We start from the raw sequence: 288,358 nt of genomic DNA, 5'->3' as shown, positions 1-288,358 counted from the left end.
AAGCTCCTCACATATGCCTGAGAGTCTGTGGCAGTAATACACTGTCACACTGACAGCACCACCTCACAAAGGCAAAAGCAAAGTGTCACGGTCCTGCTGACACCCATCAGTCTGACACTTCTTCCCTGCTTGAGCTTTTCAGAATTCAAAAGAAAAAAACAGAAATTAACTCACTGATGAAATGAATTATCTCGTTTCACTGCAGCAGCATTCTGCTGGGACAAAACTTGTAATCATTTTATTAGGTGTGTAACAATTAATCAGTTCACTGATGAATCGATTTATCCAACCAGATTATTCTGTCCGGAGGCAAGCTGTTAACCATTCTAAATCATTTCCATATGAAATAAATTAATTATATCGATATTGGAAATTACCAAATGGATTGAGGGATGGTACGTTTATTTTATTATATCGTAGAAATGACCAAGTGCATCACAGCAGACAGCACACATGATGTCAGCAAAGACTGATCAGTCCATCATTCCACAAACTCACCTGAACTGTCAGAACCCAGGTATTTCTCCCTGAGTCACACTGGTTAAAGTTTGGATCAAGACGTCCTGAAACCATTTTAGGTCAGTCAATCAGATCAAATTGACTATGAATCATATCGTCAACCACAAATTATAATACACCACTACTTTTCATGAATGTTTTTAACACTTTAACGTCAAAGTTTTAGCTCTGTTGTACTCGTTACAGTAAGTCGAAGAGCATCTGGGATTTCCTGCTCCACCGTTTAAGGGTTAACAAAAGTGGCCATGTGGTTAATTTGAGTTCTGGAGCCAGATGATAAAATGCTTTGAACCAATTTGCCTCATAAGACCTTGTACATGGAGATGAATCACCGCTGCATGTTGCAAATTGAGAAAATGCCAACAAGATTATGATGGAATGTTGACAGTCTGTGATAAATAAACCAAATGCTTTCACTTCTGTGACAAATTCTGCATTTGATTTGATTGATTGATTTCAAGCATTTAAAAATAATTTAGAACTGCAATTAAAATGACAAAGCATAGAACTATCAAACCCATTTCAGATACCAATTATTACATTAATTAAAATACTAAAGATATTAAAACTCTTTTGACGGTGTACTTATTAATCATAAATGGACATTTTTGCAGTGATGTCCAAAGTCCGGCTCTTGGGCCAAATTTGGCCTAAAGTTTTCACTGGCCTGCAGGCTCCTTGAATAAAATCAATGACATACGGCCCCTAGCACCTTCTAAAAACTGTGCACATCATTTCTTGATTGGGGTTGACTAAATTATATTTGTATATTCCACATGAAGGGGCAATTCCAGAAAAAAGATGCCATCTACGACTCGATCTGTAGCAGTAAAGAGGGACCATTACATAGAAAAATACATAGAAAGCTTGAAGTATTTACAAATTATCCATAAAATCACCAGTTTTATTATTTTTAGTACATTTCTGCCTTTCATCTGTTTTCTAAAATTGAAGCTATGCCGGGAAAACCGCGCATACTTAAACGTAAGACTCCAAACGTAACCACTGTTTCAGAGCTGACTCACGTTTCATCTTTAATTTTCTATTGTAATAAGCAACTATTTGGTTGCATAAAATGAATTACTTCTGAATCCGTGGCACATTTAATTATCTAAGCTCATGTGAAGATGCAGAGGTTCTTGGCTCTCAGTCTACAATCAAGCAAAGAGGGATGGCAATTATTAGGAAAAAAAAAGTCTAAATATGTGTTTAGACATATGAGATTGTATTTCCCCTCCATTAACGGACGCCAACCGTTCAATGTACATTAACATTTAGAGTGTAGTAAAATACCTGGAAATATACTGTTATTCTGCATTTTCTGCCTCAGCAACACTGACAAGTACAATGAAAGCCATGATTTTTACTCTGCATTCAACAAGTTTTCGAAATGGAACGTTGAACATTTTTACACTTTTCTCTCTTTCAAACTCTCAAAGTTCAAACATTGACAGAAAAATAAGTCCAGGGTTTTAGAATAAAATGAGCATGTCTCTGACCATGTCTCGTCATCCTGGTGCCACTTTACCATAGCGTCTTTTTTCACTGAAGACCTTGCTGAAGCTTCTTCAGAACTGCCTTAATCCTTGGTGGCATCGATTCAATAAGGTTCTGGAAACATTCCTCACAGAGTTTGGTTCACATCGACATGACAGAATCACGCAGTTGCTGCAGATTTCTCAGCTGCACATCCATGATGGCGATCTCCCATTCCACCACATCCCAAAGGTTCTCATTTGGGTTGAGTTCTGGTGACTGTGGAGGCCATTTTGGTCCAGAGAACTCGATCTCATGTGTAAGAAATCAGTCTGAGATGACTCCAGCTTTATGACATGGCACCTTATCCTGCTGGAAGTAACCATCAGAAGATGGTACACTGTGGTCAGAAAGGGATGGCCATGGTCAGCAGCAATACTCAGGGAGGCTGTGCTGTTAGGACCATGCTCAACTGGTACTAAGGGGCCCAAAGCGAGCCAAGAAAATATCCCCACATACTATTGCACCACCAGCCTGAACAATTGATACAAACCAGGATGGATCCATGCTTTCATGATGGTAATGCCCAATTCTGACCCAACCATCCATTGGCTGATTAGAACTTTGTGCTACCAAGCAGTCGGACAAGTGTACCTAAAAAGATGGCTGGTGAGTGTGTGTTTCCACCTGTTGTTGCTCTCATGCAGGAGTGAGGATGGGCAGCCAACACTGTGATTTCTTGTTTTTCCTTTAAAGATATTGTTAGTTGCCTGAAATGCGATGAATGGAGTTGGTCTCCAATGGTGTTGTTGTCAGCAGTCTCTTTATATCCTTAGAAAAATCACCAATCTGAAGTGAACCAGTGACATTATTAAAGCTAATGTCATAACTGTCAGCACCTTTGTGTCCAAATTGCCAACCGTTGAAGGTTTACATGTAAAGTTGCTGCCTTTTACATAGAAATTAAAAAGTTTGAAATGTTTCCACTATGTAGGAAAACCTGTAATATTCCAACCTTTGACAAAGAGATCATTTTTTCATTTTACTTGTCATCATGAGTGATGTCTGTTTTGCCTGCCAAGGGCTAGGACTTGTTGGCTGAAGGTATTGTGCATAAAAGATAGAAATAATGCAACTCAGCACAAGGGGAGAAAATAATACGGGGAAGAAAAGCTGCTTGGAGATCACAGCTCTGCAACAGATAATCAGGGTGGGGAACGGGGATCTTTAATGGCTGTCAATTAAAAACTAATTACTGGTTGTAAGCTCAGCGAGTTTGGCTTTCAGTCCATTTATCATCACACATCTGCCTCAAGTCCAGACAGACTCTGCAAATATGCTGCATTCTTTCTTTAATTTCTGCCATCGTGCCCCTCTGGCATTTGTACACAGTGACAACACACTCCTGCGCACACACAAAAGCAGAGCGTAAATACATATGGAGCTCATTCAGTGCCAAACCAGCTGTAATAGACACATCCCCTCTTCCATCTCCACCATTTACAAGCACAGAATTGCCTCTGAATTGATGGCAAACAGTGGAATTTGACTCGAATGCATTTCTATAAATGCCTGCGAACAGATATGACAAATGAAAAAGCATGACCTGATGGAATTGCCAAAATTCAAATTCCATGAATGACTTGTACTTCGACAGCCAATTAATGGTGAATGAATGTGTCCGCCTCCCAGGGCATCAATCTAACTTGAAAGCTGTTTTGCAAGTGTTCCAGCACATGTTGCATGTGTTGACTCTCTGCTCAAGTTAGGAAATGATATGACACTCACAGGAAAACATGTTTATTATTCTCTTTTTTACACACAAAGATAATAATTTTATCAAGCAAATAAAAGTGATGACGTTTTATTAATGCCCATCATCTTATCGCCAGCAGACCTTTTTTCATTTTTAGTTTGACAGAGAGGCTCAGAGGTTTTTTCTGTTCTAAATAAAATTTTTTATTTAACCTTTATTTACCCAGGAATTGTCCCATTGAGATTAAGAATCTCTTTTTCGAGGGAGTCCTGGCTAGGGGGGAAACAATAAATTACATTTACAATAAAAATGTCAACATTAAAAACATAAATAAAAATTAGAACTCATGTAAAACAGGTACAGTTAAAAGTGACTTTCTCCTCAAATCTCAGCTTTGATTTAAAACTATGGAATAGTGGAACTGTGGAATGAGGATCTTAAAGGTTTGAGCCTCAAGGCTAAGATGGGTCAATTGAAATCAAGCCTCCTATCTTCGGGTTGGAGTCCAGTTTAAAGTCTCTCATCACAGGTCCAAGTCAAGCTTCAAGTCTTAGAGCCTTAGTCCAAACCCCCCTTACGGGTGGATACGGTGTGGCCGCGGGCAAAAAGTAGTCAAACCTGTACAGAGAGCGCAGGTGTTCTGCACGAAATGTCAAGGTCGTAGGCCGCTCAGTGAACCTGTAGAGAGAAAATGGATGGGTGTAGTAGGGCGTATTATTCAGACTTTTCTTTTGACAGCCCCAAAATCCTTCAAATTGCGCAAGCAGTGTATTAGTGCTGTTCTCAAGATAAGTGCATGGTCCTTGTGAGGCAGCCTGGCTGTTAGGAAATTGGACTATCAGGGTGTAGTTTGGTCGGGCGTCCTACGGGCAGTTGGGTGTCAAATACCCCAAGTGTTTGGCATTTGTTCGGTTTCAGTTAGAAACCAGTACACACACCTTACTAATGACTAGTAACTACTGTACGACAGCATAGTATGACATAGATATGAGCCTGGAGGTACAAACATACCAGACGTGACGTTCAAGAATGCATTCAACACAGGTTCTTAATAAGCCCATGCTGTTCACACTGGACAAGCAGGGAGGGGCTTCTTTTTCTTCTTTTAATGTTTACTATTGCATGTTCTTAACCTACAGTTGGAAGAGGCTTGCTGCAAAATGTCAAAGCGTTGCAAAACTCACAAATCTAGCTCCAGGGTTTTTCTATCACAGCTCTGTTCAGATATATGAAAAACTTGTTGTTACATACTTCCAGTCGGGTGCAAACCACCATTATTAATTTCTCCGTCATGATTACATTTAAATAGTTGTTACTTCTGTGAATGAAAAGGGACACCATCTGTCTATCACTACCAAATCAGAGTCTCTGACTCTTCAAAGTTCAACTGGTTTAACTTTTAATTGACGCACATTTTGAATGTAGAGCCCAAAAACAGTCGTAGAAAGATTTGTAGCTACACGCTAAAGCAGGAGTTTTGGATGTGGAACCCTGAAACGCGTTTATAGTATTTTCATTGAAAGTGGCCACTAGAACGTGCATTACCTAGGGCGGTGTCTTTGAGGAATACTTCTCAATACACTTACAACATCCATGACAATGGTACATTCCATTATCTTGACAGTCCTTGATATCTCCTCACACCTACGCTCATCTTAAGATGCAGCTGCTCCTCTCTACAACCCTCCACAGACCCAGACAACTCAAAAACTTACACCGCCACGATGAGTCATGAGACTTAAGGAAACTTCAAGTAACGGGAAGTTTTGACTTTAAGTAGAATTTTACCAAAACTGGTGAAAGCTTTGCCAGGAATTGGTTGATCCTTTAGTGAAAGTTGTTGTTTCTACATTCAAAAGACTCTATTGTGGTGGTTTGGAGACAAAAAGGCATTCTAGAAAGATTTCAGATAAAACATGTCCAACCAGGAGATCCTTTGACATTTTTAAAGGGTCATATGTGTCAGGTTGGCAGGGAACGCCTTTATCCTACCAGAGAGGCGGACATCAGTAAATCCCGTCTTGGCCTTCTTCCCTTGAAGCTAAACCTCGGTCTGTGAGTTTAGGTTAAAAGCATTGCATCACAATTTTAATTTAAAACAGTTTGAATGGTAAGATTTGCTGTGAGTCACTTTGATCCATCCTTGGGAGGCACGGGAAATTACATTTACCTCACAAATGTGGCTGCCAAACATCAGACACAAATCCACCAGAAACTCACCAAATGACATCTGGTTGTGCCCTTTGAGGTCTTAGTGTTACCGACAATGTGTCAACAAATGAAGAACATCTGGGTTCTACAGAGCATGTTTGTTCTGCAGAAAGCTAAAAGTATGAACAGGTATCCTACATTGAATCAAATGCTGCTCTCGTGGCTGCTATTAATACTAAGCAGGTTATTTTCTAACCTCCAAGAACAGAACTGATATTCCTGTTTAGTTGTGCGCTGTCAGTCTCACCTTTCAGCGTCAGCAGTTGTGCTTGTAGTTTTCCGCTGTGAGACATGATGGATGTGTCAGAGAAGAACCCGAGAAAAGTGAGAATTGTGAAAAAAAACACAGCTGCCTTTTTAAAGCACAGATTTGTAATTTTTCTAACACCACCAGCCTTTGAAAGCCTGTGAGCTGATGCGTCGTCTTCTTGGCAGCCAGCTAATGTGCAACTTTTCCTTGACATGTTCCCGTCCTTTAGCTGGCTAACTCAGCAACTTCAGGACTGTTGGAGGCTCTTAAATTAAAAAAAAAAAAACTATTTTAGCAGCAAAATTTTGACTGCATTTTAACAGAAATGCTGGTATAAAAAAAACAAGCAAACTAGGCTGGAATGTGTATTTAATGATAAATGAGGATTTGCCATATTTGGGCTGATTAAACGAAAATACTGAACAACCAAAAGGACAAAAAAATAGAAAAAGGTCACTCTCAGAAAACAACACATTAATCATAAACATTCATAAAACAAAGTGTATGCTTTTTGTAGTGGAGTAAATACGTTCTTGATCTCTTGCTAAATGTTGTAGGTGTGGCAACTAAACAAAAAAATTCATAAGAAATTGACAGTCTGGAATTTCTATACATTTATGTGTATTTCATTGAGAGAAATAAGTGTGTGAACAGTCTTGTTGGAAAGACTTGGTACTTGCTTGCAAAAACCTTATTATCAGCTCAGACATTTCTTGGAGTTGATGACCAGGTTTCTGCACGTCAGGAGGAGTTTTGGTCCGTTTGTCTTTACAAATGACTTCTAAATCATTCAGATTTGGTGACTGTTGCTTAGCGGCTCTGAGCTTCAGTTCTCTCCAGAGGTTTTCTAAAGGATGGAGGTCCAGAGACTGACTGGGCCACTCCATGACCTTGACGTGAGTCTTCAGCCATTCCTTGGTAGACCTCAGGATTTGATAGTACGTAGCTCTGGCCATCCTCACATACACTCCCAAACCATAATCTTTCTACCTCCATGCTTGACAGTGGGGGTGGTGTTCTTGGGGTCATAGGCAACATTTCTCTTACTCCAAACACGACGGGTTGACTTGATGCCAACGAGTGTTGGCATCATGTGGGTCTCATCTGTCCACATAGCACCTTCTCCCAATCACTCTTTACATTAGGAAGGTGTTCTTTGGCAAACTTCAGATGGGGCTGCACCAGGGGCAGACGTAGCAGTTTTGGGGGCAAACAATGTCCATGTAATTATTCGCCCTCTGCAGTGGTTGTACTCATCATTTTCTTTTATATCCTTACCTTGGGTAAAATGTTTGCAAATAACTACTTTAGTGGTCAACTTTTAGACGGCATACATGTCAAGAAACCAAATGTTTTGATATTCATTTAAAAGCTGAAATCACATTTAAAAGTTTATTTTTATGTGGGGAATAAAAACATTGAATTCATAAAAGCGTCTCAAACCCCACCAGGTGAGATCCCCAGACCTATAGGTAGATTCATGGTCGTGTTTTTGTTTTTTGGTACTTTACCCCCAGCTTCTTGCTGATGGTTTAGTTGTCCATTCTGGTCCTGTGCAGGTCTACAATCTTCTACCTTAAATCCACTGTTGGCTCTTTAGTCTTTCCCATGTTGGCCTCATCAACCTTCCTGAAGGTTTTAGATTTGAATGGACAGCAGAAGTGGAAGCACACATTTGTAAACATTTAAGGTAAAGTCTTGAAAAAGAAATCAGGATTTGTGTAAACAAAAACAACTTAAACTGCATTTAGTCTTCTGGCCTAATGTATTCCAATTCAATCTGACTGATAAACTGAGATGCTTATAACCTCAAAGCATAACGATGAGTCATCAGAGCTAATTAAGCTATTTCCAAATGTTAGTGAATGGTAACTTGAAGTACCTTTTATCGTTCATCTACATGTCTGGGTCTCATTGGTTTGATTCACTGAAGACTCCATCTATAGTGGAGGCTCAAATGAGGATGTAAAACTACACTATTGATAGCCTGTTTTTAAGTGATATACATGCTGATCTAACAGTTGCTGTCTTAGGAAAAGAGATTTGGTTTATTTTGTTCTCGTAGCCTTTTTTAAAGTTCTAAACTTAAATTTACAGAAAAAGAAAAAAGCAGAGAATTCAAGAAATTCTGATGGAAGAGTGGATTTTTTTTAGAGTGTCGGATAATCTGAACTCACAAACTTACCGTCTCATCGCCACAGCAACAGGCTGAAACTGACTCCAGAAAAAGTGGATTCATTCTGTACAGTGGAGACGGTCAATTTAGATCGTATTATCAACTTTAAAAGAATGATGTAAAAAGGCCAGAATTGGAGTTTCGTGTTCCTGTTCTCCTTAAGACACAGTGCTGCACACTGGACAAACAGTAATTATGATTTTAGGTTGTGATAAAAAGTCGTTTAGCACAAATAGCCGTTTAATCCATAAAAGACACACGTTTTATCTTTTGACAGAAGTTGAGAATGGCAAAAACTACATCTGACCATTTAAACTTCCTGGCAGTAAGATGCACGTCAAATTTAAAGTTGCAAAACAAAAGTTTCCTTTCAGTGGGGGTTATGTTGGAAGTGATGACCAACGTCACTCAAGCATTGTATGAATGGTGTCATGGGGGGGTGCATCCATCGCGATATGCCAGGCAAAGGTACAGGTGGAAAGGGTCCAAGAACAGAACCCTGGGGGACACCACAGTTAAGGTCCCTTATTTCAAACCAAAACAGCTTACATAAATAGTCTTCAAACCATTAACTGTATTTGAGAACTGGACGGAATGACCCCGCCCCCCCTGGCATTCCAAACAGGAAATAATAATAGACTTCTATTGAGAAATAAACAGCTGTTACTCTGTCATTCTATTGGTCAGAATTTTTTGATCTGATACATTATTAACCATTTAACACTGGAAAAGGAAAAAAAAAGAAAACTCATAAATCATTTGCATGATCAACGTGACTCTGAATCTGACACTGAGAAAAGCAGCTTTTTAATTGGCTTTACGTTTTTTACCACGACACAATAAAGATTTTTAGATTGATTGTATGAACACTTCTCTACTTTGATCTCCCTTCAGAAACATTATTGTAACAAGAGTTACGGTAGTCAAAAGAATTAAAACAATGGAGCTAAAGCTCCGGCGTTACAACATTCTGTAGTTGAAGTTATTCAATCTATAAACTGGCCAGTCAGATGCCTCAATAAAAGTGGGTGGATCCTGATAAAAGTGGGTGGATCCTGCTGGCCGCCACTTCTAATTTTCAAAACCTTTGACCGAATTCCATTCCTAATATCGAAATTCCATTGGAAAATGTAAAACCGAAATGTTGAAACTCATTACTCTGATGAAACACTTGGCTTCCACTCCATATTGTTTATTTTCATTGATACGGCATTTGTCATCCGCCATGTCAACCTCTGTCACTGTCTGTGTGCTTACCGCCGTAAACGTGAGGTGTTTAGACAGGAGCAGCCTAATCTATTTTCCATGTTCCCATCCGGTCCTGTTGGAGCCTTTGAATGGCAGATAAACAGAGCGGTGCGAAGGCTGAGGCTTCATCAAGAGGATTAAGTCAGCAAGTCTTATCTCCAGAGGAGCCTCTCTGCCTCCTCTTTCTCTTTCCTCGCCCAACAGCCGCCGAGGACTCCCAGCTTTTCCTCTTTACAGTACAAACCGCTGCCATAAGCTCCAAATCACACGGTGCACACGGGGATTCGTGCAGCGCGTCGTGAGTCCACAAGCTGAGGCAGAGCAAGAATTTTACCAAAGTGCATTTTCAAGTAGGTTTTCCTCTTTCGGATGGAACAAACACGCTGATTAATTGAAGGAAAACATGGGAAATAGAGCGAATGTGATGAAGCAAAAATGACACCGGCATGAAAATGTGTCGCGTCTGTGGAGGGCGCCTTGATGCAGGAACGCGGGCAACAACAAACTGCCACGGCACTTCTGAAGACAATGTTTCAATCAGACTTAAAATTGAATATAAAATGTGCATTACCATAAATTTTAAATGAACGTCCTCGTTTCAGTCCTTCAGCTCCACATTGCCGATGAAAAAATCAACCTGTTTGATACAGTGTACAGAAAAAAAAGCCTTTTTTTTCCGTTTGCAACTAGAGGTTCATACTGTTCTGGCTTTTAAAGGGCCTTTTATTAGCTTCATATTCATGTTTTCTTGGCCAATCATTGAGAAGACGCATAGAATGTAAAAGACAATTGAGATCAAATACTAAGATCAGTACAGAAATACTAGTATTTACAGGTAAAGAGTAGCACCTACTGTACTATAAGAGACTGTTGCCTTTTTTATATCTGGAGATTATTATTCTTATTTCTAATAACGCATTATGTGACCAGCACTGTAGCTTCTGTTTGATTGCCAGGCGTGTTGACTGAGAAATTTCATTGGCGGGCTGTTTTTTAGACTCCTTACTGGTATAATCTGTAGGACGCTGGCCCTCTAGACCTGGATCTGGACTTGTGGTTTGTAGGAAAGTGATCCCACATAACTTTTCTGGCTTAGCCCAGTCGGAGCCCCACCCCTGGGCGTTGCTCAGTGGTGGTACCTCGGTGATGCCATTCCGGGTAATATAGCAGACCTTTCTTTAATATTTCCTGATACTGATTCTGATGTGTTCAGGGGCTGTAAGCTAGCGGGAGAACATCTAAACAGAGAGCTCTCAGTGACTAGGAGGGGAAGGTGGGTGGGGCTGCTCTGCTCCACCTCAGAGGTGAATGTCTACCAATCGTCTGCAGAAACACAGTCATGATCATCATTAAATGAGCTTTGGAAACCCTTTGAAAATAGATGAAAAGATTATTGGAGTAGAACTTGATGATGACTTTTTAGTTATTATGAATTAGTTTTATTTTTTATACGTAGGTTTATTGATTTTTAGCACGTTAACAAAAAAACACAACAATTGGCCCGTGATCACAAAGATGAAATGCATGTTAAAGGAGTCATGTTCAGACTACACGGCTAAAATTTGAAAAAAGTTATTGTATTTTTTTAGTTTTTAATAACTAAATGATTTTAGTTCATATTTATGAAGTGTAAATTATTTAAGGTTTTTTCTAATGCATGAATGATGCACTGACCAAAGAGCATTTCTTAAAATTCATTGCACATGTGACAAAAACAAATAAAGTAATAACTATCTATCTATGCTGCCACCAAACTTCAGTAAAGATTTAAATTTATGACAAAGCAGAGGAACTGGGGACTTGGATATTATTTCAAACCGGAACTGTCCGTTCCAGTTTAGAGCTCCTGAAGTGAAGCATTAGTTAGTGTCGACTGATAGCAGAGTTTGTTTTAGCAAACATGATTGATTAGAATCAGGTTCAGTTTGGGATCGGATTTCTTCAAGATGCCATAAAGAACAAAGAAAAGCCTTAATGAACTAATTAAAAAAACATTTGACGATGATCAGAATGGGACTTGAAGGGGCATTTGAGCTGCTTATATTCTTTTAACATTGGTCTTGTCTGCCACAGGACACTCTACGATTGTTGGCTTTGCTGCCTCTAACAGCACGGCCCCCAGGATTATTTAAGATCCCACACCCCCACCACCATAATGAGTCTTTAAAACAAATAAATGTTTAATTTCAGGCAGATTTGTGCGTTTAAACTTGCTGACGGGGCAGGAAATGGACCCGCCCCTTAAATCCACCTGCAGCAAACACGTTACCTTTGGGTGTCTCTAAACATGGCAGAGTTCCTGTGGGCTGATGGGAGTTCTCCAACTGTGTATTTGTGACTCCTAACAGTTTTAATCTAGCATTTGTGGATACTATGTTTCTGCATCTCTCTGAATGACTTGGACAAGGGTTTCCTTGTCAAAACCCTGGGTTTTCCTCAGTCAGATGGAGATGATGACATCACGTTGGTCTGCTCCTCGATGGAGGTAGAGATGGTGACGGGTCCTGTACATGTAAAGCTTTTCTTTGCCTGAGTAAATACTCTTTTTTTGTCATTATTTTCAGCAGCAGGAAAAACTTTGGCACCATTGACACAATCTGCTTCTTGATGCAGTTTAAGACAGAAATTGAAAGCTTTAAATGAGTTTAAATTCCTTTCTTCAAGCGTTTTCTATTTAAACTCATCACTGCTTCACAAATCCCAATCTTAAATAAAAAAACATTTGTGTAATTAGTTTTAAATCTTGGTCATGTGAAGGCTGCGGGAGCAGCGTGTGTGTGTGTGTGTGTGTGTGTGTGTGTGTGTGTGTGTGTGTGTGTGTGTGTGTGTGGGGGGGTGTGTGTGTGTGTGTGTGCGTGCGTGTGTGTGTGTGTGTGTGTGTGTGTGTGTGTGTGTGTGTGTGTGTGTGTGCGTGCGTGCGTGCGTGGGTGGGTGGGTGGGTGGGTGCGGGCGGGCGGGCGGGCGGGCGGGCGTGCGTGCGCGTGTGTGTGTGCGCGTGCAGCCGGCAGGCAGCAGCTCTGAAGATAATCTCTCGGAGGGCTCCATGTCGTGGTTGTCACGGCGATCTTCCCGGGGCTGATGCTGGCTGACGGCTGGTGTCAGCACTGCTTTCCATCACGGCCTTCTGACGGCTCTCACTTCATCCTTCGCGAGGACGACGCGTGCACTTTTTCATGAGACGGCGCTCTCGCCAGACTTCATCTCCCGCACGCCGGAGAGGCGTTTATGCAGGATCAGTAAAGATTATGCGAATTATTTCCTGGAGAAGTTCAAGTGAGGCTGCTCAGTTCCTCACCAAAACTTGGAGGGTAAAAAAGAAGAAAGCAGAACAAGTTGAGGAGTCCAGTTGATTCTCAGATGAGGTTCCTGATTAAATTTGACGTGTTTGTTCGGCTCCCAGCGGGTTCGTCTGCTGATCTGACCCGCCTGCAGATGGCAATGTGTTGCATTTCTGCAAAAGCCTGGTCTCCGCCTGCAGCTTGGCTGCTGCGCGGATGGACGGACGGAGAAGAACACCCCCCCCCCCCCCCCCCCCCCCCCCAAATCTGGGGGCCGTTTCTGCTCACCTAATTTATTAATCCAGTCAAAAAACAAACAAGTAAGATGCTGAAAGGCAAACAAATGTTGGATTCTGCCGTGTTTACAGAAGGAAGTCCGCAAATTCCAGCTCCACTCTGTCCAGAGTGGAGCTGGAATTTGCCTCTTGTCGGGGCTGTGAGTGTTATGCAGGCTGTCGGCGTCTGCAGTGATCTGTCATCTCTTAACTGGGATGATGTAATGCAGCGCAGAGACGGAAGAAAGCTGATGGACGCTGACAGGAAGACCATATGGGCTTCATAGTTTTAGATTTCCCTCACTAAAGATTTTCTCAAACAGACTGGCGCTGCGTTGATGAGTCCTGACAGCAGAAAACAGCTGTCTGAGCGTCCTTCACACACTTTTCAAACCTGCCGCGGCGCGCGCAGCCGCGGCTGACACGCGTGTCTGTGGCCTGCGCGCGGGTGCCGACGCCACACACTGCAGCCGTGGCCAATTGAAATAGATTGGAGTCATGGAGGAGGGTAAGTCTGGTGCGCGCAGCGCCGCTGTAATCTCTGCATTCCGCCACGTTCTTTCTTTTCCATACATAATGAGATCAAAAACTTTGAGAGAGAATCAAGAAGAAAAAAATCTGTTTTTCTTTTTTTCTTTTGGCCGTTTTGTTCTCCACCCACCGATGAGCCGACTCACATTTACATCAATGTTTTTAAAAACATTCCCTTTTGAGTTTGACTGACCTGAGAGTCTGTCAGATCCATTTAGAATAGATTGACTTTTAACGTTTTATTTTGAAACAGTTTTTTTGCACAAGCAGTTCATATTTTTGTATATCTTTTATGTGTTTTTTTTTTTTATTGTTTTTGAAAATGTTCACTGAGATTAAAATGATGTTTTTGTGTTTTGATGATGTTTTCTTTTGGCATTTTTCCCATGATGGAGGAGATGTATAAAGAAAGAGAATATTATTTCTGGAAAAAAAATATGTCCATGTCCTCCTTGACCTGACTGAATAACACGATGTAACGTTTTTATTATTGTTATACTGCCCGTTTTCATATATGATTTGTTTTAACTGCATGTTTTTATTGTGACGGTGCCTTCCGGTCCTGGAGGTTATATCATTTTGGTAAACGGTGCTGGGGGGGGTTGGTTGGTGCCTCATATTTTTCTTTCTTTTATTCAGTCATTTCCTTTAATTACAATTTTAAAGTGGATTTATTTTTTCCTGGTTCTGATTTTTGCTAAAAAGAACAGCGATGAAGAATTTGGCATGAAGCTGAAACTATTTTGTGAAATAAGTAATAACTTGGTTTACATCACTGAGAAGTGAAGTGAACTATCGTTGGTTTTCCAATGATAAAGGAAACTGATGGGACTTTTTGTTTTTTAGCATAAGCGTTTGTTTATTTCTGAGGTTTCTGCAGAGAAACACAAAGGACTGAAGCTCTGATGAAGTTTGATGTTTTTCCCCGTTGACTGACAGACGGCGCCTCTCCTTTTTCCTTTCTCCTTCTCGTCTTCTGCTTCTGTTTACGTCTAGGAGGACAGACGGTTCAGGAATAGAAGCAACGATCGTCCTCGAGTGGGAGAGACTCTCAGCTGATCTTTATTCATGACGTCGTTTGACAGGATTCTGCAGCAACAGGTAAGATGCGGCGACACTGGAGACACGAGCTGCTGCTGAAACACTTCCATTTGGTTTATTATTCCTCTGTTTTAAGCTCGCATGAATAAAAGTTTGGATCTTAAAAAAAGGCAGTTTACAGCCAAACATTCCTGAAGTGATTTATTTTTATTATTGTCACTCATGCACGATTATCAGACTTACTGCAACACAAAGTGTTAAAATGGGATACTTCATTATAAAGTCACCTCTGTGGCGACTAGAAGCCACTTTTGTTGCTCCTCTCAGTGTTTCTCATGTGTGGATGGATTAGTTTTAGTTTGGATACAGTTTCAGGTTTTTAACGTCCCACTCCCATCATTTTTATATTGTTCAGTGGTCTTTTCATTATGATTATGCCGTTTTAGCCAAAAATCATTGCTGAGAGCTCTTTGTTTACAACAACTCCCGTTAGCTTACAGCCCCCTCACACCCCCAACCTAACATTAGCGGTACAACAAAAACGGTGAGCAGTATCAGAGCCGTCCATCCGTCCAGTTCTGATCCAGATTCCAGCTCAGACCAGGAAGACGTTCATGGATCTGTGTGTCTGCAGGTGGATGATCAGAAAGGGGCGGAGCAAGAAGCATATGGCCCACCCAGCGTATTTTATGATCTTTTTTTTAAACCGCCTTTTTCTCATTTTCTCCTGATTCACAATTATTTGACTAAAAAAGAAATCAAAAATCCAATTTTGAGCTCAATTTTTTTATTTTTTATAAACGTCCTCCATCGTCCCAAAAACACTGTAAGAACAAGTTAGAAACACAATTTCCATCAGAGTGGCTGTTTGGCTAATGGAGAATCCTCAGCTCCACACCATCACACTCCCACCTCCATGTAGCAGCATTGTTCTTTCTGAGTGTTGGATCATGAACTCCAACGTGAACCGAGTCATTAGGTCTGCACTTCTTTATTCCTTCTTTTTTTCCCATTTAATTTTATTGGATTTTGTTTTGAACCATTAAAAATAAATAATAATTTAACTTATCATTTCAGATATAAAGTAAATCACAGAATGCAAAAACATTAAAAACCACAACAACAACAAAAGTAAAACAATGAACACAAAAACATCACATTTCTAGAAACCAAAATAAAACCGTTGAAAAAAGGAATCAAAATAAGAAAATAGAGAGGGTAGGTCTTCTGGGACATCAATGATTGGATGATGATGAAGAAGACGAAGATGGGCTGTTTGAACATGGGATGTTTGATCAGTCATGGAAGTTTGTGTGGGCGTGGCCAGAAGCTTTTAGAATGACCTGTTGGAAGATATCGCCACATAAATCCCATCATGCCCTTCCTTTTCTGGTCTCTTCTTTTGTTGCATTTTTTTATATTTCCTTTTGATTTCTGGAAATTTTGTTTCCTTTTTCGTTTTGCTTCATGTTTTTTTTTTATATTTTTTTTATTTTGGTTTTTGGACTTTTGAATTCTAAAGTGTCATGTTCCTTTATTATAATTTTCTGTTTGTTTTTCTGATTATCATTGTGATATTTAATTTTTTTCTGCATTTACTGATGTGTGGATATAATTTTTACTTCTGGGCCAACGGAAAAAAGATAGATTGATTAAAAATGAAAGTAAAATAAACGAAGATGGAAGCAGAAGAACTGGACTTCCTGTTTAGACTTCTCACCTCTGGGAAGTTTCTTCACATTTCCTCTGGTGGTAAAGATCTTTCAGGCAGTCATGTTGTGGACCAATAATACTATAAATCCTTTTGTAATAGTTTTTCAAAGGTAATACAGACAAAAAAGGGACAGATAAACGAAGAATTCACATTTTATTGAGAGGGCAGAATTTGTTTGGAGTGAAAATGCGTTCGGTTAGGACAGGCAGCGGTGCGGAGGACTCCAAACAGACAGGCATGACCCAGACTTCCATTTGTCTGTTTGCTCAGCTAACGCTGCCGGCATTTGAGCTGCAAGTCCTTTCATTATGAGTCCTGAGTGATTTAGCCCTGAGAAGCAGAGTGCTCTCTTCGAGCAGTCGGAGCCACTCAGCACTCAGCAGCAGAAAAGAGGATGGAAGATTCGAGGGAAGCCTGTTAAACCTGCATCCAAACACGTCTCCTGTTTTCTTTCTGAGGCGTTCCTGAGAAATTCCACAAGCCTTGAACCATAATAGACGACTGTGGCGGCTTGAAACCCCTTTATGACAACAAAGCTGCTGGTTTGACAGTGCAAAACCCTTCAGAAGGCCATTTCAGTCCAAGTAAATTGACTTGACAGCAAAGCCAAAAGTTTGAGTCCTGCAGAAAATGGATTCACGTCACCACAAAGACAAAGAGATCCTTGATCATTTAGATCAGAAAATAATCTAAAAAACGGAAGCTTTAGTTCAGAAACCTGTGACAAAGAAAGACGTCTGGCTTTAGAAGTGGATGTTTATGAAGACTTTAAATTTCAACCTGTGGATCATTTTTTAAAAGAATTTATCTTTAGGGTTAGAAATGTCCTCTTTTAAAGTCGGGAAGGAAAATCTTCTGCACTGTGTCCACATTTTATTATTCTACAGCAGCAAAAGGAAGAAAAACATGAACATTTCTGCGAGACATTAAAAACATGAACTACTCTGTATGGGCTTAAAGCCTCAGAGGCTTTAAATGATATTTATTTAGATTTTAAGATGAATTTAAAAATCATTTGCTATTTATCCAGAAACATACTTTTCTTTTTTATGTCTTCTACTTTTCTTAAATAGAAAAATAACTAAACGTGCAAAAAAAAAATACCTTAAAAATGTAAAGGGTGGTTAAACTCAACACATCTGCGGAATTATTGCACAGCCTGAGGTTGGGAACAAGGAAGTTAGTATGGATGGATGGATGAATAGATAAATGGATTGATCGATACATGGATAGATAAATTAATACATAGATGAATGATTAATGGACAGATAAATGGATGAATAGTTGGATGAATAAATAGATGGATGGATGAAAGGATTGATGGATAGATAGACGGATAAATTGATGTATTGATAGATGGAAGGATGAATGGCTAGATCATAGATGGACCTTATTGATCTTGAGGGAAATTGCATGGCTGTCCATTGCATCGTTTAGTCATCACAGAGGAATCAGACTCAGTAATGAGAAAGCATTGTTAAAACACATAAGATAGATTAGCCAATAAAACCCCCAAAAAACACAAGAATCATGAAAATGTTTTTTTTAAATAAACAAGACATCTCACAGAAACACTATAAAAAGTGTTGAAGTGAGTAGCACTTCTCTTCCCCCCAGCACTCCCATTCAACAGCCATATTTCCCTTAAAGACGTTCTATCATGAATAATCAACTCACCTGGCTGTGAACTGTTAAATATGAGACTTTTGAACCGTAAAATGTGACATTATGACAGAATCTCTTCTCCCTCATTTTCAAATGACTTACATTCTTATGGTTGTGAGAACAATTAGTATATTAAGCAAGATGATTAAACATAGACAAAATAAGTAAAGTAAGAAAAGATCCTTGTGTGAGGTGTAAGTCACATTTTGAATCACCCAAAAAAAAAACATTGGAAGGATTTTGCCGTAATTATGAATGTTTTTCTTTGTAATGTGGATTGTTTGGAGTCCAGTATGAAAACCCTTCCAAGCAGAGTTTGTGCATTTGGCTCGCCTGTAAAGAGAGAACCATCTCTCATTAAAAAGACCATTACTGGCTGTCCATAGTTTGTTAAAGACCATCTGACAGTAAACAAGCCCAGAGGCTGTTGGAAAAACTTGTGGAAGTGTTCATGACACAGGTGACTAATGAGGTCACAAATCAAGAATAGTCCAAACAGCTCCTATAGTCATGTTGCTTAGCAACAGGAACATTAGGTCTGTGTCCCAGCTCTAATTTGAAACCCATAGAACTGTAGGCAACGCTCAAAAAAAGACCACACTTGATGAGGGGCATCCTAATAAACACACCAAAGTGCTCCAAATGAGCGGTCCTTGTTTATGGAAGGCAGATCAAAATGGCTGCTGCTCATTAGCAAAAATGTGAAACGTCTTGGTTGTGGAAGTATCATAGTCTGGGACTACTTTTAACACTGACTTTTAAAGAGAATTTTGTTAGAAAAATGTGGAATTACCTTTTTTTCATTGTAAATGTAGTGCATGATGAGATATACATTAGGGATATTGTTATTTACACGAGAACTTTTCTTATTTGGTCTGAATTTTCATAAAATGCATCAAATTTCCTTCTGATATGACTTCTATTAAAACGTTTAGTTTGTTTAGTTTAGTTTGATATTTATTTCCCTAAAATTAAGACAATAATAAAGATTGCTCCAAATGGACCATGTCAACAGCAAGTATTTCCACCATTTGCTGCAATGACAGCTTGACAGCCACCTCTCCCGCTCCTCACCAGCCAAATGACGATGTTCTGAGGGGTTCCACTCTACCACAAGTGCTGCATGCAGTTCTACCAGGTCATTGGGGGTACGATCATCCAGTCTCTGCTTCAGCTGGTTCTAGGCGTGCTCTACGAGATTCAGGTTAGGTTTCTTTGCGGGTTAAACCATACAAGGCCACACCTACTTCCTGCAGTCCCGCTGTGACGATTCTGGCACCATCTAGTGTAGCATTATCATCTATGGACAGAAAGTTGGTGGTGTGCTGGTTGAAATGGGGGATGATGATGGGTTCTACGATGTCTCTGAGGTAAGGACCTGCAGCGACTGGACCATCTACAAAATCAAATCGGTTTTTCCTCTGACTGGTGATGCCTGTCCAGACTGTTGCACCTCCTCTGCCAAAGCCAACCATGTTGTGGACATGGTTAGGGACCATGCTGATCTAGGCCTATTGCTCACCTCACCTTCTCCAACAATGCTGAAACTATCATGACCCGACACTCTTCAGTGAACAGGATGGTAGACCATTGGTGCATTGTCCAGGTCACATGGTCTTGTGTTGACTGCAAACGGTCACGGCAGTGTCTTGGTGTCAGTGGAGTCACCTGGAGTGACACCTGGACTCACTCGTCTGTCAATCAAGTCAACGTGGTGGAGTCGGTTGTGAATGGTTTGTCTGGAAACCCTGGTACCCCTCATGTCTGACCACACAGGTCCATAGGTTCTGGTCATGGTTGTGGTCAGTCACTGGCGGGGCTCCATTCCTGGGTATGTCACAAACTCTGCCAGTAGTTCTGAGTCTTGATGTGAGTCTGCTGATGACACTTTGAGACAAGTCCACCTGCAACACCTCACTGTCAACCGCCACCTATTGCCAGGTGGAGGTGCTCATCGGTTTAGCGGCGTTGTGTGTACACGCACTAGTATCAGTGAGCATCGGTCCTGTGTAAATGTGCTAAAAGCGAGTTCTTGAACGCACCACACATGCCTGGTGTGTACGTAGCTTCAGAGCAAAATCACCAACGCTGTAAATCAACAGCAGTTAGCTCATTTTATCCCCTGTAGCAATGTGATAGTATTTACCCATCAGCCAACGGCCCGCAGGTCAGGGGTGACACACTCTCACGTCGCCGCCATGCCCTTTTCCCCCTAACCTCATCTCATGCTCACTCAGGTAATGGTAGACGACCCCCGATGGCATTCAGGCCACACAGTTGTGCCAGTCTTTGCAGACACTGAATTACATGCTGGAAGATGCAGAAGCCCACAAGAAGCAGACGTACCTTCCTATGAAACATTCATACGCCATCTTCACATACACCCACACGCAGCAGGTGCATCTTCTTCATATATGCATGATAGAGAGATAAAGCTGAAAGGTCAATTCCATTAGACAATCACCTTTTAATGTCATAGAGGCTGGAAAGAGCAAATGTGACCTCACATCACAAAATCCGATCATGGTGTAATCACACAGCAACAGTCCATCCTGCCATGCGGGAGCATTTACCTTTTATCCTGCAGAAATTGTAACCAAAATACCCTTTTTTAAAATAAATAGATAGCTTTTTTGAAACTTTCCTAAGAGATCCAAAAATGCAGATAAAGGGAGGAGGAAAGGTGGGTTATGAGAAGAAGAAAAGATTTTAATAAAATTTTAAAAGGATGAACCCAGGAAGCCAACAAAAATCTAATAAAAGGTGGCTTTGTCATGGAGAGCCCAAATGCAGACTGGCAGGTAGGTAGAAAACAGAAATGGACTGTAATAACTCGCTGAAAATTATTAAAAATCCAATGAATAAAAGCTTTGCTATAGCAAGAACCCCAATGAACTCCTAAAACATTTTCTTAGAATGCGCAGACACAGCAAGGCAGAGAACAGAGCAGGAACTCCGCTGGGAAGGCGGACAAACGAGCTGGCAGAGGACGAGCAAAACGGCAGGATTGGATGCTAAAGGACCCAACCAGGCACAAGTGGGACGAAACAAAGATAAACAAGTCAAATAAAAAAAACCTAGAAAACTTTCATGACCGGTCATTCAAATTTAACTTTGAATTATAAGCTAAGTTATGTGCCAAATCAAATTTGGTACATTGACACTTAATGCTGTCTCACTTTTTATAGTACAGTGATCCCTCATTTGTCCTTACTTCCTAAAAAATGAATAACCGGCAGTAGGTGACATCTGTAAAGTAGTCATTTACATTTATTACAATAATTCAAGATGTTTTAAGGCTGTCAAACTCCTTATGTACTCACTAACTCCACTTTTCTCGGACAGACATGAACATTTTTACACGTTTCTAATTGCTTAAACTCTTAAAGTTCCAACCTTCATGGAAAAATAAGTCCAGGATTTTAGAGTACAAAACAAATATCCAATTGCATTTAAATTAATAAAATTAAATCCGCATACATCAAGTTTGCTTTAAGAAAGTTACTTTTTATACAAAACCCAGATCTTTCACAAACATTCAAAAAGGATCCTTGTTGTGCGGTGGTTTCCAGCTTCACACTGAAGACGGTGTTTTAATGCCGTGCTTTGGCAGCCTTTGTGTTGCTGTGGATGATTGGGCAGACCCGCCGCGTGGCCCTGATTGGCTGATGTCAAAATGAATTTTTCTGAGGCTAATCCCACTCAAACATACGCACCAACACACAACAATGGGAACGCCCTCACACACACACGTGTGTGCAGACAGACACAGTGGCATCACACAGAAAACACTCCCACAAACACAGGTGTTTTCTCTTTATGCCCGCCACATTGTCTGAATGTTAATTACATGCAGGAGGCATCTGGGCCGTTCGTTGCTAATCCTCTTTTAATTATATGTGTCCCCGCAACGACACAAGGTTTACAATGGTGATTACAGCCGTATTAGACATAGTGCAAAATAGGTACAGCATGTCAGGGGAAATGGCAACGATAATAAAGTAAATAAGAGTTTGTGTCCACGTAGTAACATTGTGATAGTGGTTGTTTTGCCTGTGATTATATTTATCTACTCATCAGTGTGCTTCTGTAATCTGTTTCACTAAAACTTTCTAAGTTTACGCTGAAATTTCAGAGAGTAGAACAAAACAGGCAGGGAAATTATAATCCCACAATTATTTATCTCATGCCAATCTGCAGCTGAATTTGAAACGTTATTTAGAAGATAGATAGGCAGGCAGGCAGGCAGGTAGGCTGGCTGGCTGGCAGATTTTTTAAAATTTCCCTGAGGAAATAAAAAAAAAATGTAAAAATCTTTTTCTACAAACATAACCAACTCAGTGGTTTGGGGCATCCCAGAGTGTAATGTTGGACCCCCTTATATTTGTTATTTACAAAACGCTTTTAGACAGATTTTTCCATCAGAAGAATTACTATGCAGATGATACTGCAGTATTTCTCTAATGAGTTGGGAACATTAGCCGCGTTGAATGAACGTCTGATCGAAAAGAAAATGCGTCATGTAAACACGCCGTTCAGAATACTCTGCCCCGGTCAGACTCGTTCGGATCAAAATTTCTTTCCGATCGAGATAGGTGGGTTATACCGATCGTTTATCCGATCGTGGAGCATGTAAACGGTTCATTCCGATTGTGTGTCACTTCTGCTCTGGTTTACGTCACGCATAGACGCTGTTTCGCTGAGAGAAAGCCTTGGAGCTCATGAGGGACCGACCAGCTGCTCTGCGGACGCCCCGTGAAAAGCGTTGCTCCGCTCTCGCCCCGCTGGCTCTTCGCCTCTCTTAAACCCCTCACGAGGGAGATGCGGGGAAGGAGCGCTTCGTGCGCTTCGTGCCCCCCGACGCTCACTCGGTCCACTGGCACCCGAGTGAGCAGAGCAGCTGGATTAATAACATTGTGTCTGACGGGATGAGGATGCTTTGTTACATGTGCGTTTTGTTGTTTTGTTATGTGTGGGAGAATTAAGACTGCGAGCCGTCCCGCCGCTCTGGGTTAGCGGCTGCAGGACTCAGGAGGAACCGCCAGCACACTGCGGCAGTGGTTTGTTTAAAACGGGACTTATTTCCTCATCCGGGGATTTTTTACACGACTGCGCGTGCCCAAATTATTCATTCCGCCCGAAAGTGTGAGTGAGCCATGGGAACGTTTGTTCTAATCGGAAAAAGGTTTTCTGTTCCCATGTGCACGGGTGAATTTTAACCCGACCATTGATCCGAAGCAGTGATCTTTAGACACAGTCAAGCTCTGGAAGCACTTGGTGGTTTAACCTCCCAATCCAACCCCTTAGTGCTGAGAAAGGAGCAGGGAGGCTTTGGGTCCCATTTTTAAAGTCTTTGGTATGACTTGATCCTGGATTTTAACCCACAAGCTTCCAGTCTCCAGGTGTACAGATGACATTCATTGCTATGCAGATGATACTGTAGCATTTCTTATAGTTGTGGACATTGTCAAGGGGGTAGAACTAAACTGAAGCACTTTGATTTTTATAACAATTGGTATTTAAAGTCGCGCCAATATGACAACACATGCAAAGTTAACTTTAGTAGTTTAAATTGAAGTCCCACATAGTTCCGCTTGGGAACCCTTTTGTGGTTTAAACCCCCATTCCACCCCCCAATGCTGATAGGTTTAGCAAGCAATGAGGCTTTGGGTGGATTTGAACCCACAGTTTTTCATGTAAAGCTCTTAGGGGGGGACACTACCACTAGGTCACTGAGTTGGTTTATCCCTGCGGTATCCCGGAGTACAGTGCTGGGGTCCCTTGTGTTTGCTATTAGAAAACCCTTCTGGACATATTTTAATCTCACAATACTTACTATGCAGATAATAGATAATGTGTATTGGCAATAGTCTGGCGATGCGATACATATCCCGATATTGTACCGGAACACATTTTCATTTTTCCTTTTTTTTTTAATGTATGACTTTTTTCAGAGCGTTGTACACATCACTGTGATCCATCAGGTCACTAGACTAAAATCTATTAATGAAGTTATGCAGAACTTTGACCTGCTTTGGCGATAGAATTTTAGCCAATGCTAAGTGAAGCCGCTGTGAAGCTTCGGTGCTTCACTCATTCTTATCTGAGCCCGCTAACAAGCATTGCAATCGGCGTTTTTATATGTTACAGGCAGCAACATGGCTCAGAGTTTCGGTTCGGTACCATCCTAAGTAAAAACTAAGTTGTTCATTTCTCATAACAACGAAAAAAAAGCTGCCTCTGGCCGAGGTCTTCTGTTGTTTTGTGTGGTGTTAAGCTGCTGAAAGAGGCTCCGCGTTCTCTGCTGCCAACTAGCGGTCGGAGGTTGAAATGGAAAAAAACAGCCAGACACTGAAGCACACTCAGAAATATGTAAATAAATATCGCCCTGACAGCATTTTGAATTGAAACAAGTATCCCCCAATGAACCAACGCGATATATTGCCAAATCAATTTTTCTAACACCCCTACCTACGACACACCCACTTTACGAAAGATAATTCAGTCTCGTATCTTTATCAGACATTTCCTGAAATGGCGTCATAGAAGAGAGAACTCTCTATGTTAACCGTTCCGTGGTAATCATTCAGCTTTGGCCGGTGCACCTCTCCCTCCCCAGCCACGTGTCATCTATGCATCTGTGGGGTCTGGTTTCTATAACAACTCTCTAATTCTCTGCCGTCCACCCACTCGGGAAAGCTCCATGGTGTCCTGTTTGATATCACAAATGTGCTGCACGTGGAAGAGAGAAGAACGCTCTCAGATTGCCTGCATCCCTTTGGTTCCTGTTAAATATGGACTCGTGTGTTGGCCCTACTCAAGAATGTGCAGTTGCTCTGCCAGTGAAAGCCACTGAGAAATGTCCCCAATGATGCCAAACAGAACATCTGCTGCTCGCCTCATCGCGGTCAGAACAATGCTCAGAGAAGAGAAGCAAGGATGAAATAGGAACACATGTACCTTATCTGATAAAACAGTGAGATAAGTGGCTGCAACATGAAAAACGAGACGCATTTGGGATATTTTGGTATCGCTTCGTATAATTATAGGAATAAGGGTGGACTTAAGGAGGATGTTTAAAGAAAACCAACGGCGTACATGCACACCACCTTTGATTTAAAAGGTCTTAAGGGAGCTCCTCTGTGAGTAGGAGGAAGCCATGAATAAAACCCCCATTTGACCCTCCTTGCAATAAAGCCTGTCTTTGTCGGGCCTCACAGGACCTTCTTTATCCCTCCTCTGTCCTTCTTCTCCCTCTCTCTCAGATAAAATCTTGCCCTTTTGTTTTCCCCTCCATCCTGTCATGGCAGAGCTTTCATGTAATATTCATGAGGTCCAGTGGGTTTTTCGTGGGCATCTCAGCAGTATCCCCCCACTGATGCAGCGGCGACCTTGGGACCCTGGAAAAAGTAAACCTTGACCTCAGGTGTAGCTGTCTGGCTTCCTCAGCACTGCTCATTAATCACGTTGCCAAAAGTGTCATCCAGAATAAAGGATTTACAGGCCTGGAGTTGTTATCTGGAGATAGTCCAGACCTGTATGTGTGTGGTTCTGGGTGTAGAAGTCGGCAGCAGATGCCGATGAAGATTGCCTCTGGCCTCTCCATTTGTATTTCTCCACAGGACAATGGTCTCCTTTTAGTGTGGTCTGTGGAATCCCAGTGTGAATGTGGTGGGAAAGGGCTGGTATGTGACTTAACCTCAGAAAGCTGCGTGACTGAACACTGACTCCGCTTGCCGACTTTTTTTTTCTCCGGCAGGAAAGCAGCGTGAGCACATGACTCTCAGACGGAGCCACAGAATGCTGATCTGCAGATACAAAGCTAAGGAAAAGAGGGCTTTTGATGAACCCCAGGTCCATGGGGTGGCTGTTCTTACACTTGTGTATGATTGGGATTATTCAGAACACACATTTTAGCTTGAGTTTGCTCACAGATTTCTTGATTTCTGACATGATTCCACCTTTTTTATTCATTATTTGACTCTTAAACACTTACAAGTATATTTTATCAAAGACGATGGAGTGGAGGAACCCTCTGGTCATTTGACATTGTTGGTGATTCAAAGCAGTGTTTATGGCTTTGCTTTTGTTTCCCACTATGACGCTATTCTGGAGCGACAACCTAAAGGTATTTTTGGATGAATAGGCCACGCCCCGTTTGAAAAAAATTGAAACTTTTCAACCCAACAAAATTGCCGATCTTTGTCGCGGTGCCATAGAATTGGGATTTGGGATCCGCCAGGCCCGAAAAAGGCCAAACTTTTTAAAAATATATAGCCTTAATCTAAACAAGTCCTGTCAGAAATATGTTGCCTTCTCGTCTTAAGGGCATGTGAACTGAAAAAACACAGATTTCTACTCTAACAAGGAATTACTGTGAGACTTTGACAGCTGACATCAATCCACAGACATACATATTTTGCTTGCAGACCAAATTCCTTCGGTCCCTGAGCTTTAGGGTGTGGCCACAGCCCTGCTGCCATTTTCACGTGACATCTGGGATAGCCGTGGTGCAGAGGTACAGCGGTCGACCTCTGATCAGGACACGAAGGTGCGATTCCTGCCTCGGCCACCCATGTGTTGAAGTGTCCTTGATCAAAACATGAACCCCATATTGCTCCTGGTGGTTATACTTTGGCGCCGGTTTTCGGCAGTGGAGTGTGAATTGGTGTATGACGGACTGTAAAGAACTTTGGGCCTTCTAAGAAGGTAGTAAAGCATGGCATAAGTCAATGTCAGTTACTATTTAAAATAGCTTTTGTAATGTTACACACCAGTCAAAAATGCTGCAGGTCTTTTGAAAAAGCTGTGTGCCACCTTAAATGTCACCACAGTAGGCTTTTCTAAGCTGAATTTGACCTGTGCTGTGCGGGGTTTGTGGGCCACCAGCTATTGGTTTGAGAAATAACTATAATTGGATGTGGATCTGCATAACTTTTTATTTTTAATTATTTCCTCAGCTTTAATAGTAACAAACCCTTTTTTCCATTTTGAATTCTTTGTCTCTCCAAACTATCGGAAACATTAATTTCTGTCTCTGCTTTTACTCCTGGTGTGTTTTAGCATCTCAAAATGCTCGGCTCGGCTTAGTACACTAATTCAAAAATGTCCCAGACATAAAGACCATTGTTGTTGTTATCACAGCCCTGCATACTAGACCAAATACTTTATTACCTAAAGAATAGGAACCAACCTGTTTTCATTTATCTTGGTGTTTTCCTCAGAGTGAAATATATTAAATGGGAGTCACTGCTCAGATTCTGTCATGTCACCAATGACAAGCTGGGCTCTGCCAGATGCAGCGTCTGAGCTTAAAACAGCCGGTCTAAGCTTTCTATCTTATCGACAATATAAGATATAAAAGGGCCTACGTATGCAAATTATTATTTTGGGCTTTTAAGTGTGTTTTAATGTTACCTCCTGAAAAACACCCCCAAAGTGTTATTTCAATCCATTTACGCATTTCTGAGTATTGCTCTAAAACCTGCTGTCTGAGCACCAGCCCCTCCCAATCTGTGGAAATGAGTGGGTCCTCGCATTGTGACATCACGAAGTGAAGAACAGCTCCTTCCAGGAAGAGTCTGTGCTGCCAGCCCCGCCCCCAGGCTAACAGACACACCCACTGTAGAACTAGCGGTGATCGACTAAACGCTTTCATTTTCTAAGCACAATATGCACATCCATCTTTGCAAAAGTTCGGATGTTTGTTTTCTTGGGTGAAACACAAAAACGCTGCTGAGGTCGACTCTAGGTTGACGTCAGAAAATGGGCGGCACCCACAGGGAGCAAAAGGCGGAGCCTCAGAGATCGAGTCAAAAAAAAAGATTTCAGCAAAAAACACTCTTTTGTTTCTTGTTTAAAAATCTTGATGTTTGTTGTTTAGAATAGTGCTCCCTAAAGTCAGTGCGGCAGACCGGTACCGGATGGGAAAGTTGGTACCAGGCTGCAGATGGGAAATAAGCACCACCTACATTTTTTTTGGTTTTATTTACTATATGATTGTAAAGGAAGTTTTATTTTGGAAAACTGCAGGATTCTCTCCACCACATCCGACTCATTCTTGACGCTCGTCGACTCGCTCGGCCACGTGTTGATAATCCATCCGCTACTTTCTTAAAGCGGCTGCACCGCCGGCTAAACTGCAGCCCCCAAGCTAGCAAAGTAAACAAAAGCAGATATATTTGAAGAGTTTTGGCAAAAAAGATCCAGAAGGGAAAACAAAATCTGGTGGACAAATACAGTTTAAAGCAGCTGCAGATATTTTACAGAGGATGAAGATAAACTTTATCCCCTCAAAAGTTAAGGGAGACTGAGGGTTGAAAAAATGTTAGACATCTATTTCAGCTTCGTGCAGAACGCTCCGTGAAAATATTGTCTTCCATCAACGCGGTCTGCGGCCTGAAAAAGGCTGGGGATACGTGATAACATTTACTTTAACCTGTTAAAACTGTGGCTACACAATAGTCTGGTTCAGGTGCAGAGAGGCAACAGTTATAAGGAAAAACTAACGTCAAACAGGACGTAGGCACACTTGATTTGGGCAAACATGTGGTTTTGCCAGAAGGTTTCCGGAAGACAGCAGAGAGGCCGAAACACTGGAACATCTGCTGTAAAGAGAAAGACATGAACGCCACAGTGACATGCACAGAACAGAAGAACTGGATCTGCAAAAGTCAGTGGGAAAGAGACGTCTTTCTCCGGCATTTCTCCTTTCTATCTTGAAACGGCCTTGGAGCTCACATTGATTTATGTTAACCAAAAAGATTGATGTGAGTTTGAGTGAAACCTTGCAACAAACCACTGAACCTAACTGTCTTCATTAATTAAACATTTCCAAGGTTTTTGACTAGTTTGCTTGTCTGCAAACTTGCTGAACCCCAGGAGTCACAACTCGGCGGCCTTTTTGAAGGAAACCTTCCATCCTTTCAGTGGAAATTTAGCATTTTTCAATTAAAAGAGGGCTTTTAATTAAAAAAATCAAAATAAATCAATTGTTTTTATTGATGCTTTAGAGGGACGAAGGTTCACCTGATGACAACGCCGGCAGCAAAATACGCCCACGTCGTCTTCCCGTGATTAAGCACACAGCCGCTTAACCTGAATGCAAACCAACACAAAGTCTTCATGGAGACCAGCTTGGGGGCGGAGCCGCTCCAGCCTCGACGGGGCAAGACCCCTCCAGGTGAGAGCAGGGAGGAGGAGGAGGGAGGACTGTCCGTCTTTCTATTTTCAGACGAACATTTTTTTTTCTCTGTGCTCCTGAGCATCTGTCATTATCTACGGTTAACGGGAAGATCTAGCGGCATCCCGACTCCCCTCTGCTTTCCCCCTGTTGCTACTTTTACACCGCTCCCTTCTCCTGTAGATCATCTCTCGACGCCCACACAGAATGCACATTTTCTTCCACTCAGAGACGTGCAGAACATGCACGCAGCCGCTAACATGGGTAGCAGCCAATCTGAATCCCTCTTGGTGTCTTTCTGTCAGGCAGGATCCCCCGAAGTTCTCCAGAGGGTTTTGCTTTTGTTTCTTTAGGGTTGCAGCAGGCCTCTTGAAGCTCCTTCCTTCCTCCTTTTCCTCCTCTTCCTCCTCCTCCATGCAGTCTGCTTTTACGTGCCAGTGGTTGAGCTTAGCGGGATCCCAGGCTGCCCTGGGTTTTGCTTCACTGGCTCTTCTGCTCTGGCATGGAACCAAACACCATCCATGCTGAGTTTGCATGTGAGTGTCTTCTGCCTCCGGAAGGAACATAAACAACCTTTTCTATTACTAGAACCACATTTATCTTCATAATCTGTTGTATTGTTTTTCTATTCAGAATATGGTCAGTTTGGCTCACTGTCAAATGTATTTTCCAACGACATTTGTTGTTTCAACCACTAGATGTGTGGTGTGTATTGGCTGAGTGACTCCTCCCCTCTAGGTTTCCAAACAGGAAGTACCATCTGGGTCCAATAAGCCGAAATCTCATAGACGTCTACATAGAAACAAACAGCTGTTACTCAGTCATTCTATTGGTCAGAAGAACCATTTTTTGCTCTAAAAACTTGTTTTAAAGTGTTCTTCAAAATCCTCTTTTTTCATATTTTTTTCTGTAGTTCACGTTGTTCAAGTCATAACCTCGAAAGACGTAGGTGGAGCCTGCTGGCCCCCACGTCCAATGATTTAATGTAGGCCGCTTTCAAGTGGTAGGGGTGTGGCCTTCCAACAAACTCAAGCCTGACTGGAGGGAGTGGTTTCCATCGAAACGCTGACTCAGAACGACTTGGACCAATCGCGGCTTACTGACCAAAAAAGCTAGCAGCCACTTCCTGTTTGAATCACCAGGTTGTCAGTCAATGGTGCAATCACAACCGCTGTGGTTCGAGTCCACTGGGCAACTCTCCAGGACCATGTCTGCTGTGTCGAAGCCTTTGTGCTAGTACATTCTTATTCATCTGTCTCCCCATCCTGTAATCTGTCTTTAGCTCTACTCTCATTGGAGATCATTAGGTGCTGATGACTGTGCATGATTGTTTTTGTTTTTTTTGGTCTGGTGCATTAATGTCAAACTTTTTTTTTTTCACTTCCTAAATTCAACGTTTTCATAAATCCGAAGTCATAGAAACACTTCAGCCATTAACATGCACTTAAACTGTCCGCCGCAACAAAGAACCCACTCCCACCCACAGACACCCTCTTTACTGACGAGTGGATTAACAAAACACTGAAGTGAGCAAATGCTCAGCTGCAGGAAGAATGTTTAAGAATTTCTGTTAACCTGCTGTTATTCCGAGTAGATAACTGATATCAATCCATACGTGTAATCCAGGAAAAACTCCCACCCCACAGACCGGCTAACGTTACCCCGACGGTTGGGTCTTCTGCCGTCCCCTCCTCCTCCCTCCAGAGGCTCCCCCTGCCATCCTGCTCCGCTCATCCCTGCCTGGAGGACCCTTAAACCCAGGTGAAGAGTACATTGTTTCCACCTGTCTGTCCTCCCACACGCGCTGACAGCACAGCGACCCATGCAGACGTTTGTTTACTCTGATAGAGCGCTGTTATTCGCCTCATTATTCTCACCTCCTCTCCTCCCCCAGCTATCGGACTCGACACAGACATGACAATGGCGCTTGTGTAAGAGTTCATGTGCAAATTAATGCTCCATGCCAAAACGAAAACGGTCTTTTTCTGAGAGATAGAGCAGCAAAAAGGCTCCAATTTTCTGAAGCCATTGTTGGTTGTCAGATAAGTGTGCCTCTGAGCGTTGATTCAGGTACACTGACTGAGGGATATTGAGATTTAAAGCTTTAGAATGACGGCAAAATATTTAGAGCAAAGACTTTTTGTAGTCTGGACGACAATGGATGTTTTCAGTTCTCTGAAGCTCATTATATCTCATGCTGGTGTGCAAAGAAGTCCTCCAAAAGCCCTTTTTTATCAGGTTTATGGGTGAGGAATGTAACATCTTTGCTCATTTATAGTGATTCAGCAGATCATTTGTGGTACAATATACCAAATAGGCGCCAGTGAAGTGTGAAATCAGCTTTAGAACGTAGCTTCCTGTCTGTGTTCGAGTCCTGCTGAGCAATATTCAGGTCTTGGTTAAACCCAGCCCCCACTAAGCATCGGTTTCTTCTGCTTACAGGGTCTCCAGACGGTAACGCCCGTACAAACATGAACACACAAACACACGTGTGCTTCTAGTAAAGGAGACCTGTAGGCCTTGTGATGTCATGAGTGGAGATGTTTTCAGACATGACCCTAAAGCAGTTTTTTCTTCTTTTGCTTCACCCGTTCCCCCTTTAAACGTGCCAGTATGGGACTGATTAACCATTAACACGGAACAGACGCTGCGGTGCTAAATGAGCCAGTCCGGAGAAAGGAGTCTCATGTTCCACTTTAAGAGCTTGGAACCGTTTCTTGAGAGGCTAAAAGTGATGGATTCAGTTGGACGTACCAACTGGCTCTGTAAAGTCCGCGTGGAAATGGTTCTTGGTGCTAAGGCTTGCCAGATTCCGGTTTGAAAATACCTCAAACTCCAAAGCAGAATGATTTTGAAGTCAGACTGCTGCAGCTACTCAAACAGCTTGAAGCATCTGGCAAGTCTGAGAAAACATCTAAAGGTGACGGCTCTCCTGCTGTGGGCTGTTTTAGAGGGACGGAGAAGTTTATTTGGAATAATACTTGGAAATGAGAAGAACAATGTGAAGAAAAATAAACTAACAGAGTAACTGAAGTGTTTAAGGCACCGAGCCAACGTGGGATTAAGAGCAAATGGATTTCCAACAATTTTTTTTTAATCTTTTGCAGGTTTTGTGCAACTTTCTTTCTGTGCAGCAACCACAGGGAAGAAAAAATGCAACATTTTCACAAAGAAACTACAAACCGCCAGCAAGGAAGTGTCTGCAGCTTCCTCTCATACTGCGTAAACAGTGAACATTAGAGCGGTTTTCTTTCAAAAAGGTCACTAAATTGTCTCAATTGAAATTATTGCAGAAGTTTTGAGGAACTGAATTAAAATATTGATCAAAAAATATATACCGTACATACTTTAAAAAAAACTTCAGACTGAACAAATTCTCAATTGCATCACTTAAAGCTTAAACTCAAAACCCAAGATTTTAGAATGCAAAGTGATTGATCCATTTCTTTTTCAAAAATAAGTTTGAAATTAAACATATTGAAAGGGCAAATTTTATTAGACTTGACAGAATATTATTCTACCAATGGTCCAAATGGTAAACCATCTAAAGAAGACTACTTTTATTTTGAAAGAAGCTTTCTAAACTTTATAATCTTGAAAAAGAAACAAATAGAATAGCTTCGTAAACTGAGAAATGTGACACGTTTGTCCCATTTTTCTAGGGCTGTCTCGGTTGACCCTGTTCTAGGTCAGAAGGGGTGGAGCCTATACTAGCAGACACACGGTAGGAAGTTTAAAAAGTTTGATTATTTCAAGCAGTCAGAACAAAAAATACAAAAGAGACTTGTACACACAGAAACATCAAACTTTGGATGGTTGTTATTTAAATGAATTAATTTGAAAATGTAAAAATGAAGAGATAAATACTGTATGTATAAATACACATGTAAAAAATGCCATTATAATTACTGTTAATTGACATTTTTGTACTTGTGCATACAATAATAAATGACCCATTTAATCCACTAAATGTGAAGTTTGTCAAAAACACTTTCATTATTTGCTTAAAAAGGAGTGGGAGGAAGTGGACTTAAATAATCCCACCCCTCATATGTTTTACTTAACAAATTTTCTTATTTATTTACATAGTTACATAGATAAACTTTGTAAAGTTATTTACATTATTGTTTAAGTGTTAAGGCGTCCATATTTATCTCGATTCCACTGATCTTGTTCTCTCGTTGTTCTTTATATCTTCTGTTGGGGCCACGTTTGGTTTGTTAATCTCCAGAGGCGGCTTCTGTCTTTCAGTGGCTCTTTGAGGTCTTCAGTTTTCTACAGGGCCATGGTCGGCTCGTTTTTCATGATAATTTAGCAATAAATTGAGTTTCAGGAACAGTGCTCACTGTTGATTGTGCTGTTGACCCAGAACTAAGCCATTGCAAGACACTAGGAGAGGAATAGAGCACATTAGTGATCCAAGCCTATAAACACTTTGGCCTAGTTTCTACTGAGCAGTCCAGTTTAGAATGGTCCAGGTAAATTAGGCGAGTTTTTGCACTCAAGGTTGGACCGTCGTGGCACATGCTGACCGGTTGCGTCATAGTAGTGCGACTACAGCAAAGAGGAGTAACCTGGCTTGGCACCTTCTGTTGTTGTTATGGACTTCCACCAATCAACAGGTTGCATCGTGTGACGACAGCAGCTCTGCCCTAACCGGTCCGTTACGTTTGTCTATGGACCTACTACTAACGGGGGCCCAAAAATGTGGTTCGCTCCAGAATAATGGGTCCATTTGATAATTAAAGCTCTTATAATTGCGGACCGCTCAGTGGAAACTTTGTTTTTGAGTATTATAAAATGTTTTCAATGTTTGCAATGTTTTCATACATCCATTTGAATTTAAAAAGACCAAAAATCAGGATTTTTCCCCCATACTTTTACAGTCAAATTTGACTTTTTAAGAGCCACTTGATAATTGTCTGCTGGCGTTTGTTGCTGGAACCAGAACTGATTCTAATGTGACATTTTTATCAAGTTCCACACAAGTACTCATGAATGTGTTCATAATTGTCATTAATATTATAATGCAGTGTTTTTAGCAATGAGTTTCTGAGTCTCTTAATTGCTGTTTGGCAGAAATCGTTCTGTTCTGCCAAGAATTCAATTCAGGGAAAAACACTTTTGTTTTTTTTACCATGAATATGGCAAAACATTAAATGATGGATGTCGGCGTGGCAGGTCAGTTTTTGGCAGGTTTACTTCCAAAACCGGTGGAAAACTGCTTTTACCCTTCTATTAATGATACTGGTTGAATGTGGACTTAAGGCTCACTTCCTGAAGGTGTTTTATTGAAAGTTTCAACACACTGACTCTCAGATTGAGAGGTCTGGGGCCTTTAACAGACACTAGTAAGGCCATAAGTCATTCCTGTCAGACAAGAGGAAAATCAAAACCCTCTGTCACAGTTGGCCCTCTGAAAGGTCTCTGCCGCACACATATCATGGCGCCAGGACAACTTCTTCCCTCCTTATATTCCCTCTTCCTCAGTCCAGTGTGCGCGCTTGCTGGTGCCGTCCGCATATCTTTGCATTTGTTGAACTGGGGAGAATCTTGTGCAGTTTTGGTGTCTTTTCTGCACTAATGAGGCGGGTGACGGCGTGGGTCTGAGCGATGGGACAGAACGTCAGCAGGCTCTGCATGACAACATGGAGAGGAGGACACTGTGAACAGAACAAAGGAGGGAAAGAAGGCGGGAAACTGCATTCAGAAAGGCAGTTGGAGCCGTATGGGCTTCAGATGGTCATTATCTGCTGCTTTGCACTCAACATGTTTTTTACCAAAGAGTTTTTTTGTGGTGGGTGGGGAGTGGTTTAGAAAAATCCTTAAGATCCCTATGGATCCATGGACCCATTGGAGGTCAAAGCCATATGGTTCATTTGGGCTTAACCTAACCAGATCCAGTGAGTTTGGTTCAACCATCCACCAGAACCCATAAACTAGGAGCTGGTAATCCCTGTAGCTCATTTGAAATCTCTATTTTCCAATTGTAAATTGCTTTGGTAGACCTGGAGTCAAATCATGCAAAGTCGTTGCCAAAGTCTCCTCATGGAGCTGACTATTCTGGTAAGACCTACTGGCATGGTTGCAGTAGAACACCGAATATGCAGGAGTGGTTGGATCTATAAATACAAAGATACTTTATTGATCCCAACATGGGAAATTTGACAAAAACAGAACAAAGACAGCACACATTCCCAGTGTGCTTCCCAGAGAAATGGAAGGCTTTTAAACTGCATTTAGTTTATCATTGCAGTCGAAGGTTTTATCTAAAAAATGTATTTGTTATTTGAGGTTCCAGCAATTTCTTAATCTTTATCTCCAAACCCATAAAAGTTGAAATCCCAGTAACCCTGACTGGAGCAGGGAACGGTGTGAAAGTGAGAGAAGAGGGGAACCAGAAGATAGATCTGCTATCCTCCAGTTTGATAGGGTGGAATTGTACAGAAGAGATATTGATGATGTTCTCGTCTTATCTGTAAAAAGACAGGTTTTAGTGCTGGAATCTATTCTCGCTGACATCTCACTGACACACACACACACACACACCCACACACTTTATCTGCAGGTCTGGATGTTTACCTTCTGTTAGCTATCGTCATTATCCTCATATCTGTGAAAATCAGTCTGTCTCTTTTTTTCTCCCAGCTTCCCTTCTCTCTTCTCTCCCTCCGTGTGTGTTTTCTCTTTTTCTGGGTCACCTGCTCAGCTCAGCCCTGAATGATGATATTCCAGCTGAGTTACATTCCCACTTTATTGGACAGGAGCGCACACACACACACACACACACACAAGCACACAGACGCACACGGGCACAAAAACTTTATTCCTTTTCAGGCATTGCTCCAATGGATCCAATTGCGTGCTCAATGGATTGTCGCACTGTGTGCAAGACAACATAAATATTTTAAAGACAGCTACACAGATTGTGACTGATTGACAGCTTTAGGAGTGGACTTAAACTTAATTTTCTGCTGTCAATCAAAAACACAAGGTTTGTTTCTTAGCTGAAGGGCTTCACTTGTTTGAAGAAAAAGGGCAATTTCACAGGCGTCAGCTGTGGTGCACGTGTGAGCGTGCATGTGCAAAGAGCACCATTTGTGATGCGTATTGTTTTAACTGATTATTTTAGGCAATTTCTTTTAGTAAAATATACATATTAAATATTGAATTAGCTGAAGAAAATATCTAAAACTACGGTGGCCCTGGAGTCCAAATCACGTCAACAATGAAGGCAAAGCGAATGATCAAAAACTGGTGTTGTTACGCATAAACATGGAAGTTAAGCAGGTAGGAGCCCAAAACATGCATTTACTTGCTTACGTAGACTTTTCATTTAAAAGTGGTCGCTTGGACTGTAAATGCAGATTTACACCTTCCTTTTGTCTTTTATTTTGTTTCCATATTTTAGCTTTTAATTTAGACTATTGGAATTATTTGATTTTTTTCTGATTTTATTTATTTATTTTTTATTTCTGGAATTTTGTTTTGATTTCTAAAAAGTTTTTACAGTATTACTTGTTTTGGTCTCTTAACTGTCGCGATTGTTAAAATGTGTTTGTGGATGTTTGATTTGTTGACATGATTGACACTTTGGGGCCTCCGTGTGAAACCGCTAAAATGAAGCTGAAGAACCAGATATGCGGCTAAAAATCCTGGATAAAGGATAAAAATGCAAACTTTTGAACTGAAGGAAGCTAAACTATATGCCACAAAAACTATTAATATATATAAATATATATATTTTGTTTGTTTGTTTAAGTATACATTCCTTAGATTTTTAGGCACCAACAGAATGTAAAAAGAAATTCCTGACTTGAAGATGGTCACAGCTTCTCTTTCTGACTGCTGGACCTTTTTGAACGCTCGTTTTCCTTTCACTTTATACTATGTTATATTTTTCATTGATTTCTCACAATTCTCTCCATCCATCACACAGTACTCTTCATTCTTTATGTTGAGTTGCTGCACAATGTGCTTAATATAGAAAAAAAAAATAACTCTGCATTCATGAATGCTTGGAAATTGCAAAAAACATTAAAGCAATAATAATGAAAATTAAACTTAAAATAACTTCCACTAGAATGTTCTTACTTTGATATTTGAAATGTAAAACTGCAGAGTTTTCGCACATTTCTTGGGCTGCTTTTACCATTAAAAAAAAATCCCAATTTAGGACAAATCCAGAAAAATAAAGTATTTTGTTTGTAAGTGAATGTAAAAGGACTTAGTTTTTCTGTTGTGGTGCATTATTTTTATGTTCAAAGCAGCTGAGAAACCTGGACAATAAAGCCCAAAGCTTTCACGACGGATTATTTCAGTCCTCCCCCAGAGGTGTGAAGTGAGAGGCTAGATGGCCCTCTGATCACAAGATAAAGGCAGAACAACAGAATTAGCACTTCAAACAACAAGGCATTGGTTAAAAAAGGCAAACAAACAAAGCAAAACACCCAAAATAATGGGAATACACACTTCATATCCGTCAGGGTCAGAGTAAACACAGCATGCAGAGTCGCTGCCATTTTAATGGGAGATTAGGCTGGATGGGGGGGGGGACGGCGACGAAGGGCAAACACACACAGACACTCCGAGTGTGTGTTTGTTTATCCACTTGATTGCTTGTCTCAGGATCCAGCGGGGAGCGATTGCTGCCTCCTTTTAAATATAATTAGAACAGAAGCTGCACTGTAAACGGCATCCGTTAGCAGGTGAGATCACCTCATTTTACCTAAACGTACCGGATAGTTTTGATCATAAATGTTATTCTAGGGGAAGACGAGAGGTTTCCTTTAATCCTGCCAGGCTTGCTGAGTTTTTATTCTAAAGAGCGATGACAAAGACTCACTTTTAGGAGTGATGGGCCGATGTATGTTTTTCCAGTCGATACCGGTAACCGATATTTCCCCTGCAACTGTGGCCGATAGTCGATATTTACCAATACTTTAGTGTCTACAGCAGTGCTTCTCAAATAGTGGGGCGCCCCATGCGATGCCAGGTAGCGGTTTTAGGCACAGGTAATACGGGCAATTGCTCGGGGCGCAAATTTAACGGGGCACGGTGGTGACAGTGGCTCAGTGCTTGGAAAAAAATCTGCGCCACTGCTGGTTTTCTTATTATCTGTTATATGACAGAGTTTTTAACTTCCTGAAACTGAACTGCTGCCCCTGCAGCTGGTCCTGTCTCCTGTCACACGCGTGTCCTAGAATGAGAGGGGAGGGGTAGTGGGCTCAGGCAGCCAGGAGCATACGCGCAGCCTCTATTGCGCAACACCAGGATCATGGCATGCCTTTAGATGACTCAGCTCATGCTAATTATGTCATTCACTATGAACTATGTGTAGACATTTTGATGACGTGTCTTCATTTTCCATCAATGTATTATTCTTTGTCTGCCTGTGGTTTAGTTGGTGTCAGTATTTGACATAAAGACAGCAGGTAATGCAGGAAAACAGCTGCACTTTATGAGATTATAAATACACAATCCATCATTTAGAAAAACAAATCAGCACAATGTTTTTTTATCTATTTCTTCAGACTAAAAACGTTAAATATATCGGTGCTGCTGTGTTCATGATTCAGATCAGTTTACATTTAATATTATTTATTGATTGAATTATTTTTCTCAGCATCAAATGGTTCAGTTGGTCAATATTTGTTGTTATATTTCTTTTTTCTTTTTATCCTAATATATTGTCATCGCACGAGTGTGTGTGTGTGGGGGGGGGGGCATTTTCTTTTTACTAAGGGGGGGCCTTGCAAAAAATAATTGAAAAAACACTGGTCTACAGTAACACAAAGTTTAGACTTTTCTTTTACTGGACGATCATAGGAACACGTATGAATTTCAAACTTTCATATGAATATTTCTGAAAGCATTCAGACCATTTATTAAATACTGGACATAACTGTAAACTGTAAGCTCCCCATAACCAGGATCTATTAGGAACAACATGTGTCCCTATCAAACATAGTATTGACCTTAAAACAGTCATTTACTGTCTATGACTGTAGAAATAAGCTTCCCAATCTATTAGAAACAAGTATACATTTCAAAAAAATAAAGTGTTTTTTGCAAACAGTCAGAAGAATATCGGTAGGTTTTCTTATATTGGAGTGATACTGATAAACTCAAGTTATGCAATATTGGCCAATACCAATACTAGCATTGATATGTGGCCCATCCCTAACTTTTGGCCTTAGCAGTATTAGAAACACCCACAACCAGAACTGTGGATCTTTGCTTAGGCGGCGTTCCAATTCAATTCATGATTCAAGATCAACAATTTACAAATCAAACCACGATTTTTACAGTTTTACTTGCGTATATTTTGCACGCTATAAGGCGCAGTGTTAATGAATGGTCTAATTTTTGAACTATGTGAAACCAAAGAGTCAGAAAGCCGAGTCAGTCAGATTTTATTAATGGTGTTCACGGTAACTCTAGAACTTGTTTGTAAGCCATGTTAGAAGCGTTAGCCGTATTATACATGTTAGCATATTAGCATAAGTACCTGTAACTTCCAACTTTGTTCCCAATATGTAAATAAACATACTGATACCACTAAAACTAACGTTACTGTGACACGTCCGCCACATTAGCATATTCACCATAACACGAAAAAGAACTGACTAATGCTGCTAAAACAAAACATTATTGTGACTACGCTAACTCCCAATCCTGTTAAGAAACACATGAAAAAAAAACAGTGTTGAGTTGCAACACTTTAGCCAAATCAAAAATGATAACTTTCACCGTGTCTCTGTCTGATGAATTGATGACGATACCACATTAAGCCATCTCTGTAGTGGCTGAGATAAAAAGTATTAAAACGTCTTAACAGCACATTGGGATCACATCGAACATCATCGAAACAGACTACTTTATTTGTTTTCAACAAGGAAATAGCAGTGCAGGATCACTTTTGACGGTGCGACGCTGATTGCGCCTTTAGATCAGAAAACACTTGTCTAGTTGTTCCTGAGGTCGTGCTCCAATGACGTACTTTTGCCGCTGCAGATTTAAGTGTGGGCCAGCCAGCGCCGCAGCCACATGTGCGTTTGTGTGTGAGGCAGGCAGTGGGTTGGTTATGGCATCTTGTTACAGAGGTCTGCCACAGCTGAGTCAAGTAGCAGCCATCAGTGTTAAGAGCCTCTTTACTGTTGCTCACTTCTCCAATCACACTGACGCTGTCCTCCTTAGCTTACTGATTCTGCCTAATCAGGAGTGCGTGTGCCTAATCAGAGGTGTTTTTCGTCCAAAGACTCTTGATTGTTATGCTGTTGCCATTCGTTTTCTTTCAATCCCTTTATTTACATTCAACGTAGCCCTGGAAACTTCTATAATGATCCCAATTGTGCTGTTTCTCCGCCTCTATACGGCAGTTTTATTATGACTTTACAGTCACAGACATGACCTTCACAAGCTGGTGAAATGTGATAGCTATTGTTATGGTTACAGGTTGGGAAGTTGCATCCTGGTTCTGCTGGCATAATCCTAAAACCTTGTTGTTTTATAATCTATGTTGGGTTGTTACCATCAAAAAACAGAAATGAGCGACCTTGGGAGCCTTTCAGGCAGACTACTCTAGCAGTGTTTTACTCGGTTCTCCCCTAGGGCGGTTCAGTTAATCAACTCACCTGTTCAGCGTCCTATTTAAGTCCAGGTGTGCAGTTGTTCATTCTCTTCCTTTACCGCAAGCGCTGCGTTCGTCGCCCCACCCTCCTCCCCGGCTTCCACCTGTGAGCTCCGTTAGGGATAGTTATTAATCAAAAGTTTTATGGAAATCCTGTCTCATGGAATTGTACGGAGCCTTATGCCAAACGAAAAGAATGTGAAAATAAATATTTTTTACTGCATGAGTTGTCTGACTGAAAGGGAGCTTTCCGTTGATATGCAGCACTTTACTAACAAAAATGGTAATTTTGGAAGTGTCTTTGGTTTTATTTAATTTATTTATTTTTATGGGATGTGCTCGTGTTGTGGAATAAGCAGCTTGCTGCTATTAAATGTTCTTCAGGATAAATACAGCTTCTGTTCTATTCTGTCTGTCGGCTAGTTTGCGTTGGTTTCGTACACACCTCATCACTGTGAAGCATTGCATATATGCGCAAAGCTGCTTTTCTCAGCTTTAAAACCCGTTGGAACATGAATTCAACCTCAAGGTCATTTAAAGAACGTCAACAGTGGAGCTAAATCTCAGGTGTTAAAGCGTTAAACCAAAGACAGATAAAGACTGGATAAATATTCAGAGACCTACAAATAAAGCTTTCAGTAGGGGATGAGCTCATGGAATTTAATTGGCTGACATTAGCTCCGCCCAACTTAATTAGAAAGTTTACACAATTAACGTAATTCCAACTGATTCTGACACAGAAAATAGCAGCTTTGCACCGATATGCAACACTTTATGGCGGAATTACCCGGTTTACATTGATTGCGTAATTGCTTTACTACTGTATAGTGTTTATGCAATTAATGTAATGTCTACGGATTCTGCGATTAAAAGACACGCCCCCAATCATGAGCAGACTTTAACTCTAGAAAATGATGACAAATTAAAACAATCATCAGCCCCTCTTCCACAGACACAGTTATCATTTATAAATAAAATTATATCGCAGTTCCCCTTTAGCTGTCTTGCTGTCTTTCTGCATTCCTACTTTTTTTTTTAACAGCGTATTGTTTTGTGTCCTGATTGGCTGTGACCTTGTCAAACCATCTCTTCTGTGTCGTGTCTCCTGGACAGAATCCGTTCAGTTAGATAAATATACATAAATCTTTGATCACGGTCGGGTCTTTGATATTGTTCTGTAAATCTAGACGTATTTTTCTATTTTCTATTTCCTGAAAATGTTCATGACTGTCTGAAAAAAGTGTAAAACGTGTGTAGTGGGGGGTTCTGTAGCCTCAAAAACTCTAGAATTATTGTAAACATGAAGTTGACTTCTTCACAGATTTAGTCTATTCTATTTTAGAACATAACTCACGCAATAAACAGTAGAAATATCCTTAAATAAGGCATTAAGTCAACTCATTTTCTATGTAAATTAGACTTGTGTGCAAGGGTGTCAATAGAGAATAACTCTTTTACAAGCTGTCTCTAGTGTTCAATAAAGCAACTGCAATAATTGGTGTTTTCTGGCTTTGGTTAAATTTAGGAAAGGATATTTTTAAGTCTGATTGTCATACCTGCCAAAGGTCCAGTATCTTCTTAGCGTTTGTTTTGCGCTGTTTTGGTTTTAGGGGTTTTATTGGAGCAGAATTTTGTTTATTCCTTTAGTTCTCAGACTAAATGTGGAGAGCTGGGATGGCTGCAGAGTCAACAGTTCTTAGGTTGTTCTGCACATTCTGATGCTAAATCAGGTTTACAAGCTAATGAAAAGATGAATGTAAAGAAAGAGCAACGTAATCATGCCCACAATAACAACAATGTAGGCACCAGGATCTCCGCTTGGGTTCATAACGGCGATATGAGATTGGAGTTTATTGCATTAATCATGTAAAACGTTGCTGTTGTGATTAAAGCAGAACTGTTTTTATTGCTTGTAATTGTATTTGGGTTGGGCTACGCTCCTAGGAATACCACACGCCGTATTAATATTTGATGAACTGACTCTGGATCGGGCTCGGGGAGCTGGTTCCCCTTTTATGTTATTCCGGGCCGACGGTATCGGAGCTGACCTCGGAGCAGCCCTCATTTCTCTGCTCAGCACATTTGAATATGCCCAAGCTAAAATTGTTAGTGAGGAATATTGTTTCCCTTCCCTTCTTCAATCGGCAAATCCAATATATGGCGTGAAAACATGCAGAGATGTTTGCTGCTTCTCATGCGGAAAATACCTAAAGGAAAGAGGATTTTTGGCAAAAACGTCTTTTTAAAATATTCCTGAATGAGAGCTCAGATTCAGCAGAAAGCACAACTGTTTGTCTCTTCCGAGTTTAAAATGAAACGTGAAGTCATTTCACAGCGATCGAACAGCAGTTTGGGGTTCAAAACCCGTGATCTGTTGTTTTTAGGACATAAACTTAAATAGATTTTAGATGAAACACAGAGGATCCTTCTCTTTGTTTGATCTAGAACTTTTACCTGAAAAGCAGAAAATGATCAACAAAGAAGCATAAACAAAACCCATAGATGAACTAAACAAAAACATGCACAAAATAACCTCTAAGCTTTTATCTTTCATTTTTAATGATGAAACTGCAATCATTTTTCTCGTTTGGGTCTAAATCTGAGACCAACCCTCTAATGAACATAATGAGACAATAATTCCCACTGAAATGAGAAAAATTTGGACACAAAGATGAGAAGAATATAGGGAAGAGATTTAAAAAATGTGGAAAAAAAAATAGAAAAGATGAAAAAAAAGGTTAAAAAAAAAAGGTAAAAAATTATAATAAACAATATTAAAAAGTGTAAAAAAATTCAAAGATGTCAGCATACGTTTAAAATGATGAAACAGAAAACCGAAAATGTTTTAGAATTTAAAAAAAGGCTTTAATTTTTGTTCTTTAATATGGAGAAAACTTCTGAAAATGTAAAAAAGAAAAGTACTTAATCAAGCCATGCACAAAAAAGAAAACAAATAATGTAAATGAAAAATATACATAACTAAACTAAAGCATCAGTAAGAAAAACAAAACAAAGAAATTCAAAAAGGTAAAAGAGAGAAAATGAAGATGTCAAAAAAGAAATACTAAGTCAAACATTGAAGCGGTGCAGTTGCTTCACTGCCCCCTTTGACCCGCCCCTACTGCTGAGCGGCTGCTACATGCCCCCTCACTCTCCCCTTCTGCCCCTGCCACCCTAGTCAGAGCTGCACATGACAAATTCAAGAAAGAAAAAAAACACTTTTTTGATAAAATAGCAGCTCTGCTGTTGGTTTTGTCTCCATAGCAACCGTCTTCTTTTGTGGTGGCCTCCGGGTGACCAACACGTTTTTGTAATTTTTATAAGGAATCTTCAAAAGTACAATTTTGGATTTCCTTGACAACGGAGGTTTTTTTGTTAACCACGCCCACATTCCTAACATGTTCCTATTGTCTGTCATATTGTTTCATTCAGCTTGAGCCAACGATTCATGTGTTACATTTTTACAATATTCCGGTTAAAAACATGGCGAGCAACAGGGAGACGCCACGGGAACGCCGTTAAAAAAATGCTCGAGGGGTTAGGAGGCGATGGATTGAAACCCCGAGGATGAGTTTGAATTTGTAGGGGGTACTAAAGGTAATTTTTGGGGGGGAGAATTCAAGATGGCAGTCTCCTCCTCTCTCTTTTCATAACTTGCAATTCTGTATTTTTTTACGTATTTTTGCTTTCTTGGGTTCATCCATTGAAGTCGTGTGTCATAAATATTTCTGCATGCATGTTTCCGGTCTATGTGGCATGAGGAAAAGCTCTGGATGCTCAGTAAACACATGCAGAGGCTTCAGAACCCCCCCCCCCCCCCCCCCCCATGAGGAGCTCTGGCTGCCATCCATTGTAATCTGACAGACTTCACGAAATGAATACATGAAGACGGCCAGGCCAAGCCGGGCCAGGCCGGGCTGAGCGGCGCTGGAGGCTTGCTGATTCATTCGCACGTCGCCTTGTTGTCAAAAGTCGGCGTTAAGGCAAAACATGTGTGACAAGTTCAGGAGGAATGCTACTTCTGCACTGTGTCTGTGCGGGACGGGAAAGCTGAGTTGGTCTTTTTTTTTTTCCTCCACTGAGTTCTGACCCGGAGCTTCGTGACAGCTGGGCTCTGGACGCCGTCCTTCTCCTCCTGCAGTTTTCCCTGATGTCTGCCACAGCCTGCAGCTCCGTGATTCAGCCTCGCCTTCGTCTCCTCTGCTGGAGCGAAGAGTCAGGCGGTCCAGATATGCCGGATCATCTCACCTTAGTAGTTTCGATGAATAGAAACGAAGTTTGTGGGATTCATTGGGAGAAGAGAAAAAAACTATTGCAAACACTCTGTTTAGACATTCTTTAGAAAGCCATGTCACTGATCAGAGACATCTTTTTGGCTCTGAATCATCAACTCTAGGAAAAAGGAACCGTTCAATTCTCCTGTTAAGGAACATGATTTAGTGGCCTTGAAGAGACGGACAAAGACTTTTATCCAGTCCTTCTTTTTATGGCCCAAGCTTTCACAGTCAGGGTGAAAGTCTGCTATCGTGCCTTTCATTCATTTTTATGCTTATTTTTTCTCATAATTCAAAGTGTTGACTGTCTGCAAAAATGCAGAAAACATTGGACCAAAGCCCTGGTCACATTCACACATTGACACTAGTTTTGTCAGATTTCCCAGATTGGGATCAATAACATATCTTTATCCTGATAGGTCTAACTATCACTGCAACCATCCCAAAGGTCTGACAGGATATGGCAACAAGTGTATTGCAGGCTTGACCTGAATGGCTGCTGCAGGTTCTTTGGTTGTTCTGGTCCCTGGAGGGTCGTAGAGAGGAGCGGCTGCATCTTCAGGGGAGCGCAGGAGCGTCTTGCAGTTCCTTCGAGGCTCATATGGACACGTCAAGGGACGTCATGAAAACGGAGCGTGCCATTGTTGTGCATGTGGTAAGTGCAACGTGAAGCTGATGTGAGTTGCACGAACCTATGACGTACGGGTGACGCTGTCGTACCGTGTCCTTACGCTGCGCTCTAGTCATCAGTAAGGTGCGAGTACTGACTCCATACTGACCAAATACTGCATGCACGGAGTGTTTACACCGGCCTCGGCAGCAAGCTTCCAATGAAAAGTCTTAGCCTGGCATATTCAAATTTCTTGCGTTTGCCACGCGGGTTTTTGAGCTCCACGTACAAAACGTGTGGCCACTGAAGGCACGTGGATTTGGTAGTGACGTATGGATGGCGTCCTTTTTAATTCACAGAAGAGCTAACCGGCTGAAAAGTGATTCTCAAGGGAGAAATGGATAATTACACCAAGTTATTTATTTATCAGAATTGAGCTGTGATTGACCAAATTTGCACCACTATGACATTTTACACCAAGGCTCTTCCACCTGTGGGTGGTGGGGATGGTACATGGAAGCAAAATGATAACATGCATTATGCTCCTAGAAAACACAGCAAACGCTTTTCCTCTACGGGTTAGAAATCCATATTTTCCCGAACAGGTTTGCCCTTTTTTCCCCCGTATCCACCCGTAAGGGCAGCTGGGACTACGGCTTAAACTGACAGGAAAGAGTTTCAAAACAAGAGTTTAGGTCACTGAAGCTCTCAACGTTTAACATCGTTGATGACATCAGAAATGACTCTGCTTGTTTTTCTATAATATTACCAAAAAAAAAACCAGTCACAAGAGCATTGCACCTGTTCAGACAGCAGCATCTCCACCAGCTTCAGCTTAAACCCACCAACGTGTTGTTCTTGATATAACTGGGCACATGGAGGGACGTGTCCGTCAAACAGGCAAATCGCAACGTGCATTCCACTTAGCACCTTCACTTTTGATGAAAACGCAATTTGGCTTTTTTCTGGCAGAGCACACAAAAAACTGGGAGAAGCAAATAGATCAATGTTAATCAAACCTGAAAGAGAATTTTCGTGGGCGGTTCTTGGTCTATATTTAGCACGACTGAAAGGCAGGTGTTCACGGACACAAGCCATGGCAGAAAAGGCTGCAGCCGTTGTTGCGAGGAGGCGTCGGCTCCACGAAGGCGGTGCAGAGAGCGCATCTTTTGTGCTCATGTAAATGTGTTTGGAACAGCTGAATATTCAGACATGCCATGTATCCAGAAGGACACTAAGCTTCTGGATTTCTGTGTCATGATCATGAGAGCTGACAGCAGTCGTACCGTCTCCCTCTTTTCACATTTTTAACTTGAAGATCTTCTTTCTGGGGGTTAGTGTGCTCTTTTCCTCCAGTGTGCATGTGATTTATTCATCTTTATAAAGAATTTCCGTGATATTTTGTGTTTTTAACCACAGACCTTTGCACACTGGTCTTTGTCAATGGTCTCCAACCTTATCTTGGCAGCCCACTGCTCACACGTCAGACATTATTTTACAGACCAGCCTGTAGGATCTAACAGTTGGCATCCTTTTTTTCTTTTTGCTTTCGATTTCCCTTAACTGTAGAGGGTACGGTGAACTTTTTAGAGTTAAGGGAAAATCCTATTTTTACACTGTAGGTTATTTGTACAATGGAAGCAGAGGATTCAATAAAATAAAGTTGTTGATTTGTTTAAAACGTTTTTGATGTACGAAAATTGATTAACCCTTTGAACCGGAGATGTTGCCAGCTACACAGAATAACACGCTTTATTGTAACACTTGGACTGTTTACACAATAATAGAAACATTAACAAACACAGTTGCATTGCAGTGTTGTGTGGCTGGTTTACATTGTTTGCTTAAACACCCACTCCAATGAAAAAACTGGGTTTTTAAAATGTTCTTGTGGCATTTTTCTGATGATTGAGAACATAAATCAAGACAATTCATATTAAAATTGTGTTTTCTGAGTAGTTCTTTATTTAAATTGTATTAAATGAGGACCAGATGAGTAAATTGCCACTGGAAAAAACTCGTAGCAGTGATGTAGGAAATACAACGGCAAGCTACAAGCTTCCTGCTCCGCTCCATTCTGATGCCCCTACGGTCAGACTAATAGATCCATAAACGTCTTTGTTTTCCTCGTCTGAGCTGGAATCTGGATCTAAACTGTGCGGCTGGAGAGCTGCAATGTTGCTCTTCATCCACTAATTCCTAACGCCTAACACTGCTAACTTTAGCTTGGGGTTTTGAGAGCTGGAAGCTAGCGGGAGAGTGTATTTAAATGGACGATGGGAAATAAGGGCTTAGTGTCCATGTACCGCTGTGTATGCGGCAATGTGCAACGTTGTAGTTCTTTAAAGAACTAACCCAAACAAGCCCACAACGCCACAACTATTATCTGGGATGAAAGGGATAATCAATCATTAATGAATGGGGTACTTGGAGGGCTGATCACATGGGATAAGATATGTGGAATAAGGAATTTCAACATGTAAATTATGATGATAATAATAAGAAGTTTGTGGTCAATATTTGTTTGATTGATCAGAAAAGTGTTACAACTGTTTTTATGTGTTAAGTGTGAGCTCAATGGACCCGAAGTTTGTTTTTTAATTGTTTGAGATTGGAAAAAAACAAACCAAAACAGGTTGGAAGTCTGTTACAAAGGAAAAACTTCATACAGCCATTTTTTTTGTTGAAATTTGATGTTTTACTGCAACACAATGTCGTAAATTTAAACAATTATATCTAAAATTAGGTTTTTTACAGCAGTTAGGTTGAAAATAATTGCGATTAAAACTGGACTATTGTGATTAGTTAATTACAGATCATGATTAATGAATCACACAAACAAAATCAATCGCATGACAGCAGTAATCTTGATATCATGATGTAGAAATGGTAATATGGTGTCATCAGTATGGGACTAGATGGGACCAGCCTCTAGTGGTCCTTTAAGGAACTGCGACAGAAGTTTTGGTCTTAGACTTCACTGCCTTTAATTTTTCTCAAACTCCTTATGGTGGGTTTGCAGGTGCATGGTCAGCCAAATTTAAACACAGTTATACTTTCACATCACTGCATGATTAGTAAGACCATCAGATTTTTGATTCAGTCCACAAAAAACAATGAAAAAAATGGTTCATATTTATGTCATTGCCATGGTTAAAATTAACAATATAACCTCAATAGCGCATTACGTAAAAATATAAAGTGGTTGAGTGCAGATTTCACTTATTTTTGACATTTTATTTAGACATTACACATCCCTGGGTTCATTTCTGTACACACTTTTAAGTATTTGATGTGGGTCTTTTTGCACATCACAGACAGCAGGATGTTATTTCTTGGATGTCTTTTTCAGATCTTCCTGTCAAGATGATGATCCTGTTTTTCTTAACCATGCTGGAAACAACATGGCTGCATTTCACTACACTCACTTTCATCTTGCATCATTTGAACTTTCGCTCACTTTTGTCCGGCTGCAAGACCTGCCTTGGCATGAACAGGGGCTTGTCCGGGATCAAAACCTGGGGAGGGGAGAGAAATCCCAGAGCACGATCTTGCGGACTAACCCATCTGCAACCTTTTTATACCACAGTTTAAGAGTAAAGCTGTATGCGATTCCTAACGCTGCAGAAAAACGTACAAGGGAGGAAAAGACGAGAGAAAAAGAGCAATAGAGGGAAGAAGGGGTGTAAAAGATTCTTCAGCAATTACAAACAGATGAGAGTTCTTTGAATCACATTGTCATTATGGATCTTATTAAAACCACATTTGAACGGTCCAGGCTGCGATTAGATGTGACCGCACTCATCTTCTTGTTTTCGGATTTGTTTTTCCGAGCCCTGACGCCCTCTTCCTTTTTATCTCTGCTTCCTTCTCCTCAGGCCTGCAGCGGGTTGCACAGAGGTGAGTGTGTGTGGGACGGAGTGGATCTGGGACTGACAGGGAAAGAGACATTTTCACTGGCTAGTAAAACTAGCTCACGGTTGTTAAGAGCGCTGTTGACTGCTATGAAATAATATCTTGGCAGACTGTTTTCCTTTCTGCCTACTGCTTGGAAACAAAAAAAAGCTCTAGTCTATTTCCCACACAGCAGAGAGGATGGCATCGTTGGGGTCATTTAGGCTCCATGAGATAATTAAAACTTGGTTTTGCTCTTGTAAGCCAGAGAATTTTAAATACTGTTTCCTAAATGTACCGTTCTGTGCTAAAACCAAACATTGCATTCCCTGATCAAGCCAGTCAGTACTTGCTGAGCAGAGTTGAAGACTACTTCTGCAAACATTTCTGTATGTTCATTTTAAGCCTTAGTCCCAACTTCCCTCACAGGTGGATACGGGCTGTCTGCAGGTAAAAAATGGTCAAATCTGTACCATATCTATTGGTGGCCCAAAGGAATTCTCAAAGACGTAGACTGATAGATGAACCTGTACAGAGAAAATGTTCATGTACAATTTGTTTTTCTACAGGCATGCTGCGGGTCACAGGGCTTAGAGACACCTACGCAGGGTGTAGGGTCAAGTAGGTGAGATGTAGGCGTTTCGTATCGTATTTTTCATTTTTTCAATCCCTCAAATTCTGCGCATTGCACAAATAGTGTTGTTCACATGATAACTGCGTGGTACTTCCTCCTCAGAAATCAAGAAAAAATAATAACAATAGGACGGTGGCAGTGGGACGGCAGCACGGGGTCAGTCTAAAATCAGCCGATCTTCAGACGATTTGGGATCCTTGGAGACCCCTCCTATCAGTCAATTATTGTGCTGCTGCCTTCCTGCCACCTGCCCGTCGACTGCTACCGTGTGACCTCCAAATGTGCCAAGGCACCGACCGCTGTCAACAAATCGTCCGCTCGCCGCCACGTGATCACTTGTCAATTTCTGCTGAAAAACGTGCACGTATGTGCCGTGCGTTGGCATTATGGGATATGTGACTGTAATCTTAGCAGCCAGTACTCGCACCTCAGTAACGACTAGAGTGTGGCGTAAGGACACCCTATGACAGCATCACCTGTACCTCATCACTGCATGTATCCTTACAAATATTTCATGATACACTTACCACAGGGACGACAATGGGACGTTCCAGTTTCGTAATTGAGGCTTACACACCTCAAGGGAACTGCAAGACACACCTGCTCTTTAAGCTGTGGTTCCTCTCTACGACCCTCTACGAGCCCAAACAACCCACAAACCCGTAGCACCTGTACTGGACAACCCCCCCGTATGGGTGCATGTGACTACGCTTTAGCTGCTCTCATTTGGTTGTGTGGCTGTGAGAGTTGATGGTGAACTGGAATCCAGCTGTGATCCAGCTCAGCCTCTAAAGCTCTGAGGTGTTCTTGGTTTGCAGCCAAAGATGAAAAGCACTTTGAGTGGATAAATGAAATCTTAGTTCAATCGATCATATCAGAGCATGATAGTGACCATTAATGCACTCAACGAGGCAGTCATTGAGTGCATCCGGATGAGTCTTTCTCTGAGTTAATGGTGCAAATGCGAGTTCACTGACAAAGCAGCAATTTTCACTTTAAGCTGGAAGCGAACCTCCGCAGCCTGTTCTTGAAAAAAAAACCTCCATCTCTCCTTCTAGATCTCCTCCTCGCTCTCTCCTTTTGTGTGAAACGCACACACTGAACCACATCAGACAGCCATAAATATCTCTGTGCCGCTAAGCTCCAGGATGATGTATGAGCCTTTGACTTGTCAGTGTGCCATCTTGAACCAGAAAGAACATAATAAACCTTCATACACACATAAATACATATTCATCTCTAACCCTTCACCTATCCAGCCGCTAACGCACATGCTGAGGTAGACATGTTTCATCAAGCCGCCGAACAATGTGGCGCCCTGCCCTCGGCCGGCCCGCGGCAGCCTGGGAAATGAAGTGTGCCGGCTCGCAGAGACCTCTGAACTGTGTCTGCGGGTCCACACCTCCAGCTCGGGAAGTGTTTCTGTTTGTGTTAGGAAAGGATTATGAGCTGCGACATACACATAGATAAATGTTTTTCTGTTTTCTGGTTTATGAGCTACCGGTGTAAAAGGAAACGGCGTAGATAAAGGGCAGCTGCAGCTACGCCACACAGACTCCCTCCATACCGAGGAAGGGGAGTGTGACCCCCGAGGCAAAGATGCACAGATGGGATCGGAGATTGTTTCCTTTCTTGGGTCAAATCTGCAGGGCTTTAATTGGCTGCTGCTCTACGTGACCTCTGACCTTTTTTGTACAAATGACCACAACACCTGAGACAACGAGATTTCCCATCGGCGGTTGCTTAGCAAAAGGGCTCCCTGTCTGATTTATGTTGTCGAATCGATAGAAAGGCAACAAGGGAAAAATACTTTTGGAACCTTTGACGTGGGATTTGTGTGGTATTTTTTTTATGATACTTATGGATTTATTTCTTTCATAACCTGCAATATGGGCTTCTTTGTGGCAGGCAGGACAAAAATGGGTTCAGTTAAAAATGAATAGAAGCCTTTCATAATGGAAGAAATATTTGAGACGTTGAAGGAGGAAACTGGGAAAATAAAACTGTATGTTGTTGCAGCGTTCTGTCTTAAGCACGCAGATGGATTTAATTTTAAGAAGAAATACATACATATACTGTAGATATTATGCAGTTAAGAAATTCCTCTATTTATAACGTCTTCCAAAAGGATGCAGTCAGTTTCACCCAAATCCACATGAATTCTCACAGTCAGGAGTCTAACCAGCAACCAAGAAATATGCAAGTTGACAAATGAAAGTTTGGACTGATTTGTAGTGTTATGGTCATGAATAAGGCCGTGTCACGCAGACATTATGTACATTTTGCGCATATTGCACAGAGGAGAATAGGTCATACGGGAACATGCGTGGAAAACGTGAGAAAAGTTGTGGTCTTTGAGTGAAATTTTTACAGATGAATCACAAATGAACCACGTTAAAGCCCAGATGAACCATCCCTCCATCCCAACCACCACCTGTTCCACCTGCTACTGGCAGGCCGGCGGTACAGAACACACAAAGCGGTACAGAACACACAAAGCGGTACAGAACACACAAAGCGGCACAGAACACACAAAGCGGCACAGAACACACAAAGCGGTACAGAACACACAAAGCGGTACAGAACACACAAAGCTCGCACCAACAGACTAAAAAACCAGAGCTGTCAACGTCCTAAACAAAACATGAACCTAAAAAAAAACAACACTGTAACATCCCTATACCGATCATGTGCAACATTTAAGTCTTATAGTGCAATAAAAGAAAGGTATGTGCAATACATGTATGTAAGTTGTAAAAATGTATATATTTATAGTTTCACATTTTCTATTCTCTATTTTTATTCTATTATATATGTCACTTTATTTTATTTTGCTCAAGCAGCTGGAGAGAATCAGGAATTTTCGTTGTAACAAGCCTCTTGTGTACAATAACATTAAAGGATTTGGATTCTGAAGTACGAATAAACCACGCAAAGAACACGCCAAGGGGGGGGGTCTAAGGGCAGGGATGTCCCGTTTAATTTAGTCAGTTTGTTAGTTCAATTTAGTGTTTTCCTATTGAATTCTATGTATTTATGATCCTTTTGAGTTTATGTTTCACTTTTTCAATTACCGATACGAAGTCCATCGAGAAAACTGTTGTTGTGAATTTGGGCTACAAATAAAATTGAATTGAATTGAATTGAATCAACGTAGAACATGAACCGTGCGTGATTATTGCGCTGATATGTGCGCCGTAAATACGATCTTAGAGTCATACATCGGTGGTACGTGTGAAAAGTCCGTTACAGACGTGAAACGGTTGTGGAAAGACACACTTTTGCATATGCATCTCACAAAAACCACACAAAATGGAATAAGATGTACATAATAATTGTGTATAAACTACATGAAATATGCATAAACTGCATCATTCTCAAATCGATCAATTCAGACCCGTCTGCCAAAACCATCAACAGACATCTGCGCACATCGACATGTGACGAACACAAGAAACGAATTAACGTTTATCCCACATGTATCAAAAAAAATTAAACATTTTAAGATAGTGTTAAGTCCAGATAGCTTGACTCAGTTTCAAGACATTCTACAGTAACGTTATCTAAACATCATGCAACATTGGTCACTTATCGTTTCTTCATTATTTTAGTTTCTGATGCTGGTGGTTTCAGAACTGCTAAATCTGCAGGAAAAATAAATTTTTTTATTTTTTTTTAAAGGAAGCAAAAATTGAACATCTGTATTCCAGATTGCAATCTGTTGACGTTTGTTAGGGTTCGCTAAGCTATGGTCCCCTCACAGAAGGGTCAGACTTGCTCACTTGAGTAAAAATGTTCTGGTCGCCCAGCTGAACCATCAGGTCCAAAGTTATCTAGTAGATCCTACTAGTTATAGATCATATAGTATACATGAGCCCCCCATTAAAATCCAAGCCTTTGTTCTTTCTATAATCATCCATAATGAAAGAGTAACAAGTCCAAGAATGTCTCCTTCTGGTTTCAAATGACAGGTTATGTATCGAATGATAAGCCTTTTATTCATCTAGATTTTAAGCTTTCTTTTGGTCCAGAGAATGTCTATTCTGTTTTACATCCTCTGCTTTTGCGCATAATGAAGGCGTAAGCAACAAAAAAACAGAAAAGGGAATCAATTTGAAATCAGCTCAGAGAATTGAAATACTGTCTGCATAAAAGCACAAAGTTGAGAGTGTGAGCTGCGGTAGAAAGTCTAAAAAACAAGCATCATCTTGACGCTTTTGTTGGGTCTGCAAAGATTTGAAAACAGCCAGAATTAATTCAGGTACAGTTGCTGCACAGCCTGAGCTCTCAGGGGAATTATCCTGTCAAACTAGAGCAGGGATCCAAAGCCGGCACGGACCGAACCAAAGCGGCTCCTTCAAAACAACTAAAGCAGCAGCAATGACAGCAAACGGAGAAGAATGAGGAGAGAAAAGCAGAACATGCAGCTAAAACATAAATATTAATCCCCTTTTGGGAGAGTCTAGTTTCACATGGCCCACCCAGGCTGAGGAGGAACCATGGACTGGATCTGAGAACTGGATCCCTGTGATGTCATCCATGGAAAATGGTTTACTCCAAACAAAGAAGTCAATTCCGTCGCCGGTTTCAACAGACGTTACCAAGATTGAGCCAGACGATGTCAGTGAGCAGTTTGAGTCAATGTTTCTATGGGAACCACTCTCACCAATCAGGATTCAGCTTGTTGGAAGGCCACGCCCCTACCACTTGAAAGTGGGCTACACGAAATCTGTCAATCATTTTGGACGTTGGACGGTTATAATAACAGAAAAAAAATCATGATAAAAAATATGGGATTATCAAAAAGAGGTTTGTGGACTTGTGGAGTCCCCGAAGAAATTTAGTTTTTGCCCTAAAAACTGATAAAGACTTTACTGATGCACAAATTGTCTTACTAGTATTTCGTATTATAGTACGACAGATTTTTAGGGCCACCAAAAAAAAAAAAGTACAATTACGAGATTTTATCTGGTAAATATTGGAGATAATAACTCGTAAATTTACGAGAAAAAAGTCATAGATTAACAAGGAGAAAACGCCAAAGTTTTTTGTTTATCTGGGCCTAGCTTGAAGACGAAATATGTGGAGCCTTATGTGAAGCTTTATTTGCGGATTATTATAGGTTTAAGAGATTCTGAACCTTTTGGCGACTCAAAATCAGATTATTGTCAGTGTCGCCGTCTTTCCGGGGTTCGGTGTCGGTAAAGTGGAGTTTCATCTGTAAAATAAGGAGCTCAGAGACACGTTTGGGTGTAGAGGACCGCTGCAGCCTTTATTCTCCTTTTCATTCACAAACCCTGAAGTTCATTTGTCTCATTACGTCATGAACCTGTCATCCTAACAGCCATGCAGAAGTAAACAGTGTTACAGATGCCTACTCCTCCAGACGAAGCGTCCCGTTTCAACATAAAACAATAAAGAGGAATAAAAATAGTCTGTTATATTAGCATTAACATGTTGACAATCCCAAAAAGTGCTTCTCCTCCTCAGACGGAAGCGTCACACAGAAGTAGAGATCTGGTCTTCAATGGAGGAAGAAAGGATTGAAGTGGACAGCTGCAGGGATACTGACGGCTTCATTGGGCTGCAGAGATCCTGCAAACCAACCATCAATAAATAAAACTTTAATAAATTGTAAATCAAACAAATGAAGTTCCAAACATCTGGAACGTTATCAATAAACATTCAGATCACCTGTTCAACTAAGTTTAGTCGGTCTGCTCTGCTGGTGCGAAGTGTTCACCTGCTGCTCTGCATGCTCACCACCACTTTAATCTTGTAAATTTACGAGTTTTTTTCTCATAAATTTACGAGTTTTTATCTCCTATATTTACGAGATAGCATCTCGTAATTTTACTTTTATTTATTTTTTGGTGGCCCTAAAACTCCGTCGTACTATAATACAAAATACTAGTAAGACAATTTGTGCATCAGTAAAGTCTTTATCAGTTTTTAGTATTATAGAATTTGGGAGATAAAGTTTAAAAATAATCTCCAAAAAGGAGTTTAAAGTCAGTTTATGGGAAAACAAAACAAAAATAAACAAGGAAAAAGAAAAAGTCCACAAAGCAACAAATGACAATAAAAAAGGAATTAGGGATGGGGGCCCTTCCCTTTTCACCAATTAATTTAAACTGTAAAACATAAAAGAAAAAGCAGAGTGTATATATTTAAGAATGAAAGAACAAAGGTATTACAGACATGAAGCAGGAAAATCATGTCTCAGGAAAGTTGGTTTTTGTCCGTTTTTTTGATCGTTTCTGAGAACACAGGAAGAAATGGTGACAAACTGCTACAGCAGCAGATTCCAACCGTTGAATGAACATTTTTGTGAATCAATTATGATCAATTAATAAACACATTAGGCCCTGCAATAGATAGTTGTTGGTAATGAGCAAGGGAAGGTTTAAAGATGCGGAAAAACTCATTAAATCCTCAAAAGACTTCAGATGTTCTTTGATGTTCTGCTCAGATTTATGCTGCTCATCACACGGATGATTTCTAAAAGCATTTCCACTCATCCGGTCATTCTACCACTTTGATAGTACAATACTTAACCCACTGGAACTGTATGGATTATGAGCTTTGAGGACCTGATGGACCACGAGGACTTTGATGATGTTGGGTCTTCTGCTGAAGCCGTTCTGTCTGTTGAACTTTAAAAGGTCGAAGAAAGATTCACCCGTACCTTAACCTTTCTATTTTGTGTAAGGAGACAAAGCCAACGTTTCAGAAGATTTCTTCCAAAAGATAACTTTTATGAGTTGGTAAGCTTTCCTTTACCAACTCTTAGCTTGCATGTTGGGAGCTTTGACAGGATCAAATATGTAGATCAAAGACAAAAAGATTTCATTTGTAGTTGTAATTCCGTTTCCCAACTAGTTTGACCCGTTATTACCAAAACATGGAAACATTTGTTCTGACGGTCGGACGGAATTCTCGTGCCACATCAGCTCCAGCTACAACTTAAGAAGCGGAGCCACACACTAAAGAGTTCATGGAGTAGAATAAAAATCGGATTTTTGGCATTTTGCCGATTTGATGTACACCAGTACATTAAGCTTCATATCTCGTTTCTGAGTTTTTTTTTAATCTTTTGTTGTTTCATTATTTCTTGCTAATTATTAAATAAAAAAATATTCCTTTGTTCTTTTTCTAATGAAGCTTTAAGTCTTTTAGTAGCGTATAAATCGTATACAAAGAGGTTTAATTAAAGCGATCTGTAACTGTTCAACTTACACTTTCTAAATTTCTTGACATTTAGGATTAGGATCTAATTTAACAATAATCTGAGATGACAGCCCCCCCCCCCCCCCCCCCCTCCTCCAAACCTACTCTGGAGTTCTGTTTTCTAGGTTTTTTCCTTTTAATTTTAACTTTCTTCTCTCAGTTGGTTTTATTTGCCTTCACCATAAAATCCCCGGCAAACTCCCTGGCTCACCTCTTGGCCCCTGCTCCCCTCTTCACCACCCCCATGCTGTCCCTCTCAGGTGATGATTACCTATCGATCACTAGTTCACACAATTGTTTGCTCAATGCTCTAATTGCCTTTTCTATCTGTGTGAGGTATGTGGAGAGGGGATCGATCAACGGCTAATAAGATGGTGGTGTGTGTGTGTGTGTGTGGGGGGGGGGGGTGATGAAGGAGCTCAGAGTTTCTCCAAAGCGCTGCTACTGTATATGAGTCTTAACACCCCCTCCCCCCATGCCCCTTCTCCATTAAATGTTGAGTCTATCAAAAGTCAGAACTGCACAAACACTTTCAGAGGAGATGATTGCGATTTGTTGAGGGTGAACTGTATCTGTTTTGTTTTTTTTAACTGATTCTGTTTTCACTTTTAATCCAACTTTTTGGTATTTTGGGACAAACGCGAGAAACGACAGCAGTTTTAAAACTAAACTTTTTAAAAAAAAATCATGATCCTACCACCACCGTGCTTTAACTGTGGTATTTGTCAAACACCTCTATCCAGAGATTTAAGGGTTTATTCTCATAAACCTTGTATGTTGTTTTTTGAACAGAACAAGCTTGCTTTGATAACATTTAAAGCCACCTTATAGCTTTAGAGCCCTCCACACATCAATGAATTGGTTTATTTCATTGAATTTTCTTTACGTTAACAGAAGGAAAAAGACTAGAGCTTTGCGTCGGACGGTTTCTTCCCTGGTGTCTGATCATTTCTGATAATGGGCACCTTGAAAGGATGTTTTCTTGCTTATACCATGGTCACTTATGAAAGAATTAAATATTAAATTGAATTATACTACTTCAATCTTGTTATTTTTTACTTTAATTTTTTTTCCCCTACAAACAGGCCTCTTGATATGTAGTGTGATGCAATGTCATGGTAACAGATACTGAGCCTGCACCAACCTCAGACTGTGGTACTGCTGTTGTGATCAACTGTAGAATTATGTCCACTACTGTTCCATGTTTTTTTTGTTCTGGTAACCAAGTAGCATTTAGACCAGTGCAATATTATAAAACAATTCAGGCTGTTTGAGCAGAACTTCTTCTTTAGGAGTCCCATATCACTTTTTAATGGACACCTTTTACCATGGTCACTTATGACATAACGGAATATTCATTCACATTTTGATTCTTTGTTCTTGTTATTTTGGTTTAAATGGCACCAAAAACAGACTATTTGATGCAGCGCGTTGTCATGGTAACGGCTGAGCCAGCACCGACCTCGACTGCAGCGGCAAAGGAAAGTGACATATATATTGTGATGGTCACGATGGATCGGTTCAGAGAGAAAGTTCTCCTCTTACCGCTTGTTTTTGTCCAGATGAAGCTAAAGGTTGATACAGACGATGTAAGCTATGTGAGCGGAACTACTTTTTCAGCTTTACATTATCACTGTGGATTATCAGTTTTTAATCTATACCCAGCAGCCAATCAGAATCCAGTATTCCCCCCATCAGCGGCATAAAGGATAACTATAGTAACTTTTTAACCACGTGGCTGATTTAGGCCTCAAATCTCAGTGAAACTAAGCACCACTGCCTTCATTTAGCTGCAGTAAAACTGAGTTGAATGGATCTTTTTACATCCAGAGATGAAACAGGGATGCACCCCCCCTCCATCCTTCTATGTACTCTCTCTCGCTCTCTGATCAAGTGGGCAGGGTTCATCGATTTCCAGCGCTGAACTTATCGGTCTCTTTAACCCCCGCAGACACAAGAAGTTGATTAAGAGCAGCTTTAAATGTATATCATCCTCCTCCTCCTCCTCTTCCTCTTTTCTCTGGCTCTCACCCACTCACTCACCCACACCCGCTCAGCCGCTCCACATTCTTCCCTCGTCCGATCCTCCTGGACGTTTTTCACGCCAAGCGCTTTCTCTCGCCGTTTCCTGTCGGCTCGCTCCAACGCGTCACTTTTTCAACTTTACTGACCCATTTGGCAGAAACCCCAAAACATAATTATCCAAATGCAGAGAGGAGGTGTTGAAACTCTGCCGCTGAATGGAGGTTGGCGTGTAAATCCTTCAAGGAAAGAACTGAAAGTACAATTTTCAGATTCCAGAGAATGGAAATAGCACATGGTCTCACTGCAGTTGTACATCCAAACTCTCTGCTATGTTTTTCCTGCATGACTCACTACTTTATCTAAATACGCACACGCACACACACACACACGCACACACACACACACACACACTCACATGTGCAGCCAAAGCAAAGCCAGTCAAAGTTAGGCAGACCAACACTCACTCTGGACTCCACAGCTTTTCCCTCAGACTGCAAACAAGTTTCAAGTGGGTTTCAAGTGCGGCTGTTTGTGATGACTTCAAGGGCGTTGAGGGAACATCAGTCCAGCCTTCATGTGCCAACAGTCTGATGCAGGTTTCAATGAGCGGAGATGTCAACAACACAGGATGCAAAAACACTTCATCATCATTTCTATGTATTTCATTTTTTAAAGCAGTTCCCCTTAGGCTTTGATCCACTTTAATATCACCGGAAAGTTTCATTTAAAAGTCTGTTAAAACATCTTTAGCTGCACACGGATTATAAGATATAGTGAAGATGTAGGAAGAACATTTTAAATCCAGTTGCTTTGATGCAGCTTTGAGACATTTGGAGAGAAAATAGACTCACTGATTTGTCTGCGCGTAACTCTTGATTTGTATCTCATACAGTACAATTTGTGCGTAACTGTGTGTACTTGCAGTTATGTGTTCACATGTACACTCGAGCTAGCTGTTAGCCAGCGCCAGGTCCCTCTCCACACCCAGAGAGTGGAGAGGCGCTGCCTGGACGAAGGAGAACCTTCACTGAGGGGGAATTCAGTGAACAAAATCAGGTGTCTAAAGATCTCTTTTCAGTCATTGGCCAGGAACCATGAGGGCGGGGCAAAACAACAATTCAATCAACTTATCAAAACGCATGTCTTTTTGTTTCTGATAAACCAAACCTATTTTAAAATGAACCCTCAGCGGGTGGTTTCTCACCCAGGCTCGGGTCCTCTGCCAGAGGCCTGGGACAGTATCTTAGCTGTTCTTAGCACTGCGCTTTTCTGGACTGAGAGGTCTGAGGTCTCTCCAGGTATCTGTTGTAGCCACTCCTCCAGCCCGAGTGCTCCAATTACCACAGGCACCACTGTCACCTTCGCTTTCCATGACAAGCTCCAGGGGCCACTTAATGCTGATTGTAGCTTTAATTGATTTAGGATGGACTCTGCTTTTTTGCAAAAGGACCTGATTGCAGACAATACGGCACCCGGACATCAGTAGCTGGAACAGGAAGTCCGGAACCGGAAGTTCCCATTAGGTCAGAAAATACTCATGCATATTGACAAATATTACATTGATCGCAATAAGGGTTGAAAAGTTACAGTGAGGAAGGGCGCTAAAGCTCCGGTGGAACAGTTTTACAAATCTGAACACTTGTCTCTTTATATTCTTTTTATTTGCCCCGTTTTAAGCACATGTTGCACACTGAACCGCTTAGTTTAAATAAAAGGTTCCACGATTCTGAAAACTTGTAGCACATTTGTTGCCGCCATCTTGTCTGCAAACAGGTCCCCCTCTCTGTTTGTTGCTCCAAAAGGATGTCAGCCTGGGATGGTTTCATAAAAGTGTTTAGGACTTTTACGTTGTTCAGCTAAAGCAGCATCACGCATTTTAGTCAGCAAGATTATTAGATTAGTAATCTGTCATATATCTAGTTACGGTGGGGCAATAATGTATTTAGTCAGCCACCAATAGTGCAAGTTCTCCCACTTAGGGCTGTAAACCTTTGTCATATACCCTTTGTTGGCAATGGCGGCAGTCAAATGTTTTCTGTAAGTCTTCACAAGGTTTTCAAACTGTTGCTGGTATTTTGGCCCATTCCTCCATGCAGATCTCCTCTAGAGCAGTGAGGTTTTGGGGCTGTGGCTGGGCAACAGGGACATTCATTCCTTTTTTTATCAGTCGTCCTGGTCCCATTGCTAAAAACAGCCCCAAAGCATGATGTTTCCACCCCCGTGCTTTATAGTGGGTGGGGTGTTCTTTGGATGCAGCTCAGCATTCTTTCTCCTCCAAAGACGACAAGAACAGTTCTTACCAAGTTCTGTTGTGGTTTCATCTGACCATACGACATCCTCCCGGTCCTCTTCTGGGTCATCCAAATGCTCTGAAGCAGACTTTAAACGGGTCTGCACATTATGAGATCAGCCAGTTATTACAATTATTGAGAATTTTCTCCTAGATTACCATTTGTTTACTGTCTACTTCAACCAATTCTTTACTTGTAGGAGCATGTCTTTCTCTTAGTCTGGATTATAATTTGGTTTAGGTTAGTTTTGGTTTTACTTTGTGTTTATATCTGTTTTATTGCACTGCAGCCTATACTTCCATCAGCCACCGGCGGCGCTGTGGAGTCTATAAAACCGTACGGTGTCGGTGTAGACGGCGTTTGAATGGGGACTAAAAGTAGGAATATATAGCTACTTTCACATTTCATTTAGCTTTCATAAAGTTTGCACTTTTTTTGGTTCTTGTTTAGTTTTCATAATTTTGATAGCTTTTACCAATATTTGCATTTACCAAAATGTTGTTTTACCTTCTTTGATGCTTTCTTTAGTTTTTAGTTATTTTTGCATTATTTTCCATTGAATTTGCTTTTTTTTTACACACATTTTAGATTTCACATTTATAAAGTAAAATTTTTCATGTTTAGTTTTTGTGTTTTTTACACAGTTTTTAGCATCTCCGTCATTTTTAGCTTCTGTTCTGCTGTCTTGAACTTTTTTTTCATTTTTCATTAATAATTTAGCATTATTTTGAATTTAGAATGCTTTTTTTCCACTTTGCTAGGTTTTAAATTGTACTTTAATGAAGTTAAACTGGTCCTTATTTAGGTTTTGTGTTCTTTATAGCTTATAGCATTTTTTTAGCTGGTTTTCTGCTTTTTTTTAACGTTTTTTTTTTGACAATGTAACATAACTTTACTTGATTTATCCTTTTTCTCCCAATGTTTTCAGCTATTTCCTGTTAAGATTTAATATTTTTCTTTCAGACGTCAGTCATGAAATGAAGTCCTTTAGCTTTTTGAAAGAAAAACATTGTAGACTTAAATATATTTTATGTAAATTTAAATTCATAATTTGATTTAAAAACAAAAAAACAAAATAAAATGTAATAAGAAATACCTAAAGGTATGTAATAATGCACGTGTAACAATAAAGAAAAAAGGGTTAGGGTTATCATTCGCTGCTTAAAGGAGATTTGGTTAAAAAAATGGCTGAACTGAAACCAAAACGAACCAAAAAGTGTAAATGAGTGTCGTCTTGTCCGTTTATTGAAGCGGTGGAAACGGTTTGATCCCCTCGGAGAGGGAAAACTGTTTGCTGTGACGCGCAGCGGTCCTCCTGGTGTCAATGGAGATTGGTTTAGATGGTGTTAGCGATATAAAAGGTCCAGATGGGAAAAGGAGCCTCTGTTTATTCTGCATCGATGTCATCTGTCCTGGAGGTAAACACGCCACATGAAGGCCCTCTGCAATTTCACACGCTGATTGCGGCGTGGGACAGAAACAAACAAGCTCGCTGGGCGGTTCTCCTGGGCGTGTGCGCGCCACTTTGCATCCCTGATTTAAATCTCATTTGCCTTTTCCCTGATTTGAGCGCGGCGGATGTGGAGCCGAGCGCCGGGCTCTTTGTGGGAGAGGGGAGAGATTCTCATAAACAGAGCGTTTCCCAGACAATGAGCATGTGGGCGTTTGGCTTTAGGCACGTTTGGCGGGATCAAATGACTTACAGAGAGAAGAAAATTCTGTCGTTTATGAAATAATCCCCCTATACTTATTTCATCCGCGTCCTCCTCTGGGCTCATTTCGGCGTTTCCTCTCATCTGCAGCGCCGCAGCCGTTAAACAGATGGAGAATCTGGGTTCAGTGGGTGCTGGAAGATAAACCGACTTTGTTGAGGTACCAATGCGTGATGGGATGAACCGCTCTCCTGTCCTCAAGTTTAGGGCTATGAGGCGTCCATCATGCTGGATCAATGTCACCTGACTCGGCTGAACGTTGAATTCCATTGTGGTCCTAATGGATGTTTGGTGTTTGTGCTACCATGTGAGGGTTCAAATCCCTGAGAGTAGGACCTGTGTACGTCAGACCTGCTGTACGGTTTAAAAATGACGGGAAATAAAGACTTTGTCCCTGATCCCTACAGACCCACACTGATGGAAAAACGGGTTTTTGGTGTTCTTGAGGCATTTGTCTGATGATGGACGACATTTAGAAAGAAAATGAAGATCAAAACTGCATTTCTGAGTTTTTCTGTATTCAAATCGTTTTGAATCAGGAGCAGAAGAAGAAATGCTGTTGGAAAAAGATTGTCTTTGTGGTGTGGAATACATGCTGGGCGGGGCCACAAGCTGGATGAAATTTTCTCACGCTTTCTTCTGGATTGTGGGCGGAGTCAGACCGGTCTACCCGCTCCATGCTGGACTGTGTTTGACAGAACAGAAGAGCTCGTCTGACCGCGATTGTGCGATTGATCAAGCAGACTCTTAGACCGCTGGTTGCTTGGGTTACGCTGGTCGCCAACGCTCCAAAGCTGTGACTGACGGCGTCAGAGTCTGAGGATTGTGCTCCTGGATGGAGTTTTGTCAGATTTGTTTCCTTGGTTCTTGCCGTTTCTGTTCACTTCTGTCCGTCACATGACCAGGTTGAGGTTGTTGATCTTCCACAGATGATCCTGTTGGAGAGTCTGGTCTTCAGTTCTTCGTCTGTTTCTCTCTTCTGTCTTCTGCCATGTTCAGGTTTACTTATTAAAGATTTTAGTTCCTGACACCGTACCTGGGCTGCTACATTTAAGGTCCTCGTCCTCGGGCTCCTGCAGCGACGCCAAAACTCTCGGTTTAAAACGGAATCGGATGTTCAACCACTGAAGCAATGGTTGCATCCCTGCGTTTGCATGTTTACGCTGAAAGTGTCAAACGTGTGTTGAGCTAACTTTAAGAAGAATTTATTAGAAGGGTCGTCCTCCTGCTGTCTTTTCAGACACTTGCTGCTGATTACCTGGATAGGGTGTGCGGGGGGGGGGGACAAAGGACAGCCCATCAACATGTTTATGATGCCTTTTCGTTAAGGTAATGTCTGTTTTTTAATGGATTAACTTGAATGCGGAATGTTTCATCACTTAACCTACAGGTTAACCTTTTTTTAATGACACTGTTTATGATTTGAGTCAAACTTTTGACCTGGCATCTTTTTGTGTTGAAACGTTCAGACTGGCGTCACGAGCTTAAGGACAGGTGTGTTTGTAGAACGCCTCAGCAGCCCCTTTAGAACGGTTCTGATGGCTCCTGCAGGAACCGGGTTCTGGAGGGTTCCAGCTCCTCCGTGAGACGGGCGCGTTCAGGCCTGCAGTCGGTCCAACGCTCGGCTGCGTTTGTGTGTCTGCGTGTGACGGCGGACGACAGAAATAGAGACGAGATGAAGAAGAGGGCGAGAGAAAGAGATGCTGTCAGCTATCTTCATCCTCTCCCTCTTCCTCCTCTGTGAAGCAGATGTCCAATTCAGGCTATTTAAAGCCGGAGTGATGCGGCTGCTGAGGCTGTTGCTCCGCATTCCACTTCAGAAAAACCAGACAGCTTTTGGGAACCTGGATGTTTATCCGGCTGCAGAGAAAGGGTCAAGAATTGAGCCGCGGCTCTTTCTTTTTTTCTTTCTTTTTTTGCCAACATGACTTATCTGATTAATACTGCAAACCCTGGAAATAACAACACCCCCCCCCCCCCCCCCCCGCGCGCGCTGTGGCAGAGGCTCCGCCATCCCAGGCAATTGTCTGAAACAGCTCTGATACTTTTCTCCTTTTGGGATCATCTGCTTTTCTCTCTTTTTTTTAACCCCCAATGAGCTTCTCACAAAAGGAGGGACTTGGCTGCAGCCTGGACTATCTCTGCCAGGATGACGTATCTGCTGCCATGTCATGGGGAGGGGAGAAGAACAGGGAAAGAAAGCTGTTATTTACAGGATGTGGTGGTGTCAGACAGGAAGTATGAGCTGACTTTTGGGGGGGGGCTTGGAAAGCTGCAGAACAATCCAACTCTGCGGTTATTGTGCAAAACCATCATCTCATAAAGTCCGTTTTCATCCTCAATGGTCATTTTTATCAACACAAAGCGGAGAAATGTTTGGTTTTCTGGGAAGAGCGGCTGGGATCTGACCTCCCGCGTGCGCGCTGCGGCTGCGCGTGCAAGCGCGCCCGGAGGAGACGCGTCTGCTGAGCGCAGGCTTCATGCGGGAGGGGGCGGAGAGACTGCGCGCGCGCCGGAGAGAGAGAACACAGAGAGAGAGAGAGGGGGGAGAGCCGGAGAGCCGTGACAGCGCTCATCACCCACTCAACAACAGGACGGGTCGCATCCGAGCTCGCGCTGTCATCCGCAGACGGACTTTACAGCCTTTTGCGCCGCTTTTTCTTTCGACCTTTTCCCGCCGCGCCCCCTCCCTGTCCCGCCGCTGCCCAGCCGCTCGACCATGGTTTCTATAATTTCAGACCTGGACCCCCTGAAAAGCTGGAACGTGTTAAGGTAAGCGCGCGGTCAGCTGCTCCACAGACTCGCGGGGAGCGGAGCGAACGCGGGGGGGGGGGGGGGGGGGGGGGGTGTTGGTGTTTTTTTATTCTTTATTATTTATTTTTTAAATCAGGGCGGGACGCCGCGCACGCGGGAGGTTGTGGCCGCCGCCCGCTTCTGCCTTGTTGCGTAATTACGCACAGTTTGTCCGCAGAAAAAAAAAACCCGCTGCGGGAGCCGCACTTTCTGACCCGCTCTGCGCTCGTGCGTGTTACTGGCTGACTGACCCCGTTACAACGCTTCATCATCATCATCGTCCCCATCGCATCTAAAATCCATCCCACAAGTAAGAACAACCCCCCACCCCAAAAAATAAATAAATAAAACTGATGTGGCCCCTCCAGGAATTTGCACTCGCCGTGCACGCGCGTGCGCGTTGTGACACCCCTTACATTTTTGTCTCCAGAGCTGCAGAAGCGCGTTTACTCCGCTTATCAGGACCGGATCATATCTCATTTCATGTTTCTCTGAGGTCAGAGGTTAGCCCTCACTGCCCCCCCCCCCTCCATCTCATAGTGTCAAACAGCTGTTAGACTCTGGCAGAAGGGCTCCCCCCCCCCCCCCCCCCAACCCAGCCCCGCCATCAAGCTTCCTCTCAGCAGAAGAGCTTATGAATTTAAAGGGTGGAATTTAAAAAAAGGCCTGAATATTTCAGCTTTTTGATAAATAAATTATTATTCCCACACAGACCAGCGCAAATTCTATTTAAAAAAAGGAAAAGAAAGGAGACCAAACCCCAGAGACCCTCAAATTATTCTCTTAGTGCTTCTTCCTCTACTGTCTTTTGACACTCTCCCTCTGCGTGCCCCCCCCATCCCACCATCATTCTCTGCTCATCCGAAATAGAAAATGAGTGGAAGAATGTGGAGCGGGCATATTTTAACAGGACCAAAGGGGGGGGGGAGATGATGTCATTTCCTAACATGCAGAGATGCTGTACCCCCCCCCCCCCCCCCACACACACACACACACGCACAGAGTCCTCTGCAGGTTGGAGCGTCAGGATAACTTGTTAGTAAGCGACCTGCTGACCTGCAGCTCCGTTTGCTCCTCGGGTGAAAAGGTCATCGAGGAGCCAGAGGGCGTCGTCCTCCGTCTGACTGTTCGCCGCGTTTAACCTCACTTCTGTCTGTCTGGAGGCAGCGGCGGGGGGGGGGGCTTACAGAGCCTCTCTATGGGCGATGCATCTCTGCCGAAAGCTTGGAAAACTTCTCAATAATTGAAGAATCCAATGCCTGATCTCTCATAGCTTCCGACTTCTTCGCGGAAACTTCTCTGCATCTGGGATTTAGGAAAATCCATATTTAATTTTTGGTGGGGGGGGTATCAGGCGGTCCACACTCTGACGGACGTGCCGCTCGGTTTGTCCACCTGCAGAAAACACTTCTGCGCTCCATCCTGCGCGCTCCGAAATCCTCAGCCGGGATGAAAACCTGCAGCCTGACCTTTGACCCCACAGCTTTCGAACAATTCGATCCGGTCCGGACGTCGCCCTTTTTGCACCGCCTCGTCACCAGAACGCTCGGCTGGAACCTCGTCTGATCGGGAGTCTGTCACGTTTTTAAAAACAGACGTGTGTGAGAAAAGTTCAGCGACGTTTCCGCTTCTCTGGATTTTATTTACGAATTTTGCTTTGATGTAGCTTAAGATGGAATTTTCTTATTCTTATCGTGTACCCCCCCTCATTGAAGCTGCTTATACTTCTGCCAATGCAGCATTCAGCAGAAGGGAGTGACAAGTTCCTTCTAACTCAGAAAAACTTGATTATGCAGCCGGGGGGGGGGGTGTCATAAAACATGGGGGGGGGGGGGGTTTAACCATCAATCTGACTGACAGCTCCTCACAGACCCGATGATGCAAACCCTATCCAGAAACCTGCAGCTCACTTTCACGTTTTCAAAAGTCCTCAACGGAGCGGGAAAAAACCACCGGCATCTAAAACGTTTTCTGTTTTCGCTGAAAAGTTCTGCTTTGAGTCAGTGACGCAGCATCGTTGTCGACCTGGAAATGTTTTTGTGTTCTCGCACACACGCACACACACACACTAGAGCCACACAGCGCCGCCGCCTCCTCCTCTTCCTCCTGCGTTCTGCGGAGATCAGCAGGTTGGAGGCAGCTCCACCTTTGAGCACATCTGTGAGCTGGAGCTCGCTTTATAAAGGAGGCACAGCCTGGAGACAGAAGGGGCGGGGTTATGGGTTGGACTCCACCCCCAGCGCAGCACTGTAATCTGTGAAACCATGAATGAAATGAAGCGTTCTGGTCCAATGGAATGCACCTTTTTAACCCCTTCAGGCCTGAATTGATTTCTAGTTACATAAAAATGTTCTTTGGTTTTTTTTCCGTCGGACGGATTGGAGTCTAGGATTTAATGGATTGTTGGGAATCAGGGAAATACGACACCAAGGAATTACACTTTAAAAAATGACAAACTTGTTTTTGTCTTTATTCCTTTTTTGTTATTTCCTCAAAGTCAATGTATTTTATTTACAAACACACACACACATGCAATCCCCAACATGAAAAACACTCACGTGCGCGCACGCTCAAATGTTCCCACAAACACACATTTTTGCACACATGCATACTCACACACACACACATACACGTGCACGCCCATATATAAATGTACTCTGTTCTGGTCCTATCGTCAGTAGCGACACTCGACGCACAGAGACTCTTTGAATCCCACACACACACACACACATACACACACATGCCAACATGCCGGCGCCTTTAGAGACAGCAGAGGAAGTGGAGATTCTCTCTTTCACTTTAGGCATCCCTTCATTTTTGCCTTTTATTAAGCCTCCTCTTCTCCAGCCTCACTAGAGCATCTTCTCTGTTGAAGATGCTCGGGTGGAGACGAGAGGAAGTCGGGGGAGGGAGGGGTGGGGGCACAGCTCGTTTTTTTTTTTTTTTTTTGCAACCCAAAATGAGTTGGAGGGGTGGAGGGGGAGCCGAGATGAGAGGTAAGAGTCAGCAGAGGAAAAGGAAAACGTTGGCGCTCCGCCCGGTGAAAATAAAGGAAATAATCAGTGTGTGTTTTTTTATGACTGAGGGATGCTGGGAAACGGAGAAAGACGGCACCCTTGTGTCCTCTTCATATTATTTCCACTTAATGATTTATTTTCACATCAACAGAGCTGGCCGCGCTTTGAAAACGTCTTTTCCACCATTTAAATCCTGAAAATCCAGAAGAGGCATTCATCTGTGACGGCGTCAAACCGAACTGATAAACGCGAAGCGGGTCTCTCCTCTCCCACAATTCCACATTTCTTTAAGCACCCAGACCCCGGAGAATAAGACATCAAAGGAATCGTTACTTTATTATTCCATGTTTTACTCGTTAATGCGACACACTTTTGATTAGACTTTTCCTCCTGAAAGGGTAATTTTCTCATGAGAGCTCTTGTGATGCAGCATCTGGCCAGCAGAGGGCACTGTTAGCTAGAATGTACTGATGAGTTATGCTAATCAATGTTTGCTACCAACAACACCGGGCTTCGGTAAGCTAGCTTTAGGCTAATGCTAAGTAATTTAGTCACGAGAAAACGTAGTGGTGTCTGAATTTATTGATATATTTGGAGTTAAATTCTTGTTGAAGAATTTCTTAAATCACCCTCCAAGGTGCTTTTTTTTCACGTACCATGTTAGCATTAGCATGTAGCGGATAGCATTTGCATGTAGCCAATACTAAAGTGGCACAGAGCTTACTATTGTGGGACTGTAAGTAAACGTTTTTTAAAGTCAGTTTTATCAGAGAAACTTTACTTTGCTTCTTTTTTTTTAAATCCGAGGAAGAGATTTAGGATTTTTTTTTAATTTTGTCTTTTCCGTTTATAAAGTTTTAACATAATTGTCCAACATTTAATTAGCTAAAAGAAAGTGACATATCACCATTATGGTGTTGCCGTGGTAATATATCCTTAAATAAAATTCTGTTTTGAAGCCGCAGGAAATTATGGATAATATTCCTGAAAAGGCACCAGCTTTTCCTAAAACTTGTGTTTTAGCAAATATGAAAAACTTACCAATAAAAGCTGAAAACGTAATTTTACTGACTTTTATCTAAGCTGCACTAAACGCCAATAACAGTGGTTGCTAAGCAAAATGCGAAAATTAGCTTTATCGTAGAAACATGACATTTGGAACACTTTCTTATTGTCTTCAGATGTGAAAAAAATCGAATGGTTGCTATGGAGCATCACTTTTTTAGAGCAGCAATTCTAGTCTGTTTGATGTTAGCCTATTGTTTTATAAATTTACATTAGAAACTCTTTTAGATTTAGTATTTCATGTTAATTTTGGGAAACTCTGAACTTAGAGGCATTTTTTATCTTTCTCTTAGACATTTAAGAAGAAAAAAAGTTAAATGTCTCGGATAAGCATTTATTATTGGTAAAGATGTGTCCTTCTCAAATATCTCACCGTGAAGTGGATTTTTCCGGTTGCACGCTGGCAAACGTGGCCTTTGTGAGGCGGGTTTGTCATCTTTAAAACTTGCTGATGGCGCGTCTGAATAAACCGGACCGTCAGCAGCTTCACGCCGGAAAAGATCTGCCTTCGCCGCGGCGCCCAGGTAAAATGAATGACGGTGGCGTTCCTTTTCTTCCCCTGCTCGGATTGTGGAAGTGCAGCCATGAAGATGGTGACGCGGAGTGATGCAAACAAAAGAGAAGGGGCAAAGAAAAACGAGTGGACGAAGAGAGGGAGGCTTGTTTTCTTGAAGGAGCAGGAAGTACAGCCGATTGACTGGCGTCAGAAACGGTTCATGAAAGAACGCCAGCTGCCAAATCCACTGGAGTATATTGTTAAACAGTCAGGCAGTCGTGATGGGCGCCGACCGCCGCTTTGTTCTCGTGTTTTGTTCCAAAAAGTGGCTGTCACTTAAGCCTAAATAGACATGACGTTGGAGGAGTGACGGGGGGGGTGAACCAGAACAAACCCCAGAAAATGTCCTCAGGTATGATTCAGGCAGCTGAAAGAAAACAAACCGTAGCATGAATAAGAAATTGGATTTCCACGAGTGTGGCGTGCAGCGTTGTGTGTTTAATACACGTCACTCACGCAGCACTGAAAGTGGAACAGTGCTGCAGGGTGGAGTCCTCATGGCGGGAATGCTGGATGATGTAATAACCTGAGCTGATTCGCTCCAGACTGCGGGCTGTCATGTGCAAAGAGTGGGGTGAGGGGGGTGAGGAAAGCCCCATCTTCCCCGCTGACGCCGAACGTCACGGTGAAACTTTTCCAGACCGTTCCAGTCCTCGATTGCTCTGCATGCATTTCATTTCTGGAGTAAATTATTTATTTAACCTTTCAAAACATCCTCATCTAGTGATCCCCAACCGTTAGCGATCTGTGGCCACTTTCTGTGGCCACGTTCAGGTGCTTTTCACAAGTTTTCTCTCTTTGAGCGCAAATTTCAAACTCAAAAAGTGAATTTTTGACACCCACCAAAAAATGATGACATCACAGACCGCCAAAAAATGAAAGGATCAAAATCTCTTACGGGGCTGAAAATCTTAAAATCCATAAACCAAAGCACACATGTGAGGGATATCGTTATGAAATTATTATGGGATGGCCTCAGGACCTACAGCTTGGCGGCCAGTTTGTAAGAAAGTGTGAAATTTGGCGATTTTCACACAATATGGGGAAAGATACTTTTATACAATTTCACACACACACGTTGCCAGTACACCCAAATTTTGCTGACATTTGACTTCAATTAATTTAGGTTTTTTTATTTTTATTTTAAATAATAAGCAGATGAGTTATTCTATACTTAGGGCCACAACAAAATGAACAAATCTATGAGGAGAAAGTCGTCAAATTACGAAATTTATACGTACGTTTCTGCTGGAAATAGTTGTGATTTTACAAGGAAAATGTTACTTCTGTTAAATATAAATTGTTATATGTAGCTTTTACAATGTTTTAACAAAGACAATGCAACATTTTTTGTGTTATTTATGTTGCAGATGATTCAGAGAAATGGTTTGGGCATCACACCTCGCTGAAACTTTTATAAAATGTATTTCCATGAAATTACTCATTTTTTATTTTCAACAACTTTTTCCTTGTAAAATTTTGACTTTCTTAAATGATAAATATACAAATTTATTTTAGTAAAATGTTTTTTTTTGTGTGTGTGTGTAATTTTACAACTTTCTGAAATATGCTGGAAAAATAAAACGTACATGTGGAACGCCACTTTCCCGTCTACGACTTCATCCGGACGCCACTGCTGACTCCCCCACATTGATCCAAAGCTTGTTTTTCCAGAGCTTCTGGCTGGATTTCGACTAAATCAAACCAGTTCTGTTTGATTCAAACATGTTCATTTCAGGGTTAACCCAACTCACATCCACTGGAGACTCTTTTCTTTTCAACAATCCCCTCAAGCTTCATATTGTTTTTCAGCGTTTGATAGTTCGAACATTTTATTCAAAACTTTCCCAGTTAACAATCATTTCTGCCCTAAAGAAGGAAGCAAACGTGACATTAATGCTTGACATATCCCGCAGATTAGTGTTGGATCTGTTTTCTGACTGACTTATTTTTAGGATGACTCGCTGTTTACTTTAAACTCCCTAAAGAGACGGTTCATTGACTTAAAATGACAACAAACAACTGACAAGATGCTGAAACGCGTCTCATCAGCTGCTGTGATTAGATCGCTTCGTCTTTTTGTTCTGATAGTCTTACATCTCACAGTCGTTCTTACAGCAGAGGGTCAGAACATTTTCTGCTCGGCCTTGGTAGATTCAACTCGGGTGGCTTTAAAAATGAACAATTGTAGAACGTAAAGGTTTTCGGGGTCAGTAAAGAACTGTGTTTTGGAAACAAAATCGAAGAAATATGTGTTAAAGCGAGACTTATCCTTCAGTCAGAGATGTTTCCCCCTCATAATGTTGAGGTAAAACCAATATGAAGACAAACAAGTTGGGACTTGGACATTCAAACCTGAATTTACTTATTTCATCTCCAGACAGATACAACCCTGTTAAGGCCGAGGCCATAATCTTGTCTTTATTTTTACTTTATTACAGTGTCAGAAGTCTTCTCTTTTTTATTATCTTTTGTCTTCTGTAATTTCTGTTTGCAGATTTTTCTTTAATTGGCCTAATTGGACGATGATTTGGATGCTGCCTGGTTGTATTTGTAAATTGTTGATTTTTTTTTGTAAATAAATCCTGTCTTACTTTTTTCCTGCAGTCTTTGTAAAAGTTTTTTTTTTTTTTTTTTTTTTTTCAAAATTAGTTTTTCTTTGTTGCGACCTTTTACAATCCCCCAGACTGGGGCACAGCATGACGTGGGGGCTTGTCCGGGATTTAAACCTGGGCCTTGAGGGTCATTTTAGAGTCTATGAAGACTTAACACCAGATGAAATGAAAATTAGTGGTCAGCACGGAAGTGTTCTGCTGCTTGCAGATGACATCGTCGTTTTGACTTCTCACAGCCACAACCTTTATCTCTCCTTGGAACAGTTTGCAGTGGTGTGTTAAGCTACCAGGATGAAATTCAGCATCGCCAAGGCTAAGGTCATGGTTTCCAGCTGGAAGAAGGGGGGAGGTCCCATAGGGTTAGGTAGTAGTTACTGGGTGTTGGATGTTTACAGACGAGTGAAGGATGTAGCGTTAGATTTACCATCAGTGCAGAGCTTGTACCCTCATGTTTTGTTGAAGTAATTCACTAGACGATCTTTGCTCCACCTTCATCTATGGCTGTGTGAATTTAAAATGGTTACGACCCGGGATGGGGTGCAAGTCTCAGCGGTCTCTAAACCCCTACAGGCAGAAAATAACGGATGGATGAAGGATAGATGGATAACTTGTATTGTTTTTCTTACAGATGCTTTTCGTACTCTTCTGTCTTCTATTGTTTTCCACTTCTTTTTTTCTTTTCTAAGTACATTTTTTAGTGCATTTTGCCAGCTTGCGTTTTACATAAAACTGGTGTCTGTTGCCATGGCAACCCCTAAGTGTTGGTGTAGGTCTTGAAAGCAGCACTGACTCGCGGCTAAACTTTCAACACTTTCCTCTGTCTGTCCTTTCATCCTTTCATTCCTGCAGCAGTTTCTCTGCATCACAGAGAACAAGAGCTCTTCTCCATTCAGACGATTCAGCTGCTGGTTTTGATATTTTATTTTTTTTTCCTGATCTCAACTGAGACTCGTGGATGTTTTTGTAATAATCACTCATTTTTGGGTGTGATTATGAGGACAGTTTTATTCTTTCCCTCGTCTCATCTTGTGGCCATTAACTCTGAAACATAATGACTACATTTCCTCTCATCCCTCGACGCCGCACTTCGGAAGATGATGCTAATTTGGACGAGGTGTTTGGAGGCCTCTGGTCCTCTCGCCTCATTCGCTGAGGATCCCCAGCGCACGACGACATTAAAGCCAGACTGAAGCGTGAACGTATGGCCGGCTATTAAATGGCAAATACTCACAGAAGAGCTCTTTTACGGAGGAACACATTTATGCTTAATAGCTCCAGGAGAAGAGTGATGGAAATATGACATTTTCAAAGAAAAGCCTCGCCGCTGCAGCTTCCTTTCAGTCTTTGCAGGAACATTTCTCAGTTTTTAAATCAGACCCTGCGTTTCCAACCATAATTATGCGACTGAGCTGAAGGAAGCATCCTGGGTGTCACGCACAGTTAACTCGACGTGTCCTGGGATTTCCAGAGCCCCCCGCCCCCTAATGGCTGCTTGAGGGAGGAGTTGATGTCATCAGCGGGCCACATGCTCAGCTGTGGGAGTCCCACTCCACCCTGGACCATTAATTTCAAGTGCTACTCACACTGCTGGCCCCCTGTTTTCCATCTTCCAGCCCCTTACCCTCCTTCCATCATCACCTTTGCGCACCCAGCCCAATTTCTGCGTTCCTCTGGCTCATTTTGAGCTGTAATTGGACAGGAGTCCCCGGGGACGTTCGCGAGTACGCCCCGCTGGCTGGCGTGTCATCGGGGCCACGGCGGGAAAGCAGCGCTCGCCGTCGGTCTAACACTCCCAAATCCACCTGAGTGAAGAGCCCCGGCACGCGCCGCGTGCGTCAGCGTCTCCAACCAGTCGGTCACTTCCGTCCTTTTATGAAAGGATGATATTACAATCACTGATAATTCTGCTTTCTACGAACCGTTTTAAGGCCTGAAGATTAAGCCGTCGTGCTACGATAGAACAACTTTACCTCAGAGACACTGGCCCAGCCCACTGGGCAATGTCGCCATGGCAACCACACACAGAGGGTCCCATGATTGTGGGATAAACTGTTGGCGATATTTAGAATTTCTCAGCTCTTTTTTTGGGGGGGGATTTCTGATTATGTGAATCACTGGATGTTGGTTTTCTGTTCCAAATCTTTGATTTAAACATTTTAGTCTTTAAAGTGACACATTTTCTCTCAGATGCAGTCAGCAGGTTGAACAGAGTCAAGCAAAGTTTGAAAGTTGTCATCGATGGAAGATGATTTGGACTTATTGGAGGCATAAAGAAGCAGCTAACATTTAAGGGCCATCATGCACGTTCAGGAAATATCATACGTTTGGTCTCGTAGTAATTCTTTTCAATTCGATATGAAGTTTGTTTCTTATTTAATTATTTTGCTTAATTCTTTGTCTTGCTTTGAGGCCAACAGGCTCCACCTACTTTTATTGAGGAGTCTGATTGGTCCGTTTATGACTTGAATACCTTGAACTACAGAAAAATGTTGTGGAAAAAAAAGGTATCAGATCCAGAATGATTCTTCTAATCAATAATAGAATGAATGAGTAACAGCTGTTCATTTCTCTATAGAAGTCTATCGGATTCTTGCAGCCACTTCCTGTTTGGATCGCCAAAGGGGAGGGATCACAGTCCAGTTCTAAATCCGACTCTGGATGACTCCCCATGTGCTCGCAGTTGCACTTTTCTCTTATTGACATCCGTTTAGCATCAAATGTCACACATTTCTGTAGTTTTTTTACAGCGGAAAGCTGCTCCACCTAGTGTTGGATCCGGACGCGGTGGGCGTGGTTGTCGTTTTTACTTTGAAAGCGTTTCCCACAGTCTGCATGTGTGCTTACAGCGTGTTTCTGAGTTAAGAACAGAGAAAGCTCGGCCTTCATCGCCCTGAAAGAGTGCTGTCCTTCAAAGCACATCCTTTGATAACCAGCTCGGTTACATATTTCTTCTATTTTTTATTTTCATGGCCTCCCTCCTCTTGAGCGTTCCTCTCCTCTGCTCTAGAATTTTCTTTCAGCAAGAACAGAGAGGAGACGCGTCCGCCTTTAAACCCCAGCAGAGGGAAAAGCGTTTGCCGGTTTGTGGCATGCTTGTCGATGGAGAACTTTGTGGCGTCTCCGCTGACTGATGTGTGTTTGTTTCTGGAGGCTCCTCCGTCTCTGCTCCTAATGCTCTCACCCTCATTAATTCGCCTGATGGTCTTTGATTTGCCGGGCATCACTAAGTCGCATTAAGAAATGTATTTCTCAGCTCTTACTTAACGACGCTTCCAGAACCAGTGCAATTAAATGCGCATTTAAATGCTGGAGGTCTCCTTCTAAATTCATGAGCAGACACGGTCGCTTGATCGGGGACGCGGGCCGAAAAATGAAGCGGCGGCAACAAGGTGAGCGCTGAAAACTTTGGGGGAAAGTTGAAGAAACCTTTGCCAAAAACACGAGTTATTTTGATTTTCACGGTGTGGAGGTGTAAACGGAGGGCTGGGCTACCGTTGGATGAGAGTCGACCAAGTCGGCTTATGGACTTTAGGGTAAGAAATACTGGTTACCGGTCATAAAGAGGGCAGAAACTCCTCCTCTTTGAAAAGCAACCGGTGGGGCTGTGGATTTTTACCTCTGCGTCAATCCGATTTGATTAACAAATGAAGATGGATTGAGATTTAACTACGATTCTTACTATTTCATCTATTATGTTTGAATGTTTATGTCATTATACCAACGTATCAATTTAATGTATTTAATCGCCGTCACATATATCCTTAGAGAAGATCTGAATTAAGTTAACAGGTAAAAACACAAAGATTTAGAAAGGAAAAAAGTTTTTTATCACTCTAAACAAATGTTTCTATCAACTTCCTGGTTGATCCCTAACTCCAGCAGTAAACATTACATAAACACCACTGTTGGTTTGGATCATTTAACTACAAAACCCTGAAAATGGATGCTTCATGCGTTCATTGGTTTGTTTGTTTTTTGGACGCATCCCGTGAGTCTTGATGTGTTTTCATCTGTGCAGACCTCCACTGGTAACCGATGACATCTTCACGTTTACCTCCAGCACGCATGGAGCTGCAGGCTTTGCTTTCAGACACGAGTAATCCCTGGAAACAATAAGCTGAGAAATGTTAGCACAAAAAGATAGTAAGCAGATTATTTTTAGGGACTCTCCATTCCGCTCAGTTTACATGAGCAGACTGGTTTGGCTCGAAATAACAAAAAATAAATACATAAATGCGCATAAACGCTTGAAGGGGGGAAAAAAAAGAATCCCAGTCCTAATTTACACTTCCATTTGCTACTCACTCATCTCATTTGCATGTATCCATACCTCCCGAGCTCCGCCGCTGAATGGGCCTAATTGAATAGTTGATCACATATTAATCTAATTAGTGTGGTTCAGTGGCGGTCATTGTGCGCTCAGCTCATTTTTTCTGTGGTGTTATTGTGTTCTCTCAGGCCAGAGGCGCTCGTTGGCCCCAGATGGTTCACTACAGCCGGTCCTTTTGTCCCGGGATCAGAATCCCCCCCCCCCCTCATATTGCTGTGTGATCAGAAGAGGGAGCAAAATGAGGAAGAGTGAGGCAGTGAAAGATGGGGCCATTACAGTTAAGGGTGATCCCAGTTTTCCATGAAGAGACGACACGTGATGCCTCATGGGAAAAATGCAGATGAATGCAAATGAGGCGTTCAGGAGCTCAGTGGGAGATGAAAGGTCTCCGGGGTGGAGAGGCCGAGCGTTAGAAGCCAACCGTTCATTTCACCGTGTTGGGCCGCTTTCCTTTGGCAGCGCCGGCGCCGTTCTTTGGTTTGGCGCGGCCTGGGATGTGCTTTTCCACGCAGGCCCTCTTCCTGCTGGATCCGAACTTGATGGATGAGATGAGGTTGATTGGCTCACGAAAAGCTCCGGCGGAAACAGTCGAGACCTCACCCTCCAGCTCGTCACCGCTCACGCTCCGCTGCAGCGTTTCATCCACGGTCTTCTCTCAAGCCGGCGCCGGTGGCTCCCATTGCGCCGTCGCTAGGAGAGCTACGGACGTGGAGCACACGGCTCCAACGCGGCCTTTGATTGGTTGTTTCGTTGGGACGTCCTTTGTTTTGGACTCACAGTGGAGCTTTGATGCTTCAGACTTTCTTCTGTCACTGAAGGACCTGATGGTTTTAGCAATTCTTCGTTCTCACTGCACCTCTCAGCAAAAGTGTCACCCCCGCCACATACTACAAAACGGATTTATTTGACACGGCGAACGACCCCCACCCAAAAAATGATGACATCACAGCGGGAGAAACCATAGAAAAAATGAACCAAAATCTTTTGGTGGTGGAAAATGTCTAAAGTTATGGGATTATTATGGGATGGCCAGAGGACTCGCGGCTTTGCGGCCATTTTATGACAAAGCTTGAAATTTGGCGTTTTCACAATTTCCTGCAATATGGAAAAAGAAAACTTTTATTGGAGCGATCTTCATGAAATTTCTCACACACGCCACAAGGTTACGTCTACAACCACCGATGATCTCAGGAAGAAGCCGCCATCTTTAAAAAACTAATAAAAACACCTTTAGTCCCAGTTCAAAATGTAATCTAATCCTATTGATTTTGATTTATCGCCTCCTTACTACTCCATCGTCATTTGGTAGCAACTTAGAAGAAAATTGAAGTTTGGAATTATCAGAAAAGCGGCATTCCCCTGTTGGTCCCACAAATTTAAACCAGAATATTGTGAACATTTATTCATGAATGCTTGGCTCAAGCAGAAGAAAATCACATAACACAGAATGTGAACATATTGGGAATGTGGGCGTGGTTAACGAAAACCTCTGTTTACCTTGACCAATTCTTCTAAAAACGATATAGATCTGTTTGTCCCACCCAGACGAGGAGAAAATGGAATGGTTGTTATGGAGATAAAACCAAAAGAAAATCCGCCATTTTGAGAAAACATTTGTCATGGGATGGCAGAACCTTATGGGGAGAGTGGGGTGGGGGTAGCAGCTGCCGAGCCGGTGAGGGCAGGTAAAACAAGGCTTTAGGAGGGGGCGGCGGGGGCGGGTAGCGCCTGCGGGGGCGGGTAGCGCCTGCGGGGGCGGGTAGCGCCTGCGGGGGCGGGTAGCGCCTGCGGGGGCGGGTAGCGCCTGCGGGGGCGGGTAGCGCCTGCGGGGGCGGGTAGCGCCTGCGGGCCATGCTGCACCACTAGCAACTTAAATGATTTGCTGTTTGAATTCAAAACCCTTTCCAGAAAAGTTCAAACAGTCGTGGTTTAACGCTGCAGAAGAGTTGAACTTTTGAGGCTTTAAGACAGAAAAAAATCATAAATTCTGATCATATTTGAACTCTGAATTCTTTAGGTGGATTACAGCAGCAGAATAAATATTCTGGTAATGTCAAATGCTGAGAATATCCAACATTTTTCAAAAGTACATCTGAAATACTTTTAGTTGACCTCAATAATAACTTCTTGTGGAACAAATATGCCTTTTTAATTCAATGTATTCCATATATTGATGTTCTTTATTAATTTGACCTCTTTTCTTTACTAGTTTTAAAATATTTTCCTGTGAATAGTGAAATGTGCTGCTGCCTCAAATCTGCACGTTACCTTTTTTAAGTTTTCGTTCTCAAGTGAACCTCCTGAGCTTGAACAGATTCTCCCCAAAACTGGACACACTCACCTGTACAGCAGTGGCGCCTCCAGAAATTTTTCATGGGGGTGGCCAGTGGGGGGCCACATTAAATCTTGGGGTGGCACACAAAAACCATGAGCTATATTTTTAAAATTCATTCTACCAAACGTAGTAAAACAACCTTTAGAAAACCAACAGAAAGATAAATGCCTACTGATATTTTGTAGAACATGAACTTATAGTAGATACTACTAGTATAATAACTAATAGATACTAGTAGATACCATTAGTAGATACTACTACTGATATATATATATATATATATTTTTTGTTTATATTTAATGCTTTGGTGTGTCTGCTTAGGGTGTTCGGCTCTTGACTGAGAGATATCTATAAAGAACAAAAAATGAAATCTGTTGTTCTGAAATAATAATAAAAATATCATTCTAATTATTAATTATATCTGTAGACATTTCTATTCAGACTTATAATCATGAAACATTTTTATTAATAGGGTAACATAATTCTAACTTCACCAGTTGGTCCAGGAACAGGTGGAGCCCCTGCTTATGCTGAGTTCTGCCTTGCTTCTCTGACCAATGATGCTGACTGTCCCTCGTCTGATGCCGTCTCATCTTTGTCTTCCTTATTTTCTTCTGTCATTCATGCTGCTCTGTCTCATCTTCCTCCTCCTCACTACTCCTCTGTTGCTCCCCTACCATCTCTTTCACTCCTTCTGCTGCACTTTTATTCTTAAAATAAGAATATATGTTGAATTTCTCTTCATTCTCTGAAAATGGACAGACACAAGCATCAACTAATGACTATAGGTAACTCTGTGGAAACAAAAACACATCAAAATGTTGCGGTAACACAACAACCAGTGCTTAAATAGTGCCATGAAAATGAGTGGCTTGTGACAGGGACATCCTTTTTTTACTTATTAATAAGAAGTAATGACACATCCACCGCCGCTGATGATGTGGCGTATTTGCACGAAGTATTTGCACACTGGGTTTACATGTTTTGCAGACCGCATGTTTTTTACACCTTTGCAGCTGTATTTATTTAAAATTTAATATTTATTTCTTTATTTAATAAGAATCTAATTTTTGATAATAATTTTTCATAATAATTTTCAGTGATATTTTTAATTATTTAATATAAATGTCATTTGTGATGTCCTTTATTGATGTTATATTATACCGATTATTTCTGAATGTCGTGTTGCTGCCATAGATAAATGAAATTTCCCCATTGTGGGATTAATAAAGTCATCTATCTATCTATCTATCTATCTATCTATCTATCTATCTATCTATCTATCTATCTATCTATCTATCTATCTATCTATCTATCTATCTATCTATCTATCTATCTATCTATCTATCTATCTATCTATCTATCTATCTATCTATCTATCTATCTCTCTCTCTCTCTCTCTCTCTCTCTCTCTCTCTCTCTCTCTCTCTCTCTCTCTCTCTCTCTCTCTCTCTCTCTCTCTCTCTCTCTCTCTCTCTCTCTCTCTCTCTCTCTCTCTCTCTCTCTCTCTCTCTCTCTCTCTATCTATACAGATCTAAAGTACAGTAAACAGATTGTTAAAGACCCACGGAAAATATTTAACAGGAAAAGAAACGTAGCATTTTGGGATGTGTGATTGTGTGTGCGTGCGTGCGCTCTCGCGCGCACGCGTGTGTGTGCGTGCTGAAACCGGTGCTCGCGCGATGCAGGAAGAGAGGGGGGATAGCGCGTGTGAGGGTGTGGAGCGCATACACGCGCGGTCAGTCGCCGTTTTGGACTTAAGGAAAAAGTAATAAAGAAAGTTCATCTTTAGTGACTGAGACTGGTTCTTTTGTCTGACCGGCCCGGAGGATCTGAGGGTTCGAACGCGGAAGTGAACCACGCGTCTTATTCATTCTGCGTCCAGCGGCTCCTCTGTAGATGTCTGCGCACTCAAAGGCAGCAGGGAGGGGAGGGGGTGTGGGCCGGTTTAGGTGATCAGAGCGACTTGCCGCTTGCTGGCTGTGCATTTGGGATGAAACGCACAACTGATGCTACCACAGCTTATAGTGGCTACTGGGGTGGCCACTGGGGTGGCCAGGTGTCGGAGAGGGGTGGCCATGGCCACCCCTGGCCACCCCCTGGTGGCGCCACTGCTGTACAGGTGCGACCGGAAACATCCCTCATGATCCTTTCACCATGAGCCAGAGGCATTCGGAGTTTTGTTTCGAGGGATGGACTGTTTGGAGGTTACAGTGCATCAGGAGGGTTTGACCTCTGACCTCTGTGGAGATCCTGATTTGACGTCTGAAGTTTCGAATAACGAACTTTGACAGAGGCAAAAAAAAACGAGCTCGGCAGGATGGCGGTCTCCCTGCTCGACGGGCGTTAACAAGGATGTGGGCGGGGCCTAGGTGAACACTTTTAAAATGAACGTCAAAGTAAAAGCCCTGTCGTTGATAAACAGCCCCTCATGTGTTAAAAATGTCAAGGTGGGTGCTGATGTGGGTGGAGGTGGAAATGAAAAGGACCCCCCCCCCCCCCCCCTCCGTAACAGCCGCTCTTCCTCTGGTTTCTGGTGGAGGTGGGGAGTTTAGCATCCCACCTTTCCCTGAGTTCACCTGCACACCTGACAGGCTCACTTCCCGGTTTTACCCATAATCCCGTTGGCAGGTTGTGTGTGACGTGAAGCATTTAGCTCAAGTATTTGTTGGATTTGTTTAAAAAACGTATGAACATGTGCAGACGGAGAATATGGAGCATTTTTTCACATCCGTTTTTTTTATTAAACTCTTCTTATCTGCTGTTTTTCCCTGAGTTTTCTGGTTTAGGCTGATTTAGGCGGCTGGAATTGATGCATCAGAGTCAACTTTTTTTGTTGCAGCTCCCATCCCCCCCCGATAAAGACTTGCTGTGCTGTAATTAAAAGTAACTGTGGGAACAAGGGGACTTACGGGACTTCAAGAGCTTCTTTGATACGAATCAAAGGTCGAGTTTTAAAGCAGCATCGCTCCTAAAATCGCGTATAATTCTGAAGCTGCTTCACCTGATGGGGCTCTGGTGGGTGCAGAAATCTCAGAAGCTCCAGCTGTCCGGCCTCTTTTGTTTTCTGCGATGTTATGAACGAGTTGAGCTAGCAGTGGCAGGTGTTGAAGCTCCGATGTTCACGTCTGCCCAGGCTCACATGTTCGGGTCAGGAGAGCAGAAACAGTGTTTTTTCTGGGTGTAAATGCGAAACGTTTTGGGTCCTCTGAGCTCGAAGACGAGGCGAGGAAGCATGAAGGGTTGGCGTTATCGTGGGTCAGCGGCGGCTGAGCCCTGCACCGCACAGCCAGCCTGGATGCTTCTGGCTTCTTGCAGAATCTCAGAACTTTCCAAAAAAAAGTTCCTTCTTCGAATTAGGTTGTAGACTCGCTGTTTTTACTCTTGTAAAAGCTGCGCCCTCTCAGAGCCAAAGGAGACGCGAATGGGCAGACGCCATCCTCGTGTGTCATGAGACTCCATTTTGGACTTCATCACGGCGTCACAGGGCTCTGACTTTCCTCCTGAAGCGTGCTGTCATACAGAAGGAATGTGTTTGCGTGTTGTTTCTGTTTCCATGGAAAAAGCTAAATTGCCGACGACAGAGCCTCAAGGTCAGGCACGAGCATTTGATCAAGGCTTTACTGCGATTTCTGAAGTCCTGCTTTTGTCGCGCGCAGCTGAGGGTGGTGATGGTTGTTCTCCCCCTCAAACCGAGGCTGGGGTTGCAGCCGCACTCAGGAACCTTTTGGTGGTTTAACCCCCTGACCCCTAAGGTGCCGTGCAGGAATATCTTCGGTTCCATTTGAAGTCTGGACTTGAACCCCCATTCTTTTTTTTTTTTTTTTTTTTTTTTTTTTTTTTTTTACCTTGTCCTGTCCAACAGCTGGGCAAACAGATGAGAGCTGAGGGCCTCTTGTGTTGGACATATTTTAGTTTAACAAGAGGGGTTATTAATCTTCAGACAAACCAAAGGTATGTCTGAATAAACCCCTTTTGTAATTGAGGCCAAACTTTATTAATTTCAAACATGTTTGAAGATCTTTGGTGTTGGACCGGACGGAAAAGGAAAGAGGGGAAGAAGAGAGAGGGACGTTAGAAAGAGGGGGGGAAGGAGGGTGATAGTAGGAGGGGAAGGGGGATAAGACCATGAAGCAGCATAGAGCAACAAGTTTACTGGTTGTTAATCACCATGGTAAGGCTCAAATGCAGTACAAAAAGGGCGGAGCCTGTCCACACACACACCCAAGTGTCAAACACACCTGCTAGTTGCAAAAATGTCCATCTGTCGACATGTACACAAAACAGATAGTGCTCACACGCATACTTATGCCTTAAAACCAACTAGTGTGAAACATTTCAGTCATTCAGTCACGCAAACCGCCAGTGCAAAGGTGAGCCAACACCCGTGCTCAGGTGAGTGCTCATGTTCTTCTAATATGGATGGTGGAATGTGTAAAGAAGGAAGGAGAGCGCCCAGCCATCCCCACCCCAAGACCCCCACCGCAGCAGCAGCGGCAGCCGGAATCCCCCCCACGCCACACGGAAACCGGCAGGGAACAACCGCCGCCCGGGCGACCAAGACCGCCACCCAGGCCAGGGCCAGCAGGACCGCCGCAAGGCCCCCCAGAGCCAGAGAGCAGGGAGGCACAGAGGGAAAGAGAGGGCCGCCCCAGCCCAACCAGGAGAACAGCCCCCCCGCCGCGCCGGGAGAGCCCAACGCAGGGCCCCACCGGAGAGGGACGCTCACAGCCCCAGATGAGCACCCCACCACCACCCAGGAGTTCCGGGCATCCCCCCGCCCCAACCCCAGGTACGAGCCAGGACCCCCCAAGGGAGACCCGCCCCGCACTCCAGGCAGCCATCCGCCCGGCCCACGGTTGGTCCAGGGAGGAGCAAGGCAGGGGCCCGCCGCCCCCGCCCAGGAGGGGGGAACCCCGGGGAAAAAAGAGGGCCCACAAGGGGTGTTGTAAATATGGCCCGACCAGGCTCGGCCACAGTTGGAAGTTAGGCGGGGCCCAGCGCTCAGGAGCAAGGACCAGAACCCAACCCCCAGGGACACCAACACCCCCGGCTCAGATGTAATGTGAACCCCCCCACCGCGCGGAGAGAGCACCGCCGGGCCCAGGAAGCCGGCACCCCGGGGACACGGCCGCCGCTGCAAAGGGGCCCGTACCCCCCACCAGGGAAGAGGCAGGGGACAGATGGTCCTAGGTCCCACCTTCCTTGCAAAATGTGTGTGCGTATATGTGTGTTTAAGAGGGTGTGTGTGTGCATGTGTGTGTGTTTATGTTGGGATGTATATATTGAGGGGGGAGGGGTGTGTGTACTAAGGGGGGTGCAGTTAAAATTGGCGGGTAGGGCACTAAGGGGACATCTCCTGATTACTCACAGTGATGTCCCCTCACCCTCCCCACCAAGGGGCCCTAAATGTCTAAGGTGCGGTTAAAATTGGCGGGTAGGGTGCTAGGAGGACATCTGCTGCTTGCTGGCAGTGATGTCCAAGCACCCCCCCTACCAAGGGCCCTACATGTCTAAGGTGCAAATAAAACCGAAAGAGGGGGGGACCACTCCATACGGCAACCATAGGAGGGGGGGCCACTGCCTAGTAAACCCCCCCCCCCAAGGCTCATCGCAGGCTAATCCCCCCACCCCCTCACCCTATTATGAGGTTATATGAGGAAGGGGGTAAGTTGGGGACAGCTGGTAGACTGTCCCCCGGTGGTCAAACAGCTGTCCCCCGCCCCCCCCCCCCAGCAAGGGGGCCAGGCCCACCCAGCCCAGGGGCCCCACCCCCGGAGGCGCCGACACCCCAGGCCCAGCACCACCCACCCCACACAGAGGGAGAGGAGCCAGAAAGCGCCGGCCCCCCCCGGAGCAAGCCCAGGCCCCCACCCCCAAACGCCGGCCCTAGAAGAGCTCTGGTCAGGCCTCGACGGGACCGAGGCAGCCAACCGGCCGGGGAAACCGCCGATGGCCTCAGCGGAGACCCCGACCTGTCAACCCCCCCTGCCCCGTACCAATAGTGGCCCCCCCCCCTCCCCCAGAATGCCCCCCCACAGGACAGGGCCGACAAGACCCCCCACCCCACCCCACCCCAGACCCCGCAGCCGAAGCGGATGACACCCAGAGCGCCCGGGGGCCCCAAGAGGGTTGTCCCGTCCCGCCCCAGAGCCAGGGAAGGGCTGATCCCAGCCCCAGGCGTAGATGGGAAGCCCATCCAGTGCCGCTGGCCCCCCCCCCCCGAGCAGCGCCCCCCGCCAACCCCCCCCAGCACAGGCAAAGGGACCACCCCCCCAAGCCAAGCCAGAACACCCAAGCCCAGAGGACCACGCAGCGCCCCAGCCCGCCCCACCCCGGCGCCGGACCCGACCCCCCGACCAACGGAGCCCCCACCACCCCCCGCCAGGCACCGGAGGCCCCGGCCCCCACCCCAGCCCACGGCAGAAGGGCAAGGAGCAGCGACGACCAGGCCCCCCCATCCCCTAAGTCATGGAGTCAGCTACGGGAGACCAGAGAGACCGAATTCTTTCAAAGTTACTTGAACCTTGGGCTGACATTTTTTCCAAGCTGATCTGATCAAGCAGCAGATTTCTGTGTTGACTTATATTTATATTTTTCTTGCTTTTCCAATTTGTTAAAATAGTTTTTTTAGCAATGCAAAGAGTTATGAAAATGATAGAGCCTAATCCTCCTTCTACATCGATGGCACTCATGTCACCAAGCACACAAAGTGACGGTGAAGCTGTGATTGAAACCTTAAGCCAGACTGATAAATCGGCACATACCTGCTGCCAGAGAGCCTGGACAGGAGTGCAGAACCACAGTGCATGCATGTAATTGTCGGGTAGATTACTGTCACAGTGCTGACAAATGTCTGAGTTGCTGAGACCCATATTGAACATCCTCTGTCCAGTGTAGTAAATTCTGTGAAGGGTTTTAAAATGGATTAGCTGCAGATTTGGACTTTTTGTCAGTTTAAAGGTGTTTAGACAAAGTTCTGACCAAAAGCTTTCATCTGTGCTGATGCTCAAATCCGCATCCCATTTTGTTGTCGGAAGTGAAATGTTATTATCTAAATTACATAAAAGTTTGTATATTTTGGAGAGAGTTTTATTCATTGAGAAATTGATCAGAGTGGTAACTACATCTGGTAGCTTTAAATCGTTGTCTCTGTATTTAAATTTTTTAGTAATACTTGATTTAAGTTGCTGATATTCCAAGAAGTTATATATTCCATGTTTGTCTTGAAGTTCCTGGGGAGTTATGAATCTTCTATCAATAATTACGTGCTCTAGTTGTTTTACGCCCCCTGCTTGCCAAGCTGGGAAGTGGATAATTTTTTTGTTTATGAGGATGTCTGGGTTGTTCCAGATGGGTGTCATTTTGCACGGTTGAATTGATGATTTTGATATTTTGAGAAATTCCCACCAGGCTGTTAAAGTGGCGTTTATATTAATAGTTTTGAAACAATCCTGTTTTTTAACTGTTTGGCTAATAAATGGAAGATCTGACAGGTTGATCTTTCCACATAACGCCTGTTCCAAGTCTAACCATGAGTTGGTTTCTGGATTATTTTTTAACCATTTTAAGATGTATTGTAATCTATTTGCAAGAAAGTATTTGTGGAAATTAGGTAATTCTAATCCTCCACAGCTTTTTGCAGATTTTAAAGTTTTTAGACTAATTCTTGCAGGTTTATTGTTCCATAAAAAGCTTGATATGGATGAGTCTAATGTTTTGAACCATTTTAGTGGCGGTTGTGTGGGAATCATTGAAAAGAGATAATTAACTTTGGGTAAGATTTTCATTTTTACCGTGGCTACCTTGCCCATAAGGGACAGAGGCAGGTTGGTCCAGCGTGTTAGATCGTCCTGTATGTTTTTCAGTAATGGGGTGTAGTTTAGCTACATTAAGGAGGACGCTCTCCTACAGTGCCATCAGGCTGGCACACCAGTGGGTTGCATCTGTAGCGCCGATCAGACCACACAACTGAATGTGGTCATGAAATCTGGGCCTCAGGCTGGCTCAGTTTGCCGGGGGGGGGGGGTCGTAGAAAGGAGCGGCTGCATCTTAAGGGGGGGAGCACAGGTGTGTCTTCAGTTCCCTTCAGGCCTGCACAGCCACCAATGGAAACTATGGTGACATCAGAGTGACAGACACATATCAGAAATGGATTCTGTGGTCAAATACACCGTTTTATTTTTAAGCAAAAATGGGTCTGGGTTCTTAAGCATCTAATGTACGATTGTGGTGATCGTGGTTAGTGTATCATGAAGATCATGCGAGGCTGATGTAGGTGGCCCGCACCGATAATGTGCGTGTAATGTTGTTGTGCGGTGTCCTTATGCCGCACTAGTCATTAGTGAGGTGCGCACGCTGGCCGCTTACCGACTGCATGGGAATTCTGCAAGCTGGGCGTGTGAGCCTGATCTGTAAGTGTCCATGGGATGAACAAACAAACAAACCACACTCTGAAGTCTGTCTGCGGTCCGTCAAAGCAAGACGTGCTTTGACACAAAGTAATAGAACCTTTATGAGTGAATCTCAATGTTTACATCTCCGTCTGCGTCTGACATGCGTCTCTGCAACGCAACACAAGCTTTACGGAGGATTTCCAGTTCCAGTCCCGTCTCCAAAATGCTGGAGAAGCAGAAACAACATGCAAACACTGGAATGTGTTTTTTTTAAATGAATTTCCCTGGTTGGTTGGCAATCATCCAACTTCTTCAAAGAAAATCTGCAAAGATTTCATATTTCGGTGACACACATTTAAAGCCAAATATCTACACTCGGGGGGAAAGGAGATTGTTTTGAGGTCAACGTTGGAACAAAAGCAGCTGCGGGAAGATTAACCTGGAAAAATATTCCATAAATTATCCCATATAACCGGATCCTGCCTTCCTCTCAGCCGTCCTTATCTAACTGCACACTATCTCCTACATGCAAAATTGAGCAAGCCCACTAGAGACGCTCTTCAGAAGGCTTGGAGTGGGACTTGTCCACCGAGTGGGGCTAATTATGCAAATCCCTCCCTCATCCTCATTGGCCGGGGTCAGAGCTGTGATGCTAATCGTTAAGCGGTGACAGCAGAGGCAGAGGAGAAAAAAGAGGCTTTGAGGGAAGAGCGGCCGCTCACACATTGATACATACGCCTGTGTGTTTCCTCTCTTCGCTCCATTCCTGTTCTTGCCTTTCTGGGACGTGTTCAGCGGGGGGAAGAATCAAGACCTTCATCGCTCAGCAGTCAACACTTCCCGTTTCCACAGCGACACGCTGCTGCAGAGCTGCAGAATCTGGGCTGTATCCGTGGCGACCCCGGTTCCCTGACAGGCCCTAATCCAAAGTCGCAGGCCGCAGCGGGGCGGATCCTTGTTCTCCGTCTGTGCCAGTGATATTCTGCTGCTGCCCTTGAGGGGGAACAAATACCTCCAGAGAGCAGAACATGTGAGCAAATTCCATCAAGGAGACATTTGCTGAACGTCCAAATGGGAAGTTAAGAATTTAAATTAGATTTACATAAAAAATGGGCTCAGAAGAACAATTTTGAAATGTGGATTGGCTTCATGCAAATATTTGAACAGGATCCATTTTCCTCTGCTTATCTGAGGTCAGCGGAGTCTGAGCACAGATCCCCAGGAACCATTTTTTCTTGACTCTCCGGCGAGTTCGAGGTCCTTTTCTAACCTGTCCCCTCCATTTGGACTTTTCAAAGTCTCTCATGGTGCCAAGCATCTAAACCACCTTAGCTGGCTCTCCTGTACTCGGCTTCCCTTCCATCGGACTTGGCGAGTACCGACTTCCGCCCCCCATCCCTGTCTTTGAGTGGAACCAAATGAGCACAGGTCAGGACGGGAAAGTAGGTCGGCTGGTAACTTTGCAGCTTTGCCTTTTGGTTCAGCTTTCTCCACACCGTAAAGGATCGGTCTATTTCCCTGCAACCTCAGTTTGCCCAGCAATCCTCTTATGAAACATATACTGTCCTACTTTAAGGCAACGGCTCCTTCCTCCCGTCTCCATCTGAACAGATACGAGGCGCCATCTTTTATCCACACTGGAAACCTGCTATCATCTGCTGGACGTCTAAAGTCCATGAAGCCCAAAGCATAACCACCAGAGCGTCAGAGGAACGTTTTCTCTCCATCTTTGTCATTTCTAGTTGGTTTTCATGCATGTGAATAAATAAATGATTTATTTTAAGAAAGTACATTTAGAACCTGCCTGTAACTATCAGAGAAAAGCAATTGCACCCTAAACCCCATGCTATGTTACTTTGGTGTTCAAACATCTCGTTTTTAGTTTGCAGGTTTTTGATTCTGTTTTTGGGCTCTACGTACAAAACTTGTGGCTACTGAATGAGCGCTGAAAGCACCAACTGCTTGAAAATTGTTAAGCAATTCACACCGCTGTGGGATTTAATAACAGGAACTGTAGTTTAAAAAATCACAAAACTGTTATTTACCCAGATTATGTTCAGACTTTCTCACCAGAACTGTAATTTATTCCACATAAGTGTGTAAAATACTCCTTTTTATATTTTTAAGTCATACTCTGGAGATATTTTACAATATTAAAATAGTTTTGTGGTGAAGAAGAGAATTCATTCCACCAGATATCACTGGTTATAAGCCCTGATCATCACACTACCACCACCATGCTCAGCTGTTTCTTCAGTCGTCTGTGTTGTTATATAACAGGAGGTATCAGCCAGCCGTCAGTATTGGGTGAATTCCTGCAGCACAGTGACATCCAGGACAACCATAATGTCATTCTTATTCTAAATTGTTGTCAACACAAGTTGAGTTATTTTGTTTTTATCAGGGGAAATCGGTTCCCATCATTACCTAGCGTATTTGTAATCATTGTAATTTAACCGTTGCTGTTAAATTATACTGCTTCTGGCTTTTTTATTTCCCTTGGGCTGTTGTTTTCTTGAACCTGATCTGCAGTTTGGTCTCAGAAAGGTATTTTGTCTTTGTTTTGCATTGACTCACAATGTGGTAGCAGAAGCCTGGGGACTCTGTATAACATATGCTGTAAGTTGTCATTAAAACGGTCAAGTTGTCGCACACAAGGCCGTATTGTTTATATTGTCTCTCTACAGTTCATTACCTGTCTTGATTGATTTGATGAAACGCTTGTAGGTGGACTTAAAGACCAGTGCAAACGTTTGTTCTGTTCAGAGAAGATCTCATTCATTGATGTGGTTTTTGTCACGGTGCCTCATTTCTTGCTCAAAGCTTAAGCCTCAGTCATAGCCGTAGGTACTGGTATAGGGGGTTGACCCGGATGGGTGCTGCAGGTTTTTATGGTTGTTTGTGTCCGTGGAGGGTCATAGAGAAGAGCGGCCCAACCTTAAGGTGAGCGCAGGTGTGTCTTGCACTTCCTTTGAGGCTTGTGCGCCCACCTCAAGGGACGTCATGAAAATCGAGCGTACAATTGTCGTGATTGTGATACATTGAGTGTACATAAAGATGGACACAGTGTGGCGTCTCCCATTGAAAATGCTTTACCTCCGGCTCCAAGGGTTCACTGAGCGGTCTACAACCATGATATTTCCCGTATAGGTTTGCCTATTTTTATTCACTTGTAAGGGCAGTTGTCACAAAGGCGTTGTGTATCCACCCAAAGAAACGTGACAGTAAACACACGGTCCCTAGTTTTGGACTTCGTCCTGCGATCTTCTGGTTCAAAGTACAAATGGACATAAATTCAGCAGAAATCCTTGTGTGCAAGCAATCACAGGTCTCTTAGCTGTTGAGAAGTTGCCCAGCAACTTTGGGGTTTTTCAGTAATCACATGAACTGTAAAGTTTTAGGCCTGGGGCGGGTTTTCCAGAAGATTTATAGAGAAGCATTCAGTTTTTAGCGCTACAGAAGTGGATGCTGCATGTTGCCTTAAAGAACTCCTTAAAAAGTGATCGAAGTGGAAGCTTTAGGCAATAATTAGTCATGACCACTAAGATAACTTTGGCCCTTGTGGTCACAAAAGTGCCAGTTTCCCCCAAAACCTCATTATTCCTGTCACTGGGAGGAAGTGGAGCTTGTAGGAGCTGCACCGCAGCTCTGAACCACCAGTGTGGTTGAACATGTGTTTGCAGATGTGTGGGATTGCTGCGAACAATTCTTTGATTCTTGGGGGCGCTTATGTCTCGTTTGAACCAGAGTGTAATGAGTTTTCCATACAGCTACGGTCACGCCACGCTTGACTTCGACAGCATCGGATCCCCAGGTTAGCGTCGTTAACCAGCACCTGCTGAAACCGGACCGCCTCGCTGAGAGACCGTCTGAGCCCAAAGAGACCCAGAACCTCTGCCAAAATGAAGGCCCGCCAGTTGTCCTCCCTCCTGACGCGCTCCACATCCATGCCCGCCCACCCCCATCCTGTTTTTCCCCCCTCTTCCCCATTCCCCAAGCATGAGCATTTCACGGCTAATTCAATTTTCCCTCAGCTCGGCTCACATGGGACAGCATTGGAATTCCGGTTTGTCATGATAAAATGATTACACGGCATTGTGTTTCTCCGGGCGCCTCCCAGCGCATTTATTAGAATCTGTCAGTGTCGATGTAGATCGGCCAGCCAAAGTGCCCGTCTCCACCGCTCCTCCTCGCCGCCCCGCGCCCCCCTCCCCCAAACTGGTTATTCCTTATGAAAGACGTCGCTCCTGGCAGACGCATAATCTGATTACATCCTCTAGATTAAAAATATATTGAATTTTTCTCCCCTTCCTCTCCTTTTTCTTCTACTCCTCTTTCGCCACCTCATCTCCTTCCTTCTATGGCTTCCTCTTTCTTTTGTAGTCTCAACTATAACCAAGACCTTTCTTCTTCTTCCTCGGCTACGATTTTATGAAAAGCCTGACTAATATCGCTAAAAGGGAAAAAGGGAGATTTGACAGTGACTGTCGCACGTCTTAGAAAGAATTTAGTCATAAGCAGAAAAGCTATTTACTCGTCAAACGGAGAAGTAATTGTCCCTAAACCCAGTTGTTCTTGTGCCAACCTTCACAGCAGGAACTGCTTGTGATAACTTGACAATGAGTCTTTTATACGACTGTCGGAGAATTTTTTGGCTGTTTCGCAGAATCGTTGAAATGCCAGTTCTGGAAAAGCTTACATAAAGAAAGATTTTATCATTGAAGACAAAACGCCTGATTGTTAGCACCTCTGTTTATGTGATAACTTGTTTAGTCTGTGTCAAAATAAACATTGCACAACATTTACAAAATTAAAAAAAATGTCGAGTTTGGCACCTAAAACGTTTTTGCCTCGTTTCCACTGAGCGGTATGGTTCGGCCCGGTCTGGTATTTTGAACATTTCCATTAAAAATGGACCCCTTAAGCTGGACGGAACCGTAGCATTTTTGATGATTTAACACAACTTCCCGATCTTTTTGATAAAAATTGCGAATGTGTAACTTGTTTGGTTCTGCTTGGATGGGAACTTGGACATTCTTTTGTTTGTTTTGGGTTGGCTGGAACCTCCCCTCTCTGTGCAGTAATGGTTGGGTCCGCCATCACACGACGGCTGGTAAAAAGTTAGTTTTGTGTTTTTAAAGTTTGCAGATTCGGCGACAGTTGTGTGTTTGTGTGGAGCAGGGAAAGTTTTAGCCCCGCACAGATGTGACATAAAATATGAATACAACTCCCTTGTGGCCCCAGCCTATAGCTGCCCCCCACCCCCCACCCCCCTGCACCCCAACCCTGTCTGGATAATATTGCAGCTTATTATTTTTCACCCCCCCCCTCCCTTTGCCCAAACCGAGCTGTCAGTCAGGCTGTCATGTGTGATTTGGAGCTGTCACTCACTCTGGGGGTCTGTGTGTGTGCGTAGGGGGGGGGGGGGGTCTGCCTTGTTTACTGATGAGTGAAGGTGTCACACCAGAGCCCCCCTTGCAGCTCACCCGTCATCCATAGAGGTTTTGCTCCCCCCCAGATGTGAGGTCTGTGAGGGAGTGCCACTACCAATTTTAGGTCGCTGCTGTGCAGCCTTAAATGTGTGTGTGTGGGGGGGGGGGGGGGCTGCATTTCCTCTTTCGACCAATTACTGTCCTGAGGAGCCGGCAGCTGTCGCCACCGCTGCCATCCATTTCATGCCCATCACTCCTCCTCCATCCCTGCTCCCAGCTGATGGGGGGGGTGGGGGGGCCAGAACTCAGCCTGGGATCTGGCTCCCTCGGGGAGTCATTACACCACTGTGCGACACACAACCCCCCCATGAAGGAAGTGAAAAACCCAGCTTCTGTTCCCCAGCCCTGCATCCTTCAGAGTCCGTGTGAGAGGGCATCAAAATGCATGTGCCCCCCCCGCCATCTAATCCTAACGCTCCTTATGTGTGTGTCACACCCCCCCCCCCCAGATTGGACTTGGTCCGTTGGGTTTTGTTGTATGAGAGACCTTCGCTGACAGAAATGGCAGGGAAGAAGTTATCCCCGGAAAATGTCTGCAGATCTGCAGCCAGCCCTCGTCCCTGCTTTATCTAAGCCCCGCCCTCTCTCTGTCCTTATCTGTAACACAAACCGGCACGGTCTTATCTCGCCGCACACACACCGACACCCCAGCTCACGCGGCGCGTCACTCTCCCGCTTCCTGCTTTTTAAAAACACACACCGCTACCCCACACATGCCGTCGGTCTAATCTTTGAGTGGATATGCCTGCTATTTCACTTAACCATGGGAGGGGGGTGCAGAATATTTCACTTCAACCATCAATGCAGATAAGGAGCCTCCCTGTGAGCATGTGCCGTCGTTTGGTGGTACTTTGTAGAAGATTTACCTCCGACACACTCGTTAATCACAGCATTCATTAGTCACCTAGTCTGTAATTGTTTACTTTCCCCGCGGCGGCGGCACAACACGAGGTTGCCGGCCCTCCGTGTTACAATTCGGAAAGTACATAATAGTAAATTAATTTTCCAGGTAGCTCCAATTTGATTAGGCATTTTGATTAGTCATTGAGTACACTCTATTAGCCAGGAGTCGGTGCGTTCCGAGTCGGAAAGAGTTTGATACCTGGAAGAGGAGGGAAATCAAAGACCGCTGGGTGGAGGGCAAGAAAAAGGGAAACGGCTCCTTTCCGATCCAGAACAATCGGAGCCAAATGGATAACCGCTAATGCAAACCCGCTAACAAACCCATAATCTGCCTACAAAATCCGATTGACTCGCTAATTGGATTCAAACGATTCAACCGCAGCAGGAACGGATGTTTGGACATTTAATTAAACTGCATAAACTGGTTGGTTGGTTCCAACGTTTTTCACCGGGCGCCTGTGGTGAGAGCTGCAAAAGTGTGTGTCATCGACGCACCCGTTTTCTGTCAGATCAAAGTCCAGATTTGGACCAGAACCTCCATTCTGTGTTTGGGTCCTTGTTCTGATTCAGAGCCCGGGTGCTCTAGTAATGATTCTAGCTGAAGAACCCCCAACCATCACACTACTACCACCATGTTTGACTGTGGTTTGTGCCACTGGAGGCTCACGAAGGACTGAAAATTCCTTCTGTGTCTCATCAGAAAATTTGTCCAGTCCGATGGTTCTCAACCTTTTTCAGGCCAAAGATTGGTTTAAATGTTTTCCCGGACCGGTCCGTACGAGGCTAAAGTGGACATACACTTTTTTTGTTTCTAGTTTCCCTCAACTTATGAGTGTCAGGTTTATCTTCTTCCTCTGCAAAATATCTGCAGCTCCTTAAAATGTTATTTGTACGTTAGATTTTGTGTAGAAACCATCAAAATGTCAAAGTGGAAGCTAAGAAATGATGCTCCAACTTTAGCTTTAGCCGACTTCCAAAGTGTGGCGCATAAATACCAAAAAAAGTGGTTATTAAAGCTGCTCTTTTCTTAATTTAATTATGAATTTGAATCCAAAACTTTATTAGCAGCATCTTTGTAAGATTAGACAGCCCGTTGATGAAAATTCTGCATTATTATCATGCTCTATTTGGGTGCCTTTAAGAGAGCAGCGTGAGGTGGAGGAAATCCTGCAGTTTTTCAAAATAAAGAATGTTGGCCGTGTTTTTTTCCTCTGTGACCCGGTACCAACTGTTCCATGGCCTGATATCGGTCTGCAGGGCTACGGATGTCGATGTTTTCTTCAGTTTCTTTTCTTCTTTCTGCTTCTTCACGACCTCCTGGATCGCCGTTGATGCTCATTTGTGTCGGTTCTTGAACCCTTTAACAATGGAGCTGTCACCTTATATTAAAACCCTCTTTTAACCTTTTAGGTAATTAACGCAATTCCAACAGATTACGATGCTTTACTGTAAACTGCTGCACACCAGCAAAACGATGCTCTTCTGCACTTCAGAATCCACTGGAATTGTTCCTTGAAGAGTCAAAACATCATCAAAAGAACGTCGACACTGGAGCTAAAGCTTTGGTGTTGAAGGTTTGGTTATTGGAACAGGCCTGCTAATCAAATGACCATGCTACCGTTTGTGCTGTTTTTTGGTCCTTAACCCTTTAAGACGTTCTTTGCATTTTTGTAACTCTTTTGTAACCGTTTACGCCACATGTGTCAAACTCAAGGCCCGCGGGCCAAATGTGGCCCTCAAGAGCATAAAGGTTTAATTTCTTTAAAGAAAATATACAAATTGTTGTCTGTTTATTCATATCTAGGGGGAATTGGACTTGAACTATCGGATTGGGAACTACACATTAGGACTAAAACACTGTCCATATAACCTAACCTGACAGAATCAAATGTAGAAGGATTTATACTAGAGTAACAAGCAAACAAATGTTTTCAATGCAACTCTAATTGTCACTAGAAAAAGTTAGAATACATAAATAATGAGTTATTTAACATCAAGGAGTAGTTACGTTTATTTTTCATTACATTTAGTTACATGTATAAGTTATATCTGCCCTTTGAGGACAGCCACTATGCTGATATGGCCCCTGATTTACGAAATTAACGAAATTTCAACACATTTTTTTCGCACAGAGTAAAACTTCACTAACGTAGCATTAAGCTGCTTTTCTTTGCTTCAGAATCCACTTTGAATTGTGCAAAAAACTGAGCAGTGATGGTATTGGTTTGAGTTAGCATAACTGTTCTCTGCGTCACAGTCGGCCGGTTTGCAGAAGCTGACAGCTGGGAACGTCGACACGGAGCTGCTTGGGATCCGTTAAAATGGAGTTATTCAAAGACTGGAAAACTCAGGGGTTGAAGGGTGAAATGACCACAAGCTTAGGTCCTATTACTTGTTTTGTTTCTTGATTGAAATGGTTTGAGTCTTTTTGTTTTCTTTGCTTCCAGCTGCAGGTTTGAGTTTATCAGGGAGGCAGGAGGCGGTCCCACACCTGTGTCTCAGTCAGGACGGGAAACGTTCATAAAGTGAATGGTTTCAACGCGGGCTGCGTAACAACCTGACTTCAGCGGGGAATTAGCATCTCCATTCGGTTTCAGCTTGTTCTGCATTTCATTTGGGTGGAACCGAAGCTCGGAGGAGGAGGAGGAGGAAAGAGGTGAATCCAGCAGCAGAGGCTGAATCAGGGGATTTACTGTTGTTATCGGAGGTTTATCGTTTGAAGACGAGATAAGAACCGTGAGGTGCGTTTTGTGTGTTTCGGGTCACAGAACTTCACATGTACAGTACGCTGCGCGTGTCGTGCAGCGTGCTGCATATGGATGAGCTAATACATGGTAATCTGCGCTCCAAGGCGAAGAGGCACTCCAACACGGCAGCACACGCGTGTCCGCCTCCTTCGCGGCGCCCGAAACACAGATGCAACATCACGAGTGAACTTACTGAAACTATGCATTATAGATCAACACACTCTGTCTCTCGTGCACGCGCGTGCCTTCCTCCTCTTCCTCGTTCCAGTCAGCCCTCGTGCGCACGCCACATCGCAAATGATGGGATTTAAACATCAACACTATGAAATATTCATGTCAGTGGCAGCCGCTGGAGCAGAACTAACACCGACGGGGCTTTGCCTTCAGATCTGAGGATACCACTGCATTCATCCCTACCCCCCCCCCCCCCCCCCCTCCAGTGAGTCGCAGCGTTTCGCAGCCATTGTCGTAGTTTTTTGTTTTTGAAGGCTACGGCTCTTCGCTTTGATACCTTCTTTCCACTTTCAAGAGTTTTTTTTTTAACTTTCATTCGCTCAGTCCAAGACTCTTCCAAACTCTGAATCCAAACAATCTGCAGCATCACTTTCTTCTGAATATTTGAACCCGGGTCTGTTTCCGTATCACATGTTTCATTCTAGAGAAATGTTGTGCTGGATAATTGTCAAGGTCCACTGGCTTTGGGTTTATCAACTTCAGCGTCATCTGGACCCGATGCGTCAATCTGAGTGGTGCTATGTAACTGTGGACACTCTGAAGCAGCACAGAAGAAAGGTGAAGCTGAAATGCTCCCCACTGCAGTGCTTGGCCGCACTTGCCTCGCTGATGCAGAAGTACTTTCAGTAGTTTAAATACTGCTTCTGCATTCATTTTTTGGCAGTTTTAGGGTACAACAGTGATACTGGATGGATGGATTTATGCCTGAGAAGCCCCTTTTTAACAGAATATAACAGTTTTAAACCAGAAAACACCCAAAAACTGAGCTAAAGACGCCCTTCTGACCCTTTCCATCACTTAGTGTTGAAACTTCCAGAAGCTGATCGAGACTCTACAATCCCACGGAATTGAGTCCAAGCTTTGGATTTAGAGCAAAGCCTCTTTTGTTTCAGATACGTGTATGATTCCTGCTCAGTATTTTCTGATAAATGTCAACCTAAGTGCTGCATTAGCAACCCTTCAACAGGGGTTTGGATCTCAAACACTAAGTCGCCGTGTCTCCACCATTTTTATTTACACAAACAAGAAAATCTTTACGTTTAGGGTAAGACTTGAGTTGGAGAGTCAGAAGCAGGAGAGGATGGGATTCATAGATGACAAAATCCGAGTGAATAGTTTGATTCCAACGAGAATCTGCAGAGAAAGATTCAGTCATCCAGGAAACCGGAATCAAGGTCACCTGGACGACCCGCCGAAGCTGAGCAGATGATTGTCAAAAAGCAGAAGGATAAGAAAAGGCTGAATGCAGGTGAAAGGATGTCAGGCTGACGAGAGCGTTCTGGTTCCTTCAAAAACAAGATTAGTTTTCATCCCTCACTCCCCAAAAAAAACACTGGATATTAAAAAAACACAAAGAGCTGCAATTTGGGCCATTAGGAGTCTTTGAAAAGGCTGTTTTTCTGGAGTTAGCGCTAATAACTCTGACCGTTTATACCTGAAGACAGCTCTGTGAGATTAAAAGAAAGTTACAAACAACTGGAAATGACTTAATTGAATTCTGGTACGGAGTGAAGATGGTAAAATAATTAACCAGGAGACTCTTAGAAGGAGGAAAAAGCTGCGATTGCTTCATCTGGGACACTTTTATTGGTTTTAAACTGGATTTACAGCATGCAGCCTCCTTTTAAAGGAAGTTACAGTGTTTGGGGGAGAAATCGCATCACAGAGATCTAAGCCCACAATCAAAGTGTGGCTTTTTTAAATGTTCATTAGCGCATTGTTTACTCACAGATTTATTTGCCTCGAATGGTAAATGACTAGTGATGAATGTTGATATTAGCCCAGGATTGTGCGGTTTAAAGGCTGATTAGGTGTAAAAACACTGGAAAGTTCTAAAGCCAAACTAGCAAATATAGACCACAATGCATTGCGTTTGAATGATTTGTCATTTCAAAAATATTATTTATTTGATTTAGTGTAAATCAGCCAAGTGTTCATTATCAGAACAAAGTGGATTCATAAATAGTATTTTAGGTTTGTTCTTTGGAAAATGGGTGACGTCATATTTGCCGTTACAAAAAACAAAACAGAAAAAGTAGTGAGCGAGTGTCGGAATTACGTTAAAACCCAGGAAACTGAATAGTCTTGCACTACGCAGTCTTTAAAGAGGCACTCTGATCGGTTCCCAGTGGTCTTTATAGCTCAGATCCAAAAACCTGTGTCGTTTTCGAGGACATAGTTTCTGCAGAGCGGCCCCTCACACCCCCAAGCTAACATTAGCAGTGCAACAATGTTGGAGCTATCCAGCCATACAGTTTGGAGCCAGATTCCAACTCAGCCCAGGAAAAATATGCATTTAGTCGTCTACAAGTGGAAACAGTTGAATGGAGCGGAGCAGGGAGCCTTTGACCCCCCCCCCCTGCGTTCTTTCACTAACCGTCTATTTTTTTTGTCCTCACAACAGTATGGATAAAATAAAGCTACTCAAAAATGCTATTTTAGTCTAAATCTTCTTTATATGTATCATCCATGATCAGAAAAATGCCATGAAAAGATGTTAAAATCACCAAAAACACCAAATTCAAGTCGCAGTGGAGCGCAGATGAAAAAGTTTAAAGTTTGGGAATGCAATTAGTGTAAAAGTAGAAAGGTTTGCGAGATTGCTCAGTGAAAGCAAGTGGGATGTAGTACAGAGAAATACAAAGACTGCCGGGGGGGGGGAGTCAGATATGGGTCCAGTGGTCATCGTTCCTCCTGAGATTCGTCCCTTTTCCCATTTAAAAGATGTGATTACACCTCAACAATGCACGCACACACTTTTACACACGCTCGGCTGGCAGTGGAGATCCAATTTAGGAGGTTAGAAAAGGAGGGATGAGGAGATAGAGGGGAGCTAAAGGGTGAGAGGCAGCCATGTAGGAGATGCAATGGAGAGGAGGAGGAGGGAGCGTTCGCTCGTTTGTCATTCTGTCTGCGCCGTATGCAGATGAGGAGCTAATATGATATCGCTCCAGAGCTGATGGATGTTTAAAATGATACGGCAACCCCGAGGAGGCTGGCGGCGTGCTGCCTGCCAGGCCGCCGTCGGTTTGTGCGTTTGCAACTGTAGAGCTTCTCTCCACATCAATGTCACCACAAAAAAACCTGAAACCGTTCACGACTTCTGCTCATCTGGTCATTTTTCACCACTTCCTGAAGCCCGAAAGGATGCCGGCGTCATGTGACTGAGCATCAACAACTCAGAACATCCCTGATGTGCACAAAAGTTAGTCGGAATTTCAAAACCATGTGATCCGTTTGGGTTGTGAATCTGTTGATCACTGAGATCCTGCAGCCTCTGAAGTGACGAATGGAGCCGAAAACCAGGTCAAAACAGACGATCATAAGTGGTCTCTGGCTCAAAAACTTCCTATTTGAAGCTGCTGTGAAAACAAAAGTAACTGTGAGAAACCAGGGGGTTCCTTCAGGAGCTCGCCACATGGTCTGAAGATTACTTTATTGATCAACAACCATTTAAGGAACTTTCCTTTGAGTTCAGCAAACACCTGGATCCCTATCATCACTAAGAATAATTTAAAAAGTGTGTGTGTGTGTGGGGGGGGGGGGGGGGGGGGGGGGGGGATCCATGGAAAAGAAACGCATCAAACCGGACCATCTAGAACATTGCCAAACTTTTGGACAATTGTTCTGTTGGGTCCAAGCATGTGACGCATTAAAGAACATGTGAAACGCAGAACATTTAAGTGCTAATAGACCATAGTGTTCACACTGGACAAGTAGGGAGGGGCTTCTTTTTCTTTTGCTACAGTTTACCAGTGCATGTCCGCCGCCTACAGTTGGAAAAGGCTCAGTGCGAAATGTGGAGGCTCCAGAATTTTTTTTCACAGCTCTATTCCGATGAATGAAAGACTTGTGATAGAATTCCGGCCAGGCACAAACCGCCATGTTTAAGTTCTCCTTCATGATCAATTGTTAAACAATTAGCACTTTGGTGAATTTAAAAAGGACGCTACCCCTATGCCACTACAGGCATTTGATGAGATGAAAATGAAACCCTAGTCCCTGATTGGTCAAAGTTCAACTGATCAAACTTTCAACGCGATTCAGGGGTCACGGGATTTGAACATGGAGGCCGAAAACGGTCGTAGAAACCTGTGTAGCTCCGCTTGAACATAAGAATTTTGAACGTGGAAGCCCGAAACACGCGTTTTCATTGGAAGCGGTCACATGAATGCGCGTTGCCAAGGGCGATGTGAACGTAGCATAAAGCATAGAAAAGTAGCTTTGCGTCGACAAGCAGCACTTTACTGTAGTGCAGGCATGTCCAAAGTCGGCCCCTGGGCCAAATGTGGCCCGGATTCAAGGCTCCCTTCATAAAATCAATCATATGTGGCTCCCAGCGCGTTCTAAAAACTGCTTACGTTTTCTTGATAGCGCTTGGCTAACATCATGAGGCACTGGACAAGACATGCTAACTGGCTATCTGGGGATGGAAGGTGCGAAAAATGTACCACTTGGCAAATATTTAGGTTAAAACATATTTACATGGTGAACAGTATTGCATTGACATATTAATTAAATAGCTCATATTTACATTTGTTGTTATCAAATGTAGACGTGAGGCCGACTGGTTGGCCTTTCCACCGCACCAAATCTGGCTGCCTCAGCAAAATGTTTGGACTCCCCTGCTGGAGGGAATTGTTGACGTGATCAACGTAAATCAGCTGATTCTCTTGTAAAAACTGCTTTTTGCCGTTATGCAACACTTCACGTTAATAACGTGTACAGAAGTACAAAAATCCGCTCAAACGGTTGGAGTTACGGTGTTTCAAAGAGCTATTCAGGTATCGCTGGTGACATCAGCAGCAACCACAGGATGATGAAATAAAAATGAAAACATGTTTTTTATTCTGTTTATCTTTTCGAACAAAATTAGTCAAATCATTCAATTTGTTCCGATCGAACAAATATGTGAAATAACTTTTTACAAATTCAGGATTTCTAGGTGTTTAGCAGAACGCTAACAGGTATAATCTATAATATTGCAGATCAATAATCACCTTTTTTATTTTGCCGTAGATCAGCAAAAACATTTTAAAATTTAGTTTTTTCTAAAAAAAATAAATAAATAAAAATAAAGCACCAATGAGTTTTTCAGGATTGTGGGTGTGCGTGCACGTACGTGCACGTGAGCGGTACTGTCATGGCGCTAATAAGGGGTGGGATTGACAGGGAAGCGCTGGTCTGATTGGATTCTCAGCAGACTTCATTAGTTAAAACAAAGCCAGTTGTCCGTTTGGGCTCTTTCACAGCCTAATTGATATTGATTTACTGATTTGCTCAGGGGTGATTTAAAAGCATGTTTGCTGTTCTCGTCAATGTGGTTTTTCCTCTCGTCTATCTCAGTTTTTCTTCAGTCCTCCCAAAACAAAGTAGAAAGATTTCTAATTATTGCAGAAGGTTTTTTTTTTTTTTTTCACGACATAATTGAGTGAAATTATTCGGCTTTCTACCTAATTTCCTCGTGCGATGGGCGCTCACAAATGATCCGGGGTTGTGGTTGGGCCGTGCGCGCGATAGACGGTGGCCGTCTCATAACGGCATAATGATAGTTATCATAAATGCTTAGCGGCCGGCTAAGTGAAGCGTCGAGATCAAGCGCAGCCGCGTTGTGTTGGGATGAAGGAGGCCTTTTATCATGTTGATGGATGGCAGGCCTGTCTTTAATGTGACACATTGTGATCATATCAATTTGTCCTCCGCTCTCATCGACATCACTTTATTGCCCATCCGTCTCTTACAGACCATCACCCCCCTCATCCGTGCTGTAAATCCACAACACGGAACGGCATAAACCACGCCGTACGCTTCTCTCCGTCTGCCTCCCTTCCGCCTAATTGCCACTTGATTTTCCATCCCTCTCTTTCTCCTTACCCCCACCCCCATCCCACTGCCACCATCATATTTCTTGACAGACATCTACAGGCAAAGAATAAAGGAATCAGACTGGGATTAAAATGTAATATCAGACTATTAAAGGGATTAGCGTTTGACATTTCACTGTCTTCTGATGAGCTGCCATTCATGCCATTGATTTTTTTTCTCCCTTTATCAGCTCAGATGGCCGTCTTTCCAGCCGATATGATGGCCTTTTACCAGACACCTCGTCATTGCGGGCTCGAGTAGCATCGACCCTGCTAGAGTTTGTTTAGGGAAGTTTCTGCGTCTGCGGAAGAACGCGGCTAAAGACGCCTCCTGGTGTGGACAATACCAAGGTCTCGGTATTGAAGCCTCTAATGAAAGTCTCCGATGGATAAGAGTCGCCACAAAAGAGCCTTAATCATTTCCAATTATAACAAAACGTCATTTCAGCTCAGATATGTTGGGCCGTCAAGGCTAACAAGGTAGTAGGACGTGACTGAGGTTCCCTATTAGTCTGCGCGTCAACACTTTTACAGAGAACGCCGCAGACCTGCAATCAAAGGAGAACATTTCTTAAATACCATTCCATTCAGACGCTTTCACATCTATTTCCTTTTCCCTCACTCAGCGCCGCTCAACCAATTATCCCCCCAGCTCTGCATCAGTCCTTTGATGCATCCACTCAGACCTCTAATCAGCTGAATGCTGCCGATGTCTTCAAGAACCATCAGAACAGTTAAAAAATGATTTTTTTCAGACAATCAAAGAGACATAAATTAACAATGGTGTCAGCACGGCGAGAGTTTGATACCATGGTTTAAAGAGCAGTGTCATCAACGAACGACCGACCGTCTGCAGCGTCCAGGTTACCTCGCAGGTAAAAGAGACCATGTACCGCTGCAGGCTCTCTAACTCTATTCAGAAGTACTTTTACACCTGCATTTATTCTTCTACTGGTTCAAAAATCCCACATTTACATCAGAAAACCCAGATTCCTTTTGCTTCTTGAGCTTTGACCCTCTGTATTTTTTTATATACAGAAAGATATAGATTTCTAAAGCGACTAAGGCAGTTAATTGGCTTCAGATGCAACTATTCCCCCTATGTGATCCTCTGCACTGTAAAGAGACCCAAAGCTGCTGCAAATCTATATTAAAACTAAAGCAAAGCAGCTGTTTCAATTAGATAATCTGTAAAATACTTTTTTAAAGGTGACCCCGTAGAGAGTAAATGTTCATGCACATGTTTTTCTACACACATGAGGCGACATGTTATAGTGAACACAGTATCACCTGTACCTTAAAAATACTTCACGATACACTTACTCTACTGACTATATTGACGCCCCCCTACGTAGCTTCAAGCTACGTTCACAACAGGTATTTGACACACGTACGTAAAGGTACGTTCTATAGCCTACATTTAGCTCATAGGGTTCACAGTGGACAAGCAGGGGAGGGGCTCCTTCTTCTTCTACCGTTTACTAGCACATGTCCACCACCTACATTTGGAAGGGACTTGGTACGAACGGTGTCATAGAGTTCCGGCTGGACACAAACCGCACTACCAAATCAGAGTCCCTGTTTGGACAACATACGACCTGCTTTAACTTGCAACAGGCAATTATTTGCCGCACACGCAAGAATTTCAGAAACCTGAAACGTGCATTTACATCAACTTTGATCGGAAGTGGCTGCTTGAACACGCGTCTCCGAGGGCGCTGTGAACCTAGCTGAAGATGCAGCCGCTCCTCTCTAAAACCCTCCATGGACTCAGACAACCCAAAAACCTGCAGCGCCGGGTCAACGCCCACAACACGGGTGGATGTGACTAAGACTCTTTTGTTGTTACTGTCGTTGACGTCTTCAAATCAATTTTTTTTAGAAAAAGCTGAGCAAAAATAACTGATTTTTGCCTGTGGTGTTAATTTAGGGATTCACTTCTTTCAAAGGCTGATTATTGAGGTGAGCGCTTCATTAATGTTGACTCTAACTGCTTTCCATAAGCACTAAATGCAGGAGCAATCAGGCCTGTTGTGATGGAGAGAATGGAGCCTAATGCAAACACAAATACCAGACATTTTCAAGACTAAATTGTTACAAATTGAACTTCAGCCCAGAAGTGATGGAAACCAGATTAATGTGGAGATAAAGGAAAAGGTGACTTTTGGTTAAACAGCGGAGCAGGCTCTGTGAGGCATTCACCTTTTTATTTCATAATCTGAATTTAGAAAACTGTCAGTGTTCCTTCACACCGCCTCGGCGGCTGTATTTTCCACCTCTTTCTCAGGAGCCGTTATCCTCATCCATGTTCTCCTCACACCGCCTGACGCTCCAATCAACACCCTAATGCATCTTAATTTAACCGCTGTTGTAACACACAGCCCCCCCCCCCCCCCCCCCTCCAGCGCCACCGCCTCAAACGCAGAGTTTATTCTGCTGTGAGGCGTGACGGGTCGTAGGGGGCTGCATCAGTAATGCGTGACGTGTGCCTCCATAGCGCCGGCCTCATTTGCATGTGTGAGGAGGTCTGAGCTGATGGGGATGGAGAATAGGAGGCCACAGAATAGGAGGCTTTGGGGGGGGTTCATTAGACAGGAGATGGAAGGAGGGGAGGCTTTCTCTCCCAGAAGCAGGGCGGGGGGGATGCGGAAGTGTCTCCCCGGCTGACTCCACTTGACTCTTCTGCACGTGCACACACACATCTTCTTCTTTTTCTTCTCCTGCTGTTTGCGGCGCACGTCCGCCACCTGCAGTTGGAAGAGGCTTGGTATGAGATGTCAAAGCTCGACTCTATTCTGATGTATGAAGGAATTCTGACCTGGCACAAACCAACCGCGGTTGTTTCTTTGTCCTTCAGGGTCGTGTTTACAACAGTTGGCACTTCCACGTTTTGGAAAGGACGCTACTCATACGTCACTCGTTCAGCTGATTCAACTTTTAGCGTGCGGTCATTGAACGCCCGGTTTGAACCTAAAGCAAAGAACAGACACTGTAGGAAACTTGCACAGTGAGGCATGATTGTGAGAGTTTTGAACTCGGAAGCCCAAAACCCGGTTTTACGGGCACTTACATAGACTTTCCATTGAAAGTGGCCGCTCTGACGCGTGTTGCCGCGGCAATGAAGACTTTTAGACGATCAACTTAAGTGTTGCTTTTTGTCGCAAAGCTGCTTTTCTCTACTTCAGGATCCATTGGAATTACGTGAATAAATGTAACAAACGCAAAGCAGCAAAAACATTTGAAGAGTTACGGTAGCTGAAAGCCGTCCACACTGGAGCTAAAGCTGCAGTGGTGGACCGTTAAACCAATCCAAACCTGACCGGCTCAGGTTCCATGTGGCTCTCTGAACCAAACATAATTTGGTGGGAGGGGCATCTTGGCGCATACTGAGGTCAATTTGAGTCAGAAATGAGTTTTTTGCTAAAGTTTGTGACTCGGGCTGCACGATATGAGGAAAACCCGCGATATCAGTGATCAATATTGTGATGACGATAACTTGTGGTGTATGAGCAAATAGCAAAACAACCAAAAACATCATTTCCATTTCATTGCAACAGTCTAAAAATCATACTCCAAATGAGCCTCTTCTACATAAAAGGGCTATTTGTGACCAAAAAAACCTGACCTGTGTCAGTTTCTTCACATTTCTGCTGGGAGACAGTTAAAAAGTAGGATCTTAAGTCAATCCAAATATTTTGTTTTTTTCCAAACTTAAATGAGCAAAAACCCACCAACTTTCAGACCTGAGCCAATATATAATATGTTTTAATAAACTGTTTTTCTTCATAGATATAAAAAAAAACCATCCTTAGCTGCAGACTCAGAAAATGCTGCAGAAACCCTGATGTGGTTGTAGTTTTCTCCTGTTTGGGGGGTCAGCTTGCATCAGTTTCCTCTCCTGACAGCTTTTGCATAATTAAATGCTGCCATTAAATATCTATAGACGCCTCTCAGGAGGCTCCTCAGAGTCTGCTCATTCTCCCGCGTTTCCTCTCAAACCTGGCAGATGTTTGAGCCTGCTGGCCTGACTCAGGAGCAGAACATTCTGTTTGCAGAGCATACTGACTGCAGATGGACAGCAGGAGCGCGATGAGGACATTTTAGCGCCACCTTAAATCCACTGAGCTGCGTTTTGGTGATCCGTCTGGCACCATCACTCAGACTTGCGTCTTTGTGCGGCTTCAGCGTCAGAGGATGATTCATGAAATGACAGCTTGTCAGCAATGCCCTCTGTCCCCTTCAAGTGCTCTCGTCGTCCAGCGGGGGAGAGAGTCGAAGTCCATCTGGAGGCGGGCCAGCCGCCCGCATCATCTGAAGACCTGGAACAGTTTGTCAGAATTACACAGTCTGTTTCACACACCTGCGATGAAGGCGGCGAGAAGGAAGCGGCGACAGAGTGTGGGAATGCGTTTCTGGGCGCTGAACGATGTGTGTCGGCTTGGTTGGTCCGGGGGAGCGTGCAGGTGAGGAGGAGAGAAAACAGGAAGTGTCGGAGCGTCACAAATGAGCTGCTGAGAGGAGAGGAGGGGAAAAACAACCAACAAATTGATTTATGCCTCATTCTGGGCAATGCCACGACCAAGGAGCCAAAGAAGGGGGGAAAAAAGCTTTAGGCCCACACTATCACACTGCCACCACCGTGCCAGCAATTGTCAGTTTGATTGCAGGTGGATCATTTGAATGTTCCTGGAAAGTGGTTCCTCTGGTTGTGTTCTATAAATGACCTGCGATAAACACAATCTGCAAAGTTTATTATTTACTACTATCTACTACTAAAAGTTCTCACAACACTGAATCCACTTCTCTCAGAAAGACATGAACACTTTGGTTTAAACCTTTTAGAAAAACACGTACAGTATTAAAAATGTGAACAAAGGTCTCTGGCCGTCAAAGATTTATGCAGGTTTGGCAAACTGAACGCATTCTTTACAGGAGACACGGCACAAAGGAGAATAGACAAGGTCTACGGCCAATCAGGACGCAGAGCACAAAACGCTGTAAAAAATATACATTTTTAAAAGATTTTCACAAAAAACCTATTAAAACAATAAATGAAACTGCGATTTAGCAAGACCGTCGTAACACAGATGTTATTGTCAAACGTGAGACTTGCTTAACAGTATCACAGAAGCATCATTCTTAGTTTCCTTCAGCCGCTCTTTTTGTGGGCGGGGCTCTGTATATGTGAGATCACATGCGGAAACGGTTTACCCCCAGCTCCGACATGAATAAGGTTCATTCAGATGCATTTTGTTCTGGGATACCACGGTGGAACCAGACGTATTCAGTAAGCAGTGATTACTCTGAGTCTGTCTGAATCAATGTTTCCATGACAACCACCGTTACCAATCAGGAGTGAGCTTGTTGGAAGGGGGCCACAGCTGCGGCACATAAAATCTGTTAAACGTTTCCAACGTTGGACGTGAAACCACCTGCTCTTACTGAGGCGTCCGATTGGTCAATTTATAAGTCAAATAAAGAAAAGATCTAATGAAAAAAAAAGGGAATTATCGAGAAGATTTTAATAAAAGTATCAGAATTGTTATTCTGATCAATAGAATGATTGATTGAGTAATAACCGTTTATTTCTCTACTGAAGTTTATTTTGGACTTTTGGAGCCAGCCGGTACTTCCTGTTTGAAATGCCAGGGGGGACGGCCCACTCAGTCCAGTTCTCGTGGACTGTTAGCGGTGCAGAAGCAGACAGGAGCAAACCATTTCAGACTCTTTGTGTTGCTCAGAAGCCCCATGGCAGCTGGCTTGTAGTGTCTCCCCTCACGTCGCACAAATGGACAGTGTGTGTCCCTGCGTGTCCTGGTGTCAGATCTTCTGTTAATCACAATGTCTCAAATATGCCCGCGGTCCTCTCCGGGTCCCAGCCACCTGCTCCGCCTTTGCATCGGCGCTGGCACCGTCGCCCGTGGTGCCCCTCGCGCTTCAGCTTCGCTTTGCGTCTCTGCCAGGCCCGATGTTATACGAAGCCTGCAGGAGGCTGTGCGTGGGTTCACACACGCCGCCTAAAAAAAAAAAAAATCTGTCTGTCACTACACATAAGTCTGGCTAGTTTCCACCTGGATGCTGTCTTCCCATCTGTTTCCATCCCAGCAAGCGAATCTCCGTCAGCGCGGTCATTGATACTCCACAAATCTGAGCAGAAAGCCTCGTTTTTGTTCCCTGCTAAACACGGCCAACTCCCCGGAGGGACTAATTCATGTTTTAAGTGGTTCTATAGCTGACCAGCTTGGGAGCTTCTTGTCTGATTCAGTCGCTGTAATGGAAGATGCTAAAAGGTTAAGAGTCACTGGAGCAGCCATAATAGTTCTGCAGTAATTAAGAAGCCAGAAAAAAGCTTTTCAGGCAGTAAGCTGACATTTCTTCTTTATTATTTCACCAATTTTTATCTTATGACAAGCTTGTTGATTTCACTTCCAAAGGAGGAAAAAAGATTCTCTTCGCCCCTTCCAGGATGTAACACACACACCCACTTTCTTAATTTTGACACTGACTTTGCAAAAGGTCAGATGTTGTTTGTTTGTGTGAGCGAAACGCCGACACGCTGTGGCGGCCGACCCTAGGTTGACAGTACGAAATGGGCGGCACCCACAAGGACCGAAAGGCGGAGCCTCAGAGATCGAGTTGTCTTACTTACAGCACTGGGTACCTTTTGTATTTTTAAAAAATGGTCATAGGGGGACTAGGGTATAGGCCCTTTAATAATAATTTCCTTGTTTATAGATTCTGCCTCTTAACCAAAAAAGCTGCTGATTTTCAGAAAAGCTAGTGAAGATCTGGAGCAAAGAGAAATTGGAACGATTTCAAACCTAGTTAAATACCTTGAACGTCTAAAAACAATGTTTAAAATCTTTGTGAGGATCAAATAGTTTGCAGTGCAGAGACGTTTTGGAGCCTGTGGTTGTTTGGGTGCGGGTAATCATGCTAACATTAGCTTAAGCATGCTAGATCTGCACCGTTATGCAAAACAACCCAAGCCACATTGGGTTTCAAATATTAATTTTATTTATTCTATTTATTTACAAAGTTTAGATATTTTGAAGGAAGTTCAAAGTCTCGGCTTAAACTTCAGCATTTAGTTGTTAGCTAGTGTTAGATAGCATTAGCTAACGTTAGCTAACGGTCCTGATTTACTGATTTGAAAGTTTGTTGGATTTTAGTTGAGATTTTTGTGGACTATTGAGGATTTAACTCGTCGTTTTCATTTGACCCTTTTTCTACATCAATCCTCTGGTTTCTTCTGACGCTGGAGGCTGATCAACTCTGCAGTTGAAGTCAAATCGTACGTGGAAACGACAGCTGAGGTTATCTGTAGTGAGAAACTAAAAATGGAAAACAATTTAGACTTTTTTAAAAGCTGTATTTTCCAGGTGTAATCATGTTATTTTTGTTTTTTCATTACTACAGTTGAGCCTGGTTTATCTTTTATCTGTTCCAGCAACAGGAAACTGTCAATTTTCTTTATTATAAACAATATTTTTTTTTTTTTAAGCTTCTATTTATTTGCTTTTATAGTCTTTACCAGCCAATCCTGAACATATTACTTAACTGAGTTTTTTAATCCTTTTTTAACAACATTTTGTTTATCATATATATCGTTTTTTTATATATTATTTTGACAATGATCAACATTATTGTAGTTAGTTTGTGCAGTCTTCAATACTTTATTTAATGTTTAGTTTCTCTGTCGTTTTTTTTCTTTTTTTCTGACTTTCAGCAGCCGCCCATACAGTGGCCTATTATAACAGTAATTCCAGCATATTTCAGCTTATTTTTATTTTGTTGCATTTTTTTTTATCTACGACACACATTTTAGCTCATGTACCAATTAGAATGGATTTTATATTGCAGTTTTTCCACTTCGTAGTAGTTTTATTTAGATCTCTATTTATAGTTTTTCTTACATTTTCTTTAGAAAAATCATCTTTCATTCAGATTTTTCTAATATGAATGTTAAAATTAAATTCTACAACTTAAAGTTTTACAGGTTGACATTTGTTTTGATGGATGATACTGAACTAAACGGCCACTTCCTGCTCTGTATCCCAAAAAAAGTCATAAAACTGCCTATATCTGTTCATTGTGACTTATTTAATTTTTTCGTTTTCTCATTTTTAATTTGTTAACATCATCTGACTTTCTCCTGAGAAATAAGAATCATAATTAACATTTTCCCCCATAACTTTTGTCACTTATCCTCACAACTAATCTAGAGAATCTCCACCGAACCCGCAGAGGCAGAACGGTTTGACTGACAGGTCGACCCTGGGAACAGCGGCGCCAAAACAATCCCCGCTAATGAGCCCGGTGTACCAAATCCACAGCAGAGTCTGACTTTCAAAAACAAACCTCCGACAGTGGAGTTAAAGGAAATGGAACCGGCCTTCTGGACCCGTTTTTGGTGAAAACCCAGATCCTCACTTCTGGATTAAACTGGTATTAGAACCAGAACGGCCCAAATGGTTTTACTTTTCCGCTGATCATTTATAAACTGAAAGAGCTTTTAGTTGCTTGTCTAAGCCTTTAGTATCATCATCCACCAACTGAAGTCGCTGCAATTAGGTTTCATTAGCGTCCGCAGAGCTGACTTCTCCAGAAACGGCAACATCCAGCTTTAAAATGCCAGTTAATAAGTGAGTGAAGGAAAATTGTGTGTTCTCCCAGAGTTGTGTTGCCTGTGTGTGTACCTCTAAGTGCAAGCAGAGTGTGTTTGATGTTCCATTTACCTTCGTTCATAATTCATGGCACTGGGAAAATGGACTGAAGCGGAGGTGGCTGCCGGGTGCGTGCAGCCGGATAACAGGACCATCCTTCTGTGGTTTTTGTGGAGATGAAACAGACAAGAGTGCGTCTTTGAAATGCAAAGAGAAATGATATCAGTGATTGGCCGCCGTGTTAAGGAGGAGCCAGGAGTTTTTTTTTTTTTTTTTTGGTCTTTTCTTTTCTCGCCGTTTCATCATAACACACTTGCTCTTCCCACCTCTTCCTCCCAAACCCCCTCAGTTATTATTTTATTTACCTCCGCGACACCAAAGCCTGTCTAATTCGCTGCAGCTCGAAGCTCTGGAGGGCCGGGCGAGTCTCTTTGTGTAACGCTGGCTCAAGCACACACAAACACGGTCCAAAGACGGGGCCTGGGGACCAATTTATTTACATGCAGTGGAAGGGGAGTGGATGAAACGAACGGGGAAGGAGACAGAAAGAAAGAAGCAGCAGGGAATTATGGAGAAAACCCAACGGAACAAACAAGTTTCTGTTCGGTTCCCAAGGACAAACGGGACCAATTTAATATTTAGATGGTGTGTGTTTATGTTTTTTAGGAAACTCGTCTGTGCTTTTCTTTCTAAATTAGTTTCAAGTGCAAACTCCAGCAAAAGAGCCTTTTCTGTAAACACTCCTGGAACAAAACTTTTAGCTTTTAACGACCTGGAAGTCCAGGAAACCGGATGAATCTGAACACGATTTTCCCCAAACTTTTTGGGTTTGTAGGATCAGTCATCCCGCTTCCTGGTAACGTCGAACGTTTAGTCGGTTTGGATTCATAGAAAAATGGTTCACTTCTGGCTCCAACTAAATAAAGCCAGTTTTATACTCACGCTGCCATGTTGGAGCCAGATTCTATGTTTCCATGGCAACCGCTCCGGCCAATCTGGAGTGAGCTGGTTGGAAGGCCACACCCCTACCGCTTAAAAGTGGGCTGCACAAAATCTGTGGATGTGGGGGCCAGCAGGCTCCACCCACTTTTACTGAGGCATCTGATTGGTCCGTTCATAACTTAAAAGATTTGAAAAAATGTGGAATATCAAGACCGTGTTGAAAAAAGGTATCAGAACGGTTTCTGACCAGACCAATAGAATAACTCACAGCTGTTTATTTGTCTGTAGAAGTCTACGGGACTTTTGGAACCAGCGGGTACTTCCTGTTTGGGACACAGAGGGGGAGGGGTCACTCAGTCCAGTTTTTACCCTTGTGAAAAAGAGTTTTCCGGCGTGGTTGGCCAAGAGGTCACGTCTTTAGGATGATAGTGCTGCTTCATGGCTGGACGGGTCTGAACGGGTGAAGGTTCTCATCGACGTTGAGTGATGGGACTTGATTCTCCTCACTGTAGGGTTTGGACTCCACCCACTGATCGTGTCATCAACACATCATTGGACAAAGCTGAGTCCCTGATTCGTTGATTATTTGCCAAAGTTCAATGATTGAACTTAGGAAGCATTGCTTGTTTGGTGTGAACGTAGTTTCTCTTTTGTCACGGTTGAATCAGGAACCTGATTGGTTGCACAGAAGTGAGCGTCACTCATTCAGTTTTATGATTGATCGTGTGAAGAAACGTTTCAGCAGACAGATTTACCAAAAGTCTCAATAAACTGAGCTTGATGATTCATATTTTTGCTGTTTTTAAAAGAACGTTTTCTTTTCCTTCCAGGCAGGACGCCAGCGACCTCTCTGGAGCGATACAAAGGTACAGAACACCATCTTTCTTTTCTTTTCTTTATGATGACGAGCGCTGTTGCCGCTGTACGGAAAAGAAACTGGAAAGAAGAGATGTGTGGCGCTCAGATCTGTGAGAGCGGAGGGTCATTAAACCAAAGCCTTCAGCGACAGAGCCGAGTTCAAGCGGGGGGGGGGGTTTAAATCAGGGCCAAGTCTTGAAATAGCCGCACCTATTTCTCATTGAAGACACGGCTAACAAGAACAGGATGAATTTTCCTGCCCCTGAAAGCCATCGGGATGGTGGGCGGGGCTTACGGTTGGATGGCGAGCGATTTGGTTGATGGTCAGATCTTCAGGCATCTGCTGACTCAGCAGATCTGGACGTTCAGGTTGAAGCTGCAGGACCTGAAGTGAGGAAATGAAGCCCCCCCACACACACACACCCCCACCCCCACCCACAGGGGCAGGAGAGCGGGTGTATAATTTGATCCTGTGAGCTCTCCTCCTCTAATGAAGCTCTCTGGCGGTTTGACTGACACCCCCTTGTTATTTTGGGCTGGGGGGGGTGAAAAAAATGAAGGCAGGATATGAAAAAGTGGAGCGAGGGGAAAAGGGGGGGGGGGTGGAGGGATGGATGAGAAGGTGTGAAAACAGAGGAAGCAGTTTGGGAGCAAGAGCCAGAAAGGCGGTTTTTTTTGAGGGGGGGGGGGTGTAATTGCAGGTCTTTGTCCTGATTGGAGCAGATAATTATGGATCCTCCGACGCCTTTTCACGAGCAGCAAACCCGCCATCGGTGCTGACGTGAACCCACCCCCCTCACACACACCCCTTCCCCCCCCCACCCCCCGTGAGGCCGCAGACGCCTCCGCAGGTGTTCACAGCCACTTCCTGTTTACACCCACAGCGGAGGCTGTAATTACAGGGATTCGAACGATGTGGCGTCCCGCTTCGCCGCGTCCGCTCCCGTTCGCTGCATGACAGCGTCCCCCCTCCCCCCACACACACACACACACATACACATGAATATTAATCAGGCTGAAAGTGGTGGAAAACTGCTTCCTCTGGAAATTCCTGAGCTTCTGGTGGGAGTGGTTCTGGTCGGGATGTGGGCGGGGCCACCTCCGGATCTGAGCCCGACATTCTCCTCGGGTTCTTGGCTGTAGCAGATGCTGGTCTCAAGCTCGCACTTCATACATTATTCAGCCTACTCATGAATGATGAAGCGCGGTTAAGGACGGGGCAGAGTCCAGCGGAGCCGCCTCCCCCTTTTCCTCCTCTTCCTCCTCCTCTTCCTCCTCCTCTTCCTCCTGTCGTCGGCTCATCTTCTGAGGGAGCGACTCAGAGCCGACACACAAACTCTGTCAGAGTGGCAGGTGAGCTCACTGAGGCCCAGGAGGAGATCCAGACCAGTGACCTGGAACCACCGGGAGAGCACAGCCACACACACACAGCCACACACAGACACAGCAACACACACACGCACACACAGCCACACACACACGCACACAGACACACACTTTATTTCTATTGACTCAAATTTAAAGTCATATTAATCTATGAATGGGCATTTTATTTATTTTTTTGGGAGATCCACCCATCCTTGAGATGCCCACATTTCTAAATGGATCAAACATACACTGTAAAAAATGTCCTCTTAAAAACAAATGGAAAATATGGAATAAAAAATGGAATCAGTAGAATTAGTGACATAAATATGATGATTATTTCAACGTAAACATTTATCAGTTTCAGTTTTTCTTACCAGATTATTTTTTCCTAATCATTTTTCCTCTGAACTTGCACTTTGTAGACGGTTTCTTGACAGCCGTCTTTCTCTCTCTCTGCTGTCAGTATGTTTAATTCACATTAGTAAGAATAAAAAAAACATCTATATTTTCTAAAGATCGTTGTTTGTGTTATGACAAACCAGTGGAGACACTAGCCGTCAGTTTCAAATGTTTTTCTAAAATAGTAATTGGATCGGTGAATATCTTAGCTTAACCTTTTTTACGTTTTACGCCATTAAAATGCTGTGATCTGTTCACGACATGCAGACTTCTATTGTCTGGAATATTACGCTACAAACAGATATCGCCTATCAGAATAAAGATACCATCGGGACACAACAGTCTGAGACCAGCAGATTGGACCGGATTTTCGACCATATGATCGGATCGGGACGTCGCTGGTTTCAAGTATTTATACGTTTTCCCCCAAAAAGTTGTATTTTTACAACTTTCCTTATTTTTGGACAATTATCAGCTTGAAGTGAGACTAGAATCAAACATTTTTTTTAAATATTTAATGGGTCAAACACAACTTTTTAGGTTTCCTAAATTAACCAAACATGTGTCTAAAAAAAACACTGTTATAATAAACATTTGCTGCAAAGTATTACACAAAATTTGAAAACAAATAGTTGTATTAGATGTTTTAAAGTTCTAAAATGTTATGTTTAATCTTCCTGAAATGCTACAGTTGTTTTTTGTGTCTCATACTAAGTGTGATCAAACTTGAAACGAGATGAAGGGTTTGGGATCCTGAGGTGCTGGGCCTTCCGTCTTCCCGCTCCGCTGAGCGTTCGTCGTCACGCTGTGTTTGGGCGCACTCTGGTTCCATAGTTTGTGCATCAGAAACGTTGTGTTTCAGTGATGAATCGTTCCAGTTTGTGTGACTCCGTCAGCGCACACAAACGTCATTTTTGTTCGTTAAATCAGCAAAATAATGATTGGGATGTTGGGAGGATTCCTTCTCTTCCTGTTGCATCAGCTCCTCTTTTTCCTGCAGGTTGGCACACCTCTGTGTGTGTGTGTTTGTGATGCGGGGGAACCAACTCGTGTGATGTTTTCTTTTCCTTTTTTCTTTTCTGAGAGGCTCCAGATGGCTGAGAGACAGGTGAGCCAATTAGCAAGTCTCCCCACACAGCAGCATCAACACACCGATGGAGCACGACAGCACAAACACACACACACACACACACACACAACAACTGTGCTGCAGTGTTAACATTACCTCCATAATGTCCCGGTGCGTCCGTCACTGATGCCGATCTGCCTGTAAAATCTGTTTCGCAGAACGCACAAACGTCAGGAACGATGACAAACCATCAGATTTAAGCTCATTATCACGGCCTGCATCACGCAGCGCCGCGCGCCTTTAGCCCCGCCCACTGCGCTGGTTTCATCACAACCATGAAGCAGCACAATGGGGCAGATTTAAACACATTTTCCTTGTGTTCATCAAATGTCTCAGTGAGCTCCACAGATGCTCGTTGTCATTCTAATGAAATTTTCACAAACAGCAGCAAGCGGCGGGGGAGGCGACGAGTCGAACCTTCATCCTGCTCCTCATCTTCATCCGTCCCTCTCTGGTGTGTCGTCTTTCACACAGAGGCTGGGAAGCAGAAAAGTTTGCTGGTAATGAGACGTGGAATGGATCCACGAGCATCGTGTTTGAGCAGGTTTCTTTCTGCGACGCCATAATTGATCAGCCATGGCGCTCGCTCCCCCCCCCCCCACCTAATGGAAGGGGGCAAACTAATCCCTCTGTGCTAATGCTGGCAAATGGAAGAGGAGCACTCCAGCCACCTCACAGCCTGTGGGGTTTTTGGAGGGGTGTCGGCTCTGTTCTCCTGAAGCTGCTTTGGGGGCTTCAGGTTGGATTTCACACTTTTAAAGAGCAGACGACAAAAATGCCGTTTAAAGAAGATCGAACTCGTGACGTCATAAACACGTTGGGCGGGCTGCAGCAACGGGAAAGGGAAGAGGGGGCGGGGTTGCTCTGCACCAACAGTCCCGCCCACAACTCAGAGGTGAATTTCAAGTGAACTCGTAGAAACGATGTCCTAGAAAACAACAGGTTTCATTGATTTTGGCTCAAAATGTCATAATCCTAATTTATAAAAGACTCTTTGAATGCTTTGGAAAAAAAAAAACTGGAGAGGGACTTGAAGTGAAAAGAATTGTGTAGGTATGATTTCTTTTCACAATTGGTGATGTCCTGCCTTTAAACACGACGCATTGGATTTTTAAGGCATTTATTCTATTTTTAGCACTACATCCGTCAAACTTCGCTTATTTTTTTAGTCAATAATCCACTAAAAGTCAGAATAAACACACCACACAAGATAGATGTGGTTTAAAGTTTTATGAATCAAATAAAACCTTCCACTTTCCGAGCTCGTCTGTTTTTTGGAAACAAGACTACTTCCCATAAACGCCTGCTTGAAATGTTAAGTAAAGTAAAAAATACTTTTCTTAAAAAAAGACCAAATGGCCCAAAATATTTAAGATTTTTTGATTTATATCTTACTGAAGATACGGCAATTGACATCTTTTTCTTTATAATATATAGGCAGGAAGTCTGGTTGATTTAAATAAATGTGCTTATTGCGTCGGTCAACATTTGGAAATCAAAATGGGAAGATAAGTCTAGTGGAGGAAGAAAAAACTTTCAAAATAAAAGTGCTTTTTATGGATAAATGAAGACCTATTTTCTGCTGGACGTCCCAATAAAAACCTTCAAATATTTGACTTCCATTTAGATCAGATGGAATCCAACTTCACCTGTAGATGGACCTGTAGATGGACAGAAAATAAATGTTCATCCAGCGGCCATGGAGTTTGCAGACTGAGTAATGACCGTCACCGATGCAGGTGGGGGAATTAGAAACGACACACAGGTGTGAGCAGGAGCTTTACAAACTCAGAAATCCTTTTTCTACTAGAATAAAGATTTTTTTCTAATAAAAACAAGATTTTTTTCAGAGAAAACTGAAAGAATTCCAAGAAAAAATAGGTTTGAAGGCTCTGATGGATCCATTTAGGCCACGTTGGGTAAGCTTCAACCACAGTTTGAAGTTACTCAAAAAAACTACTTCAGACATTCTAGATGTGACTTTTTGGTTTGATTGATGTCAGGATTTAATTGTTACTGTTTTTGTTGTTAACGATGTTTAGCAGTAGAAAAAACATTCAGATTAGGCTTTTTATCCTATAAAATCGTACATTTCTTAAAAGGAAACATTTCTTTTTACTGTATTCATTATGTTTGCAGGATTTAGCATTTAAGCATTGTCGCTTTATGAAGTAGAAGGAAAATCTATTCTATTCTAAGATATTTTGCTTTTTTTAAATGAGAATTTAGCTAACATTTTCAGTTTAGCATGTTGTTAGCATGTTGTTAGCGTGTTTAAGTGCGGCTTTGGCTCTTTTTAGCTTCCAATTTAACGCTGACTCGGCCATAGTTTTGTATTTTTAGGCGGCGTAAATGTATCATTTTTCTCACATTTGTGTTTCACGTTTTCTTCAGAATTTGTATTTAGATTATTTTGGATTGTTCTTGACATGCTAAAGTTAGCTATTAGCCTTTTTTGGTTCACCACTTTTCTGCTTTTATTCTTTAGCTTCAGACCGGATTTATTTATTTTAGAGCAAACTTAAAAACTTATTTAGCAAGTTTATATTAAACTTGTGTCTTTAAAGTCAACATATTCCGTTTAATTCCCTGCATATAGCAATTTTCCCACTTTTCAGTCTTTTTTATAGTAAAATCAAGCGGTTTGGACTATTTTAGCCCACAATTGAACAATTTTTAGAACGTTGTAATTCTTGCGCCGGCTGTTTAGAAACCTGGATTTGAGAGCTTTCTCTTTCCGTTTCTGCATTTTATTTCTGACCCAAGTCTCTTTCTTTAACTTGAGTTTTCAGTTTGTTTCATTTTGCATCCCAGTTCTTTGTGTTGCTGGAGGGGAACAGCTGATTTATACCTGTTGTGATGCTGCGCAGTCATCAGAAAGCGCGTTGAGCCCTCAAAGTGCTGCAATCATTCTGAGTAGCCATGTTTTTCCTCCACCAGAACACGGCTTCGTTGCTGTTTGTACCTCAGAAGGAGGTGCTGCGTGTGCTCTTGTGAGTTTGCGGTCTCTGTTCATGTTTGTTGATGTGTCTAAGACTCTGAATGGCGACAGCCTGGGTGAGTGTCATCCTATTTCCCGTCCTAATAGCGCATGATCCTGCCTCCCTCAGCTTCTCCCTGTAGATGACCTCCAGGGATGCCAGCGCCGCTCCCGGCGGGGTACAGAGGAGTCGATTGCACGGCGGCTCCGGGGCTTTGTTTCTAAGCGTACGCCCGTCCTTGGCTTCAAAGGGGGGGGATGAGCCGGAGAATACGCAGAGGAGTCTTATCTCCCCCACGGGGTCTTGCATCCTTTCATTCCAGATTGTCTTCGTGACCTTCTGGCCCCGGACGGTTTCATGCCAACCCTCCTCTGCGCCGCTTGTTTACTGTCCCGTAATGACATCGTCAATGGCAACAATACATCCTCTTATCGCACGTGTCCTCAGTCACAATGGATGAATGGCAGCCAAACGGAAAGGCGAGCTTGTGCCGTTGTCATCTGCGAGTCTTTGGAGGCGTGCTGCGGCGCGTGCCGCCGCGCGATAAGATGAATACTTCATATCACCCCACTGATTGCAGAATTGTGTATCTAATGTAATTTTTATTTCTCCCGCTTTTCTCCCCTCCCTTTATCTTTCAAAATGCATAGTCAAGCATTTCTTCTTTTTTTTCCCCTCTTTGGGGGCAAAAATTCGTAAATAATTCATCTGTTTGGTGCATGTGCCCCCCCCCCCCCCATCTCTACTTAGAGGGAGGAAAATGGAACGGACACGTACGGCAAAAAAAGCAGATGAGTGTTTTTTCCTGAATGGGATGAACGTGAGCAGCATGCAGAGGAGTGGTGGGGGGGTGTGGGGGTGAACCCTTGGCTGGCAGGCGGTGGGGGGGGGGGGGGCAGGAGGAGCCTGCAGACTTTGGTAATCCCTCTTTTATTATTGTGAAGCCAAGCTCAGCAGAAAGGCAGCTGACAGACATAACAGAGCCGTTGTGTTTAGGCCCCCCCAGCGCCACCCTCCCATTTGCCAGCCTAGTAAACCATCAGTCAATTAAAGGGCTGTTGATTCAGCCCCCCCCCCCCCCCCCCCCCCACTTTGAGTCCAGCTAACCTCCAGTTTTTTAGTCCCTTCAACCCACTCAGGTCCTGGCCTCTGCTTTTCTTGGCACCCACCGTATCACACGTCCCCACCACTCCCCGTGCCCTGCACGTTGCCATGACAACATCACTCCGTGCCCCCCAAGTAGCCGGTGGGCACTGACCTTTTGCTGTCAGAGCGTATTAGGGAGCGGCAGACACAAAGTGCGGGAGAGAGCGTGCAGAGCAGGCGCTCGGCAGAAGCAAACACAAATCGGTCATTAAATTGTAAATACACTTTAAAAAAAAGACATAGGCAGAGGGCGTGGGGGTGTGGGGCGTCGACCCTAAAGTTGTGGCGGCGTCTGCCGTAAACGACAGCCGGCGTGTGTCACAGCTCAGTCTGTGACCGCTCCATGTCTCTGCCGTTAACCTAACCGCTCCATGTCTCCGCCGTTAACCTGAGCGCATGTAGGAGCTCCCCCAAACATGAACACCCATTAGATGGTTTGGGACCCCGCCCTCCCCAATGCTGAATAACCCTTTAATACCAGACGACTGTAAATAACACACGCTCTTTGAATAACTGTTACACTCGGCGGAGAAAAGCCGCTTTGCACCGATCTGCAACACTTCACTAACGTGACGTAATGCAGTGCATAAAACCCATTTACTAGCCCTCCACCAGTACGTTACGGTAGTAAAGTGTTGCATAGCGGCACAAAGCTGCTTTTCTCCACATCAATATTGGTTGGTCAAATTAAGTGCGTGATCACTTCACTACAATAAACTCTTCTATATCATTACTGGTGTAAACAGTTGAAAAGTTACAATATTTCAAAGATTGTCACCTGTGGAGCCTAAGCTCTGGTGTTAAAGGGTTAGAAAAACCAAACATCAAGTCCTGCTGCTATGTTGATGATACTGTGCTTTATCTGTTAAACCCCACAGATTATACACTTGGACAATCAGATAAGCATCAATCCGGTTGGCTTTAGCTGCAGTGTCAAAGGGGTTTTACTGAAATATTTTATTTTGTGAATCTTCAATGTAAAGTGTCATTTGTTGTGATGTGTGTTAGGTTTTGTTTATTGTGTCGAGCTCAGGTCCAGGCTATTTTAGGAACAACAACCTATTCTGGTGAAAGGAAATCTCTCCCTTTCTTTTTTTTGCATTTGAGTCCAGTTTGTTTGGCTGCTGCGATAACTCCATGTTCTTGGACTGGAGCACGTTTCTCTTGACTCCATAGACATCTGGTACCCAGTGTCACATATCAATTTTGAAAAATGACTTCATGGATCAATACAGTCTGCCTGGTGTGAGAACGTCGCAAGAAACCCCTCTCTTGTGTCTGCCCTTTGGATGTCAACAAAAACTGTTTCATCAAACATCTGACAGTTTAATGATTGTAAGAAACCCCAATAACCAGCACAGAGAACCCGGAGTGAGCTCATGCTGCGACTCAGGCTGGATCACAAACTTCCCTGATGTTACTTTTTAGTTTTTCTTCAAACCGCCGTTTTGATCTTAATGCGCCAGAAGGTCTTGATAGTTTGGGGAAAAATCCTCCGAGCCTTCTGCCACTTCAAACACATGATAAACGGCAGATTTCTTCACTTGGTAAAATGGTTTTGCTACTTTTTTCTAGCTGCCCTTTGATGTGTCCATGACCTTGGTGTCCCATGTTTACCAGTTCATGATGACTGTGGGGACTTTGGGCGAACTTCCTGAGAGAAGGAAGCCAACGTTTGTGTCTTTTCAGTCTGCCAAACAGTGATGAGATACTTCTACAAACTTCAAAAACCTGCATTGTAAGGGCGTGTCACACAGAAACTACGTACATGTAGCGCATTTTGCAAGGAGGAAAATTTGAATATACGTGGAAAAAGTCAAATGTGGTCTTCATGAGAAACTTTCACAGATGTATCACGATTGTACAACTATAAAAACCACGGAAGAAGTATGAATAAACCAGGGAAAGAACACGTAAATTAACACAAAAGCCAAATCTGGCCCAAAGGTTATGTTTCAATTATGTAATTTGAGTGGGATCTGTGCAGGGAATATAAAAGTTATTCATCTGTGGTACATGGAGAAATTCATCTAAGGACCCTTCGGCTGACACTCCCGACAGATGTCTGTGGATGTCTGTGGACCCAAAATGTATGTGGGCCCTCTTTTTTCCCCGGGGTTCCCCCCTTCTGGGCGGGGGCGGCGGGCCCCTGCCTCGCTCCTCCCTGGACCTCCCGTGGGCCGGGCGGGTGGCTGCCTGGAGTGCGGAGTGGGTCTCCCTTGGGGGGTCCTGGCCCGTACCTGGGGTTGGGGCGGGGGGATGCCCGGAACTCCTGGGTGGTGGTGGGGTGCTCGTCTGGGGCTGTGGGCGTCCTTCTCCGGTGGGGCCCTGCGTTGGGTTCTCCCGGCGCGGCGGGGGGGCTGCTCTCCTGGTTGGGCTGGGGCGGCGCCCTCTTTCCCTCCGTGCCTCCCTGCTCTCTGGCTCTGGGGGCCTTGCGGCGGCCCTGCTGGCCCTGGCCTGGGTGGCGGGCTTGGTCGCCCGGGCGGCGGTTGTTCCCTGCCGGTTCCCGTGTGGCGTTGGGGGGAATCCGGCTGCCGCTGCTGGTGCGGTGGGGGTCTTGGGGTGGGGATGGCTGGGCACTCTCCCTCCTTCTTTTCACGTTCCACCATCCATTTTAGAAGAACATAAACACTCACCTGAGCACAGGTGTTAGCTCAACAGACTGAATGACTGAAATATTTCACATTAGTTGGTTTTAAGGCATAAGTATGCGTGTGAACACTATCTGTTTTGTGTACATGTCGACAGGTGGACATCTTTGCAACTAACAGGTGTGTTTATAACATTTGAGTGTGTGTGTGGACAGGCTCCGCCCTTTTTTTTTTTGTTTTTTTTTACATTTGAACCTTACCATAATGATTAACAACCAGTAAACTTGTTGCTTTATGCTGCTTCATGGTCTTATCCCCCTTCCCCTCCTATTATCACCCCCTACCCCCCCTCTCTCTAACGTCCCTCTCTCTTCTTCCCCTCTTTCCTTTTCCGTCCGGTCCAACACCAAAGATTTTCAGACATGTTTGAAATTAATAAAGTTTGGCCTCAATTACAAAAGGGGTCTATCCAGACATACCTTTGGTTTGTCTGAAGATTAATAACCCCTCTTGTTAAAGTAAAATATGTCCAACCGAAGAGGCCCTCAGCTCTCATCTGTCTGCCTAGCTGTTGGACAGGACAAGTTAAAAAAAAAAAAAAAAAAAAAAAAAAAAAAAAATGTATGTAGCGGCTGTGTGACACGGCCTTTATTCTGTGTGTGGATTTCAGCTTCCTTCATGGCTGGACGCCCAAATCTCTAAAAGAGTGAATACATGAAAAAATTCAGGCATCTTTTTCTAAACACCAAATCAGTCTTGTGATCACGCTTGTGCGATGTCCTCCTCCTACAACCCCCTATTGATCCAAATAAAGTTCATGTTAATGAGCAATACAAATGGAAAATTCCCAACAGGAAACAGATGAGGGTGACACCAACGAAGAAAGAAAAGTCACGTAGCACACTGCTAAGTGGATCCTTTATTGAAACGACTAACTGTATAAGAGAACTGGACTGAATCACTCCTCCCCCCTGGTGTTCCAAACAGGAAGTGGCTCCAAGAAGCCAAAATCCCAAAGACTTCTATAGACAAATCAAAGGCTGTTACTCATCCATTGTATTTATCAGAATAACCATTCTTGCTCTTATACCATTTGTTCACATGTTCTTGAAAATCCTCTTCATTATTCTAAAATATTTTTCTGTAGTTCAAGTTATTCAGGTTATAAACTGACCAATCAGATGCCCCAAATAAAGTACGTGGTGCCCGTTGGGTCCCACATCCAAAGTTTAAAACGTTTGACACATTTGTTAGGCCGCTTTCTAATGGTAGGGTTATGGCTTTCCAATAAGCTGACTCCTGAGTGGTTGCCATGGAGAAGTTGACTCAGACTGACTCGGACCAATCACTGTTCACTAGTGTCTGGCTCTAATGTGGCGCCGTCTGTATCATGAAAAATTTGGTATTGTTTCGTTTTGTTGACATCATTTGGTTGGAAAAGGAAGTTAGCAATTTTCTGTCGGTGACATCACACTGACTAGATCAGATACAGTCAGCGGTCGAAACCCTAGATCTGATCACCAAAAGCGAAGGTTTAAAGAAGTTGCTCAACTTGGAAGGCAACCAGATAAGACGTCGTCACACTGGACTTGGTTTGTCCAACAGCACCAGAGCGGCCTTCGCTCATCAATTTTGGTCTGTTTTATAGACTGTAATCAGAATCCCTGCTTACTGACTATGTCTGGTTCTGAATTGACTTCATTTGGTTGAACTGGAATTAAACCAACGCCTGTGGATGACATCACACTGACTCAGTCCAGTTGTCTGATACAGTCCCTGGTTTCAGGGTTGATGTCTGCTCGTCTGACAAGTGTGTGAAGTTTTCTGTTCGCAGATCCTGACTTTGTTATGTAGAGGTATTAAAATAATAAGCCCGAGGGCTTTCACAAACCCCGCCCACCTTCGTTATGCCTTGAGCTTTCTGTTTGTCCTCTTCCTGTGTGATTGGAATCGTTGGCGTGGGATTCTGAAGTCTTTACGAGCAAAAGACGGGCTCACAGGATGTTGCTGCCATATGGCGGCCATAAAGACTAATGAAGTGATTAAGGTACATTTGCTTGTATGGCGTTTAACATTATGAGTCTGATGGTGAACGAGAAGCCGACATTGTGAGGAAATCTCGCAGAGAAATGAGCTTTTAGCCATGTAAATAAGCAATCATCGGCCTGCCTGTCTGAAGCCGTAACAGCGTGTTCTTGAGCTGCTGCTGAGCCGCCGCCGCTGCCACCCGCATCCGGCTGGAACAGTGACGTCTGAGATCTCAGTTCTGTCTCTGTGCTCTTATTCACCACACCAGCTTCGACTGATCCCATTTAAACCAGGCGGAAACGGATAATTAAGTTAGAACTTTGCGAGCAGGTCTGCTGCATTTTGATGGCAGCGGCCCGTGCGCCTGCAATCATTTAGGATCGGAATTGGAGTTGTTTTTCAGGGAAATGCAGGTGTTTGGTGAAGACGGATGGTTTTGCCCCGAATGCCAAACATTCTAATGAAGCTCACATACGATCCATAATTTCATCTCCCCTCCACCTGCCAAGCGGCTGCGCAAACACCAGCCAGCGTCGACGTGGTACCCACACACAATGTGCACTAATGAAGCTGTTCTCCACTCCTCTCCTTTTGCTTCCTGGCTCGGTGAAACATGCATAAATCATAATAAACAGAGATGAATTTTTAATCAGCAGCTCCCTGCCTGTGTCTTCAGCCCCAGCCTCTTGGGGGGGGGGGGGGGGGGGCACTGCGATGTGCCAGGTATGATCTGAGCAGCGCCTCCTTGGAGAGCTCCGTTCACAGAGGCGTGTCCATCTGAGGAGGCTAGTCTGTCCCGACCCGGCTCTGGAGATAAACTTCCTGTGACTGTGGGGTGGCGGCGGTTGCGTCCACTTAAGGTGGGACACCTGCCGAGGAGAAAGCTGCTGCTAATCAACAGTGATTCATGAATCCTTACCTGATCTGCAGAGACTTCAGATGTTTTTAACGTGGACTCATGCGTCTGAAATGTCTCCTTCAAATATCAGTTCAGCTAATTATTTAAGGTGTTTTGTAGTCTGGTGTGAAAATACCAAAACGTTCCCCAAAAACAAGTTATTTTCCTCGACATCCTCAGTGTTAAAAAAAAAAGACCTTTATTGAACTTTATTCACAAGCAGACCAATTAGGGCTAGGTATCACCAATTATTTCCAGATTCGTTTCACCAGAACCTGGATCGATTTGATTCACGATTTTACACATTTAGTCATATTTGCATAGAAATACATTAATAATCTTTGAATGTTTTGAATATATTCCTATTAATCTGATTTTTCAACAAAAATAAATGTGCTGCCTCTCCTGGAGGGTGTTTTAGGATGGCCACTAGGGAAAGCTAGCGCCTTAGCATTAGACTTTACTCCACAAGATTTTAAGAAAAAAACTCTGCTTTAGACCTCAGATGGTTGCTTTTAAAACAGATTTCCTTAAGAGTTTGGAAAAGTCCTAACTGTGAGTCTATAAAGCTATTCATTTAGTCAGAAATCTATGTTTAGGTCGACGGAATGTTAGCATTAGCCGCCCAATGGGAAATTCCATTATACGTTAGCATCAAGCTAGCAGACTTTGGCTTTCCTGCTGTTATGCGTTTAGTTCACTGGAAAACAAAGGATAAAAGATTGGTTTCTACTTTTATGGCTTGACTATTGATTTAAAAAGCTTGAATCGAGTCATCTAGTCAACCAGGAAGTGCTTTCTGGATATTAACGTTTTCTCTACACACTCAGATCCAAAGCCAACCAGGAAGTACCAAATGGTGTAATTCCTCAAATGACCACTGAGGGCTGGTCCCACAGACGCTAGGAAGACAAATGTTTCCATTTCCACTTTCACATTTTTATTTGATGTTTTTGCCATATTTGTTGTTTATTGCAACTGTTAGGTTGAATTTTGTTTAGGATTTTTTTTGCAGCTGTAGTTTGTTGCAGGTCGTGTTTATTTTTGATTGGTGTGCCAAACCATAGACTCCACAAAACCCCTTTGTTTTCAGTCAGCTACAGAGACTGAACCTGAACAAAAAACGACAAGGGGGGGCTCATTAGATAGAGATGTTACTCTAACTGCAATGGCTGGTGTTACTCGTCGTCTTTGCCGTTGTGATAGAGCTAAATAAACTAACTACAAGATAAAATGCTGCGTCTAGGTTACTGGTGTCACTGCAGCTGAGCCTCATTTCCAGGCTACGTACTGCAACCAATAAGGTGTTTCTGAAGTAAAAAGGTTTTTTTTTTCCGTAGAATAGCAGAGACGTAACTTTAAAAATGTGTCATTGTAATTGTATATGACAGTTTATTGGTGGCTCATCCATTGATAGTTTATTGAAGTGTCTGGTTGTGACAAAAACCTCAGTATTTATGCTTTTACGATGCAAAGAACAGGTTTTAAAGTCCCATTCGTCCATATTTGGGGGCTCACCAGTGTTCCTGCTAATCTCTAACTCGTCTCTGGAAAATAAGCGGCTCAGGCTCGGTCCGCTGGACCGCGCGTCTTGTTCGGAGGAGGATCAGGACGCATCGCTGCAGATCCTCTCCACCAGATTTGCTCCAACACCAAACATTTTTCTGAAAATAGGAGTTCCAGACGTGTTCTGCAGGGAACGCCCATCAGTTGGGGTTTTATCTGATGTGAAGGTTAGAATTTAGAGCGTTTCTGCAGGAGTGTCTTTGATGAAATCCTGTGTGGAGTTTATTTATCGCCCTCATAATGAACAGTAAACATTCACTGCTTTATTGACTGGCTGTTGTTGTTGGCGTCAGCTCAGCTCTGCCCCGAACTCCAGGATTTATGGAGCTCATAAAAGCCTGCAGGAAAATGCCGTGACGCTGACTTATGGTGGGTTTGTTTTCGGGCCTCAAACCCATGAGATGTGCGGTAAATGCGAGCAGCAGGCGGTGCTGGCCGGGCTGGGCCGGGCCGGGCCTCTCCACGCAGACTGGCCCGCAGCGCGCTTGTTCCAGAGCTGTAGCATTAGACTCCTACAGGCCCAGAACATAACAACATGAGCTGAGCTGTCACTGGGGATTACTTCAGCGAGGCAAGCCAGCAGGGTCTCCACCGCTCCAACAGCGGGGAGGCGGGGGCTGTTTCTGCTTCAGAAGAGCGAACGGCGGCAGAGGTTGAGAAGCAAAGAGAGGCAGCTTGTTGAAGAAGAAGAGGACTGGCGAAGCCGGTCTAAAAATGTCGTCCGAGGTGGCGTTGGTGGAGGGGGGGGGCTGCAGACATGGAAACCCCTGCATGTAGAACACGTGACCCACATGTGGACTCCTCCTAACTTGCTCCTCTGCTGACATCAGGCGTCTCCGTTTGAGGAGGTCTGGAGCCCTAAGGACGCCGTTCTTGGCGGGGGATTTTCTCACAGCTGTCCTGCAACGGTCCGCCCAGTGAAGCGGATCGCCCAACGCTTGTAGCATCCCCGTGTTCCTGCGCCGCAGCCGAGGAGACGGAGGCGGCCGCTCTCTGCGTCACTCACCTTTGACTTCTCCTACATCGCTGTTGCTTACGTACACCTCCTCTCACGCAGTCGCCCTGTTTGCCTTACAGCTCGTTTACAATTCAGCATTTTTTCCGCCCACGTTCACATAAATATGGATGATTTATAACCTTTATGCGTCGGGCTTTAGGAGCTCGTCTTGCAAAGCTTTGACAAAAACAACGTTTTACAGTCCGAAAGCTGCAATACCAGATCTGAGAGCAACTTGACAGCGATGGTCAACTGGAGTTGTGTTGACCTTTGACCTTGGGTCAAGGCTGCCATTAAAAAAAAAACAAAATAAATTACCTTCCAAACATGTGAACTCCTCCATCGCCTCCTAACTCACTGAACATCACTGGGAAGCAAAATGTTGTAAATAAAGTTTATACATTTTGAACGGCGTTAGCGTGGCGAGCTCACAAAAGTGGCGTTCCTCTATTAGTCGCACAATTTTCACCAGAATATTGTGAAACTTTTATACATGAATCGTTGGCTCAAGCTGAACGAAATGCTGTGAAAGTGTCAGAAATGTGGGCGTGGTCATCAAAGCCTCTGTTGCCAGGGATTTTCAAAAATTTATTCTGGACATTTCTTCAAAAAACATCGATCTGTTCGTCACCCCCAGACGACCCAAAAATAAAACGGTTGCTATGGAGATAAAGCTAACAGAAAAGCCGCAATTTTGAAAAAAAGTCTTTTGTGGTTTTTTTGAAGGAATATATCACATGCAGCTCTGACCAGGGGCGGGGGAGTGAGGGGCAGCTGCTTAGCCATTGAGGGTGGGTCAGGAGGGGGCCACCAGGGCGGGGGCGGGTAGCGCCAAAACTCTCATTCACTCATGACTTTCAGCATTTTTTGTTTTCAACTTATAACAAAGATTTAATTTATGTTGATATTTTCCTGTTTGACTTGTTTTGGGATAAATGTTTATTTCACTTTTTTTAATTAATCTCATGCTGAGCCCGTTACATCGCACACTTCCAAAAGCTATTTCTTTGCTTTATTTATCTATTTGTTTTAAAAAGCAACGTTAACTGTTTAATTATCCTAAACTTTGACGCCAGTACGTTCACTCTTATTCCAAATGAATTTCGGTTATCGGCCTTCTTGACCACTAATAAACGGATCGGCCCTGAAAAACCACATGGGTGGATCTCTGGATCCACTCTGAGAGGGAATCCGTCTTCGTTTCCTCTGCTGGTCATTCAGGTCTGCAGTTTGAGCACATCAGGTGCGAAGACGTAGTTGGTTTCTTTCTACCCAACAACCTTATTTCCTAGTGTTTTTGTTATTTTAATTTGAAAAGTTTTTACCGCCTTTAGGATGTAACCCCGGCGAGCCGCGCTCCGCCTTAACCTCCACCCTGTTGCATAAAAGATTAGAGACGAGTCTTGGCGGCGCTCCTGACGGCGAGAAACAGCAGCTTGACTTGTTTTGCAGCGAGTCAACATATTTCATTGATGTTTGCAGGTAGTAATTTCTTGGACCACAGTTTGCTGACTGAATCGGTTAATGCTTCATCGGGTGACAAATGAAACCGCTTTGGAGGCGTGCACTTCATTTGCAATTTCCCCAACAAGAAACGGCACTTTCGGCGTGGAGCAGCTCATCTGAGTTTCTCCCGCCAGCAGGATGGAGGGGTGGCAGGCTGAGATAGGCGCCACTTTAGAGGAGGCTCCAAGTGCCGGGCTGCCCAGAGTGTGAGAGGCGTATGTTTTAATAATTAGATGGAGTCCGTCCTTCAGCTCGGGGGAGATGAAGCGACACATCGGACTCGAGGCGGTCCTGGGAGAGCTGTGGGGGCTTTGATCTGGTTCTTCAAAAATCTATCGAGTTCAAATCAAAGAAAAGTAATGAAGCCTTTGGCTTCCAAAGCAGCCAGATGACGGAGTTGAAGTAGAAAACAGTTTTCAGAACTTCTAGAGGTCCGACGATGACTCGGCGGTTGGGATGTTTGTTGCGGATGGAGAGGAAACCATTTTCCATTTTGAGAAAAATGAACTGGTTCTCATTCAGGACTTGAACCCTTGAACACCAACGCTGTCGCCGGCGAGGCCCAAATAACCCACAGACTGTGACCCAACGTTCACACAATCAACGGGAATCCGCTGATTTTGACAAAAAGGAAAAGTGTTTTTTTACATCGAAAGTGTTGCGTAACAGCACAGAGCTGCTGTTCTCCGTGTCAGAATCCAATGGAATTCCGTTCATTTAAGGGTCACTGCTTTCTTGCTTTCCAAGAGCAATATCCTTACCAGGTAAAGATCTTCATTCAATAGAGAGTCTTTAAGGTTTCCTAGGTACACACTTGTGAATCCGTTTGGCAGATGACATCCCAAAACACTCTTTAAAACAGTTGTTACAGCCTTCCAAAAAGATTGTAGTCTGGGACAAGACCAAAATATGTGTGTGTGATTCCCTTCCTGACTCCCACATTGTGTCCAACAAGATTGAAGAGTTTTTAGTTGTTTGCTTTTGATTCGGGGCGTTATAAAATAGCGTGTAAGATTCTTCAATGAAAATTCCTTCCATATTTGAGAGCTGGTAGAAGAGCACTGTGTGAGACACATTTTAAACCAGTTTTTTTCTGTAATTTTTTGAATGAGCTCAGATTCCCATCTACTTTTAATGTAGAGTGATGAATTTTTCCTGTTAGCAGTAAAAGAACGGTAAAATGTTGAAATAACCCTTTTTTTGCTGTTTTTATAAGCGTCTGATATTACTTTAGTCATGCTGTAGTTACCACTTTCACCAATCAGGCGTGAGCTGGTTGGAAGGCCACACCCCTACCACTTAAAAGTTGGCTACACGAAATCTGCTTTGAAGGTCGGACATGGGGCCACCAAGCTCCGCCTACTTTTATTGAGGAATCTGATTGATCAGTTTATAACTTGAATAACATGAACTACAGAAAAAATGTGAAAAAATAGGATAATCAAGAACATAACAGAGCCAGAGTGGTTAATCTGACCAATAGAAAGACTAACAGCCTGAGGTTACTTCCTTATTGGAACGCCAGGGGGGAGGAGTCACTCAGTCCAGTTCTCATGAACAGTCAATAGTTAGAACCATTAGCAGTTTTCAAATGACCACTGCCTGGGTTTTTATTAGTTCTTGATCAGCTTCAAACAGGAAGTCATCAGAAATCCCAGACCTGATTTGAAGATAGAAGACAAATCTACAAACCTTCATGCATCGTACAGATGAAGTCTTCACTCGCAGGGCCCTTCAGTTCCACCACAGTAGAACCTTGACTCGGTGGTTTTTCTTCTGTTCACATCATGTGACTGCATCCTCCGAACATTTACAGAACGTTTTCCGCGTTTAATGCAAAGCCCAAACGGGCCGTCACAGATGGAGTTGTGTTTCAGGCTCATTTCCGTGAAAGTTTGCTTTTGTAAGTTGATATTAGCTCCCCCCCTCCCCCTCATGTCTTCCTCTGGGTGTACTAGAAGTTAAACCAAGCATCCCCTCTCACTCACCCCTCAAAGTGTGCCTGTCTAATGGTGTGGAAGTTATTAGTCTACTATTAGAGACATGGCCGCCGGTTTGAGGCCCTGCCTCTCGTTTTCCCAGACGGGTCAGTGCAGCAGCCATTAAAACGCCGTCAGTCAAACCCCCCCCCCCGTTTCTTTTTTCAAGCCCCGCTTGACTCGGCTAAACTAACCGTCGAAGGCCGTGCCGAGGCGGTGTGCGGCGCCGCCCAAAGATTCAATCTACCGCGAAGCGTTCCCATCAAACGGTGGCAGGCGGGTTTTTAATACTACGCACGAACACACAGGAAGTGAAGATGTGCCAGGACGCTCCAGCAGACCCCCCCCCCCCCCCCCGCATGCTCCAATGCTGTGATCAATACTCGCAATCATGGATGGCAACGCTCTCTTTTTCTCACACCCTGCTATCATCACCTTTTCAAAAACCCACAATCAAGGGAAGGAGATGGCGGGTGGGGGTGGGGGGTGGCGGTGGGGAGGGAAGGGAGCATGCGGGAGCTCGCAGGTATCTGAAATGTGTGAATATGTGCGTGAAATGAATTGAAATGGGTGTGAAAGTGCATCCTCTTGCAGGCAGATGCCCACGCATTCGTACTGTTTTTGCGTGGACCCCTACTCCTGACGTGCCACGCTCCCTTTTTTCGGTGGGGGGGCTGGGGGTGGTTGTGTTAACATTTTGTGTGTCAGTTGTTATCAGAATGACACTCTCCACCCACCCACCCCCACCCCCCGCAGCCCCAGAGGATCAGTGGAGCTGCACCAGTTTCAAATGAAAATAAATGAGAGGCAGTGACCGCTACTGCCTGGGTCCCACTTTAATGAGGAAAAGGAGCAAAGGGGGAGGTGGGGGTGGGGAAATTGGAGAGTGGTAGTGGTGGTGGTGGGGGTCCAAGTTGGCAACGTCTCAACCGAAGGAGACGAATGGGAAGAGGAGGCTGGGAGCTGTGATGAATGGACAGCCTTTCTGTCGGCCAATTACGGCGGGAGCACGCTCCGATGCTCCGCAGGTGGAGCGGACGCCGCTCACAGCGGATGGAGAAGGACTCCCCATCCTTGATTTGCATTGAGGGGGAAAAAAATCAGTACAGTGTTCGACTCCAAGCGGCTTTTTTGGGAGTGTTTAGGGTGTAACTCACCTTTAGTTTGTCTGGACTGAACTAAACTATTTTTACGGGTCTGTCTGAACGGATTAACGGCTCCATCGGGACTTTTGTTTGAAACATTGATGAATGAGAGTTTTGCCGCTAGACGTTAGTCTGGAAGCTCAAATGTAGTAATCAGGCATCATCTGGTTCTTAAAGCCCTAAATTTAGGGTAATTGATCTTTTTAACCAGAAAAATCATGATTTATTACAAGCTGAAACACTAAGCCGGAGACAGGAGCGCTTTGTGAACGAGCGCCGACAAAAATCCTCATGGAGTCCCGGAGCTGCTAATTAAGTTCATTTCATTAGTGGATTCTTGGTGGAGCTCGACGCCTGCTGAGACCGTGGAAGTTTGAGGGCCGTAGACATGAGTAGTGGGCCGGTACCCGTAGGATTCTGTCGAAAACAAAGAGAGCATTTGGTTTGGTCCAAGCATCTGTCAATCCACACAACTTGCAATCGCTTGCAAGTGAACCCTGATGCAATCCTGTAGCTGAAGTTCTGTCTGAATTTAACTACATAAACGGTTGGTAAAGTGTTGCATTTTGGCACAAACTCACTTTCTCCACAACAGAATCAGGTGACTTAGGTTAATTACAAAAACATTTCATTGTTGTATGCAGTGGAATTATGTTAATTAGGTTAATAGTTGAAAAGTGACGGCAATTCAAAGAACGTCAATACTGGAGCTAAAGTTCTAGTGTTGACGGTAACATTCTTTCCACAACCTTAACTCTTCATTATTGACGTTATTAATGTAATTCTGGTGGATTTTGAAGCGGAGAAAAGCAGCTTTGCTCCGTCAGAATGAGTTCATTCACATTGTAAACGGATGAAGAGTTCCGGTGTGTCAAAGAGCGCGTGTTATTTAGCCGTCGCCGGCGACAGCTCAGCTGTTAAAGGCTTATATGCTTGACATCGCTCCAAAGTGTTCCTCTAGTTCTCTGCTGAGGTTGTACATTTACCAAACACTATTTCTTTATAAAGACCAGACGGACTTTATGACACTTGATCAAACCCCGAACTTTGACCTCAAGGTGCTGGCTGGACCTCAGGACTGCATCATCCACTCCTGTTAAGTCTAGCAGACCGGAGGCCTTTTCTGGGGCGGCGGACGCCCCAGTGGGCAGATACTTGGAGTGACCCGCCTGCGTGTCAAGTCGGGACATGGGAGCGCTCGTCACTGCGGTCAGGCCGCGCTTTGACAGCGTTGGACTCGACCTCAGCGTCCTGTGCAGCCAGTCAGTGACCTGGGTCAAACGCAAAGACGTCGTCTCACACTTTGTCCCACATGAATCTCGTTTTGTGTTCAATTATTTCACTGAAACGCTGGTCACGGGTTGAAGATCTTCTCGCCCCACAAATATGTCCGACTCTGTAAACCATTTCCTGCTGTTAACATTCCGCGTGACGGGATTGAATTAGCCTCGTTTGCACGTAAAATACCAATCGAGGTGAGAATCCTCAATGCAGTGACTGTGTGGAGCTGCTGACAGCCTCCCAGAATTCTGTTGGTTTGTGGAAAACATCCCCTTAGAAAAAGAGGAGCAGCAACATCCGTCAGAGTTTGATTTGCAAAACAGGTCAGCGAGCATTCGTAGCAGGGGCTGCAGCCCCACAGGTGCAGCAGGCATCCGTGTTAAGTAGAACACAATGTCCTAACCAGAGTCCGGCGAGGGCCAGACACAGGCGGAGGGGGAAAGGAGGGATGGAGGGAACAGCAGAATGAGATCCGACGAGGAAGAAAAAATGTCTGGGAAAATCCATCCATTCCACTTTAGCGCCTTCCTTCCCCATATAGAAAAATTGGGAAACGCCCGTTCCTTCTGTTCTGTGTGAAGTTCACTTATCTCTGAGCGGCCAGCGTGAACGGGTCGGTCTGGTTCGGTCGTGCTGCTCCCACGTCTTCTTAGGCTCAAACACAGATGCTTGCTTTCTTGAATTATTCATCTTCCAGTCATTAAATATTCACATTTGAAGAGATGGCACCATCAGCTACCCACAATCCTCTCCTCTTCGGTTTTCTTCTTCATCCTTGCTGGCTATTTTCAGCTCAGCCTCATTGTTTCTCCCCCCGCCTCCCCCTCTGCCTCTCCCCTTTTCTCCATCTCTAAGTGATCGATCTGTATTGTTCAGGCAGCTGAGCCCCCCCCCCCCCCCCCCCCCCCAGCCCGAGGTGAGACAGACGAGGGGGAAGGAAAAGATAGAAATGACTAGACGGGGGAGATGAGGTGAGGAAGAAGCGATGGCGGTGGCAGACCTTGCCACGAGCGGGATCAAGGAGAACACAGGGCCCCCGGGGTGACGAGATGGAGTGATGGCGAGGGGCCAAGGGTTAAGGCGGGAGAAGAGAACAACAGCAACAGCAGCGGAGGGCGACCGAGTAAAAACTGTTCAGTGAAAGTCAGCGTTTGAGGTGTAAAAAACACGGACCCAGTCATCTAAAATAATAATTAAGCTAACGAACATATGCACCCCGTAAAGAAAAGTCAGATCCAGCAGCTGCAGCGCCAACTTCATAATAAAAACCTCCACGTTTGTCCCCAGAAGCTGTGCGAATCGCGCGAGCGCGGGGAAAATTGAGAGCGATCATGTTTTATTACTGCGTGGAAGCTTTTTGTGTTTGCCAAACAGGAGGGAAGGATTTGTTTAGAACTGGAAGCAAATGAGGAGATTTGATTGCAGGGTTGTTTATGAGCGCCTCTGTTCCAGTCTGCTCGCCTCAAACCTGACGCTCTGTCACCACGCAAAGTCATCCAGGTGTTCATGAGCCTCTGGCAAACAGGCGCCGTTTCGGAGTATAATCCGGCACGCCTCGGTCTTTGGGAAACTAACACAACGGCTCTGAAAACGACAGGAATAAAAGAGGAAATTTTTTGTTTTCTGTTGTGAAACCAGTTCAGAGGCCTTCGGAATACGTGTCTGTTTTTTTAATAAAAGTTCAAAGTCTTGCAACTCTTTGACACCTTATATTAAATGTAAACCTTCAACACCAGAGCTGTCGCCAGTGACGGCAAAAAAAAACACACTCCGTGATCTACCATAGCTGACGGAGAGAAAAGTGTTCATAAAGTGTTGCTTTTCCCCACTTCAGATTCCGTTGGAGTTACGTTAATTGCATGAAGAGTTGCCGTCATTCAAAGAACGTCAACACTAAAGCGCTAAAGCTCCGGTGTTAATAGGCTAGCTAACAAACATGTTGCACCTGTAAAAAGAAATTGCTTTTATATATAAGATATATCAGACCTGATTTGAAATGTACCAATAAATGGTAAACTAGTTTTTAAAAAATGTGAATTTTTAAATGCGCTGAAGGCTAATAAGTTAGCTAAACACATAGTGACTGAGCGAAAACTGATTAAGTTTAAAATGAATAAATTAGCTAACAAACCCATCACACTTCTAAGAAGAAACTTCGATCTTAGAATGTCTGACTGTTTAAAAATGTAAAACTGTACTGCTGTACTACTTTCTACTACGAGTTATTTTAGCATATAAACGTAATAATCCCCTAACAATGTTAAGCTGTTTCTAAGCAAGTTAAATGCTACGTTAGTTAAACAGAGTGGCTGAAAGAAAACGGATTAAGTTTAAAATTATGAAACTAGCTCAAAAAAACATAGTTGTTTTAAAATGTAAAACTATGCTAAATAAGTAGTTCCTACTGATTCTGATGCAGAGAAAAGCAGCTTTGCGCCGCTAAGCAACACTTTACTATTGTCAGGATAGTTACGATAACTCAAAGAGGTCGTGTTATTTCCCGTCACCGGCGACAGCTCTGATGTTAACGGGTTAACCGTTAACATAAAGAAAACGTTCCTTTGGGCGTTTGCACAGCTAACGCAATTCCATTGAACGTTTAGAAAAGCAGCTTTAGACTGCTCTATATTTCTATATTCAGACTTGCTGGTCTGATCAGCCCCCTAGTGGTTACTGGATGAACTGACCTGGTTCTGGTTGTTTTAGTTTTTAAACTGCCTGAAAAATCTTCTGCAACAGCTAGTGGAGAGTCGGGGCGACAAAGCTGCACAAACAGATGTTAATTTTATTTGTTGATTTTAGGGCTTCATGATATGAGGAAAACTCGGGATTTGCGATATTAGTGATCAATATTTTAATTTAGATGTAACTTGTGATACATGAACAAATAGCAAAATAACCAAAAAATTAATTTCTCTTTCACTGCAACAATTTCATTTAGAGTCAACATAACTTAAATAATACTTCAAATGACCCTCGTCTACATATCCAACATAACCATCAAATGTCTTAAGGGGCTAATTTAATTAATTAAATACTTTAATCTGCCATAAGATTGTGTAAACACATTTTATGGTTAGCATTTATAGCAGTTTTCACCAACTTTTGTGATATGCATACTGCACAGCTTTATATAACAATAAGATTTTAGTCATCATGGAATTTCCTTGAAAGTGGCCAAATCTGACAACACGGGGCACATTTCTTTCTTGTAAGCCTATTTTTTTTTAAAGCTTTTGGTGAGCATCGGCGGCGGTGGCGGCGGCGGCGTGGACCTGAAAGCCTGTGATTGCAGTGCAGCTCTCGGTTATATAATGTTCTGCTCCTGTTCTGAGAAAGGTCAAGTGCGGTGAAACGTGCAGCGTCGTCCCTAATCGTGGGACGCTCCTGAGTCACTGATGGAAGATCAGCCTTTCCCACCCATGTTCTGACCCGAGCTGTGCAAGTAAACATGCCCCCCCCCCCAGGTGAGGCCGTGAGCCGAGTCCCACCCACGCTGTAGTCTTTACGCTGCTGTACATCTGCATACTGAGCACTTTTTCTTTCCTATTGACCCAGATACTTAGATTTTTTCCCGAGAGAGATGAATTTCTCTCTCTCATTATTTTATAGAGGTACCCCCCCCCCCCTTTTTTTTTTCTTGCAGAGGAGAAAAGAAGTGGGGCAACCTGGTAGCTGTGCTGCACTCGAGCCCGTTCCAGTTCTGCAGGGAGGCACTCTGGATCCACACAATTAACGCCGCATTAAAAAAAAAAAAAAAAGAATTATGAGCAGGTTTATTATTGCTAAGCTGTCCCCCCTCCCCTTCCCATCGCCCAAACGCACCTCTCCAAACTCTGCCCTCTCATTTGGAAGTAAATCACCAGACGAACTCTCTTTCATGAAGACATCACTGTCGGATTTTCTCTGAATCTGTCTGGACTGAACTGTGCAACGTAGCACGAGGAAAAAGTGCAGCAGTTATATTTAGCTTATTTCTTTAGAAGGCATTACAGGAAAAATTGATTTGCAGACTCGACTCTCGCTGTGCATGGAGATCATGCGCTGCCATTATGTGCGCTCTCTTGGCTTAAGCTCAGATCCTGAGGGTCCGTCTGAAAATAGTCCTGTAGTAAACAAACACAATGGTGCAGTACTTGTTCTTTTTTAGCTCCTACTTGGACAGATTAGTTATTGAAACAACTTGAAAAAAGGTTTGAATGTTTTTTCCTAAAAAGGGTTTTTGTAGTTGCTACTGGAAATTGTGTTTTTTTTTGTTCTTTTTGTGTTGTTGACTGATTTCTAGGCTGACGTACTGGCATTACAACGGTGTTAACTCTTTGAAAATGCAGAAGGAAAGTCAACACAACGACAGGCTGAAAGCTAGATACAACAAAACATTCCAGATGCTAATTTATCTTAAAAAATTAGAAAACTGAATATCCTAATTCTAATCATGCTAAAATGCAACGTCAACTGGAAAACAAAAACAAACATTTAAACTAAAAAGGCCAAAAACATTCAAAAATATTGCTATAAATGCTAAATTAGCTAGCAAGAATGCTACACTATATAGTAAAAAAAAATTAACCAAATTTCAGAACTTTTTAAAAATTCAAAACCATATGTTGAATATTTTATTTAGCTAAAAGAAAAATGTTGGAAAACTTCCTAAAGCAACAAAAAATATAGAAGCACTAAATGCCAGGCTAGCTAGACAAAGAGAGACCGAAAGAAAACAGTTTGAAAAAATTAAATTTGCTAAAAAGAAAACTTTCACATTTAAAAAAAGAAACAGTTTGAAAATGAATACAATTTTGACCCATTTGAAAGTAAAAGCTGATCTCCCTGCACTACATCATCTTTAGGGGTCAGTGAGATCATTCAGATAGTCCCTAAAAAACATGATAGGATTTTGAAACGCCCCCTAGTGTGAAATCTGTAGAAGACAATTACTGATTCAGTTTGAACAACCTTCACTCTTTAAAGTTTCTTTAAGACTAATTAAAATTGGATATTGATCTGTGTGGCACAGACGGCGTTCACGCTGGACCATCGCTACCCAACACTAGCTCATGTCTGCCCCCTACAGCTGGAAGAGTGTAGTGCCAAATGTTGGCCAATTAGGCTTTTTCTTTCAAAGCTCTATTCCGATATATCACAGACTTGGTGTCATAGAACCGCAATTAGTCAGTTCTGCTTCATGATCAATTTTCAAAGGGTTTCGTGTATTAAAAGGGACGCCATCCGTAAGTCACCACCAAAGTTCTACTGATTTAACTTTTAATGGGCGATGCACGTTTTGTACGTGGAGCCTGAAAACGGTCTTAAAAACGTAGCAATGACTGTTGAAGGCGAAAAATCCGATACGCGCGTTTACATCGACTTTCACTGAAAGTGGTCGCTTGAACGCGAGTCCAGAGTGACGTGAACACAGACCAAAAACTGTGCAGTAACTTTGTTTTTTTATCGGTGTTCATGAAAGACAGAACTCTTCCTGACCTTCAGCTCTTTGCTTTAAATGAAGAATGTTCCTCCTAAACTTAACAAAATTCTTTTATTTCCTTATTTTTTTAAATCTCTTGGATGAAACCTCCCAAATGTTCTCTCTTTCAACGGAATGACAGCAGACCTTCAAATCCAGAACTGGAGCTCATTTTTAAGACGGGAGCAGCCAATCCGCGGCTGGGAGCGCGCGCCGCGCCACGCCCCCCAGCGGTCCGCGAGCTGCGCTGTTGCAGAGCTGCGCTCGCGCAGGACGGGTGGAAGAAAAGAGAGAGAGAGAGAGAGAGAGAGAGAGAGAGAGAGAGAGAGGTGAAAAGGCGCGCGGGGGAGAGGAAGAGGAGAATGTGAGCGGAGCTGGATGCGGACGCAGCGCGCGCGGCTGGATCCACTGCCTTCAGGGAGGCCTCAGCTCTTGCACCTGTCCCTTTCCGTCTCGGCGGCCAGGCGCAGTTTGGGCGGGAGCGACGCGCCTGTATTTTGTCGGGGGGAGGGCGCACAGCGGCGGAGGCGCACACACTCCAGCGCACGCACGCACGCACACAGTCCGGACAGGCAGCAACATGACTTCATCCTACAATCTGGATTTCCTGCCTGAGATGATAGTGGAGAGCCGCCTGCTCGTTCCCGGGGACAGACTGTAAGTTCCGCTTCTTCCCACTTCTGCGTCGGTAAATGGCACGCGCGGCTGCTGGCACGCGTGGGGATGAGTGAATGCTATTGTGAAGCCGCCGCGCCGCGTGTCCTAGTTGCTCTCAATCGCGGCTTCCGCCCTTTGTCGCGTGCGCGCGGGCGTGCGTGCGCGCAGCGGATCGCAGCCACGCGAGGCAGCTGAAAGTCCGGCATCTGCAGAGCCCGACCCGCGCGCTCCACTTGTTTCCCTCTAAACTCTAGAATCTGCGGGACAAAGGCGGGTTTCGTCCCCCCCGCGTGTCCCACTTCTGCTCCTCCTGCTGATGATGAGGAGCAGAGAGGAGCTCCCCGCTTTTTGTCCTGAAGCATCACAGCTTCAGCCTCATCCGGGGAAGAAAATCCAAGCAAACCTCAGAAATCCTCCTAATGCAGAATGGAGGTGATGATTAGGAGGTCTTTGTTCTCTCTGCTGTCTGGTCCGACACTGAATTCGATCTGGGCTGCAATTCAAATGAAACACACAATCAGGAAGCGAAATTCTCCTGGAATCAAAGTCCAATTCTGAAAGTGAATCTAAACTTCCAATCTTTGATCCGCCACCATGGGCGTCTGCTGATTCCTCGTTCAGGTCTGTTCGGTCCGAACCTGAAAACACGCAGGTAGTAGATCTCCAGGAACTAAAAACTTGTCTTTCATTTTACATCAAAGAAAATAAATTGAAACATCCCGATGACTAAAAGTTTAAAAACTCCTCAGAAGTCCCAAACATGAACGAGACATTTCGACTGATGCAAACGTGTGACGTTCAGAAGCTCCCAGTTTGGGTTTCAGGAGTGGTCTGGAACGAGGACCAGTCCAGATTCTGGTGTTGACAGTGACATCTCAAAGCTTTCTCTCAAGAGGAGAGTCCTGACCCCGATAGCTGGGGCTCTTGTAGACCTGGTGGGGGTTGGGATCTTCTTGGTGTTTGGGTCTCCTGGGACGTGGATTTCCCACCCCTGTGGTCCAACATCTGCAGGAATGGTCAGCCGGGTTTGGTCAAATGTGGGTCAGGTTTTTCGGTAAACCGACTTCATCACTGGAGATGATGAACGGTTCCAGAACAGCAGCTGCTGTTTTAATAAAACTCCATCGCTGACGTCGGAGCAGGTTGTGCACTTTATCCCTCCGAGCCTCCTCTCATTGACTCTCCTTGTAGTCTATTACCCAGATGCGCCGGTGACGAGACGTTTTTTTCATTAATCAGTGTCATGGGCTCCATTGGGCCGGCGGGGATACGACAACGCCGTCGCCCTTCCCTTCCCTTCCTCCCTCAGAAATGTTTTGCATCAGCGGCTGAGGCAGCGTTTGCCCCGCAATGAGGGATTTCCGAATAATGTGTGTCTCTGGAATTAGACAGGCCTATCTGCGCCCCGTTACCCAGCCGGGGAGGAGGCGGACAGGTTGGAGCAGATAGCGCTTATGGAGATGACACTTTGTATTTACGCAAACACGCCTCTGGAGCACGGCTATTTAGCTCTGGAGAGGTGCTCCTGGTAATCCTTTGACATTATTGTTTGCATCATTGTGTTTAGAGAGTTTCTCCTGATTCCCGCCTTCAGCTTCTTGTCAGTTTGACGCGGAACGGCAAAGAGGACAGCAAAGCGTCAAGACTCCCTGTGAGCCCTTGACTTTCCAGTCTCATTCTGGCCTAGAATGGGATCCGTGTCTGGGAAATACGTGACCCCTCACCTCCTTCGACTCAGTGTTGAATTCCCTCCTGTTACGAAACTGCGAGGTTCCTCGGGGTATGGTGTGTCCTCGCTGCAGGGGTATCTGAAATTTGAGCAAACAGAAACACGGAGTTGTTAAATTTTTACAGAAAAGAAAAATCCCCCTGGTTCTTTCCGTGACCTATTCCCGCCCACTTATCCCTTCACTTCCCCTTCGTGACCCTTTCTCCAGGCTTGAAAGGACACAAATCATGAAGCTAGCAGCTGAAAGGATCCTGTGACAGACAGACAGCACAAGGTTCTCTTGAGAAATGTTTGTGTAGTTGCTCTTAAGCTGGACAGAAATGGTCGCGGCCAATGCTTAAAATTTCAGAAACTGAGTTTAAATATTTACAAGCGTCGTGTACAAAGCAGAAGGTCAAAGTGAACGTACGTTTGTAGAATTGTCCCTGCTTCCTTCCAGAGGAAAGCTTTCATAGAAAAACCAGGCTGTCATCAGCTCCTCTGCCTTTAAAAGTCCACACCGCATGCATTCTTTTGGGGAAATGACACCCCTCCACCCCATATTTTTCATCAAACAATTGCAAATCACTCCTCACTATCCTGCCGCGTCTCCGGGAATCCGGCACAGGCAGTCGATTGGGCTCGGGATCGGTGGCAGATTACACATCCACTCAAACAAAAATTGCGTCTTAACCATTCTATAGAAGGTTGATAACACCCTCTGGCAAATCACAGCCGATCAGACTGATACAGCGACCTAATCTGAGACATGGAAAGAGAAGTGAAGGGAGATCAGGCAGAGGGAGCTGGGTGAGAATTGACATCGGAGGACTGGCAGAGGAGAGGAGTGATTGCTCGACGGCTTACATGCCCCTGGACAGACATCTGCTTGGATTTGAATAGTGACTTATCTGATGTGGAGATTAGGAGAAAATAGTCTGCGGTGGTGGTTGTTTTTTTCCTCCCAAGCTCCCATTACGAGAGTCTCAGAGAACGGAGGAAAAAATGTGTTGGCAATAGGAAAGATCCCCCTGTCATTTTGTTCCTGATGGTTTTGTTCATAATGTTTTTATTTAGGGTGGAACATGTACAGTACGCGTGATGTATGATGTGATGAAGTCGTCTTCACGCATCGCCAGCTGCAACATTGTTTTATGCTGGCGTGTCATAATGATGAATGTCTGTGTGCTGCCGGGGCTCGGCAGCAGTTGTCTGTGGCCGACACCTCTGTGTGGAGGTGGTGATGTATCGCCACCGCCGGCCTCAGGTCGCTGCGTGGACATGTGTGTACAGCCGTGGTGTGGCGGTCTGAGAGCATGCATCCATAAGGATCCTTGATGAGCTCAGCCAACGCCTCAGAGTCCTGGAAATGTAGAGATTGGCACGCAAGTGAACTTTCTGTAGAAACATGAAACGGAGTCAAAGTGTTACAGGTCGTCCATTTAACACTGGAGAAGCTCTAAATGACTCAATTCACACAGTTATGATTTATAGGTGATGTCGTACAGTGTCCTTACGCCACACTCTAGTCGTTAGTAAGGTGCGAGTACTGGCTCTTTACTGATCGCGCACCAATGTTGAATGGACGAGGTGTATGTACACGTGATACGTGTGTGTCCGTAGGACGTTCCCACAAACTACGCTCCGATCGTCTGATTTCCTCGTTTCTACCAGTGAGGCTGCATGCAAAGAGCGCACACTTATAACGTGAACAGGACTAACGAGATCCTTGGGATGTTCACAGGATTAAAAAAGAAAGGAAAATTTGTACGACACGGCTGCAACTCACTACTTAGTCCTTACTTACGTGTTATTGAAATGTTCACTACAACCTGTCGGCCGCAGCATCCTCCCCTCCCCGTAGAAACTTTTCCATGAACATTTTCAGCCTACGGGCTCACAGACTGATCTACGTAAAGTTTGAACCCATTGACTAGAGTGGTTTTAGAGATATAAGGCTAAAGACAATGGCTCCATTTCTTATCGTCTATCAGCAACCAGACAATTAAGATTTCTCAAAAAGTTTTGAGTGTGTCTCAAACCCATCTCGAAATGCCTTTACTGTACTTCGGTTTTTAAGCATTAAAATTCCATAAATATGAGAGCACTTTGGGACAAAACAGCGACTTATTTGAGACAAAAGTGAGAAACAAAATGTAGCAAAACAGAAAAAAGCTGATTGAAGTGACTCACTTTCTAATTTAGATTAAAGAGAATAATTTGATCCTAAAAGGTGGATCTTAATATTTTAAGAAAACAAGGTAAAAAAGCAGGAAGAGAAAAAGTAAAAGTATAACCAGTCAATGAGCCTTGTGGTAGCCTTGACCACATTACCGTTGTAGTCGTTCAACATCAAACTGCAAGAATTTGTTGGAGCGGTAAATTGTAAAAGTTGCAAATTGTAAAAGTTTTGCCATCTCTAGCAGAAATGGAAAGAAATAATGTATTTAAGTCTTAGCTTATTGGGATTTATTTACTTATTGGGCCAGCTCATGTGGTAGAGTGTCCGCCCTAAGACTGGAAGGCCATGGGTTAAAAACCCAGGCCGAGTCATACCAAATTTCGCACACTTACTGTAGGTGTGTGACAGATAGTGGGACTTTATCATAACCTGTAAATGTTTATACACCTCACTACATTTTCTTGTTTCCGACCTTTTTTTTCCAAAAGGTTTCAATCAACACCAGGCTGTTGAAGTTGTGGTAATATCAATCTGGATAGGAGCTGCTGTCAATCATAATCCAGTACATAAGGATCTGTTATCAATCCTGTGTTATTGTGGTTTTTTGTGTTAATATCATCAGTACACTACCTCCCAAACATTTTGAGCAATAAACCATTTAGAAAAATTGGCTCTGTTGAACCTCAACTGCAAAAAAACTGAAGGCAGTGGAAAACTGTTCTTTTGAAAAACGTAACTGAAGTGAATTCTTAAATGCATAGCATCAAAATGTTTTTTCAGTCAGTAAAGATGGAGATTACCGGTTGCTCGGAGCGACATTTAGACCATTTTGAGCACCTTTACCATCTTTGTCATGGTAACCAAACATGTCTAGAAACCAATTTAGCAGCAGCGTTGGACAAATTGGATGACGTGTTTTATGGATCCAGCACGTCTGCTTTACACCGTATTGGAGAAATGTCAGTAAGTTAAGGATGCCATTTAAACTAGAAGGAAGGTTGTTGGGAGGCTGTGAAGGACTTAAGCTCATGCACACAGTCACACACAAAGGAGTCTTTATCTTGCACTTCCCACTCTGACCTTTAAGCTTGAGTGGACTGGTGCAAAAAATTGGTCAGAGAATTTGTTCCCATTCATCCAACTCCATAACAAAGCATTTGTGTGTCTATCTCTGTGGAAGGGGGTCTTTTGTTTCGGAAAACCATTTTCATGCATGTCGCCAAATTAGCCATTTACCATTTTTTTTCTTTTTTTTTGTAAAGTTAAATGACCAAATTGCTCATCTGGAATCATCTTCTCACGAGTCGTTACATTCACACAGAATGATGAACCAGACACGGTCTGTTTCCTGGAAAGAACATGAAAAACCCACACATACTGGTTTAAATGGGGATATAAAATAAACCTTAAAAACAATTAGGAAAGACAAAACATAACCCCTCCCCCATGGATGGTCTGAGTCTAGAGCAGCTTAATTAATGGAAAAAGTCAGGGCTAGAAGGATCAGGCTTTAGGTTGCAAAGTCATCACAGGATTTATATTTCAAACCTTTCCCTACAAAAGTACCAAATAGTAAAGTATTGCCATTTTTAGTATTGAGTTTTTACACTGTGAAAATATATCATTTTAAAAATGTTTTGGCAAATCTCACTTAAAAAAAATTAGGATAGGCCTACTATCTGGTTGGCTGAGTGCTATAATATATGCTTTAACATAGAGCACAATATCATCAGCATAGCAGCAGAACCTGATGTTTAGCTGTTTAACCTTTGAACACGAAAGTGTTAGATCTAGGTTTTATACTCTTTGAATTACGGTTACTCTCTTCAACCGTTTATGCAGTTCATGTAATTTCAACCAATTCTGAACGCTGAGAAAAGCAGCTTTGCACTGACATGCAACACTTTATGTGCATAATGCAAAAAATGCATTGGAATAATGTTAACTGCGTAAGTTACAGTATTTCAAAGAGCGTTTGTGAATTGGTGTCGTGGGCAACAGCTCCAGTGTTAAAGGGTTAGCTGTATTTTCTAATGGAAGCATGTATGCAACATACCCAACTGGCCTTCTTTCATTGGGTTACGAACGTATGTAGGATGCTTCTTTTGTAGAAATATCTCTTCAAGATTGGCCTGCATTTAGTGAAAAATCAAAACACGGTTAAACATGGAGTGGAAACTTGTGGTACTGTGTTCGTTTTTCCTTCCTGCTGCATAAAACCTCTCGTCTTGTTTGATTTGTTATGAGTTCATTTTTGTCATAAACTTCATTTTTGCCGTTCTGGAATGCTTTGGCGCTCTCAAGCATCTCCATCTAATGACCTTGATTGTTGCATGCAGTAAGAGCATGTTAGCCTGCGAGTGTCAAGTGTGCATTTGCACACCCAGCTTCACGCTGCCGTTACCTTCTGAATTGAGCGGTGAGGGGAAGTGCTTTGTTTTCCTGTAAATAAGGTCAGCCGCGCTCTGAGAGGCGAGTTTCATCACAGGGCCTTGAAACGAATGAAGTGCGGGTTTTCGCCTTCACACATCTCCATGTAAATGCTAGAGAGGAGGCGGCGCATGCACAGGCAAACACAGTCGCATTTTCACATCCCGGTACTGCAGTGACGGGCACAAAAACAGGGGACCAAGAAAACAGAATCATAATCTTCTGCTGCGCCCTCTCTTTTGTCGTTTGCTTTCTCTTTTGCATCGTTGTCAACAGCCAGCCATCGCATTTGGACTGCGTAGCAGCGTAACTCCCTCTGCCAGAGGGTGAGCTTACTCCATGCAGGTCTCTGTGGACTCTTTCTACCTTGTCTCCATTCTTTGCCTCCATCCTCTGTGGCCTGGATCTTCCTCTGTTCTTCCTTCCTATCTATTCAAGCGTGTTAAACGCTCAATCTGGTGGCAAAAGAGAAGTTTGGGATTTGGAGCCACGTTCATGGAGTGGAGTCAGTTTTTGTTTGGCTAAAAGAGCCATCAGAACAGGAAGAGCGACAGACAGACCTACCTGCTCCTTCTTTTGTTTTCTGGAATTATTATAATTAATTTTTTCCTGCAGATTTTTCAGGAATGTTTGGTTTTTAACTTTTCATTATTGTTTTTATCCAGAAATACTTTTTCGGTAGCAGAAACATAATGTGCTTTTTTGTTTGCTTGTGACGGTCACAAGTATTTTTCACTTTAGTGCTTTTAATGTAGTACTTAATGGATTTTCTGATTTGTCGAAAACATCATTTGGCAAATTTGGGTTTACCAACCATTAAGTTAAAACAATACAAGTTTTTTTCCCCATCAATGAAAAGTGTTCTCCTCTCTCATTTATTTTATTTTTTTACATTTTTTTTTCTAAATTGAGGCTTTTTGCCCGGCAGTTTTTTTAAAAAGTTTCAAATATTAATACTTTGAATAATGAAAAGAAACAAATTGTAGCCCTTTTGAAACATCTGTTATCAAAACCACTGGAATAAAATGTTCATAGACGTGAAATTCTAAGGCAACCGTGACCAGTTTATGTCTTTGTCTGATCATTTTTTATGACCGTTTCTTTGTCTCAGTGATGAAAGAAATGGTTACATCTGCAGCCATGGTTCACGCATGCGGTTCCCACATTGTTGAGGTGAGAACATGAAATGTTGTTTTTTGGGGGAAGCATTCTCTCTTTGGGGTTTTGTGTTGCTCATTCTGGGGTTGGAAGTGCGACTTTGTGTGCTTTTATTGTGAAATGATGTTCACCTTTCAGCTTCTGCCTTTAGGAGTCGCCACAGCGAATCAGCTTTCACTGATACGCACAGCTGGTTTGGCTGCATTTTTAAGCCAGACATCCTTTCTGACACAGCCCTGTATTTTATCCGGGACCCAGACTTGGGGCCCCATCATGGCTCTATAGTTAGGTAGTAGCGTGAAGGGTCTTGCTTAAGAACCCACACATCATTCACATTGGGAATCGAACCCTGATTTCCTGTGTGCCAGCCGCTTAGGATTCTTTTATTGTGAAAACGGCACAGAAAAGCCTTTTGCGACTAAAGTTCCAGTTGGTTTCATAATGGTATATTTTGACTGGGGGTGTAGTCACATGGTTTTGTTGACATAAAAGTCAAAATGGAAGTTTCAGGACTCTATCTGGTCCAAATTAAGCGGACTCTGTCCGGACCAACGGACTTTCAAGTCTGAATACAGCCTTATATTGGTGATTTTAACAGTTATGCAATTTGCATCCGTGTTCTTTTGTTGTCTTTTAATCAGTAACTCATTGAAATCTTTCAAATTTGTTTCCCCATCAATCACCAATTATCCCTTTCTGAACTCTGCAGTCCATCCAATAGATCAAACATTTCTGCGCCGCCTTCAGCAATAAGCGAGATTTGCCTGAGCTTTGATTGGGCGCTTTGTGATTATCCTTAACTTCAGTTGAGTTGGTCTTTTCCGTTGACTCAGTCATCATGCTAGCTTATGTGAGTGTGACTTTTGCACCACGGGGAACCTTCAGGGGCCCGATCACAGTCAGCGCTGGTGGAAAGGTCAGCACCACCTGTCCCGAGCGTCTCATTACCTCCCGGTACAAACCCGTCCTCACAACCCAACACTCTTCGCTTGGAAAGGGATTCTCCTCACTGCTGTGGAGTCCACCTTTTTGGCTCTAATTCGTTGTTTTTTGCAGCCCATTGTCTTTTCTCGCATTTATAGTTGATCATATCCAAAGACTCATTGTAGTATTTGTTACTTTTGTTTCCCCCCAGGGAAAAACTCCCCTCAGAAAAGAAGGATGTTGCTGGATTCCTTTGAGAAGTTTGGTGTTTTTTTTATCAGGATACATAAACTTTAAAGACTGAACTGTTCAAATGAATGGGACTATTCCCATTTTGATGTGTATTTAGGAACGTTTTTAGTGTGGTTAAAAAATTTGCCTCTTGTTGTTTGATCCAACAGAAATTAGTCAGCATCAAGCTAAGCTAACACGATAACTTATGATATAAGCCGGGTACATTACCCTCCTGAGCACCAGAGAAATACATTTATCAAGTCCGTTTTTTTTTAAATCCACCAAAAACTACAATTCCCAGAGTCCCACCCCTGCATGTTTGATGTCATTGGAAAAAAACCAATTTTTGTAGATACTAAAAACAAATTTCATTTAGTAGGATGCAGTGGTTGGGACATATCTTATCCTCCACACAAGATACATTTACATTGCTTGTCAGCAGGTTCACAGTTCATAATTATTTGAAGGGTTAAAGTTTTAGTCTGAGAAAATCCAAAAGGTTTTCTGAAAGTTACAAAGACATCTCCAAATCATGACAAAATGACTCCAACAACACAACGTGGACTAAAGGAGCAGAGTCTCAGTTCAGGTCAGAGGTCAGACAGACTGGACAAAAATGGATCCATGGGAGAGTTCACACTGCTGAGCCAAAACAACACAAAGAAACATCTGGATTCCCCACCAACGTGTTCTCCCATCAGTCCACCGACCGTTTGTCCGAAGAGGACTAGATCTGGACTCAAGTCCAGAGCGTTCCTAGATAGATCTATCAATCTATCGATTGATTGATTCATAGATCTCAGCTTCCATGTTAGAGAGCAGTCTGTCCCTGAGGAAGCTCTTCTGTTTGACGCAGGCGGACTTCAGAGGCTGGTTCCTGTTGCTCATCCCTGCTTTGTATCTTTTTTCTTTTTTTTAACTTGTCCTGTCCAACAGCTGGACAAACAGATGAGAGCTGAGGGCCTCTTGTGTTGGACATATTTTACTTTAACAACAGGGGTCACGAATCTTCAGACAAACCAGAGGTATGTCTGAATAAACCCCTTTTGGAATGGAGGCCAAACTTTATTTATTTAAATCATATTTGAAAATCTTTTGTGTTGGACCGGACGGAAAAGGAAAAGAGGGAGGAAGAGAGAGGGATGTTGGGGGGGGGGGGTGATTATAGAAGGGGGGGGGGGTAAAACCATGAAGCAGCGTAAAGCAACAAGTTTCTGGATAGCTATACACATAACAGTGAGGTTCAGATGTGATACAAGTCTATAAGGGCGGGGCCTGTCCACACATACACTCATATGCTATAAACACATCTGTTGGCTCCAAAAATGTCCACATGTCAACATGTACACAACACAAATACTGTTCACACACGCATACTTATGCCTTAAAACCAACTAGTGGGAAATATTTCATTCAATCACGCAAACTGTTAGTGCAAAGGTGAGCTAACACCTGTGCTCAGGTGAGTGTTTATGTTCTTCTAAAATGGATGGTGGAATGTGAAAAGAAGGAGGAAGAGTGTCCAGCCACCCCCACACCAAGACCCCCACCGCAGCAGCAGCGGCAGCTAGAACCCCCCCCAACACCCGCACGGCAGCAGATAGAGAACAACCGCCCCCCCCGGGTGATCACATCCGCCATCCAGGCCAGGGCCAGCAGGACCGCCACGCTGCTGGCCGTGTTTTGTATCTTTAGTCTCAGTCCCTCCATCCACCATCGTCTCCACAGAGTCCAGACTCACACCAACCATAGACACCAGTCTGAGATCCTTTAGTCTGTGCAACGCCTCCCCATAAGAGACGGTGCTGGAGACGACTGACTGGTGGAACCTGTACAGGAGCTTCAGGCAGATGTTCCCCAGCATTTATGAACAGACCAGTCCTATTTGTTGTCCAGCTGCAGACCCAGAACTGCAGTGGATCTGATTTGGATTTTTTAGCTTCATCTTCTTTTTATCCTCTAAATTGAGCCAAATCCCACAGTCTCTTTTTTTCTGTTGATGAAATATTCATGATGAAGATGTAAAAATGACTATTAGAGTAGTCCATTAGCCTCTGCAAACCTCTGGCCTGGCCTTATAATTGAATCGAACAAACATCCAGACACGCACGAGGGACCGATCTGGCTTTTTTCCCCCTCCAAATCCCGGTTTCTCCAACCGATAGGAGTTCAAACTTCTGCCTGCTCATCTGTTGACCCCCTTTATTTCCACCTCCTCCACCTGTTTGGGTGCAGCAAACATCCACGCTCAAGCGCACGTATGCTTCACAGTTGCAGAGCTGTCAGGTCTAACCTTGACTCGCACACAGAGTGAATTGTAATGCAAAGAGAAGGGCGGCGGGAGCAGGCGGGATGTCAGAGAGCTGCCTCCTCTTCCTCCCCAGAGGAGTCCAACTCTGCACAATCTTTTCTTCCTGTGACTGCATCACAACAGCAACCGCCCCTCTCCCTCCCTCCCCGCTTGATATTTCTCGAGCGGGGGTTTACCTTCTGATCTATTAACGGATGCGAGGCGCGTTGGTGCGTCTCAGTCCTCCTGAAGATGCATGCTAATGCTGGCAGGTCATTTGATTTGCTGCAAATGTGGAGCCGATCCCCGGATTTCCGGAGCGTTTTGTTTCCATACAAAGACGACACAACTATGAATCAAAGGAAGAAAGAATGTGTTGATGCGTAAAGCTGTAAGATAAAAAAATCCCTAATTAAAATGGGATTGTTTATGGAGATGTTATCGCCAATTTAACGTTAATGGTGTTAACGGTTAAATTAATAATAATAATAATAATACATTCTATTTGATAGTCGCATTTCTAGGAACCCAAGGTCGCCGTACATGATAGTAAAAGTTAAAAGCAATAAAATGTACAGTAGAATATACACTTTAAAACAGTCCAGGAATGTCAAGTTATGGGGAAATATGCAAGTTTGGAAAGTTGGGTTTTTAGTTTCTTGGCGACAGGTATGAGGGGGGAAGGCTGTGGATGGATTTAAAAGTCAGGAGAAGTGTTTTAGAATTTAATTCTGTGTGTAATCAGTAACCAATGGAGCTGCTGCAGAACAGGTGTGATGTGTTGGATGGATGGCGTTTGACTGGTGATTCTGGCAGCTGAGTTTTGAACATATCGTGGCTTCCGTAGAGTTTTTTGTGGTAAACCAAAAAGAAGGGAGCTGCAGTAATCCAGGCATGAAGTAACAAGACTGTGCACCAGGACGGCAGTGGAATGAGGACAGAGGGAAGGGCGAAGACGATGGATGCCGCCAAGGTGGGAATAGGCAGACCGGGTGATGCTATTGATGTGTGAAGTGAAAGGAGAGGGTGCCATTGAAGATGACACCCAGACGCTTAGCCTGAGGGGAGGGGAAACTGGAGGAGTTCTGGATGCTGTTTATAACGGACTCAGTGCCTATCAGGATTGCGATAATTCAAAGAACGTGTGTCATTTCATAAAAACGAAACGTTTGGAAAACAAGTGATTTCCAGAAATGACGATAAAAATAGTAAAAATTGAAACGCGACAAGAAACCAAAAAATGTAGGTACAATGGGACATCGCAGATTGGATGATGTTTGATTTTTGCGTTTTATCAAATGCTTCTTCAGTGTCCTCACACTAATAAAGTATTATTAAAATGAAGCGTTTCATTTAAAATACCTTTTAGCTGAAACGATGGACAAACGTCATAAATGTGCCATAATACCTACCTTTTCTGGTTTCAAAAAGAGAACAAAACAAAATTTCGTAAACAAAAGTAGTTTTCAGAAATCTAAATAAAATATAAAACTGAAAAAAAGACAAATGAATAAACCTGTAGGCGGTTCACGCTGGCGAAATTTTAAGATCGTAGACCGGTCGGTGAAACCGTTGAGCAAAAATGTTGTTGTACATTTTTCAATGGGCATGCTCCAAATGGCAGGTCATAGAGAACACTTTAACAACACAAATGTAATGGTAAGGGTGAAGTTGGTGAGACGCAGGCATGTGGAATGGATTTTTCCCAGAACCCAACGCTCAGACAATGGGCCTCCTAAAGCCACTTAGACGTGTGTGCGGCATCTGGTCAGTACTCGCACATTACTAATGACTAGACTGTGGCATAACGGCACCGTTCCACAGCATTACCCGTACGTCATTAGTGCGTGTGGCGGATACTATCCTTTAAAAATGATACACTTGTATCAACACGTGTACGACAATGGTATGTTCCGTTTTCATGATGTCCCTTGAGGCGGCCACCTCTTTGACCCTCCACGGACCCGGACAACCCAAAAAACTGCATCACCCATACAGGTCAACCCCCCCTTACGGGTGCATGTGAGTGATGTATAATGAGCACTCTACCGACACGCATGGTACTCGGTTAGCTGACTGAAGCCTTTGGGAAAGGAGGGCAGACTCAGACCATCAAAACAAACTGAAGCACTTTCTTACTGAGCCGCTCCATTGTTGGTTTGGAGTCGATGACATGAAAAAATGTCCAGAGCAGCGGGGTCCCGGTGGATGCTGAGCCTGAAGTCAGCGCCGGCGTGGTGATAGATGTGCGTGTTCCACACAGCCAAGTGATCGATGGAAGCGTTGTTGGGAGGGGCCGTCGCCGTTATTGTGTTTCTGGAAGCTGAAGGGAGACGAAGTCGCGGGAGGCTTGACGGGTTTATTGAGAAGCGTGATCTAGCACTCCGCCCCGGGACTATTAGATGTAGTTAGTGAGGGCGGGGGCAGGAGGGGGGAGCAGAGTTAGTGAGGGTGAATGGATGGCGGAGGAGGAAGTGTGCCTCAGAGGGGAGTGTGGAGCAGGAAGTGATGATGGTGCAGAGATGGGAATTAATGTGTAGGTTATCTGTTGATGTTTATCCGCGTGTCCTGAGGGCCGGTGCAGCCATAAAGGTGATCTAATCTGCACCTCTGGAGAGGGTGCGTGCGCACACTGGCTGCGTGCACGTGCCCACCAATCATCCACTTAAACCATCATCTGTCTGCCCTTCGTCCCACGTTTTCATTTATCCTGCCTTTATGACAGAACTCCTTCCATCCCTCAGTACCTGCTGCAGCTCCACCGATTCAATTGGCCCCATCGCCCCCCTCACCCCCTTCCCATTTACTGTCCCCCGCCTGGGGGCTCGATGCACTTTTAAAAAGCAGGAACCAATGCCGGGCATTTTTGCTGGAAGCTGCTGACTTCTGATACTTTCTGCTGATATTCAATATCGCTCAAATTGGCCAATTTTACGGAGGAAAAAAAAAACAAATTTGTGTTAAATCAAAGACTGTGCAGAGCCTGCCAGGTTCCTGCGGTTCGGGGTGGAGCGTGCTGAGATGACCGACCGCAGGTCGCCTCTGAAATGGGACCTTATATTGAATACATGTCGGCTTTGAAGAGCCCCTTAACAGCACCTGGAAATAGGCCGGCCTCAGGTGGGTTAATGTTTGCTGCGCCGATGTCAGAACATTTCCAAACGAGTCTGACCGAGCAGAAGCTAACTTACATAACTATTAAAATGATAAATGTCTGCAGTGAAGCTGAAAAGCTTAGTCACTCTGAGATCTATTGTGGAGGAAACATGAATGCCGTTCTTGCTGGGAAGAAGTCTGCGTTTGGTGCAACAGCTCCTGCAGAGGGTTTGAACCCTGAGCTGCCGTCCTCTTCACCTGTTCGCCTGCGTGTGTGGGGCTGCTGGGAGCCGAGGCAGCGTTAACCCAGGCGAGAAGCGTTTGGATAAACGTCCGGATCCTTAAAAGATGCAGGAGAACACGAGGCTGAACTGGAGGGCAGGAAAACCGAATGTGGAATTCAAACAGAAACAAGGCCAATCCTGCTGATGAAACCCAAACAGCTGCTGCACTTCAGCCTCTGACGGATGCTGCAACGCGTGTGCGTGCACGGATGTGTGAGCAAGGCGTGCCCAAGAGCCGCGCGGCGCATCCATGCGTGCACCGACATCCAACAGCGGCTTTTCTGTAATAACCTGCCCTCTAGGCCTCTGGGTCCCTGCAGGGATGGATGGATGGAGGGAGGATGCTGATGGTGAGCCTTCATCCCTCTGAAGTGTCGCTGATCAAAGAGGCCGGATGGTTTTGGCAGAGGCGGGAAAAACCTCTGGAAAGACATTAACGGAACTGGGTCTTGGAGCGGCTCATTTCCCTCAGCTCCGTTCTATTTTTTACCGCGTCCCAGACCATTTCCCACTCGGGATGCTTGGCATGCGCGGTCTGCCCGCATGTTGTGATCAAGACGCCCCCCTTCAAGTGAGCCTAATCTGTATAATTGAAACAGTCAGGGGGGCAAAGACGCTCAGATGTCACGAGTTAACACCTTTCTCGCCGCTCTGTGAAGTTCTGAAAACCCTTTAAATGAATAATTTAGCTGTTAAAATATAGATGATTACAAGCTGGAGATGGCTGTATTTGGCTGCAAAGTACTGGAGTTGTGTTTTTCTGCTCTCAGTCACAGGATTTGTACGTCTCCAGATGAATTCAAAGGCTCTCAAAGCTTTATCCTGTTCAAGTCTCTAAAAACTTAACAGATGAAATGAAAAAAGTGGGGCATGCTCGCCATAACGGAGCTGTAAAAGCACATTTCTTAAGCACAGTTTTCACTCAGCTGCTGAAAAGAAAACCTCCAAAAAGCTCATTCTCCTACCAAACTCTTTATTTTTATTTTCCTCTGCCAGCAGTTATGATTTAAAGCCAGCTTATCGTCTGACTTGCTCCCAGTTATCCAAGCTGCCGCCTGATAAGGGAGCCAAACCCATTTTTCAGCTGAACGCAGAGACATCATTTTTGTTCTCACACATTATTGCTGTGCTTTGACGGAGTCATCTGTCAGTGGAGGCGCTGATACGGAGGTGGCGGCGCGGCGGTCCTGAAGAGGGGAGGCTCCGGCGCTCCTCCTGGGCCACCGTGGATGATGATGGGATGTCATCACTTCTTTCTTTGGCTCTTCAGAATATGAAGATTTCTGGAAAACAGCCTCTTCCACACATTTTTAAAACGTCTACACTTTTAGGCCTCCTATACACACATCTATAAAAAAAGATAATTAAATTAAATGAAGTTAAAAGTTTTTTCATTTACTCTGTAAGACAAATCTCTGTATCAACCCTTAGTAATCCAGAACCTTTTGAGTGTTTTATTTTACTTAAGCCTTTCAGAGTAAACTATATCCATATAAATGATAATTCTTTTATGAAATTGGCTCTTTTCTCAGCTCATTTTCCTTAGCGGAAGTAAGATGACTCGATCTCTGAGGCTCCGCCTTTCTCCCCTTGGGGGTGCCGCCCATTTCATGACGTCATTCTAGAGTCGGCCCTGAACTTTTGCAAAGATGGATGCTGATTTCGTACACATAAAATCAAAGCGTTTTGCCGATCACCGCTGGCTCTGCGTAGAAAGTGGGTGCGTTTGTTAGCCTGGGGGCGGGGCTGGCAGCACAGACTCTTCCTGGAAGGGGCTGTTCCTCACTTTGTGACATCACAATGTGCGAACTCACTCCTTTTCATGTTTGGAAGGGGCTGGTGCTCAGAGAGCAGGTTGTTAAAGGAAACCAATCTTACTGTGAAAAACTGCAGTTTGGACGGGTAAAGAATTGACATTAAACTTAAAAATAATGTCATCTCTGAATGGCAGCAAACCAGAAGACGGATTCAAATCCCAGGTTGTTTTTTTTCCTCCTTGTTTTTGTCACGTTCAAGCTTTGGGATGTTTTCAGTCTACAGTGCTTCCTATTCTAAACAGTCACATGTGTTGAAAGCCGTTTAAACAGTAAAAAGTCATCCACAAAGGTTTGAACGCCATCAAGCAGCTATTACAGACAGTTTACATATGAATATCCATTTGGGAGCTTTATGAATCGTTATTCCAAGGCTTGTTGAATGGTGTCCAACCCTTTGTATGTATACAGTGAGTTTGCTCAGCCTCTGGGCACATTGTGGTGCTGTTTTGGAAGGCTGCCCTCATTCCGACGTCCCCATCGACTTCCTGGCCTACATGGCCGTTTTCCACTGCAGGTCGATGCAGAGGCAGCGCTGAGGGGGACAGCCCGAGGCTTACACACACGCCGACGCACACACGCATGCCTGCTCTCAAACACCGACAAGCCCGGAAACACCACCACATCCCCGGGAGTCGAGCACCAACCCCGCGAACACCGGCATGTGGGCCCGACCTTTGACGGGACAGGGAGACTCTGCAAGCTAATGGGATGTTTTAAAGAAGTAATTACAGGCACTTATTCACCATCAACAGAAACAATATTTTATGGATTGCACACATAGATTTTCATGAATGCCCCAAACAAATGAGATGCAGGAGGAGGACTGTTGGATCTGAGACGGTTCTCTCTCTCCACATCACAGACATTTGAAGCTTCTTCTCTGCTTTATTAAATTATGAATGAGGAGGATGACTTGGGTAATATTTTAGTTATAACCTGTACAAAGTATGATGGGAAGTCAGATTCAGATTCACCATGGGGTTACGACGGTTTGTAGTCCACGGCAACTGTACAATTTTTTTTTGTCACGGTTTAAGAAATATGTGGAATAATCAATGGATCTTGAATCTAAATGTTCAATTCTCCTTAGCAACCATTTTCTACCTAATGAACCCCTTCACCAGTGGAGCCGTCACTGGTGACATCTAAATAACATGTTCTTTGAAACTGCTCTAACTCTGTGACCGTTAAGGTGAAAAGCGACTTTGTCTGTAACAAAAGTGTCGCTTATTGGCGTAAAGCGGGTTTTCTCTGCATCAGTGTCAGTGGATTCAAACGCTGTTTGCGTTAACACTGCACGAAGTGTTGCATATCCGTGCAAAGCTGCTCTTGTGGTACAGTAGTATGAGTTTCCACTCAAAGGTTAACTTGGTTACATCAAATGGGGTGATGACGGTTGACCTCTAATTGGAAGATCACAGGTTTAGTTCCCATGTGTTGAATTGTCCCTGGTTAGACACTGAACGCCTTATTGGTCCTGCTTGTTGAGGTTGGCGCCATTTTAAGTCAGCGGGTGTGCGTGAAGGAATTGGACTGTGACTGTAAAGCACTTTAGGCCTTAAAGCAAGACAGAAACGAGCTGTAAGCATAGACTATTGACCAATTCCACACTACTGATAGCTTCAGAATGGCTTCAACTTTCAAAATTGTTTTTATTGGGATGTACTGAAACTTGGTACCAGTACCCGTGTATGCGGTATACAGTACCTTGTAAAAACGCAGATTGAAAAACAGTGACATGGCTTTCACTTGGATTCTACTCAGTTTCTGTTCTAGCCAATCATTTCACTTTTGCAACAATTGTGGACGGGTCCATATAAGAATGGGTGAGGCCGTAGGATGGGGCGGAGCTTTAATCAAAATGCCAAAGGCGTAGGGAGTGAAAATATGGCTACATTTTTGAAGCACCGTTTAGGCACCGGGACTCTTTCAAAAGTACTGTTTTGGTGTCAAAGAAAATCCAATTTTCTGTATTTTCTGTCCTTGAGACATTCGTGTTAGTGAAGACGAAACCGCTTGAAAAGCTAAACTTTATTGATAAACGTGTCTCTTTTGGAGATTGGACTGAAAATAATTCTCTTTCTATTGACCTCAAACGTATAAGTTGCTGCCTTGATTTTAATGGAACATTCTTTAAGAACTTAATAATTCGCTAAGAAAATGATATTACAATTAAAAAGGCTGAAGTTTTAATGGCAGATTCTACCAATTGGTTCATGGATTTATAATACAATGAATGTAAATCACTGTTGGCCGTAATTACAGATCCTAAAACACAAGTGTCTCTAGTTTATTACCATTTTATCACAGATTTAAATTAGAGTGTTAAAGTGTTGAATAAATCTAATATTGTTTCTGTTGCTGTTTATTCGTTGATAAGTAACCAGTTTTCCCATAAAGTTCCAGATCATGTCCTTCTTTTTAGATGCATCGTTTTGGAACAAACGCCGTTTTCTTTGTGTCAGTGACTTTTGGAGTAATTTTCTTTATTTAAATCAGGGTTTGAGTTCCCTTTGTGTTGATTCCTTACTCGGCTGATACCAGCTAAACCTCCATAACACGATAAGATATTTCCCCAAGTTTTTCTCTAGAAATGACAGAAAGCCAAAAGGAGTGTTCGCTCTCTGCACCAAGCGAAGCCTCGACTCCATCTAAAACCGGTCAAGTGCCACTTCAAAACAACTCCACCAATCCAACGTAAGCACAAAGTCTTCCTCCAGCTCTTGAATTATCCGCACTCACAGCCCATCTTGTGAACGTCGGCGCCGCTTGTGCCCTGAAGAATAAAACTCCAACTGATGGAAATTAAAGAGCTGCCTTTTCTTTTCTTTTCTTTTCCTCTTTTGTTTGTTTCCTCTCCTTCCTTCCGATCTCTCTTCACCCTTACAGCCAGAACAGTTATTACTAAATAAAGTAGTGTGGCTGCTCACAGGAGGTTCCTGGCTTTCTGTGAGTGCACTGCCAGAGTGTGGGAGCTTGCTGTTGGCATGATGGCTCCCATGGGTATTTCTGAAGCTGCAGTCGCTTCTATAAAGTTCAAGCAATTACGTTTTCCAAAACGGTTGCCATTTGCCAAGCCACCCTCTGCCTGTGCACGCTCCTGTTTGTTTCTTAGATGTGGGTCTTTCAGGAAACAGCTGCTCCATGTATGACTAATCTTTTTTTCTCTCTCCTGCTACTGCTGCTAAATCTAAATAATATGCAAATGTTAATGTAATCAGGTCAGATTTCAGTGGAAATCTCCATCATCTCCGCTTCGCCTAGCTTGAAAGAAGGGAACAAAAACACCTTTATTTGAGTTGGAGCCATTTTCTGAAGTCCAAATGACGTTTCTTACATGTTTTTGTCAAGAATTCAACCACAAAAATGAATGTTCTTACCCGTCTTTTTGCACCATCTGCAAATGGTTTACAAAACTATTCATTGAAACTAATATTAAGAAACCACAGTAGTACAACATTTGTTGATTCTTTACACAAGGAGATGGTTACAGTATTTGCCGCACAATAAGGCGAACTTAAAAGCCTTTGTTTTTGTTTATTCAAAAAAGAAGATTGCATTTTATAATCTAGAGAAACTTCCTACGTTAGTCCTGCACAATAAATCACAAATTTATCGTTATCGTGATATCCAGCTGTGTAATATGCATATCGCAAAAGATGGCAGAAATTGTAATAAATGGTTACTTTAAATGTGCTAAAACCATCTTATGGCAACTTGATTTGATTTGATTTGATTTGAAATGGTTTATTTCAAGCAATTAAGTAGAAATAATACACAACAGCAATATAAACATCAGTTATACATTCACACAGTAACTAATCAAACTTAGGATAATTAGACATATTAATAAATATTGCTTGAAAGGGAGTGGGAGGAAGCGAACTTATATAATCCCACCCCGTTATACTGTAACCATTTTATTACATGATTTATCAATATCCGGTTCCCAGTTTTTATCAGACAGAATTAAAAATCATAAGATATCGATAAAGCACATGACAAAGATGAATTACTTAAGTATTACGTCAAAAATAACTATTTTGGAAATCAACATGGCAAATGCAGATCAGTCATCTGAAATATATGCAGATTATGTTACTTATAAAGCCATTCATATGAATAAAACATAATACTATATCAGTAAAGCAGACAACACTGTTTCAGGAATTTTCATAGCAAAAATTTCATCAAGTATCAAAAGTTAAAAAAATGTGCAAAATTATGCTACATTAGGAAAGATTTTTGAATCAATTTATCAAGTTTCGGAGAAAGTGTAGTAATATCATTAAAAGTCAATCAATTTAACAATTTTCAATAAGTGATTAATCATTTGTTTTACTTTTTTTAATATTTTTTTGTATTTTTTTTTTTTATAATAAAGTAATGCTGTAGGGGAAGAGTAAAAAGGGTCCATAACTGTCGATTGTCCAAGGTTGGCATTTCTTCTTTTACTGATAACAGCCGTTCTCATGGGTTCAAAACAGAGTTTATAGTTCTCTTCGATGTTATGTCTGCAGACATTAGATTCAGGTCCATATCCTTCTTCAGCTGATATCAGCGACGGTGAAAGTTGAGGTCAAGTTGTCTGCAGGTCAGAACTCTGCTGTTATTCAGGTTACATAAAGTGATGAATCCACGTGTCATATTTCTTGAAATTATTTGGCTCTTTGGTTTATTACTCCATGTTGTTTCAGACGACCGTGATCAAACACTTTTCAAAGTCTTTCATGGTGTTCACAACCACAACCTTTGACCGGTCCTCTGGACCGAGCGGTTTGACGTAAATCCTGCAGCCTTTAACCCAAGTGTTCTCAATCTGTTTACGCTTCCTGAGAAGCCGTGCATGTTTTGAGATTTCAGCATTCCTTCTGAAGTATTTGACGATCAAAATAAATTCATTTATATATTTCACCAATCGGATAGAGCCCTTTTATGTTCAATATTTGCCTCCTATGTAGAGTATGATTTTTAAACTGTTGCCGTGTAATGGAGATTATGTTTTTGGTTGTTTTGCTATTTGTTCATGTACCACAAGTTATATCTTCATCGCAATATTGATCACTAATATCGCATATCGCAAGTTTTCCTCATATCTTGCAGCCCTAATTATACATGCATTGATATATAAGATTGGGTTTTATTGTGAATATACTGACACATGGCTAACACCTCTAACACAGCTAATGTGTTGCAGGGTTGGACTGTGTTACCGTAAAGGTTGGGAATAAGCGTAACTACAGTAAAGATATTTTAGCGATACCTGTCTGTTTTTTACTTGTTACAAACAATACAGGTAATGTAAATATGCTAGCGTGGCTAACACAGCTAACATGTAGCGGTCTCTGTTTTTTTTTTCAACGTGTTAGTAGTAAGGTTGGGAGGTGGTGTAATCACAGTAAAGATGTTTTAGCGATATCAGTCTGTTTTTTATGTGTTGCAAACTATACGGGTAATCTAAATATGCTAACACGGGCAATGCTTCTTACACTTCTTTTACACGTTACTATTAAGGTTAGGAGTTATCGTAGTCACAGTCTTCTTTTCCATGCAGGGGTCGCCATAGCGAATCAGCTTCAGGTCTGATTTGCATATTTAGTTTGACTTTCTTTTTTTCTTTTTTTTTGTCGGATTCCCTTCCTGACTGAACCCTCTGAGGGTTTGGGAGCGACAAAATAAGACCCTGGCTTTGGCCCCTCACGTCTACATTTAGAGTAGTCACAGTAACGTTTGTTTCTGTGGCATCAGTGGTTTTTTACGTGTTGAAAACAAGGTTGTACAGCCTGCATATTGCTAATGCTAATATATGCTAATGCTGCTAAGGTTTCTGATATGGCTAACATGTAGCATGTTACCAACAAGTTCTAGAGTAACTGTGAATGTATTTAATAAAATCTGAATGATTGACAGACTTATCTCTGGCTCTTTTGTCTCGCTTAATATATGACATGGTTACATAGACCATTTAGAGATGGTCTGCCTTATAATCTGGTAAAGAAAATAAAGTACTTTGCTGTGAAGAATGAAAGAATCAAAAAGGCTGCAGTGATTTCAGATTCAGCGGTTCTCTGTCCTGCAGACAGTCAGACGTGTTGGACCTGCTGCAGAAGACATGAGGAAAATGTGTCTGAGCAGCAGGTTTGTGTTGGGGAGGTGTCCAGTTACTGTCCAGTGCTGCACACGTATGTGCTCCTAAAGGCCACCACAGATAAATTTGGATGGAAGCTGCCAATGGGATGTATTTTAATTTTATGTCTCAGCTATTTGAGAAAACATCTCTGAGTGGAGGCAGGTGTTTTGAACTGCAGCAAAGGCCGGCACTGACACTCAGGATGACCTTGATCCAATCAGGAATCCTGTGTGGAAAAACAGAAATGACAAAATACACCGACTCAGAGGTCAGCTGCCAGATTCAAACAGGTTTTTACTTTTTTTTTTGTTGCTCTGTTAAAATAAGATGGTAGTTTAGTGGAAGATGATGTATGGTCTGTAGGGTTTTCTGAAGAGCTTAAACTTGACCACATAACCCAACATCCATTTGTGTTCTTCTGCTCAACCCACAAGCAACTGTTAAAGGAAGAAATTCAGAGGGCTGACTCATAGATTTATATATGTTCTAGTGTTCAAACCCTTATTCATGTGCCTGATTTCGCGGTGGATACTTGGATCATAGTTTGGATGCAAAAGTTCAGACTTTGTGATTCACCATGAAAGAATCGGTCTCCAACTTCTTAAGAATTTTCATTTTTTAGCTAAAATTCGCTTCATTCAGTAATTAGTACTTTTTTCTTTTATTAACAGTAAAATACCACGCCCTTTGACCTTCTGTAACTCTACAACCGTTTACTCAATCGGTTCATTACAATGGATTCTGATGCGGAGAAAAGCGTCTTTGCGCTGATAAGAAGTTGATCACGTAAACACGTCACTACTGTAAAGTGTCACTACTGTAAAGCTGCTTTTCTTTGCTACAGAATCCGTTGGAATTACGGTGATTGCGTAAATGATTGAAGAGTTGCATCAAAGAGCATGTGGATCCAAATCTTTAGTGTTTTAGGGTTATTGTAGACCAGTGTTTTTCAACCAGTGTGCCGCGGCACACTAGTGTTCCGTGGGAGATGGTCAAGTGTGCCGTGGGAATTTGCCCTCATTAATCATTAACTGATCTAAAAACAGTTTCCATCTCCAGGAAATCAGCTCTGTGTTCATCCAAACAGGCCCTGATAAAACACTGAGTAGTTAGGAATATAAAAGATCTTAAAATTACTTTTTCTTTGTGTTTATTTAATTCTATTAAAGACATTTTGATAAGAATGACTGTACCGCGATTTACCTGCAGCTATGACAGTTTGCGAAAAAGTCCCGCACCTTTAACTGTCTCCGCCAATCATTCTTGAAGGCTTAATCACATGTCATCAGTCTGACCAATCAGAAGTGGTTAAAGTCTTCACTTCCTTGTTCTTAATTCTGCTGATAAAGTCGCTCAGTTCTAACAAAAATACCAGCTAAAGCTCGTATTTAGCGGTGTAGCTTTCCACAGAGTCTGGTGTCAGACCGTGGAACAAGTGAACAAAACAATGAAGCTCAGAGACGCGAGTCTTTCTGCAAGTTTTTGGCAGTTTCACACTACATCTCCCATGATGCATTGGCTTAAAGGGACAGCGCACAATGAGTTGTTCTTGTGAAACGTCTTGAAACCACAACAAACAAACAGTTTCTAAATTTTCTAAATTAACTTTCACTTCATCTGTTAGAAAAAACAGCCGCAACTTCCTGCTTTTTCTGCCACAATTATCACAAAAATGCACGTGAGATTGCGGCTGTCGATCAAGACAGACCATGAATTTCTGTTTTGGTTTTTTTTTTTGGATGCTGGTGTGCCGCGGGATTTTTGTCAAGGTAAAAGTGTGCCGTGGCTCAAAAAATGTTGAAAAACACTGGTGAAGACTATATATTAGTGTAGTGTAGACTGTACGTCAATAATGTAATTTGAACGTGATATGTTGCGCCGTATGCGCGATACAAAAGTTATTCATCAGTAGTTCATGCGTGAAAAGTCCGTTAGACATACGTGGAACGGTCGTGGAAAGCCAGATATTTGTGTACACATCTTGTAGAAATCACTCAGTTTTCCCACAATTTACATAAAAATTGCGTTTAAAGCGTTCAAAATACGCGTAAACTGCGTAATTCTTGACCAACCTAAAATTTTGAACAGCTCGAAACTGAATTCATGTAAGGACCTGTCAGCCGAAACCCTCGACAGACATGGACAGATGACGAACGCAAGAAACTATTATGAATTACGTTTATCTAGCATGTATCACAAAAGAGAAATATCATCTGTAGAGAATGCTAAAAATGTACGTAACACAAACCTTGAATCAAACATACAGATGGATGTTCTGTTCACATGGGGGTTAGCCATGCAGGAATGCTGTTTTCTGGGGGGCACATAGTGGTGGATATGAAGTGGCTGCAGAGTTTGAAGGTTTGAGCATCAGCATGTGCACGTGTCTGCGCACGTGCACGGCATGTCAATGAGCAGAATGGGCTGCCATCACATTCTCGCCCTGACAGGGTGACAGCTGTCACCAAAGAAGAGGGGAGTGGAGGAGGAGAGAGGAACGATGCCGCCTCACAGGGACACTGTTTCCCGGACAAGCCCCCATGTGTGAGGGAATCTCATTTTTGACTTTGTGTGTCCACGACTAGCTTGTTGGTTTGTGTTCCAGTGGTGCACACCCTTATGTGCACATCAGCAATTACAGTACGTGCTTTGAAAAACAACACTATGACAGCGATGGTATGTGTTTCCAGGCCTCTCCAGCCCGTGTGCTCTTTGTGTTGAGTTCAGTCTGCTTCATTAGCTTATATTGTAAAATCAATGCCGCCTATTGTGCCGTGACCTGCCTGTGTTCTTGTACACTTCAACACGCTGGTGTGTTCAAGCACACTCAGTAATAGTGACCCTGAGAGGCTGACATCGGGGGAGGAGCCCTCCTGAGTGACCTGGACGGCAGGCCCATCCATCAGCTTCTTCTCCTCCCAGTCCTCCCGTTTTCCTCCTCTCCTCTGTAGGGCTATTACAGCAATCACAGCTCTTAAAGTCGCGGCGAGGACCTCTCTGATGTCGAGCGACGCCGCTTGTGTGTCTGAGTGTGTTTGATGGTTTCTGGCATACCTCTTCCCCTCTTTGCAGCAGCTGGAGGTTATATGTATTTAACCCCGGCTGGCTGGTCCGACCACGACTAATGATTTTCTAGAAGAGAGGAGGAGACGGATGCAGAGTGAAACAAAGAAAGGGTTGTTGAGAGCAGAGTAGATACCTGGTTACTCCCGGTTTTCCCGCATATAAAAACCATTTGACTGAAACTCAAAGAAAGCCAAACATCAGTTTATACTTTTATGATTTATTAATAAGAATGTTCTCATTAATAAACGCCTCGTGCTGCAAAAGAACTCCCTTTTGTTCTCTAAATTGAAAAATTTCCTTGTATTTCTCTGTGTGAAACCGACTTTAAAGCCTTGTTTCATGAAGAACGATTCACAGTTGGGATGAAAGTCGTCCTGCAGGGTTCAAACCCAGTCTGAAGCTGTGGGCGGGGCGGGCTGTGGTCACAAACCGACGCCAGCAGCATTAGCGACTTTACCTTCGTCTGGTCTCAGACTGCCTTGGCTGCAGTTTTTTGGGTTTTCTGGATGCAGTTCATGGAGGTGAGGGGGCAATCGTCTGAGGGGAAACATGCAGTTTTATTTGTACTTTAAAAACAGAACAACTTGTCATGTGACTTGACCGTAGTTGTGCTTCATTTTTGGAGTGGATGTCACTGCTGACCACCAAGGTGGGCTCATAAAACCTGCCACCTGATCCTGAAACAGACCAATCAGAACCAGGAACAAGCTAAATTGCACCCTGCATTGAAGGAGGCCTCCATCCAAGCAGGGAGGCAAACGAGTGGAGGCGCAGTGCATGTGGACCTTCAGCCTCTGCAGTGGAGTGGAGTGGAGTGGGGGGGGGGGGGGACATGAGTGGAATACAGAAGGAGGCAGTCTCCAGCTGATGGCCCCGGTGGTTACGGATGAATTGGCCCCAGCCTCCTTCTGAGGCTCTCAGCAGCATTCATTTCCCTCATCAGCATACAGGTTGTGGCCTTGATTTTTCTGTGCATCATCACAAATTACACGCAGCTTTGGGAGCTCAAGGTGCAGCAGGGATGTTGTTTTATGACATGAAAGCACAACATTACCAGTAAATAGTCCAATTTTACCTTCTCTACTCCGTGACCAAATGTATATCACTGCATCCAAATGATGAGAAGCCAACAAAGCCTTTTCAAACACTAAAAGATATTTCAATTGTTCCTCTCGTTTTGCCTTTTGCCATTATCCCCTCCTTTATTTCTGCATTTATATGACCTGACTTTAAATAAATGATGTTCATCACGAGGTGACGTTTTAGAAGAAGACATTCATGTGTTTTTCTGCTTTGATTTCCAACAATTAGACTCCCCCTTTCTAGACAAAAGCCACATTCTTGATCTTGGACTCCGGGTTCGTGCTTACGGCTGAATGTCTCAATGAAAGGTTCCTACCCAGAGGTCTTTGCACTGAGGCTGCGGTAGAATCCCAGCTTTTTTTGACAGCTGGTATCCAGCCGTAAGGACAGTTAGGAACTAAAGCATTAAGGCTGAATTTAAACCTTTGAGTTTGAAAAATGGCGCCCTTTACTTCAATAAGGGGCCCACCTATGGGGTCATTGGTTGGGAGCATTTTCACGTCTAAATGTCTTTTGAAGCCTTTTGAAAGTCACCGCTTAGTCCTTGACAGCAGACGTGCTGTTTAAAGTATTTAAAATTATTTCAAAAATTTCCGAGGGATTTGAAGCGGGGAGCTCCAGCCTGCAGGGAGGGATTCCCGTCATCATCAGATGTTAGACGATGTTTCCTGAGAACATCTGTGGAGGCATTACAGCTAACATTAGGAGGAGTTCACTGTAGGAAAATGGACTCTTGGCACTGAAGGGTTCAGGTTTTAGTGAAGCCTTTATTCTGACTTTCAGGATGTTCAACTGCCTCAGAGATGAGAGTCCTGCAGGGTTTGTTGCACAAATGCTCGTGTGGTTCATGTCTACGTCTGCAGATTCACAAACGAGGGGTTTTACAGTCAGTAGACGAGATTTGAAACATCTGTGGATGAGGCCTGACGCCGTCTACGTTTCGGGGAGACGTTTAGAGTCGCTGCTGCACCCACATCTTTCACTCTTTCAGGAGATTATGAGAACAGCTCACTTAATGTCATTAGTCTGTCTTTGCATCTCAGCGAAGGTCAAGCACAAAGTTTGAGTTGATGCACGCGGCGGCGAGAGAAAGTGGTGTTATTAACTCCCCCTGCCTGTTCTGATCTGTTCCCACTTGCCATAGCGCGAGAAAATGACAAGCTTTTAGCGGCTGCGGCTCATATAAGAGGGTTGCTTCTGTCGTTTAAAGGTGAGTAGCGGCGGGAACCTCAGCTGCGTAGAAATACCTGGATCAAAGGTTAGGACTGAAAGATATAAGAAGTTTGTTATAGAAGAGCAGAGCGACGTCTTTCGTATAGACACTAAGTTAAAGACTTCAACTTTTGAACAAAGATATAACTATTGACCCCATCGTGAACGTTTGTGGTGGACTCAACACCATGTGACCTGGACAATGGAACAATGATGTACGAGGTGAACGATGCATTGAGGTCAACATGGTCTCCAGGGTTGGCTTTGGCGGAGGAGGTGCAACAGTCTGGACAGGAATCACCAGTCAGAGCAAAACCGGTTTGGTTTTTGTAGATGGTCCAGTCACTGCAGGTCCTTACCTCAGAGACATCGTAGAACCCATCAGTCCAGCACACCACCAACTTTCTGTTCATGGATGATAATGCTACACAACATGGTGCCAGAATCGTCACAGCTGGACTTCAGGAAGTAGGTGTGGCCTCATATAGTTTGGCCAGCAATGAACCCTGACCTAAACCTCGTAGAGCACACCTGAAACCAGCTGACGTAGAGACTAGATGTTGGAAATACCTGCTGCTGACATGATGAACATTTGTTATTTGGGGCGTTTTCAAAAATAAATTTGGGGGTAATAAATATCAAACTAAAGAAACTGGTGTTTCTACTTAGTCGTTATTGGTGATATTAAAGGGAACGTTGACATGTTTCATTAAATGTCAGACTGTTGGAAATGCTGTCATGGAAATAACATCCCTAACTTATTGTGAATCCATTCATTCATCTTCAGTTTTTCCCTTTCGGGGTCACGGGGCTGCTGGAGCCTATCCCGGCCACTTATGGGCGAAGGCAGGGGACATCCTGGTTTAGTCGCCAGTCTGTCACAGGGTCACACATATCACACACCCATGCACTCTCACATTCACACCTAGGGACAATTTAGATTAACCAATTAACCTATGAAGCATGTTTTAGGACGGTGGGAGGAAGCCGGAGACCCCGGAGAGAACCCACGCATGCACGGGGAGAACATGCAAACTCCACACAGAGAGGTCCCCCCATTGGGGTTCTGTTTCAGGTCCCCCAGCCGGGACTTGAACCGTGGGCCTTCTTGCTGTGAAGCAAGAGCGCTAACCACTGCGCCACCGTGCAACATTGCTAATCGTGTTTTTCAAAACTCAAAACTGGTTCAATGAACGGCTTTCTAGATCCAAATAACCTGGAAATCCTTTCAGGAGCAAAAATGTCAGCCTGACGGTCTTGACTGTTCTTTCGTTCCGTGTTCTTGGTTGTGGAACGCGCTTCAATCAATCCCAAACCCTAATTGGGGGCTCCTCTTCCCCTCTGCCGGCGTAACGATGGCACAGCCGCAGGAAGAGCCTCCTTTGCTCGTTTTCCTTCCCTCCTGTGGTGATTGGTGGCAGGTCTTTAAGGTTTGTTTGTCTTCTGCTTTGTTTTGTCATTAAAGCCGTCAAACTTGGTTTGGATCAAAGTGACCCAAATTAACGCCTGAAAATTAGCGGCGACACCTTCCTAATGGGACGGAGCGGCTCTGCTGGATGCGGCGCTCCGGCAGCACTTGTGGTTTGGCTGCAGAGTCGTAATTAGAGGTTCTGGAGGGCTGTCAGGTGGTGGGTGTGATGTGACTGACGGCGAGTGGGTGCAGTGGCGGGCGCTGCGGCGACAGCGGCTGGCTGAGATTGGCAGGCGGCTCTGTGGAAGGGCTCTGCTGACTGGCAGGCATGCAAGCCCTCTGAGACGGTCTTGGGTGTTTTGGCAGAGCCGCGGCCAGCCGCTGCCGCACTGTGAACGCTCAGGATCTTGAGGAGGACGCAGAGGCGCTGACAGACCTGCTGAGCGATTGTTTGTAGCCGACCACGCTAATGAGAGAAGCAGCTGAAAGGCTTTTGTTTTAATGAGAAGGCTACGGCTCGCTCTCACCTCCGCCGGTAAACACCAGCAATCACAACAAGTCTCCAAACTTTGTTGCGAGGCGGCGTTTGCAGACTGGAGGAGCTTGTTGGTATTATTGTCAGACTCTTTGGTGAACGCACAGCCCCCAGGCGCCCGAACACACAGATGCTCCCAGACGAACCAAGTCTCAGCTGGACGGAGCGCGCTCCAAAGCAGCTCCTTCTAAAGGCTGGCGTGCATGTGCGGGAGGCGGGCAGTGACACAGCGTTTAGCATTAGCCTTCTGCATGGCTGTCAGCCTTAGCTAGCGTCTTCATCTGCAGAGGATTAGCATGCTGCTCTCGCCGCCACAATGAGCCCACTCGCCCCCTTCTGATTAGGTGTGATGCATTGGAAGCCCCAGAGGGGGCAGAGGACGCCTTGCACAGCAGCTCTTTGTGTGTCTGCAGGATGTTCAGCTCAACGCCGCTTTGAAACGCCCTCACGCGGTCTTAGTGTCCACTTTGGTTTGGCTTTGTCCCAGTCTGGCTCACAGGGACCCAGACGGATGGCATTACAGCTGCGCGGCGGTTTGGTTTGCCTGAAGAACAATAAGAAGACTTTCTGCTGCTGTGAACGTGTGACAGAATGAAGCCGGACGCCTGGAAATATCATCCATATGTAGTTATGGACATGAATATAACACTCCTGCAGCCGCTTTTGGAAACGGTTCCCCAAACTTGGTGCATAAAACTATTCCAACTAAAACAGAGTTTTTCTTTAATCTTTAGAAAATGGTTGAGTTACATCAGACAATCACACTACCAAGTCAAATTTGTTCTTTTTAATTTGTTGTAACAAAGAGTAAAACATTTATATTAAATATAAAATGTTAATAAGTCAATAAAGGTCTAGTTAGCTGACCCACATTTAACATAGTCTTACTGGGTCTGAGAACTCGACTGAGTGAGTTTGACATCACCCAAATGAAGTCAATTCTGTTGCCACTTATTGGCCACCGCCATGTTGGAGCCAGATGTTGTCGTTCAGCAGTGATTGGTCCGAGTTGGCCTGAATCATTGTTTCTATAGCGACCATTGTTACCAATCTGGATTGAGCTTGTTGGAAGTCCACACCTCTACTACTGGGAGTGGGCTGTAAGAAATCTGTCACACATGTTCCGTGTGGCGCTGTGGTGAATAGGAGATGCGCTCGTCTTCACGTGGATGTGCTCTAAAGTTTACATTTAAATGTAAGTAATGACTTTTTATTTTAGCACGACCTTTTAAAGTTTTTATGTATTTCCCGAACGCTCACATGTGCAAACATAGCTGACCCGCGACTATTGATGACGTCATCGACTGGGAGTAACGTCCAAACTGGAAGACACTATTCTCCCATAACTCCCTGTTTGTACTTGTAGGGAAGAAATCGGATTCGGCTCACCTCTAGATGGCTCCTGTCAAAATAAAATAAAAAAAGATAACTTCTTGTATCGCCAAAGGACTTTCTATGAATAAATACCGTCACATCTTCACTGGAAGAACTCTTCATCACTGGGGGCATAGTGGCCTGATGTTTATCTAATTAAAGATCCTAGAAAATGTCACTCTGAGTTTCGCTGTGGTAAAGAAACCCCTGGGACAAACCTGATTGCGGTGCTTGCCACTATTCCGTTATGGAAATGGATGTTTAGTCTCAGGCCTCCAGGGAGCTTCAGAGGTATCACAGACGTGTGTTCAGGGCGCGGTGAAGAGTGCGGTGCAACAAGTCCCCCGGGTGCTCATTATGAGGGAATGGTTGGAAACTCTGCTCACACATACAGACCACAAGAAGATTGTTCCACAAAGGGCCAAGTCAGGAGGTCAGGTTGTAGGACTTGATACACATTTTAGCAGATGATATGCAATCTGGAGCTTCAGATCAGAAACAAAGATCTAATTATCAGTCCTTGTCGTTCAAACTGTTGAAAAAAACCAGCTGATGTGGTTTTGTCCTTCACATTAGATTGAATCAGCTGGTAAAATAAAGTAGCATAAAATAGTGTGACGTGGAAAAAAATGCTGTTTTAGAGCTGAAATGCCCCCATCGATGATCTCCGAGGTACTTTGGAGTTCTTGCCCTCTTCCATTGGTTCTACTCTCAGCTTTCCCAGCGTTACCTGCTGTCACTGACAGGTCTAGAGGTCTCCAGGAGGTGAATTCCTCCTGGAGCCGAACATTTGAAATGCCGTGTTTGTGCTTGTTCCTCTCTTTGGAAAGATTTTACAGAAAAAGACAGAAGGTGGATTTTAAAATGGAACAGACATTTATTTTAATGAATTACAGGGTTTACACTTATGGTAAGGTATGTGGTGTGCAGAGCAACATTTGCCTTTAGTTTTGTTAAAAGTAAATTACGGCAAGGCTGCTATATTTAATAAATGCATAAACATTCAAAATCGATGTGGATCTAGATCAGAATGACATGTTTCAGCCTGTTTTTCTTTCCAAGGTCTCTTTCTTCTTGTTGAAATAACATGAGTTAGGTGAGTTTGAGTATTGGATCTCATTTATTAATGATAGAAAGAGATGTGGCTGAAATAATAGATCATCTTTGGCAGTTTCCACCCCAGAGTCTAGTTCAGTGGCCTCCTTCCTTTTGCCTCGTCAGATACTGCCCTCCTTGTTTCGCAGCTAAACCCGCTTCAGTAATTCCTGATTAGCTGAATTGAGTGAGTCCAGTTTCTGATTGACTTCACACCTGATCCAGGTGATCAGTAATTACTTGAAGCTGGGTTAGCTGCTAAACCAAGCATGGCAGCAGGTCTGGAGGAACACGGTTGGAGACCACTGCTCCAAATGCTGATGGCGGTTAGAAGCATTGTTACAGGGGGGAGGAGGGCCGGCCAAACGTCTAAGACTGCAGAAAGATATGAATTTAAAAGTGGAAATGTGATTATGATTAGGTGTGAAGAAAGCCAGGCAACTTGGCTATCGTTGAAGGCCTAAATGACAAAGCAAAGCAAAGTGTAGAGTGACGATACCACCCAGCGTACCTGAAGGTCAGCTGGATCTTCCTTACTGAAATTGCGCCAAAGCATCACTACTTTGAATTATCTGCATCTATGTGTTCAGGGTCTGTAAGTAGAGGTATTTTAGTCTAATTTCTTTAGCGCCAATCACCGAAAAGTAAAGACAATCAGATTCAATTCTTCAGAAAGTTGTAAAACTGAGACTTTTAATGGCCTGAAAAGCTGGATAACTGAGAATAATCTGATTTTTGGATATGGATTTATGAAATCATCAGTTTGTTCTGTCTTTCTGTCAAACCTTCGGCCTGTCTTGTAATGGTAGCCATGGCAGCACCGATGTCCATGGCATAAGCTAAAGTGGGGGCTAATATATCAGACAAATGGACACCCCGTCGACTGTCCCAACATTTGTAGTTCACTGGGATGAAAAGGCCGTTCCCTTGGATACGGGGTCTGATATCTTCATCATGTGACCCAGTTTACTGCATTTTGTCGGTTACTCATATGCAGATGGAAAACTGAGATAATGATGGAGACTTGCTGAGAAATTTCTACTCTCCAGGGAGAAATCAAGCTGTTTCTACAGCTAACTACCATGATCGGATATCAGACTTTTGGTTTACTCAGAGATGGGCAACTTCAGGCCTCGAGGGCTGCAGTCCTACATGTTTTCCAACATACTCTGTTCTAGCATGTTCTAAATGGTTGGACACTCCTAAAACCGGTTAATCAGTCATGAGTAGGGCTTGGATATCTGGACATAGTACAGACACACACGGAGTTGCCCGTCCCTGATGGTCACTTCAAAAGTCCGATTACTCAAAGTGTCATTAATGAAGGCCTTAAAAGATAAACCTGCCTTCAAACCAATCAGATGAGACTTCAAATCGAAGGAACTTTTATTATTGTCCTGATGGAAAAAAGAAAACATTACAGAGTACAGGAGTAGAATGATTAATTTCTCCTCCATGTTCATTGTGTCTGATTGATGCGACACGTCTTTATTGCCAGGGTTCTTGCATTCGTGACACTCAAATCGCACTTTTTCCAGGCAAACTGCACTGCAGGACATCTGATAGCGTCTGGACGTTGACCTAACATTGGAACTGGACGCCCCCGATGCTCGAATCGCGTTCGGTGTGAATGCAGCTGAAATCGTTTCTGGACGACTTTGGTCAGGTTTAGTCGTGACATTTCCAGTGGGGATGGACAAGGTGCAGATGAGTTGCAAAGATTAGTGATAATTTGAATGTGTAGAAAAACAGCCTGAAGTCCGAGGAGACGGGAGACGAAGGCGTCGATGGGTGATGGGATGGAAATGAGGGTGACGGAGAAAGGGAGGCAGCGTGAGGGGAGGAGAGAAGTGGGTGGTAGACGGGTCCTCCGGCACCTTTTGGGTGGCGTTTCCAGTCTTTGCGCCTTTTGCACCACCGATGAGTAATGGCTGCCGACGTGCACGTCTCTGTTGTCTCGTCCTCCATCCGTTTCATCATTACACGCCATCAATCTCGCCATCTCGGTCTGCCTGTCAGCCTCCTCTGTTCCCCTTCTCCTGCTCCGTCTCCCTCTTTTATTTCCTTTCGCAGCATTGTGTGCGAAGTCCTCGGGGTGTTTAACTCCTCTTCCTCATCCTCGCTCTGCTGAAGCACCGCTCTGTTTCTCACCTGAGCCCCAGTTTAATTTCCGCGCGCGAACGGCGCCCACGCCCGCCCGTGCGTGTGCACGTTGCCCCAGCCAGCAGCACGGACTCTCGAACGTGGATATGCGTGCGCACACTCAAAGGACTCTCAAGAGTAATGGTGTTTAGTGTAATTTAGCTCACTGCCATTGTAGCCTATGCTTTCTCAGTAGGAATCATTATAGAGATTACATAATGGGGGTAATTTTTCTTCAGCCGTATACAGAGCTTTGACGGCGGTACAAAGTGTTTCGGAGGCAGGAAAAACCCCGTTAACTGGAGCTGAGAAGTAAATTGGTCCGGTGTAGTCTGGCTAAATCAGCGCCTGTTAGCCTCTCTCACAACTCTTCAAATCCATGTCTATTACTCTTAACAAACCAGAATGGATCCCAAGTATTGATCTGTTGGCGAGGGGATTGCTCTCTTTGTTCACACACAATGAAAAGGCCGTGTGCGTGTCGGTGCTGAAATCCTGGGAGCGGGGGGGTGGAGGTGGGGCGGAAATGGACGCCTCGCACAAATTCAAACCCGTGACGAGTCATACCCCGCGTCCCGTACCTGCAGCTTCAGCACGCGCCATGCAGATGGAAGCGGCTTCCTGCAGAGCTGTTAGCGCCTCGTTTGAGGCCTTGGAGGTTAAAAAAAACCCACAACAACCACAATGTGGCTTTGTGAGAGAAGTTGTCAGCTCGGAACGGGTCCTCTGGGATTCTGGCGTGGCTGTGAAATGTTTCACTCCTGCTGTCGTCCAATGGGATTCACAGCAGCTGCCATGGATGTGAGAGGCTGAGGAAAAGGCTGTTAAATTGTCACAAACACTTTGAGAAGATTTAAAATAAAGTCAGCAGAGATAAACTTCCAGCCACAGTTTGATTGACTATTTGATGTCATGTCAAACCACATTTTTATTAACTCAAGTTTGAAGTTTGGAGTTTTATCCGTTTAGACGCCTTCAGTAGTCATTATTTTAACAATATTACTGCGTTGGCATTTTTTTATAGATACTTTTGGGATATGATTGGACAGCATTGGCTGAAGCGGTGCACATGCTCAGACAGAAGACGGGGTTGATCTAGTTTGGGTTGCTACTTTTAGCCCGTTGAAAGGTTTGGAATTGACCCTTTAAAATCGCAGCTTTAGCTTCAGCGTTGACGTTCTTTGAACTTCCAAAACTCCTCAACTGTTCACTCAATCAACATCTTTCCAACGTATCCTGAAATGGCAAAAAAGCAGTAAAGTGTTCACACAATCAGATCTGCTGATTCTGACATGGAGCACAGTGGTTTTGTGCCAATATCCTTAGTCTAAATCCACTGGAATTACGTCAGCTGCGGCTATGGTGAAAAAGTTTCAGTAGTTGGTAGAGCGTGTTGCGTCTTCATCTGCGGTTTTAGAGGATTAAGTTGTTTTGTGTCGGATTCTTAGATATTCTTTTTAAAAATCTTGCAACGACAGCCCTTGCATGCCCCTCCCTCTGCTGTGCTTCAGATCTTTGTGGAAAACTCTGCCCCCTGTTGCCCCAAACAGGTTATTGCACCTGACAGTTGTCAGAGGCACTGGATGGTCTGTTCTGTCTCTTATTCTCTTTCTCCTTTATATTTGATTTTACTTTTTTTTTTTTTTGTTGCTTTTTAGACTTCTTCCCAAAATGTTGCCTATCGCAAATGAAGGTTCTACAGTTTGACGTTAAGCTATAGGAACAAACATTGGAAAAAAAAGTCGAGTCAATAAAAAATCTTGAATATTGACGTGAATTTTGGCCTTTTTTGGATAATAGTGTGTTTTTTTCAAAGTCTGCTGCACAAATGACTGCACATGTATCCATTTACATCTAACCCCTCAGTTTGGGCCAAACTGAGGGGTTTTTCCTCACAAAATGAAAAGACGCTCTCGGAACATTTACTGTAAGGTAAAAGTGTTGTGTTCCCCAAATTGGAGGATTTAATTATTATTGTTGCCATGCCAAAAAAATAAAAGGTTTGGGAGGAGAACAATCAGATTCTCCTTTCTGTTATTTTGGACTCCACCCGCTGATGACATCATCAACACATTCTGAATCAAAGCTGAGTTCTAATGTAATCTAATGTAATAATCTAATGCCAAAGTTCAGATTCTGGAAATGATCTGAATGTTTTTTATGGAAATTCACCAACGCGTCGCAGGACCTCTGACTGCATCTGTACATTGACGTAACATTGAAAGTGGACGCCACTGACGGGTAGATCTTATCCATACTTAACAATATTTAAACATGAAGTAATTCATTACTTAAGTAAATTTCTACAAAGCACCCAATTATTGTTTTCTGAGGTTGTGACCCTTAAACTTGGTCATGTTGGGACACAAAGACGGGGAAAGATGCTGTTTATTAAAAAAGTAATAGGATCACAAAAGATAAAAGTCTGCCAATCCTTTGCCTGCATTTGGAAAGAAAAAACAAAACTCTGGAGCTCATTTGAGGCAGAAATTGTTTTTCTGCTTCAGAGATCTTCAAGCCAATTACCACCTTTTCAGATCCACGCTGGACAAAATGTCATCCTGTAGTTCTATCGGGTTGGTGGTTAAATTGAACCTGCTCAAATTGCTTATTTCATTTGAGAATCCTCTTTTCACAGTCAGTTTAAACTCAGAAAAGTCTTTCGCCGTGCTTCTGGAGAGCAAGAATTCAATTTTCAGGTTTAAAAAGGGGGGGCAACACAAAAGTAATTTAAGGATAATAACAAATTAATGTTACCATGGAGCACGGCAAAGTCATCATACCACTCCTGAAATGAGTAATAAATAATGTTTAATGCTGCCAGGTTGCGTTATGGGGGAGTAATTGACTCTCCTCTGTGCTGCTCGGAGGTCATTACCTCCCCAGTGATGATTCATGTGTTCTCTAATTGCTCCGACATCATCCATGTTGGATACCCGCCGTATCTTCTTAACGCTCGCGGCCTCCTCCGTCGGCTCAGCGGCAGATGAGTCTGCCGGTATTGTATTTACATTAAGTGTGGATAATCTGATCAGCGTCGATACGGCTGCACAGGTGTGTAACCTTGACTCCCGCGCCCGGCGATCACGGGCCCTTCATTAGAGCGGGACCCTGCTCATTAATGCTCGCTCTCCTTCTTCTTCCCCTGCACGCCGCTCTCTTCACGTTTGACTTGCGTTCATCCCGGTCTGTTTGATTCACCCTCCTAAAGTAATGAGTTTGGAAAGCAGACAGAAATTCTGAAGTGTGTTTTTTGAGGAGTGCTGGGATAATTTGGAGTCCTGAGGTTCGGAGTGAAAGTACACTCGAGCGTGGAAGCACACACAGTCGGGCGGACGGGGCCGCCATACACCGTGCTTTTTGGGCCATTTTCTGTCACAGGTTCCTCCTGGGAGACCATCCAAAAACTAAATCAGAGAAATCCAAACCCTTTTCTGCTTCCATCGTTAAATAAATGTTAGATGGAGAGACATCAGCAGCTATTTGAAAGTCTTGTGTAGACTTATATTTCATTTCATTTAAATGTTGATTTGATTTGAAATAAATCTTGAACTACTGATGAACGAGTGAATCGTGATGCGTCATCAGGACTGTTGAGGTTTGGAAGAATCCAGAGTTTTAGTGGAAGCTCACCACTCTGCTTCTACACCTTTAATTAAATGAACTGACGCTTTTGTCTCACATTAACAGCTTTTAGTTAGCCTTAAAGGGAATTCAAACACGCAGAAAGGAGTTAAGCACGTCAGTAAAGGAGAAATTGGGATCACTTCCGGCAAAAGACAAATGACTTCCCCCATAAATAACTAAGGGTGTATTTAGACTGGAAAGGTCTGTTGGTCCAGCCCGAGTCTGCTTCATTTGGTCCGGGTTAAGTCCTGAACCTTGCTTTCTGTTCTGGACTAAAGCTTGTAGACAAAACCACATGACTAAATATCTCTTCAGTCATTGGCCACAAATATGAGGGCGGGGCAAAGCAACAAGAGAAAGAATAATGGAATTCCTGCACTTTTCAATCCTTGTTGGGATACTTTGAATTTCGCTGACTGATTTTAAACGTCTGTATCAACGTCAGCTACAACACTTTTACTGCTACTTTGATACGGTGGAGGCATGCAGTAAGGCGATTTACTGAGGTGGAGCCGGCTAAGTACTTACACTGGAAGTAGTTTATGACATATAGATTGTCGGGGAAACAGTGAGAAGCAATGTATATCATGTTGGAAGTTGTTTCAATGAGTCTGCATTCATCCAACCATGAGTTGCTGTCTCATCATTGCTCCGCCACAATGCTTTACATCCGGTAAAACTCCGCTTCGGTGGCCGCTTTGGTCCGGCTTTTCCGCTCCGGGAACGGATTGTATCCAGACAGAGAAACTCAAACCAAACCAAGCTCAATCCGATTGGAAACAAACTGAGACCACCTCAAATAATGGGTCAGAGAATGGTTCCTGGTTCCGGACCAGGGTTTGTTTGAGCGTAATCAGACAAACAAAATGTATTATAGAGGGAAATGAAGTCTGAGCAAATTCATATCATTAATCCTCAAATGCAGTCTTGTTTAACTACAACCTGGTCAACTTTTCATTGTCGCGAGTCCAAAAACAACTCGAGTTTAAAGCAAAATCCAACGTCTGTGACGATCAAATGTTGCTACACAAAGGAAGAATGTCAACGCGCTTTAACTTTCTGCCTGTTTCCAATAATTCTAACATGAAAGAAGCTCAAGATATCTTTGATCAAAACTGAAGACAAGAGTCGAGATCAAAGACCCACATAACCGTCTTTGAAGATTTCCAGGGACAGCTATTAAGACGTCAGAAATGTGGGGGTGATCGTCCCGCAACCTGACTTCTTCCATACGCCGTTAAATGTGCTGGATACTCAAAAAGAGAAATACAGCAGGTTCCCTTAGTGTGTTTGAGATAGGAGATAACAATTCCTCTCAACTACTAGAAAATGTTTAGAAAATCATAATCTGAAGAGAAACCAAAGAATTGTTGTAGCAGGAACTCATTCTAAAACTCAGATCGTGAAAAAGGACTTTGGGATTTGAAGCACAGAAGTTCTCATATTTTATGTTCTTGACAGAAGCTGAGAAGTGTTTGAGACAGTCATGGTTGATCTGGATTGGTGGATGTATCAGGAATGCTCATGTTTTAAGAGAAGAGTTGTTTAAACGAAATCCTTCATTTGAAAATCCAAAGCTAAGCCACGGAGGTCCGAGTCTGGAGCGGAAGTTTAGTCCATGTCCAAATATTCTTCTGGGAAGGCAGAGAGGTAGACTTTAAATGGAAGAGGGCTGGAATTAAATATCAAAAGATGAAGCACCGACGTGCAGGAATTACAGTGTTAACGTGTAATTAACAGTTGAAAACAGAGCCGTTATACTTGTAAAAGCTGCTTATTCAGATCAGGTAAAAAAAGACAGACGCTATCCTCAGAATTAAGAGATAAAGACGAGTTCAGTAGATTAAAGCTAATAAAACCCAGCAGCGTTTATGCCGCGCTGCCAAATCCTGTTTTCCAAACAATAACAGCTGCGAAGATGAAGTTCACAAATTGCACCGCAGCATTTCACGTCTCTCTTGTGCCAAAAAACAAAAAAAAAAAACCCTGGCAGATATTCTCCAAACACATTTGGACGGTGCTGATGCGTGGAGGAAACCTGTCTCCAGCAACAAGTGAAAAGTTAAGACGGAAGGATGTCGGCGTTTGAGTTTGGGCCAAAATCGGAGCGTCTTGGTTATTTGGCCCAAAAGCAAGTAGAGTGGGGGAAAGCGCCGGCCTCTGATGCTTCATTAGACGTTTACAGGCATGGATCTCCTTTCTGCTCAAGAGGTTTCTAGTTTTGCCATGTTTGTTTTCTGTCACAGCGTATATCAAAGTCTGGAACGATGCGACCCTGAAATCTGACGGCCTCAGGCGTTTAATCCACAAATCAGAAACACAGGACAGATGTTGACGAACAGCTGAGACAAAGCGATTCCAGGGTTAGCTAAAGGAACGCTGTTCCGTCTGTCCCACTGTGCGTCTGCCTCAGCATATGAACTGGAGTGTATTTACCCTTTGTACATACCTCTGTGGATTTTCCCATTTAGCACGGCTCACACTCATGCATTCTAATGGCCCATGAGAGCCAGGGAGTCTTTACTGTCTTCTATTAGCGAGCAGCACAGATCAATGCGCTCCAGAGCTGCAGCGCTAGTCTGTTAGCACGCTCCCATTCAGAGTCACTGAGCCGTGGCTAACGCTGCAGCCACGGTGTTTGCTAGTGCGCTCTCTGAAGCGGAGAGCAGCGCGTGGACGCCGTTCCTGCAGATAGAAAGCTCAACTCTCTAGCCTCCGAGAAGCCAAAAAACTCAGGACAAGAAAGGAGAAGTCTTACAAAGAAGGCTTTGATCTGGCAGTCCAGCGAGGGGGTGTTAAAAGCCTGATTCACCCAATTTACAAAAAGAAAAACATATTCTCACTTCCCCAAAGTCTGCTGCTCATCCTTTAGCTTTTGTGATTTTTGTGTCTAAGATTGGAGCTGCCACGGCGCCAACGCTGATCAAAGAAGGGAGGACTGCAACCTGGAGAGGCCGCTTCCTGATAATTCCGAAGCGTTTTCATTCGGATTTGTGGATCAGTGTCAGTCTGTCCTGTCAGCTAAAGAGCTGTGCAACTGTGGAAGCATCCACTCAGTCAAATTCCTTCTAATCCAAAAATGATCGCATTTTCTAGTACAAACCAACTGCAGCTGTAAATGTGAGAAGAAACTCTGTCGTCACAAGTTATTTTGTCCGCTTCAGGTTTGTTGTGAAAACACATACTTTTATAAAAGTGGCCAACAAAGCCAGTTATTTGTTGGAACATGTGCAAAAAGGACATTTTTGAGCTTGCAACTCATTGGTCACATGTCAATCAAAAGGCTACACCCGCAATTTGATTCAGATTTTGATCTCAAATATAACAAAATGTTCACATTAATTGTAGGGATTGTTTGTGTTGTGAAATGGGGTCCTTGTTGTCATCAGACCACAAACTGAATGACAAAGTCTTTTATTTTTGATTAAATAAAACCAATACATATCCCAAAATCTTTATTGGGAGTAACTAAATAATGAAACAGCTGTGGTTGGTGGCGCAGTGGTTGACGGGGGCGTGGGCTTTCTCCGAGGACTCCGGCTTCCTCCCACCCTCCAAAAACATGCTTCATAGGTTAATTGGTTATTCTAAATCGTCTCTAGGCGTGCATATGATTGTGGCCCTGCGACAGACTGGCAACCGTCGCCCACGAGTGGCAGGGATAGGCTCCAGCAGCCCCGTGACCCTGAAAGAGACCAAACAGGTTTAGAAGATGAATGAATAAATAATGTAACAGTCCTGAAAAAATGTTGTACATGTTCTACATCCTTTTCCTCATAGTGGAAGTAAAAGTGTCCCTCACTAAATCTTTAGTCACATGCAACCCTACGGGGGTGGGCTGCAGGTTTTTTGGTTGTCCGGGCCCATGGATGTTCGTAGAGAGTAGAGGCCACATCTTAAGGGAAGGGCAGGTGTGTCTTGCAGTTGAGGCTTGTGTGGCCAAGGGTCGTGATGAATAAGGAAAGTACCACTGTCGTGCGTGTGACATACAGGCGATGCTGTTGTCCAGTGTCCTTACGCAACACTGTAGTCGTTAGATAGGTGCAAGTATTGGTCCCGTATTGACCACGGGTGAATTACGAACACATGAGCTGTGCATGTGAGCCGTAAGTTCCCATAGAACGCCCAATGAACTACTCTTGATTGTCTAATTCTCTCCTTTCTAACAGTCAGACTTCAAGCAAGGAGCACGAACTTACCACATGAACTGCACTAACGGGCTCTTTGAGCAGTCCGCAGTATCTGGACAATGCGTGTCTTACCTACTTCACCCTTACTTACCCGTGTTGTTCAAGAATTCTATTTAAAAGGTCGAGAAGCATCTAAAGAATAGGTTCTCGCTGGAAAACCAAGGCATGGGCCTTTATTTAAGCAGAAATGGGTTACTGATGCAAGACATAAGAATGCAATACGGTTTACTTGTAAAAGTGATCAGGCAATGGCAGCTGATTTCATGGCTAGGAATCTATTTTTTTTACAACACCCGAGACTTCTGGAAAGACTTAAAATGTAATACTTCTGGCACAAAAACAGTTCCATGTGTGGTAGTTGGGGTCTCTGGCACTGGAAATATTTTTAGAACTATGGCGACAACCCTATATGAGAATATTTACCTGTGTCCAGAGTGATCTATATGTAGCAAATGACACAGATGTAATGCCTAACGTCCACCAAACTATCTCCAGATTGTCAAATAACAAAGATACTGGACTTGATGGGGTATCTTCTGAGCATGTGAAGGGTAATCCCACTACTAGCCATGTGTTTTACAGCTTTTCTTCCTAATGGATTTTTTACCAGCCTCTATGATAGCTGTTCTGTTCGTACCAATGATACAAAAAAAAAAAAGCTGTAAAAATTGGTTGCTCTGAAAATTACAGAAAAATCAGTCTGGCCAGTATTCTATCAAAACTCTTTTGAGATGATCCTGCTGGACTGGATTACAGGCATTGTCGTGTGGTATATGGCCAAGCCAACAGTCTTTCTTGAAAGTTTGGCATGTGTACAGAAGAAGTCATGGTTATTTAAAGCATTGTGTACTCCTCTGTATACAGCTCATCTTTGGGCAAACTATAAAAGTGCCAGCATGAGGAAGCTGCAGGTGGCGTACAATGACGCTCTGAAAGTGCTTTTAAAGAAGCGAGGAGGATGAGTGTTAGTGAGCTACTTGTTTCTCTCAGAATGAACTTTCCGGGCTTGCATGCGTTCACTCATGGTCAGGTTTATCTGCAGACTAAATGCTTCAGACAATACTTGGCCATAAGTAACATTAGATTTAGTGCCATACGCTTCCAGTTATTTTTGTGGTCACACTGGAGGGACTGTCTTTTCATCTGTCCTTGTAACTAATGTTTATGGTGTGTTATGTATAATCAGAGTTTTTTTAATTTAACTATTGTCTTTTTTTGTAGACTGTTTCTTAACTTGTATTCTTGACATTGTGCTTTTTAATGTAGTGGGTTTGTGTACTCCCTTCCATTGATTGGACTATGAGTCTGGAATAAATGTTATCTATCTATTCACTACGACCTGTCCATGGAACAGCATGGACATTTTCTCTCTACCGGTTCACTGAGCGGTCTACCACCTTGTGCCGCTCACAGCTTTGGCCATTTTTTTGCCCACAGGAAGCCCGTATTCACCCATAAGGGGGTTGGGACTAAGGACATGGTTCAAAAAGACGCTCTAACTGAGGCATCAACAGTATACTCTTAGTTTAAAGTGTATTTATGTCACCCTCGTCCCTTTTTAAGTACATTTACGATGCAAGTGATGTCATAGAAAGCTTTATAGACGATGAAGTGAGGACGTGGTTATGGGAAGCTGTAGGTAAAACCTTTTAAACCATTAAGGTGCAAATCTGTGGCATTAGCCAAGTAAACAGAAGCATCTGTTATAAATGGACGTGTTATGGTTTCCAGTAATTATCTTTTTACAAGTTCAGCCGAGTGTTGGCTGGAACAGACAAAGACTGCATTCTGTTCCGTTTCCTCACTCATAAATAAAAGAGGTGTGTTTTTTTCTTTGCCTTGATTAGACTCATTAGTCCTTTTAATTGCATCTTTTTTTTCCTCTCCAAGTTTTGAACCCTTAAGTCTTAATTGCTTTCTCAAGAAAGAGAAATCTAAGAGGAACGTTGAGGTAAAACCCCAAACAAACGTGAACGTCAGGGTTTAAAGGCTGAAACGGCTCCTCTCTGGTCCTCGGAGACGCAGATCAGTCAGACCTTTGTGTTGACTTGATGGTGTTTGCAGCGGGGGGGCCGCAGAGACGGTGAGCAGCATGTGCACACACTCATGTGAATAATTAGGCCATCCTGCTCCCTTTCTTCCCTCCTTTAGCATATGTCAGCATATGGCTCCCTCCCCAGAGAGGCTGTTGAACAGCCTGATCAAGGTTTAATTTTGCCCCCGAGATGCTGACCAGGGATGGAGGGCAGAGACGAAAGGAAATCTGAAATTCCTTCCCAACAGCTGTCAGCCTGAACCCTCTCGTCCTGTTGACCGGCCTGATGCTCTTTCCCTGGTTGTTACTGTCAGCCTTACGCCACACATCCACGCGTATAACCAAAGCACACGACTGCATTGAGCCATCTGTTCCGCCCTTAATTGGTATGCATGGCAATATTTTCCCAACCCATAAAACCTAATGAAAACGAACACCCCACCCACCCTAATATCCCTTAATGCCATCACCCGCACTCTGCCCCGCTCCCCTGCAGCCCAGCCCCACCACTTGTACGGCATTATCGTAGACAAAATGACTCCGGTGGGCATTAACAGCCCATTTCAAGAGGCATTCTCAGTTCAGGAGGAGAGGAGGTGTCCCGCTGCTCTCCATGGAAATCTTTCAGCCATATGAGATCCAGGGTTCATCCAACCTTCAGTAAACTCTGCAGAATCTGACAGATTTGATTGAGCAAAGTGACTGGAAACGCACAGCTTAAAGTGGCACTTAAAGGTGAATGAGAATGTAAAGTGGGAGACATTCTCCAACCCAAACTTCTTCAAGACACACAAACTCTGACTGAATATTTGCTGTTCTTAGACATTTAAAAGTAGAGTCTGAAACTCAAAACCTGAGTAGAGAAAGTCTTACCTTTGAAGATAATCGGGCTTGAGGCTTGATCAGGCACTTCATGAGTGTTTCTGTTTCTATGGACTAAAGCATCTGACCTCAGGAAATTGGGAATTCATCTATGGTGAACTGAAGAATTTTGAAGTCAGGTAAGTTGCCAAGTTGTCCCCAAAGAAAACTGCACCACCATCAGATAACCAAATATATGAGCAAGATGGAACTTGGTCCTGATTACTTAAGACTGTAGTTTAAGTCTTGTTTCCTAACCTGCTGTAATCTGAAGTCTTAGTCGCAACTGTTGTTACAGGTGGGTACAGGTTGTCTGCATGTTTAAAAAATAAAAAAGGAAACCTGTACGCAGGTGTAAATCTCAAGGTCGTACATATAAAAGGGAAATTTTCATACCCTTTTTTTTATGAGGCATAAGTTCATCAACTTAAATTCCCCTTATAAATACCTCATGATACAGTTTATGACATCCTTTAAGACATGGGAACTGTAAAGCTACTTTCACACCGCTCTCAGCAATGTGCATTCAGGCGACCACTTTCAATAAAGTCTCAAGTAAACGCAGGTTTCAGGCTTCCGTGCTCAAGACTCACGTTCACGTGTAGCTACACACATTTTAAAGCATGCAGCTGGACGCTGGACGTGTGTGGAAAGTTCAGCCAGGTAGCACTCATGAAGGAGGAATTCATCATTGCGGTTTGTGTGCGGCTGGAATCGCACGACACCAAGTCTTTCAGATATCGGAATAGAGCTGTGACAAAAAAATTCACCAGATTTGTACCGTTCGACGTTTCGCGCCAAGCCTCTTTCAACCTCAGGTGGCGGAAAAAAGCATTGGTAACTGACAAAGGAGAGAGCGCCTCTCCCTGCTTGTCCAGTGAGAACTGAGTTTAGCCCCTGGTTTTTGAACCCGCCGGGTCAACCACCATCCAAGGGACTGGAGCATTAGACTTTTGAGTCAACGTTACTTCTTAGTCTTTGCATTCTTTTTGGTCGTAGTAGAACCAATGTGAAACTCTTGAGCAAGTACAGACGAGTCGGGTGATGGACTGTTGGTGTGTAAATACTTTTTATGACCTAAATGCAATGGAACGCACTGCAGACAAAAAGCTGGAGCTGTGTTGTTTGTAGAAAGTGCATGTGGTCAAAGCGCTTGTTTTGAACCCTGAAATGATCTACGAGGCGAATTACGAGGCAAACGAGAGCTAACAGATGTGTCTTCACAGAGGGAAGGGACTGCTCGGCAGCGCCGTGCCTTTTTCCCCTCGCAGACGCATGGGCCTGTCACGCAGCCCAATAAAAAGGTTTCCTCTGGCTGGGTCATCTTCACCGTGTTCAGCCTCACCTCTCTCAAGCTGTTGCTCCAAGCGCCGTCGCCGCAAACACCCATCACACCGACCGAGAACAGCAATAAGGGCTGATTAAATTGTCCGAGGCACTTTGTTCTTTTTCCACAGAAAGTAGGGGGGTTTTTTGTGTTTTTTTTTTTGCGTTTGTGGCGGTGGTTTCTCACATTGGGACCCGCTGGAGCTGAAACAGGTTCAACAAATGCATTTGTGTTGTTGATCCTGGCAGGTGCTCCGGCACCTTTTGTGGCACCTGTTTTCAGTGTCTTTTAGAAGTGACACGACCACTGTGCATGATCCCAGGGGGGGGGCTATTGTTCACGCAAAGGAGGAACCACGTGCAAAGGTAACTCATCTGTGCCCCCCGACAACTCTTTTTTAATCTTTTTACCTCGCTGGATTGGCGTCGCTGGCCTGTTTTGTGAAGAAGCATTAGTCAAATGGGTCATCATCTCCATCGGCGAGTCAGATGATGACTTTTGGCAGAATGCAGCCACAGCGCCATGCCAAACAATCAGAGCCGTTGCCATTTCATCACGGGGACGCGCGGGCATGCATGCAGGCTCGCATCGCAAACAAGCTGTTTCTCATTAAAAGCACAAACACCAGAGATTGATTGAGAGGATATGATGAGGGGGGTGGCGGGGGGAGGGGCTGGAGGCCTCATCCAGCTGTAGATGAGTCAAAGAAAGGCGAACATCATGAGTCAGACAAAGACTCGCAGAGCTGTCATCCAAAGAACCCGCTTTCCAACACCCAATGCCCCGAGCTCTCATCACCCCGTGGCCTGTCGGCACTGCTGTTCCCATAGCAACAAGATAAGGGGAGGAGGTGAAGTGGGGTGAAGACGAGAGAAAGTGTGCTGAAGATTAGGGGGGGAAATTTTGCTGCCGCTGCCTGGATTTGACCAATCTGGTGTTGAGGCTTAAAGACGCTGTAATTCCTTTCCCTTCCTTCGCTTATATCACGAAACCCTCACGCAGAGACTTCCAGTCATGCTGATGTGAGCTGGAAAGCATTCTGGAGGGAGGATCGTTCCAGGAACGGCACACGGAAAAGCCCATTTTATGAAATGGAGACCCCAAAAACACCAACACTTATGGAATGTGTTCATCTGCAATCATAGAGCACACTTTGCTTCAGTCCAGTGCCTGGTTTTTAGACCTGTTTACAAATTTCTGTTTGATTATTAATTTTTTTTCTAATTATAATAAATAATCATTTATCTTCTACCAGATCGTTGAAGGAAAACAGCCATGTTAATAATAATAAATATCCTGACTTTTTAAAGGCAGCATCGTCTAAAACTGGAAACATCACCAACAAATGATGATGTAACAACAACCCCCCCCCCCATCATAATTGATTAAGGAACACTTTTGATAACTTTGGTGCTTAATAGATTAGTATTTTAGAACTGTCAGGGTATTTTTCCTCATTTTTTTGTGTTTCCCACAAAGTATTTTTTCTTAAAAAATATATGCAAATGATATGCTAATGAGGGGATGACATCTTACAGCAATTTAAGAAACAGGAAGAAGGTGTAGTCATTTTGGCCTTTTATCCCATCAAGGGCTCCTTCTACCCTGGTACTGTATAGTGGACATGTCCAAAGTCCAGCCACAGGGGCTAAATCCTCCCCCCGTTCAAACTTCCACTGTTCTATGTGAGGAAATGAAAAGTACGCCATTGCATTGAAATGTATTCCAATAGTTCATTTGAATTTCATGTTATTTTTATAACAAAAAGTTTAGGTCACCCCTGCCTTACAGGAATAGGAGAGTATCATCAGCAAAGAAAAGTAACCTGAAGTAGTGCCGCCCATCTAATATGAAAAATATTAGGACAAAGTCAGCTGACAGATTTATTTTAGTAGGTCGAGCTGATATAAATGAGATTTTCTGAGGTCTAGTTCAGTGTTGTGACCCAATTGTTGTGACAATTTTCCAGATTCTGACCTGAAGGAACAAAACAAAACAAATTATTGTATCTCCAATGTTTGGAAGGAGATAAAATGTTTTTCTGTCACTGAAACTAAACATTTGGATCCAGTGTGAAGTCTGGAAAAACACAATAGTTTTATTTATTATTATTGTTTTCGGTTTGTTTAAAAAAACTAAACTAAACTAAAAAAAATGTGTTTTTGGCCACAAGTTTTTAACAAAACATGACAAAATGATCCATTTTTAGGACTAATTGAGTCCATCTGGCTGCTTTTCTCAGCTGATTTCAGATCAACTAAACACTTTATCCAGGCAGCAGTGTTGTTTATCCCACTGCTGGGATTCTTCCCGTCCTGTTCCCATTCTTCCACATGTGGATCGAGCCAGAAGTTTTCCTCTTCTGTTATCAGAGGGTTTGCCAAGAAGCTGCCAAGGATTGAGGGGATGCTGGGTATTTAGTCAGCCTCTTAGTCTTTGTCTCTTCGTCTTGTCTTTCTTCCAAGTTTCACCTGAAAAGAGCAGAATTGTTGTAAAAATGAAATTATGGACTCTATACTCCGAAATAGCTTTAAGGTCTATTTGGGCCTCACATTTGGATATTTCTGTTTATAAGTGTCATGTTGACGTCTGAAGTCGAGAACGGTTTAGATTTGGCTGCAGGGCTTTCATTTTAGCGATCTAATTCAAAGTGGATTTCCACACCTGAGTGACGCAGGTTTCTTCTTGGCAGTGAATCTGCAGCATGTGAGGAAACCCTGTGACTAATGTACAGAAAAAAGTTTATTTTTTATCAGTAAAGAAAGCGCAGACAGAGTGGAAGGAATGACGTGAATGAACTCTGACAGATTCATCCATGACTGCGTTCCGTTTGAACAAAAAAGCCAGTTCCTGCACAGGAGTTCACAAATACACATTAAAAACAGATTTGTGTTTTGTTTAAGGGTTTCCTGCTGCATCGCATTTGCAGGTTATTTATTTATGTTGAATATATATGTGACTTAAAGCACAGCGGAGTTCCAACCTGCACTTTCTGCTGTGTTTGTGCCTCATATTCAGACACGATGGTGTTGATTTTAAACTCCAAATAACAATTTCTCATCTCTTTTTGCGTCTGTCAGCTGCGGCATTACAGACAAAGTTTCAGACGAAACAGAAAAAGTCAACATCTAAATTCATGTTTATCACTGGAATTTCCTAAAAATAACAAAACAGATTTTGGATCGAAAACAATAGATGTATATGTGAAAGGTAAATGCAAAACAAGTTGTTTTTTTTGGTCAAGCGGACACATTTTTACTCAACTTTTAGTGTTTTAATCCCAGAAAACTAAAAGCTGTAAAATGTAATTAAACACAGCAATAAACAGGATTACATCATTGTTGTTAGTCTGAACATTTACTGGTTAACGCAGAGTGCAACCACAAATGAATATACGTTTACTTTTTAGTAAAATTTGACTATTTTTGGAGGCCGGGGGATAAGTGCTCATTTCTGCCCCCAGTGGTCTTTTAAAGAACTGCAGCATTTTGCACTTTCCGTTTTTTAGTCAAATTAGTAACGTAGATGGAAAATTTGTGTTCGGCATAAAATTATGAAGCTGGAGTGGAACTAAAGAAGTATTTTGGGGGGGTGTGTGGAAAATAATGAACAAAACCAAAAATACAAAAATAACATTTTTCTGCAAAAACCGCATATATTGTCCACCACAATATATTTTACACTGTTGGAGAATCCGAAGATGCTGATCGAGTCAAAGACGCTTTAGCATGATTCAGTTAGCCTAACGCTGATACACAACTGAAATGGGGGGACGGATGCTAATTTTAAAAATTAGCATTATCTGTTGTTCAATCTTTGTTAAGAAATGTTGTTTTCTCCCCCTAGTGGAGGGACTGTAAAAGTGCAGCTGGACAGAAGGCAACATCTTTCATCAAGTTTTCTTTAAAACATTTTTTTTACAACATAATTTCAAAAATAAAAATGATAATTTTAACTCTCGTGGGGATTTTTCAGTGAGCAAACACCGGAAGAGAAAAACTTTTTTTTTCTTTTTTGAGTGCAATAATATTTTTTACACAATAGCTGTGACTTTTTCATTTTTCTGTAGTCAAAATATTTCAGTTATCTATATAATTGATTTAAATATCTTTTGTTTTGCTAAAATCTCTTGCACAGACGGTGAATACAGGATCTAACAAGGCCGTTCTAATTCTAAAAAGACAGTTTTTTATTGACAGACAAACATATGTGACACGGGCAAAAAGAAGAAGGTCTGTGTGTTCGTGCGTGCGTGTGTGTGTGTGTGTGCGGATGTGTGTGTGTGTGTATGCATGCACGTCTTTCCTCTCATTAGCGGCTGCCGGCATACAGTAGCTCGTTAGCGCAGAGATAGCTGAGCGTCGGGGCACCGGTGCAGCTTCATTAAGCAACTGTGACATTTATCTGATCGTTTCCCTGCAACACATTTACCGTCACGTCTCCATGACAACCGGAAATTCATACATACATACACACGCGTGTAAAGGCAATCCAGTAGTCCCACTTAGACCCGGGCCTTTCTGCCAGTCATGGATATTCAGAGACACCGGCTCCATCAAAGCTGCAGTGAAAGCATATTGATAGTGAATGCATAAACGTGGCGTGCATGGCGTGCCGGAGCTGCATCAAATGTGGGTGGAACGCTGTTCACATGGAAGTTCAAGTGAATCACAGGCCGCACAACAATCCCTACAGTTTTTATTCCTGTTCCTCCAATTTCTACACGGGGGCCCCTGGTCGTCACTTTGCCTCGCTGCAGGACGGTTAATGCAGCCTGCCGCTCATTTAGCTCCGACCGCTAATCTGCTCGCAGCGCCGATGACACCATTGGTTTCAGGCTGGGATTGCGGGGAGGAAAACAACATGCCTCCTGTGTTGTGTGTTCTGCAGAGAAGTTGCTAATCTTGTTTATGGTTTTGTTTCAGCGGCAGACAACATTGAGGCCTGTGAAATGAATTCGGTGTGTGTTTTGTTCGGCGTGTCGGTGTGTAATAACCTTTTTCAGGGCGCCGCTCGTGCATTCAGTCGGGGTTAAGTGTGTGCAGCTTTGATCAGAGGAGCCGTGGGCTTCTTCTGCTTTTGTTTCCTTAAGTGTGTCGTGAACGAACTCCCTTGTAATTCAGTCTTCTACTGTGGATCTGCATCCACACTAGATGTGATCCATCAGACAGCTGATCTTCAGATTTACAGAACCAAAACAACATTTTAAACTGGATTTACCATTGACTGGATATGCGAACTGGACTGAGTGACCCCTCTCCCTGGCGTTCCAAACAGAAAGTACCCACTGGCTCCAAGAAGCCAAAATCCCATAAAATTCTATGAAGAAATAAACAGCTATTGTTATGAGTTTCTGTTGTGTACCTAATTCAAGTTATAAACTAGCCAATCAGATCCCTCAAAGTAGGTGGAGTCTGGTGGCTGCAATTTCCAATGTTGAAAACGTATAATTGACATATTTTGTGAGGCATGTGGCCTTCCAACAAGCTCACTCCTGATTGGTGAGAGTGGTTGCCGTAGAAACGTTGACTGAGGACGGACTCTGACCAATTACTGCTTATTGACGATTCTTATTCCAACATGGCATCGTCCATATTATTATTGCAAAAACATGAGGCTATGTGTGAACTACCGCTCTAATCCCCAACTACTAAAAAACCATATAGTATCTAGTGCCCTGAATTTTGAGACTAATTCGGAAACCAAGCTCAAAACTTTTTTTTTTCCATTGAAAAAGATGACGTCACAGTGAAAATCGTATCAAAATGAGCGTTCTACGACGACTTTTTGAGTCCACTGTGTTCTGAAGATGAAAACGTTGATAGTAATAGTAAATAATACATTTAAAATATTTTTTTGTTTGCAAAAGTTGTTCAAACTCAATGCATTGTTGTCTATATTCTCTAATCTTTCAATGCAAACTGGTTTTCACAGAGACTTCTGGGAAATTACTAGGGAACTCGATTTTGGAATTGTAGATTTGGACAGCACTACAAACTGGAAAACACACTAAATAGTGCACTATGTAGTGGGTAGTGAAGGAATTTGGACACACCCTGAATTGACTTAATTTGGTCGGTTCAGCTGTCAGAATAGTCATTCAATAGGATTACATAAGAACTAAATGTTAAGTCTGTAAATGACTGGATATTTACGTTCAAACATGTTATCATTTTGTTGTATGAAACACTGCATCATCAGCATACAGTAAATACATACAATATACACTCCAAAAAAAGGGCTCTCAAACAAATAAATGAAACAGTCGTCCCATCCATCCATGCTGTCCCGATCACCGGGTCGCAGGTGCAGCAGTCACAGCAGACTAGAGCAGTGACCGGACAAATAAAGGGAGATTTACCAGAAGAGGAAGCGGACAGAATGAAGTGTACTTCCACAGCAGCCACACTGTAAAGTGTGTTAGTGTAGTGTCTGATCTTATCGTGTTTCTGTGGGTTTGTTTTGCTGTTTGGAAGCAGATGCTAACCTTGGTCGCTCCTCTCCCCGGGGTGGGGGCTGATGTTTCTTACTCTGTTTGTCAACAAGATTAGTGTCCCCATAAGACGGTTACACACCTCGCTGACATCCCAGTCGCCGAGACCGTGGCTGTCCAAACGCAGCGAGCGGCGCGTCTGTGCTGCGTTTGAAGCTAGAGCGACCCGTCCAGCCTGAAGCAGGCGGGTGGAGCGCGGCGGGAAAGGAGCTGGGACCCATGCCGAGCTGTGCTGACTCCTGCTTCATCTGCATCCATCTCCTCTGTGCTTCTTCTGCTCGCTCCGTCCTGCATGTGGAACATTAGTCTCCACACTTTTGGACTCCGGCTGTGAACAAGGCCGGAAAGGACGGAGCTGGTGTAGTTGCTTTCAGAGGGGGGCGAGGTAGTTGGGCTCGACCATAAGCCATTTATGTTTGTGTTTCCTATGGCAGAAAAAAGAAGCAGGACAACGGTCTCTGTGTTTGCTTCAGCTCAGATTTGATGTTGGTCATCAGCTCGATAAATATTTACTGTTGGCCAATAATATGTTCAGTTTGATTATTGACAGTTGTCTTTTTTGCTGCAGAAAAATTAGGAACTTGTTAATATAAAGTATTAGTAACGTTACTCTTAAGTTTAGTTGTCTGTTGCGCTGGTTGATACTTTATATATTTTTTGTGATTTTGCACATTTCTACGTTTTTGCAAATGTAAAAAGTCAAACTTTGAGAAGACTTTACTGTGAAAGAGTTTTAAGTTTTAAGTTTGACAGTTTTCCCAGTGGTCCTTGGTAATGAATGGGATTCATACAGAATATTTGGTGATTCTTGTATCAAGAAACTGGCAACGTCTTAAATACCTGACAAGCCAAAGCCACCATTGGAAATTGCAGCAGGTGTACAGTCGCTCTGACCTTTGACCTGCTATGCAAACATTTTGACAGTAAAAAACTCAGGAAGTCGTCAGCTTAGGTTATTCGTAAAAAATTGACTAATAAATAAAGACAATTTTTAATTTTTTTAGGGTGGTTTGGTCCAGAATTGTCCAATTAAATGACTTTTTTGAATTGATCTATGTAAGAGATTATTGGATGAATTGAACTAATAATGTGTGACTATGGAGAATTAATCCTCAACAACAGCATGGTAGCTCAGAGTTGATATAACGTAGCGGTTATTTGGGTCGACATCCAAATCTGGGTTGAGAACCAACGCTTTTTGAATCTTCATCTCCCTTTGACAGCTCCATCTGATGTACGACAGACTTGATGTCATAGAATTCCAGGCGGACACAAAATCTTTCCTGATCAATTTGCAAACGGTTGGTACGACTGAATTAAAAGGGACGTGTCCAAACGTCACTAACGGATCCAAGTCCCTGAAGTTTAACCTGGTTTAACCTTCAACGCACGTTCAGTGGCGTTTTGTATGTTGAGTCAAAAAACGGTCATAGACTTACGTAGCGATGTGAGAGCTTTGAATGCAGAGGCCTGAAACATGCACATACACAGGAAACGTAGATTGCTTAGTGAAAGTGGTCACCTGAGCACGTATTGCTGAGAGCGGCGTGAACGTAGCTTTGGGCATGATGGTGTAGTGGTTAGCAGCCTCCCTCACAGCAAGGTAGTACTAGTTCAAATCCCGGCTGTTCTATCTGTGCATCGTGGTTTTTCTCCTGTTCCTCCAAAAGTACAGAAACATGCTACATAGGTTGATTGATGACTCTCTTAGGTGTGTGTGGTTGTCTGCTTGTGTGTGGCCCTGTAGCTGGGATAGGCTCCAGCATCCCAGTGACCCTAAACAGGGTCTAGACTTCTGTTCTAAAGTCTATTGGTCTTCTGTAATGGATCATCACCTTAATTCATGATTGAAGCCGCAACGCCGCTTCGCTCTAAACGCAGCACTAGTTTGGTCGAACGAGGCAGCTGTTAGAATAAAAGCCTGAAACGGCTGATTCAGTCCCTTTTTTTACAGCAAGGCGGTGGATGTACACGCTCTGAGCCGTGCACGTACACGCTCCGAGCCGTGCGCGTACACGCTCTGGCCGTGCAAGTAAATGCTTTGAGTGCTGATCAGTCCCGGCACTGTGCTGCAGGGACACCGGAGTGATGGAAGCGGCGCTCGAGCCATTAAAGCAAACAATTGGCTCAAATAGAGAAGGGAGTGATGGGGGGGGGGGGAAACGAGGGAGGGAGATGGAGTGGATCCACTCTACGACTTAATCTTAACCTGAGGGCACTCACCTGCCGAGCTGGGCCCGCCTGCACAAATATGTTCATGCTAAAGCTTAGCCGGCATCAATTAAACGCCTCGTCATTCCTCTGCAGTCGACACTGACGGCTCTGTGAGGCCTCCGGCGTGAAGTCGCTCATTGTGTTGGCGGCAGAGTGTGTCAGCGTCCCGGCCGAGGGAGGCGCTCCTGACTCCAGCCATTGTGCTGCCCCCTCCCCGACCACAAACAGCCAACAAAGAAGGACTGTCTCCGTCGTTCACGCAAACATCAGCTGTAAAAACCTGGATGTCTGAACATTAGTCTGCGAGAGACCTTCTCACCTCCCATCCTCGGCCGCCCTGCACTCCTAGGCCGCCCCCGTGGTTAACGGACAGCTTAGTGGGGAGTGGGGAGCGCCCCCGAGGATTCTTAGCGCCGCTTCGCCTCGTTGACTCTCTCTCCGTCTTTTTTTTGGACATGTCCTTTCGGTCCTTTAAAGAACTTTCCTCCGAGCGCCTCGGCTCTTTCTGCAAAAGATGGATGGCCCGCGTTCAAAGGTCTGCATGGTGGTGTCTTTATGCCCCCCCCGTCCTTCACTCTTCCTGTTGAGCTTTAGTGTTGTAAGCTAACCTATCTGAGGATTCTTTCTGCTGCCGTTAATAACCATGAAGAGGCATGTTTTACCTTTTTTTCTCAGGCTGTGATGAAGATTTCGGTCACTTTTCTAAACGGTTACCTCCTGTTTTAATCCTCCTGCTTCAGTCAAGATGGACGTTTGGGTTTGCCATCGTCAGGGAGGCATTGGTATTCCACCTCTGCCGCCACAGGCCGTCACCGTTGAGTAACCGACACCCTGAAAATGCAGCGCCACCTCCCCCACCATTTAAAATCCACACGCCGCAGAGAAACGTCCGTTTTTCTGATGTGTCTGGTCCGTTACAGAGAAAAATTGCCGGCTTTGGGGATATCGGAGTGTAAAACCAGAATTGAAAGCTGTCTCGCCCAGCAGGAACAAGCCGCTCAGCCACTCAAGAGAATTTTATTAGTGTGGCTGTTACCGAGTCCCTCTGGGTGAGGGGCTGGGGGCTGCTTTGAAGACCTTTCCTGCATTGTGAGGAAGAGTATGAGGGCTGGATTGGTTCTGTGACATATTGTCCGTATCATTCTCCTGTTTTTTTAAAGGGTTTTACATCCTGTGGCTCAGTGTCTTCCTGAAAGCTGGAGGCCAGTCGCTGTTTTGACTCGTTTGGAGGGATTGATGGTCTGATTGTTGACGTGCCTCTTCGCCTTCTGTTTCCCCAACAGTAACGGCACAGCCGGAAAGATGAACGGCGCGCTGGAGCATTCGGACCAGCCGGATCCAGACGCCATCAAGATGTTCGTGGGACAGATCCCGCGCTCTTGGTCGGAGAAGGAGCTGAAGGAGCTTTTCGAGCCGTACGGAGCCGTCTACCAGATCAACATCCTCCGAGACCGCAGCCAGAACCCTCCACAGAGCAAAGGTGCGTCCGTCCGCCTTCCTTCCACCATCCACTTGTCGGTTCCGGCTTCCTTTCTGCATTTTTACCACGCAGCTCTGAACAAATGTGCAAAAATTAGACCAGACAAAGACTCGCCGTGCCAGATTCACACAGTCAATTGTGTGAAACTGCTATTTTCTCCAGTTCCCCCTTTTTTTTCCTGCCTTTGATGAATTCGTCAAGTGTGAATGCAAACAATAGAGACAGCAGCAGCGATTGGGCAGACAATAGCGTTGCCATATTAACAGGCATCAGCCGGAGTGGGTGCTGATGACACTCCTGATGAGACATGGAGTGTGGGAGGAAAGTAGAGAGAAAAAGGGGGAGACAGGAAAGGAGACATGGTACTTCCATCCCACTGGAAAGCACATTTTTGAAATTGCAAAGTGTCTCTTGAAACAATAAATAAATCAGCAGGAATGAAGTGCACCAAGACATTAAACACTCCTGGATTAAATCAAGGAGTTATTGTTTTGGGGCAGGATCCTCTTAATAATGTTTGTGAATGCTTGATGGTATTTTAATGACACCATAAATGTCACACGATCCACAAGTTCAAGCAATAAACCAAAATATAAAGGGGAATCATGTGGAAAAAAAACCTATTGAGCCTTTTTTTTCTTTTTGATGAGATCCAACTTAAACACTCAGAAAATCACTTCAGTCCAACAGAATGTGGAAATATTTGGGTAGAAAAAGCCTAAACCATTGGTTTGAATTGGCCCGATTTGAAGCCAATTTCTTTTTTCTCCACTGTTGTCAGACACTGTTAACCCTTTAACACCTTTAACAGATTTATCTGCAGGTAAACACTTTGCTGCAAAAAACACTTTAAGTGCATTAATGTTTGTAGAATTGTATTCACTAGAATGACACTTTGATTTATGTCTGACAAGTATGAAAACATACGGACTCTGCTGACTGTTTTCTGGTTGTTAACCTTTTACTTAAATGTAGAGAGAATTTTTATAAAAAGTTTTAAATTTTTATCCGTCAAAGGTTTTAGGAATTAATAATGAACCATATATTTAAGAAACAATTAAAAAAACATTTTTTTGTAATTAGATTGAAAATATACCAATAGATTCTTCTAAACAGCTCTTCCTGAGAAGAAGAGAGGAGATCTTCTTGTTTTGTTGTTTTTGCTTCTTGAATTTTTGTTTTTGTTTTTATGTGAAAGAATTCAGATTTAAATCAGTTTTTAACAGACTTTCCTATTTTACATGAAAACTATTGTTTTCCTTTTCTGACCTAATATTCAGAGAAGAAAAAAAAACCTGACTTTCTTATAAATGATATATTAGATCGATTGCCCAAAAAGTCTTCTGCTTGTAGTCTGAGATCATTTTTATGCTTTTGTCTGATTTAAAATAAAAAGTAAAGAAAGGCAACAGCAGAAAAATGGTAGAAATTCCAGAGTTTTCAGCTCAGGGCATCAGATCTAATTAACTTCTTACTTTGGGTGACCCAGATTTGAAGCTTCATAAATGTTCTGACTCCTCGACTTCTGTCTCAGCCGTCAGCAGCCACCAAATGTTTTTTCTGCTGAAAAATGATATTAAAAAAAAGCCAAAAATAAAGACAAACTTGGAGCTGCATTTTTTTCAAACTCTGCAAAAGTTTTGCATTGTTTTCTGTTATATTTAACATTTTTAACACCTATTACGTGTATATTCTGTTTTTCTGAATGTTTTTTGCACGTCCAGCTGGCAAGAACTTAGTTTTAATTTCTTGTTGCTAGTTATCGAAGGGTGCACTTTACATGTATTATTTTCAGTCGCACAATGACAAGTGTGTTGCATGGACCACTTTTGGAATTTCTTTTACAAGTGACAATAAAAATCTACCTGGCGATTTTCGGAACGAAATGGTCAATAATTAGACGATCATGTGTCCTGAAAGAGACTCGATTTTAGACCAAATTCTGGGCTTGTCTTAAATCTATTAAACTCTGCTGAGGACGACAATACAAATTGGAAAAAAAGAAGAGACAACATAAGTGACACTCATCAAAACTCCAACTGTGGGAGGCGGAGCCTAAGATCTTTCATGTGAAACCTTTGATGGATTTTTGGGCTCTTCTCTTGCTACACTTTTACGCCATCTTCCCTCCGTTTCAGTTGGTTGTTGAGCCTCGTTGTTGGCTGGAGGAAGCAGATCTTGTCCGCTGTCTCTTTCTGTTGTGTTCAGCGGATTTTTATCTTTTTTGCTGTTAAAATTCTGCTGGTGTGAAGGAAACTTTGGCCTCTTGTTTAGCAGTCTTTATTTTAAATGGGTGCGATTGTTATTTGGAAAATATCTGGGTCACACGCTGACCCTGAGGCAATTTCTTCTTTCTGGGTGAAGTTTGCGTGGAGGAGCTTCTTGTTTTTTGCTCTCAAAGGGATAAACGATAAAAATAGACGTGAGGAGAAGCTGTTGTTTGAACACAGCTGCTGACATTGAGTTACAAGAATAGTTTTTATTTGATTTGCTCTTGGGAAGTCGACCCAAGTCTGCATTGGACTGAAGTCAAAATGTGTGTGTACCTCAACCCAAATTCATGTTTGCTTTTATTTTGAAGGAGCCATTTTAAGGCCTTCCAATAATGACACCCAAGATGCCAAGCAACAGTAAAATAACTTTGTGCGAAATGCTAACGTACCTGTATGTTTACATTTACCATCAGTATTGGATAAAGTGCATGTAAGGAGTTTCAGAAGAATTACAGTCAACAGAGGAGTTGGGAAAATGCCCCTTTCTCAGCCGCTACACCCATGGTTGCGACTGCCCCTACGGGTAAATACGGGCCGTCGAAAAATGGGCTAACCTGTGCAGGACACACAAAACAGCAAGGTCATAAACGGCTCTGTGTAGTGAAAATGTTCATGTACAGATATGCTGTACAAAGCCAACATTTACACAACTGATAAGGGTGAAGTAGGTTAGAAGCAAGCGTGTCTTATGGATTTTTCATTTTTCCAACCTCCTTGAACCTTACGGACTCCTGTTCACAAGATAATAGTGCGCCTGACAGTTAGATATAAGGACATCAGACAGTAGTGTGTAGTGTGTGTGGACACCCTACAGGCGTCCTATAAGTACACCCGTGTGTGCGACATTTGTGCGTGATCAGTAAGGAGCCGGTACTCACACCTTCCTGACGACTAGCGTGGCGTAAGGACACCGTCTGATAGCATCACCTCTACGTCATCAGAGCGTGTAACTTCCCTCCGCCTGATGAACACTTCACCATACAACCGTACCGTGGCTGTACGAAACTCAAGGAAACTGGAAGACATGCCTGCACTCCTATGAAGAGGCAGCCGCTCCTCTCCATGGCCCTCCACGGACCCGGACAACCCAAAGACCTGCATGTGACTAAGGCTTTAAGCCAATCCTTTTAGCTAACGCTCCAGAAAACAGTTTCCTAATGTCATGAATCTCCGGTCAAACTGAAGCCACTGTGCGGGAGACCTCTACCAAAGATCAAACTCATACCTGGGCCATTTTTTTATGTTAAAGACAGCATTGAAATGTTATCCATGTAGCATGCTAACACAAAGATGTGTACTTCTACAGAGTTTTATATCTTTGAAGCAAACATTTGAACTGTAAAGTGGCTCTATGTCACTGCATATAGGACTATAATTGGCTCAGTGTGTCTGATTTTTAAATGTAAACATACAATCTTAGCCATTTGAACATCAGCCACAGTGTTACACTGTTTGTCCATGTGACCTTATGAGCGTTAATTTAATATTTCGTTATATATTGATCATTAATGAGTTTAAATGCAGGAACCAAAAACAGAAAAGTCAAACCAACTTTGCATAAAGGATGTGATCGTTTTAGCAAATTCCGAGACATTTAAAGCAGGTATTTGCTCGACTGATGATTTCCAGCTTGTTTATTTCGCCATCATTTGAGGAAAGTCTTAAATGAACAGCTTTTTTTTTTTTTCATTTTCATTAAAAGTCTGGAAGAACTTGATGTTTATTTTCCTGCTCAGTTCTTTCGGCTTCTGCTGAGCCCAACAGAACAGAGAATGAAGGATAAACCTGCTTATTTTCCACCAAAGATCCGAGCTGTGAAATATTCCTTCCAATCAAACGTGTGCAGACATTGGAACACACCAAATAACCGGATTAATTAAAAAAAGGGGCTGGAGATAAAATCCGAGACTTAATACTTGCTTGGAGCGCCAGCTAAACTACAGTTTTTGCACGTGAAAGCGGCAAACGGACATATGCGGATCACTGTAATCCCTCTGTATTAATATTGTCGTCATCTGGTATCACATGGTAGGAGAAAAGCAGTTTGGGAGGCTGACAAAACAAAAGAACTTCTCGCCAATACTTAAAAATGGTCCAGAAGCTGATTAATCACCAAACTTTTTTCTGTTTAACTTGGTTTCCTGGATAAAGTTGTGGGTGTTTGAATCTCTCTGCTGAATCCATTTTGCGTTTTGACCCAGGTGTGTGCTTTAAAGTGCTGCATGAGCCTTTTTATGCTGACTAGGACGGTCTGGGGAATTTCGTGGGGCTGCTGTTGGTTTAATGTGTTTGGAGTTAATAACCAGATGACTGGATGAGCGGGGGGTGAGGGGTGGGTGTTGGATGGCGAGGCAGTGAGTGGTGAGAAATGGAGCAATTTGCCATTTTGTGCTGAAAGAGAGGCAGAGATGCAGGGGGAGATAAAGACAGAATGAAACAAGGAGAGCCAGAGGGGTAAACAGAATATGGTCCTCCTGCTAAAACACAACCGTGAGCGCAGCGATGGCTTTGTGTGTGTGTGTGTGTGTGTGTGTGTGTTTTTTTTTAGATGCGCCGTGTCATTTATCTTAATGATACGGCATAGCCCGCATGAGCTGCTGTGACACACAATAACTTTAATGTCTTCATTAAGTGGGTCTATTTGGCTTCAAACTCTCAGCGCACAACATGACCTGGAAAAAATTCAAACATATAAAACTCTGACAAATTAACAACAAGCCATGAGGGATGCGCAGCATTTTTCAGATGATGCTGAATCCAAGAAGTTATTATGATGACAATAAAAAAGGAAAACGGAGCCTCTTTGATAAAATGTCAGTCTGACCGAAAGATTATTTTAGCAGAAGTCTGGGTTGTATAAAAGGTTTATTAGTCTGCCAATAAGTTTGTAATTTTCCTCCCTGCTTGGTCGATCTGGGTTGTCTGCAGGCGAAAAATTGGCAAACCTGTACGGGGCTCATAGGTGACCCCTGGAAATTTTAAAGTCGTAGACCCTGTAGAGCAAAAATGTTCATGCGCCTTTTTTACGGGACGATCGGTCATAGAGAACACTTATACAACACATAAGGGTGTAGTACGTTTGAAGCAAGCGTATCTACAAAGTAGACAGAGTGTAGTCTGTGTGGACCCGTACATTTGGCATCACACACGGTCAGTAAGGAGACAATACTCCCACCTTCCTAATGACAAGAGCAGGGCAGCTCATTCCTGGTCCACGATATGTATCTTGAACACACCTGGTCCTGGTAATCAGCAGAAAACAGGCAGGGTGGTACGACCAAGAATTACAGCCTAGACTGTGATGGAATGACATCGTATGACAGCGTCACCCTCGCATCATAGGTACGTGCAACTTACATTATCGTCAAGCTACGTTCACACCGCCCTCAGAAACGCGCGTTCAGGTGGCCGTTTCTTTTTTTTTATTATTCATAACATTTGCGGAATTATGCGACACCAAGTCTTTCAAATATCGGAATAGAACTGTGAAAGAAAAATCCTGGAGCAAGATTCGTAAGATTGACATCGCTATGAAATTTCACACCAAGAAGTGGTGTGAAATGAAGAAGAAAAAGAAGAAGAAGCCCCTCCCTGTTCATCCAGTGTGAACACCGTGGGCGTGTTCAAAAACGCACGTTGAGGCAACCCAGAAACCTGCATGTGACAACGGTCTTAGGTTTCGGTTTGTAAGGAATCAGAATTCTTAACTGATAACCGTGGAGCAGGTGGTATTTAGACGACTTAGTGGCTGTTACAGAATGATTGCACCTTGGTAAAGGTTCGTTTTAATATATTTTTGATCTGAACTGGACAAGAAGCAAATAATGGGGAGAATCAGGCAACAAGATCAGCAGGTCAGCTAATTTTTGCCACTTTTTTAGGATATTATTTAAAAAAAAAGGATGGGTACCCATTAGAAACTACTCAACCAATCAGATATGCAAACACCAATCAATCAAATACTGAATTTGTTTGGAAAGCATTAAATATATAATACATATATTTTATTTACATGACTTATTTATCTATAGAACAAATAATAAAACTCTTTTGGTGAAATACTGCTGTGAAAATAATATAATATATAGAATAATGAAATTTTCTAAAAAATTCCCCCTAAACGTACAAAATCATCCCTTCAGCAAAATAAAATCAAACATTTGTATTTTTTGTAAAGGAAAGTAGGAATAATTTGGATTAAAATTGGAATTTGATTTTATTTTCAGACCTGTATATTCAATATATAGTGACCTAAAAATATATAGATTTCTCCAGATTTTGGGTTTAAAACATGTTCCAGTCCTTCCCTTTGAAATCTGTGTGAAAGGCTCTGACATGGAGCGAATGCGGCGCACATTTGAAGTCGCGGTTGGAGATGAAGGTGAGGAAGCTGGATCATTCTGCTCTGATCTGACCGGTGGATGCTGAAAAGCTGAACCCTCACTGAAGGAGATGTTCTCACTGGTGCCAAACAAACTGGTGCGCTTGTTCCATATCTGAGTCAAGCCCCCCTCAGATCTGCAGGAAGCATCAGCTGTTGGAAGCTGGAGTCGGAACCAAACAGGGTGCTGGTCCGTTAAGCTTAAAGTAAGACCATCTCCCTCCTCGTCTTTGTAAACCTGTTTCTGGTCAAAAGCTGAATTTAAACAGGTGTCTGATCTATAACGTCAAACCTTAACCCTAGCCCAGAATTCCTTTTAGCAATGCTTTGAAAAGTTCTTAAATGTTCTGAACTGAGTCCTCTTTTGTCTCCATGTCCAACATGAACACGTTTGAGTGATGAAGACTGGTCTCCTCTGATTGGTTCAGATGATTTGCCACAGCTCATTTGTAAACAGACTGGAGAATCTTCATCGTTCTTCACTCACTGGTGACTCTTGTAAATATTCTCTATCGTAAATATCTTGTCTTTGTTCTGCCATAATCTGTATTATAGCAAAACCCTAATTAAATCCACTTTACTTTTCATTAAAGACAAAACTCTGCCTACAAACCCAAATTCTACAGACATCCTGTTGAGCGTTTTTTTCAGCAGACTCCTGGCCAATGTTGTCTGCTAGTTCAATTCCGAAACCACAACTTTTGACCTTTAAATCAAATTGATTGTATATTTATTTCTTTTTATTTAATGTATGTTATCGCTGTAAAAATCTCTGCCTAACCACCTGTACGACTTGGTGGAAGCTGATTGGCCGTGGCGACCCCTAGCAGGAGACGCCGAAAGGTTGAGCTCCATAAAACGTAAAATCAATTCCACAAAGATGTTCAACTTTTAAGGAACTCTGCAGATGTCAGGCTCTGAGGAGATTGATTGACAAAGTCCACAGCCAATCAGGATGCAGACTAAAAAGGGCTATTTAAAAAAACAAAAAAACATGCAAAATTGCACTTAAAAAAGCATGAGAGATCACGAAAGCTGAGTAGTGATATTGCGAAGGAACACTGTATCGTAAAGTGTTGCATAACGATGCAAAGCTTCTTTTCTCACTTTCAGAACCTGCTGGAATTATGTTTAATGCATAAACAGTGAAAGAGTTACGATAGTCCAAAGAATATAAACTCTGGAGCTAAAGCTCTGGTGTTAAAGGGTTAACTGTTCATGTTACTGATCTGCTGTTAAATCATTCCAAATCCTTTGGATTCTGGTTTTTTTACAAACCAGGCTGATGTCATTGAAACTCATTATCATAAAAAGCTACTCCCAAAGTATTTTCTGCACACCTGAATTAAACGAGCACGTTATCTATTCAAACCTGAAATGCCATGTTGACAGCTTGGAGCAAAAAAAGAAAAAAAAACCCAGATAAGGCAAATCTGGCGGCAGCTTGGACATCATTTCAAAGCTGCAGATAAACTGGTGCAGGCAGATCACAGCGTCTGATTTTCCATCACTGCTCACATCAGAAAAATGCGGCGACTGGAATGCAGGAGTCTTCTTTGCAGGCCAACTGTCTCCTCTCACTCCGTCATGGCAACGCCGAGCGAACACTCCTCCGTCCAAGACAATTATCTGCTCTAATGGATTCAGTTGAGACGGGGCCGACCTGAGACGGGGGACTGATTTATTTCATTCTTTCCTAAAGCAGAGCGGCCAATTATATCGCCTTAACTAGACGTTAGCTTTTTTTCTCTCCCTGCTACCCAGGCCCAATTAGAGAGCAGCTGCAGGTGGATTTTAATGAGCGATTGTGCGTTTTGGTGTGTGCGGATCTTCTCATCTTTGCCTCTAAGTTCTCCTGAATGCCTCAGCCGCTGAGAGAGTTGCTTGGCTTTAAGCAAAGTTGCAGAGCTGCATTTTCAGGATCTTTTTTTGAGGCGGCAGGATCCTGAAGTCAGGAGGTGACATCGGTGCGTTTTCACTGAAGTGTGGAGTAACAGGATTAGAGCGTCGGCCAAACGGGCGTTTGTCTTCCTTCGGTAAATCCGTTCTTTAGCTCGCTGTCAGAGTTGGTCTTGTCGTTTTGTTGTTTTTTTTCCATCCACACTGAAGCTGCCCGACACACGCAGTCATACGCATTAAGGGTCATTTTTGAAGCCGAGAGTGGAGACGGATCAGTGATGGAGGATGTGTCCATGCAAGCCAGAGGCTTGTGTGCGCAGTAATTGCTGTAGTTAATATGGGTCAGCAGCTGAATGGAAGCCCGGGGGTCAAAAGGAACGAAGAGGGGCAGGAAGGACCAAGAAGAAGAAAAGTGAGTTACTGTCAGCGGCTCGCCTGGGGTGGAGGAGCTCGGGGTGAAGCTCTGCGATTAAACCAGCAGCAGCAGCACCCGCCTCTTCTTACCCAGCTAATAACCGTGGTCCTTTCCTGCTTTTCACCCAGCCTCTAATGCTTGAATGAAGCAGCGCTTTCTGTCCTGCGGGTTTAACTGCTCGGAAAAAGAGCGTTTGAGCTCTCGAAGAGACGCTGTGCACGTAAGGACACGGACTGTCCCAGCTCTAGAACATCCATGGCATTTTAGAGGGATCCAAACTTTATGCAGAGACCCAGATTTGCTGAGGTGGGAATAACTGAGGGCCAACGGATGGGCCACCCTTCTCTGAACCCCACACAATGACAATAAATGCAAATTATTATGAAAATGCGATTGCAATTTTAGCACAAACCGCTGTGTTTTTGATCACAAGAACAAATTTGTTCTTGTTGTTTGGCTCTGAAGGCTCTGAAGGTTAACACAGGACTACAGTTTAAAAACGACTTATGACGTAGTTTAGCCAATCACAACCAAGAAATTGTGTTCCTTAGAATGTGCTGGGGCCGCATATTATTGATTTTAAGGCTGTAGCCTGCAGGCTGTCATAGAATTCCACGATTCCGCACATGATTTCGGTTTTCAGACGGTTGTTAGTGGTTTGAAAAGGACGCTGTCCACACCTCGCTACCAAAACCGAGTCCTTGATTGGTCAAAGCTCAACGGATTTGATTTTTAACGCCAGGTCAGGGGCTGTGTGTTTTGTACGCAGAGCTCGAAAACGGACTTGAAAACACGCGTAGCAGCCCATGAGGGGTGGCTGTGGTGCAGCGTCGGGGCGGTCAACCTCTGATCGCAACATTGCAGGTTCGATTCCCGCCTTGCCTGCCCATGTGTCGAAGTGTCCTTGGGCAAGACACTCAACCTCATCTTGCCTCGTGAAGGTTGGCGCCAGAGTTCGGCAGCAGAGCCGCCATCAGTGTGTGAATGTAAAGCTCTTTGGGCCTAGTTTACGCCATGTACCACGAAGCGAGAGTTTTGAAGGTGGTAGCCTTAGACGCCCATAAATGCTCATCATATTCATCGACTTTTCATTGAAAGCGGTCGCACATTTGAGTTTGGAGAACACAACTTGGTGGTAAAACCAAACCCAGACAGTTTTTTACAACTGTAAGAACAAAGCAATCATCTCAGGATGTGAACCGTATCGACACCATTCTGGATTATTTGCTTCCTTTACCTTTTCAGAATTGCAGATTAATAACATTTGATCTGAGTTTTGTATTTTATGGTCTGGGTGACATAGCAGCCTATAGAGCAAACGTTAAGTCTGGACCTTCTCTGGCTTCTATATCAGACATGAGTGGCTGCAGAGCTGCTTCATGGTGGATCAGAAACGTCTGCCGTCAGGTTTGCTGGGACTCCCTCACTTCATCTTATTGGGAAGCAGGAAGAAAATGTGAGATAACATTTGTTGCAGAAGCTCCGAACTGGAGCTGAGAGCTGACCCGGTCTTCTGGGGAGTAAAGGAGACCCGATCCCGGAGAGCGCATGCATTAATTCAGGCTAAAAAGGAAAAAACAAACTGCCTCCACAAGAACAGCGTGGGCGCTTCGCTTGACCTCATGACTTCGTAATGCATGAAAAGTGCAGCAAGTGCTAGTTATTTAATATCAGTCTTCCAATTACTGCCATCCTTTAGCATCCATACGTTTCTTCTTTGACCTCTTTGCTTCCTGTCGCTTCACATGTCGGGTTTCGAAAAAAGAGATTTTAGTTCATTTCTGAGAACTGCGCCCTGCTGACCTCTCTGGTAAACACTTTTCTGATAAAAACTGCATTTTTATCAGACAATTTGACCGTTTTTGCTAAAGTGGTCAAAGTTGAATCTGGTGGTTTTAAGTGAAATCTCAGAAAAACATCCATCCGAGTCAACTTTAGTCCCACTCCAATCATCTTTTGATCTACTTTCTAAACTTTCCCAATGGTCCTTTTAATTATGGTCACGCTGTTTCTTTTAAGATATAGTTTCTGCAGAGTGATAGTACTTCATTAGTCCTGCCCTCATTTCCCATCATCCATCTGTTCACATGTTCTCCCGCTAGCTTACAGCCCCTCACAACCCCAACATGACATAACCGGTGCAACAAAAATGGCGAGGAACTTTTGAGTTTTGAGCCAGATGTCAGCTGGGACGAGGAAAACATGGACCTACACGCGTGTCATCGTCTAGAATTGGATGCATTGGAATGGACTGCAGCACCCTTCTACTCTGCTATGAGCAGGGGCGGAGCTACAGGGGGACAAAGGGAGGCAGCTGCCCACCTAACAAAACGCTTTGCCCCGTCACTTTGCCCCTAATTTTTGAGTCAATATTAGTAAATTTATTGACAACAATTAAGAAATCATCAACAGAAGCTTCTTTAACCCTTGTGCCATCTTGTAGGGTCCAGATGACCCCACTAGACAGTGCTCTGAACCTTTTTTCTTCAATGATTTGTGATCTTCACTGGTGTCCATGGATTACATGAAATCTTTCCACCTTTATCCACCTTTGTCATGGTAGGAAGAACATGTCAATGGAAGGGTGGGGTCATCTGGACCCCCTAAGATAGCACAATAGGTATGCATCACCAATGTTCAAAGAAGCTCTAAATGTAAATTGTCTGCTCCCGATTCACCGTAAAGAAATGCAATTTTAAGCTTAATTGTCCTCCATGATAAGAAAAAAGCTACAAGAACATGTTAAAAGCAGCAAAAGCAGCATTTTCATCAGTGACTTTGGTAAACTGAGGTGCGTATAAACATTCATGGGGGGGGGGGGGTCATCTCCCCCCGTGCTTTTTATTCCTCTCACAGCATCTCCCCTCTCCTACACCCTCTGCCCTTCTTCCCCCCCTCCCGTCTGACGGGCAGGACAGCTTCTTCCCGTCTCTCTGATGTCCATCACACCACAACTGAACTCTCGCCGAGGAAACTTGAAAACGATTAAGAGAAGCACCGCAGCACTTTTGAGGCGCTCTGTGAACGACACGCAGACAGAAATCTGTGCTTTCTCATCGTTTTTTTTTTTAAATCTTTTTCCCCCTTCCCTGGGAGTGTGCAGACTCTTAAACAGGACGGACTGGAACACTGCAGGGGACGCTCCTGTGTGGAAATGTGTGTGAGGTCCACTCCTTTGCTCTTTGATCCTCATCTTGACAGCCCACCACCTGGGACGATTCGCCACATGCCGCATGGCTCCGGGGCCCCGGCTACGCCGAGGGAATCACAACACGCCGCAGCCAGCGCGGCCCTCAACGGCTGACCCTCCCCCTGCACGTTAGATGCCGTCAGAATCGCTAATGCTAACACCAAAAGCTAACCCTCCCATCCACAGATATGCAGGAAAATGCCTCTAGAATCCTAATGCACGGCGTGCGGCGAACCCTCGTGCACCGCTAGCGGAATTGCAAATTGTACACAGGGGGCTAAAGTTTGAACACAGGTGCAATTGGAATCATAATGGAATTATAATGTACACTGCTGAGGCAATGCTGAAGAGCTCCCAGCTGAACAGCATTCTCTGCTGGAAATGCAGGAAGTTTAAAGGTAATGTGTCTCACATGGCAAGCTTGAGAAGTGCTCCGACACAAGCTTTATGCAGCCACAGCTAGCTTTGCACGCGCAGTGCTCACTTTAGAGTCACATTGTTTTTGTAAAGGTTAGAGTGCAGGTTTGAATGTCTGCGGCTGAATTATTAAAAGGTTGTTGTTGTTTTTTTTGCTGGTATCAAATAAAAATGTAGTCGTTCTCTGAACACTTCGGATTTAAAATGGGATTTTTTTTATTTTTTATCGTAGAGACACAATAAATTCAGATGCTGACTGGAAAAATGGCTCAAGTCTTGTGGACATACCTTAAAATGTCACTTAGAATCCAATTTAAAACCAGACGTGTGAATAAATCTTGACCTCAGTCTGGCCCGAAGACTCTGGACTTTTCGTCAGGTCCCAAGACTTCAAATTTGACCGTTCTTTCATTAGCTGACAACAGAATCAGGAATTGACTCAAACTTGTGACTAAAAGCTTTGGTTTTTACCAAAATTCTGACTAAAGACCCAATGCAGTCGTCTTTTCTCTGTCAGAATCAGCTGATTATTGTTTATCGCCTAAATGGTCAAAGTGTTAAGGCGTTTCAAAGAGCATTCCTTATTTCTGTGTCGCCAACAACATCTTGGGTGTCAAATGGTTGAAGTCCCTCCAATCATCTTCTGATCAATGTCGTTTGTAGCCAAGATCTAAAAACCTGTTTCGTTTTCTAAGACAAAGCTTCTGCAGAGCGGAATAGTCGTGTAGGAACTCGGCCTTTGACACGCTCCATTCTTTTCTAAGTCGCTCTTGAAGTTACCGGCCGTGTTTATGAGGTCATGACAGCAGCCATGTCTTTGTACTCGCAGGTCTCTTTGTAGGTCAGTGAATTGTTCTTTTTTCTGCGTGGTCCTTAGACCTTGAGGATGGTTTCCCGTTGACTAACGCCGATGTTCTTTTAATGATCTACTTTTGGAAAAATGTATTAATACGAAAAAAGGCTGGAAAGAGTCTAAGAACCACTTAAAGGAAAAGTTTCTGTGTCCCCTCTATACCACATGAGCTAAATAGTATAATTTCTACCCAGTGATAGTCTGTCAGTCATGACTAATTTCATCTCTTATCTTCCCGCTTTCAACCAGTGGAAGCTGGCGAGAGTCTCTTGGTGGTAAATTGATACTGATGTTTGAAGCGACGGGCGGCGGGTTTGGCGAAGAGACACGCCGCGCCGTCTCTCACTCTGGGGTCATAGAAGAAAAACCACTCTGGCGAGTGTTATCCCTGCTAATGCGCCATCTGAATCGCTACACCAATCACGTCGCCGATGCTAGGCTAAGGGCCAACTGTTCAACAGCCCCGGCACCCCGAGGACACCGCAGGAATTCAGATCCATTACGCTCCCAGCCTCATCAAAGGGACTCTGGGATTCAGATGCTAAACCTGCTCCAGATGCTCGCTGTTGGGTTTCACTAAGATGCACTGCAGGGCAAGTGTCATAAGGACTGACGCCGGCGATACGGGCAACAAAACCGCCACCCGGCTGATTTGATTTGTGCCATCGGCACAATGGGGAGGACGACAAAGCAGATGTAAACAATAACGCTCTGTGCTCATCTCTGGACAAATAAACACAAACCAGAATTAGCAGATGGGTGAAACCGAAGGCAGCGCTTCCAAATAGACCGACCTGCAACAATTGGAGGGGAGACGATGAGGCCGGAGCGCCGCCTCACCTGTGGCTGCCGCGGACGAGGCTTTCAGCATGCTGTCTTTTAGCTCTCACTCCATGAGTGTGTGTGTGTGTGTGTGTGGGGGGGGGGGGGGCTTTATCTTGTCATGTTTTTAATCTCCTAGTAGGCGTCAGACAGTTCTGTCAGTCCTCGTTCTAACCCTTAAAGCCAACATCCGCCGTGTCCACGACCTTCCCGTCTGGCCTACATCCTCCTGCTGGATTTGGCCCGGCTGGGTTTCAGCCCCCCTCTGCGGGGGGCGCCGCAGATCAAAGCACACACATCGCACTCCCACAGTCTTCAGCAGAGGCTGGAGGGTGGAGCACTTTTGTGCCTAAAGGAGCGTTTGGGTGGTATTTTTACGGTCCTGAGATGCCGGGACGCCACAACCAAATGTGGACTTAAAGACCCGCTCTGATGAAAACAGCGTTTTGGGGTTTTTGACGTGGTCTTGTGGCATTTTTCTGATGGTGGACGACATATATGAAGAAGATTGAGTGTTTATTTGGAGTCTTTGCTAATGGGAATGCTAACATGCTAGTTTTTTTTTTAAAGAAAACATTCTTTTTGATTGTTTCTTTGCATCCCAACTCAAATTAATGTTTCTTTTCTGTCTTTTTCCTGCTAATTATATCCTGAAGAAGTTTCTAAGAACTGGCTACTCAGCGTTTCTCAGTCACAGCCCTCAACTTTTTATTCTATTTTACGATTCTACAACATTTTTAAGGCAGACCGGGGAAATGAAGGCAGTCGAGCGCGGAGGGGGTCCTACATAAACGGGGTTAAGAAACGCCGAGTCGGCGCTTTCCTTCACATGAAGGTCTGTGGGCGGTTTATGTGTTCTCTCCGTATCCGGGACGTCATTTTGAAGATCCAGAAAAAAATGATTAATCAACGGCTTAAATCAAATCTGAGTCACAAACTGAAAATTATTTTTAAAAAGTTCCAGTTTAGATCTTCAATCTTTAGCGAGAAGATGCATCAATGAGGGTTTATTAGTCTTTAGTTATAAAAATGTAATTTTACTAAACAAAATTATTTTTTTAGGAGAAATGTACAAAAAAGAATCTTAGGAGGAATGGAGTTGCTCTGTAAGTGAGGAATTTAACAGCAGTTCTCATTTATGAAATGAATGCTGGGAAAAAAAGCAAACACCCGAACCCTCCGGGCCGTGCCGGTGTAGGTACCATAACCGTCGGCCTGGAACTTCCGTTCGGGGTCCTGGGACTAGTGCTGACGCCACATTATGTGATTGGCTGTCCGTTGGTCCGATGACGTGTCAGATGGTGATTGGTCTGGACTAATTAGGAAACCACCATAGAAGAAGAAACTATGAAGTCTGTTATAAACAAACAGCTCCGACCTAAAGCGAGACTGTCTTCTAAATGTGCCTTTATTATTCTTATGATTATTATTAAATGCATGTTCGCTTGTAGTTTTTTTAATCCGAGCGCCCAGTGCTTTATTATTGGCAGAACGGACCCAGAAGAACAACGTTTAGCTGTACTAACATTTTCAGCCACGGCTGAACTTAAAATGGAATAACAAACGGATTTTGGCAAAATCTCTTTATAAAGATTACAAATAATAATGTCAGACACGATTTATGAGAGAAAATAACTTTAGGTTACAAAAAGGAACGTGAAATGAAAACTTGTAGAGCTTGAGCAGATGTCCACGCTACGTAGTTTGTCCAAGTGGGGCTACCGTAGTGTGACGTTACCTCCAGGCCGAACGGTTATGGTACCTACACCGTGTCAAAAGTGGGATCCAGATGTGATCATTGAGGAAAATCCGGTTCAGTTCAGCCTGATGTTTAACTCTGCTGCTTTCATTTGTCAGGTTTTAACCTGAGCGCGTGTTTTTACCTGCAAGTCGGTAAATCAATAAGAGGAAGGAGTCTGAATAAGTGAGTGAGCGTGACTAATAGATACATGAGCGATGACTGAATAGGCTGCTTTTTCAAGGATTTATGAACAGATCTTTTTTTTTCTTGCTGATGCTGCTGGCTGCAGTCATAAAACACACTCAAATGTTCCCCTCGTCTTCACCGTTCGGTCCTTTGCGTTCATCCGGCGTGTCGGTGTCGACAGGTGACGCCTGATTGGAGAATAATGCTCATCCCTCCCCTTTCTGTTCTGCTCTCTCCCCAGGCTGCTGTTTTGTCACGTTTTACACAAGGAAAGCTGCCCTTGAAGCCCAGAATGCACTGCACAACATAAAGACCTTAACAGGGGTGAGTGCGCGTCCGCCGCTCTCCACGTTTCCCTTTTAACCACTCGCCCCCCAGCATCGGCCAGCCCGAGGCGGCCGCGCCTGCATTGTGCCGCTGCCAGCTCGTATTTGCATTTGCAGGCGGAGGTGAGCGACAGTGTGAGCAGGTGAGCAATGCGCTGTCAGAGGACGTTTGGGAGGGGGGCACGGAACTGATGGAAAATCCAGACGCTGCATGGAGGGATGACTTCAGGAGAATTTCCTTTAGTCTCATCAGAACACAAACGCCAGCGAATCCGACTCACCTGAAACCCAAAACATCGAATGGTCACGTTAGAAGACATTTAGGTTTGCTCAGATGACATCTTTTCTTTGGTATTTTATTTAAAATCGTGCTCAGAATTTTCTGATCAAAAGTACAAATAACTGACAAAAATAATAAAAAAAATAAATTTCATTTATTGCCAATGCAAGAAATACAAACAAAACGAAATAGCAGAAAAATGAGAAAATGTTGGTTAACCAAGAAAAAAGTTCATCTTTGTTACTTAATAAATAATCAGTACTAGGACTGCAAAAGTATAAATAACCTTTAAATAAATGAAAAGAACTGGATTATGGCAACTATGTAAATAAAACTGAAGTGAAATATCATAATTAGATTCTTGCCAATCCTGTTTAAGCAATGACTCTGTTTATATGACAATAACTTTAATTATGAGTGTGTATGTATTTATAAAGCATCTAAAGGATGTTAGTAAAGTATTCTGCAACACTTAACGTTAGAAAAAAACATTTGTAGTCTACATTAGTTAAATGTTAGTCAAATATTATGCAATGTGAGACAAGATCGTTAGGAAAGTATGACACAAGACTTTCTACTAGTAAAATAAATGAAGTAAAGTACTATGCAGTATGTAATGTTAGTAAAGAACAGTTAAAAAATACATTTACTTTAGTAAAGTATTATTCAACACTATGTAATAAAGTTTTCCATACTGATGTGCAACAGTTATGTAAGAACTGTGTTTCATAACTGTGTGTTATACTTCAATGTTCATACGCTTCTACAGTACATTCCATAGATTTTAGGTTAGGGTTAGAAAATCCCCTCCAATCAGGCCAAAAGGGGCGGAGCCTCTCTGGAGGAGAACATTCCAGTCTCACAGAAGAGGCAGCCTGTTTCTCCCTTCATTCCTCTCAGCCTCAGCGATTATGTCTGACAATAAAGGAGCGTGTTGACGCTCCATCCTCCGTTATTGTCCCCCCCCCTGCCGCCCTGGAGAGCGATAGAGGAAGTGAGGTGGAGCTCGCTCGCTCACTCGCTGACTCGCACTCGTAGCCCTGGGTGGATATTTACAGGCCCTCAGATCCCTCCTGCTCAGGTTATTGTCTGCTTCCCCGCTCCTCTGCTCGCCGCCTGCAGCTAACTGGAACCCTCTCAGCGGAGCACCTGCACCGTCTCACTGGTGTCAGTTGGACGAGCGGATGAGCCTCCTGGGCGTGGAGGGTGGATGTTGGGAATCCCTCGTGAGCTGTGCTCCTAAATCAGGAAGAAGCTTGTTGTTCTGCACAGAGTCGCCGTGTTAATTGCTGCTGGAAGAAGTCGCTTACATTGGGGCTGTCTCTGTCTGTGCCGGGAGAGTTGGTCGCCTGTCCCTTGATGGAGGTGCGGATGTTCACGAAAGACTGCAGCTCTTTCATGAAATCACTTTCTCCTACGCCATGACGTCCCGCCATCACGCCTTAGGCGGGGTTCTCCTCCAGCGGTCGGCGGCTTTCTGGTGTTTGGGTTCATTCTGAGGTTCGGAGTTCAGGGAATTCTGCTCAAGTTTGTGCAGAAAACCCAGAAAGTGATCTTTTTTCCAGAACCAGCTTGTCTGTAGAAATTCTGGTCATGACATTCTAGGATTCTGTTCGTCATTTTTTCTGCACTTTTTATGGATAAGTGCTTTCCAATGTGAAGTGAAATGCACCAAAAAATGTTAAACAAAACAAAATAAGTTAAAAGAAATTCTAAATAAATGCAGGACAATTTGTCATAAAATGAACTTAAAGCTTGACTGAAGAAAAAAAGGTTTTTAAGGAATCAGCAGAATCAGTGAAAACTGTCCAAACTAACCTCCTAAAACCTTAGAGTGAACATCATTCTGCTCAGAAATCAATCAATTCAACTTTTTTTTTTAAATAATTTTCCTCTTGTAAAATATTTCCTTCTTCTGGTCATTTTACATCTTATTTTTTCATAATTTTTTTTGCTTTTCTCGCTAAAATATTGACTTTTCTAAATGTTTGGAATCTTTTTTCTTGTAATTTTACCATTTTTTTCCCTCCATTTTTTTAGTCTGTTTTCGTTTTTGTATTCTGCCTTTTTTCTCATAATTTCTCATCATTCTGACATTTCTCACTTTTTTTTCTTGTAACATTTTCACCTTTTTACTAAAGTGTCACAACTCCCTTTTCTCATTTTTTTTTAATTTTATTATAATTTTCCCACTTCCTTGTAATTTTTAATTTCTTTTTTCTCCATAATTTAACAACTTTATTTCTAATAAATTTGACTATTTTCCTAGAAATGTGACTTTTTCTCATATTTTTCTTATAATTTCACACTTTTATCTTCATATATGTCTTTATGTGTATTGATGGCCCTAATACTAACCCTAACATCCTGAATGGGCATCAAAGGACGGAGAATCTGTGAATTCTGAGGTTCTACTGCGAAGAGGAACCCAGAAAAACAACAGTGTTGGTTTTCCAGAACCAGATTCCCTGAAGAACAGAATCCTTCTACGTTTCTTCCAAACCAACCACACATTCGCTTCACTGCGTGTAAAATGAACAGATTTCAGTTTTCTGAGGGTCATGGAAGGCAGCAGGAGGTGCATCATGGGAGAGCGTCTTGTAAAAAGACGTCTCAGCAGCTCCTAAAGGTGCTGGGAGGAATGCCGTTAAGCTCCTTCACCTCCTCGTCTTTGATTTATTCAGAGCAAACATTAGCCGGCTTTTACTCCAACATGATTCTCCGGCTTTTTCTACAGCCGCTGTCAGTGCCAAAGATCAGAAGGGGCATTTGCAACAGGAGGAAAAAGTGTTTTCAATACTCCTTTACACTTGTCTGTGAGAGCACAACAAGCTGATGGTTTGGAGGGAAAGACGTGGAAGATGGAGGAGAAGATTCTCACCGATTTGAGCTGCTGAGGAAACTTCTCCATGAAGAATGGCCCGCATGTTTGCATTTAGTCATGTTTCTTGATTTGTGAAGGGATATTTATGGCACCACGTGGCAAACAAAAGTTTCTAAGTTGCAAATGAAACAGTTAAATATTTAAATATTTGCTTTCAAAAAAATATTTTTGCCTTTTTAACAGAAATGTTTTTGTGTGTCATCTCGCTTTTTCCTATCTTTGATTTTGCTGACATACGTTTCAGTTTAGCGTGACAAAGCTGCCATCAAACAGCTGCTGATTGGTCCAGATTCCAACCAATCAGGTGTCTCTGTCTCTTGTTGACGGTGCTCGGTCCGAGGAAAACCCAGAAAGAGCAGCAAAGCAGCCAAAATCAAATCAATCAATCAATGTATTCATGTTACTGCAGTGACCAACGTGTCTAAAAAGTCTGCAGCAGAAAAAAATTATTACGATTAAGAATTTTATCTGAACTTTTGTTTTATTTTCATCAATAAATGTTAAAATATAAAGAGAAAATAGTATTTTTTTTAATGAGAATTTTCTTTTTTTTTTACTTTGGACAAAACCACACAAGTTCTTTAACTCTGTGAAGATTAAAGGTTCAAAATGCTTTTTCTGCTAAATACATTGAGTCTGCTTTGGTGAGCCATCATTCTTTTGCTTATTATTACTGCTAATATATTCCAAAACACTTGTGCAGCATAGAACAATATGTGCTTTAAACAGATCTTCAAGAAAATCCAAGTTTTTACCAATATTTTGCTCTGCAGGATTCACAGATCATCACACAGGTCTGTTGATTTAATGTCAGCAGGTCAACTTTACAGATTCAGGAGATCCTCAGCCATAAATTCACAAATCTGTCTAAAATAAAAATGAATCAATGCTTAAAAAAAATAAACAGAAGTATGAATTATTTTTAAAAAGATGAAAAATGAAATTTTCTTTGTCAGAGAGACAAAACCGAAGGTCAAAAGAGTTTGTTCAGCTCCTGACACCATGTTCGATGAATGTGGTGATATGATTGGTTGGAATCTGGACCAATCAGCAGCTGTTTGATGGCAGCTTTGTCACGCTAAACTGAAACGTATGTCAGCAAAATCAAAGATAGGAAAAAAGCGAGATGAGTCACAAAAAACATTTGTGTTGCAAACGCAAATATTTAACCTTTTCATTTGCGTCTTAAAAACGTTTGTCTGCAACGTGGTGCCATAAATATCACTTCATATTGATGCATTTCTGCATAAACTGGTTAGAATATGACATTTCTTAAAATTTTTATTAACGTTAGCAGTTAAAAACCATAAAAACACGGGGGGGGGGGGGGGTAAGAAATGATCCAAAAGCACTAAAGAGCTCAGAGGGAGGATCATATCTTACTCCCATTACATGGAGATACTTGAGTATTTCCTCGGATGCGGCAGATGTAGGAAACTGTAGGACCGCAGGATGTCTTTCCACTTCATCCGGAGCGGTCCGCTGGCTCCTGCAGGGTCAGATAAGGAGAACAGAAGTGAAGCTTCCTGCTTTTGGAGTCCAGACGCCGCTCACTTTGAGCCACTCTGACATCACATTTGGTTCACGTGCAAAATTCTTCATGCAGCAAAATGAAGAAAGAAAGAAAAAAAAACAGAAATCCTGAAGGACATGGAGGGGAAACGGTGGTGAAGAGGGTGAAAGGAAAGGACGTAGAAACTGATAGACGCAGAAAGCAGCAAATCAAACATTTACAGCTAAATTATAGAGGTTTTGTGAAAATAGGATCAAGAAATTTGAAGATTTTTTTCAGTGCTTCATTTAAAAAACTTTGCTTTTAGCAGAACAATCTTTATGAACCTTGAAATAAAATCAATTAAAGTCAGAAACAAAAAGCAGATTTTTGATAGAAAAGCCTCAGAACATTAAAAAAGACGATGCTGTACGGGCCCAGCCTGTACGTAATTAAAGCTCGGCGGCATTCATCACGCCGGCGCTGAACTGCACTGACAGCCTTATATCCGATTGTCCCGTATTGACTGACAGACGTGGCTTTGAATGAAATATGCAGACGTCTGAGGAGGAGCCAAGACGGCGTTGTGCTTGAAAAAACACGGAATCGATAGCAGCATAATGAGGGACAATGTTGTGCCGCCTTTGTTTACGGTTTTATTTGCACCTCAAACCAGGATGGGGCTTAATGAAGGGACGTAATTGCTGACACTCCAGAAGACAAAAGGGGGGGGGGGGGGGGAGCCAGAGGTCACCAAAGGTGATGCGCAGATGGACCGGGATAACGGTGGAGTGGAGCACTGCTGCACGCTCGAGGGCAAAGCAATAACCGGGCCGCCGATAAAAACCAATACCTGCTTATTAACTTCCCCTCTCTCCTGGCTTGTAAAAAGCCAGCGGAACAATGTTAGTGTTGCCCCCCCACACACCCCCTCGCTCTAGCTCTCCCTCCAAACCCAAGGCCCTAACAAGGAGAGATGCAATCCGAGTGGAAGGCTGGACGGGGACCAAATTGCAGAAAAGGACAGTGTTGGCAGCGTGGAGCGGCGGCGGCGGCGGCGGCGTTTGTTTGGAGTGGAAATAGTTGAGTAGCTGCTGTTTTTCCAATGGAGGCAATAAATAAGATGGGGGGGGGGGCACACTCTCATTTAGTTTCCTTAACACATAGAGGGGGCAGAAAAACTACCACCTTCCTCTAACTGATCCATACGATCAGCGCTCCCCAGCGGTCCGCTCACGGGAACAGAAACATGTCTGTTATAGTTTCATTTTGTCCCCCCACCCCCCCTCGCCACGACCCTCTTGAAGTTTGTCAAGATGTTCGCCTCGGTGACCTAAATACCTCTGACCAAGGATCCGGTCAGATGAAAGTTGTTCTCGCCGTTCTTAACGTCTTTCGTTGGGGAACGGGCGAAAAAAATGCAGTTTGAAAAAGATCGTAGAAACTACGGTGGGCGGGGCCACAAGGTCCCGGCTCCACTCCTCCAACATGGATGGGAAGGGGGGCGGGGTTACTCCACACCCCAACAGTCCCGACCGCAATTCAGAGGTGAATTTTTAATGACCTTGTGCCGCTCTGCAGAAACTATGTCCTCGAAAACGACAGATTTTTAAGTTTTGGCTAAAAACGGCGTCACTGGGAACGTTTTGACGGCAGATCAGAAGATGATCCGATTGGATCTTTAACTGAATTCCTCACTGACTCTAAAATGTTGCAAAGATGTTGAAGATTTTCATTATATACGTTTATTATTTTATTATTTTTAGCCTTTTTTCAGGTTTTTTTTTTTAATCCACCACACTTTAAATGTTGGACGTTTTTCTGAACATTTGGATGTTAACTTCTACTTTAACGATGGAGGGAAATCAATCTCACACTTAAATGGGGAAGGTGGTGCAGTGGTCAGCACTCTGGCCTCACAGTGAGAAGGTCCTGGTTTGAATCCCATCTGGGGTCTTTTCTGGGTGGAGTCGGCGTGTTCTCCTCGTTCACGCGTGAGTTTGTTTCGTCTCACATTCAAACACCTGCTTCATAGGTCAGTCTGTGTCTCCAAATTGTCCCCTATATGTGAATGTGGTTGTGTGGCGTTCAGAGTGAACGCCGCAGTCGCCCAACAGGACATGGGATAGGCTCCAGCAACCGGAGACCCCGAAAGGGATTGAGCGGATTCTGAAGATGGATGGATGGACATTGAAATAGCTCCTACATGAAGTCTAGTTAAAGCAGCCGGAGATGTTTTAACAGAGATCAAAGATTCAATAAACCAATCAGCAGAGCTAAACTTTGGCACCAAAACAACAAACCCTCTTTGTTGAAGATAAATTCACAACGGATCAAGATTAAGATTAAGAGATTAAACACCGTCATGAACCTTTTAGTCAGAGTGCTTAAATATCTGTTCTGTAATTTGACCTTTAACGAGTTTTTACAAATCCATAACTTTGTTGTATTAAATCTTCATCTTCTACAGAAAATCTGCAGACATTTTTAATCAAATCAAATCAAATCAAATCAACCTTTATTTATATAGCACTTTTTCGACAACATATGTCACTCAAAGTGCTGTGCATAAAACCATTTTAAACCATCTTTTTATGCTAGATTTAATTTTGAACCATCTTTAATGAAAGCGGAAGCCAAATAGAAAAAAGAAAAAAAAGTACGTGGAAATCTTACTGATGTTAAACCGGTTCTAATAAGGTGGATGACCTGACCTCATGACCCCTCAAGACTGGTGGTCCGTCTGGAGTGATGAAGATGAGCATCATCATTCATCCTGTTTTAGGTGAAATTGTTGCGTTAAAATCAAGACACAAATAGTAAAACTGTCACAAATGGGCCACCAGCTGCTTTGTCCAGAAATATCTGCATCGGACAGAAAAAGCTTTAATTATCAGGTGAAGGACAAAAGCAGGTAATCCAGGAGAAGAAAGTAAGAGGCCGGCACCACTGTGTGCTATCTGCTGGGGGGGAAAGTAATCACAGTCTCAGCATCTTAATAACCTTTAAAAGGTGACTTTATTCAAAAGAAATCTATTTTCATCTATTTTGGATAAAGGCTGGCATTTAAAGAACAGAAAACCTACAATTTCAGGAGTGTTTTTAAACCGATTCAAAGAGAAAAACCTGTTTTATTTCATCCTGCATCGCTCCTTCGATCCTCCGTTTGGCTTTAGAACAACAGAAGTGTCTGTGTGGAGGTCAGCAAACGTTTCTTCTCGTCTTTGGCTGATGTTTTTATACGACTCAAACTTTCTTTCATTTTGTCACAGTTTAGATGCCAACACCATAAACAAGATGGCGCTAAAGCTACAGAAAAACAGCGAGAAGAAACAGTAATTGATGTAATATTTAATTCCTTTGTAAGTGGTCGTGGTGGAAAAGCAAAAAAAAAAACGCCTTTCAAGGTGTTCTAGGTATCGTTAGAAATGAACGGAGGATGCTGAGGCGGAACGCCACGGCGGCTTCTGCATCGTTCATTAATTTCCCTCTTCAGGCTTAAATTCTTCTGTTAGCGAAGAAAATTCCAAAAGGTTTGACGTTGTGTCGAAGAAAACCTTCACATGTGATGATCCTGATGGTGGATTCAAGACGATGGAGGTCAGAGGTCATGTCCACAATCATTTTTATCTATTGGCTTGGACTAATATATATATATTTTTTAATGCTGTTGGCAAAAGCAAATGTGAAATGTGCTTGGTTTCCATGGTGATATATCATTAAAAACCACCATAACGGTGGAACGTCCATATTGATCTATAAGGTATCATTTTATAGCATCCAGCTTTCTGAGTTTTATGACCCTAAATACAGCTTTTTTATTTCTTTGCATCCAATTGTTTGAAGAACATTTTTGAACCTTTTTTCTATATTTTTAAAGATAAACAGATGTCTGCATGTGTCTGGACCCAAAAATCACCTCCGCCTTGAGAATATTTTCATGGAAACCCTATTTGTGTTCAGATTTGGACTAAACGAGCGGCACCAAAGTCCCAAACGGCGGTGTCTGTGTGCGCGGACGCACAGAGCGCCTTCATCTCTCAGAGTAATTGCAGGCCGTCATAAAGCAAACACTCCCCGCTTTCAGAGTCAATAAAAGCGGCTTCGGCTTCGGCTCTTCCGGCTCCGTAATGGCAGCGCCGCTCCCAAATCAGCCCAAGAATTAATCTGTGAGATGTAAAAGAAGGGAAATAATGAGTTTTGTGCGCGGCGAGCGAACGCGGCGTCCTGGCGGTGAAGACGGTTTCTCAAGAACAACAGCTTTTACTGCAGTCGTCCCTAATGACACGCTAATGAAGCCGGCGGGGGGGGGGCTGTCTGCACGTCTCGCCTGGAGAGGCATGTGTTCATCTCCCCAGCTCTAATGGTTCTGCCCCCCCCCCCACATACACGCCACTGTAACCCATGTATCGTCAGGAAACAGGCCTCACACCCCCAGAGAGATTTGAAGCCCCCCGCTGCCCGGCTCTGACACCCCACACACACACACACACACACATACTTTTATGTATGTGGTTGAATCCTCCTCTTTCACCTTTTACCCCCCCCCCCCCCCCCCCCCCGCTCTAACCCCCACGCTGCGATGAACACAACACTCGGCGAGCCCGTCGGCCCGCCTGTCAGACAAGGTTGTTTAAGATTTTTCCACTAAATTGAACTCTTTCATTAGAGGCTGACAGATGTCTAAATGCACACCCCCCCCCCCCCCCCCACACACACACACTTTCACAATCGCCCCGCCACGAGCCTTCAGGTTTCTGCTCAGGCTGGGGAGGCAGAATGGAAGGGAGGGGTTGGAGCTAATTTAGGACGTGTCCTCTAGAGCGCCCTCCGGCTCGGAGAACTTCCCTCTTTCATCCCTGTTTTCTTCCTCGTCTCAGTCAACCTCCTGCCTTCCCTTCATCCCTCTCTTGCCCCCACTCCTCCACCTACCCCCCCCTCCCCTCTTTGTAAGGAAGGATGAAACGCGCTTTGATTCGCGTTCTCTCCCAAGGATGTTTCCTTCTGACACTGAGAAAAGAGGAGGACGACGAGGTTGTCCTGTCCTCCACGTGGGCCGACCGGGCCTTTTCCTGGAGCGCCAGGCTTGATAAGAGGCGCCGCGCTCATTAAAGGCCGCCGCCACACGGAGAGACCGCACACGCTTCCCTTACCTTTCGGTTTCGGAGATAATTAGCGACTCTGCGGTGCCACAATCCTCGCCTGAGGTCGCGTGTTCAAACATCCACATGAAAGACTTTGATCATGAAGGATCTCCAGCAGGTTTGGGAGCAACAGGCGGCCATGTTGCTCCGGTGCAGGGATGTGAGGAACCCTGGGAAGTTCAAACCCATTGCCACGCCCCCTTTGGACATCCGTACTGGAAAAAAGTTTTCAAGAAAACTCAACAGTTGTTGCCTGTTAATGGAGATCTGTCACTACATTCTTTCCACATCTGTAGAGTTTAGTTTCACGTCTCTTTTTTATTTCACTTATGTGTTAAAGTTGATGAAGGAGAAGCAGGTTTTTTTTCTTCCAGCACTTTAATTTGATCCATCCAGAGTTGGACCCGTTGTCATGTCTTTCATGAAGGTCCATCCTAGTTTGAGTCCAGATGTGACAGTAAAATCTGTCTGATTAGTCCACAGATTATTTGTCCAGAGGTTTTAGGGATAGTCCGGATCTTTCTTTTTCGTGTGGCTCAGTTGTGTCTTTTTCCTTTCAAACAAACCATTTTTGTCTTGGATTTCTTTTTTGAAAGGCCTTAGCCACATTTACTAGTGCTGGTGGTTTGGGGTTTTCTAAACCAGTGGGGGGTAGTACTGTAGAGAGTGTGCCTTTAGGCCCGTACACACCGGGACGAATATTCGCCAGGCGTTATTCGCCAGCGTTTTTCGCCACGTTTTTTGTGTTCACACCCAGGCGATTTTCGCTGACGATGAGTGGAGTGAACATGCAATTTCATTCCCTGACATTAGATGGCGCTTAATGTAAAACAGAAATACTCCTGTACACAAGGTGGCGCTGCGCAACTTTACGCTTCTTAAAGTCGCTTTTCACTCAGAAGAAGAGAGCAAGTATTTACACGCTTGTCAGAATCAAACAAAGAAAACATGAATATTTCAAGCACCAGTAGCTCCAACTGGTGCTTGGTTCGGGGATATTTTAGAATGTCCATCATTATTTCTTCGCGGCAGTGTAGACGCTACTTGGCGTCTATCTTCTTCGCTGGTATGTGTGCTCAGCAAGGCAGTTTTGTGTTTGAGCGCCCCCAAGTTGTGTTTTACTGTAACTTCAGAAGCTCCAGACACGTGAGCAAAAGCGCCGTTCTCATTGGTCGAGTAGATTTCGACGCGACGCGTCGAAAAAAAAAAACGAACCCGAGGCGTTTTTTTTTTTGACGCTTTAACGCGTGGCGTTTTTTCGCGTCGATGTGCACACTCTCGTTGGTGCCCTTTGTTTAGTCACGAGGCGTTAAACGTCGGCGAAAATCGCCGGCGAAATTCGTCCCGGTGTGAACAGGCCTTTAAGCTACTTACACACCGGGTGTGTGATGCGGTTCAGGGATGCACTGCTCTTGAACATGCGTTTCTTATACAGTGTTTACACTGGACTGTCACCACCTGATACTAGAACTAATCCACCACCTACAGTTGGAAGAGTCTTGGTGTAAAATGTCCAAGTCGTGCCAATCTGTTGATTCTTGCTTTTGATATTTCTATCACTGCTCAATTTGGATAAATGAAAGTATCGTTGTATCGTTCCAGCCGGACACAAACCGCACTTATTAATTTCTCCTCCATGATCAATTTTCAAACGGTTGGTACTTCAGGAAATTAAAAAGTTCACTATCCATACGTCACTACCAAATCCAAGTCCCTGATTGGTCAAAGTTGAACTGGTTTAACGTTCAACGCGCGTTCAGAGGCCATGCGATTTGTATGTAGACTCAAAAACTTGCGTGGCGACGCGTGAACATGAGTGTTTTGAACTCAGAACCCTGAAACGTTTACATCAAAAGCAGTCACTTGAGCCTGGGTTTCCAAGCCCGGTGTGAACATAGAATTACAGTCCCCTTGAAGCTCATACAGCCACCTTAAGGGTCGTCGTTGAACCCGTTGTGGCCCACGAGACGAAAAGTTTGCCCAACTTGCTCCAGTTGCTAGTAAGATCCGAGTACTGAGCCCTTTTTGATCGCACGCTAATGCTGTGCAGTGATACGTCAGTGCTCCTAGAACGCCAGTAGGATGTCCACAAACTACCTTCTGTCTAAATTCCTCATTTCTAACAGTCAGGCTGTTTGCAAAGAGACCATGTGACCAGCACTAACGGGGTCCTTGTGCTGTCTGCAGGATTCAGATGGAAAAATCTGTACGACACACCTGCATCTCTCCTACTTCACCCTGACTGGCCCTTGTTTGTTGGATAAATGTTCTCTGCAATTGTCGCCTGCAGCACCAAGTTCACCAAGCCGTCTACGACCTGTGTGCCTCCCGTATAATTGTAATAATAAACTTTATTTGTATGGCACTTTTCAAGATGAAAAATCACAAAGTGCTTCACAGTAAAACACAGAATATAAAAGAATTAAGAAAAGAAGCCATTTTAAACAGATAGGTTTTTAGCTGCTTTCTCAAAGAAAACACTGAGAAAATACTCCACCTGTTGGTGCAGTTGAGATAAAGGCCGAGAACATTTGGTTGCGAGGCCTTCGCAAACACGTATTCACCGCCATTCGCCGTCCAAGCAAAGCAGCAAACATCAACGGTTCCCTCCCACACTCCTTTGATCAAATGAAAGCCCTCCTTCAGAAGGTCTGTGAGGGTCACGCTCCTTTCAGCAACAGGTCACATCAAACTGGCCTTCGTCATGGTGGCGAAACCGTTAGCCGACATCATCCCCACTTCATTAAGCTGGGTAAACAATTAAGCCAGCTCATGTGAGCAGAATGATGGAGGGGTTTAGCATTAGCTAAGCTGCGTCGCCTCTCCACACTCAACTCCTCTAAGTGTTTAACATAGTCTGGCTGCCTTCGCCGCCCACCCCCTCCCCTCCCCTCCCCTGCCCGCCATGAATCAATATGCTTAAACGCCGCCACCAACTTGCAGAGGGAAGAGGGGTGAGGGAAGTTAATTGAAACACAAGCGATTAATATTTTTTCCGTTAAATAAGAGTGTGCCGGCGCGCGCGTGGCTCGGGCGCATCGATGAGGTTTGGGCACCTCCTGCGATAGCATTTAGGTTTCTCTGCAGCAATTACAGCCTTTAATTGAATTGATTTCGATAATGAGGCTCAGTAATGACGACGCGGAAGAGGCGGGGTGCGGGCACAGACGCGTGCGTTTCAGGATTACAGAAGGGAAACGTCTAAAAGTGCTGCCTGCTGGTCAGCCGACTCCATCAGGCTTCTCAGCACCACTGGTCCGAGGTGTAACCTTCAGCTCGTTGCATAATATCCTCCAGGTCAGAACGCATGAATGTTTGATGACACATGGCTCGCTACATGATAAATATAACATCCCATCCTGGAGTATAACTCTTTTGGCTTTGACTCCACCTGCGACCTTTTCCTCCATCCTTGGGCGCCTACGGCGGCAGCCGTATGGATCCGTGGACTTACACAGATCTCCTAAAGGGCGGAGAAGCCGTGGATCCTCATGGTATTGGTGGCCTGTCTGCCTCCGGAGTGGTAATTGCAGAGAACCCCTTTGTGATGGGGCAGTGACATGTGTAATGGTCCTGCACCTGAACAAACAACGCGCATCGACCAACGTGCTGTGCGCATAAAGCATTCCTCCCCTCGCCGCTGCGCAATAACCCTTCTTTAATGACACCTCGCCGCTCAGCTTTTTACTTCTCAGAGCCGCCATTGATCAGCTTTGATTACATTCAGATGTTATCTCTGCGGCGATGCAATCTGCTTTGATTGATCGCCTGCATGTATCTGTATATCTGTGAGGCAGGTGTTAAGAATCACTGAAGACATGCAAACCACAGGGAACCTGTGTTTTATTCTTATGGGAAACTTTATAAATAAAGTTATTTAGATGTTGAATACAACCGTCAATGGTAAGCGTCTTGCAGAGTTGTGGGCGTTTGTGGATTGTTGATACAAAAAGACACGAAAGACACGAGGGTATCGGGTCAAAGCTGTGAGTGTGAAGTTACTGAAAGGATGCTGGGAAATAAAATGCAGGATTTTAAACTCTCACCTTCCAGGCAGATGAGGAGAATCTGGGTTTGAACTTTGGATTTCCAAAGCAATCCAGCCGAATCAGCTGCAGGAAAATAAAGAAAAAACTTCTATGACCCGGGGATTAAGTATTTTCTCCTCGAGTGACTTTCTTTTTACTTTATCCACTTGTTTCTATTCCATAAGAAAAATTAAGTGTTGTATATTAGGGACTCTACGTTTCTTCAAAGTATAAGTCGCAGCAGCCGAAAGATGCATGATTAAGAAGGAAAAATCGTATATAAGTCGCACTGGAATAGAAGTCGCACTCTTGGGAAAGAAAATGCGAGGCTTCTAAACAAAGTGCAGGACTTGCGCACAGGAAATCAGGGTTCAATTCCCTGGGTGCTCAATGAGTTTTACCCAGTGAGGGTTCTTGGGAAAGTCCCTCCCTGCTGCCTAACAATAAAATACAGATGCTAGATGCTCCTGCTGTGTGTGGGAGGAGCTACCATCAGGTTTTAGCCTGATCGCTACATTGAAGCGTTGACTGTACATGTTTAAGCACTTGTCCATGAGATCATTCAGTCTTTGTTATTTTTTTGCCATGAGTTTCCCCATCTACTGCAGGAGCTGCGTCTGACGGCGCTTTCAGCGGTACTTCCATCTCTGTGACCCAGTTTGACGACGTATTAGTCAGAGGAGGGAAAAATAAAAACATTATTTATTAAGTCAAAATTGCAAAAAAGAAAAATATAATGAAGTTCAGGAGAAGAACTACATCATCCTCTAGCGGTTGTTAGCAGAAAACGGATAGTGGTAGAATAAAATTAATGTATGAGCGAATATTTGTCCATCCATCCATCTTCTGAACCTGTTTTATCATTTCTGGGGTCACAGGGGCCAATATTAATGAGTATAAGTCACACTCCTTATACACAGAAAGAAACGCGGCCTTTAGTCTAAAAAATGGCATTAGGCAACCTTCTGAAAAATGGAGAAACCAAAATATTAAAAAACTAGAAGAACAAAAATAATTTTTTTGACCATTTAAATGCTTTTAAATGTGTTGCATTATCTTATAAATGTTATCAATAATTATGATTTTGATCCTCTTAATTTCTTGATTTTCTTTGATGTGTGAGTGTCTTGGCTGTTTCTGCCTCTCTAAATGTTTCTACAAATTTTCCTGATTTTGGATTAGAGCCTTTCCGGGACGGAAACTCAAACGGCTGGAAGTTCTTAGAGAGTTTATATTAAATTCTGCCTGTGGATCCATAATCGTCATGTCAACGTCTTCGCCAGCAAACCAAGTCCCACAGCCATCCCAAGACGGAGCAATATCGACTCCCTCCAAACGGATTTGGTTTAACATCAACATCTGGGTCTCTTTGAGGCTTTGATCACTGCAAATGAAAGCTGAACTCTTTAATCCAGGCAGCCACATATGAGCCGGATATTATTAATCTATTTAAAATTCATCGGAATCTGAAAACGGGGATTTCAGCATAAAGAAGCAGAAGTGAGTCCTCACTTTGCATCGGGGGGAAAAGGAGCAGAAAATGTTTCCCACTTCTAAAAAGTGTCAAAACACAAGAAATCTGAGGATCACAGGAGAAGTTTGGCTGAAATCTAGTTGAGGTTTTGGGTTATAATAAATTCAATGGTAATATATATATAAGTATATTTACATATATATATATATATATATGTATATATGTATATATGTAAAAAAAAAAAGAAGAAAAAATCACACAAACATTCAACAGTGTGAATGATTTTGGCCACACAGGTTCCAAAAATCCAAAGTGTTTTACTAAGCCTTTCTCCCAATGTGGGTGCCGCCCATTTCATGACATCATTCTAAAGTTGGCCTCAGCAACATTTCTGTATTTTTCCCACGAAACAAACAACATCTGAACTTTTGCAAAGGTGGATGTAAATATTGTTCATAGAGAATGAAAGCGTTCAGCTGATCACTGCTGGCTGGGGGCGGAGCTTGCTTCTGTTCCTCACGTTGTGATGTCACAATGTGAGAATGCGCTGGTTTTCATGTGTTGGGAGGGGCTTGTACACAGAAAGCAGGGTTTTAGAGAAAATACTCAGAAATGCGTGAATGGATCAAAATACCACTTTGGGGTTGTTTTCTGTGAGGAATTAAAATTTTAATACACGTAGAAGCCCAAAAAAGTTGTTTTTCATGATTTAGGCGCTTTAGAACCATTTCTCATGAAAAAGGCAGAGATTCAATGATTCACTTTCCCCACAATTCAGTTCAACGGTGTAAAATACGTTCCAGTATAAAGCGATTGTTGTAACGTCCCAACTGCACACCTCTGAAAATTAATATCTCAAACTGTTCTTTATGCATTTAGGTAAAAAATTTGATTTTTGACAGTTTAACTGCTGACTGTAAACCAAAATAACATATATGTTTTACATTTTTTATCAAAGTAAATGTGGCATGAAGAGGTTTGGACTGGAAGATCCAAAGATCTATTCAGTTTAACTCTGTAGAGCTTAATGGATCCAGTTTGACCATTTTTAAGAAGAAAATTGTTTTTCTTTCTTTTTTATTCTATTTTATTTTTTGGCTGCTGTTAGTTGTTGCAACTCTAAATAAAAAACGCAAACAAACAAAAAAGTCAAATTCTTGACTTCTCCAGGGTTAATTGTCATTAGAAAACACAGACAAATGACATTTATGGCGATATTTTAGAAGTTTTTCAACGTTTCTGATGCTCTGTTCATGTTCGTCCATCAGGTTAAACTATTAAATCATTTTGTTCTCGTCTCCGTTCACATTTCCATAAATATTGACTCGTTTGAACATCTACTTGTGTTGTGATCTGAACGTGTTGTTCGGCGAAGACGCTGCGTCTTTGGACATGAGGCTGTCTGGAGGTCATACTTGTGCTTCCCGCCTTCATGGGTGCTTTTTTTCCTCACAAACGCAGTGTGAGTAGGTGTGTGCGCACGTGTGTGTGGTCTCGGCAAGTGATATTGAATTCCGACTGTGAGCGCCATCTGTCTGACTTTGACCCGGCGGCTCACCGTCACACCTCCGGCGGGGAGGGAGGGACAGAGTGGGCGTGTTAGCATCCGTCCAGCGCTGGTTCTCAATCCTGTGAACTGCCTTCAACGTCGCCAGCCGCCGGCGGACGGTTCACCCGTCTCCTCGCACCACAGTCCTGTCATTTGGCTCCAAGACCGGTCGACCTCTGACCTTTAAAGGATCGGCGAGAGGCCGGGGAATAATGTTGGCCAAGGGGCTGTGCTTAACATTTAGGAACAGTTGCATCTTCTGCACCTAATGCACTAGCTGGGGGAGGGGGGGGGGGGGGGGCAATTATGAATCAGCCCGGGGCGGGACGGGGGTCCTGAGCGCACGTCAGCTTGCTGGGATTTTCGGAACACGATGAGATCAAAACAAGGGAGGTAGGGAACATTTTATCAGCCAGTCTGAAGGACAGACACCTCGGTGGATGGGGGGTGGGGGTGGGGGCTCCTTTGACTAGAAGGTCATAAAATCCATCATGGCTGCCCGCTGCACTCTGATGCCCCTGCTTAAGGTTGAAATCGTGTGGTTTTCATCGGGCCGTGATTTGGCGATACGTATCGCGATATGCGTCTCCATCTGATCAATCCCGATGTATTGCAACACCATAACAGAGACGATAGATCGTGATTTCTATTTTAGAAAAAAATGACTTTGAAAAGTTTTGTTGGAATTCTGCTCATAATGTATTGTTGCGATCGTATGGGATAACGTCCGGGGTGTTGGACGCGCTACGACAGCACTCGCACCTGGACACCACCAAGAGGGCAAATGTTTTTACGGCTAAAATAAAGGACAGGATGGTATTATTACTGCGGGTATCGAGCCTGAAGGGAAGTTGATCGAATTAGCTTGTGCAAGGGTCAGTTGAGACCCGCAGTTAACTGCTTGTTTCAGGTTAGCCTTCACCTCTAGTCCATCACGATGAGCGTGGAGGTTAGTCGTGTTTCCTCAGCACAGTGTTCCCTCGCTATACCGCCAGTCATCTTGATTGGTTGTAGGCCTTTGTTGATCTCCTCCATGTTGTGTCTCCAGTACAGAATGCATTCAGTTTGTCTAAACCAAATGGATCTTTGATCTGGATCACATCTTTGTTTTAATATTTTATAATCCTGGAAGTATTTTTCTGTGAACGTTTGAACTTTGAGAGTTTAAACTAGAAAGAAAAGTGTGAAAATGTTCACGTATGTCTGAGAAAAGTGGATAAAGTGTGTAATGAGGAGTTTTATTGCCCTGAAACATCTGTAATCCTATAGATTTCACCAATGGACCTCAACTCCCACAATAAACAAGGGAACACTGGATTTCCTTCTGGATTGACAGTTTCCGCACGGCATGGCTGTTGTAGTAGTTCAGCGTCTCGTTTCACCGTCTCGTCTATGTTTAGAGCCGTGACCACTGCCTTGTAACAGCAACCATGACACTTATGCTAGGTTGATAACAAACGCGATTCGCATGCCAAATACGTGTCTCTTTTGACGCGTCCAATTGGCTGCTTGATACATGGCGAGCTACAACATCTACTGCATGTTCTGACAGACGCTTTCAGCGGCACTTCCATCTCTGTGACCCAGTTTGACGACTTGGGAAGGAACTTTTCATTAATGTCTCAATGCAAAAAACCAAATAGATCATAAAGTTCATTTTGGGTTTGGATTCAACCTATTGATCTCGGCATCAACAAGTCACAGATCAGTCCTGATTGGTTGAGGCGCCTACGCGTCTTTTCGCCAAACTTTAGGTATTTGAACTCGGGAATTATCGCAATGTGAGAACGACCTCTAGTTGTCTCTGTGCATAGACTTAACATTTAAACTGGACCGCCCTGTGCAGCGACGCGCACTCAGCCTAAAAATGCAGATTAATGTGTGATCATCTACCGACATGCTGGTTCGTTGCAGACCTGAAAGAGCCCGAATGTGGTGCACTGCCACCTAGTGGTGGGTGGTTTAAGAACACTAAAATAAGAACTAAATACTTGCTTACAAGTACAGAATACAAAATTGTTTCCACTGCATTTAAAATAGATACCATTATTGCCAAATGAGATCTTGTGATAATTTACAGAACATCATTTTTTTCCCCCGTGTACATCTGAGAAAGCTCCGCCCACCACCACTTCTGACGTTTAGTTTAGTTTTACTGTGACAAGAGGAGGATCATTGAGATTATTGTTGTTTATTGATACACAAAGCTGATCCCAGAGTACAATAACTGCAGTCCAGTAATTATGAAACCAGCTATTTATAGCAGGTGAGTAATAATTAATGGCTTCTCCGTCATTGTTGAGCAGCTGTTGTTCTCAGCCCCTCATTATTAGCATAGCGAGGGGGGGGGGCTATCAGGTCACACATGAATATGGAAATGCAATCATAATCAACTGCCAGAGAAAAGCATTTTACAGCAGCATATCTGTGTAATAAAGATATTTAAGAGGAAAAAACAAAGGATGACCGTGGAGCTCGTCGCAGATGCATTACAAACAAATAAAGAGCCTCTTCGATCTCAAACCAACTTTTCCTGCGTTTGTAATCAAACTCCAGGAAATTACACTCAATCCCGCTTTATTAGCTAAACAGATACCATGCAAAGCTCCTTCAGCTTGTTTTCTCCAGTCAGTAAATCATGTGATTAACTATGGCGCAGAGGCTTGGAGTGGTTCCTGAACGCCTCTTTAGCCGAAGTCTTCCCAAAGAGACGGGGTGACTTTGGGCTTTAGTGGAGGCTTTCAGGGCAGAACAGGTAAACAGGACGTAGATTTTGGTGCGATTTGCGAGTCCATGTGCAGGCAGATTCCCGCTGAGCGCATAACAAACGGCAGACTGTGGCCTTCCAGGCCGGAAGAATCAGCACTGAGGAATTGTGGGATACTGGAGGAGAGTTTGTGCTTTGCTGGTCTCAGCGGGAGCTTTCAAGATCAAACATGTCGACAGCGCCGCTGCCCGCCGGGCCTTGTGGGTAGACAGACCTGAGGAGGAGCTGCCTGAAAGGCAGACAGTATTTTTTTTGTGAGTGGGAGGACTGTGTGGCAGGAGTGAACGGCGGCGGCTGTCATGCCTGTTGTTGTTTTTTGTTTTTGCCTTCAGAGGACACTCTTTGAAATGGATTAACACAGACTGACTTGATGTGGCTTCCAGGTCCGCTTTGACACGACTTTCTTTCGTTTGATGTGACTTCAACCCACGCCGCGGCGTCCCTGCATCTGTCCTTGTGTCAGTGATACTGTACGGACGCCGGCGCCCGGAGCACCGCAGACTATTCCTGTCCGCCCCATTTTCACTTCGCCCTGTTTTCTTTTTTTCCCTCATTTGTTGTTTCCCTGTCGAAAGCCTCTCATTCCCCTCTGTTCTTTTGCTGTCCTTTTACATCCGTCTCCCTCTGCCGTGACTGCCCCCTTCAGGCAGGTGTTGGAACGTATCTGTAAGCGTGGATGTTGGACAGGCCTTTGAGAAGGGAGAAAAAAAAAGGTGATAAGAAAGAGAGCAAGACGAGGGGAGAGTCTGGATAAAGGTGTGTGATAGAATTGGAAGATCAAAGCCCTCTGTCATCGCGTGACTGAGCCCAGAGGTGTAATGGGTGAGACGGGGCGCGCACACTCTCGCACAGACTCCCTCGTACACACTCGCAGCTGGTATTTGACTCCGAGTGTGATTGATACCGGGCTAGATTTGGAGAATCACTGTCATTCGTCTCTCCGCAGATCAAACAGCCACGTAATCTCCCATAAAAGAAAGAGAGATGGAGGGAATAAAAGGGGACAAAGGAGGAGAGTTTGGAGGCGGCTGAGAGCGGCGACAAAGCCCTCTCGTCTCGCCAAGTGTTTTTGTGTGTTTTTTTTTCTCCTTTATAAAAGCAGAGCCAACACCTCAAACACACGTCTATCATTCACCTCCATTTAAGCGTCAGACACCAGAGAGACGAACAGCAGCTTCAAACGACGGGTCTGTCTTTATCTGGATATCAGATGTTTGAATTAGGAAGGCATGCGTTGCATCAGAATGAGCAGGAGATGCATCATCCTCCCGGAAAAATACAGAGACGCCGCTGCATCCTTTTCTGTCCTCGAGCTGCAGAAAAAAGGGAGACAAATGCTAAAGTTTGAGGCCAAAGCCATTTCTTTACTTCTGTCAAATTACAGATTATAATGACAAAGAAAATTAACATTTCAAGAAACCCCATTGAATAAAAAATAATAAACATTTTTTGTTTTCCTTAAACAGGTTTAAACAACAAGAATGCTGAGGCTTTAGTAAAGATTTCCGTGTTTATTTTCCAAAGTTTAAATGTTCAATCAAATTCTGATCAAAAGTTTAAGTCAAGTTTTTAACTTGAAGTGTCAAGTTAGGTCCAAGCCCTAAATGGTTTAAGGCAAAGGGTCTTATTTTGTGGTACAGGTTTGGCCAAGTCGGACCTGAAGTATTTGAGAATCAGGTCCAAGTCATGTTAGATCAGACTTGGACCTGCTTTAGTCAAAATAGAAGCAAGTCCAAGTCTGATCTAAAGCAAGTCTTTGGGTGTATTCAGACTGGAGAAATCCTTAGTCCCGGATCGAGTTCTGAACCTTGCGTTTGGTCTGAATTCAGACTGGCATCATGTGACCCGTTCTGTTCCAGACCAAAGCTTGGAAACAAAACCATGTGACTAAAGATCTCCTCAGTCATTGGCCAGGAACTACGAGGGCGGATCAAACATTAAGAGAAAGACGGACGTGGTGTGCTTTTCAATTCTTATCGGGACGGTTAACTTATTAAAACTTTACATGTGGATTACCAGATGACCTGGTTCCACTTGGCTGTATTCAGACTGAACATTTAGTCCGGATTATTGGGGAAAACAAACTCTGGTTGACTTTAAGCCGACAAAATGTGTCCAGTCTGAATGCAGATCTAGAGTCTTTGAGAAACAAGTCCGAGTCAAATACCAAGTCCTTGATCACCGGTTGAGTTTTCCATAAACTGATCCAAGTTCAGGGTTTGGTTTAAGAAGCTAAAGTCACATTTCATCAAGTAAATAACAGTTAACTCACGAATAGCTGAGCTCAGGGCTTTTACTGAAAACCCAAAGGTAACTCATAAACCTTTGGTCTACACTAATTCTTGAACTCTTCAACTCTTTACCTGGAAGAATAAAACAAACCTCACGTTGACATTTAAGGTCCAAGTCACGTCCTGAAGTTTGGATAACAAGTCTTCTGTTTAGCACACAGATTTGGATAAATACATTTTTGGGAGTCAAATTCTTGTAAGGATTTCTGTGTTGTGATGATTTCCTGGCCGAGACTCAGAAACCCTCTAGTTGTCTACTCCAACCGTCTCTGTGCTGCTGGTTGGTGTTTGTCAGCCGGAGTCTTTCTGTGTGGAGTTCCTGTGGGCGGCGTGGGGGTCGGCCTGCCCCCGCCGCTGGAAGACACGTTGGATTGATCGGAAACACTGCTCTACTTCTCTGCTTTCACCGGCAATTGATTTTTCTCTTCCCTGATGGCGTTCTCCAGAACGACAAAGCCTGGATTCAGGCGACTCGGAAAACAAAGGGAGGAAGAGCACCTTTGCTTCTCCGAGGGTCTCTGGGATTTAGCTGCACTCCCACCTTCAAAAGAGAGGAGCTGGTTTGTCATTTGAGAACTCGAAAAACTTCAGATTAGATTAAACAAATGTAGGCTCCCCTGATTTTGAGGGGTTTTTACGTGAAGGAGGAGTTCCTACAGACGGGTAGATCAGGACGGTGTGGACATGTGGTCAGGACGCCTTCAGGTTAGGGTCAGGCTTCCCGGTGGAAGTCTTTTGGTTGGATCTCAGTGGGAACGGGCCTCATGGTCAACCCAGATCCTCGGACAGATCGTCTCTTTCAGCTGACCTTGGACGCTGCTGCGTTCCCATGAACTAGTCGGAGGAGGCGGACGCTGCTCACAGAGCACAGACGAACCAATGGAGGACTGGAACTAGCCATTTGGAAGGACGACTCTCTTTTCCAACTTGTGGAGACATGTCGGCTTTAAAAGCGACTTCTGTTTCATCGTTTCTCAGCTGTAAATTGTCATTTCTGCTGTTCATGAAATGTTTTCCTTTTGTTTAAATGTCTGCGCCTTTGTCAACAGAAGCCCAACTCGTTAGCGTGGTTTGTCAGGTTTAGGTGGTTCATTGTGGACGCCGACTCTTCCATTATCTGTTTGAAATGTGAGTGGATGTTACCGTAGAAAACAATGAAGGCGTCATGGAAACGATTTTTACTGTCCTCATGAGTTTGCATGAATAAAAAATGAATTTAACGTGAACAAAAGGTGAAATTATGACAACAAATCAAACAATTCTTAAAATGTAGCATACAAAAAAACAATAGCAATAATGCCAAATACTTGTGCATATATTTGTATTTGTAGAATTAACAGAGATTTTCTCCTGCTTATTTCTTCACAGATGCACCACCCTATTCAGATGAAGCCTGCAGACAGTGAGAAATCTAACGGTGAGTGGCTCCGCCCACAAACGCACACGCACCACCAGGCGGCTCGGTAACGTCCGTCTGCTGCAGAGAGAGCGCGGCGTCCAGGAGGAATTCTGATTTTCTTCTTGTTTTCTCTCGTATGTGGAATGAATTATTTAGACTCTTCCAGTGGAGGTCAGAGGAAGTTGAATCGTTTTAGCCTTGTGCTGAGCGGGCGCCCGGCCCCCGCCGCCGCGCGCTCAAACAAACGCTTCACACGCACTTTACTGTACACACACACACACACACACACACACACACACATGACTGCATTAGTTTGACTAAAAAAAAAGTCTGTCCTGAAGCCTCCAATACTTAAGTGCATCCTGGAGACAGGAAACTCCACAGGAAGTCCCTCATTTGTTTGAGTGACACATGTGCCACTATTTTCTATCCATCCAGGTATCCATGACTGATTACCTGGTTCAGGTGTGTCCAGTCAATCAGAACATACATGCGTAATACAGTCCTCGAGGCGTGGAATTGCCCTGACCTAGGCCTTCGTGTTTTTTTTTTAAATGAGGCTGTTTGGAAATCATTCCCTTTTTGGTTACACGTTATTTGAAAAAAGGTTGATTTGGGTGTAATTGGACAGGAATTTACTGGTGGTACTCTTCAACTAATGCTGACGAAAAATGATAAAGACTCACTCCAATCATACTTATATGTATTTTGAAAGTGGTTTTTTAATCATGATTACGCCGTTTTTAGGAAAAAATCCCCAAACCTGTCATTCTTTGGGACAAAGTTTGTGCAGAGTGGAAGGAGTTCATTAGAAATTTGCCTCTAGTTGTGGGTCGTACCATTGGTGCAGAAGTAAGCCCCCACTGATGTCCCATCATTCCTTTGTTTACACTTTCTCCTGCTAGCTTACAGTCTGTCACAACCCCAACTAAACATTACTGTGGCATTGCAACAGAAACCAAAAGCAATATCGGAGCTGTGCAGCCGCACAGTTTTGAAAAAATAGACGTACATGGAATTCTTTGTCTGGCCCCGCCCATTTCAGTTGCTGCGTCCAACTGAGCTTTTTCAGATGGCGGGTTTTCCTCTGCTCCTGACATATCTTGATTTGAATAAAGAATTGCTCAGAAACGCAGTTTCATCTTAACTACTTATACGTGTCCCAGAAATGCCACAAAAATGTTAAAAAAGATAAAAAAAGAACAGTTTTCTTCAGAATAGAACTTTAAAGAGACCTTCAGTCCTTGACTGAATATGAATATGAGAACCATACTGAGTGACCCCTCCCACCTGGCGTTCCAAACAGGAAGTACTTGCTGGTTCAAAAAAGCCAAAATCCCATAGACTTCTATAGAGAAATAAACAGCTGTCAGTCATTCTATTGGGCAGAAGAACCGTTGTTGTAATCCTAATTTTTTAAAATAGTTTTTTTCCAGCTTTTCAAGTTCTAAACTGATTAATCAAATCCCTCAATAAAAGAAGGTGGAGCCTGCTAGCCCCCACGTCCAGCATTCAAAACATTGGACAGATTTAGTGTAGCCCGCTCTTAAGTGGTAGGGGTGTGGACGTCCAACAAGCTCAGTCCTGATTGGCCAGAGTGGTTACCACAGAAACCATGACTCTGACCAACTTGAACTAACTTCTTACTGATGATGTCCGGTTTCAAAATGGTGACTGAACTGTCTTTATTCGGTTGGAGCCAGACGTTAACCATTTTCTATGGCTGACGTCACAATGACTCGGTCCAGTTCTGTGATACAGTCTAAGCTAAAAACAGAATTTGACCCATTCATGCCACTTAAATTGACCACAAACTCAACACTCACATATCTGATGCCAGTGTGTCAAAAGTCTGACATTTTATTCAGTTTTTCTGTGTACGAACAATTGCCGATGATTCCTCATTTGGTCTTCATCAGTAACCCCTGATGCTCAAATGAGTCCACGATGGCGTCATGGACGGCAGGGACAAACCTTGACTTTTAAATTAAAACCTGCTCCTAAATTCGCCAGAGTATTTCCTGCCTGGTTGCTGAAAGTTGCTGGAGTTTCCTTTGTGTGGAGCAAAGGATGTGGAGCCACCTTCAGACGAGTGTAATGACCAGGAACAGATGTTCTGGATGGATAATCAGCGGACCTCAATTTGGCCCGTCCTGCAAAAACAGAGAGATCACTGGCAGATAACTGATACTTTTGGCAAATTAAACTTGAATTATATGGATGACAAGGTGGGAAAATGTGCGTTTTGGGGGAGCCGACCCTTAAAGCTGAGTAATTGAGCAGAATGTGGAAATGGACGGAATGGTTGGAACCTCACTCAGGATTTGAGGCGGGAATCAAAAGCAGTTGTTGTTTGGAGGGGTTTCCGCAGGGGCTCCTGCCTGACGAGGCAGCGGCTGACGCAGACGATGAAGTGGCACGGCGCTCTGCGGGAGCGGTTAAATGACAGCATCCTGGAGGGCAGAGCAGGAATCTTTCTAAAAAGCCATCATCCGCTCCACTGAAATACAGCCAAATGTGACGTTCAAGACATAACTGTCAGGGCGGGGACGCGGGAACTTAATAAAGAAGGCAGGGCGCTGAAATATGGAGCGGGCGGCGTGGCACGCATCCATCCACTTAACAGTAACGGCCTTCAATAGAGCCGGATTTGCTTTAATAGTGACGAATGGCTCCTAGGAGCTTTATTAGTTTAGTGGAGTACAGTAACAGTGAGGACATTTCTCCTCCTCTTTAGGCCGTTGTCATTCTGATTTTGGGGGGTGTTCTTCAAACTCGCCGTGAAAGGCTTCTCCAGTGTCTCCCAGAATGCAAAGCTTTTATGAGCCTTATCGCCCGACCGGCTGCCGAAAATCAGAAACAGTCAATTGCAGCGATATCTGCCCCCCCCCCTCTTCCCTCCGCAGACGCAGAGTAAATTAATTACATTGCTGTAAGATGTGCGGTAATCATCCTCTGGAGTGATGCTCTCTCTGTGTACAGAGGAGTTACAGCTTTTGGAGACGACTCTCATCTCGGCTGCGTATCCTGACGGGTTTTTTTTGTGTGTTTTTTTTTTCTTACCCACACAAACAATCCAAACAGCAAAATAAACAAGCGCACTATTGATTTCCCAGAGTGCAACCGACCGCTTATCTCTTTCGCCTCGCGGTAAGAGCTGACAGTTTCCTCATTAAAAATGAATTGGATTAGCATTACATAGAACGGTGGGGGTAAAGAGCGCACACGCTCCCCCACTCCAGTTCAAAGTTACCCCACGCTCACTCGCCGAGGCACGCGGACCGGGCGCCATGCTGCCTTTTCCTGGAGATTGCACCTGAGACGGCGGGATTGTGTCATTTGGGAGAGGCCGACTGATGACGGCTTCTAATGCTCCAAATCCCACTTTTCTCTTCTGCTTGAGACGTTTTTCTCCCGATTCCTTTTTTTTGGCCAATCTCAACCGGTTTACCAGCTAATATCAAGGATTTAGAAATGAGATTCTTACTATAGCCAGTTGGTTTGTGTGTCTAATGTCATCAGCCCAAAACTGGTAACAGCATAAATACATGACCCTGAATGCATCATTGCACCGTCAACAAAGTCCGATAAGGGAGTCATTTGTGGATGACCCTATATGTAGGAATATAAACCACTTCTATGCCTCTCCAAATGTATTAATAACTCTAAAATTGGAGAAACTTTTAGAAAAAGCAAATATTTGTAAATCAGATTAGTGTTTGCCCTGTTTGGAAATATCGTCAAGAAATCCACCGTTGTTCATCCCAAACTCTGATTGGACTCATCAACTCAAACTTAATCATTTAGACTGAAAAGGAAACATTGAAGCAGCAACTTCCATACGTTTGCAACTGTTGACAACACTGTTGCTTTAATTTAAAAAAATTTGACTCCATAGAGATAATAATAAACTTTATTTGTATAGCACCTTTTAAGATGATAATCACAAAGGGCTTCTCAGTAAAACACAGAATATAAAAAGAATTATAAAAAAAACTATTTTAAAAAGATAGGTTTTTAGCTGACTCTATAAAGATGTTTGGTCCACAGAAACTAAAGCATTTTTTACCTCTTTTATGTTGGTATGAAATGTTTACAGAGACTTTCCAGTCTGTAGATGAAAGTCAATTTTACAGTTTCCTCCACTAAACTGACTGTAAAGATCACATGATGTTCAGTTTGAAACCAGTTTTGTCGCATTATTTATGTTTAGGATGTCAAACCTTTTTAAAATAACTGATGTGACAGATGTCTCTAAGTTGTCTCTAACTTGTCTCCAAATGATCTCCAACATGTCTCTGACTGGTCTGTAATCTGTCACAAACCTGTATCCAACCTGTATCAATTTAATATTCAAATGTCACAAGTAAAAAAATAAATAAATGAAAACAATTTTCTTGGATTTCGCTAAACTGATAAGAGACAAAAACAAATAAAAGTCAAAAAGAAAAGTCATTTTTTTGCACAAGTTCAGGTCGATGAAGCCTTTGTTGAAATTTGATCCACAGCAACATTTGCGGTTTCATAAATATTATCTCCAGCTGTTCCACTTTTTATTGATTCAGTTCTGAATGTTTATTTGTTCCTCTTTTGCAGCTGTTGAAGACAGGAAGTTGTTCATCGGCATGGTGTCAAAGAAGTGCAACGAGAACGACATCCGGGTCATGTTCTCTGCATTCGGACAGATTGAGGAGTGCCGGATCCTCCGGGGGCCCGACGGGCTCAGCAGAGGTACCGGTCGTTCTGACTCCATCCACACTTTGACGCTCTCTGTGCGATCTTTTTTTTTGTTCTTTTTTTTTTCTGCGGATCAACGGCCTCCAGCAGCTGCAGTTCATTCACGTTCAAAGATTCAAACATAACTTCACTTGAAACAGTGAGGCTGGACTTTGCTGGTTGGGAAAAGACTCCGATGTAATCCTTTTTTTCCAGAAATCGATGCAAACTGGATTATTTATCACATTTTTGGGGGGAAAAACTTGTTTGAAAATTGAACTTCTGCCGCTTGTGCTGCTAAATTAAAGGTACGTCTTTGCAGCATCTGGCAGGTAGATTTGATCATTTAACCAGAGTGTCAGCGATCAAGCTGCAACAATGAACTGTCACATCTATGTTGCCTTGACGACGAGTGCAGTGATTCTCAGAAAAATTAAATTAAAGCACCTGGCTCAGTTTTAAATTCCTATGAGTATGTCGGTAAAATGACCAATCGTCCCATCCATCCATCCATCCATCCATCCATCCATCCATCCATCTATCCATCTATCCATCCATCCATCCATCCATCCATCCATCCATCCATCCATCCATCTATCCATCCATCCATCCATCTATCCATCTATCCATCCATCCATCCATCCATCCATCCATCCATCCATCCATCCATCCATCTATCCATCCATCCATCCATCCATCCATCCATCCATCCATCTCCCAACCCCTTTGGGGTCACAGGGTTCCTGGAGCCTGTCCTAGCTGTCGGGCGAGGGCAGGATCACCCCCCCGCGTGGTTCGCCTGTCCATCACAGAGCTGTATAAGATTCAAATAAGAAAATGCATTCTATTTATGAAAGTTTTTCATTTACAAAATGTTTTAATTTATGCAACCAGGTCTAAACCAAACCAAAGGATCCGTTTTAGGTAGTTAGTACAACCCCAGACGGGGGATTCTGCACATTTTTTATTAAGTCTAGACTTTGACACATTTCATTCTCCACCAATTTGATGGAAATTGGCAGCAAGCCCTCATCATAATGCTTCTACCATCCTGCTTTGTTGAGTTGTTGTAAACAGGAGCTGTTGCCGGCGACAGCAAAATAACACACGCTCTTAAAACGACCATAACTTTACAACCGTTTAGCGCTAACTTAATTCCAATGAATGTTGGTGTGAAGTAAAGCAGCTTTGTGCTCACATGCAACACACAACGTTGACGTTCAGAATCTGTTGGAGTTATGTAAACGGTTGAAGTCGTAGAAGCTGAAAGCTGTAACTCAGGTGTTCAAGGGTTAACTTCAACATCTGCTGACTGAAGTTTATAGAATCTGAGATGCAAAGATCCTCCTTCTGTCATGGGCCACGCCTAACACGTTTATGAGTGTGCAGACCAACAAATGGTCAAAAATGAAAGATGTGTCCTTTGTAACATTAGATTAGGTAGAATGGGCTGTAAAAAAGTATTTGCCCCTGTTAAAAATATTAGGAAAGTCTTGCTTTTGTGAGAACAGTAATCATTTCCTATGCACCAAAAGATGAACAAAAGTTGCTATATGAGTTCCCCATTTATTGTTTTTGTTTTGCTAAATTGACACTGGAGGATGTTAGAACCCTAACGCTACAAACACATTTCACGCCTGTTCAAGAGTCGCTAATGCTCTTGAAACACTTGGTGTCAAATGTTTCCGGCCAGGCACAAACCACACTAAACACTCTTTTTCTGGTGATCAATTTTCACACAGTTGTGACTTTAAAATGTACACCATCTATCTGTCACCACCAAATCTTTGCCCCTGATTGGTTTAACTTTCAACGCTCGTTAAATGGTCACACATTTGGTACGTAGAGCCTGAAAACGGTTGTAGAAACTTGCTTAGCTCTGCGTGAACTCCAGCCCAAAACGCACATTTTCCTGCGTTTGCATAGGCTCTACAGCGCAGGTGGTTTCTTGAACGCGCGCTGCCACGGCAGTGGCAACGTAGCCTAAAGGTTTCAGCTCGCGGACTGAGTCCATACCATCACACTACCTCCACCATGTCTCTGTCTCTCTGGAAGTCTGACTGAAGACAACACACCCAGGACTTTTGTCCAAATGTTTCGTCAATCCAGATGTTGCTGGAGTCATTTTGGCTCCTGGAAAGTTTCTGCACCGTCTGTCTGTTCTTCAATCATTGATTTTTTTTTAAATCTAAAATATATAAAGGACTTTGAAGTCAATCTATTTAAAAGAAACAAAAACAAAGGGATGCAGATACTTTTTGCAGTTTTGTAACTGTTCTCATTCATGATGAACAAATGGAATCTTTTGCATTCATGTCACCGTTGTGTTACATAGGAACTCCAGTTTTCCGTTTTGTACCGAGTCCTTTTCCCGACCAGCTGTTCGATTGAACAACCCCCCCACATACGTTCATTTGAACCCCCCCCCCCCCCCCAATAATCTGCACAGTGCCTGCAGAGTCAAATGCAAATGAACTGCAGCCGTGTCTTGAAGCTGTTGCGGCCGCTGTGAATACATGCTTCTTCCTTTTCGCTCTATAGATCTCTTTTCCCCTCCCTTCTCCTTTTTTCTCCCCCCCCACCTCCCCCCCATCTCTCGCTCTCTCAGCCCGGGCTCCTGAACGCCCCCCTCCCCTCCTCCCCCGTCCCCACCTCCTATCCTCGGCTCACATCATCCACCCTCAGGTTAAGCCTCTCTTTCAGAGGCGGACCAAAGCTCTTTACTTCCATCTTGAGGCTGAGGGCTTTCAGTCCGACCGTCGGCATGAGGAGACGGCGTTTGATGGTTTCCTCTGAGGCGCCGCCGTTCATTCAGAAATGCAAAGTCTCGCCATCGTCTTTAGATACAAATATAGTTTCATTCTTAGTTATCAGGACAGAATAATGAAGAAAATTAAACGAAACAGACGGTCAAATATTTCAAACTACAGAACCGAATCAAACCAACAAGCACTTCATGGTGGAGACGAAACTTTCAACTGGGATTTTATTTTGAAAGATACAAACTTAATTGACCGGTTTGGACGCAGGGCAGGAGCGGTCTGACACAAGAACAGGCGGCGTTTGATGCTTTTGTTACTTCAAACGCACATCGCTCAGGTCCAAACCCGCGCCGTGGCTTGACGCAAACTGTGATCCCGACCGAACCATCTGCAGAAACCCCCAAACGTCCAAGGCGCTGACTCAGCAAAACGTTTTAGAAACCATACACTGACTGTATAAGAGAACTGGACTGAGTGAGTGTGACATCATCTTTACAGCTTAAATGGCGTACACAGCGAGCAAGTGTCACGCAGTCAAGAACGCATTTAGCATACGGTGTTGACGCTGGACTGTCGCTACCCAGTGCCTACAGTTGGTGGAGTCCTGGTGTGAAAGCGGTCCGAGTCTGGTGAATCTCACTCCAGGCTTTTTCTTTCACAGCTCCATTCTGATAAATGAAAGACTTGGTGTCATAGAATTCCAGCCTCTGTTTAATTTCTCCATTAGTTTTCAAACTGTTGACACTTCCCAAAATGAAAAGGGACGCCATCTAGGAGTCACTATCAAATCCAAGTCCCCCAAATCCAAGTCCCCCAAGTCAAACTTTCGCACCAAAGTTTGACCTTTCAGTGCCTGAAACGCTTACATAGGCTTTTCATTGGAAGGCGTCAGCTTTATGCGCGCTGCTGAGGCCGGTGTGAACGTAGCAATACTTCCTACTCCAACCAAATCCAGTCTGAACACTTGTCATTTGTTCGCGATACAGATGCCGCCATGTTGGAATGTCAATAGCAACCACTCTCACCAATCAGGAGTGAGCTTGTTGAAAGGCCACATCCCCTACCACTTGAAAGTGGGCTAAACGTTTTGAATGTTGGAGGTGGGGGCCAGCCGCCATCTGATTGGTCGGTTTGGAACTTGAACAACTACAAACAAAAATATAATGAAAAAAAAAATTAACAAAAAGATAATTTTAACAAGAATGCTGATTCGGACCAATAGAACGACAGCTGTTTATTTGTCTATTGAAGTCTACAGGATTTTGGCTTCTTGGAACCAGCATGTACTTCCTGTTTAGAATGCCGGGGGGAGGGGCCAGTCAGTCCAGTTCTCATATACAGTCATGGGTTCCAACAGGACCATGACATCTCATGAACAACCCGGTGAAACCTTTGAAGTTCTGGCTCATCCTACCAGCCTCCGTCATCCATTTTCACCCCTTCCTGTCTTACCGTTGTGGTTTCTGTGTGCTGAGGAGATGCAGGGGCTTTCATCCACCTGTCTTCTACTTCCACCCCACCCCCCCACCCCCTGTCATGTAGACTCCACGTCCCGTCACATTTTTTGCTGTTTCTCGTCGGACGTTTGGATGTTTTTATCGTTGACTCCCCCTCTCAATGTGACTTTTCTCTCCTTCTACCAGAACCGGTCTTTGCCTCCAGCTAAACGTACTCAGACTCCCATGTTCCCCTGCTTCTTCAAACAGCACCACCCTCCCTGGCTCCAAATCCACCCTGGCTGTCCTAGAATATTCTCTTGCATCAATTTGTCCTGTTTTTCTCAGACATCCTCCGCCGGCCTCCTTCCATCTCTCTCCAGCCCCTTCTTTTTTGTCTTCATGAATATTTCATAAGCGATCTGCAGATCCGTGTTTGCGTTTGGTAATCCGACCCGGTGACCCCATGATGACCTGATCACCTAGCGGGACTTGGATCTCGCAGGTCTCGGGTCCACCTCGCCTTAAAAGCACAGAATCAATCAGAGGAGCGCTTTGCAATCCGGCTATTAATAAAATATGGATCACACCACCAGTGGATGGCTGGGCCTGGGGAGCTAGCCTACTTTCATTAAAGGACTGTGTGGATCTCCACTGACGACAGAATGCGGCCCGTGAGGTATTTATAGCGATCAAGCGGCGTTCCATCTCTGCAGCCAGGAGAAACAAGACGAGCAAGAAAAGTCCTCCTCCCCCATGTCTCATGAACGCCGATCTTAGCAAATGAAGATCCGCAAACCCGTTAAAGACGGAAGAGGGTTTCCTCAGACCCGAGATGATGCTGCGGCTGACAGCTTTACAATAGTACTAGACTCCAGAAGCTTTCAGGATCAGTCCAGAGGACTAACCCACATGGACGCCCCCTCAAGAACTGAGCTAGTTCTGAGGGGGCGATGCGGCTCGCCTCAAATATCTGAATGACAGGTTTTTTTTAGATAAACTAGTAACTAAGGCGACCCCATTTCTAAAGTCAGCTCGTTGTCTTTCTGCTCAGAAGGACACGCGGCGCTCAACAAGTCAGAACCACAGTCTCCGAACCAGAATGTTCTGTTTATTATATTAGCAGCTATGGAATAAAAATAACCGGAAAAATGGTTTATTCTTAAAATAATTTAAATTTCTTATTTGGTCTGAACTCTTCCAGTAAAGACAAATAATCTGAATTTTAGTGATCAACAGATTATATCAGATTACATGTAATCCCATCCTTAGCAATCAAGAGAAGCAGACTTATGCTACGTTCACAAACACACGCTCAAATGGTCACTTTCAATGAAAAGGTTATGTAGATGTGCGTAAACGTGCGTCTCTGGGTTAAAATCTTCGTCCACGCGTCGCTACATTATTTTTAAGACAGTCGTCCAGCTCTACGCACAAAACTAGCGGCTAATGAACACGAGCCAAAAGTTAAACCAGCTGAACTTTGACCAGTCAGAAACTCCAATTTGGTAGTGAAGGATGGGGAACGTTTTTTTTTTTTTAATCCATGGAAGGGTTTGAAAATCGATCATGAAGGAGGAATTAATAACTGCTGGAATTCTGTGACAGCAAGTCTTTCGTTTATCGGAATCGAGCTGTGAAAGAAAAAGGCCTGAAGAAAGATTCACCAGGTTTGAACCGCGTTGACATTTCTATCTTTGACACATCACGGTGTGTACGTAGCTTTAGAGACAGGGAAGACAAAAAACACAAAAAAAAAAACAGAAAGACGAGTTTGTCATACACTGCAAAAACAGGCCCCGTAGAAATAATTCTTAAAATTTGAAAAATGTTCTTTAAAAAGGCAAAAGAAATCTGCCAAATGTGGTAAGAAAACTGTTCTTTATAATAATTCTTACTTTAAGATAAAAAAAGAGATGTTTGCCTGAATCTTATTTTTCTTAAAAGACAAAAACAAGCCAGTATTTAAAACAAGGGTTGATTTACTTTCTTAAGATTCAGTTTTTGCAGTCCAACGGGGAGCACTAGTGAGAAAATGACCCCTAGCTGCCCAAAGCAGCATCACTGCTAACCTCAGATGCAGCTTTGTCATGACAAAAGATTGAATTTATAAAGATGGAGACGATTTTACCTCCTGAAGTAAAAAAAGAAAAAGTTGGAGCCTGAACGGTGGGAGCTCCGCCCCCGTTCTTGTTTTGAGGAGAAGCCAGGAATCCTGCACAGAGCAAAGAGCTCTCTGTGAAAAACGTGCAGCTTCTATTTAAGGTGACGCTCCTCCATTTAGATGTGTGTGAGGACCAAAAGCACAGGTTTGATATCCAAATGTTTTCTGCATTAAGCTCCTCCCATTATTTAAATATTGATTTGATAGAAACCGTCCTTCAGATTCTGTTATAATTAATCGCTCATAATCTTTTAAAAGATTAAATCGTTTTTTTCTAGATGGTAGACTGTACATCAATTTTGTTTACTTTTAAATTATGCTAAATATTTAGTTATTAAGATGTAAATTATTTTGCAATTTATTTAATAAAAAAATATTTTTAATTAGAAATTTTCTTTGTTCAACGTGGACGATCTATGGCAGCCAAAAACAAATGAATAGATCAATAATTTTACACAGAGGAGCTCAGAAAAATGTGAACCAAGACTAAAGAACAGGTTATTCCATTACATTTACTTTATATTGCAAATCTTTGACATTTTATCGCAAAACCTTTAATCCAAGTTTTGTTTGTTGGCTTTCTTAGCCGTATTTTCACCTGGTGGGCGAAAAGGACTGAAAGAAGCCTATTGATTTAACAAAATAAAAGTCTTTTAACATGTTACACTTTAACATTCAAAAAAAGTTTAAGAACATATTTTTCCTTAGAGAAGCCTTTAACACCTGTGATGTCACCGGTGACACCTAAACAACACACGCCCTTTGACCTATCGTAATTCATACCGTTCACCAACATGTTCGCTGTGAATCAGCTGATCTAAAGCGGAGAAAAGTGCCTTTTGCATCAGCTTTTACAAATATGCGACAAAACACTAATCCGAAGTGTTTCATAACGGCCCAAAGCCGCTTTTCTCTGCGACAAAACCCTTTGATTGCATAAACGTAAATTTTAGACAGTCGCAAAAACTCGTTATCTCATATTGGAGTTGGAGCCTCCTAGCCTTGGTTGTCTCTGCTGCCATCTACTGGTAGTATTAATATCTACAGTTACATAAAACCGTTTAATTCTGCAGTTTTGTTTTGTTTTTTTGTTTCAAGAAATTAATTTTGCGTCACCGTGAGCTGGAGGGGCTTTGAGGATGAATCTCGCAAACAAAATATTCATAACTTGAAGGGAGGACAGCAAACGCAGCAGGTCAACTCCATCCATGATAGCAGGAGAAAACCTGACCATCCGTCACCTTCATCCCGTACGTCACATCTCTTCTTCCTCGACTGCTATCAGCATTTCCTCTCATCCTCACAGCCAGGGAGGGTCAATCAGACCCAGACTTTACGCCGTCTCTGCCCCGGCCAATTCAGCCAGCTGAACCTGAGCGTGTTTGTGTGAGCGGTCCAGGCCTGGCTGTGCTAACATGGCTGGCTGACTTTGTTAGCATATTATTAGCCTGGGGTGTTGTTGAAGCACTTCTCACATTACCTCCTCTAATCACTCCCCGAACAGCCAGACAAACACAACCTCCCAGCCCGCCTCGCCCACAACCGGCCGCTAACAAACTGCCGTGAAAACGCTGCAGGCGGCTCCCCGCTTGATTGGCTGAGATCAATGTCAGTCACGGCAGAGGTGGACCACACCTCCTCCTCATCTCCCTTTCCCTCCTCATCTCCCTGCCGACGAATTAATATGATTCCTGTCCTCCTGAGCCCCCGCGGTCGCACTGAGCACGCCGCCGCCACCGCCACCTCATCTCCTTCCTGTTTGACAAAGAGAGAGAGAGAGAGGGCGCCGGATCGGACGCCCATGAATTCGGATGGCGTTGATGTAAATGAGCGGCTGAGGGCAGAGAGGACCCAGGCAGGACCGAGGAGGCGGGAGGCAAAGATGGTTTCAGACGTCCTGTGGTGCATGTGGACGGGGCGGGGCGGGGCGGGGCGGATGGGGGTCAGGCTGTGGTTGTCATGACGCCGTGCTCATTTTTTCAGCTGTTTCCGCAGCGACTGAGAACACTGTTGTCCGCCTGTGAGATGTTCTCTGTATCAATCTGTGACTTCTGTTGGTTTTTTGTAGTTGTTTTTTTTTTTTAATAACTACGACGTGTCCAACCCTTTTGTCTTGTTTTTGTTCTTTCTCGTCTCCCCCCCTCCTCCCCTCCACTGTCCTTCCATCCCTCTTCCTGCCCCCCCCCCCCCCCCCCCCCCCCCCTTACAGGCTGTGCGTTTGTCACGTTTTCCACCAGAGCCATGGCACAGAATGCAATCAAAGCCATGCACCAGTCTCAGACCATGGAGGTACGGTACTCACCCTTTACTTCAACTGTCTCTGTGGCTCCTTTTTTTTTTTTTTTCTTCTTCTTTTCTGACTGTTCTGAAAATGTGCCGCTCTGCCTCATGATAGCCATGACCCATTTTCACACCCCGGCGAGGTGAGCGCTTTCTCATGTGTCCAGAGTTTGAAGCAGCCGTCCTGAACTTAAAAGAAGCCTCACCAGAACGCAGGAAATACGCCACAAACGGACCCTGAAGCCTCTTTCTCTAAGGGTTTATTTGATTCATTTGATAGGGACCATGCACATTGATAAACATCTTTCCAGACAGCCATAGGTGTAAATATGGCAAATCATTGCAGTAATGCAATTTGACATCTCTAGAACAGATTTGTTGAGACACTAGATAAGACGTTAGATTGCGATGAAAGCTCAACACAAAACAGTTCAGTAAAACCGGATCAGGTAACACTTTATAATTAGATTCCTTAAAGACCCTCTCCAATCATCTCTTGATCTATTTTCAAAGTGTTTCCAGGGGTCCCAGTAATATTGTTATGCATTTTTTATTTAGACAACATAAAAGTAAAAAAAGGTGTTGTGTTTTTAGAACATAGCTTCTGCTCAGCTGCAGGAGTTTTATTTTTAGACATTTGTCTCTTAGCTGTTGGCAGGACCATTGGCGATTGGTTTAGTGTGCATCACTTGTTAAGTTTACACTGACCAAGACACGCTAACAAATGTTTTATTTAAAAAAAGTGCCAAAAAGGCTTTACAAGGGCTAATAAATGTCTTAATAATATCCCATAAAGGTTTGCAACTGCTGCATAAGCATTTATAAGGCATAAGGAAGACATCTACTGAATTTATTATTAGTGTTCTATAAATCTTTTGGGGGTCTTGTAACTGGATCATTAAGAAATTCTAACACACTGTGTTTCAGCAGATGTTCTATGCGAGTCTAGAAGGTTATGTCCAACTATTATGGTGCTCTTCGCTTTCTGAGGTTCTGATGCTCCTCATGGGAGGAGATCTGATGAAAGGGATTTTGGATTTGCCTTCTTTCAGGTTTTATGCATTAGCCTTAAAAACAAAAAAAAATCAAAATCCTTTTCAAATCAATTCAAATTTTGCAGGAATAAATCTGGACGTGCTTCCATAAGCTCATAAATGCTCTTTGCACTCCTGCTGGAAGCCCCTCCATCACAGCTTCCGTGACTAAAACGCGTCGTCTGCCGCAGGTGTTTGATGCAATCCGTCCCTGAATCTGCTGCTTTGGTGCACAGACAGACGTTTCAACTGGGGAGCAGCAGATTAGCCCCCTGCTGCCTCCTAAACCCACAGAAGTTCTGCAGGACGGGTTTCCTGCAGGAGGCTCCGTCTTTTGGACTTATGGGACATTCGAGATGCAAAATCAGTTTGCATGATGGGATTGCAGAGGAAGGTTCACTGGGGAACAGATTGAAAGTAGTTCTGATTTAAGCAGTTATTGAACAAAATGAGTCAAAAGAAACACAAAGTTGTTAAACGTATCTTTAATGGCGTAACAAGAGGAAGAGGATTTTCTGCCGTTTGTTGAGGACCAGAAGCTGCTTTCCTTTTGGTGATAAACAAATCTGTAGGTCTTCAAATGAAGCTTGTGATCTGTCCTGATTTGGAACGAAAGTCCAACTGACTTTAGGATCGGGTGTGTTTTGGTGGTTCCGTTTGTTGGATCTCACACAAACCCTCATTTAAAGTTGCAAAAAAAAACTCAGAAAGAGGAACATCATCGTGATAATAGTATTAAAATAAGCAAAAAGGTAAACAATGATGTAACAGGATAACCGGGGTTCGGCAGAGACGCTGCGGCTGCAGCTTTACATATCATTTCCATTCTGCGGTTGTTTTAAGACTCACTTCCTGCTCATCTCTGGAGTCTGAAAAACTCCGCAGCGTCCTGTCAGAGGAGGAAATGATCTGCTGACAGGACGTGGAAGGAGCGATGTATTCTGTTTTTATTTTTGCATGTTTTGGGAAACTGTGTCCAATAGGGGGCGGTGAATAATTTCTGGTTGTAACATAGAGACTTAAGGTTTTTTCAGTTTGTGCTCTTCTTGCCTGAACAATTACATGTTCATCTTTAGCTCCTGAGAAGATCACCGACTGATAATTCCTCCTCAAACTCAGTCTGGAGCGGCTCGTGGCTTTTTTTGTTTTTAAATCTGACGGCTTAGATGAGCTGAAGCAGAATCTCTGGACAACAGTTTAGAAATTCAAGCTGAAGCTTCAGAAGAACATGCCTTACGTCATTTGGATTATGCAAGCAAACAGAAGTGAGAGACGGCGAGGAAAAGTGGAGGCGGGCTTGCCGTGCTCGTCAACAGCAAACGGTGTCGTGCTGGACGTGTTTGTGTCAAACAGCTGATCTGTCAGAGGCTCACAGGAGCTGAAGAACACCAAAGAACGCCGCTTCTGTTTCACCCTGAGGGTCGTATTGGTCCAAACCACTTCTAAAAAAAAGTCAAAATGACAGATTTCAGATTCAGTAGAGGTGATCGTCAAAGCCGTGTCTCTGTCAGGTGCTTCCTGTTAGACAAAAAAACGAGAAGCAGGTCAGCAGATGGAGACTGATGGACAGTTTAGTGCTCTGCTGTAACATCTGAGACCCAATAAACCCTGAAGAGAGCTGCTTCTGGTGGAACACAGGTGGAACGTTGGTCGTTTAGCTCTAAATGGACCAAAAGCCAAACAGATACGTATGTATGCGTTCAGATGGAAGCAATGGCTGTGTCCGTTAGGGGGTCAAATCAGGATCAGCTTAGAGTGATTCAAAAAAAAAAAGTACGCTGAACACCGAAAACAGAAATTCAAAATGAAAAGCATCTGGGAACTGGACTGAGTGAACCCTACCCCTTGGCGTTCCAAACAGAAAGTCCCTGCAAGAAACAAAAATCTAATAGACTTCCTGTTTGAAACACCGGACAGGAAGTGCCCGCAAGCAGGAAGTGCCCGCAAGAAACCAAAATCCCATAGATGTCTATAGAGAAATAAACTGCTGTTACTCATTCTATTGGTCAGAAGAACCATTTTTGATCAGATACCTCTTTTTAACATGTTCCTTATTTTCCTATGACAATGTTTCTGTAGTCATGTTATAAACTGACCATATAAACTGACCAATCAGATGCCTCATTAAAAGTAGCCCCCACGTCCAAAGTTCAAAACGTTTGACAGATTTCGTGTAGCCCACTTTCAAGTGGTAGGGGCTCACTCCTGATTGGCAAGAGTGGTTGCCAAAGGAACTCAGACCAACTAGGACTAATCACTGCATTACTGGCTGCGTCTGGCGATGTCCGTATCACGAAAAAACATCAACGGACTTCATCTGAGCCTGAAATAAACCAATTTCTATGTGTGACAGTCTGGTTCTCAGAAGCAGTCGATGATGGAAGCGGAATCATTTATAAGTTTATCGGATTCTGAAGTGGAGAAAAGTAACTTGCACAGATATAGGTCCACTTTCCTCCGCATCATAATCGACTGATTCACGTTAACCACCTTAACAATCATAAAGTCGTGGTAGGTCAAAGAGTTTGTGTTGTTTTGGCGTCGCCAGTGACAGCTCAGATGTTAAAGGGTTAAAAACTGAAGGTTTCCGACGATTGAAACGTCACAGCTCTACTCATATCGCCATCAGTCGCACGGCGACCCCGGCCGTGACCCTGAGCCCCGGCGCCTTTGTGCCGGTCCCTACTAGGGGGCGGGCCTCGCCGCCCCGTCAGGTCGATGACAGTTGAGGATGACAGGGCTGTTATTGCCGGAGAATTGCATGGTATAAAAGGAACGGCGAGCGTGAGTCAGAGAGAAGGGACAGAACGCGGTAATAACAGGCTGTGTTAAAGGAAAAAGAGCGAGCGCCCCTCACCCCGCTGGCCCCCTCATTACAGCCGATCATGATAATCACAGCCGCCCTTGACGTGGCGTGACCCGGACATGTGGAGAACGCGCGCTCCTCCCCCGGCCGTCCAAACGCAGCTTTTCTGTTTGTGTTTTTTTTACCCGTTAAACGTCGCTGAAGTGTTGATTCCTGTGCTGTCCGTCTGAGCGGTAGGAGTGTCTGCGCTACTATTAAGCCCGAATTATCCTCACTCTGAGCCGGCGTCCTCACAAAGGGCCTGGCGAGCGCCGTCCCTCCTTTTTATCACAGGAAGAAAAGCCTTAAAGCGCCACACAAAGATACCACGGCCGACAAAAGCGAAATACCTTCATTTCCATTTGAAAACAAGCTGTCGAGCCTCAGGCGGACCTAAATTGGCGCATCCGTTTGTTAATGCTCCTCAGTTTTGCAATTTAAAAGTAATTACTTTGGGTCCGATTGAGCGAATGAGGTCTGGTAAATAGAGTTTGGTTATTGTCGGGGCTCCATGGCGGCGCACAGCCTCACGGCCGGGGTGTGTGTTTGTCGGCGTGCGTCCTGGCCGTCACGTACGCGGCTCGTGTCGCTGGGCGGAGGGGGAGGCGGCTCATTGACGGCCCTGTCACTGTCGTATCCATTCTCATTAGGCCGTGACATTCAGGTGCACGGTTGGCGTGCGGCGGCGGGCGCACAAACACCGCAGCGCACTGAATGTCAGGAAGTAATGAAAGTGGATATGAGCGAGACTGGTAATTCACTCTGAGGACACACAGAGGACGCTTCTTTGTGTTGACTTGTGTGTTGCATTATTCACTCCATGTGTAACGACTCATTTAGCGCTCGGCGCATGTTTGCATCAGCGGTTATTTCTGTTTCCCCGGTTTCCTTTATGTTTTATTCACCACACCAGACGCACATTATCCTCCACCGACGATAGACTCGCTGCTTCAGGACGAACCAAACCTGTTTAGACGGGGGCACAAACGTCAACCGCAGGGAAGATGAATGTACAGAGGGAGGGGCCAAACAGAACAAGGATGGGATTCTCCACACTCAGCATCAATCAGACTTTGGGGAGACCTTTACGCCAACAGAACCGCTCCGTTTCCTCTGATGGTCCATTTTGTTCTGCAGATGTGACGGGCCTCCAGGTTGGTGGGAAAACATGTCTGACGCCAGCCTTCGGGGCCCGGAGTCTGACACCCCCATTCTAAACTTTTGTTTGGTTTGTTCCAACACAGACCAGCATCAAATGGAGAAAATGGGCTAAAAAAACATCTAAAAATCCAGAAAATTTGGTGTTTTTAAACAAAATGTTGTATAAAACGTATTTTATAATCAGAGAACTGCCCTGGTTTTCATCTTTGACCTCTTTATTTGTAAAAAATCAGTGCGTCTTTAGGCAATATCGCCCCCATTCAGCTGCTGTTGGAACTGCAGGATTTTTCCCTTCCTGACCTCGATGCAACAAAGAAATTACAGCATTGAGATGCAGAAATCTTGTAATGAATAAATAGATACGTTAGCAGTTGATAACCCTCTTTTTATGATAACCCAAACATGCTAGAGATTCATTTTTCAATCAGATGATTTTCTCAGCTTGTGGCCGGACTTTGGACGTGCCTATGTCACAAAAGTCTGATTAAATACAGTTATAATCCACCTGGCAACCCTTTTTATAGTACTTTTTTTATATGGCCGCTAGAACTCATGGAACAGGCACACGTGCATCCATAAAAATCTGCCCATCCATTTTCCAAACCTTTTTGGGGTCACGGGGTTGCTGGAGCCTATCCTAGCTACTGTTGGGCAAGGGGGGGTACACACTGGATAGGTCACCAATCTGTCACTGGGCCACACCCTCCATTCACACTGAAGGACGTACCAGTTAACCCATGAACCATGCTTTCTGATGCTGGGAGGAGACTGGAGATTCCGCTGTTCGATTCCCGTCCGCTTGCGGTTTCAGGGCGCTCGTTCGCCCCTTCCACTGTGGATTTTCGGGCTAAAACGAGACGTTTGGTCATTAAAAAGTCGGAACACAAGACACTCGTAATAACTGAGACATAAATATCCATCAGAGAACGGAGCTAAAGCACAGCAATTAAATGTGGAAATGAATTTTTTAGACTCCTGCCCGTCTCCGATGGGCTGATTTGTTTGTGTGGATGCAATAATTCATGTTCAGAATTCCCTGATGGACGATTGAATGTTTATCTTTACGTTTGTCTTTTCAGTTCATTCATTCCAGCTCTGGTGGTAAAAAAAAAAAAAAGACAAACAGATTCAATTCTCCGTTTGGAAATCATTTCTCTAAAAGTCGGGTTTCCAGGGAAACCGGCGAAACTTTTACCAGCACAAAGTTTTGCAGATGTGGGCTGCAAGACGTCAAAGCGCTGCGCACCGGCTGCTCCATATGCTGCAATTACATCATCGCGCGCTGGGAAGCCACATTTCTGCGGCGTGCTCATTGCCGCCGCTCAGGTGTCACTTTGGGAGCGCGGGCTGTCAAAGCGTCAGCCCACACAAAGCTGCGCGTCAGTCACAGGTGCTGTCAGGCCATCAAACCTGCAACGCCGCTCAGCTGTCTGTGTTTTCAGGAGTTTGAAAAGGAGCCACTAAAGCCCACTCAGCCTGCTGAATGATTAATACTCCGGCTGCATATTTCATAACTTTTTGATGCTTCAAAACTTTGACTTTATGCTGAAAAGCTGTTTATTTTCCGGATGGCACATTTGTGCTGGAGATTTGTCAGAAATCAGAGGAAGAAGACAGAAATAGTTTTTTTTTGTTTCTCCCCGGAGAAGCGTCTCATAGCGAGGAAGTCACCTGTGAGGTTTGACGTGTTTGGTCTTTATATACTTTTTATTTTTAAGATGCGAACGCCGCGCATCATCAGAGACTTCCCGCCTGCAGCTAAAAGCCACTTTCCAGAAATAGTTTCAGGAGGGAATCGATGCTTCAGCCGCGTTAGCATTTAAAACGAATCAATAAAAACTTTTTTTACGCCCAAAATGATTCTCATAATGTCGTAATAAATGTACTTTAACAACCTGCCTGAGCCTCATGAAGCCTTTTAGGGTCTAAAGGGAGATGGAACTGCTACGCTGCCACCTGCTGTTTGTTTCCAAAAGCGTCCAATTTGAGAGAAATTACTTTTCAGGTGTTCTGTCACTGCTGCTCCCCCACCCCTTCCTAAAAAAGCTGCAGGCTCATCAGGCTGTGAGGAAAAAGGCTTTCTGTAACTCGTATTTTTTTGACTGGATTTCAGCAGAAATGCTATGTCTTTAGAAAGTTTCTTAGCTCGGGATCTTCTCATTCTGAACTCTTCTTCTTTTATCTCATTTTAGCTGCAAATCCTCCCAACGGTTTCCTTCCTGCGAGCAGTCAGGAGTTCAGCTTCATGCTTGTCTTTTTGCTAGAAAAACAGTTTCCGTTCTGTTCGTTCATCAGTTTCATATTTCAGTAGAGTCACATCGTTTTTTGAGTATTTATGGAGGAGAGGAGAAAACCAGATCCCTGAGAAGCTGAGGCCCCGCCCACCTGGAACGCGGTTCCAGTGGTTCCTCTGTGGAGGACCATGACGCTGATGTCTTAAAGTCCCCCCTCCGATCATCATCTGATCTATTTTCAAAGTGTTCCCGTTGGTCTTTTCATGATGATGAAGAAGTTTTTAGCCAAAATCTAAAAACCTGTGTCGTTTTTCTAGGACATAGCTTCTGCAGAGCGGCAGGAGTTCATTAGAATTTCGTCAGCGTTTCTGTTTGTTCGACTCCACTGAAGTCCGGTTTTTGGGAGGATAAGGCTCCACCCCTGCCCATGTCAGCCAAGGTGATGGGATGTTTAGCAGGACAGGAAGGGGGAACTCCTTCCTCCCGGGAATCGACGGCGGCGATGAATAACCTTCTCCCTCCTCAGATTGCTTTTCTCTCATCGTCTCCTTTTCTTTATCTGCCGCACTCCGAACAAAAGAGAAAACGAGCCGCCGTCAGCCAGGAGACGTGGTCATTCGGCTGATAAAGTCCGGCCTTGGCCACTCCCCGGGGTAGGGGGGGGGGCACTATAGAAATGTGAGGCAGTAGATTGCTGTGTAACTTGATAGAAGCTGAAGGAGAAGCTGTTTTATTGTGAAACTTGTTCTTTGAACGGACTTCCTGTTGAAGGAAGAACGCCACATAATTAATATTAATAATGATAATCTTGTTCTTTCACTCCTAACAAAATGAGCTAATTAATCAGAGTGTAGTTGGTGTGGACATCTTGAGTACCATTTGCACACCCCCACAGGTGCAGCATTTACCTGTCAGTAAATCGTCTGACCTCACAGACGACTGGAGAGCGACGAAAGGACACCGAATGCAGGATCCGCCGTACGTGTTGCTTATGCTAGCCTCACCAATACTTCAAGATACCACACGCACGACAATGGAACGTTCCATGGTCATGACGTCCCTCAAGGCACCGCAAGACACACTCCCCTCTACGACTCTCCACTGGCCAAACAACCAAAAAAAACCAGACCCCATACGGGTTTAAACCCCTCCCCCGTATAGATTCATGTGGCTAAGGCTTTACTGTTGGGGTCACTGAAACCAGACTTTTCCAAAATAGTAAGACACTCTGAACAAATGAACCAAAGAGTCCATTAAACCTCTAAAACTGTTACTGAACCATGACTTTGATGGTCACGTCTGTCAAAAGTCCACGGAAACTCTCTAATGTCTTGGATTTATAATCAATGACGTCCTTATACTGTATATCGTGAATTAGGTTTGTTTTCTGTTGGAGCGAACGGAGACTAACTCGCTTTTGCAACTGGGTGGCCACTTGATAAACTGACTCGGCTCCACTTACTAGGAAGGAAAAGTGTTTTAAATCCTTTCTTTGAAATTGCAACAAACAATGATACATTTATTGAATATTTTTGTTTCATATTTGGATTTTTGCTGTTCTGGAAACCTATAGAAATCCAGAACTTAAGTAAATTTACTCCAAATTAACTGGATTACTCCCCTGATGATCTTAGAGAAGGTAAAGTGGAAACTTCCGTCTCTTTTGATGGATTCAGATGCTGTTTGACTGACACGCTTTCATAGAGTAAATAGTGCGGTTTCTCTGTGAGATGAGATCTGATTTCATTTGTTTTATTTATTCATTTGGTTGGAAATCCCAGCAGCCGACAGTTTGGATGCCGTGTTGGCAGCAGTGACAGACAGATTTGCTCAGCGATTAGGTTTTTTTTTACCGTCGAGTTTCTACCGCGGGGGGGGGGCTGAGCGCCAAAAGAGGAGATCTGCTGCCGAGCTGGAGCTCTTCAGCAGTTACTTTCTGTCATTTACTGATAAAGACGCCAAACGGAGACGCATTCTGAAACCTTGAGCTGCGTTTAGAGTAAACGCCGTTTGGGTCAATTTACAGACGTCCTGCGTGGTGACTGATCAGGTGGAGTGCGGTGGTCTGGCTGCATGGCGTTTCGGGCATCGCGGTGCGTTTAAAGTTCAGATAGTTGAACTTTGCCAAAGAATAGGCATCAACCAATCAGGGACTCCGCTTTGGCCCCTGACATGTTGATGATTCAACCAGGGGGTGGAGTCCAAAACCAACATGAGTGAGAGTTCATGTTCCTCTCGTTTTTTTTTCTTCCCCTTCTCGGGACGGCGAGTCATCGCACTGGGTCACAGATAGACGGAAACACGGCTGAAAGCGGCCGCCGTTCAGCTCCTGCAGGAGACGGGGAAGCTTATGAACCCAGACATGGAGACGTGATTACCGATGTTTCTGTAGAGCTCTTCAAAATAAATCAAGCTGATCTCTCAGCAAACACATTATTGGACAAGCGTCAAGCAGCAAATGTGTCGAAAGAGAGCGAGTGGATGCAAATCTGATGAGCGAATCCCGTTTGGTGTCAATGCAGCCTCAGTCAGATGGATCCGGGGTTTGACCTGTATGAGTGGTGAAGGTTTTTTGGGTTGTCTGGACCCGTGGAGGGTCACAGAGAGGAGCGGCTGCGGCCTGCAGTTCCCTTGAGGCTCACAGGGACACCTCAAGGGACGTCATGAAGATAGATCGTACCATCGTCATGCGTGTGGGAAGTGTATTGTGAAGTATTCGTGCGGCTAATGGAAGTTTCACGCACTTCTGACGTACGGTGATGCTGTCGCAGTCCCTTACTGACCATGCCCGAATGCCACACACACGGGGTGTCCATGTGACCCGTAAGGAGCCCACACTTATCACGTGAACAGCCCTGACGGGGCCTGAGTGAACAGGGTTTGGGGGGGTATTAAACGAAGACAAATCCAGGCAACACGCCTGCATCTCACCTGCTTCCCCTGAAGTGTCGTGTCCGTGTTCACTCTGAGCTGTCGGCCGCAGCACAATGGGTCAGTGAGCGGTCTACGACCTTGGCATTTCCTGCAGGCCGCCTTCAGGCCGCCCTACAGGTCTTCGCCCGTATCCACCTGTAAGAGCAGTTGTCACTTTTTTAGGCTTATACCTAAAAAAAAAGGACTGATTCCTCACCTGAGCGGACGCACCATTTCTGTCGCCGAATCCCTTTGCTCTGCCGCCGAGCGCGAATCCCGCCTCCAACTAAATGTTTCAATCAAACGTTTTTTTTCTCCTCCTGTGGCACGTTGCCTTTGCTTTCCAGCGGATTTGCCCCGAGTTAAGCTTTGATTGCTCTGTTTGAGGAAGAGGATGGATGATCACTTTCAGCTCGGCTCCAACTTTCATGCGGAACGCCTTTGTCTCCGTCCCCAGAGCAGAAGTTCGGCCCGTCGGGACGCTCTTCCCCGTCTTCTTGCGATTGTCCGCTGATTCTGTTTGCCCTCATCGCCCTCGTCTCCTGCTCATCCAGGCCTTCTCTCCAGACTTCGACACACAGATGGAGTCTCTTTTTGCTGATGAAATAGTTGGAGAAGTCAGGAAATCTGTGTCTGCTGGAAGTGTTTGGGGCTGTGAGATAACAGAGTCCTCGTGGGGAAGAGAAGAAAGCCTGCTGGCTTTACGCTGGAGGTTCCTGTGTGTGCGTGTCCTGTGTCGCAGAGACGGCCTCTTCATTCACGTCACGCCTTTTCCTCCTTTTTTGACGTTAAGAGTGTTTCTGCAGAGGCAGACATGTTTAACAGTAGTTGGTTTTTTTTTTAAATCAGTGATTTAGAGTTTATTTCCAGCCACTCTCCTTCTTTTCTCTCATTTATTTTCCTTTCCTCCACTTGATTATTTTTCTGTTTGATTATATTTCTAAATTCCCTCCCCCCTTGTTTTTTCCCTTTCCCGTCTTCCTCCTGTCCACCCCCCCCAGGGATGCTCGTCTCCCATCGTGGTGAAGTTCGCAGACACGCAGAAGGACAAGGAGCAGCGGCGTCTGCAGCAGCAGCTGGCGCAGCAGATGCAGCAGCTCAACAGCGCCACCACCTGGGGGAGCCTGACGGGCCTGGGGGGCCTCACCCCGCAGTATCTGGCTGTAAGACCCCCCCCCCAACCCAAACCTCACCCCTGCCCCCTGCAGCCCTAAAATAAAACTCCTGAATTCAATAAATCATCACTTAGAAAAGCGATATTATACAAAAATGCAGCCTGGAATTAGACAAATCCAGACTTTAGTCGGTGCAGATGATGGTGTCATCAGCGTAAAAGATTACTTTGACATTCAAGCCTCCTCTGCTTCACTTTTGTTACAAAAAAACAATAGGAAATGACTAAATTTAGCTGTCGTGGCTTTGACCTTTTCAAAATAAAACCTATTTTACACAAATATGTTAACCCTTTAACACCATAGATGTCGCTGGTGAAACCTAAATAACACCTTCTTTGACTTGGCTCTTTGGCCGTTTACACAATCGACGTGAATCAGCTGATTCTGACGTGATAAAAATGATAAATGGGTGAACAGTGGAGCTGAAGGGTTGAATTTTGTTAAAAATACACGAAAAAGTAAAGACACATTGTCAAACTACGTTATTTTTTTCAAAAAGATTTAAACTAAGTTTTCCAAATAACACATTTCACTTTTATTTGTGTGACAAAAATTGTTGGTTGACTTATTTTTTGCAATAATTATACATAATTACGTTTCTTGTTAGCACGTGTTAGAAGTTCATTAAAATAAAAAGTTTGAAAGATTTTTCGATTTATACGTTTCTGACATAGAGATTGAAAATGAAAACTTATCCCAAACTTTTTTGAAACTTTTTTTTTTGAAGATTTGTTTGAAAGAGACACAATCGTCACATTATTGCACCAATGCATTCATTTCATCTGAACCCTTGAACTGTTTAAGCTCCTCCAGTTCCATATTTTTCTCCGTTTTCTGAAAAGGTGGAAAAGAAAAAACATCGGAAGTTTTCCGCTTCTGTTCTGGAATCTTAATTTTTCTGCAGAAATGAGGGTAAAAAACTTTATTAGCTTGATTAAGAAAACAAAGTAAAAAGAATTCAAACTTTGAAAGGTTGTTTTTTTCAAGTGACCACGATTTTGTCATAATCTTTGTCATAATTCTAACCCAATTTTTATTTATTTTTCATGAAACAAAATTGTGAAACAAAAGATTCAAGTTATTATTATGCTGCTAAATATTTTTTAATATGTTGGTTTCAAATGTTAAAAATAATAATAAATATAAAATACATTAAAATTAAAATAAATACAAAATAAAAGCACAAAATACTGACAGAATTTCAAACAAGAAAAAAATTTATAATCATGTTTAAAAATATTTGTAAGTTTAATATTCTCAGAAAATGTTCTTTTGCTTGTCTTACTGAAGCAGGAATGAGGTTTCAAATTCAAAGCGTAAATGTCTGCTTTGGTTTAGTTTCCTCTTGAAAACGCTTCTTTGATCTGCTAAAAAAGGACTCTGTCATCTGCAAACCTACTGTCTGATCACCTGCAGGTTTCCTCTGTCAGTCAGGTGAAGCGGCTCGTTACCTGCAGGCTCAAAGAAATGTCGCGTTCTGATCCCGCCGGTTCTGTTTGATCCAAAAAAAGTCAAAACAGCTGGGCGAGAGACGCGCTTTTCCTCACCCTCTCCTGTCTTTCTGTCCTGCAGTTGCTCCAGCAGGCGACCTCCTCCGGGAACCTGGGCGCCTTCAGCGGGATCCAGCAGATGGCCGGTGAGTGAAAAAGAAACCGCAGTCCGCCGCTGCAGCGGGCTCGCTGCCGCCGCCGCGCCTCTGTACATTTTATTTTCCTGCAAAAGGGGAGCAAAGAGCATAACAAATGAAGTCGCGTGGCGCAGTGAAAGAGACCGTTGCCCTGAAGATTTATTAACTGTTGCTCAGATTCGTCTAGATCTTTTAATGAGGCCAGACAAGAGCTGTGCCCAGGGCGTGGAGCGGCAGCACGGAGGCTTTGTCAGGGATGGATGAAGCGCAAGAAAAAAGAAAAGAAAAGGGAAAATGGAGCGCAGAAAAAGGGCTCAAAGTCGTGCAGCGCTGCAGGCTGGCGCCATCTACTGCTTTGTTCCTGAATTGTCTTTGATTTGGAGTTTTTTTTTGTTTTTTCGTCATTTGGACTTCTTGACTTTTTCCTCCTCCTCCGCGTCCCACTCCGATCATCTTTTGATCCATTTTCAAAGCGTTCTAAGTGCTCTTTTGGTCAAGATTGTGCTGAATTTAGCCAACTTAGCAAACTCGCGTCGCTTTATCGGAGCAATATCGGAGCTGTCCATCCGTCCAGTTCTGATCCAGATTCCAGCCCAGACCGGGAAAGCAAAGACGTTCATGGATCTGTTTGTCTGCAGGTGGATGATCAGAATTGAGCAGGGACCTTGTGGCCCCGCCCACTGTATTTTCTACAGAAATACGATCTTTTTCAAAGGGCATTTACCACAATTCAAAAACTTGGATAGGCAGTTAATAGTAATTATCTTTATATATGTTCTCCACCATCAGAAAAATACTATTTGAAGGAGTTAAAAACACCAAAAATACAATTTTTCCTGTGAGTTTAATTGAAGACCTTCCTAAAGACGGGACAAGGAGGCTCCTCCTTTCTGCACATTCGGTACTCGTTTTTTTTTTGGCGCCACTGTGCTCTTGAGCTCCGTCCCACATTTTCCTGGAGGAGCTCTGACAAACAGGCTCTGGGATTTGGAGGCGAGGGAGAGAGGAACTGAACGTGGAGGTCCTCCATCTGTGCTGGAGAGCGCGAGTGAGCATTAGTGATTGGCAGGAGATGTGAGACAGCTGAATGACATCTGGTCCCCGTCTTTAACATGAGGAGCTGCAGAGCTGAGAGGCTTCAATTACACCAATGAGCATTCAATTAGATGCAGCCAAGGCCGGTCTGCAGCACAGCTCGTGGTGGTATGGAGCGCACACACACACGCGTTCACACACTTTCTGCACTCTGGTGTGGAAAATAGGACGCGTTTGTCTCAGCATCTCCATCTTCTTTCTCTCCAACACTTTTTTTTTTCCTCTCCTTTTTTTTATTTTCTCTAAAACTGATTCAGAAAATGTTCTCTCTGACAAACGCAAGTAAGAGCTGGTGCTCCGAGAAAAGGTGAGAAAGATGGAATCAGAGAGGCGGCAGTCGTCCCAGAGATGGGGAAAGATGAGAAAATGATGCGTCTGAGAGGCAAGAGGAGGCCAGGAGGAGAAAGAGATAAAAAACATCAAATCTAAGAGAAGAAAAGCATGAAGCGACGAACAAAAAGCAGCCAAATCCTCACTGACAAACAGAAATATCCCTGTACGTCTCAAATGAGTCTGCTCTAAAACTCCCGGTTCTGTTTGTCATTTCCTGTCTGCCCTACATATGTATCTGAGTTAGTGCACATGCTCGCCACCGAGCCGTGGCTGTTTTTATTCCCGCTCGCCGCACAAATAGAAATCCATTTTAGCTTCTGATGACTGACGGAAAATTGGAGAAAATCGCTCTGAAAACAAGATTGGTTTTGGCGGCGGCGCTCCGACGTGCTGCTGACGTGCGTGCGGACGGACGTGCACGCTCGTCGCGGGGAACCGTGCGCACTCCTACAAGCTCCAGAGCGACTTTTTTATTTTTTTCCCTTCTAGATAAATGAAATTTACCAATCAGAGCTGTGAATGTCAGCGATGAAGCGGCCATCTGCTGCGGGCCGCGCTCGGCTCGGTTGTCTTGGTGATTTTGGTGTGAAACCTCAGACTCTCTTCACCGCGGTGTCAAACAAGATGGATCTTCTCCACGGTGTCTTGTTAGTGTGTGTGTGTCTTTTTGTATCCTTGTGTGTGTGTGTGTGTTCTCATGGTACTGTATATACACCCCAGCTGTATATACGACACATACACCTCACATCGACCACCCTCTTAACAACCTCACGGCGGTAAGACCTGCGGCCGCCACGGCTTGTGTCCGGTTACTTCCTGGGTTTTTGCACCGACACACACATTCATGCAGAGAGGTGAAAGGTTAATTCGTGCTCTGACTGCATGTAATGGCCGCTGCGCCAGCATCACTCAGGTGTTGGCGTGTACTCATTAATTACACTTGAATGGGGGCCCAAACGCCGCCGTCAGAGAGAAGAAGAACGGCGAGGAGGCGGCGGCTGCAGCCTTCTGTTGCTTCTGGAGAGGTTTTCACACCATCGGTCGGGCCATAGATTGCACACGTATGACCCTTAAGTTTGCAGTAGACAATGGGTGGGCAATTATTTTGAATGGCAGGCCACATACGGTTCTAAAATGGGATAGAAGGGCCGGACCAGGAGCAGATGTGTGGAGTGAGAAAGAAATAACATGGAATGGAGATGAAAACATTTGGAATGAAAATCATATTTTAAAACAGAGCATTTTAGAGTTTTTAGGTTAAAACCTTTGTTCTCATTTTAGAGCCAATTGCACCAACGGCTTGTTGTACCTCATGTAAAACGTAGAGAAATGCTGCGTTTGAATGATGGAAGAATGAAAAACAACAAATCTTCAAAAACCTTTTCCTGTGAGGCCACAATAACTCTTTTTCTTTAAACTTCTTTGATCTTTCTTTTATTGTAAAGACCAATAATAAATTTTTATGAATTCATAATCCTTTTAATAAAATAAATAGCATTATTTATTAAATAAAAAATGACCAAATAACTGGGATTTTTAAAGACAAAAATTCAGGAAAAAATATACGGATACATTAAAGACTTACAGGCCACTGAGACTTTGAGGCTGCAGCTCCTCACGTCTCACAGTTTGCACTAAAACTGAGCAGCTGTGTCCTGCATGTCTGTTTCTCATCCAGTAAAAAGCAAACTTCTCTGTCTTCTGCTGCAGCTACACATAAATCTGCATTACCTTTTCACCAGAACAGAGTTCCCTCGTTTATTGCAGGAGTTACATTCTAAAAAAAAACGTGATCGGTGAAATTCACAGAGTCTGATTACAGACCTTTATGGCAGTAAAACTCCTCACTGCCTTAATACACTTTTCTCAGACAGACATGAATATTTTCACATTTTTCTCTTGTTTAAATTCTCAAAGAAAGATGATGAAAAAAAAGGTCTGATCGATCACAGATTTCTGATCTGAAGAGCTCCATGTTTCTGTACAGGAGGCACGGCCCTGAGGAGATTGATTGACAGTGTCTCCAGCCAATCAGGACACAGAAAAGGGTGCGCTGTTTAAAAAAAGCAGCATAATTGCTCTAAAAGAATGAGCTAAACCGGGAAAGATGAACTGCGTCGTAGAAAAGGAAGACTGTCTTCTTTTCTGTTTGACAGAGATTTTAGAGGCTTTCAGGTTGGAGCTCAGACTGCAGAAGGATGGAATAAAATGTCACGTCTTGATCGTGTGGCCAGATAAAAAAACTAAACAAAAAACGGCTCTCTGACATTGTTCAGTGGGCTGGACCAATCATGGGGGCAGGCCGGATCCAGCCCGCGGGCTGTAGTTTGCCCACCCCTGCAGTAAACAATAGGATTCCCTAGTGTTCAACGGGAGGAACTGCATCACTTCTCTGAGTGTTGGACAAATGACAGAAGCTCAAAGTGGGTAGTGGTCCGTCCAAATTTCCAGGATGCAGACAAACACTATAAAACTCACTTTTCTTTATGCTAAACGCATACATTTAGACCTCATTAAAGGGAAAAACCACATAGCAACCAAAACGTTTTTTAGATATCGGTAGAGGATAAGTGTGTTTTGAGGATTTTTTTGGCTTTACCTTAACACACATTTTCCAATTTTCCTTAGCAACCAGCATTTGTTCTTACTAATGTGAAATATGACAAATTAATTCATTTGTATTGGGATAAGCTTTGATTAGGCCATTATTTGGGAACTTGATTAACCCTTTAACACGGCGTTGATGTGCCATGAATCACCGTGACTCTTCTAGCGTAAACTAGCGGATTCTAATGCGGAGAAAAGTGGCTTGTCAACCTTTATTAAAGTAAAGTATTGCATATCGGTGCTAAAAAGGTTGAATTTACGTTAAAGTGATGCATATCAGCCCAAAGCTGCTTTTCTGTGCGTCAGAATCAATTGGGATTACTAACTAACATCCACCCACCCCGTGTTTATGTCCAGTTGGACGTAGTTCTCAGCTTTGCAGCTACATGGCATCACATCCTATTTTAAACTTTACCTTTGAAGTTCAGTTTCCAAAAATTGTCAGAAAAGCTTCCGACTGTGGATTTTTCTCCCAACATTTATATTTGTAATACTTTTGTGTGGCTAATTGTTTCAGCGTAGTAATTCACAGCAGAGGATGATAATTTGGTAAAGTGTTCATTGCTTGAAGGAAAATGTGGTTTTCCGTCTCTCAAATGAAGGTTTGGTTGGTGCAGAGCTGCAGACGTGACACAGTATTGCAGAAATGAAGGTATTTGTTCAGCTGTTGGACTTTTATGTGTGGAAACAGAAGGCAGCCGAGCACGTAATGAGCTTGATTTGAATTTGAAAGGGCTGTAAAGACGAATCTAGAGCTGTTGGAGGAGGTTAGTTTGCTCCTGCCGTTAAAGCAGAGGAACGTCGGTTCACATCATCTGCAATATTCCTGCTTCCAGAGCCGCCGAGCGCAGCAGCTGCATTTTCCCGCCGCTCACACGTTTGGGACTTATTAGGGAAATCAGCCGCTGTGGTGTTTACCTTCACACTCTACAGACTCCTGTGCAAATATTTGCTAAGCGTAGAACCAAAAGAGGAGGACCGAGCAGGGGGATTATTTCCAGATGTGCGCCGGTTCTCCTCTCCGCCTCGGGACCCCCCAAAGTTTCAGCTCTGTCCTGGTCCTACCAGGCAACCCAGCCGCTCCCCAGGTTTGACCCCACCCTCTCTGGCTCCTCTCTCCAGGTATGAGTGCTCTGCAGTTGCAGAACCTGGCAACTTTAGCGGCGGCGGCGGCAGCGGCCCAAAACTCAGCCAGCCCCTCCACCGCAAACCCCTTGTCCTCCAACGCCGCCTCCCTGGGAGCGTTGGCCAGCCCAGGTAACGCCGCAGCCACTCACGTTGGGGGGGGCCGACGTTGTGTGCTGGGGGGTGCCAACGCCTTCTTCCGCTCATTGCCAGTGTTGTCGCCCCCATGACCCCGGCACCGAAACCATCCACCGATCACCGTCGCCGACACACCGTCATTGTCCCGACCCTCCATGGCATTTCTCTGGTGTGTGCACCCGCCATCTTTTCACACCTCCATGTCAGACCGACGCCATTTTGCTGTGTCTGCGCCGCCTCCCTGTCCTTGAACGCCTCATCGTGTGCCATCCCGCAACACGCACTTCGTTTGTGTGTGCATGTGTGTGCGGTGTGTGCTTCAGTGTTTCTTGGGTTCCGTTTTGTGTTGCTTTCATTTTTCGGGGGGCGAATCTCTTCCGTCGCCTCCAGAGAACCACGGAGATCAGCGTTCCTCGCCTCCTGCTGGGGGGGGGGGCAGAAAAGCGTCTGGCTAAAAATCTCCACCTCTGAGTTCACCCCCCCCCCCCCTCGTGGCTCCATCCTGTCCGCCTTCTCCTCCTGCTCCCTCTCGTTGCCCTCATCTCCTGCTCCTGCCCTCCTTTTTGACAAGCTCCCTGTTTCTGCTCCATCATCCCCCTCTTTCTTGTCAGCTCGGCCTCGCTCCAGCAGCGCGCTCCCAGCAGAGCATGAATATGAAAAACGCCTCCCCGTCAGCGCCACCGCCGCCCTCCTTCCACTCGGAAACGCTGGTTCTCGTCTCGTCCTCTCTCATCCCTCCTTCTTCTCGACCGTACGTGTCAGTCCAACCTCTCAGGTGTAGCTCCTCCACCAGCAGCTCCGCACTGCATGTGTCAGTGAAGCCCAAACGTCTCCACTTTTTGACCAGAAAAAAGCGGCGGTTGTGCATGGAGACGGGCCAGCGTCTTTGCTTTGCACCGTGTGCTGACATAACGCTCCTCTGCCAAACCATCTCTGAATACATTCGGCGGCCGTCCTGCTTCGTTGGCCGCGCTTTGATGAGGTGGAGTTTAAGTGACCGGATTAAATCTGTGTTTTGTGAGACTGAAAGCTTTGTGCACCGTCCCACCCATCACCTGTGGCATCGTGGGTCACCCGCTTCACACGAGCGTGCGTTCAGGTGTGTGCGTGCTGTCATCCGCTGGGTGTTTTGAGTCGACAAATCTGCGTAGATATGAATGTTGTTCTGATTTTGTCCATTTGTTTGTTGCTCCATTTGTCTGCTTGTGTTTCTCCGATGCGGTCCTGCATCACCCGGAATCAAACCGTTTTTTTCTGATGCATAATTCTGCTTTCATCTCCACATGACTCTGCACAAAAGGGCTGCAAGATCGAGGCTTCACAGCTTGTTGATTAAAAGTTCATTAAAGGTGCTGCTTGTAACATTTCAGGCCTCAGTATCATAAAATCATTACTGCAGATGGATCGTTGCTGTCATTAATTCCTTCAAGAACCGGTTTTCCTTGAACCCGGAGGTTATTTCCGTTCAGCTTTCTTCATTCAAGGACCGTCTACTGTTTTCTGTAAAAAGAACGGTTTATTTGAAGGAAAAACATTCTTGAGTCTAAAAAATACATTTTGATTCCTTAACATTTGTTAACAAATAAAGCTTTTGACCATTTATCTGAGCTAAAGGCCAGTAATCTGTGGATAAACGTATTTCTGACATAAATAGAACCTAAATGCATCATTTGTTTTCTAATTGGACAGAAAAAGCAAAACTGGATTTTACTGGTCAGGTTTGTTTAAATGAAGACAACAAAATAAACGTACAAAACTCACATTTTTCTAAATTTGACCTCTCTGCCCTTCTGCACCTCAGGATTGTAAAAAGAGAAGGATGTTAGGTTTAAAAAAATGACAGTAATATTAATAAAAAGTGTATTTTTTAACATATAAATATAAAACAAAATGTTGAACTATTTGGAAATCTGATGGCGTTACTGGCAAAGACAATACACAGGATTTTTCATTCTGTACTGCACCAAATAATAAACTTTTTATAGAAATTAATTTTATAAAACTTTTTATTAGCAATTACAAAAAATGTTTTGACATTTGTCCTATTTGGCCTTCCGTACATGTCAGCGTGGAAATAGAGTAGGATTTCAGATCTTAGAACAAAGAATAAATGAAAAAAGTCAGTTATCTAAGAAAAACTGTGTATTTTTATATATAATTATAAATAAAAGTTAAAAATAGTACTTTGGGAAAATCTGATGTTGTTATTGGTGATTTTATTGGTGCATTTAAGTGTCTAATAAAGGTCTTAATAATGAATAATTTTATATAATATCATAACTATTCCAAGCAAATAATAATGCGTATGATTAATAAACATGAATTGGGTTTCTGACTTTTATAGGAACAAATTGTTTAACATTTGGCCTCTCTGGCTCTCCGTACATGTCTGAGACACAAAAGACGACTTACTGTTTTCAGAATTGGCACACAAAAAAAATAGCCAGTAATCTTAGAAGAAATGTATATTTTCATATACAATTTTGAATAAATGTTGAATATAATACTTTTGGAAAAGGTGGTGGTGTTATAGTTGATTTAAACACTTTTAAATGTCGTAATAATAATGAATTCTATAAATCTTTTTGTTGGCTTAAAAAATTAAACATTCATTACAATCAATAAACATTAAGTTCCTGACTTTTATGATGAGAACAAACTGTTTTGTACATGCAGCATACAAAACAGAAGGATTTTCCATTTAGAGAATAGGCAACAAAAATGTGTTTACGTATATGAATAATTATTTTAAAAAAAGTTAAACATAGTGTTTTGTTTTGAATCTAATTGTGTAATTGGTGATTTACAAAAAAAGTGATAAGTATTTTTGCATTTAAATGACAATTAAATGTCCTAATAGTAATACATTTTATAAAACTTATTACTAACTACTCCTAACATATTAATTATGATTACTAAACATCAAGAGAGTTCCTAACTTTTGGGATAAGAACAAATTGTTTTAAGATTTGGCCTCTTTGGCCTTCCGTACATGCCTGATAGAAAAAAGAAAAGGATGTTCCGTTTTCTGAAAGGCAACAAAAGCTAAAAATAAAAGCATTTAGTTAAAAATATATTCATATATAAATATTAATTAAAAAATGCATATCTGATGGTGTAATTGCCCAGTAAAAAAAAGGAATCACTCTTTTATCCTACATTTAAGAGATTAATAAATGTCCTAATTAAAATGAAGACTATAAAACTTTTGTATTAGATATTTCAAACAAATCATTAATATTCACCATGATCAACAAACATCAAGAGAGTTTCAGTTTTTTAAGATGAAAGCAAATTGTAATTTTTGGCCTCTTTGGCCTTCCGTACATGTTGAAAGAGTTAAGTTGGAAAAGAAGTTTCTAGGATTTTTCCTGTGGACAGTAAAACTCATCTTCTTCTGGGCCTGATGTACCTGTGTCAGGAAAAGCTCAGGTCCAGTTTGGTCAAACAAACAGGATTAAAGTAGTTTGCTGGAAAAGCCTCCGACCGTACGCAGCGTTGATGCACCAAGCTGCTCAGAATCCTCCACCTCTGCTGCAGCTGTGCTTGACATCCGTGTAACACATCAATTTCTTTGTCTCCTGCTCTCCTTCCTTGCCTCCATCCTCACCCCTCTCCCTGTCCCTCCCCTGCTCTCTTTTTTCCCTCCCAGCAGCAGGTACAACAGCCAGCTCCAACGCCGGAGCCATGAACTCCCTGACCTCTCTGGGCACCCTGCAGGGCCTGGCAGGCGCCACCGTGGGCCTGAACAACATTAATGCACTAGCAGGTAGCCTCAACAGTGAGTATTCATCCTGCCATCCACCCATCCATCCATCCACCCATCCATCCATCCATTCCAGCAGGAGTCAGAGCAGAGAGAAGCTTCAGCAGCTACCTGCTTGTTTGGTAGCTCCTGATCTCTCCGTTTGACTCAAAACACTGCGATCAGGCATCCAACCACCCGACCTTCATCCACCTCCTCATCTGCTTCCTGGTTCCCTCCTGGCTCCTGCTTGCATGCCGGTTTGGCGTGCGGCTACTGTGACGACAGTTGTTAGTTTCCTGATTCTGTTCGACACTGTCATGTTTTTCTTTGAACAGAATGGGAATAGCTTAAAATTTTTAAAGCATATTTTAAGTTTTATTTTCTAAGAATGCTACGATTTAAACGTTCAGAACAAAAGCTTTTCAATAATATAATTGGTAAAACGTTAACTTGTGTTTTGTCTTTTTTTGTTTAAAGTTAGCTGTTTGCAAATATAAATAAAAAACATAAATACCTTCTTAAATAGTTCTGACTAAAAGATCATCTGATATTTTATTTGTTAGAAAATGTTTTATTTTGAAAGTTTAGGCAGCTTTTAAACTTTAAACTTGGCTTTTTTTCTGCCAACCTTCTTCTGTGGACGTCTGCAGGAATCCTCATGGCGTTTTGTCTAGACAGGTCCAGAAAACCCAAAGTTCATGAAAGTGAGGCTGTCGCTGGGTTTTAAGGTCTTCACGACTTGTGATCGGTTAAAGACTTGGACGTGCGTGAAGCCGCAGACCGAGGGCTCGCCGGCTGCACGCCGTGACCTGCCTCTGACCTGTTGGGACAGCGGGGACGGCGTTCTTAATCAGAGCTGTTATGACAGCAGAGATCCTGTCCTCTCAGCCTCTTCCACCACATTATTCTGCTCTGACCTTTACCGCTCCGGGCCGGAGCCGCTGTAGCTGGCGTGTAAATCATGCGAGCGGTTCCCCGTGCGCACGCAGGTACACGCCACGCGTTCGTCATTTCAGGCCAAAGCAGTCGCTTTCGTTTGGCGTCCTATTTCCTCCCCGCTAACCCCTCTGAACACTCCTCCTTCATCCCCCGACCAACAACCGCCCTCATTTAAACACAGCCAGGCCCTAATTGAATTGCAAAGGTCACCGGTGCAATTATTTCGGAATAAATGAGTGACCTATAATCCGGAGCGCCGCAGTGATCATTTATTTCACTGTGTGTGGCGGTGAGGGGACGCCATGGCGCTGTCTGCCCCCCCTCAGACAAGTCGCCCTCAGCCGTGATATTAAGCCGTTACGAGCTGCTAATGAGCGGCGGCGCGGCGGTGGCTGCCGGTTTTAAACATCCCCGTTTGCCTCCAGCCTTAAAGAGAGACATCAGCCGCTGGAAAAGCACCGAGACAAGAAAACAGATGAAAAGTCACTCAGCGCTTCGGCCAGAAACACTAAAAGGGGGGCAGTGAGGGTGAAGCGAAGCTGCAAAGCCCAGTTTATTTCTAAACTATTGTTTGGAATGTTCAAAAGTCATCAAAATATATTTATTTTTCTAAATAAAAGTAAATTTTTCTTTTACTTTTCTTGCCAGTGTGAAAAAGTAGAGATATACAAAGTCAAAACTCAAGTCTATTTTGATAAGCCGTCATCCTTTTTCTCTTCTCGAGTGAATTTGAGCCATTGACTGTAAATGAGAACTGGACTGAGTGACCCCGCCCCCCCTGGTGTTTCAAATAGGAAGTGGCTCCAAGAAGCAAAATCCCATAGACTTCTATAGAGAAATAAACAGCTGTTCCTGTCATTCTTTGGTCAGAAGAAACATTCCTGATCTGATACTTTTTTACCATGTTTTTTATAATCCTTATGTTTTCATTATATTTTTTTCAGAAGTTCAAGTTATTCAATTTATAAACTGACCAATCAGATGCCTCAATAAAAGTAGGCGGAGCCTGTTGGCCCCCTACGTACCAAACATTTGATTGACAGATTCTTCAGAGCCTGCTTTCAGGTGGTAGGGGTTTGGACTTCAAACACGCTCGCTACGGATTGGAGAGAGTGGTTGCCATAGAAACGTTGACTCAGTTGGACCAGTCATTGCTTAGTGACAACATCTGGCTCCAACATGGCGGCGTCCAGATCGCGAATTGACTTTCTATCGTTGTTTGGGTGATGTCCCACACAGTCAATGCTTTAAACAGTAGAACATTGGATTAGGATCCAAAACAAACCTATAAAATAGACTTTTAGATGTTTTAAATGTGTTTGTGCAATTATTTACTTAAGGACTCAACAGAGTTTTGCAGCAGAAGAGAAGAAAACGCGTTTCTTATTTACCATGAAAAGTTCTGACATTCAGCCGTTTACTTAGATTTATTGGAAATATGTACTTTTTAAATGACATTGAAAAATTCAGCTACAATAACGTAGACAACCTACCGTTTATTTAATCAAATTATTTGAGATTTTTCACTACGATAAAAGAGCCATCAAACTTTACACAAATGTAGCACAAAGTGCTTCACATAATAAAAACATTTTTTAAGTTAAAAAACAAAACCTTTCCACACACAGCACATGTATAGAAACCTCCAAAGATTTGGGGAACAGTAGTTAAAACTAAAATACTTTTATGTTTGCACATTTACACCAGTCAGTTGGATTTAACGCCCTGTTACCTTCGTGTATTTGAAAAAAAGTTTCCATTTTTATTAATATTTTTATTTAAATATTTTGAATTAATAAAGAAACTAGGATTCCTCAATCAAAAACGAAATTCACTGAAAATTTTGTCGTCCTTTGAGTTGTCAGAGTCGGGACAATGTGTGTCAAAACATGCTGTTGTGTCTCGGTAGGAAGAGTTGCATGCGTCGCTGCGTTCTGTTACTCCACCTGCGCAGCTCTGGCTGTTACCTGCTGCTCTCATATCACTGCTGTGTGTAAACTTGTGTGTGTGTGTGTGAAATGCGTCACTTTTATTGTGTGGTTGTGCGTCCTTGTCTCTGTATGTGTGATTGAAACACAACCTTCAATGGGGGCGCTAATGAGTAAGTGCATTTTTCTTTTTTTTATTGTTGGGTTTTATGTAAAGTTGCTCAAATGCTCTCAGGTATGGCGGCTCTAAACGGAGGCCTGGGCGGCGCAGGGCTCACCAACGGGACCGCGGGCACCATGGACGCGCTGACGCAGGCTTACTCAGGGATCCAGCAGTACGCCGCTGCAGCGCTGCCTACGCTCTACAGCCAGTCCCTGCTGCAGCAGCAAGGCGCTGCCGGCAGCCAGAAAGAGGGTCAGTAGCCCGGCGGCCTGGGGCGGCGCGTCACTCAGCGGGAACTGCAGCTCCATTACAACAGTTACTTTTCCAATGAAAGAAGTCTGTCAGTGTCTTCTGCACGATTGGTTGATTTGATTTGATTTAAGTTGGTTGGTTGGTTGGTTTAACTTGTCCTGTTCAGCATTTTAAGGAAATATATATGAGAGCTAAAGGTGTTACTGTTATAATAAGAGTTTATGAAGCTTCTGACACACAAGGTTTATATTTGTAGAAACTCCTTTTGTACTTGAGGCTAAACCGGAATTATATCATTATTATATTATTATATTTGCAGACAATTCTCTCTCTTTCCCTCTTTCTCAACCAGAGAGAGAGGGAAATTCGAAATGGGGGATATATAAAAATCAAAATAAAAAACGCCCCTCTCACCCTCCGCGGGTGGTTTCTCCTCCAAGCTGGGGTCCTCCACCAGAGGCCTGGGAGCTTGAGGGTCCTGCAGTATCTTAGCTGTTCCTGCGCTTTTCTGGACTGAGAGGTCTGAGGTCTTTCCAGTTATCTGTTGTAGCCACTCCTCCAGTTTGGGGGTTACTGCCCCGAGTGCTCCAATTACCACAGGCACCACTGTCACCTTTACTCTCCAGGCTTTCTCCAGTTCTTCTCTGAGTCCCTGGTATTTCTCCAGTTTCTCATGTTCCTTCTTCCTGATGTTCCCATCGCTTTCCTCACAACGGCTTTCCTCTGTTCCTTATCCACCACTACAATGTCTGGTTGGTTCGCCAATACCATCCTATCAGTCTGGATCTGGAAGTCCCACAGGATCTTTGCCCTCTCATTCTCTACCACCTTTGGAGGTGTTTCCCATTTTGACCTTGAGGTTTCCAGTTCATATTCTGTACACATGTTCCTGTATATTATTCCAGACACTTGATTGTGGCGCTCCATGTATGCGTATGCTTTACCTGCCAGCATCTTACACCCTGCAGTGCTGTCCTGTAGGCCAGCCCTTTCTAGCCATTGGTAGGACTTCTTGATATCAGCCACTTCAGTTATGGTTTGGTGGTACATCCCATGCAGGGGTTTGTCCTCCCATGAGGATCTGTCCTCCAGCACTGTATCCTCTGCTCTCCATTGCCTGAGACATTCACTGAGCACACTGTCAGTTGGGGCCTTGAGCTTGATGTACTCATGGATCTTGGATGTTTCATCCTGGATAGTGGCTTCTACGCTCACTAGTCCTCGGCCTCCTTCCTTGCCCCTTCAGGGTGCTGGATTTGGGGTGGAACCCTCCATGCATGGTGAGGAACTTTCGTGTCTTAACATCCGTGGTCTGTATCTCTTCCTTTGGCCATCCTATTATTCCTGCAGGGTATCTGATAACTGGCAGTGCGTAGCTGTTTATTGCCCGGGTCTTGTTCTTGCCATTGAGCTGGCTTCTCAGGTCTTGCTTTACTCGTTGGAGGTATTTAGCTGTTGCAGCTTTCCTTGTTGCCTGCTCCAGGTTGCCATTTGCCTGCGGAATTCCAAGGTACTTGTAACTGTCCTCGATGTCTGCTATTGTTCCTTCTGGGAGTGAGACCCCTCCTGTGTGGACTACCTTGCCTCTCTTTGTCACCATCCGGCTGCATTTCTCGAGCCCGAATGACATCCCAATGTCAGTACTGTAGATCCTGGTGGTGTGGATCAGGGAGTCAATGTCACGCTCGCTCTTAGCATATAGCTTGATGTGATCCATGTATAGGAGGTGACTGATGTTGGCCCCATTTCTGAGTCGGTATCCATAGCCAGTCTTTGTGATTATTTGGCTGAGGGGGTTCAGACCTATGCAGAACAGCAGTGGGGACAGAGCATCACCTTGGTATATCCCACATTTGATGGACACTTGTGCAAGTGGCTTCCCATTGGCTTCAAGGGAGGTTTTCGACAGCTTCATTGAGTTTCCTATGAAGGCTGGTTTGGACTAGATGTATATATGTTTATATATATATATATATATATATATATATATATATATATATATAAACTTTCAACTCTGAAGTCTTTAAACAAATTATTTTCTAGTATATTATTCTTACTCAATATCTATTTTCATTGTCTAAATAAAATCATTAGATTTTATTTTTATAAAACTTGTTTAAGGATTTTTTTTTTGATAATTTACATGCTTTAGCAGAAAAAAAATAATATCCTAGATATGAATGTATTTGATTTTCCTCAATAACAGGGTGAAAATGCTTAAGTCTTTTTAAGAATTTTTGTAAGAAAATCAAAGTTTCTCCTTGTAAGTTTAATACGAACATATGTATAGGTGGGTCGGTCTGTACTTTTGTCATTTTACGTGTTCAACAAAACTGAAAATACTCTTAGGTCATTCATTAAGAAATCAAATAATTGTTTATGTTTCGTATATATATATATATATATATATATATATATATATATATATATATATATATATATATATATATATATAAATTGTAAATTTCATATTTTTTGGGTAGAGGCTTTGCTCCATCTGCATCTGCGGCGGCAGCACGGCTTAAATTTCCCAGAAAGCCTCCACAAGCGCGCTGCATACAAAGCAGATGATGAAATGCCTCGTAAAACAAACAGAGCCGCATGCTGTTTGTTGATGCACCTCTCTGCTTCCAGCCAAGATGCATTTCTACAAAAGCCGTCTTTGTTTGGCGGTCCATCCCAAAGTTCAAACCCCTCCGGGGAAAGCCAGACGTTCTGTGTTCAGCGCTCCGCCACCACCGCTGCTTTGTGTGGCTGTGGAGCGAATATGAAATGATTCGGAGGTCTGACCTGCTATTATCATTATTATGTGTGAGGGAGAGGCCAGAGGCTTGACCTGCGACCCCCCCCCCCCCCCCCCCCCCCCCTAAAAGAGGAAACCATGAAGCTCAAATCATGAATAAATAAAAAGACACAGAACAACAAAAACGGTTTTATGCGTAGACAGTGAAAACACTGTTAGTAAATGAAAAGCTTTCGTGGGAGACGCAGTTTTTATGCCATTCAAGAGCAATGGTGGACCCAAGGTCACGGGACATTGTGCTAAGCTGTGTGCTTGAGCTCCGTTCCCATGACAACACATCTGCAGTCTCTATGTCTCTTTCACAGATTTTTGATTATTGAAAAAAAAAGACAACAACAAAAACTCTCCCAGACCTTACGTCTGCTGTGCATTTCGTCCCTGCAGGACCTGAAGGTGCCAACCTCTTCATCTACCACCTGCCCCAAGAGTTTGGAGACCAGGACATTCTGCAGATGTTCATGCCTTTTGGAAACGTGGTCTCTGCCAAAGTCTTCATCGACAAACAGACAAACCTTAGCAAGTGCTTCGGTAGGACCTCTCACTCGCAACTTTTGGTCTAAACAGGCTCATAATGACACCATTTCTAGAACTCGAGAGTGTTTTTTAGGACAAATGTTGTAGAAAAAACTGTTGACAGAAAAAAAGTAAGTCTAGATGAAGTTGAATTCTGCTTAAGTTGTCACAAACGCACACATTTTTCTTGTTTTTTGTTGATTCATGAGGTTCACTTGCTCAAAATTCATAGTATCCTCCTGACCACTAGAAATGCAGATTTTGTCCTCTGTGGAGGACCTTTCCAAACCTACAGAAGTATCTACAGAAGACATGTGGAGATTTCAATGATACCCAATATGAAGGAGTAGGGCTCATTGAACTGTAGCTTAAAAAAAATTGACTTGACAAGAAAAAGTTTTCTCTGGTAGTTACTACTAGTACGGTAAGTTTAGCAGCTTTAGTACCTGAACACAAACTGATGTCCTATTATTATTATAAAAGTTTTCCCCTTTTATAATCAAAGGTATGTTGAAGTATAAACATTCCAAGATGTTTTTACGTAACGGTTAATGGCCGACAAAGTGTGCATTATCAGAAATTAACGCACTTTGCGGAAGCAAACATCTGACGCAAAGTGTGTCAATTCTGATAATGCACACTTTGATGGCCATTAACCCACTAATACCATGGTCACTTACAAAAGAAATACTTTATCCTTGTTTTTTTTCCGGTTTGGATCGCTTTTTTTCCGCAAAAAGCGGATTATTTTTTACGTGGTGCAGCGCATTGTCACAGTAACATGACAACCGCTTTGCCAGCTGGCCCAGCATGGACCTCCAGTGCAGCAGCAAAGCGATATATATATGCTGATCGTCCCGATGGGTTAAATAAAGCATCAGTTCAGAGAGAAAGTTCACCTCTTACCGCTTGTTCTTTTCCAGATGATGAAGCTAAAGTTTGTTTTAAAGAAGCCAGCGCAGTAATATGGACATTTAAGCTAGCTGACCGGTGTGCATTATCGCTTTTTAATCCACACCCAGCAGCCAATCAGAATCGAGTATTCACCCGGAATATGGTATAATGCATTTTTAACATCCCCCCACGTGTTCAAGGACTGTTAATTGCAGAACGTAAACAATTAGTACGAATATACTCTGTACCTTCTGGAGTTTAAGTCGCACCGGATTGTCTGTTGCAGGAGCCAAAAAATGCATACCGGTAAAAAAGAAGAAAGACATATATAAGTCGCTCCAGAGTACATGTCACATCACTTGCCAAATTACGCACTTGTACTGCCAGTGCTAAACTCTTTTCTTAGTCGCACGGAGCAAGGGTTAGGGTATGGTAACACATGTGACCAACTACAATATTTAGCCTTGGACGCACTTGAAATATGTGCAGTAAATGCAGTAATGTGAATCTTAGTATTACGTATGAGAAACAACTGTATTTAGCCTTGGAACAAAAACATACATCTATTTATAAAAATAAATTCAAGTAAAAGAAAAGCAACGTCTTGACTAACTTCCAAACTCAACTCAAAATAATAGACTCTTAAGCAGAACTTTTGCCGTTTAAAGTCCATTTCCTCAGTAAGACTAAAGTATTTCACAGTCTTGAAGTTAAGTCATCTGGACTTATTGTCTTTTGTTCTTGAAACATTTTGCCATTATGGCGAAACTTCAAGATATCACCCAAATGACATTTCAGTGGTTAAACTCATGTGGGAGGAAATAAAATTGTGCTTAATTCTAAGTTTCAATTCAGACCATGGTGGCAGATGCTGCTCTTTCATCTCCCCCCTATAGACACACATATACGTTTTTTCTCCGACAGAAGAAAAAAAAAGAAAGGCGAGTTTTGTTTGACAGGCTTTAGACGTCAAAAGCAGGAACATCTGAATATTATGCATATCCAGTCTGCATGTCACAGCTGAGACAAACTGAAATAAATCAAGCTTGGATCCGGGAGGTAAGAGCAATGAAATTTGACTGCTACTTGACAAGCAGCAGATGGATTGTTAGGATGAATGTGAAACAGGCGAGACAAGAAGTTACTGTCAGTTTAAATGTTGGATCACATGAGGAAGTGAAGTGTGCTCTGAGATGCTTCTTGGGACGCGGCATGAAACTGATACGCTGTGCGTTTGAACATTTGTCATGTGTGAGCTGTCAGCTAGCATCATCTGTTGCACTTTTCCTCCATTCATAATATTTTTGCAACAATTACTTCAAAGAGCTATTATGATTCATTCTTTTCTTTAGCAGTTTGAGACTTGAACTTGACATTGACTCCCAAATAACCAGATATTTGACATGAGTCATTTAAGTAATTCATTTTTACATATGTAAATGTAAAAGTAGACCTACTGCATTCAAAAACTCTGATAAACTAATTTGGTTAAGAGTCTGTACTTAAGCACATTTTTAAAAGCAAATTTTCCCATCAAGTAGTGTGTGAAATGTGAAATTTTGCATTAGACTACATAAATACTGTGTGTTTTAAAAATATAGCTTTCTCACGAAATAGCTAATTTTAAACTAGTATTAGCTAACATAAATACAGCTTGTTTTTGGAAAGAAAAATAGCTTTCTCAAATGGACCAGTTTTCGAATGGTAAGCCATTTAAATATCGTAATATTAACAACTGGAAATCTAAAATATAAATGTGCCGCCTTTTACTATTTAAAAAACTGTGTTGAGCTAATTATGTTAAACGTTTTTAAATAAATATAGCGTGTTTTTGAAAAACTAGCTTTCTCACAGAATAGCTAAAGCTAAACTAGCATTAGCTTAAATATACAAAATCTGTTGTTGAAAAACTAGTTTTCTCATCAAATAGCTAATGCTAAACTAGCATCAGCTCACATAAATAAAGCATCTTTGAAAAACTAGCTTTATCGCCAAATAGCTAATGGTAGACTAGCATTAGCTTATAAAGATAAAGCAAGTTTTTGAAAAACTTGCTTTCTCATTTAAAACACCTTGTGCTAACCCTTTTTAATAGCAGCGTGTTTTTAATAAACTAGCTATACGTCTTAACAAACAACTCAAGTCTGTTCCAACTATTTTCTTGTTATTTAGTCAACTTAGAAAAACTTAATGAAGGACATGACCTATCCAAATGTGTCTAAACTTTCTACCTCAGTGCTGTCTAAAGAAACAAGCTGAAAATGCAATAAAAAAGTCTGTCTTGCTGTCCTATTAAATAACATTGTACTACAACAGAATTGAAAATGGGGACCATTAATATTTGCTACTTTAGCAGCACGTATAGGGCATAAACTGATTATTAATGACATGCAACATATGTATGCTTTAGCTCTAGTGTATGGAAGCATTAATGTTCCATAATTTAAAAAAATAAAAGTCAATACCAGAAATGCTTTTTCATTTTCAAAATAAAGCTGCTTTTGTTGACTTAAAATAGTGGACAGTGGACGTGAAAACGAAAATGCAATCCCCTCTTTGCATTATCGCTTTAATTATGTCGCAGAATAATCGATGTTGAAGAAGATAATGAAAAAGTCTTCTTTATTACTGTCGCCGGTGACAGCTCAGGTGTTAAGGGGTTAAACTGTCCAGTCATTGACCTGCGGTAAGGATGACACATTGACATTTTTTTTTTCTCCCCCCGGTTTTCCCGCAGGCTTTGTCAGCTACGACAATCCCGTGTCGGCACAGGCAGCCATCCAGGCCATGAACGGCTTTCAGATCGGCATGAAGAGGCTGAAGGTTCAACTGAAGCGCTCCAAGAACGACAGCAAACCGTACTGATCTTAGCACTAGGGTTTGTCTGCTCCCCCTGTTAGCACTGCTAGGGTAAGTCCCCCCCCCCTCCCCAATGAAGAAAAAAAAACGAGCCACGACCTCTTCACACGGGGACTTGGGGAGGGCGGATTTGAAGGAGGGATGTGGGAAGGAGGGGGAGACGACCTACAACCATCCTGAGCGAGACACGAGCCTTTGATTTTTTTATCTTTATGTTAGCCAGTATTATTATTATTTATTGCTTTTTTATTTTTGGCACACATGAACGCTTCCATTACCCCCATTACTTTGTGCAATTTCTTCTACCTAATATTATATTAGAAGGAAGTAGCTATTCTCTATTTTTTTAAGGAAAGACCAGTTTTGATTATTTTTATCCAGACATTTTAGGATAAAGACAAATGGAGCCATTCTTTCTTTTTTTTAACTTATTTTACACATCCTCTCTTCCTTCGCAGAAAACCTTAGGTTTGGCTAAGGGGTTCTCTTATTTTTTTAAACCTCCTTTTACGTTTGACGCGCACTCCGATATGCACACGTCCTTTGACCTCCGCGGTGTTGGTTGCAGGTTGCCGCTGCTTCTTCAAAACCCCTCTTAAGCCTGCTGGCAACCCGGGAGCAAAGGCTGCAAAACGTTAGTGGCCTATTTACACTAAAGTCAGCCTGCCATACAGCACAGCACAGTCACACAATGTAAACAACAAGACAACAACAACAACACACACTCATCAGTTCTATGAAAGTAAACCGTTTTTTTAGTTCGCAGAATTATATGAACTACTTTTCTGGGTCAGATCACATTGGTCTTAAGTGTTGCAGCATATAGAAGATTTTCAAAATAAGATCCAGAATTTGATGGTTATCAAAAGTACTACTACTAAGAGTCTGAGGGGGAAACTGAAAGTACTTGATGTTTGTTGGAGAAAAAAAATTCAAATTACAGAAAGCCACAGGCCTGTAAATTTTATTTGTAAAAAAAGCAGTTCTATTTTTCTACAACGTTTTTACTGCCTCTGATAAAGAAAAAAAAAGGATTTTATTTATTGCAGTTAAGTTATTGGACTCCTAGAAAATATACATCCTTTTTTTCGAAGTAGACCCTTGTGGAGAAGTCTTGTGGAACTGGAATTTTGCTGTTTTTGTTTTTTTTCCAGTGCGTAAAGCACATGTCGCTTTCATCCCGTAAGAATCAGTTATCTGTTCCACGTTATTCTTTGAAGATCACACCTCTCTGTGCCGTCACTCCATCGCTCCACGTTCTCGTTCGTGTCAGGTTTTCTTTCTCATTCTGTTGACTTCAGAAGTTTTCAATGTGTTTGTGCCCCCCCACCCCCGTATGCATTTGTAAAGCTACATTTTTGAGATTCGCACCTGTTGAAAAACTGCCTCCCAAAGGTCGTCCATGCGTCGGCGCGGCGATGGACGCAGTTTCTCTCGTCTTGTGAACGTGTGATGTTTGCCGTCAGAGTAGAACTATGAATATAATGAAACAAAAAAAAAGAGCTAAAAAACTGCCAATGAAATCAGTGTGTAGTGTTGTTGTTTGTACGTTTGTTGTTGTTGTTGTTTTGTTTTTTTCTCTAAAGGAAAAGCTGTTGTGTTGTGGTGCTCTGGCTCTGTGTGTAACTCTCCTCTCTCGTGTTTTTTCTTTCCCTCCTTTAGAGCAACACATCTCCATGCCTGTTAGCTCATCGTTTGCCTAGCATGTCTCCGTGGCGTCCAAAACAAAACAAAAAAAGTAAACTTCAAAGAATACGACAAAAAAACTCTTCACCAAAAAAAAAAAAAGTGTCATCGTCCTCCTCTTCTTCTTCTTCGTCCTCGTCATTCTTTTTTTCCAATGTGTTTTTTTTGAGCTCATCTGATCATAACCTGGTTCTCCTCCTCCTCCTCGTCCGCAGCCTACTGACCTTTTTGGACTTTTTGCGTCGCTGTTTTTATGCATGTTTGGATCTGTTTGGTTTTTTTTTCGGGGGGCGGGGGGGTTCAGGGACGGAGGAGGTTGACACGTAAAAATGTGAAAAACGCTGCATTCAGACGAGAAAACAAAAGACTTTTTATGACAAAACAAATGTTTGAAACAAAGGAAAAAAAACCCTGTGGCAAAATGATTTCCATTCGTTGATTTTTATTTATTATTTCCACTTCCTCTCTGTCAGTTGATCTGTTTTTTTTTCCTCCATTTGAAGCTCACTACAGGAATTTGGCGCGTCCCGCTCGGCTTCTGGCCGCCCGCTGATCCAACGGGCCAGAGGCAGCCTCGCGCTCGTGTCTCTGAAAATAAGACTACTTCCAAACAGTTTTGGGGAGAAAACTGTCTGATCAATCTTAGACTCTGTCAAAGCTCTCTAATGGTTTTTACATTTTTCAGGCGGTGTAAAGTTTTTTGATAAGGCCATTTTAAGTGGCTCTGTTTCTCATTCAAAGTCTATATATAGAAACCACTTTTTTCTAGAGTAGTTTAAAGGTAAAACAACAAAAAAAAGAGACATTTGCCCTGTTTGGGGGAGAAATGCTACCTACTTGTGTCACCTTTTTGCTGAACTGACTCACAGATAGACAATCCGTGGTTTAAATGCACATGATGAAATGACCTATATTTTCTACAGTTTAAATGTATAGACAAAAAAATACCTGTAATCCGCGTTAACGTCGGTGCTTCTCGTGAGTTTAGCTGTGGGTTTCATCACAAGTCTAACGGTCTTAAATGTCTCATGTTTTTCAAGAGAAGACTTAAAAAAATCAGTTTACTTGAACAATAGACAAAGCCTTTCATATAATTTTTCTTTTCTTTTTTTTAAGGAGTCCCTATTTGCTAAATTTCTTGTTCGTTAATTAGCTATATGAAATTCCTGAAAATATATATAAATATAAATATCTATATCTATATATATATATATATATATATATATAAACTGTCAGCTTGTGAAGCATCAATGTCATTATTTTATTTCTCTTGTGGGAAACAATATTTAGATGTGTTTTGTTGTTCGGCAAAATGTCTTATAACGAAAAAAAAAAGACGAGATTCGTGGAGTTTAGTGCCAAATTCTGAAGGTACTTCCTGCCTAGCGCGTCAGTGTATTTCTTGTGAAATTATTTGATAACATGGGTATTTTATTATAAGTGTTTTGTATGGATCCCTCATATTTAAAGTATAGATTTAAAAGAGTTTGTTAACTTGTGGTCTTGTTGCCTGACAATGTCATGTTTGCTTTTTTTTTCCTTTGTAAAAACTGTACAAAGTGCCCATGTGTCATATATACGGTACATATATATATATATATATATATATATATATATATATATATATATATATATATATATATATATATATATATATATATATATATATATATATATATATATATCCTAACACACACACACATGGACACACACGCTCGTGCAGACCTCACAGTTTACTTTATTGTGCATGAGAGCCCCTGAGGGCGAACGCCTCCTCCTCAGCAGCAGCAGCAGCAGCCGCCGCCGCCGTCCGCCGCCGTCGCAGACACTTTTCCTTCATCAAAGCCTTACCACCAATCTTTGCACTCCTGTTCTGTCTGTGTTCGCGTCTCAGACGGCGTGTTTTCTTTCCGCTTCAACGTCCCCTCCGCTGAGAACCCGGGGTGAGAGCCATACGCAACGCCTTATTTCCACCAATCCTCCTCTCCTGCTCGCTCTGGAAAGTTCAAAACCGTTTTTTATTTTTTTAATCGCAACAGCTCGGATCATTACCGTCATGTGCGCCAACTCCGGCTTTCATGATGTAAGCACAGGGCAAGAGCGGCTGCCTTTTCCTGCCGCTGCAAACTTTTGGGTGAAAAGCACACGCCGTCGGTCAGCCGGGGGGGGGGGTCGTGAGGGTCATAAGACGTCCTCCGTTTGTGGGCCAAAATCCTGTTCAGATGCCAAAGTGTGTTGTTGCCAATCTCGTGGTCGAGCCGTTTACAAGGACGGCACAGTGTTGTCTGTCTACTCAACTGCCCCCTGCTCCCCCCCCCTGAAAGTTTACGGTCTGCAAAAAAAAAGAACAAAAAAAAACAGGTAAAAAAGCAGCAGCGTTATTTTCTACAGAAGCTCACCATTCGCCTTAACCAGGGAGCAACGTTCCAGTATTTCCAGTCCGTGTGCAGCCGGCCTCCCTCTTTGTCGATCCGCCGTCGTTTCTTCTCAGCTCTGACGGACGCCGCTCTAGCTTAGGCGGTCGTCTCCCAGGCTAACCAGGGTTATTAGAAGCAGGGCCACGTGGACAGAGATGCCTTATTGGAACAGCGACGGGGGAAATAACAGCGTTTGTCGGCTGGAGAAGAAGAGGTCGCACCCTCCCAGTCAAGCGCCGGATGAAAGCTTTCGTTACCAAACTCGCAGTCTGAGCTCCAGGAGTGCGGCGAGCGGACGCTCCATCAGCCGAACGCAGTAAACCCTGCAGCACAGGCAGCCGCGCAGGTTCAAATCCGCCACTTTCACGCCCCGACCGTCGTTCCAGGCCGCGTCACTTCTTGCATTTAAGCTCTCCCACCCCGCCCACCCCCAAAAAACTGCAAAATTGCACCAAACTTGCACAGTCCGGCGTGAAGCATCTCGTCTTTCTCGTATCGTCGAAGCACAAGAAGGTCGCGGAAGCAGAGTTCCTGCGGAGCGGCTCACCTCAGGGGCTGTCATCACCGATGCTCGTTGTAATCTTTCTATCTCGTCACTGTTCACTTCTCTGTTCTCCTTCTTTCTTAATTATCTAAGTGCTATTTATCAAACAAATGAAACTGAAAGGAAAAAAAAATCTTGTCGTTTCTTTGCATTATGGCTTATGTCAAGTTTTTTGAGGAAAAACTG

The 288,358-nt window shown here is 43.4% G+C and overlaps 1 protein-coding gene and 1 long non-coding RNA gene across 15 annotated transcripts; one reads left to right on the top strand and one right to left on the bottom strand.

The window, feature by feature from the left end:
- Positions 1-66,145: 66,145 nt before the first annotated feature.
- Positions 66,146-285,313, top strand: celf2 (CUGBP Elav-like family member 2). 14 transcript variants are annotated; one of them, XM_023952423.1, is made up of 15 exons: positions 66,146-66,396; positions 114,410-114,445; positions 197,774-197,970; positions 214,389-214,471; positions 237,751-237,799; positions 242,378-242,512; positions 251,069-251,148; positions 262,328-262,489; positions 264,074-264,137; positions 269,286-269,420; positions 273,079-273,207; positions 276,259-276,456; positions 279,644-279,787; positions 283,404-283,576; positions 285,188-285,255. In XM_023952423.1, exons 1-14 carry the CDS (start codon positions 66,344-66,346, stop codon positions 283,529-283,531), a joined length of 1,593 nt encoding a protein of 530 aa, XP_023808191.1. In that variant the 5' UTR covers positions 66,146-66,343; the 3' UTR covers positions 283,532-283,576; positions 285,188-285,255. The 14 variants fall into 14 exon arrangements, with proteins under 14 accessions (XP_023808191.1, XP_023808194.1, XP_023808190.1 ...); XM_023952426.1 differs by having other exon boundaries at positions 273,079-273,195; positions 283,404-285,313; XM_023952422.1 differs by having other exon boundaries at positions 283,404-285,313.
- On the bottom strand, positions 251,076-262,305 carry LOC110017634. The gene is made up of 3 exons (XR_002872757.1): positions 261,345-262,305; positions 256,907-257,026; positions 251,076-253,615 (listed from the first exon to the last, which is right to left on the bottom strand). It is a non-coding gene; the product is annotated as an uncharacterized LOC110017634 (long non-coding RNA).
- Positions 285,314-288,358: the final 3,045 nt, after the last annotated feature.

The sequence above is a fragment of the Oryzias latipes genome, chromosome 23 (genome assembly GCF_002234675.1).
Source record: "Oryzias latipes chromosome 23, ASM223467v1".
Lineage (NCBI taxonomy): Eukaryota > Metazoa > Chordata > Actinopteri > Beloniformes > Adrianichthyidae > Oryzias > Oryzias latipes.
This window is presented reverse-complemented; position numbering and strand designations above follow the sequence as displayed.

Excerpts from the sequence above, each read along its gene's own strand:
- celf2 (XM_023952422.1), top strand. The coding sequence starts at position 66,344 with ATGGTTTCTATAATTTCAGACCTGGACCCCCTGAAAAGCTGGAACGTG. Across the intron at positions 276,457-279,643 it reads TGCCGGCAGCCAGAAAGAGG|GACCTGAAGGTGCCAACCTC; the intron begins GTCAGTAGCCCG and ends TCGTCCCTGCAG. Across the intron at positions 279,788-283,403 it reads AAACCTTAGCAAGTGCTTCG|GCTTTGTCAGCTACGACAAT; the intron begins GTAGGACCTCTC and ends GTTTTCCCGCAG.